Source organism: Lipophrys pholis (assembly GCF_963383615.2).
Source record: "Lipophrys pholis genome assembly, chromosome: 18".
Lineage (NCBI taxonomy): Eukaryota > Metazoa > Chordata > Actinopteri > Blenniiformes > Blenniidae > Lipophrys > Lipophrys pholis.
This window is the reverse complement of record NC_137646.1, coordinates 18,533,704-18,822,061: the sequence shown is the minus strand read 5'-3', so window position 1 is coordinate 18,822,061 and position 288,358 is coordinate 18,533,704. Positions and strand designations below refer to the sequence as shown.

The following is a 288,358-nucleotide window of genomic DNA, read 5'->3' as shown; positions in this document are numbered from 1 at the left end:
CCACACTTCTCCTCCTCCCCCTCCATTCACTTCACGTGTGGAGGGCAAGACAACATCGATGGGGACGCATTGATCTTCCAGGACGCCAGACGCATAAAAATACTCACACATATAGCCACACATATTTATATTCCACCTGTGCATGGATGTGCAAATACAGTAGACACATAAATGCATAGAATTGGAAGAAGACTTTTGACACTCAGGAGGTGAGAATTCTTCTATATATTAATAAAAAAAATGTCATATGATGTTGTCTTTTTCTTATAAATCAAAGCTAAACACCACTAAGCCACAATATTGCACCACTGACCAGTATAATGTACAACACTTATCTCTACAGTGTGGCACCTGGCAGTGAGTGAGCAATTTGTCTTGAAAGTTTATAGTATATTGGCACGGTCTGAGTGAGTTTGACAAGGGCTAAATTGTGATAGTTACAGCATTTTATGAGAGCATCGTCAAAATTGCTGCTCTGCGGTGGTGGTTCAGGAGAGGAACAGCAACAGGGTCAGGAGCAGTCGAGGCTCATTGACATACATGGAGACAGAAGCGGTCTGATGTAACAGATATAGCTCAATATATCTGTTACATCAGACCACGGGGGGGGGGGGGGGGGGGGGGTATGGTAGGTGGACAGTTACAACAAAGGTGACTTCAAAAGTGTCATGACTCCAAGTCCATATTCTCCTGGGACTTGTAGTTTGATAGATGAGAGTCACCTATAATAGCAATCCAACGTCGTCGTCTGTCCATACGAAGGCTTGTGTACTCACCTTTGTTCATGTTTATTGCGTGTTGTTCTTTGTACACGTGTAGTGGCCTAACGTGAAAACGACATCATTTTCAGTGTTTCTGCCGTTGCCATGTGAGCAGACTTCATTTTCAGAAAGTTGCCATGCAAACAAGACATTTTTCTCTGAAATGAAAATGTAAAAACAAAGCATTCACTTGAAAGGTCAAGTAAACAGGGCCTTAGTTGGCGCAGGAATAGCATCATTTGGTTACTCCAAACTGCCTTTGGACATTTGCAATTACTGTAACTAAAAAAGTGAATTCAACAAGTCAATCAAGCTCAACCTCATCCAGGGTTTTTTGGCAAAAGTGTGAATGATTCACTTATATGCCAGTGAATTCCAGAGACAGAGACACTTTTTTTATTTTCTTCCAGATGAAACGCTTGAATGACTTAGTTTTCTTTGGCACTCCTAAAAGTGTGTTTGTTCTTCTTAAAGATTCATTTTGTGAGCTGAGTTTAGATGGCATCGCAACAGCTGTTACTCAGTCGTTTGGCAACCTCAATGCAACATACCTGCCACTACAACAACCTACCAAATACAACTTTCTTCACAGTATTTTGCTCTCCATGTGACAACTGATGCATCTCACCATCGCGGCTGTCCTTACTACGCCCAATAGCTCAAGTGTTACTCAGGCACGATCGGTGAATGTAGCACTGCCCACTGGCTCCCGACCAAGCCCTCAGTTAGGGGTGGTATCTATCTCACATGCCTCTTTGCCTGCAGACCCCCCCCTCGAGTGAAACACACCGTCTAGTCCTAACACATCCACAAACACACACCCACACCCACACCCACCCGCCATCAGTCACCGTCAGGGCAGATAGCAGTGGCCGTCAGGCAGATGAGTGACGACCAGGCCTGTTACCTAAGCGGCCGCATGACAATGGGCCTTTGGGATGAGATAGAGAGACAAAAGCCATATAGCAGTACAAGACAACACACCTTAAGATTTTCATTATCTGCTGCACAATTAGATAATAAATAGGTGATATAAAGTTGGAATGCAACATTCGACCAAAATGCCCAGTTCCCCAAAAAAGTAACACGCAGATAAATAATCTCTGTATGGTCACAAAACTTTTCACTCGCAATCTGCTGATACTCATGCAGCATCAAACGAGCAGTGAGGTCAAATTACAATTCGCACTAATCCCAACTGGTTGAAATTACCGGATGCTTTCATATACATCCTGGAGAAAAGCCTAATGATAATATGTGTTTAATGTAGTCTTCACAGCAATTTCAACATGACACCACTTCTGTCAAGTCTAAAGGACTTATTCCCCCGACAAGTCTAGAAATATAAAGAGTGAAATAGCTACCAAAGGTATCACAAATGCCTTCTTGAGTCAGCAATACACAAATCCCATTAAATCCCTTTTAATTGCACCTCATTGAAGCAAATCCTGACTGCTTGTGAACAGTATAAAAATATAGATTATAATGACTTGGGGGCGGTGGACAGACTTTGGATTTTAGCCTCATCGATATCTTACCCCTCCCTGTCTGAACACACTTTTGCAAGCTTTGGGAGTGGGATGAGTACAGGCCAGGAGGGTGCGTTCGCCTTTTGAAAGCAGATGTTGTTCCCTGACTGATGCTACACTCCCTGCCCCACACAAACAGAGTCACTCAAACATACACGTTCCAGGCACGCCACAAGATTTATAACAATAAAAGTCTCCCCAAAAGGCAGCGAAACTCACCGCCCATTTTGCAAGCAGCCTTGAACTCTGGCTGATCTGCTATTTGTTACCTGGAGCGCTTGGCAAAAAAAAAAAAAAAAACTGCTCTCGCCCAAACACTTGAAAGAGCTTATTGCTCATGTTGCCCACAAGTTCAGCGTTGTGTTTCTAGTGGAAACACAACATCTCTGTTAAGCTTGCCACGCCACAAACTTAAAATACCTTGATCCAATTAGAGACACGGGCTTATTTGCTCAAGTATAAATGTTTAAATTGGTAATACCAGCAGGTAATAATTAAATTCCCCCAGCCAGCCCCCTGCAGAATATGTGTACTGCATGTGGAAACGCAGCGAGCACAACAATTGAGTCACAGGTTTGGGCACCAATGGATGGTGATTGTGGCTAATCCAACAATTGCCACAGCTCTATTGTATGTCGCACACTTTTGTTGCAAACTCGTGACCTTATTAACCTTCTTAATCCTCAACTGGCTTCTCACGATAAGGGGCTTACAACCACACTCACAAGCATGCACTCGAACTTTCATTTTGATGCCCGACAAATACTTCAGAAGCCCTATCCACCTGTTTTATCCGGCACACCTGAGGTCCTCTGCATAATATCAACAGAAGCCCCCGAGTCATCCAAGACAATTAACGCTCTCCCTTAGATCAACAGTGGGGGGAAAAATGGATGACGGCGTTTGGAGCAGAGGGCCCTCCCAGTGTGGGCACATGAGAAAGCAGGTCTGATTGGTATTAAGTGGTGAGATTAAAAAGCCATCGCACAGGTCAGGTCAGCTGGTGTTCATTTGAATGCATTACCAGGGTCCGAGGCTAGATAATTCTCTCATTAGTGCCACTCAAACCCTGAGTGACAACACGGGTGAGAAGGGAGCATGTCGTACAACACTTAGAGTTAATTAGTCCACGCACACTGTTGCTCTGCACCCCGTGCGTCTGCTCTCTCCTCATCCTTTTGAAGCGGCCTGTGCTTAAAGGAGTCTGCAGTTAATCGAGGATGAGACGTGGTGTTTTCTGAGGAAATCCCTTGTTTTGGGAAAAAAAAAATTAGAAATGGGTAAATTTGTCGAGCAAAAGTATTTATATATTTATATTTGTCCGTCCGTCCAATTTAGGCTTCCGTCTCTCTCGAGGGTACAGTCTGGTCAGGTTGCCAGTTCATCACAGGGCGAACACATTTAGTTACACTCAGATTTGCATCTAGAGTTGTTTTTTAGTTTTTTTTTAAGCAACCAATTCAACTCAAAACCATGCTTTAGGACTTTCAAAAGAAATTAGTGGACCAGGATAAAACCAGCGCATGCATGGGGACAACATGAAAAGTCCACACAGAAAAGTCCCAGAGCCCAATCAAGACGAGACAATGGACAAAATTGGGAAGTCATCAAGTATCTAAAAACTCAAATTGTGAAAGTATAACAAATCCAATGTGCTTTCCAGTGTTGCTGTGAATCTATAGAATACAATACAATACAATACAATAGAAATAATCTATTTATCCCAGAGGGAAGTTCCATAACAACTATCAGATTGAAATGGGGCTCAGTACTGACAGTTTGTGTAACTTCTCAATGAAGGAAGAGAGTAAAACTCATTCAATCTTCTACACTGCATGAGGGATTTTTTTCCAAATCTCCAAATTTTAGCATAAGAACAATTTCAGAACACATACAGGATACAAACCGGTGATACTCTCACTTGGTTCATAGAAGAAAAAAAAAACATTTAATTGAATTTAAATCCAGTTTCCACTGCACTCATGGCTACTCTAAAAAGACAAAAGAAGAAAAGATATATACAAGATGCATGCTGTTACATTGGCTGTCATAACAGTGCTGTGCTTTGCTTAGACTTTCTTTAAAAATATGTTGAGCTGTTCTTACCAGGTTAGACGTCACTCACAACCATAAAATAAATTAGAACAATGGCAGGCTTTTATCTGTTAAACACATCAATACAAACAGAGAAGATCTTCAAGTAGACAGTTCTGATTCCTGCCACATCCTGTTTGGTCCGTTGGACATGTCTTTGGTCCCTGCTGCGTTCAACCTTCAGTCGAATCGCTCCAAAGTCTGTTTGGATGTTGGTCGAGACATGTTTTACTCACAATCCCAGTCTTTTTTATTTAGATAGCATCAAAGTTTGGATGGCAGCATTTCTCAATCCATCTTTACTTTTCGCCAAGTTTACTTCGAAAGGCTCGGCACGTCCTGGACAGGCTGCCAATACACACACGCCTGAGAGCAACAAGAGGTGAACATGCGAACTCCACCGAAGAGTCGGACACTCTAATATTTAGTTTCCAAACCAAGCGATATCTATTATCTGTCCCTTGACTCTTTCCTCTCTTGCCTGGTTGATGACATGTTTGCATATTGGGAGCATGAGGTCGCATCCATGTCATCAATCGCTCTGCTCACACGTCGGTCTGATAACTACACCTGCACCACCGCTTTCTCCACCCCTGTTTTAAGGGTTTCTTGGGATTGTCTCTGATTTCCCCCTCTTTATCCTCACTTGCTTTGACTCACACTCGCACCATTGTTCCTATGAGCAACAACACTCGGCTCATTGGCCCACACACACACACACACCAAGGGGGGGTTCTCTACTGCCACCACTGCTGGGCTTACCCACCGCACGCACACACACACACACACACACACACACACACCGAAAACCAGAACACCAATCTCTGCGTGTGCCCCCTTCTGTAACTCCCCAACTGCACCCCCAGCTGAGCATACGGGGTTAGCTGAATATTCTAGAAGCTTTCAATTTTTCAGGCAGGTCTGCGAACCCCCTCCGTCACGCAGCGCCATCACACTCAAGGGAGTTAGAATTTTGACAGTCGTTAGCAGGGTCATCCGGAGTCCCTCGGGGAGGGGAAGAAAAGAAACGGTTTCGAATTGCCTTTCTGTCTTTTTATTCTCTCTACGTCGCCTTTGCTTCAGTTCTCTGTATGGGTCTGTCATAATTCCACTTCCTGTCTTCCGGGCCTCGGAATACTCATCCCCCCCCCTCAATCTGGCCTCCGCCGCCGAATTCGTCAATCAGCCCAGGCCTTCCATGCTGCTTTTTATAACTTCGATGTCACGCTTCTTACGCCACTGTCAAAAATGGTGACAGAGCTCCAAACCGCTGGTTATGCCAAAGTAAGGCAGTTATCCACTTGTATAATGTACTGTTAGAGCTCTCGCAGGATCAAATAGGGATGCGAAGAAAATGGCTTCCAGCTGAAGGAGAACGAGGAGGGGGGGCTTGCGAGGAAGACGGAGAGGAGGAAAAAATGAGAAAACATTTCTTCTTCTAACTCTTTTGCACTAATATGAATTCCCAGTGAAATGTCTCGCGAAGTAGGTCAATGGGATTTAGAAAGTTTGTGCTGTTTTTTTTTTTTTTTTTTTCATTTTTCCTCCCTCTTCTTCTCATACACACTTGTCAATGGAAAATGAGCAATGCGATTAGGAGAGGGGAAGATGATGAGCTGGAGAGAGTGAAAAAGAGCAAGAAAAAGGAAAGGAAGGGGAGAAAAGAAAGACGGCGGGCTGAGTGGTGGTTTGGGGCTCTCACGGGTCCCTCACCAGCTGACTGAGAGGACCCAGACAAAGGAGCGAGCGAGGAGATTTATATCTGTGCTCAGGAGAAAGGGAGTGGCTCACGTCTCTTCATCTTGATATTGACGCAACAATCTAATTATACTATTTCTCCGGGGAATATGCATATGAGGGTAATCAGTAAATAGAAAAAGGTAATTATTTGCCACAAGTCCTACCCTTTGCACCTGTAAGCACTGCATTGATATACAAGATTGCAGTTTTCCTATAATTCGCAATGAAGATAGTTTATTAGCAGCTAAATTATTTAGTTAATTTATAATAAGTAAATGAATTTCCTAGTTATTGAATATTTCATGTTGTCTGTCAAAATGTAATGAGTTAAGTTTGGTCAAATACAAATTGGCCTCTCTGGGTAATTTGCCAGAATGTTCCTCAGGGTAAATCTCTGCCAGCGAATGTGATTGAACGTTACAATTAAACGTGCTAATTCATTGTCAAAAGCAACTTATCTATACACATGATATATTTGGCGCCTAATTGGAAAGCACATTTAGAAATGGTTTATTCGGTGACTTTCTACATCGCGGCCCTAATCAGAATAAATTCTGCTCGCTGTAATGAAAGAAGTTGAATATTCGTAGTTGGTGCTATTAAAAAGACTGGAAGTGTGAATTATTTAAATGCTAATTAATGTTTTAAGCTTTCCAAGAAGCAATAGGCACATATTATTCCTCAGTTCCCCACAAATGGCTAATTTCAACATTCACTAAGTGCAGAGTAACCTCTTGCTCATATTTCATTCAATCAATTCAGCAGCAGTGGAGGTGCTTTCACCCATGCAGCTACCTCGACTCAGCGATGGAGGAAGATGGAATCCATCAATACTGGCAGACAGTTGCTGGGATTACTAATCAAGTCTTAGCTGGGAATTCACTTGCCCATAGGCTGCAGTGGTGAATCATGGGAACCATGTTTCAGAAATGCCTCTGATGTGATTGTAATTCAGGGAGGAGACGCTCCAATTGTTGCTATTCCTTCACTTTTTTTTTCTTTTTCTTTATTTTTTGTAACAGCGGCATGTTTGATTTCAGGTGTGAGAGTTATTGCCACATAGCAAATCTCGGTTTGAGTCCAGGTTTGGCTTGGGGAGCTTTCTGTGTGAAGTCTGCATGTTCTCACTGTGTCCATAGGGGCTTCCACAGTCCAAAAACTGAAAAGAAAATTGGATAAATGCTGATTTAAATTTGCCTGTTGGTGTGACTGGACCTGAAAAGTTTCATGTTGCATCTGTTCTGCAAATGTTCAGTGTTTTTGTGCTACATCTCCAGGACCTGTGACAGAGCCACAGATATCACATGAACTTCAATCGGGGCTAAAATAGAAAGAGATGTGGCTCAAGTTCGCCTTCAAATCAGCCGGCACAGAAGTTTTAATGTGAGCAGCAGCGGCATCATTCATGTTTCTACAATAGCTTGTTATTCATCATAAGACAAAGGAGATTCTCACTCAGCTTGACATAGATGGAGGAGGGCCACAAGGGTATTATTCACATCTGTTGAAAACAGTAAGCACATCCAACTGGATGTCACGATACTCCATGCTTATTAATGCAAACAAAGTCTCTCAACACAGAATATAAATTGCATTTTTCCTTCACATCGGTGCACAAATGTTAATTGTGTTAAATATATGACGTACTGTGGATAGGAAAAAAAGAAAAATCAGTTTTGCTTTATCGTCACACGAACGGGCTGCAGATTACATTGCACGTTGAGTTGAAAGTTGCGCTTCTCCCCCGTGCCACAAGGTGGCACTGTAGGCTCACAAACAGATACCAGTTAAATTTTTTTCATTATCTCCTATTCTCCTGTTTACTGATGCACACGTGTCATTTCATTTAGCTTCAGCCCTCCAAACAAACGTCTACAATATCTTTCCTTGAATCAGACACACCTGTACACAGTAATACCAAAGCCTAACATTCAATAGATCTCTCTTAAGCTCCTCGGCTCCACGGTGCATTGTTCAGCACTCAATCGAAATAATCCCTAACCTTAACCACAGTATGCACACAGAATCAACAGAGGGGCCCTGGGAGGCTTTTTTTTTTTTTTTTTTCCCGCCTTGTTCTTCCTGTTTTTTTCTCATAGTAAAGAGTTTGCACAGCTGTCCAGGGAACACAAATGGCATTATGCTCTCTTCCTGTGGCAGGACATCTGTTGCTATCAGCTGGCATCAGTTCAGGTCTGCTGAAGTGTTCCCTACACAGTTTGATAGCATCATCATAACTTGGTTGGCCACTGTGTTTTATCTCATGTCGGGAGCTTTAGCTTTGATAGGTGAGGAGACTGTAAAAGGAAGGCCTACGTTGCTGCATAATATGTAACCCATTTTCCATATCATTTACATAATAACATTTAATCTAATCATTTTTTCAAAGTTAATGCGATGTGAATCTCTCCAATGAACACACAGATGTTTCACTTTTTCAAAGTTCATAGTTTATCCGGCAGACTAGTTGGCGTCTTGTATTGTGTGGGAATCCATCATTTGTTTAATTTCATTATATGGAAATTACTCTATATCTATCTATATGTTAATACTGGCATCCAATACTGTATCAAGGCCTGCATGATTACTATTACCGACTAAAAACATCCAAAGAACACAAATGCTTTCTATTTTCTGAGAAAGCAGCACAGCTGTATATCACAGCTGAACTCATGTGACTCTCATTGGATATTGTAAGAGCTCCATGAGATCATACTGACGTGAATGGGAAACTAAAACAATTGAGCTTTCACATAATGCACAAATGAGCATAATAACACTGGTAATAATAATGCTGAGCACTGTTATTCAGGCAAGTTCTTGCGCAGCCCTATGAAGCAGCTGCAGTAGCTTGGCCCAGCGCACTCACAGCTGCTTTGGCCCTCCATAAACCAACTTGTGCAGACTGACTGGGAATTACGGAGGACAGAATACTAATTGTAGTTCAACTAAATCAACACAACCCTGTATGCCTGCGTCTTCACATCCCCAGCTGCTTGTTGGACTTGGAAAAAAAAAAAAACTCAAATTCTTCATCTACACTGTGTGGAAGTAAGTGAGCTCTATTGGGTTGATCCAATGTGTCTTTTTAAAGATCGCACACAAAAAAATAAAGAATAAATCAAGTCAATGGAAGAATTGCTTTTATTTCGATTGACCTGATGTATATTTTGCAATGATCTTGGCATATTCTCTCCCAGAACGGTACATTGTCCGACTCAGCTCGGCATCAGAGAAGTCCACGCGGAATAATCCAAAACGGACACTGAATCCATCGGCCCATTCAAAGTTGTCCATCAGCGACCACGCGAAGTACCCACAGACATCGACCCCGTCTTCTTTTATAGCTGGAAACAAAATCAAAAACCTAGTCAGGTAATTTTTTTGTCTGTGCAAGTCTTCCTTCGATTGGAGATCATAATGAAAAAGAAGATGGCGAAAGAAGAAATAAAAGACGGTGTTGTCTTTCTCCTGTGTGCGTAAAGCTTCCTCTCTGCAAACAGTTTCTCGTGTCACATGAACAGAGAAGAGTTCAGAGACATTGGATGGATTTCCAGCAGCTCCATTTATTGCAGTATTTTATATACCTGAAAATGTAAAAGTATAAAGCCTGGCTACATGGTGTCACTAAGAAAAACTGACACAACAAACACTGTGAGGTGAAATCACAAACCACTGCATGATCGCACAGTCAAAGAAAAATAGTTTTTGGAGCTATTAAGTTTTTGGTGAATATAGTAGAATTTTTGTTTCAATCAAATCATCATGTAGTGTGTACGAATTTCCACAAAATGTAAAAAATAAAGTGTACAAAAACATGAATAAAACTTTCTGAATGTTTCAAAGAATTTAGCGACAGTGCAAAACTTCTATTTTCATGTTGGACAGACTTAAAAAGTTCCAATTTACTCATTTTGAACAATTCAGGATGAACTTATTACCTACAATTTGCCCAATAATAAAAAATACTCTGTTACTGCCGACAGGAACTACAGCTTCCAATAATGTTCGAAGAGCAATTACCTTTAGCCACTTCCAATATAGTGTCCTTGTAAAATTGACAGCGGCGGTCATCCTCAATTTGCAGCGGGCCCACCTGAGAGAATCCATTCTCTGTGATGTAGACCGCCGGGTTGTTGAAAGTGTCCTGGAAAGTCATAGGGCAAATATTGTCAAACAAGGCATCGCAGCTGTCAGGCATTCCGAGGAGAGACAGATTGGTCTACAGTGTGCCGTTTAGCCGCATTTCAACGGTGCCAGGCTCAAACTAATGGTGTGTGACAAGTCGCAACAGCAGGAAATTGCTCGTTTGCAAACACTTTTCAGCAAAGTAACTGTTTCATTCAATGTGACAGCACTAATGAAGCATCAGTGTTTTTCTGGAGGTGTTGAAAGGAGATTACCGCATACAAAATCAATAGGAAGACGCTAAACAAATGTCAGAGTATTCTCCTTGTTTGGTTGAAGGCGATCTGTCTTGTTGGTCAATTTAGTTTGATTCTTAGAGAGAAGGAAAGTGAAATGTGCGAATAGAGGTTATGGCTGATCTTTGGGTCATGTCATTTTAGCCATGTGGAATTGATTAAACTATTAGGCGAATAAACAAATCCTCAAATTGTTAGAAAATTTTCTTAGTTTTACCTTGATATACTTGAGAAGTTTTCTAAGGCCGTAGGGCACAACAGCCAGCCACGACACCCCACAGATGGGCCAGGATGAATCCACAACTTCTTCTACATGTCGGTCACTTTTCATACACAGCATCTCTTCACCGTCTCCTCCTGCTGTCACTTTGCGGGACGTGTAGTAGTTCAACGCAAAGAAGTCGGCTGTTCCCAGAATGGCAGGTTCATCCTCGGAGAAGCGGGGCAGCCTTGACTCGCCGCCGTGTTTCAGCTTTTCGCTCTGAGCGTCTACAGCGGCTCTCATTATTTCTGGATAGTCCCCCGTTACAAACACGGGCCAGGCGAACCATCCCAGTGTGAACGCAAGGGCACGTTCACAGGCGGCGATATCCTCCTCGCAGCCCGGGTGTAGCGGCTCAATCCAGTCACTGTTGATGGCCAGAGACACTGCACCCTTCTGCCGCGGCCTGTAGAGAGAGTCATAACTGTGCCAGGCCATGGCGTGGCCACGCAGCATGTTGTGCCCGACCAGGTAGGCCGCAGTACCTTTTTCTTGTAAGCCCGGGGCATGGGTGCCGTCTTCATTACCCAGCTTGGCGCACACGTACGGCTCATTGATAGTGATCCAAAGTTTGACACGGTCCCCAAATGTTGCGAAACAAAACTTGGCATAACCGTCAAACAGGCCTGCAATCGCTGGGGACTTCCAGCCCCCCTGGTCCTGGAGAGCTTGAGGCAGGTCAAAGTGGTAGAGAGTGACCATCGGCGACACATTGCAAGACAACAAGTCATCAATCACTTTGTTGTAGTACTGTACACCTGTTGAACAGACAGAGTCGGTAATAAATAACAGGTCAGTACATATTTAAAGCAGCCATATATGCTTGGGTTTAGTCATCCTGCTTGGTATGAGAATACCTTTTTGATTGACATGCTGTGTTGTCCCGCGAGGCAGAAGACGGGCCCAGGAGAAAGACAGGCGGTAGTGCGTCAGTCCAAGCTGCTGGATACACTCCAGGTCTTTCTCCCACAGCTCATAGCTGTTACAGGCCACATCTCCATTCTGTTCCCCAAACACTCTGCCTTTCTCGTGACAAAACGTGTCCCAGATACTCGGTCCCTTACCGTCTGCCTGCCAGCCACCTGAACAAGCACATAAAGGTTGTTGCATTTCATCACAGATGGGACGTTGACATACACGGAAGTTTCTGTGGATTTTCAGGGGCTTTATTGTGACTGTATCTTTTGCTCGCATGCACATGGATCCATTGTTTTCCATTGCCTCTAATTTAACAGTGTTTGCCACATTGAAAGTATGGAGCTTTGTGACAAAATTAAACATAAATCCATCCCACAGGAAAACTGGATGGTTTAAGTAAATGTCTGTTGTTCTTTCAACAATATTTCATTCATATAGAACTGCCAACTAAACAAAACAAACATGGGAGCAAATCCCGACACTTTACATCTAAGCAAACTTTGCTTGCCGGGTCTGCTGTGATGTTTGGGAGGTGATTTAGGAATGGTGCCCATAAGTTAACAAACAACTTCTAATTTCCTTGTAGTCTTCAATTTAAACGCTCCATTGGCTGAAACTTGAAAATCCCCCCATACACAGCGGCCTATAATTAGCCCACTGGAAAAGAACACATCTTATTGGTCGAAGAGAAAGTGTATGCTGGGCATTTGAAAAAAGCCCCTCACCTGACAAGTTCACGAGAATCAATCGAGGAGTTGTTTAAACATTTTTCTTAAACATTGCATTGATTTCTTCTGTGGCCTTTACCCAAACAGAAATATAGAAGGGCATCTCCAGATGCAATAAGAATCTCCTGTACAAAGGGGAGAAACCCAAGGATACAGTGAGATTGAAGAGTACACTGTAGCCTGTAAAGGATCATGTACTGACTCTAATATCCTATTGCACTACCAATCACTTCATGTAAAGGTTTGTTTATCTCCATTACCTTTTAAAAGACACGTGTTCGCGTCACAGCAACGTGTTGCTGAGATTAAGAGTTATAACCGACTTCAATCATGCTATGATCTGATATGTTGGCAGTATTTCCTGCAGGGCCTTTTTGCAACGTTAAACCTGACATGTGACACTCCTGTAAGGATCCTTCACTCCTGCAGCGTGGTTGTGTTTACTTACCTTCTATTTGATACGCAGCAGTTCCCGCTCCCCATGCAAAGTCCCGAAGAAACATGATCTCCGACATTCAGGACTGAGCTAAAGCGGTCTTTGTATAGTACTGCGGAGAAGGTGTTTTGTAGTGTTTGTGCCTACTACCTATGCCTACTACAACCTAGTAGTCGTAATGATCATGTTGTTAGGAAGAACTTCGAAATGAGAGGTTCAGGGGACAGATAAACGTTCAGGGAAAACTCAGAGCACAATCCCAAGTAGGTTTTTTCCCCCCTTTATGTTGGCCTCACTGATTAAGAACAACAATTAAAACCAAAATCCACATCAGCTATATCGTTATAATGTATTAGTTTCTAATGGAAATTGCGTGTAGGTCTCTTTAGTTTTAAATTACCGGAGAGTACCTGAATGCATCATACGAGGGTACGTTCCTGCGTGATGACGTCGACTGCCGTGAGAGTTTGCCATTTTCTTACCGTTTAAATAAGTAATAAATAACAGGAAAAAACTAAATGCTACGAAATATTTCGTGTTTGGTGTTAGGAATATTTTTTATTAATTCTCTCTTTGCAAATGCCAGGTTATCCAAACTTAAAACATTTTTTTAAATAAATGTGACAAAATACATTCTATTTTATTAAGTTATAAATCATGTACACTGAAAAATGAACACTTAGTCCCCCCAAAATTCTAACATTTTGCATTGCCAATGTTGCAAACAGCATCTTAAAAAGAAATACACTCAATTTTAATACCAAAGCCTTGTGACCGTGCCCTTGAGTGAACATCAAGCTTTAGAAAAATATATGACTGGAGTTTGAGATGAAAGAATAGCCTCAAGGCAAATGTTCGCTGGCCTGTGCTCACTTCAACGCTATCCACTAATCAAGTTTTCTATGGGATGAAGTGACTCACCCGACCCCATCATAACAAAGAAAATGGATTGTGTGCCAAAAGGCAAACAAATCCTTATCAACCAAACCTCCGACTCATCATCCTCTCAGAAGTGCAGGATTCAAGGGGGTTTTCCCATCTCCATGTGACTTCATCTTTCATGGCTTTAATGTGTGCAGCAAACTAGACCCTACTTGTTGCAGCACCAACAGTAAAAGAAATGCCATGCCATTGTGAGAGGAACATGTTTAATTTGTGTAAAAGTAGTAGCAATGAAACCCAAAACGGCAATCAAATGTAGGATAATGATGATAACAACAACTACAATAATAGTTTTGTGTAAAGTACTTGTTGAAATAAAAATAAAACAGAATCAAATGATTACAATAATTGTAGAAAATTACAAAAAAAAAAATTGAGCACAACAAACGGAGACAAAAAGTCACACACAAAACTGTTGGGTAAGAAAGGCCATTTAAAATTCGACAAATACATTTGAAATGATCACAGTACATTTGGAGCACTTTTTTTTTTTAACTACTGTTTGGCATTTTGATGGATTTACGTTTGAGTCTGTTGGTAATGGTGGCCGAGAGGCAAGAGAAGTGGACATGGAATGAGAAGTTCCCAGGTTTGAATCCCATTGTGGGCCTCTGAGCATGACCTTTGACCTCATCAACTCTCTGGAGCACCTTTAGGTGGCAGCCTAGACATAGGATGGGAAAATGCCTCTTCCAGGGGATAAATAAAGTGTCATTAGTTTAATTTACAATGCAACGTCACCCCTCCCTTGATTTTTATATTTCAGAATACAATGTTGACTTGTTTCTTGTGAAAAGGCACGTAAATAATAAAAAAGTGTAGTGTTTTTTTATGTCCTGTGCAGATTTTTTTTACCATTTAAGTTGGCTTCCATAGTGCAGGGGTGTCAAACATAACCACCAAGCAAACTGTAAAAATTATTATCAATAGTTTTCTCAATGTTTTTATAACGTATACCCTCCGCCACAACAATGAAAAACTTTACAGTGTAAATTTGAAGGTTTACAAAAATGAGTTACAGTAGTTCTAAACTTAAGATCACGAATTTATACTTTTAGTCTGAAAAACGGAAATGGTTGCTGTGAATTTGTCGTGCCCGTGATTTTACTCTGAAAGGCGGAAGTGTTTTTTGTTGTCAACTCGCCGAGCCTTGATGGCGGAGGACTGGGACCAGGACCACGGGAAGAGGACTTTTCAATGGATACTAAACTAGTTTTGAGGACTTTTCGTACGCTGGGGCTCCCGCTACAGCCACAATAACCACCCCGGATACGATTCTAGGTGACGTGAGTCGTTTCATCCACGCTTTCGTCTGGAATTCACCACTTTCTTTGCGTTGGAAAAGTGTATTTCTTTTTCCTCGTCAAAGTAATTTCCTGCTGGTGCTCATGGGATAAACGGTCTCCTCGCTCCTATTTGGTTTACCTTGTAGTCCAAAGTCTAGAGAGACTGAAGCCGGAGTGGGTTTCCTGAAGTTGGATAGCCTGGGATGACGGCGGCCGCCAACCCGGGGAAAAGACAACACGGAGTCGGACCCACGCTATGAGCAACAAAGAGCGGCGGTGATAAACAACCGGGAAAGTTATCGAGCGGACGCCGAGGAGAGTCTAGCTTCGGTGGGTTCGTCGACTCGGGGGGGGGGGATGAACGCGGCACCGGGATGGGAAGGGAATTCTAAATGAGTCGTTTTTTCCAAACAAAGGAGGACACCTCTGTGGGACTGAACGCCGCCGAGCAAAGGGAATGGAGGAGGAAGGCTCGCTTGAGCCGAACGTCTCGTTTTTGTCCGCCCGCGAAGTCTCCCTCTGACGGACTTCCTCCACATCCACTCGCTCCCCACCCGCGGCTGCCCGCTTCCCTTCGCCCGCGGTGCAGGCTGAGAAAAATGAGGGTGGATCGGCTGCAGTTGTTTGTGCTCCTGCTGCTGAGTGACTTCTCGGCGCGGTCGTCCGCCTGCAAATCGTACGACGAACGGCCGAAAAGCGGTGGGAAAAGCCTGCCGTCCGACAGGAAGGTGGTCTGCAGCAACATGGAGCTCCATCAGGTGTTACCCCCGGACTCCTTCCCCAACAGGACGGTCACACTGTGAGTACACGGGGGACCCCCCGATTCTACTGTCATTTTCAAGCAGATCCTTTCACTCAAACCTAAACAAACACAACAGATACTCCCCCGCGGTCTAAGTAACTGAAGATAGTTTCATTCCAAAGTGTTTTCAAAAGTCCAGGATGATTTGTGGTCGTTTTCCAGTCCATGTCAGCCATACATCACCGTTTCACAGCTACACACTATAAAATGTAAAACACCATGTAACAGGAACCATCTGTCTTCCTGGACTGCAGCAAGTCATTTTTCAGGAAGATACTCTGGCCACTAAATTAGTGCTTTATGCGTGACACTTTACATTTACAGGTGTCAGTCAGAATTCATACTTCAAGTAACTGACAGTACTGTAGGGAAGTAAGCAGACTATGTATGGCTCTTCCACATGCCACAGAGGCTACTGTTTGTTACCTGAATACATTGATGGGTTCAAACTATGTCTTCTTTCTTTAGACCAACAGAATAGAGTAAGTGTAGTTTTTTCTTTTCCGCAAAACCACCATACTCCACTCTGCTGCTCATTCCTCAAATGCATAGCCCTTACAAATGAGGCACAGTTCCAATGTGAATTGAACAGGCTTACAAATCCTATATGACTTATTTACGAAGACATTTTCTTTTTTTTTCTTTTTTTTACACGTAGTTTTTTTTTTTTGTTCTTTAATCAAAGAAATGATGTTCGTACAATTCACAAAGTGACCAAACCACCGCAGCTCTACATCTCTCACCAGTGCCACTGATTCACTTTGCCCACACTCCTTTGCAGTACATTTCTGGCTCACCATGGAGCGCTTGACAAACCAGAGAAAATGACACGTAAATACACAAGTAAATAGTGAGAAGGTCCAAGCTCTGTACCCGGTCACTTGTGCTTTGTGGTGATGAGGGATGGGGGGGGGGGGGGGGGGGGTATGAGAACACCAGGTCAGTGTGCTGGAGTAGAAAGCAAGTAATAGACTCTGAGGAGGGAAAGAAAGGCCCATGTCTGTTTTGGTAAGTGAAGGGTTATAGGGCCATTGCAGCACATTTAAGTGGCTTACCTCAAATCACATGTACATTGGTTTAGAGCACTTTCCAGAGTTTTTAGATTTACATCTATTTTCCAGATTGGTTCGTAGTCGTTTCAGGGTAGCAATAAACTGGTGTTAGAGATTTGAGAGTTGTCTGATTAAACCTTGGTAAGCTGCAGTTTTTGTTCGGGGCAGTTTGGTAACATTTTAATACTGATACGATCCTGTAGATATTTAGAAACAAGAATGAAGTCAGGACAGTGTAATGAGGGAGGAGCTGTACACCAAGCAGCCACTGAACGGTTAAGAATCAACCACTGGTACACATTTTCAAACATGCTCCCAGGCCTTTTAGGAAGCGATGTTTATGATTGTTCTTGGAGAAAATTACAATATTCAAGACAATGGCAATTAATAGTTTGTAACTGATTTTATTAAAGATTCATTGAGACTCGTATCCAATTTTAAGGCTGTGAACTAGAAACTTTCAAATGTGTTTTTGTCAATATAAGGCCTTTTACCTTTGAACTGTAGGGAGTTTAAACCTGACTTTAAGTTATTGAAATATCCTTAGTTATTACTCTGGTGTGTGTGTGATCTTTGCAAGTAATATTAGACAATTGTTGGGTTTTTTTTCTTAATTATCACGTATTAAGAGGAGAGCTTTGCTTTTTCTACATGGGATTGGGTCGAACATCTTAAAAGTTCTGACTTCACTTCCACACAGAAATGCACCATCCACTGTCATTTTCGTCTGTTATGTGTCTGTGACTAAATATTTACACAGAGCGCAGGTGAAAGGGTTCCATTACCTGGAAATGTCTTTGCATGTGTGCTTCGTTAAAGGGTATGATTGCGAGTTACAGCAAGTAGATTTCATCTGGAAAGAAACGTCTCAATAAATCTTTCTCCAATCAATTATCTTTTATAAAAATTGCAACCAGAATTATAAAAAGTAGAAATATGCTGGTCTGTTTTAATTGTGGTTGCACTGAATTATTGAAAGTATTTGCGGTTTGGTGTGTAGTGAACTTGGAATTTGTCATCCTGCATTGCCGGGGATGGACAAGAGCTTGAGTCACATGATTTTAAACCAAGCTCCAAACAAGAGATTATAATTAGAGAGACCACGCAGGACGAGACTCTAAGATATCCCCCCATCCTCATGTTTTTACATATCTGTCAATATTTGTTGACGACAATAGGAAGAAAACAAGCTAACTGAGGGGAACGTCTTCACAGCTCCCCGTGGACACAAGCACCAGTGAAACAGTAATTTTGGTTGGCTGCACAGTTTTTCGGGTGTTAATTTATGGCTTGTAAAATCAGCGAGCCCTCTCGGAGGGGTGTGTCAGGCCTGTTTTACTACACTTCAGCGTCTTGCGGTGGGTTGACCGTGGCCTGGTCACAGCTGGTGTGGACTGCAGCGAGCTGAGACAGGAGTCTGCTGCCGTGAGAACCCTCTCCCAGCCTGGAAAATGATCAGCCCCGATTTCTCCTTGTTAAGCTCGGAGTAGATCCCACCCATTTCAGCTGCTCGCTCTTTATGTCTGGGCTTGAAATAACTCCAGGAAAGGTAATTATCTAAGTGGATATGAATTTTGGTAGCAACTCAAGTGTGTGATTTTGTTCACTCCTTTTTTGTTCAGGAATTGGAGGACAAAACTAAAAGTTTGGTAGTTGAAATGAAAAAAGATCTATGATTCGAACTACATAGGAAAGGATTCTGTACTCTTGACTTTCCACATTAAAACATTAATTACATGAAATCTAATATTTAAGCTACGTCATACTACTCACTGCAGGGCCAGCTTGCCATTCCTGTTAAATAGAAATTGAGTCCGTTCTTTGAAACCCATTCCATTAATTTCGATTCTTTTTTTGCTTTAACGTCTAATTATATTATCTCCAAAAATCTGTGACACATTTTAATACAGGCTCATCATTCAGAAATAGGCCAGATCTTTTCCCAAACCTCTTGATTTCCTTTGGCAGCGCTTCATTCTTAAGAAACTCTGTTAAATGTGCCTGTTTGGACAAAATGATTGGTGACATGAGTGGCATGGGCATTATTTCCTATGAGTACTTCACTGTAAAGAAAAAGCAAAATGAGCAATGCATTCCCCGCATTTGTGCTGCCTCAATAATACCACATGCCTAAGTAATCCGAGAGGAAATGACAAAATGTGTTTACAGCTGGCCCGTCCTCCCATGTCAGTGTGGCCCGCAGCTAAAATACGAGGGGCTGAATGTAACCTTTACCTCTCCTGGAGCAATAAAAACGGTTGTGTGAGTAGCCTGTATGGGTGTGTACGTGACTATTTATTTCTGTGTAAGTGCTTCAGTTTCAGCCTGCATAACCACACAGATGCAAAGTGCCTATATTTAAGCTTTCTTGACTCTCAGCTCACATTTCCTCACGGGGCTTCTTTTAGCACAATCGGGATCTGTTCATCGGAGCACCTGGGCTGGCCGGTGCACATGAACACACCTGGTTTTTGGCCCTCCGTCGAGCAGCGCAGGATTAATGTCGGGAAGAGAGCAGGGATTTCCTCCCTCGCTGCGGGAAAAAAAAGTGTGCTCGATTTGATGACACATCCGAGCGCAGTAAAGCGTCTTGTTTTACAGCAGTGCAAACTGGGAGTTCAGGCTACGGTACTCTCATCTGGTTTCCTTGAGATTTCACTTCCTTTCAGGCATGCCCGTGGAATTGGATTACAGGTGTTAAATATATTAAAAAAGATTCTAAATTCAGGCACATGGGTCTCGAGTGTGGTCGACCAGCGTGTCGGTCATCTCATTTATTTTTCTGTGTCATGCCGGGAGCCTTTGAAGAGCCCGTGTAACATATACACAGGTTTCTGCTGTCATGCATGTCCTGAGATGATTTCTTCTGTGCTCCCCAGGCAAGCTGTCAGTCCAAAGGAATGCTCCTGTTTTTTCATACAAAAGACAGTGAAAATCCAGAAGGCGAAGCACTGACAGCTGCTCATCTTGTCAGTTTGCAGGGTTTATTTCACAGACCAGTTGAGCTTTGACCTTCCCATGTTGCCTTGGGTATATTCTAATTCCAGACAAGAAAATCGGCTCCGTGCATGGACATGAACTACGTGCGGTGCCCTCGTGTCTGCGTCCATATTCCTGCTCATCCTGGTTTTATCCCACTGTTTGCTTGGTGGATATTTTTTCCATTCAGGCACACGGCTATGAGGTTTATCAAATGCTCGACCTGTTGAATGTTGAAACAAGATGTTCTAAGACCAACAATTTACAAGAGTGAATGGGTCCAAGAAATTCTGGATTACCAGTACCCTTTTGAGCTCACCCCAACTCGTATGAATCCCTATATAAGACCTGATATCCCCTCAGCAACATTGGAAAAAAATCTTTTTACACTTTTGATGTCCAGTTGTGATACCTGGATCATTTGTGAAATAACTAAATGTTGGATCTCTGTGAGAATTACTTTGGCATGTTACAGCACCTCGGGCAGTAGACCTGTTTCTTTTCCACCTGAGCTAAAGGTTTGCTTTTCCATTCTTTATACTCGGAGGAAGTCATCCTAGAAGGGTTTTTATGAGCTCAGCTGCAGCTTGAAACTTATTTGAAAACCTGCTGAAAAGTTGCAGATCTCAGCGCTGGAGAGTTCTTTGTCTGAAAGCCTCCTGAGCATAAAGAAAGTGTTGAGAGAGCACCACTTGGCTTTGTCCTTAAAGCACGATGTGCCCATGAGGGGAGTGAGTAGTTGTGGATGGCCATTTTCTGCCTCTCCCTGGATATATTATAGCGTTTTTTTCCCAAAGCCATATTTTCTGAAACACAAAACAAGATAGGATTAGTTTGTGCAGCGTCATATTGACTCACCTGAAATCAAGATGAAATCTTGGCTTGTGCATTCTGTTGCTTTGTTACCAAGAGTGTAATTTCTGGTTTTAGAGACAGTTTTTCTTTTCCCTATAAATGTCACCAAGATTTATTGTATATGTATCAGTTGACAGGATGTGCGATTTGGTAGGGTCCCCCCCCACAGCTTGTTCTTGCCTTGAGCTAAAGCAGGTCTTATCTATGCATCAAGATAAGGGAGACCCCCCCAATCCTCTGAGGCCTCGCCAGGGGAAATTTCAGAGCTTGGTCCTCAGTCAGGAGACCTCAGGCTGACTTCCAGAGACAGACTGGAGGCGAGGGAAACAGACGATCTAGTTTCATCCGTCCTGACTGCAACAGAGACGCTAGTAGGAAGAGACCATGATTTGCGGTTCAGTTATCTGCATTTTGGTGGGGCTTTAAGTTAACACTCCACTGCAAGAGTGTGAAGAAGACTTAGTTTTGTGGCTAAAGTGGAGCAGTTCCCAGCATGCCGAGGTCATACTCCTGTCATGAGGAAGAGGGAGGGACGGGCTGTAGTCGGAGGGGAGGCATGTAAAGAAGGAGGAGTGAAGAAAAGCCAAGAAATGAATGGCTCATGACTACCTAGAGAACGGACTCTGACAGACTTTGCTTGATGTGGAGAGTTACAGGGCTTGAAATGTGCTTTTGTGTGACCGGACACCAATAAGTTACAATCTTTTTTTAATAGCTACATGCCATAAATTTATGTTGCACGGTGCGAAGGACAAACACCATTTCACATCCATCCATCCATCATCCTTCCATCCACCCACCCCAGTTTAATTCGTTTTCACATTGACTCAGCTATCTATTAATGTTAATAACCATTGATACATGCAGGACTAGTGTGAATGTAGGCCCGTTCAGGCCTGGCGTTAGCATGTATTTCAGGTGATCCGATCACAGCCCTCACTTAGACCGTTTACACTTGCCCGTATCATGTGTTTTGTCCATATCGTGTGTTTGGGGCTAACCTCTTGATATTGGATTGTGTGACTACCTCTACATCCCTTCCACGAAATGGTCTGGCGTGCAGGTATGAGTCATCCAGCTTGCACTGGACGGTATCGTCTGCTCAGGCTACTATAAAGTACCATGTCTTGGCAGACCCCCAGGAATGGAAATCAATGTTCTTTGCCATAGTGTCTTTGAAATGTTGCAAAGACTGTATAACAAAGACTGGCCAATCTCTTAAACGAAAACACGGCACACACTGATGACGCTTACATATGACGTATTGTCCTGCGACACCACTGTGCCGGGACGCATTCGAGACGCATGCAGTTCAGATTGCAAAGCCCATGTGGTCAGATGCGTCCCTAACCACCTCGGGAAGTGGTTTGAACGAACGCGCTTTGGTGAATGTTCATGCTTTTCTTTAGGGCTCACCACCCAAAGTGCTTGTTAACACCAGATCTAAATGGGCCCTGTGTTGGATTCTGTCAGCTTGGCTCATGTGATTTGAACCAAGGACTGCCATAAATGGGGAAATTTAGCAAATGCGGTCAAAAACAACTCTCAAACGTACAGGCAGACATATGATTGCCACACACAAAGGCTCCAAATCCACTATCGAGCAGTCTTCTCACTGTGCGGTCTGACTGAAAACCACATGTCTAAATTCATATCCTCTGTGGTAAATGCATCATTTTGGTATGTACAGGATTTATATCTATAAATCACTTTTGCGACCACAGGCTTGGGAGGCTTAAGCATCTCTGCCGATGTCATCAGATCATGCGAATACAGGCCAATGATAGAATTTGCTGTGTTGTATATCATCATGTCTTAACATGTACTATTTGAGCTTTCAGAACTCTGAAAAACACTGGAGCTGTTTGTGTGTGTTTTCTCTCTGTGCGGCTGGAAGCCAAACAGCAAATCTCTAGTGATTCTCCCCTGTCCAACCCTGTAATAAAACAACCCCTCAACTCTCTGTAATGACTCCAATCAGGCCCCTGGTTGTGGTGCCACTCACATGTATGTCACCCACCACATCCCCTCCCTATTGGCTAGAACACATCTGCTAACCACAAAGTCCCTGCTTTGGTTTTCCGCTGGGAGTTAACAGCGCTATTGGTTTCCCAGACCCTTGGGTAATAGTTTTGGTATAGAGACAAGGACGCGTGGGGACACGGACAGAGATAGTGGAGCCTTACTTGGGAAGTTTGTATGCAGTAAATCAGCTTTGCCGAGAAAATAAACTGGATAATAAAGTGTGGTTTATTACCTAGAGAGGAAGTTATCAAGAGTATACATTTGCACTTAAAAGTCTTTTTCATGGTCTCCTTTTTTTTTTTCTGTGGTGATAAATTTAAACAAGCCTATAATATTTTGACAGGATTAGTAATTGTAAGTGAATATTTGAGACGCTGTGATTATATTAGTTTTTTTCAGTACATTTCCTGCACATACAGTTGTTGATTTATATCTCTGTATTTAATCCAGCATTACCTGTGATTGATCCTCACATAATGCGCTCCCAGAGTATACAGAGAGTGGGTTTTTGTTTAAGCATGCCTTTCCATAAACGGAGACAGCTCCTTATGCTGAAGTAACCCCAATTAAAGATTTACTTTGTTTTTTTTGTAGCCATACTGAATAAGCACCATCTATTTTCGTGCTAGTTTCACGTCTAGTGTGCCACCAATGAGTCACCACTGCTGCAAATATGATACTTTTACCTGTTTAAGTCCTCAGATCTCTTTCTAAATCTCTATCTTACCTCCTGTCTGGAGCGATCAGGTGATGCCAAAGGAAAGAAATAACTAGGTTGATGTTCAAGCTGTTTCTTTGTCAGATCTCCTCCTTGTATCAGGCAACACTCCGGAGGACAAAGAGTGAGATTTAATATTGCTACCTGTCAACAAGTATCGTTGTGGCATTATTCCACTCAGAGAAAGACACAAGATCTCTCCGACTCCACCGTCACACTTAATGAAGACATTCCCAGCGGGTGTTTTTACTGTTGTGAAAGCTGGCACCAGCACAAATTAAACTGGACTCGGTGTGATAAGTTGACGCTAATACCTTACCTGCAATTGGCATGCAACACAGTATTTTCAAAATGGCAGGTTTAGAGCAATAATACTTTACTTAGCACTTCTTTTTTTTTTTTTCACCATAGCTGACATCCCTTTGTGAAATTGATTCATATTAATGTGATGTGCACTGAATATCTTTTGCTCTCTGGCTTGTATTTATAATTTATTTTCTCCACAGGATTCTAAACAACAATAAAATTCAAGAACTCCGAAATGGATCCTTCCTCGGACTGTCTGCTTTGGAGAAATTGTAAGTACTTTTGTTTTTCAGCTTGTAATTCAATGAGAGAAATGATGTGTGTGAGTGTTTACAGCGATAGATCCCATCGTATTTAAAGTGAATTTGTGTCCTTGGGTTAAGATTCGCAGCCTCACAAAGGAGGAAATCTCTCTTTATTTCCTTTTGGCAAAGCAAATAGAGGCCTGTGATATATCACCAATGCACATCACACATGTGGGGCTTGAGACCTGTATTCAAAACCCCTTACACTATTCTGTATTATATACAGCAGTGCAATAGCAGGCGCTATCCATCACTCTACAAGTGCAGTTTTGGTTTGTGCAGCAAGGAAGTTTGTACAACACACCTTGGCGTCATGCCAGTGGAGCATCCAGGTCACAGAAAATGAGAAGGCGTCCGTACGGCACTGAGCTTCAGTTGAGGACGAGCGTCTATGGTGGAAGACGGGATTGCACAAGAAAGGGCTAATTATAGGTATAGCCCCAAGGGTTGGTAGTTGTCTGCCTGGTGACATCCTCTTTAACATACAGCTGCCTGGGTAATCGCAAAGAGTGACATAAAAGATCAGTAACGGCTTCTTCATAATATAATAATGATAGCAGCTATTAAAGTCTATAAAGTAAAAAGTAATTCACTATGGAAGCACTACGTAAGGAAAAGGGGAACTCTGAAGCCATTTATATATCGGCCTCTGTTCTTCAGGATTCCTTTAACAATGGAGAGCTGTCATTCATGCCATGTGAGTCTTGAGAGATCGGAATGTCATCATTCCTGCAGAGGATTCGAGAAAATGGCTGTGGGCCTGCACAAATGGGCCATGGGTGATTTATCACTCGGGAATGGCTCCATGCAGATAAAATAACCAGACCATTAATGGCCCTGCTTTTACCCAAGGCTACAATAACACATGACTGCATTGATATGGAATCCTGAGAGCTTGTTTGCTTTACCATTCTTCTCAGTCTGGTTCAGAAAGCAATAATATAGAGGATGTTTGAGGCAGAACTGGTTACATTTAAATGAGTAATATCGCCTTTGAGAAATGTTTCAGATATAAATCTGCCACCAGGCTTTGGGTATCATTTGTCACACATGCCTGTTGTTATTTTGTTTTATAAAAAAAAAAAAAAAAAACCTACAGACATAGAACTCTCCCATAACACTGTTTTTAAGTCGGCTCCTCTGTTATTAAGTAATTCGTCTCCTGTGATTGTTTATAGATTTGCAGGAGAACTCCATGTGGGCTCTCGAATTGGCTCAGTTTCTGAAGCTAACGCTGACAGGTTAAACATGAAGCCGTGCACTGAATGTGTAAGAAAAAAACAACAACATCTTTGATCTCTCTTTCCCAAGAAAGCCTTTAAGGCACTTGTGTGTTGTGCCTCTGAATGGTCAGTCACTTGGGTTGTAAACTCGGCTCTCCCCGTCGTTACGTCAATGCAGCGGCAAGTTTACCTCCACAGCCAGCTCCCATTGTGCCCATCAGACCTCACTCCACTACGGTCCACCCTCAACCACTGAAGCGAGATCTCGAGATGGCTTGCTTGCTTTTGTCATTGTAATGAGGCCAGAGGTGTGAGCAGAGCAAGACACACACACACACACACACACACACACACACACACACACACACACACACACACACACACACACACACACACACACACACACACACACACACACACACACACACACACACTCTGTATGCTGAGGCCTGTCCCTCTCTGAAATGTTCCTTCCCTCCTTAAATCACACTCCTTCCTCTCAAAGAGGAGAGAAAATGCAGTATTAGTCTGTTTGAATGCTCCATTTTGTCTTGCACCTCTCCCCCCCTCCTGCTTCCACCGGCCCCTTTTTCCCCCTCTCATGTTGTCCACAAAGAAACTCTCCCTAATTTGGACTGCCTAAGTGCAGTGGTGAGGACCGAGACAGCAGCTGGCTGTGAGTGCCAGAGAGGGGTAGAGAATCGATTACGCCTATCCGGGCACTCTGCGTGAAATTGCAAAGTAACTGTGGAGACCGTTGTGTTTTTGCCAGGGCCAAAGGTGTCCCGGCTTAGAAAAAAGCCACACAGAATCCCCCATTATCATTCTCCTCATTGAAATGGGAGCCAGGCGAGGCGACTGTCACATGCTAATTCCTTTCTAAATCCACTGTTGTGGAGGAATGCTCATTGTGGAAGGATAGCGGCACTAGTATGTGGTGTGTTCCCGTGAACTGACTATTGTCAGCTATGAATAATAAAAAAAACAATGAATGCAAGTTACCAATAACTTAAAGTTAGAATGAAATGGTTGTGAAACGTTTCAAATGAAGAAATGTATAATAATAATCATTGTGATACTGAGTTTTGTTTTCTTTGCAAATAAAATGTTAATTTGATTTAAAAAAAATCTTTTGGAGGAAATTTTGGAGAATGAGTCACCCATTACAGAGCATGAACCACAGAGCATGGATCTCAGTTCTCACACTGCACAAATGCTCTGCCTCATTATTATTCATCAAGTAATCATTTTTGGTTAAATGCCCCACTTCTGAATGTTTATTTTATTTTATATTCTTGTTAACAGCTATTAGAAAGTAGAAATTAGAAAGAAGAAAATGTGACGTTATGAAAAGGTGACCCCTATATCCCCTGATTTTTCCTGCTGCTCCCAAACACTTTGCAAACTACTGATCTGAGACTCGACTTGCAGTTACTACACGATGCCAGAACCAATCATGATCAGTCATTTTGGTGGTTTTACACCATTTCTCTTAAATAAAAATATACCATAAATCATCAAAATCATCAGTCCATGTATTGCATTTTCCTTTCGGTGTAAACGGCACGCTTCGGAGGATTGTGTGTGTACTTCCATAAATGTCTACAGCTGCAAAGCCGTACTGCACTTTGGTATCGGCTTGAAAGCAGTTCTGGAAATATCCGCCAGACCCTCCAACTGGAGCATGTCAGGGAAACCTGGAGTTTTCTTGCTGCAGTCACAAGTTGCCAGGTCATGTGTGGTCTTTGGTTAAACACGGACACGTTTGTCTCTGACTCCTCATATTTTTATCCGCAAGTATTGGAAGAGTACAGAACCGCAGTCTCTTTTCTTTGTTTATAGTGGCGGGCCTCGATGACAATTTAGCAACCTCTCAAATGTGATTGATATTAGATTTGATGTTAGAACTCCTGCAAATACTGTCTTGTTGAGGTGTCGGTAAACTGAACCTAATTCTCCGTAAGGCACATTTCACCACAGGGTTGAAGCAGCTCTATACTTTGATTTTTGCCGTCTCGCACAAAAAATATGTGACGATATCTTTGACTGTAGCTTACAGTGAGAAGGGTTAGCAGAATACAGATGTTCCTGATGAGTAAATCTGTTCATGAAACCAAAACTTTAATTGAGACTAGTCCCCTCATCCAGAAATAGCAAAACTTAACTACAACTTCAAAACAGTCCAAAATTGAGTCCAGTTTGTAGTTTGGCATTTTAGAAATTGTCCCAAAATACTGAAGCCTTTAATCACAACCTTCAACAGTCATATCGGTTTTTCAAAGTTTGAGACACTTCGTGTTGCATGGACATAAGTGAATATAATTTTGCATCCATGTACTCTGACTCGACAAGTTCCAAATGTTCGAACAAGTCTTATTTATTAATTTCAAAACATTGTCGTGTAAACTGTAAAATTTTATGAAACAAACATACAAAACAATGCATTTTCACTTGAAACGTTGTCGTTGAAACGGGGCCTAATTTATCTGCCGGAGCGTTGCTGCAGTAAGGGGAGGCTGGTTCTTGTCTGATTTTGCTGCAGCCCCGACTAGTGGCAGGAGGGTGCATGACAGTTAAACTGCACTTGGGTTATACAGCTATCCCCACACATTATTTTTGCAAATACAGACAGCTTGATGTAATCTCTGACCGTATCAGAAATTTGACGGCCATCGTCTCATTACAAAGCACGTCCCGACTGCCGTCACTTTAAACTTAACTGCTTGAATCTCTATTGTGCTCAAGTTATTTATGTCTTGAATGCACAGGTGGTGTACGTAGTTGACGTACAGAATAGCATATCATATATCGTTTTTGTGTATTTAAATCGGTCTTGGCGACTGTCACTTCTGATTAAGTGGTGAGCAACATCTTGCGGAGCAAATTTACTGTCGTACCCAATTGTATTAAATCAATGTTGCACAGTGTAGCAGGTATAAACGTAAAAGATTGCTATATTTGCCTCGAGACTAAAGGAAAAATCGCTTAGAGTTTGTACTTGGACGCAGGAGATTGAAAGTAGATGAACTTCAGAAGCACGAAAAGTCGCCTGTTTTTGAAACCTGTGCTCCCTTCACACCTGGCTCTCACTGCTCGTCAGCAACCTCTAAGAATATTTTTGATTTCTATGTCCTGATCCCTCATTTTTCACTCACCACTACTTCACAGGGAAGCCTCGCTCACTTCAAAAGTTTTTTTTTTTTTCTTTTTTAACAAGCAATAGATTTTCTTTGTCTGTGACTTATCTGTGGCCACCTACCCACCTCCAGATGACAGTTCCTTGACATCAAACGGGCAGAGTTACCCAAAGGCCCTTTGTGTGGGCTCAGGTGGTGACTAAAGAGCCTCCTGTAATGAGTGACTAGGCAGTGCCAGCGCAGGTGAGCGCCGCAGGAATTCTGTGACCAAGAGCCTTTGAACCTCTGGTGAGGGAGGCTGTGTGTGGGTGTGTGAGAGCGAGCCGCAGTGCGCCTTTGAGGGTCAGGTCGTCGGTGATGGCAGATATGTACTGATGACGGGTTGTTGAGCTCAGAGGAGATCTGGGTGTTATGGTTGGGATTTAAAAAAAAAAAAAAAATGCACATACAGTTGTTAGAAGTTTATTGTAAAGGGCGGTGATAGCCTCTTTCATTTCCAAATCCTTTCTTTACAAATGGTAAAAAGAAACATTTTATCACCACATCAAAGGATATAGGGCTCTGCATTTGATACAATTCAACATCATTTTTTTATTGATTAACACAGAAAAGAGTGAACATTTTCTTGCAGTTTTCACTTTGTTTTTAGAGTCCTTAGCATTTCAAAAAAAAAAGAAAATTCTATTGAAACATATTTTTACTCCTGAATGTAAGTTTAACATTGAGGTTAAAGCTCCGTTTACACGACGGTGCTCAGAGCCACTGAAAATGGAACTTTTTGAAAACCCTCCGACTCCATCTTTCCACTGATTAAAAACCCTCAACAGTCCTCTCTATTTTGATGTATAAGTCGCATCTGACTATAAGTCGCAGGGCCAGCCAGACTATGAAAAAACAACTATAGTTAGACTTTAGTCATAATTAAGACATCTCAACCTAGAAATGCTGTTGATTATATAGTAAATACATTTTAAAAGCCAGACTACATCATTCTGTGTTTCTCAGATGTCTCCTTTTGTGTGATTATAAGCCGTCCAAAAGCAAAGTTTAAAAAAGGCTGTAAACTGGAAATGTGTAACCTTTAACCCCCAAACTTTGAGAACTCCGTGATTAGCGGAGCTGTTGCAGTTCTGCTTTGTTTTTGTCTGAAATACTCATGACCTCAAATCTGTTGTTTCTTTTCTGTCCTCCCACAGGGACCTGCGGAGTAACATGATCAGTCGTATTGAATCAGGCGCTTTTCTTGGCTTGCCGGCACTAAAAAGACTGTGAGTATTGGTGGAGTTTTCGTCGCTTCCCTCTCTCTTTAATGTGGTTTCCCAAAGTGTGCATGTACCCTCTGGAAATTTCAGAGGGGTTTTTTTTTCCCCTTGCTTTTTTGGTTTTTGCAACAGCTAAAGATCTGAATTCCAACTTTTGAAGGATTATGTTACACTTTAATCATATTCCGTGTGAGCAGAGTAGTAGTTCATGAGACAACTTCTATCGCTTTTCTACTAAATACATAGTTTTGTTTTCTATAAACACCACATTTCTACAAGATTATATCTCGACAAATGATCATCACAGGTGCCTTGTTTTTGTTTGTTTTTTTCAAACATGTAGTTATATTATGTTGCAAACTGATTATAAGATAAACTGATGGAACTTTTATGCTTATTGTGGCAGTTTTTAAAGACGTTAGCAGATTATAAGAAGAGTTAGTACTAATTATTGTTTGGATAAGTGCCTGATTGCATCAATTGTGCTCAGACCGACTAGTTTATTTCAATCTAGCGTGCGTGTGCATGCGTGTTTTTCCTAAAGGTTTATCCAGTGTCCATAGGGGAGCATGGTCAAGAGCGGTCTATTTCCACTACCTTCTTTTGTCTGGCCCTGTGCCAGAGACCACTGCAAACAGTCTGAGGCCTTCTATATGTTCACATACTCTGAGAAGGAGGAGGAGGGGTTGTATAAACATGTGTGGGATGTCTGCAAATCTTTCTGTGGGGATCAGTTCAATACATGGAATATGTAAAGCTACAAGTTTTTGCACCAGGTCCGATGTAATCATGTAGATGTGTGTTCCCCATTTTGTGTGTGTGTGTGTGTGTGTGTGTGTGTGTGTGTGTGTGTGTGTGTATGTGCATGTGTGGCTGGGTGAGAGCGAGCGCACAGCATGAATTGGAATCATCTGACAGTAGCCGGTGGCTGCCAACACAAACTCGAGCTTGGCTGCTGTTGTGGAGCAATAAGAGCGAGACAGGAAGGCAGGAAGGCAGTCGGCTCCTTGGCTCCGACCCGACCTCGTTTCCCACTCCTCCCCCAATGTATATTCATGCCACAATCACAAAGATCCATGTTACTCTATATGTCTTCTGCATATTAATGTACACACAGCCACACACTCATGCACAAGCTATTCCTGAAACACTCTCCATAACACCAGAGATCTGTAATCTCACATGGAAATGCTTATTCTCGAGTACAATTTTGCGTGTTTTGCCTCAAGGGGGAGCAAAGTTTAATTGGCCCCACCTCCCATCTGAGATAATTTCAAAGGGTAGTTGTCAGTCACTGAGCTGTGAAAAGGAAGGAGCACAGAAAAGAAGAGGAGAGCAAAGGAGACGATGAGGCAGAGCCGGACCCTGGGAATGTAAACATAGAAGCCCCGGCATCAAGGGTTGGCATTCGCAGCTATGTATTCACTCTGCTTTTTTCACAGTTTTTGGGGGGGGGAAATAGGAGTATAGTTATTTGGCTTTAAGGAATGCCCAAAAATAGATGGTATTCAACCAGTTTTTGTGGCATTCTGATGTCATAACTTTCGCCAGGGTCTGCAAAAAGCCTGAAAAAGTTATGGAGCTTGGCACATAGCGCACTAGCCCTTATCTTTGACTCTTCTCTAGCCAGTGTTTACTCCCCCCATCTGTCTGTCTACCTCTCCTCACAGCATTGCCTAATTAGAGTTTTCCCTCATTTCAGGACGTGCCATTTGGAGGGCTGATTTATCTTGTATGCCTTGTCGCAGAGCTCTGACAAGGGCGTTTAATGTGAAGGCGGCAGGAGTTGGGATAATGCGGGTCCTTCACATCAGACATTACTCTTGTTGCATTGGAAAACAGCTCTTAAATTAACACATCTGACAGGGAAAATTGTGTTGAAGGAAATTTAAAACAAGTTTGTAATTTAGATTGCTATCTTCTTGACTCCTTGATCAGCATACCAGAGAGCTAACGGCTTTGTATTTTCCATTTGAGGATATTTAAGATTTAACACGTCTGTCATAATGTAGTTTTTATCATACCGTCGATAGTTTATGGAAAACTTTTGAAGTTCTAACGATTGCATAACATGGCTCTCATCAAACGTCACTAACGCTGGACTATGGATAAGATTGGATATAGTTTTTGCCTGCTTCATAGGGCCCACTCATTTCAAACTCATCAATCCCACATTTTAATTCAGTTTTTTTGAGGACATAGTGCAATAAATGTTTTTAGATCATTGCAATATGATTCCAATCACAACATAGCTCTCTTATAGTGCTTAACATTCAAACAAAAAGAAACAACAATTCTACTAGGTTTCCACATGACACTGGGAGTCGTACGTTTCTGACTTCAGCATTAATCATGTCTAAAATAAAACAAAGAAAAAATCGGTAATCAATACAAATTCAGGACTTCGTATTGAACATATAACATCAATTTCATGAAGCCTTGACCTTTAACAAACCCAGATGGACACATCTTGTGGGGCTGTTGTTGTGGTGAGATGAGCTATCTTCTAAGAACTTACATAATCACTGCATCTCCAGGTGAGCAATAAACTGGCCTGAGTGCGGGAAGCACCAACAGCACCACCAACAGCAGCAGCAGCAGCCGTTAACATTTACAGCAAGAGATAATGTCGTCTTAGGGCCTTGTTGGAGTTCAGACCACTCCATCACCTTACTTCATCATGATTAGGGTTATTTTTCCAGACTGTTTGCAGGGGTTATCATCTGCTATGTGCAAACTGGATGTGTTGTGCTTAAGTGAGTGCCAATCGATCTTTAGGGCCAAGTTGTTTGGATATACTTTTCATTTGCTGAGAGTTGTGGATGAACTTTAGGTATCTTCACTTCGCACATACACACACAAACACACAATGTCCACACAGTTTTGGATGGACTAATCCGTATGGACACTTTGGAGCGCTCGGTAACACTTGGATCACTTCGGATTCAAACGTCTTTACTTTGCATTCCTGCAACAGCTGAACAGTCTCCACACAGTCCTAATCGCATTGAGCTATTTTTTGCCCCTGCTCTTCGTATCATTCGCAGCACTGAAATAGTCCCGCTGCTCTTAATTTGCTACATGCCTGTGGCTCAAAGATACGGCCAAGACTTTAAGTTAAAAAAACAAACAAGCAAATAAATACTGTGATATACGGATTGATTAGGATTCTAAAATTCATAATTTGATCATGTACACATTGGCTGAAAGTAATAACGGTCACCATTTTGTCTCAGGCCCCTTGATGTAGCTCTAACTCTAGTATTAGAATCCAGGCGATAAAATAGGAGGAAAGTATGCCTACAGTGAGGTAACCCCCACCTCCTCGCGCACACCAACTGTGTTATCCTTCCCATGGCACACAATGCTCGCACAAATTGGCAAGCCTGCAAAAAGGCAGCCTTTCCCTCCTCTTCCAAGTGGAACTAATAACCTCACACAGTAAATTCCCCAGCTGCTACCTTAAGGACCAACACCAATAATTACATAAATGCTGGGATGTTAGCATATGCCTGCCAGTCATTTTCCAGGTATCACTTTGTGTTAGGATCATATTCCTGGAGCACCCCAGGATACGGTGTAGCTGGTGGGTTGAGGTAATGATGTCTTTTTTTTTTTTCTTTCTCTCCGTATTTCTTTTTCTGGCTCTTCACTGAGACACGTGTGTTGGGAGACTGAGGTCTGTTTGCTTTGACTGTTATCTCGAGGAATTTATATAGGTTCTTCTGTCTTGATTGCTTTAAGATGTAGACACATAACATTTACGACCAACACATTTAGATTTAGATCTTATCGATATGTGAATGAGTACAGCAAAAAATACTACACGTGGTATAAAAGTGACACATTTGCTGTGTACAGTTTGTTTCAGTTTTGTCGTTGGCTCCAGTGGGTAGTTCAGTCTCAGCTCTCCCATGTTCCAGACACCAAACACAAGCTTTTAAACATGACAGAAAGCTAAGGAGCAGAGGCCAGAACCCCTGATTGAAATGTTTTATAACTGCTGGGTAAGTGTGCTAAATGAAATCTGAATTAGGATCGAAGCGATTAGTGGCAAACACCCTTTCAGTCAATACCCCATCCTGAGTTGTGATTTTAAAAGCGCGCAGAAGCTTCCGAACTTACCAAAGTTTGAGACTGAATAACCCTGAAAAGTACATTTGAGGTGGTAAAGTAAAGTGTGCAACAACTTAAACTGCTTTTACACATCCAATGAAATGTTGAAAGGCCGAGCCTTTAGATGTGACGGTGCTGTCACCTGGTGACACAATGGGGCTCTCCTTCATGTTATGCAACTTAAAGAAAAGAGGTTTGATTAGCCTTTTGCTGACTGAAGGAAGTACATTCATGCCATGGCCACATGTTACAGTTTTCAAAAGAAGAAGAGTTTGCATTGAGCGTGGAAGGAAAGGCAGGAGGTCTCGAAAGGACTCTGCCGTATGTGACAAAAGTAGTGGCACCTCCTGGCGACATATAAAAACTGATAAATGGATTTTACTTCTATCGTGCATTTTACCGCTTGAGCAGTCTCAAAGTGCTTTTCACGATCTGTCACATTCTCTCACACACCAGTGGTGACAGCTGCCATGCAAGATGCTCACCTACTATTGGGACAACTTGAGATTCCTCGTCTTGCCCAGGGGAACGTTCTCACATAGTCATGGTGATATGAGGGATCAAACCACCAAGTCTGGTACGAGACGACTTGCTCTACCCACTGACCCACAGCCACTCCGAACTGGAATTATCTGGAATTTGTCAAATGCAATTTCTCCGAGTTAAAAAAAAAAAACACAGGGCAACTTACTTCCGTTCACACATACGGGCAATGTAGAAACCCAAATGGACATCAATTGTATTTTTCTTTGGCGAGGAAACGCCCAACCCAGACTCAAACCAATGTACTGCAGTGTTATAGTTGCTGATACATTTTTTGCATTTTATATCTTCACATGACCCAGTTTGATCCCATTGCTACACGTTGTGTCAATGCGTTAAGTCAAAACAGTGAAGAAGTTACACTCAATATTTCACAGTATTACAGAAACGTTCCTCCCTTTCCTAATCATTTCAGTCGTATGCATAAGAACTCCTGCAACCTTTCCAGTAAAGAAAGCTCTGTGAGCGTGAGCATTGTGCTTCGCCCAGTCATCCTGACATGGGGCTTCCTGTGCATATTTCCTCCCCGCACACATTTCAAACTGTTTGCACACCCAGTGCAATTCACGGTGGCGGAGGGGCGGCAGCGGCTCCTTCATCAAGGCGTCAGCCGTCTCGGACTATTCTATCTGAAGTTTGTCAGAGACATCATGTCCCGTCACATCCAGAGGAGGAACATACACACTCTTGGGGCATTTAACATTAATCATAGGTGATTAATCACCTCCAACAGTGTTACGCTGTCTTTGATGTGGCGGTTATCTGCAGGCCCATGCAGACATTATCTAAAATCACCTTGGAAGTTGTAAAGCTGTCAATTTGAAGTTCTGGTATCTCTGTCTCAACCTGCATCTCTGAGACTTGGCTTTTATTTTTAATCTCCATGACTTGGACACATCTCTTCATTTTTTTTTCTTCTTTTCATCTTACAAAAAAGAAAAAGAAAAATCCAGTCCTAATGAGACAGCTAATCACTCGCCTTTTAGACCCTTGTAGCTGTCAGGATTTTCAAAGGTCTATCAAATAAACTATAATCTCCTCTTCCATGTGTGTACTACAGAGACCTGTCCAACAACAGCATCGGCTGCTTTAACGTCGACATCTTCAAGGGCCTCACCAACCTCATCCGACTGTAAGTCATCTGTCAGGTGGAAATTGCATGATGCTTTCTTGGAGATTGACTCAAATTGAACATCTTCCTTCCCCAGGAACCTTTCAGGGAACATGTTCTCGTCACTGGTTCAGGGGACTTTCGACAGCTTGGTGTCTCTGAAAGCATTGTAAGTATGATCAGGAGAGGAGTCGAAAGCACCAGTGTGATTGATTGGTGGACTAGCACATCATTTAATGGTACTTAGTGACTTAGTGTCTTGCGTTGTTTGTTTCTTCCTCTCACCAGGGAGTTCCAGACACCTTACCTGCTGTGTGACTGCAACCTCCTGTGGCTGCTACGTTGGATAAAAGACCGAAACATCGCTGTAAAGAACACCAAGTGCTCATATCCACAGTCCCTCCAGGGTCAGCTGATCACCTCCATCCGCCCAGAGCTCCTCACCTGTGGTACGACCACACATACAAACTATTTAAACTTTTTCGGAGACATAAATTTGACACGACAGAAAGATGACGCCCTAAAATAGTGAATATTCTTTGACACCCTTGACTGATTCATTCATCATTTCACTGACGCTTCATCTGATCTGTCATCCATCCCCTGACAGACATTTTGAAAAGCTAAAATAGGACGTATTGAAAAGTGACCCAAGATTACGCTGTCAAAATGGAGCACTGTCTCTTTAATTTCTCTGTTTTGGTATCAGTGAAGCTGGTATTTGGGGAACAGGGGCTTGTGCAATGACACTGGAGATAAGACAAGGGCTGCCCAGGCCACAGCTGCCTTTGTTTGTACTTGCTCATGTCTTATCAGTTTGGCACTCATCTCAGTGAGGGATTATGAAATACATGGCATAGATTTAGCCGGAGCCGGTGGCCTGACATGAATGACAAGTAGCACTAAAGTACCCAGAAATATCAGACACCGTTTTAGCTTCCTGCTGGATCAAATTATCTCAGGAGCTGCAGAAAATCAGTACCCTTTATTATTTTAACACATTATTTTTACTAGACTTAACTGATTTGTCTGTGGGTTTTCTTTAGATGCGCCACTGGAGCTGCCTTCCTTCCAGTTAACTCCATCCCAGCGGCAGGTGGTCTTTCAGGGAGACAGCCTGCCATTCCAGTGTCAGGCCTCCCTTGTGGCCGAGGACATGCAGGTGCTTTGGTACCAGAATGGTCGCATGGTCAAGGCCGACGCAACCCAAGGGATCTTTATCGAAAAGCGCATCGTGCAGAACTGCTCCCTGATTGCAAGGTATTATGCACAATCGGCTTGCTACAGTTAATCAGGTGAGTTGCTTGAGTTGACATGCAAAGATAATTAATCCACATTTTCCTCCCTCTTCCATCAGCGCATTGACCATTTCAAACATCCAGCCTGGTTTCACAGGGAACTGGGAGTGTCGCATCAGAACAAGCAGGGGCAACACCACACGGACCGTCCACATTGTGGTGTTGCAAAGTTCAGCCAAGTACTGTGTTCCCGAACGCGTTTCCAACAACAAGGGCGAGTTCAGGTAAATATAGACGCAGGCACGGGTCATATCACTATGTGCATAAATAAATCTGTGCTACTTTCCCATTTTGAAGCCTGAAATTCATTCTCAGAAGGCTCAAGATCAGACATTTTGATGTGTTATGACAAAATTGGTTCCATATGATCAGCAAACGGCATATATTCACTTAATACACCTCAATTCAGGCCTCTTTCTCTCTATTAAAATCCTGATATTTCCTACCTGTTGTCGTGCAGCAGTGTTGTGTAAAGAGCACCCCCTTGTGGTTAGATAGTAATATTACAGAACCACTTCAAAAAAAGGTGATCTGTGAAGTTACTACTGATGTGGCACACATAATGGCTCTCAGGACACAGTGTTAAGGAGAAAACAAAAACACAACATGTACAATATACATTTTTTTATTTTGTAGATGGCCACGCACCCTGGCTGGGATCAGAGCTTACCTGCCCTGCAACAGGTTGCCCTCCAGTGCGAGCAGCTACTCGGGCAGCTCTGGTGAGGAGCAGCGAGCGTGGCGCTACTGCGATCGCGAGGGACTGTGGGCGGAGGAGGACTACTCCCGCTGCCAGTTTCATAAAGATGTCACGAGATTTCTTTTTGTCATCAACCAGGTATGTGAACGTATCTGCTCAGGGTGTTTTCTGCCGTTTGTGCTTTCTCGTTGATTAACGCTGCGTTGCTTCTTCTTTGCCTTTCCGGATCCTCCTGCTAGATGCCTCTGAACGAGACCAATGTGGTTACCAGAGCCCGGCGCCTGTTGCTCTACACAATAGATGCTGCCAACTTCTCAGATAAAATGGACATTATCTTCGTGGCCGAGATGATTGAGAAGTTTGGCAAGTTTGTCGAGAGGTTTAAAGACGTAAGTTCTGCACCGCCTCTGCTTGTTTGTTCACATTTCCAAGCCAGCAGCAAGGTTGAATCGATTAATTCACAGCAGCTGTTTGTTGTCATGTTGTTTAATGAGAAAGAATGTTGCGTCGAGACTTTGGGCACAGCTGTGAGCCGACAGAAAGGAAAGTTAAGGCGTGTCTATCATGTGCTGCCGGCGAACGGCACCGGTGTAATAAAAGCAGTCAAAGCATATTAAAGTTTAGTAGTGTGACACTATCCTTGAAATGCGTTTCCAATAGTCACTTAGCGACTTCAAGAGCCATGTCAAGCATCGTCCTTCAGCATTCATTGAAAGCTGCCCGAGCACGTTTGTATTTCTTGTGCTTCCATTAAAGTTTCTGCTTTCCTGTCTCCCAGCTGGGTGAGGTGATGGTCAGCATGGCCAGCAACTTGATGCTTGCCGACGAACGAGTGCTGTGGATGGCGCAGCGTGAAGCCATGGCGTGCTCGCGCATCATCGCCTGCCTCCAGAAGATTGCCGTCTACCGCCTGGCCACGGCGCAGGCCTTCTCCTTGGTGCGCATGGTTAACACTGTGTCGCCATGTCTTTTGTTAAAGCAAGGCCTCGTTTTTATCTCTCATTTTGTCCTCCCAGACATCCCCCAACATCGCACTGGAGGCCCACACTGTCAGGATCAATGACTGGAACGGCATGACCTGCATGTTATTCCAGAGGCCCACGCCAGAGCGAACGCCCGGCCAGGATCGCCAGCTCACGTTCAAGTGCAACACCACCAGCTCTTTCTCCAGTATTCTTCACAAGGTGCTGGTTTGTTTTGTTTTTGTTTTTTTTATGATTTTTCATTGGTCCCGATTCTACCGAATGGTCCCATTCGGTAGAATTGCAGCTTTGGAATGACCAAATAAGGAGATGTATTTCTGAAATTCAGATTATTTGTGATTCTGATTTCGTTTGTCTTTTTCTCCCCATAGAACACCATTATTGAGGCTTCCCTGCAACTCCCACAGTCTCTCTTGACCCAGGCGGTCGTCCCTGGACAGACAGAAGACGCGGTGTACAAGCTCCACCTTCTGGGCTTCCGCAACGGCAAGTTCTTCCCCTCTACTGGAAACTCGTCCCATCTGGCAGACGGAGGAAAGAGGAGGAGTGTCGCCGCCCCGGTCATCATGGCCAAGATAGGTACGTCATGTTTTTGATTTGAGCTTTTTTAGGTTTGTTTTCCATAAAATGAGGAACCATCCTGAATGACTTTGGATGACAGTAGCAGTATGCAAAGAATTGGAGGATCTGCACATGGAGGCTACTTCCTGCTTTGTGCTCCTCATCAGATGGCATGTCGCTGCGCATCCTGAAGAGCCCCGTCAACATCACCCTGCGGCGTTTCGCTCGCGGATCGGACGCCGTGTCGGCCTCCTGGAACTTCAGCCTGGCAGGGGGTCAGGGAGGGTGGCAGAGCGACGGCTGCCGCATACTGGAGCACCACGACAACTTCACCGCCATCTCATGCAACTCCTTGGGCAACTATGGCCTGCTCATGGCAAGTTCATTCTGAGGCACAGCAACATGTGGCCGTCACATTTCACTGTGGTGATCAAAGCACTGACTTTAATTTCCTTCACTAAGCTCGTGAGCTCAGTAGTTGTGGTTCGTAAATTAACAGGCACTTTGTCGTGGTTGGCAGGGACTCATTGTAAGGTGTGCGAGTGTACAATTATTGTAATCATATCTATCACCTCATCGCTATTGCAGGACTTGAGTGCTGTGGAATATTTCTCCCCAAGCATCCAGCCTCTGCACCCAGTCATCTACGCCACAGCAATTATACTCCTCCTCTGTCTGATCACCATCATTATAAGTTACATCTACCATCACAGGTAAGATTACGACATTAAAGACGCCATTAACAATCTGCTGGTTGTTCACGTTTAAAACCCTGTACATTTTCTTTCAGATTATTATTTTTTTTAATTCAAACTTGTATGAAATCAATTGAAATGTTGTTTGTGTTTATTAAATTCGCGTATTACGACCTCAAAGGGCTCACCAATATTTTACAGTTCTGGTGTCAAATCTGAACAAAACTCCATCCCAGCCTTTATTTTTTTTCCCCCTTATTTAAATTCAGTTTTCCGCTGTCTGTCATCCTCACAGGTCTGTCAGCGTGAGCCGCAAGTTCTGGCACATGTTGGTCAACCTCTGCTTCCACATCTCCCTCACATGTGGGGTTTTCATCGGCGGCATCAATCAGACCCGATACTCAAGCGTGTGCCAAGCAGTGAGTATGCACCCACCTGTGCACGCTTACAGGCCCCCTGCTGTGCAGGGACCCCCTCCCCAGGCTTGATAGTCAGTACTTGGGGGAAAATGAACAAGTGTTTCAGATGTTTTCAGAAGGAAACAAAGTTGATAAAGTAGCCTCTGGCTAAGTTCACCGTGCTCATAAAGCTGGGGAGATGCACAGTAAAAGATACATTGAAAAATGCAGTAGATGGTTTCTATAGCTTGCGGCGATCTTGTAAATCTCCTCATGGTTTGTTGCACTGAGACACTTTCCTCATTCATTTTTAATGGCACTGTATCTGGCAAGTATCTAGATTAAAACGTTGGCAGCCAGTTCATTGTTTATTGATTGAACCCCCTGTGGCATGAAGCCTAAGTTTCAGGGTGACGATGGCACTCTTCAGCGAGAATATTTCCAAGCAACATGGCACTAATCACACCTGGGATAATGGCAACGGTGGCCTCGGGGATAAATGAAACAAGCTTGTAAACAGAAGATCACCAGTTCACATCCCACTGCAGATGGGTCACCACTCATATCTCATCTGCAATCATTCCTAGGTGGGCATCCTGCTGCATTACTCCACTCTGGCCACTGCCCTGTGGGTGGGTGTGACCGCACGCAACATTTACAAACAGGTGACTCGCAAGGCCAAGCGTTACGAGGAGTTGGACGAGCCCCCGCCACCACCACGGCCGATGCTGAGGTTTGAGCTTTTTAATCACATTTCAGCCGGGAACTGTCACATATGCTCAAAGGTTTGTTGGCATATGTGAGAAAATGCTGTTAAATGATGCACCCAAAAGTAGAAGTAATCATGATTTGCTGCACTATAACACAATGCAAAGGTAATGAGGAGAAAAGAAAGTAGGATTTAGTTTGACTTCTGCACTCAAGCAGCATAAACTTAATGATGGTGTTTGAAAGTACTCTAAAACACTTTTCACATGTAAGCACTATTCGTTCGTGGATGTAGGCCAGCTCGAATTCTTCTGTCTCTTGATATAAACCCAAACAGGCTATATAGTTTTTCTGGTGTAACTTGATGCCTTCTTGTCGGTTTTGCATGACTGTATGTCCAATTAAAGCTATTCAGAATGTGACTTCTGCACCAGGATTTGTTATTCCAGCTACAGTTGTTAACCTCATTAGATAAAGATATACTGAGTTACAGCCATCTTTACTTGACATGTGTTTTCAGTGATCTAAATGAGATGTGGAGAGTTTTGCTTTGTTTCGCGAAGCGTCCACAAGGTGTCAGTATTGAGACCTGAAACAAATCAGGGCCTCCCTGTCCGGCTTGTGACTAAACAACAACCACCTCTTTTTGCTTTCTTCTAAAGGTTCTACTTAATTGGAGGAGGGATACCAATCATCGTCTGTGGAATCACTGCAGCAGCCAACATCAAAAACTACGGCAGTCAGACCAATGCACCATAGTAAGTAGCCCCTTTATAGCTGGTAATTATGTCTAAGGTAAACCGCATTTAATAAAGAAGCCTGCAAGAGCTTGTTACACTCTGTCCTCTGGAGGATTTGGCTTAGTTATCGACCAGACTGCACCGCTCAAGTGAATAATGGATATTTTTATGAGGGAAAAGTTTATTCCCCAAAGTTCTGATTATATTGGCCTATTAATGATATGTGCATCCAAGCAACACGCCACTGCTGCCAGTTTACTGGGAGCTCCCCCACCCCTCTCCCGACAGTGGCAGCTGTTTAGATTGTGTAGTGTGGCCGACTAATTGAGAAATCTGGACCCGTATCTGTTTTGGATTCTTTAGAGTTTAATTAATTTCTTGCGAACAACACACATTCAGCCTCTGTTATTAAATGGAATGGGACAGGAACCGTGGAAGTGAGATGCAAATGTTTTTGAGTGTGATGATAAACATGTGGACTAAAGAAAAACAATGAAGATGAGGTGTCACTCAGAATTACAGTTTTTTTCGACTCCACATGATTTGAAGTTCATGCTGAAAGATGAACCTGACATGAGAATAGGGTCTGAATAGAAAACAACCTCCTGTTTGACACGGCTCGCGTTTGTTGAATATGTTGAGAACTGAATATTAGACCCTGATAATAACACGACCCCGCTCCAAACCTATTTTCTAGTATAAACACAGAGTAATATCCAGACCATCACTCTTTAGGAAGCTTTGTTCCTTTCCTCCTCCTTCTGAAATATTTAAGTCTCATCTCTCTCTTCTTCTCCCAGTTGCTGGATGGCGTGGGAGCCCAGTATCGGCGCTTTTTATGGCCCAGTTGGATTCATCATATTCGTGGACTGCATGTATTTCCTCAGCATCCTCCTCCAGTTACGCCGGCACCCTGAACGACGTTACGAGCTCAAAGAGCCGACAGAAGAGCAGCAGCATCTGGCTTCAGCGGCAAGCGAGGCGGGACCAGACGGTCCCAGCAGCCAATGTCACCCACTCACTCTCCAGCTCGAGCCCCATGAGGCGTCCTCCTCCGTCTTGTCCGCCCCGCACACCGTGCCCGTCTCGGCCCTGGAGAACGAGCACACCTTCCCCGCGCAGCTGATGGGTGCGGCGGGGGCGTTGGGCCTGTACGCCGCTCTCTGGGTGTTCGGGGCCATGGCGGTGTCACAGGAGCATCCTTTCGACCTCGCCTTTACCTGCCTGTTTGGGGTGGCCGCTCTGGCGCTGGGGGCGTTCATGGTGGCCCATCACTGTGTCAACCGACAAGACATGAGGCGCTACTGGTCCCAGGCGTGTTGCTCGGGGAGGCGAGCGTACTCCGCACAGGAGGACACCCTTCTGCCTCAGTCTGGCGTGGCCATGACCTCCACGGCAGGGTCTGATAACAAGGCAGATGGGGAGTCGACCAGGTGCGGTCCAAGCAGCGCGGACTCTTCCTACACGAATAAAAGCGCCCCGAGCATGCGGACGTCCACCCACGGCAGCAAGCTGACCAACCTGCACGCAGAGGCGGCTCAGTGTAAGTCCACCTCTGTACCGCTGGCGACCAACGGCACCGCCGTAGTGGACAACAGCCTCACCGAGCACTCGCTAGACAACGAAATCAAAATGCACGTGGCGCCGGTGGAGGTGCAGTTCCGCCCGATGAACAACATCGGCAACCCGGCACCCGTCAGTAATGGACACACGGGGAGGCATCACAAAAACAGAGCGCGATCGCACAGGGCGAGTCGGCTCACCGTGCTGCGCGAGTACGCCTACGACGTGCCGACGAGCGTGGACGGCAGCGTGCAGAGCGCCCCGCACAGGAGACACCACCACTACGACATGGCGGCTCGCAACAGCCGCCGCGCTGCCTACATGGCCTACAGGGAGCGGCATCAGAGCCAGCTGCAGCAGGACAGCAGCGACAGCACCAGCCTGCCGCGGCGCTCCCGCTACTCCGAGAAAGGAAGTATCAGCCCACTGGGGAACGGGACCGTGGTAACCGTAGAAACTGAGCAAATGGCCTCCCCTGCGGCGTCGAGCTCGAGTAAAGACTCCTGTCCTGTAAAGCAGCACGGCAGCGCCGAGCTGGAGAGCCAGGCCAAGTCGTACGGGATCAACCTGGTTGCTCAGAACGGCGGCACACTTAAAGAAAACGGACAAGCAGTGCCTTTGATGAACCCCGAGGGCACTGCGAGTATAAAAACTGGCTTGTGGAAACATGAAACTACTGTGTAGCAACAGTTTCCATCCCAAAGACTCCACAGCAATAATACGCTCACATTGTGAAACTGTGAAATGTCTTCTTTTTTTTTTTCCATTATTTGATTGTACAATTCTTTTGTGAAAAGAGATAATTATTTGATTATTAGCCAAAAAGCTGCCACTGAACTGTCTTTGTAGATACGTTTTTGTAAATGTTCTATTTTTGATATTATTAATCCGCCACCATCTCACCATCGGAGGTCTTTACGACACGAAGCAACCTCGTCGGAGCTGTGGCCTGGAGCTTTTCTTCAGTATTCTAGTGTGCGCCCCCTCCCCTCCACCACACACACACACACACACACACACACACACACACACACACACACACACACACACACACACACACACACACACACACACACACACACACACACACACACACACACAGTAAATAAAACAAAAGTTCCATTTACAAATTGAAAGTTTTTATTCTTGCGATAACACCACCCGGTCTCATCACACAAGTCTCTACAGCCACTGCAAAGGTGAGTCAGTACTGTTTTGTTCCAGAGAATTATTCTCCCTGACAATGTATGACAAGCTGGTAATTGGGTTTTTCGCTGACCTTCTGGTGGCCTCGGGTTCCTTCCTCCTCTGTGGCGCAGCACCCTAATTGCAACTGGCAGTGGCTATAGGCGCTCGCTCTCTGTTTTTTCCTCCCTGTTTGCGAGCAGATTTTGACGAGCGCACCACACATCCTGGGCTCCAGCTGACTCCGTGCCCCTGTTTGTGATTGACAGCTGACTCTCGGGGTGAAGTGTAGCCGCCTTGAGAAGAAAGGATAATGAGAGGAGTGTGTCTCTCTTCTTCTACTCCCAGCTTCTTCCAATCCCCGTCTCCTCCACAGCCAGCAGCTGAACCGGAGTCCCACTCGCAGCTTGACATCTCTGCTTTGGGAGCGAGAGCGCATAAGAGAGACAAAGAGTGAATTGACTGCTGAAGGACTCCAGAGATGGATCAGTATCTCTTTTTGCGGGGCGAATGTCGCTCTGTCAACAGCCGCAGAGCATCCGGTGTCAGATGGGTCTTTCCTCCATGTGTGAGGATTCGTTGGTGGAGCAGGCGGTCGGAACTCCTGCACACCAACACATACATTGGCTTGAATTACAACTGAAGGACTCCTGTAATAAATACAGCAATAGAAAGTATAAAAAGTTCTCAATCCACAAGGAAAATAAGTTTGGGGTCAAATCCTATTACAGCCTCCGGCCTCATAATATCCTCAGGAAGTCTATAATTAGCCAACAACTAGAATGACAACCACTGTGATGGACTGTATTGAAATTAGAAGTTTGACTGTAATGTGAAGTTACTTATACGAGTACTGCAGCTCGTTTCCTCCATTCCGGTTGTAGAGCTTGCCGTCTCTCCATTGCAGCATAAAAGATGCTCTCCAGAACAGCGACAGTAGATCGTAGCCGTCAACGTCAGCTTCCCTGTTTTCCAGCCGTCCATAGATTATAAAGCATCTTCCTCCTTACAGATTGAATTGAACGGACAGACCCACACAGTGCTGCCCGGTAAGTGTTTTCCAGCTACACTACAATAATGCAGCCGTGTGCATTGAGGCATCATTGAGACAGGTGTAACTGGGACAATTTGAAAATGGCGCCAAATACTACTTGATCTTGCAGAACAATGTCTTGGAAAATAGTTTGACGTTGCTGGAACCTCAAAAAGTTCTTTGTAGTTTACACAACTGATGCAAAAACGCATGGCCTGGGGCCAAAAGTTGGCTGAGGACCCACATTTGACAAAGAATAGAAAGAAAGAAATTCCCTGCAATTAAATACAACACTGAGACAAAGGTCTGAATAGGAGATGGAAACAATACAGCAGTAAAGCCTAGAAACTATTGTCCAAATATCAGCACAGTCAAACTATTACATATAAAGGTGTGTGGGGACAAAGAAGCAACAGGCATTTTCCATTAGGGACTGGAGAGAAAATCTGGCTTTGACACTGAAATTTAGTTTTTTTTAAAGGGAAATGTGAAGGAACAGTTTGACTTTATTTATAGTTTTAATATGAGTTCAGATCAATGGGGCCCCTGAATTAAAATGGTCCGCGCCAAGTAACGTGCCAATCCCCCAAAATTTTACTTTTACTTTAAATGTATGTCATCTCGCCTTCCTTTCGTCCTGAAGGTCAGTTTGCGGACCCTTACCCGTGTGAGCGTTGATCAGTGGTTATACTGTGTGCTGATCACCTGAGTCGGGGGAGGATCGAAGAGACGGCTCGGCTCCGATGGCTTCAGTTATTCATTAATGGCATATTAATAAAACGCATATTTCACTCCGGCAAGGATATATTGCCCTGCCATCTTGGATGTGACAAATTATAATAAGAGTTTTGAATTATGTAGAGAGCAGTTACGCCCTGATTAGTGGCGGCATCGCTGATTCCCTCCGGGCACCGAGGAGTGATCTTCAAATAATCTCCATGGTTTTTCTCTTTCACTGCCATCTGTTATAAAGTTCATCCGGGGTTGTCAGCGAGGCAGGCGTGACAGTCGGGGGGGGGGGGGGGGGGTTGTGCTCCGTTGGAGAAAGCTCATCAAGGCAAAATAAACTGATATCATCTCTCCTTTAAGATCACGGGGACACCTTGGGCACAAATCGATAATAAATTAAGATAAAACAAATTAAGTCATTTTGGGGGTTTCTTTCTTTTTTCTTATTTTTTTTCTTTGGCGGTTACATGACACGACTCAGAAATAATGACTGAGAGGTGGAAGCATCAGTCACCAACAGGTTGTGTTGTTCCTCTCCAGGAGGCCCGTGGTCGACAGGCAACAGAGAAGTGATGTGAAGTTTACATTATCCAGTTGCACGTCGAGGCCCCTTGGAGGAAGCATCTGGCTCTGTTGTGGAAAACTTGCCACTGGAATGAAGATTGATATTTTCTCCAACATGAAGCCATCTGACTGTGTTGATTGTAATTAGGTGGCTCTGGCTGTCCAACGGGTGCCAGAATCCTTTTCATTTTAGTTTTATTTTGTTTACACCTGCAATATGCTAGCAACCCCAAACCCTCCCAGGCCTGACATATGGATTGAAGCCTTAATTAGAGTCCGGGCTTTGTGAGGACTCAAACCTTTAAGCAGCTGTCTGCACCGATAAAGTTTGTGATTGTGTGAAGTTTGAGCTCATTTGGACACATTGGAAAAGGGTTGTATTTGGAGATGATATTGCTAAAAATGACTTATCCACATGGTTGTAGTGGAACAGTCTGGCTTTGGACTGGAGGGATTATCTGAGTGGAGTTAGTGTGGTCTCTAAGATTTTTCCTTAAACAGAAATGTGTTTCAGATTAATTTTGTGTCCGTCTGCTTTGCTGCATTTTTCTATATTTGTCTTATTATGCTGATTATTCAATACAGAGAATACAACTTTTATAAGCCTCCACTCAACAAAAGATTTGTCAACCAATCATCTCTGGAACTGTGATGATGAACCATACCAGAGTCATTATTAATGGCTTCTCCCTTATCTGTACCATTCTCATGAGCATATCTTCAGCAAATTTCCTCATGCGAAGATGATTCAAGGATTAACTAATTGAATTCATACTCCTGACAGGTTTGTCACCCTCACAACTCTGATGGTTAGTGGTTTTCAAACCTGTCAGGAGTATGAATTTAATTAGTTAATCCTTGAATCATCTTCAGCCAATCTCCTCATGCGAAGATGATTCAAGGATTAACTAATTAAATTCATACTCCTGACAGGTTTGTCACCCTCACAACTCCGATGGTTAGTGGTTTTCAAATATTCTTTTTTTTCCCATGCTCTGCTGCTCTTGCAATAAAGAAAGCTTGTAAAGTTTATAATTTTATTTAATTCGTTGTTTATCAGTCGAAACAAACGAATGAAGGAGAACTCTGCCGACGCCTCCTGGCGTTGCATCGCGGCTCTCTCTGCAGCTTCTTGGCCTTCTTGCTCTCCTTGGCCTCCAGTCGCTGCTTGGTCTCCAGCTGCTGCTTGGCCTCCATGCGCGTCTTGGCCTCCTGAATCCACTTGGCCTCCGCACGCAGTTCGGCCTCCGCACGCAGTTCGGTGTCCTCGAGCATCTTGGTCTCCCGCCTCTTGTTCTCCCTACGTCTCTTGGACCTCCCACCTTGTTGAGTTCCCTGAGGCTTCTGGTCCTCCTCGCGCCGTTCGGCCTCCTTGCGCCTTTCCGCCTCCTCGCGCCGTATGGCCACCTTGCGCCGTTCGGCCTCTTGTCTTTCGGCCTCTTGTCTTTCGGCCTCTTGTCTTTCGGCCTCTTCCTGCCGTTCGACCTCCTGCCGTTCGGCTTCGCGCCGTTCGGCCTCGCGCCGTTCGGCCTCTTGTCTTTCGGCCTCGCGCTGTTCGGCCTCTAGTCTTTCGGCCTCCCGCCGTTCGGCCTCTTGTCTTTCGGCCTCTTGTCTTTCGGCCTCGAGCCGTTCGGCTTCGCGCCGTTCGGCCTCGCGCCGTTCGGCCTCTTGTCTTTCGGCCTCGCGCCGGTCGGCCTCTTGTCTTTCGGCCTCTTGTCGTTCGGCCTCGCGCCGTTCGGCCTCTTGTCTTTCGGCCTCGCGCCGTTCGGCCTCTTGTCTTTCGGCCTCGCGCCGTTCGGCCTCGCGCCGTTCGGCCTCTTGTCGTTCGGCCTCGAGCCGTTCGGCCTCGCGCCGTTCGGCCTCTTGTCTTTCGGCCTCTTGTCTTTCGGCCTCGCGCCGTTCGGCCTCGCGCCGTTCGGCCTCTTGTCGTTCGGCCTCGAGCCGTTCGGCCTCGCGCCGTTCGGCCTCGCGCCTTTCGGCCTCTTGTCGTTCGGCCTCGCGCCGTTCGGCCTCTTCTCGTTCGGCCTCGAGCCGTTCGGCCTCGCGCCGTTCGGCCTCTTGTCTTTCGGCCTCGCGCCGTTCGGCCTCTTGTCGTTCGGCCTCGCGCCGTTCGGCCTCGCGCCGTTCGGCCTCGCGCCGTTCGGCCTCGCGCCGTTCGGCCTCGCGCCGTTCGGCCTCGCGTCGTTCGGCCTCGCGTCGTTCGGCCTCGCGTCGTTCGGCCTCTTGTCGTTCGGCCTCGCGCCGTTCGGCCTCGCGCCGTTCGGCCTCGCGCCGTTCGGCCTCTTGTCTTCCGGCCTCTTGTCTTTCGGCCTCGCGCCGTTCGGCCTCTTCACGCCGTTCGTTCTCCTTGCGCCGTTCGGCCTCTTGTCTTTCGGCCTCGCGCCGTTCGGCCTCTTGTCTTTCAGCCTCGCGCCGTCCGGCCTCTTCACGCCGTTCGTTCTCCTCTTGCCGTTCGGCCTCTTGTCTTTCAGCCTCGCGCCGTCCGGCCTCTTCACGCCGTTCGTTCTCCTCTTGCCGTTCGGCCTCTTGTCTTTCAGCCTCGCGCCGTTCGGGCTCTTCACGCCATTCGGCCTCCTCAAGCCACCACTCGGCGTCTTCGAGCTTTTCAGCCTCGAGCCACCACTCGGCCGCTTCGAGCCGTTCAGCCTCTTCACACTGTTCGGCTTCCCAAAGCTGTAGAGTAGAGGTATAAAAAATATAGCTACTTGTGCATCCTACAGTCAAAGATAGTGCTATAGCAGATGGCCCCGTTGCAACAGGAGCTCAGAAATACCCCATCATTTATTTAAGGGGGTATGAAATGTCCATTGAAGTATTAATAATTCTAAATTGTACATACCTGTTGAAAATTGGTGGACTGCGGAGCCCAGTACTGAGTGGGTGGTGGTACCCAGTACACGGTGGGCTGTGGTACCCAGTACAGCGTTGGTTGTGGTACCCAGTACTGAGTTGGTTGTGGTACCCAGTACAGAGTAGGCTGTGCGACCCATTGCTGAGTCCCTGGCTGAATGAAGGTCATCGGCTGCATCGTGGTCATGGTGAGTTGATAAGGACAATGAGGACTCAAGAAGACTAAAAATCCACTGTGTGATGGTTACCATCCCTGGACAGTCAATTTCAACTTCAAAGACCAAGTTCCTTACTAACATCTATGATATCATTAGCCTGTCATCTTGAAATCTCAGGCTCTTTTATGTCAAATGTGACGAGTCATATGCAAATTATACCACTGTTTTACAGTTATTTTACGATACAACTCCTATTTAACAGTATAATACTGTTTTTTTCAATGACAGTACCTGGGTTATAATAACAGGGTTGTTATTTTACAGAGCATTCACTGTAATTTATTTAGCAGTATTATACAGTTTTTTGGATTACAGTGCATGATGGTAGGATAACTGGGTTATTGTAATTTTACAGCGTATCCACTGTAGATTATTTGACAGTATATTACCGTATTTTGAATTACGGTATATGACCGTAAAATAACGGTGGCAGTTGTGGTTATTTTACAGCGCATCTACTGAAACTTATTTAACAGTATAATACTGTTTTTTTCAATGACAGTACCTGGGTTATAATAACAGGGTTGTTATTTTACAGAGCATTCACTGTAATTTATTTAGCAGTATAATACCGTTTTTTGGATTACAGTGCATGATGGTAGGATAACTGGGTTATTGTAAATTTACAGCGTATCCACTGTAAATTATTTGACAGTATATTACCGTATTTGGATTCCAGTACGTGACAGTAGGAGAACGCATATTTGCGTTGGTATAAATCCTCAAACAGAGTATGCAGGGCTTATCAAAATACCCAGACCTAAACACTGTTCATGTGTCTGAGCTCACCTGAAGAAAAGTAGCAGGAAAAGTTAGTGGAGCACTCGGAGGAGGACATTATAGAGTGGACTGTACAACAAGCGCTCACTCTGACGCAGTTTTCACGAACCAAGAACCAGAACTCAGAGCTGAGCTCTCACTCCAACACCGTTTCCCAGAACCAACAGTACAGAGCTCTCACTTTAAACTTATTCAACTGATAACTAATTCCACTTAATAACAAAGTGTCTCAGCTGTGTTTGCCTCAGTTTTCTATCATCAACATAGGGTTTGTATGCATGCCGGCTCAATGAAAAGACATATTCATTACAATTTGTTTGTTAAAGCCAATCTTTCCTAACCTCCGACCATGACCAAAACGCAGATGCAGACCTGTAATAAGTTTGAGAGCCCTGGTATAGAACACAAGAGAATATATACATTGCTGTAGTTTATTACAAAGGGCTCATTTGTACAGCATACTCTGTAAGATTGGTAACACAGAGAACATTTGTAGTACAAAAATGACAAAGTATTGCATTCCCACATTTGGAAGAAACTGTCTTCAATACAATCATCAGCATAACCTGTCCTCATAAGAAGGGATCTATGTATGAACTCTCATAAAACACATAAATGTTCACATGACATCACTAAAACTGCAAAATGTTTATTCATTTATTTATTTTTTTTTTTTAAATCAACTTAGTTAATAACGTATTTTCTGTTTTTAGGTACACACACAAAAGAAAATAGACCACCGATAACAGCTTCCACCAATACTGGGACTCCCTATCCTCCACAGACACCAGGGCTGCCTGTTTATAACACAAACACACAATTGTTGATTTTTAGTAGCACAAATAAAAGTCACAAGTCCACAACAGTGGATAAACATTCAGATTTTGAGCTTGGGAGAGATTAACGCCTTTCAGCCTTATTTCATTCAAACTGATGATAGTGTCCCAAAGACTTATTGGCAGATGAGCTCGCTGTACAGTGTCACCTTAACTAATGGAATCTGCACGTCATTGCTCGAGAATTGCAGATCATCTGCAAAATCGGCTGTATTTTTCTCCTTGTGACGGACTCTTGTTCTTTTGCCTTTCAAGAAATAAAAAAAAAATAAAAAATCTGCTTTAACCCTGAAGCCATTTTCACAACACTGTAAAGTGTTTGATGAAGATATTATGTTCATATTATATTTTTTTCCCTCCGTGTGCTTTGATGAATTGCGGTGATGGAATTCTAATATCAGCACGGTCCCCTCATTAAATACAGACTCGAGATCTTGTGCAAACCCAAATACATCATGATTAAACTTTGGGCACCATCACAGATGTGGACAGAAATAGACGCTCGTTTTGGTGATCTCATGAGAGGCAGCACGAGAAGAGGAAGGCTCTGCTGCTGCTGCTGCTGATTTGATCTCTAGATCAGAATGTGTGCGAGTGTAAATGTAAGCTGGAGAAATATCATTACGTCTTTGTGTTCAGCCTTTCAGCGTGGATTTCCGAGCTAAACTACACACACAAATTAAGAAAATTGTCTGTTTTGACCTCTGGTGTAACCATTCTTCTGTGGAGTGATTCTGACATTGTTGGGAAGAGTAAAACGAGACACAAGTTCTACAGTGAGATAATGCAGAGTAAAATGTCACATTCTGAATGTGAACACTATGTTATACATGACCATTGATTTCAACGTTAAAATAAAACAAAACAACAAACAAGCAAACACATATTTTCGTACTTTAAGAGTGGATCTCATCTCATTAACTCTCGGAAAAAAAGTTTCTTGCTGACCTTAATGGCTGGCTTCACTCCCATTATTAAGGAAAATGGCGGTCACTCACTCTCCACTGTCTCTTGCCATTTTGTACGTAGACACACACACACACACACACGCGTTGCCATATAATGATGACATCAGGCCATCTGCGGAGCTTTCACCTCCATGTGTTGGTGGACCTGTGCTCTCATTAATGCCCTCGTGCTGCCATCCATCTACCTGGACCAGTCTGTCTGCACAGGTTTGGCTTCGTCGTCTCCGTCCAGGTGCTCCGTTATTTATAGCCGCCTCAGAAAAGAGGATCGCTCATTGTTCATGGTGACGGTTGCTCACGGTAACACACACACACACACGCGCGCAGACACGTACACAAGTCAGAAACTGAGGGGTTGTGTGTCCTGAAATGCGTTTGTCTGGTCCGCACCTCGCGAAAGTGTGAATAGAGCGGAGTAAGAGAAATTATATCAAAACAAAATCCGATCGTTTTAAATTAAAGACGAGATGAACTGTTTCTCATTTTGGGGAAATTTGTTGGTGACGCATGAGAAGCCCGATTTTTCTTCTGCTGCTATTTATTTGTTTATTTGAACTTATTAGCAATATTTTAGAAACATTTTTTCCTTTGTTTTATTAACTGTACGAGTGTGTTGTTGACTTGTTTTCGTGCATCAGCTCCAGTTGCTCGAGAGTTTTGTTGTATTTTCTGCAGAGTCACAAATAAATTCCCGTCTGTATATTTCAATCGTCGATAGAAGCTGCAGTGAACTAAAGTACTTCAAAGAGTAGAAGGAAAAGGGAGAGGATTGTTAAGTTTAGAACGCTTGCAGATTTTGTTTATATTCCCCTTAAATCAGCTTACAATTCATGTCAAGTATGCAAATGGGAGTGATCGCCAGGTTGCACGCGTTCGCTTTCCATCATCCGCATTTAATTCATGTACATTCCAGAAATAAACGTCTAAAAATAATCATTATCTCGGAGTTCAAAGTAGCGACAGTTTCCAGCTCTGCCACCAGAAGCGTTTAAGGAAGAGGCTGGTGTTTTTCAGAAGTGTCAGCTTATCTGTTTTCTGTAAATCGATCAGGGGGAGCATTCTGAAGTGTTTTGCTTGGCTGCAGAATTATATATAATAGTTTCCAGTCTTTGCGGTGAGTCGGGGAAGGGGAGTATATTTATGATAAAAAAAAAACAAAAAAAAAACACTGCTAAGACCTCCTGGTGGTTTCTGAGCCAAACTTTGGGAATCCCAACTTAAAAGATTAATACAGCGTTTGGCACGTCGGTGTAACAGAGACACCGCGCGTGTGGAGAGGACGTTTCCGAGGAATCCTCTCTCATAGTATGCAGATGACAGAGAACCAAACCCACGTGCGATCGCCGGACATGTCATTCCAAAGCCGCAAGCATTTATTTTCCTCCGTAACTCTTCTGAGATCGGAGTGATGCAAGTTTTTGGAAACTGTTTGCCGGGATTTGCTCCTGATAAACTGCGATGGGTCCCGGGGAATGATGTCGGCTGATAAAGGCCATGACTCTCATAGAGCATTTCACAGAAATCTTTAATGTTTCAGTTGAAGCTGAGGTTAGTCTTCTACTCCTTTAAAGACAAAAAAAAAAAAAAACTGGAACCATTTATTTATATTTAAATATACCTGGATTTTGAGATTTGGTGACGCTTAAACTCGTAAAGGACCTTCCACATTCTTGCGAAAGTTTGGAAACGCATTGAAGAAGCACAACCGAGGGAGTGAGAATGAAAACAGAATTAATGGATTTTTGGATACAGTTATTTTTATTCTGATTTATTCAATATAGTACAATCCAAATTTATCAATCCATCCTCGAGAACAATTCGCCAAACTTATAGCCACGCCCGGAGAACACGCAAACTCCACACAAACAGACTCTTGTGCATATTTGCAGAAAAATAATGATTTGGAATGCACAACTATCATCAGGCATATTGGGCAGTTGTTGTTTTGGAGTGTCCGCAGCGAGCCGCAATGTTTGGAGCCCTTTCGTACTTCGGGGTTTTTTTTTTAGTGCCTAGTAACTGTGTGGACCTTTGGGGCGTTTTGGCGACTTGGTTGTGGGGAGGCAAATCTTTTTTTAGGAAGTGGTCGGGTGGTGTGTGTCTACGAACTCGTTGTGGTTAAGTGGAAGTCTGTTTGGGCAGGGTGCCGTTTGTACCGGATCTAGAAGAGTTTGAGAAGCATCCCACTGTGGAGGTGGTTAACAGGTGCTCGAAGGAGGACCTGATTGAGTTTGCGAGTCATTATGGGGCACCTGTTCCTAAACAGGCGAAAAATGGCGTCGTAAAGTCCGAGGTGCTGGCTGCGCTGGGAGTAGAAGGTGGTTTTCCTTCTGCGACTCCAGAAAGCCCCCAGAAGTCTCCTGGTTTGGAGGAATCACTCCGTTTAAAGGAGTTGGAGGTGGAACTCCAGCGAATAGCGTTGGAAAAAGCTGAAGTTGAGTCTGAGCTGGAGAAAACGAGACTTGGGCTTGAGGCCAAAATACGCCTGCGTGAATTGGAGGTGGCCGTGCAGCGGCAGCAGGCAAGTTCGCTATTTGACGTGAGTAAAAATATCCGCTTTGTTCCACAGTTTAATGAGGGTGTGGATAAATATTCTATCCTTTTTCAAAGAGTGGCAGTCTCACTTCAATGGCCTGAAGACGTGTGGACATTACTACTGCAGTGCTCGCTAGTGGGAAAAGCGCAAGAGGCTTATGCGTCTTTGTCGGCAGAGGATAGCCTCGATTACGATTTGGTTAAAGCCGCTGTGCTGCGCGCTTATGAACTTGTCCCTGAGGCGTATCGGCAGAAGTTTCGTAAATTGAAATAAACTCTACAATCAGTCACACGTGGAATTCGTGGGAGAAAAGGAGGCTCTCTTTGACAGATGGTGCGCGTCTCAAAGTCGCTGAGTTTAACCAGCTGGACTTCAAAAATTGCCACCAGGATAAGGTCCCGACGTATTTAAATCGGAATAAAATGGCTGACGTCTCCAAGGCTGCAGTACTGGCCGATTAATTTGTTTTGACGCACAAGTCGGGGTTTGTGGAGCGTCCTTTTGGTTTTGGTCGGCTGTACCAAGCTGCTGGTAGTGACGAGGGGTTTACGGACGTGTCTGGGCACATGAAATCCGGTGCTGGCTCTCGGTCCGACGTGGACACCAGGTCTGGTCCGCCTGACGCTCAAGGTATGGGTGACGTCACGTGTCACTATTGTAAGAGGCAGGGGCATGTCGTCGCGGCTTGTCCGGTTCTCGTGAAAAAGAACGCTAAAGGCCCCTGCATACTCCCTTTTTGAACCCATAGGAACAAGAAGAAAATTCGGCAGTGACGTCAGCTGCCGAAAAAAAAAGCTTTTTCGGCAGGATTGTTCATACTCCGATAAGAAGCTGCCGAACTCGCAGGCCACGCCCCCTCGCAGCAGCCACACGTCTGTGATGCGGCGTTTAAACTTTTCAACTGAACAGTTTTTTTTCTCGCCTTCAGTACTTTCAGAAATACATTTCTCTGAACTTTTTCAGTAATAAAAGAGTTTTTGTCCGAGCGCGATGTTGGTCCGGTATACAAGAGATGACAGCTATTCGTGATGCGTTCAGGTGCGTCATGTAAAAGCATGGACATTTTAACGAGCTGCGGCGCTCTTACAGTAGCGATGTCACAAGCTAAATATGATTATTGACCGATAAATATGACCGATAGTCATGAGCGAACTGGAACACGCATGCGCAGTGCAGAAGTTTCGGCAGTGCGGCACCCACATAGTTCGGCCAGGGTGGTTGGCACAGCCGAAACAAATGTCTTCGGCCAGAGGGAGCTGGCCGAAGGAAATTACGTCATTTTGTTCGGCAGGACCCCGCACTGGCGAACTTTCGTCTTGTTCTTATGGAGTATGAAGAGGCCTTCAGCCGGTGGCTTCAGTCCACACTGTGTGCCCATCGAGTGAGTCTCAAAAACGCAATGATCTTGCTGCCTTCAAGCCTTTTTTGATGAATGGATTTGTGTCTCTATAAGGAGCAAGGTCCCGGTGACGATCCTGCGTGATACGGCAGCCTCTGTCATTTATCCTTGCGCGGGTGTTTCCGTTGAGTCGTGCTACGGCTGTTGGTTCATACGTTCGGGTGCGCAGCTTTAATATGCGGGACATTGATGTTCCCCTGCACAGAATTGTGCTTGAGTCGGACCTCTGGTCGGGAGACAATGTGTGTGCGTCCAAGCTTCCCGATATCGGGGGTGTCGATGATAATGGGGAACGACTTGGCTGGAGGCAGGCTGCGAGTTACCCCGAAGTGACGCCTGTCCCTGTTTGTGAGCGTCCGGACCAGTTCGCGCGAGTTTATCGGGACTTGATCACGTCTGGGGCCGTTGCGCACGCGATAGCAAACACGTAAACCGACTGTGACTAGAAGGAGCAGTGGGGAAACCAGGAGCGACCACACCGGATGGAGGTGGCTTCCCACGATTCGGTCGATACAAGAGCAACAACCGCCATTTTGGTGGCTTGAGTGACAGATGCGCCGAGCTGCGCGTCACTCTGGTGATAGTGGACAGGAGCTGTCCAGTTCAGCACCACCAGGTGTGGATGGCTTCGTGGTGGCGTTGACTTGAGAGCAGGTATTGTAATCATACATATTTGTGCGAGGACAATGTGGTGGCAGACGCTGTCCTGTCTTTAATTAATGGATCTGTTGGGTGTTTTCTGTCTGGGTAGTTTGGCGTGGCTGTACCGGTCGTACTGTTTTCGCTTTTTATTTTCCCTCTGGGTCTAGTCAGGGTTCGTGTTTTTTTCCGTAGCTCGGTGTCGGTACTGGTTCGGCGGCCCTGGACAGGGTTGGCCCATTGCCGCACCTGCCTGTTTCGTTTGGCCGGGCAGTCACGCCCATTTTTCAGTTCAACTTTTTCCTGTTCCGTTTGTTTGTTTGTTTGTTTTTTGGACAGGTGGACGAGGCTCTCGTAAAAAGAAATCAAAGAAAAATAAACTGAATGTGTAAAAACTTATGCCCTCGTCTCCCGTGTCCTAAAATATGTCCCCTCCCTCTTTTGGGTCGTAACAGGCAGCATTATAAAAACAAGTCGGACAAGACGAGCAATGTGAGAAAATGGTTCGGAGACACAAATATGCTCCACTGTCAACATTGTTTTGGTGTTTTATTATTATTATTATTATTATTATGAGGGTCTTTGCAAGTACCTTGCAGGAAAGTTGTAAAACTATTTGTCAATAAAAATATGACTTGTAAATCTTGGACTTACTCCCTAAAGAAATGTCAACAAAGCGGTAAAATGTACCAATTGTGATTCTGAACCGAATTGCTAAATTTTGGGATATCAACAGAGGTGAAGTATTAGCCGGTTTGTATCCCTGTGTATTTCCCTGCAACTTTGTAGTTGTCATTTTCAGGAAGAAATATGACCCTTAATGTGGCTCCTGACACATCAAAACTTTACACAAAATGTAAAGTCATTTGTTCTCTTTATTTCTTTCAACAACGCTTCTTGGTAATTGATCTACAATTTAAAGCCTATTTCTTTCTCACATTTATGAGAAACGTGCACAAATAAGTAAGTGTGATAACAGTTCAATAGTTGAACAAACTGTTTGTGTTGGTCTCTCAAAGTGAACAAGCTGTTCCCACGAGCGTCCATTAAGGTTGACGTCAGGACGCTGCCATGTCTCTCTGTCCTATCCACCTCACAGTTCCAGGTGGTCTCTGATAATACCTGCTCTGAGGGGGGACCTTGTCTGTGGAGTCACCGGGGGTCTGTGTAAGTTTTGTTCATTGGGTTTTCTGTTCAGAAAAGGAAATCCAAAAAACATGAGTGGTTATTTGATTTAATAAAAAATAAATCTAAGACTTTTTTCTTTATCATGGCCAAGAATACATGTTCTTTACAAGTGTACCTCCAATGACCAAGGTAATCCACCAAATACACATTCCCTTACTTTTTTTTCCTCATGTCGTTTATTTCACTGACATTTCTTACTCAACACCCACCCATGCGCGCGCCCTTCTTGGCGTGCACGAGCATGCTTCCAGCGTTGTCTGTCAGTTTCTCTCTCACACTCGCGCAGCCAAACTTGAGAGTTGGAGGAGCAGCAAGTAGCACGATCCGTGCAGGTGGAGGAGCATCTCTCCAGCTCCTGCCCGCAGCTCCATCCTCAGCTCACCTCCCGGGACCCGGACCGGGGACACGGGACCACGATGGACGCAAAGCGACTGGACACCGTGTCTGCGCGCGTGGACGCGGCTGCGTCTTCAGCTGGTAGGACAGGACTGCCGGTGGCATGTTGCGTGCGGACTATTTCTCTACCTGCTAAACTACTATGTCATGTTGCCTTTGTGGATCTGGCAAATTTCATGCAGATCTTTAAAACCTCGTGTTCCGCTTTGAAAAGGCAACCTTAACTTATTTCTCGTGCATGCTGCTGAAAGGTAGTTTTTACTTCTTTTCAAGGTAATTGTTATGTTTGGACTTTTGCCTTCTCTTGGAAGAAACAAATATTAGTTGGCTGGTGGTACATTGGTAATTGGGCGTTATTATCTTTTTTTTGTTTTGTTTTAATTAAGGGAAGTCACGGTTTAGTTCCATTAAGCTTCCAGGTAAAACCACGTCGCAGTAAAGCAGTGTGTTCATGAACGCGTCCTTAATTAGCACACCTGTGCACGTGTTCACCCTAGTTTAAAAAAAACAAACCTTCAGGCATAAATCGATCAACTGACCATACAACTGACTTTATATTTTTTTTCACACATTAAGTGATAATACAGAACATTTCATGATAGGCAGACTTTACTTTATGTGAAGACTTTAAAGATTCACTAAAGTTAGTTTTGTTTATGGATCAAGTCATTGTGACTTGAAATTAAATTGTTTTATCATTCATTTTAACTTTAGTAAGCATGGCAGTGTTATATGATTTTCTTTAACCATTTATTTGATCTCACAGCTTTAAATTTGGTTATGAGCTTAAGCGTCCCAGAACAGTTATTTTAGATAACGTACAACTAACAATCTTCCGATAATGTAATTTAAATATGAGTGCGCCTGGGCATCTGTAACAAACAAACAAGAAAAGAATAGATCTAGACATTATACATTCAGTGGCCCAGCTGTACTCCTGCACCCCCACCCATCTCCACCCCCCCAGTACTTGGCTGCCATCCAGAATAATGATCACTCAGTTATAGTCCATAGGTTTCCCCTCAGGCTCCTCGCTGCCTCACGGAGTCAGAGGAGCAGTTAGCTGCTCATCTCTCCACTCTCAGGTTAATGTTTGTTTGCACACCTAATTGACTCCTAATTATCCCTTGTTAAAGGTGTTCCTCATACTTTTACCATTCTGAGCAGATTTGGAGTGTGAAACAGTCTTTGCTGTGCTGAATATTTAATAGTCCTGTGGGTGTGAATGATGGGAAGCAATGCTGGAATGCATTTCCTTGAGTAACACTCTGTGGTGAAAGTTACTGACGGCATTCGTTTGATTAATACCTCAAAAAGGTTTTGAATATTTCAGATTTTGAGTATGACCGTGAATGGGATTGTCGTCCTTTTCGATGTTGTGAGATTTAGAAAATAAACTTGGCTGAAAAGTTTCGATTTACTCCCTGCAGATTGTTTTCCCGTTGGCTGTATTTGCCACTCCTTAACATCATTCTGGTGTTGTTGAGTTTCTTTTAGACTCATGGGTCTTGATGTATGTAGAGATTTCCTATGATTTCAATCACTGACAGTCACACAGAGAAACAACATAACACTTGCTTTTTTTTTTTTCTCCATTGGGCATTTTCTCTCTCATCACACTCTAACCCCCCCCCCCCCCCCCCCCCCCCTTCACCCCCTTTTTCTTGTACCCCCAGCAGGCTCCTACATCATGGTCTTTCCCCAGGGAAATCTTAAAACGTAACAATCACCCATGAAAATGTTACAGCCACCCAGCCATGAGTTGATCCTCCCAAGAGCTGCCTCCTCCTCGGTGCAGTGATTCTTTGCATCACTGGCTGGGAGCTCTCTCAGATCACCGTTATAACTTCTGTCGGCGCCTGCCAACGGCTCCCCGAGACATTTCTTTCCTTTTAGTACAGCATCCCCGCGTCTCACAAAGGCGATACATGAAATGCGGACCCGCAAGGTTTACCGTTCCGAGTGAGTTACTTTTCAGAACCGTGGCTCGCGCCTTCTTACGCGCTTCACACACAGTTGAGGAATAACTGAGCCCTCTGTGGGCTCCTTCTGTGGGAAAAAAAAATGCTCTTTTTATTTTGCGTCGGTGTGAATTTCCATAGCTAATTATGCCTCACGTTGGGCCCCCGAACAACACATAAACACTACAAATGTTACTATCAGGCTCTTCGCTCTTCAGTCGATGCTTCATTTTCTCCAATCTGCATTTTCCTGCTGCGTGATTTACATATTCTGGTGGTACTTACTTATGAACTCCAAAATTAGTGGACTGCTGCCATTCAACAGGGGTATACAAAATGAGTACATGGAGAGTTTGATTGTTTGGTCACTCTGATCTTCACTTAAACTTGTGTCGGTCATTGTGTGTGTATTGTTTAGATCTGCAAAATTAAGTATAAAGTCAATATGAAATGGGGGGGAGACACTTCACACATCACACCTAGAGCGGCTGTTAGAATTAAATCATACTTTCTATTCTGTAAAAGACTGATAGAAGTCATTTGTGTGTTTTGATAGCAAATGCAAAGCATTTCAGGAGCCAGGAAGCAAGCAAGGTGTCTGCAGCCTGTTGTTATACATCACCTCTGAGCTCATACGGAGGTGAGAAATGACCACATGCAGTGTGTTTGTGTGTTATTGCAGCATCTGTCAGTCAGCGGTCCTGAGATCACAGCGAAGCTGAGGTGCACGCTGAAGAAACTGCTCCAAATCTGTCAGACGGCGCGGCGTGTTGTGATCCAGCTTTTCAGAGGAAAGGCTTGACAGTCTCCACCAACGGGATCACACATAAAACTTCCTCTGTCTCCCTGCTTCTGTGGAAGACGGCTCGCTTGATGTGTTATTACGCCAAATTACACTGTGCCGGACGGTTTCAAAGTCTTATGTGAAAGTTATGCTGATAAACCTATTTAAAGGCAAATTAATAAAACCTAGAAATGGACCGCATGCTGCTTTTAAAGATGTGACATTTTAGCAAGTGGCAGCTCTTTAAAAACAAAACACAATGTTGGCAGTGTGTTCTTTTCCCTGTTTTGATTACTTTTTTTTTTTTTTTTTAATAAATTACAGACCTGTGTGACTTTACTCCTGCTGACTTTCCGCCTCACCAGAAGCATAAATCTGCGAACGTTTGGCAGCGACTCTTTGCTTTGAATCTGCTCGCCTTGTTTCATATTCACTCTGTAAATAGATTAAAAATGGGACAGTTTGACTCGGTAAACAGTCAGATTTGGCGCATCAGATCGTCTTCATGGCATACCAACTGTGTGGAGTTAAGCGTTACACCCCTTCATCAAAAAGAGAGCCGTGGTCGGTGGCTGATTTCTGAATTTCCAATTTTTTTCGACCACCTGTGCACAAGCGTGTCCCCTTCAAACCGACATTACAATGGTCACCTCCCGGATTAATTGCACCACAAAGTTGCACTGCGTGTCTCCCGAGCACCTTCCAGCAGATTTTGTTTGCTTTCCATCCAGGCTTTGTTTTCCCTGCGCGCGCACAGGGCGGGGGAGCATCTGCTCGCATGGACCATCTGCCTTGGGACGCAGGCCAGAGGAAGAAAGAGGATAGGAAAAGTCGGAGGAAGATGTGGAGTGACACGGTGATGAGTGACTGGGAGGGATGTCTGAAAGAGGGATGTCTGAAAGTGGGATGTCTGAAAGAGGGATGTCTGAAAGTGGGGTGACGGAGCTGTTGGGGTGAAACACAAGAGGCTTATTTGTGACTGCGCAAGGCAGAAAGAAGTGGATCGTCTTTCGTGTTTCGTCCCACGGGCTTGTTTACGCCACGGATTCACTCTATTTGACTTGTTTGGACCGAGTGCCAAACAGACGATGCCAACTGGGTGGCGACGCTTGGCTTCAGCCTGCAAACGTGTCTCTCTTTGTTTGTGCCAAGGTCACACCGAGCGAAAAAACGGCAAATACTATGTCCCCCTTGGGTATTCTTCCCTTTTGTGGCCAAAACTTTAATCTTGATTTTATAAAGCATTTCTCAAAGCACCTCTGCTGGACATAGGAGATGGGTTCAATCAGATTTCACAACTTTTTAATGCCTGAAAATTTTATTTTAAGGTCTTTATTGTTTCTTCTTGTAAAGGTTCTCCTGCCTACAAATCGAAACATATGCAATCGCTTCCCACTATATTTCACCAGTTCTCTATGTGAAGCTGGTGACCTGTCCTGAGTGAGTCCTAACACACTTACCAGGTGCATGCTGGGTTGGATCCAGGGATGCATGATCTTGTCTATGAACTTCAACATATGATTGAACGTTTTACCTACACGCATGCTATGACCATTCAGTTGTTTCACTTTGCTTCTTTCAACTTGGGTTCCCTGTGACTTTAAGCCTTATCTGTGTAAACTGGTGCTCTTGTATTGTCCCTTCTGCACACATTATAGCAATAAGCACAGAGACTTGATCAGAAATTGTGTCAACTTTGTCACTTTTAACTCCATTGACATTATTCTCCACTTTCATGACATTTTTGAAACTTGTAAAAGTATTAATCATGAATATTGGAGAACCAGCCATGTGTCTGAGTTTTTCCCAAGGACTCCTTGATGAAATGGTGTCAGGGCTGAACATCATACGGGCCATATGTGGAGGCAGGCCTGGCATGAATCACCAACTGGAGGGTCCGTCTGTCTTTCTTCTCGTCCCAGCGGGGGGGAATCAAAAGCCTATTCTGGGATTCAGCTCCTCCGAAAGTCCAGGTCCTGCCGGGCACTGCCAGCACTTAAAATAGACAAACACAACATTGAACGTCTCTGTCATTCCAAAGGGAGATTATAAAATCCAAAGTATACAGACGTTGTGCTATATGCAGGCCCATGTTCATCTTCATAATTAGGTTAGATCTAGAAATAGACTGAATAGATATGAGCAGACTGTGTGAAACAACAACTGTTATAAGGCTCGTTCCATTTTGCTTAGTCATTATTAGATTAAATAACTTTCAACCTTGGAAGATCATGGAAAGAATTTGAGTGCCATGTGTTGCTGCTGCAGTCTGTGAAGTGTGCAAGGCTGACACCAAGTGGCTGTAAAGGACAAATACAATATGCTCTCACATTGTTTTTTCCATCATGCGTTTCAATTTGAATCATAAACAGCCGGCATCACTAGACCACGAGGTGTTTTATTGTGTTATTTGTCAAGATAAAGTCCGTTATTGGGAAGAATTAATCGCACGACCGTCTATTGTGACAGACACTAAATATGCGAGTCAATAACATTAATGAGTTACATATTGTACCTTAAAAAACATACAGGCCAGGTTTATTCTGATATATCTGGGTGTAAACCTGTTTTGAAGGATTAATGTGATTTAATGATTGCCAGTTATTTTCCTGATTAATCACTCTCCAGAGGAGCTGCTGAGCCAAGCCCTTTCTGCTTGCTGCGTGCCATTTAGTGTCGGTATCTGTGCATATGTTGGGGGCAGGAGTCTGCCTCTCTCCATGTTTACCTGCTTAGGGAGCATTTTCCTCCCACATTAAATGCCAAAATAGTATAATTCGGGAAGTATAAACGATTGAATAACAATTCAAAAATGGAAATTTTTAATGACCCTCCCCAAAAGTTACGTAAAATGTGTGCTCGTTGTTTTCTTCACTATAGCTGCTGCTTTATGTTTCACCGTAGACATATTTACAGGTGTGGTATCCCTTATGAATGATTGTGCGCACAGACAATTATTTGGAATTAAGTTTAAAGTGATATTGGCAACTTAAAAACCACTTTCAGAATCTCCCATATCCAATATTTTTTTTTTCACATCTTTTGGCTGATTGCTGAAGTGTGTGAGTTGGTTCATCAATGTGACCACATCTTATTCAAATCCGTCTCCAGCCACTTCAAAGGATCCTAAACTGCTGGGAACATCTCTGTAAGCCTGTATTAGTAATGCGGCGGAAAGCAAATTGCCCTTTGTTTGATGAGCTGAAAATCAAGAGTATCCCCCGAGAAAATGAAAGTGACCTTACAAGGTAAACCTGCAGATAGGCTGTATTCCTTTGTATGCTTGGCTGCCACAGTGACACGCATCCTCACACAGAACGTGCCCCCAAATCCCACCAGATGCTTGTATAGTCACCCGCGCGGCGTCTCTGTACACGCTGACCGATAAAGACCCTCTGTTATCTTGAGATAGCAGCCAGGCGCCGCGGCTGAATAATTTATGGACGCGTTCCAACACTTTGAGTAAAACTGCACACACCCGCAGAGGGCAGGGATGTGGTAAAAGGTTTGTGTTTGTGCAAATCCAGAGGTGTGTGCCGGTGTCTATGTGTGCGCTTTTTTTTTTTTCCCTCTTAGCGCCGTGTGTCGTTGTATTCACTTTGTCATACCTTTCTCATGTTAAATGTTTTTTTTTTTCATCGCTAAAAGTGGCTGCTACATGCGCCTTAATGTCACACTCCATTTACCAAGTGGAAGTGGGAGTGAGCGTGAGAGACACCAGGCAAATGTGAACTGATGGACTGTCCGCAAGATTCATTTTCATTATGCTGAGTTGCCTTCTCCTCAGAGCTTAGCCGGTCCCCCCCCCCCAAAAAAAAGTGCTGAAGCCTTATTTATGGAATAATTACTTACGAGGACGGTTGTGTAATTGGAGTGGGATAATGACTTAATGCTGTGATTGACAGATAATTGCATCAGCAAAATTGTTAGGTGGGTGTTGGAGTGCTTTTATTTTTCAATTAACCTTTGAAACCAGAGCTGTTTGAGTTATTAATAGAAATTAACCAATTGCATGATGGGTCAACATGACATCTCCACTAGATAAAGAAGCTTCTCTCAGTGTAAGGGTGTTTAAACTCCGACTGAGCAACAAGAAAGACAGACGGACGACAAAATGCCGCTGTAGGTACCAGATCCGGGCGGGGTTTGCGCATGCGCCTGAACTACCAGAGCTGTCCAGGGCGGGGCTTGAACCCGCGCGCGGTGATGACGTTTCACATTATGATTGGCTATGATGGCGTTTCGCATTTTTACTGGCTGCAAGTTTCTCCCGTCACAATATGAAGCTAACATTAGCTTTCGCAGTTAGCTTCGTAGCTCCGTGAAAAGCTAACAAGATTGTGTGAGGTGAACAGGACGCAGCGTCAAAGGTAGAATTCTTATGAAAAAGTTTATCCATATATCGATCGATCGATCCAGCCTGTAATATAGTTTGTTTCTATGTATTTGCCGTAGATCATTTTGTGTGTGACGTCATTGACAGGCGCAGGCACGAACTCCGCCCGGATCGATCTGGTAGCCTGACCGCATGCGCAAGCCCCGCCCCGGACAGATCTGGTACCTACACCGCCACTCCATGAAAATCCCACATTTTGAATTGCGCTACCTTCACTTCCTGTCCGACTGTCCGACTAAAATTTGTTGCATGATAATAATTATTACAGATGATGTGATCAACAGGTGATGGACGAAGCCAGATGGTAGCGCTGATGTGTTGGAGAGGAGCTGGCTGTTACACCGAGGCTCACTTCCATGATCCCGGCCAGTAAAATTAACTTGTGATTTGGCTTAATTCAACCAGTTTTTTTGGTGGCTAGACTCGAAGGAATGTTAGTTAGCTGATCAACATTTGGATGAAGAGAATCTGCAATTATGCTGCTGGTATTCATTCGTTCCAAAGTAAAAAGTGTTGGAATTTGACTTTTCCTGTGCAGTCTTTCATTTAAATATGATCCAATGTCTTTTTCCATCTTTCTAGTTTTTGACTTGTGACATTTTGTTTGCATCAGAGCAGATGGAAAAACTGTAAACTTCTGTAAACTTTTGTTTAATAAGGTAACATGTTATTTCTTTTAAATCCCTTTCAAAATGGATCAAATGGTTTCAATCGCATACGAATATCACTGCAGCTTTCCACTTGATCACATCATGTGACTTTCCTTTAGTGCAAGAGGAACATGACTTCTTGCGTTTTGCACACGGTTCACAGCCGTATACTTTTTTTTATCAGTCGACGCCAGACTGATCTTGGCTTTCTTGTCGTCTGTACGTTCTCCCCCTTATCGCATTACTCGGCCCTGGTTGGAGGGGCGATTGTATTGATTTCAGGTCAGCTTAAGTAAATAAGGAACAACAATTGTTTCCCCAAAGAAAGCATTATGGAGCTCTCATGTTTCAGGAGCAAGAAGAAAGTAGATCTGTGATATAGTGATGCATAGTGAGCCTCCTCCTCGCATCCTTAAATACTGCATTGCAGTTTGTTTAATCCACGGGGCTGTTTCCATCATGCATTCTGCTAATTTTAGCTACCACTTCAGAGGACAAGGTCACTGTGGGTGTGTGTGTGAAATTGTGAAGCAGCATGTGTGTTTTTGTTTGTGTGCGTGCGTGCGAGGAAGGGGGGGAGGCATTGGGACAGCCAGCCTGGATGCTCACTGCTCAGTGTGTCTGTCTGGCCTGGCTGTGACTACCACCCGACCCGGTAACTCTAAACTCCAGGGGTTCTGACCACCGTGACATCGGAGCTGGGAAGGACAGATTGCGTGGAAAGTAGCAGCTCATTTCAAACTATTGCAGCAGAGAATAATGAGCACTCTGGTTTATGGATCCAACTTGTGACAGCAATTTTATAGGGGCTCTGCAGCGACTGCTGCTGTTGTGTATGCGCTCTTAAAGTTATGACTACTATGGGCAGGAAGGTGACGCAACTATTCTATAAACACGAGAAATTCTGAATATTTATTTACCCCTATTTATTTATTTTTGCATTTCTACACTTGGTGAAGGAGATAACTGTGAGGTCAGTGTATGAAAGAGTGCTGCAATGCAAGACAGAAAGATAAACTAATGCACATATTGTAAAACCCTTTCCAGGAATATTTACTGCAAACAGGATCTATAGAGAATCCATTATGACTCCTGTGTGTAAGAATGAAAGGACGGCTTTAGGAAATGTTTTGTTTTCCATGAGATTAAACTTTTAGAAGGATCATTCAGTCTCCGTAAACGGTATTTATATTACACTTAAGCAGAGATTTGGCGTTGAGTGATGTCATGGAGAACATTAAGAAAAAGGGAGAAAAAAAAAAAAAAGATTAGGCAGCTGATTCACTGTTATGTTTCTGGGCAGCCGCCTCGTTTAGTATGGGTAATGGCTTTTGTAATGGGCTATTGCATACCTTTGCAAGGTTTTATGGAAATGCAGGGCTTGGCTCAAGTGAACCCTGTAGTCCTGAATGTGCATCTTCCATCATTGTGTAGCGAGGGGACCGCTGGGTTTTTAATATTCAACTGGCTTTTTCAAAGTCACTCGAAGCAAACACACTTAAAAGATGAGCAGTCGTCGTAAAGGAAGCATTGCTTTAAAGACATTGGATGATCTGCCAGTCGGCGGTCTCATCAATACATTTGCCGAGTTAAAGAACCTGAGATGAAACTTATAGGGAGAAATTTGATGCATCATAGTCTTTAAAGTGTCTGTGGTAAAAGGAAGGAATGGAAAAGTCTCTTCTTATAGTCTGCTTGGTTTATCTTCTCTGTGCTGAGCTCACACGAGCACACTGATCGGCTCTGATGTGAGCATTAGAATCTTAATTCCATTCGTCTTATCAATCCATATTCCTGCTTTCCATGGTGAAGGCAGGTTACACCCTGAGCAGACATCACTCCGTCACGCCTTCCAGCAGTTTTAAAGTCGCAGTAACATCGGAAGCATGTTTTTGGACTGTGGGGGAATCCCCCCCCCCCATGTATTCATGGAGAACATGTAAACTCCAGCCAGGTGAACTTGAAACCAGGCATCTTCCAATGCTGATTCTCCTCCAATGAAATCCTAACTTTTAGGGCCATGTCGGCCAAAACCAGTAGCTTGAGTCAGAATCACATCTCCCTCTCATGCACTGTGAGCATCGGCTGTGTGCTGAGCTTGTCTGCTGTACTCACTGTGCACTTATGACTGTGTGTCCTGATGGAGATCACTCCCCTGGAGGACCGGTGGAGGAACAACCTCCTGAACGTCGGCAAGACCAAGGAGCTGATTGTGGATTACAGGCAGAAGCACCAGAGGGCGGAGCACCAACTGGACATCAGCCGGACTGAGGTTGAGAAAATGGAGAGCTTGAAATACCTGGATGTCAAAATCACACACCGACTCCCCGGTAAAGAAACCTCGACAGTGCCTCTCCCACCTCGGACGCCTGATGGACTTTGAGCTCCCTCTCAAGGTGCTCAGGAACTTTTACACCTGCACCATTGAGATTGCTTTGCCTGGGATAATCATCACCTGGATTGGCAACAGCACCCAGCAGGACTCCTCGGCCCTGAGGAGAGGGGGAGGGGGGGGGTCCGCTGGGTGGAGCGCATGACCATCCTCCCCAACCTGCAGGACATTTACAACAAACGATGCAGGTTAAAGGCCAGGGAGATTGCGAGCGAGCCCACCCACCTCAGCCACCGACTGTTCTCTCTGCTGCCACCTGGGAAACGTTGCCACTGCCTGGAGTCAAACACGGAGAGAATGAGAAGAAACTTCCTCCCTCAGGCTGTCCGCCTGCTGAACATGAAGCAACATTCTGTCTTCTTTTGCCGTGTGTGTGTGTGTGTGTGTGTGTGTGTGTGTGTTTTTTTTATAACAAAATGTATAGTTTTACCTTCATACCCTTATACACATAAATTCAGACAGTGCTCCCACTCTCCTCAAAGTTATATTTGCTCACACGCACACACCTAATCAGAATTATGCAGTCACACACTTATGTACCATTCTAACTGACTTGACTGAGTTTATTCCAAACCCTCACTCCACAGACTGAGATGCACATGTTCCTCATTCTCGTTCGAGCTCTCTTGCTTCAGAAGTTAATCACAACCCCCCTCTCTACCAGTGAAAACCTTCTGTATGATGTATTTATTTCAGTGATTTGTTTCTGGATTTCTACATTATTTAGCCGTTGCGAAATGTACCAGAACCTGGAGTTTTGGTAGGCTGGAATTTATAAATAAGGCATTTGGTGTGGTCCTGGAGGCCTTATGAACCAGCCTGATGGCTGTTTTCTGGAGTGTGCACGACAGTCCCAGTGAGGATTTGCAGCAGTTTCCCCAAACTTCCACAGAGTAACTCAAATATGGCAAAATAAGTGAACAATATGGAATATGCAGTACTCTGTTATTTATGAAGCACTTTGCTTTGCTGAGGACTGAAATACTTCTGACTTTTTTTGATTTCTGTGAGTTTAATGTGACGTTTCTAGCAGATCAATCACCACACCCAGAATCTTGGTGTTTTTCATACCCACCATTATAACTTATAAGTTCCTATTTACCTTAGGATTACCAAAAAAACAGATTTAAACTAAATGATTGATGGTTTACATCAAACCACCTTTTTTTTAATTTTTTTTATTTCCTGTTTCTTTCCACCTATCAGCTGATCACACTCACAAAATACCCGTTGATGCTATAAATAGAAGAGTGGAAGTGTGTGTGCAGTGGGGTTTGTGGACTGATGTTCCCCAGCTGTAGGTGCCCAACTAGTGTCACACATGAGTCTCCTTTCGGTGATATACAGTCCTGTCTTGAAAATTTAAACCCGATTTTATGTTTGTGATTTCTAACAACATTGGCTAAATCTAACTCATGTTTTTATTTTAAACTGGACCTGCTTTTTCTCATAATTTCCCCACTCTGACATTTCTATTTTAAAGATGTTTCTTATTGTCTGAGTAAATATTTTACTTTTAAGGCTCGCTAATCTTGTATGTTGTCACCAATGGTACAAATTATCAACATTTTAAAAATGTTCTCGTAATTTTGCTAAGCAGATCGGATCATTTTTAAAAAGTCATACTTGACACAACAAGGCATTTAACCATTTCACCCACAAAGGCATCTGCATGCAGCTCAGATTTTGCAAAATAACACTGCGTCTGTATCCGCACATACAACTAAAAGATAATATTTCACTTCACAAGAGCTTGCTGGTTGAAAATGTTTTTCTGAAATTGCTTCTGACGTACCTTGTGCCTGTATTAGAGAAGCAGTGAAGATTTAAACGTGTTAAGGATCCCTAAGTTCACTCTCATGTCTTACACACGAGCCGCAGAGCACCTAAAAGGCTAATGCATGCGGATTGTATTTCAGTAATATTCACTGGCCGGCCTGTGCGAGACAGATGATCGTAAACGAGATAAGATGGAAGTAATGCACCTCCTGTCAAACGCTTATGTTCAGATTTGTCTGGTTATGAGTTATAACAGTGAGTTGAAGCTGTAGAATATGATATACAGTGTATTTTACCATTTATAGAGTCCAAAAAAACAATATCAACTTGGAATCCATTATCATAGAACACATAGAGCTATTCTTCCTGTTTTTGGCCATATGGGCCCTTTTTTCCTGTAGCTATTTCTATAAATGATATTTAACTGAAGCTGATTCATCCACCGCATATTGGCATATCTGAATAATGTGACTGCAAGTCTCCTCAGATACTCCATTTCACAAGTGATATAAAGTTTATGTTGGTCAGTAATGCACCAAGAGCTTTATATTATGGAAACTCCAGGCATAAAGTGCAGATAGTTCTATAATGACATTTCTGATGACTCTCTGTAACAGATTTTTGTTGTATAGTTTCCTCCAACTTAACTGAGACAGTCTTAACATGAGCAGTGGTCTTGAATATCTGCAGCTTCCTGATGCATACATTATTTAATATTGGGGACAAAGCTGTCAAGCCCTCTCCCTCAGAATTGACTCGCCTAACACATGTTGCAACAGAACTTAAATCCACACATGTATTACATGTTGTAACGTGGCGACCAATCCGCTGGCTGCCTTCGGGTCTGAACGTGTGCCACGCCGTGACAGCGTGGTTTTATTCCCACTTCTCTGTTCAGGGTCTTCCTCTCGCCTCTCAGGTGCTGGACCTGATCTCACGGGAGGCAATTAGATTCAGCTTTACTGTCTCCCGTTAAATATAACCATCTATCACTGTGCGGAAATGAATCTTAACTGCGTTCAAACAGAAGCCCACTTGGCCAGTGACCAGGGACAGAATGGAAATTTAGGACATTTACTGTATATTTTAAAACAAGTAGGAGCGTTTTAGTGCTGACTGCTGACTGAAAATCCACACCTTGCATTTTGTGGAACAAATTAACATGGTGGAAATAAACTCAGAAAAGCCTGAGTACACCCATCAGGGTAATAGTGCAACTGTGATGAACATTATCTTTAACTAAATGAGATTTTAAAGGACCTTGCTTGTATACGCTTTTCTATTCAGAGTCCAAAGTTCAGACCCATATTACTCATGGCCTGTAGGGTCAGACTTCATATCACTTGTGACAGTTGTCCTCAAATTAACATTTTTCTTTTTTTGCCACATTAACAAACAAATGCATTATGCAATTCTTAGTTTTGACCTTATTATGTACTGTATGTAAATTATAAGCCATGCAAATAGCAGACCGCATTTACCCCAGGAAGTTGACAGTTTGCTTATATATGACTGGTACATTAAATTAGCAAGAGTTCTAATCAAATATTGATAAATCTTTAGATAAAGGTGATCGGGGGCAGATTGAGGTGATCAAATAATCACGCTACCTTTGGCTCTGCTCAAAAACACACTTGCATGGTCTTCAAACTAAGCAAAAGACACAGTGTCTTCTTGCCATCCTCTCTCTCTTTCTTTCTTTCTTTCTTTCTTTCTTTCTTCCCTTCTTGCTCTCTCTCTCCCATTCATTCAGCGGCTCTGCTCCACAGAGCGGTCCTCGCTCTCCTCTTCTTTCTCCTCCTCCTTCCACCCCCCTTTCACACTCTGTTGATCAGCTCAGGAAAGGGAAAGTGCTTGTGTGAAACCTGAGGATCGCTCGCAGACTGAGGAAGCAGAGAGATAGTGAGAGAGAGAGAGAGAGAGAGAGAGCGCTCGCGCATCGTGCTTTAACCTGTAAGGTAAGATGATGTCCAAAGACACATTTGATGGTCAGATCGGACAGTAGGTTGCATGTTTGTTTGTTTTTTTTACATTGAGGGGCTTAAATTAATGGGCCTAAAAATACCTGCAGTGAGAAAAATTAAGTGAATATGTGAGCTATTGACGTCTGAAACTTCTGCTTCTGAGATGGATTGCAACCTTAAGTCTGACTGGGGCTATTCTTCACTCATATTTGTTTTATGTTAAGATTCTCTGTTCTACTCCTGTATCACTATCCGTACGCATTTATCTGATGGAGCAATTTAAAAGTCTATTAGGCAGATTGTATACAGGGTCATTATAGCTCATTTGCATTCAGGCTATCTCGGTTTGTTTATGTTTATCACCTCCAAACCTTGCTTGGCTGCTTGAATATCTGTGTGCTTTCTTGCTCGGGACACATAAGACTGGCGTTCTCTTGTTCCGAAAGGGCGCCTTGCAGTGTTTTATATTTCATTACGGCCGTGCATTACTCGGGGCAGAACATCTTTCAAATTAACATATGCTCTCAGGTGTGTTGCCTCAACTTGTGACGGTTTGTTTTGCACGCTGCAGTGACCGTTGCTATTGGTGCTTGACTCTTTACCAGAGGCAGTCAGAGGGTCATCGTTTGAATCATGAGGCTAATAATAACATCCCCTGCTTTTTAAGATGCATATGTGCCGCTTGTTAACCGCCTCGTGCTTCTGCTTCATACTCACACACAGAAATTAGACCTGTTATTCATATATTGTCCTTCGTGAATAACAATGCCCAATGTACTTCACATTAGTGAGCCATGTGTTCGCCCACCAAGAGGAGCCAGTGGAGGCAGGACCTGCAGCATTTCCGTAAAGACCACGGCTTCTCCAAGAAAGTGCTCCTGAACTGCTGCCTGGTGCGGCGCATCATCACCTGGGCCTCGCCAATCCCCAAAGGTACAAAAACACGGGGTTTACACCCCAGACCGACGGTATCAGGGCAACTTATTGCAAGGCTGCGTTATCATTTTAGAATGAGATGTGATAAAAGTGCATAGAATTGCTAATCATGCATGAATTAATTGAATGGTTCAACATTTTGAGTCAATTAACTGTAATTGTTACATTAAGCATATAAGGTGTATTAAGGATGTATGGAAGAAGTGCAATTGGTATTGTTTTGTATGGGAATTAGATGTATTTTGATTAACTGGAAAAACGTAACTTTTGCCATGTTTTTAAATCAGTACAGTATAGGTAATGTGGAATCATTTTAGAAAAATGTCCTCAAAGGTTGTGAAGCAGCAGCCAAACTGTCACCAAAAGCAAAATCCTAAAAAAAATGTAAAACTGGAAAAAAACAACTATGTACTTGGGTTTGTTTTTTCAGCGTAACATTATGCATATATTGACTCCACTCTGAAGTAAAAGCATCCTGATTATCCACAAGCAGCTCAGCCGTCGGCTGCATTAAAACACATTCACATCGCTATTGATCAGACATCATTTCGCCGTGTGTGAACACACAAAGAAAATTTATGGTTTTACTGGAATGAAGAACGACCAGAACACATTGCACTGGGCCTCACAGTCGACAGCTTCGGTAAATTAATCCACTTTGAACCCGGGATCGGTATTGATTACTTCTCGGGTTATAGAGTCACGGCGGGCGTATAGCTCTATAGCAGCAGATTTACAGCCACATGTTTGGTCCATTGGAACAGGCTGTAAAATACAGAGGCAACACTGATCTGCCACTGGTAAAGGCCAACGTGTCACCTCTTGGCATGAACCACACTCTACTGTAGGTTTAGGATTTTCCTTCTCTTTTTCAGTTTGGGTTATCTTCACATCCAATTTTATCATGAGTATGTCTACAGTCACAGTAAACAGAACATTTCAACATGATATTTGAGGCAGATTTTTTTGTGGAGATTTTCCTGTTTATCAGTCACTCTTCTCAATCCCCATGATTTAATGACTCCACTGTAAAAAGATTTATTTAATTGACATGTGCTCTCACTCACTGGTATGGCTTGTCAGTTGTTAAGATAAATGTGTGGTGGATCGGTATGATTTAGCATGCTATTAAAGAGTCATGAATTTCACTGTAGGGATTCCTAAATGACAGCTGCAGCACAGATTCTTTTTCTGCAGGGTAAAAAAAACAAACTAAAAACAACAACAGCAGCAGGTCTACAAAACAACACTTCTTGTCATGAATAAAAAAAAAGAAATCATAAATATTCACCCTTTCATAAGAAATAAACCGTGTCGGTGCAAGTGCAGATTCCAAATCTTACAGTTTTATTGTCTTAGGTGTCTGCGTCTCTGCATTTACCTGTGCAGTTGTTTGAATGTATTTGCTATATTATGAAAGCTGGCGAGCACAGCTGGAGCCGCACAGGACCCAGGTGTCTCTGCCAGATACATTGAGATTACACTTTATTTCACTATGCTACTCTCTTTTTCTTTAGTCCAAAAACGTCCCACGTCCCAGTGCATGCTGCACTTCTCTTCAATTCGAATTCTATTTTTCACATTTTTCAATCTTAAAATCTGTATTGAAGACAAGTAAAAACAGAAACACTCTTTGTTTTAAACTATAATGCGTCTCAGTTTTTTTATTTCCTTGTAGGCGTTCTTGTGATTACATAGTGTAATAGCAAAAAAAAAACAACCCAAAACAAATATTATTATCCTCGTATTGCCCAGAATAACTCCCCAGCATGTGGATGATCACACTATAAACCTGCCAGTTGGCAATAGAACCCTCTAGATGTGAAGGCACTCTCCAGAAAATGAGCATACTAAAAAAAGGATGTTTCTACAAATACACAAGCCCCATGTTGTGTCTTTCCGACAGACGTGTGCTGCGAGGGAGCGTTTTAGAACTCCCCGCTGACTCCATGACGCATTTAAACAGGTCAATTGCTTCACACTCGGAGGGAGTGAATATGGAATTCATGTCTTGAAACGTCTCCATCCTGTTCATGGGTCACAACAAGTGCTTTAGAGACACATAGATAGACATTACGGCACAAGGAATGATTATAATGGCATAAAAATACTAACACAAAAAAGAGACAAAGGTGAAATAACTAAAGAAATTGCATTCGGGAGACAACGGTAATGCTACACTCAATATAAAAATACCTGCAGGCTACTTTAAAAAAAAAAAAAAGTATTGCGTTTGGAAAGCGACTCTGTTTCAAGCCTTTTTGAAATGGTTGATACAATAAAAGCCATTTGGCATCTTCCTGATTCTGGGAGCCCTGATCAAACTTTTTCTGGATGACCAAATGCATTTTAACAAACAATTCTGTAGAAAAGCATTTCTTATCTTATAAACAATGATGTTTTTAAAAAGTGTACTGATGCGCAGGAAGCTGCTACAGTGATTTAATATTTGGTAGTATTTGCTCCACTCTCTCCAGTGTTTGTGAGGACTCTCAAACTTTAAATGATCACTCCCAATGTTTTTGTTTTTTGTTGCAGACACTCGTGTATAAATCAGTCCTTGCACCATCTGCTTACAGCCAGTAGAGGGCAGCAAGCTATAAACTAAGTTAATGCCCAATATGATCTATAGCTTTGCCGCAAGCGATGCTGTTTATCAGCAGTGGTTTGAAAATATAATTAGGTTTCACCAATTTATTCAATGTGCAGTAACGTAAATGAGTCATTTAATTTGGCCAGGATGATATTACTACAGAGATGAATTTGTGTGCCTGCAGGAAATATAAATACTACCCCAATGATGATGACCAGTGTGCATTCTGGGTAATACTTCACTGCAGTTGTTTACACGGTTATATCCTAAATAAATTTGACCGTTGCATACAAGCGTGTTCACTGGCAACACTAATACGCTCCAATATATTACTGCATAGCCCTGCGGGATAACCCCCCCCCTCCAAAGCACCACATGACTTTAAACAGGTAGTGATAGTGTCATAAATTCTTCGAATGTCTGCACTGCAGCAGTAATTCAGTTGCCCCAAATGTTCCCTAGTGTAGCCAACATGCAGTTTTTTCCTTTACTGTGGCACGACACAATGCTGAAATATGATGGTAGGGAGAAATGAAAAAGGATGCTCAGCTCGCTTTGTGCTTAATGATTGGACATGCAGGACAGAGAGGAGATCATACGAGCAGAAAAAAAGAGTGGCATTGTTTAATTTTATTTACCTTTTTTCCAACGCAAACACATGCATGGAAGCTATTTTAGTCGTTTCACCAGTATAATGCCACTCCATTCACATATCTCTGTCATATCAGAGCAGCTTCAGACTTGCCGCTTGCCCTCTTGATAGTTATAAATAGTATCTCCACTTCCATGTTGTAGTGCTCTCTATAGCCTTCCCTCCCAATCCATAAGCAGCTGATTCCCTCCACCTTGAGAGTATCTTTCAGGGTCATGTCCTTCAGAGAGCGCACAAGTGGCCAAATTGATTTACCTGCGCTCCCGACGAGTCTGTGGTAATGAATCCTCGAGAGGTCCTTGCATTTCTTCCCCAATTCACTTTTGCTATCAGACAAATACATTTTCTTTCTCACTCCACACGTATTAAACTGCATTGCCAACTTTTTTTTTTTTTTTTTTAACTGCTATGTTCAAATCCCACCGCTTCTCCTCCCTAATTTAAAATTAATCGCCAAGAGTTTGTTCGCAGTGTGATACCACGTCCAGCACACAGTGGCGGGACGCAGTGCTTAACAGACCCCGACACCTCGTGGTTATGACACCAGTCACCAGTATTGTGACGCACAGGAGAGTCCTGGTGAGTCCAATTCTGTCCACTGATGCAGTGAGTAAGATTCTATGAGAAATCAGAAATTGACAAAGCAGCTTCAGGCAAAGTGCCCGTTTGGTGAAGCCAACTCTGTTTCCATTTTAATCTCTTTTTCCCACTTGGTCAGAGTGCAGGCCTCTGTAGAACTAAGGTGGAAATGGGAAAAGGCAGTGATGGATGAGAAGGGAAGTTGAGGCAGCATGCAGCCTCTCCGTTTGGAGGAGAGGAGGGGGTAAGGAGCGGTCGCCCGGGGACCGCTCGGCTGGCTGCGACGCAGGCATGTCCCACTGTCGTCATCCATTTGATTCATATGTTGTGAAAATGGCTGCCGGAGAGTGAGTGGAGGGGATCCAACTGCTATACCTTCCCCCTGACATTCATCTTAGTCCTAGTGCGAGCTACCGCTTGTGACAGCAGGAGAGAAAAGGCTTACATGCTGTTTACAACGAACGAGCAACGAGAAAACGACAGCAAATCTGTTCAAATGCGGCTTCTGCATTGTTGTATTCTTGTGTACATTTCATTTTCAGAAGCAGCTGTGTTCTATAGTGCTGGACACAATGTCTTGTACGTCATCCCCCAGGGAGAAGACCCTCTGTAACTCCGCCTGTTGGTGTGTTTTTATTCGATTTGAAACGCAGAGAATGAGTTCATAAAGATCACCGCTTTGTTGCCAACGGCACAGGCGCTACCTGCTCTGGAAATGGGTGATGGGTTGGGGTTAGCTTAAACTTTAAACACGATTCAGGCGGCACTTTCCATTATGTCGCACAACAGCGAGCCGGCCATTCTCCTCCTCGGTCTCGGACAAAATCTGCAAATCCCCCCCCCAGTTGATAAACAGGGATTAGCAGCTAACAACCTGGGATTAGTGGGAGAATAGGTGACCCCAGCGACCCGTGTTGTTTGTGAAACATCTTGAAGTAGCTGTTGACAGACAATGGCACTGACACTCCATCTCCTCGATTGGATCCAGCGAACTGAGATGTCGGTGCGGCTCGACACGTGACCCCGCGTCCGTCGTGGCTGTAAACGAGCTGGCTCCTTTTGTCCAAGCTATAGGTGCAACTCATTCTATACATCATAAAAGATGCATGTCTTACCGCATGCCGGTGTTTTTCCTTTGACCCGATAGCGTTTGGCTGTGAGAGAAAACCACCAACGGTGAAGCATGCGTGAATCTCGTGCACCAGGTCGTCCATTTGACCTTCCCCCTGACCCCATAGTGTCCAAATCTTCTGAGGAACCTTTATGCAGTGTGAAAATGCTACCTCAAAAGTACCCTACCCGGCTACATGTTGGCAAGAGTTCCAAAGCTGATATGTCATCAATAATTACTGATATCACAACTGAAATCTTTCCTTCTCTACAAAACAACTCCTACAACTTGGTCATGAAAGTGCCTTTTTCATGGAACAATTTTTGAGGTGAATAGCTGGAAACTGCATCTTCACCCTCAAATATGAACCTCTTTCACTGCCCTCTTCTTCTCCATCCACACCATCCTTTTTCTCCCCACCTCTCCACCATCTGCTTCCCGACTCTTGCTACTCATCACTCCCCTGTCTGGATGGACGGATGGAGCGAATTGATCTGAATCTTGTAATTTCCCTTGTTGCAGCTGCAAAATACTATAGAAAGTCCTTCAAAGTTCCTTCACCAGGCCGGGGCAGTTGCTCTGTGTGCTGATTTATGACTTTTTTTCCCATTTTATACACAAAAACAAAACAAAAAACCCTGTTAAAGTTGGTTTAATGAAGGAGTCATAAAAATGAAATGATTAACAGTTTTGGCAAAACATCTTTATTGAGTGCAGCATAATAAAAAAAATCTTTCACTATTAATTTTACCACCAAAAAAAGTTTTCAGAATTTTGCATCATTAATCATCTTCTACATAAATCCACCTGGCCACCTTCTTCTACCTGCACATCCATCATACATATATATATATATATATATTTAATTTTTTTCCATGCCTGCTGTTGATACAATGGTTTGCTGTTGGTAACCTACTTCAGTCTAGTGTTTGTATTCCAGCAGTGGCCTGGGCCCTCTATAAATAGGCCTCTCTGATTGATACCAGCACAGTGAAACCTCGTAAGCCTTTGGCTGCTGCGGGGCACAAATGACTTTCTTGTGTCTGTGCCACTCGGCTTTAACGCACCTGTCCCTGTCGCAGTCTCATTTATACCCTCTTCCTTTGTCAGGTAACAGCTAAGCAGCCAGCGGAGGTTCTCTACCGGACCTGTAGAGTGTTTCCTCCCTGTCGGATTGGCTTAATTAAAATGAAAAAAAAAATAAATAAAAAATCCAGCTAACTGTAATTACAGACTTGGTCTGAGTAGATTTATCTTGCAGTAATCTCGAACTAACACAATCTAGATCCTATATTTAGAAAAAATGAAGCCGTACTCCACACTTTAATACATTGTTATTGCAGCCACATGAACAGCAGTGTTTTATTCTCCCTCCAACCGGAGCAGCTGTTGGAATAAATCACTTACCAAAGGCAACAATGGCAAGCGACCAGCATTTCAACTTCATCCGCAGAGTGTCTCAGAAAAACTCTCATAATGCGGCAATTTTAACAGTTGGTGTTGTGGCTTTGCAATACAAGTATACAAACCAGAGGCATAGTTGGGTGGTTATTGCTTGATAGAGCCTAAACAATAAGGAGTTATATAGAGCACAATGAAATATCTAAAATATTGGGTTTCGTGAGCTATGGAACAGTAACCAAACAGACAAATATCCAAGTGACCTTGGTGTGATGTATGTCCTTAGTGATGTTTTTAAAGTTTTTATTTCATTTTGCATTCTTATTTGGTGGCAGATTTGCCGGCGGATTGCGGTGCTCCTTGTATTCCACTGCATTTGATGAAACTGCTACTTAACTGGCAACTGCACAGTCTTTTTTTTTTCTATCTCCTCCTTCTACCTCGTCAGCCATACTCTGCTAATTGTTAATGGCTGTGCGAATAAATACATAATAGCCCCATGATTAACGGTTAGACCTGAATAAAGGACTAACAAGCAGCTAATTAAAATTAAAAGTCCATCCATCTATCTTCCAAGCCAAACATTGTACATCAGGCAGGGGGCAACCAGGATAAGTCACCACCAGTCATTTGCAGATGGAGCACAGCGAGACAATTTAGAGTCGCTAATTAATCAACAAGCACCTCTTACGTCTTGGTCGTCAATGAACCTAAAGAAAATATCCTCGGGCGCAGTAAGAACATGCAAACCTCACACATTAAAGCCTTGGCCTGGATTTGAACCTGTGCAAGGCGGGTTTACGAGTAAATAATAAAAAATACTTTAAAATGAAGCGAATGACTGCATGATTCTGATGCCCTCTAATGGAAGTCAAATGTTAATTAAAATTACTGAATAAATTCAGGTTGCATAATCGTTTCACCATGTTTGAATACATACTAGAGTCCTTCACTTGAACTTGTGTTTGGTGTCATGTTTGCTTTGTAGGGAGCCATTTAAAAGCACTTATGTGCCAATGAGGTATTTTACATTCACGACTTTACTGAGAACAAGATTTTAAATGACTTCCAATTATGTAGTCTAGTAATAGATTGATATTGATTCACTTTTCGAGATGGTATATTTTTTTTTTGCAGGAGCCACTGTAGCCTTTTTTTTTAAGAGTGTGTGTTATAGCGTTGCACTTCAGATCAGAATTAATAATTGAACAATGCAGCTTCATTAGGAAATCAATTCACAAGCCTAGTAATGTGTGATATAAAGCCGGCTGGTGTGCTTCCACTATCTGTCCTGTACTCTGATATACACTACCGCGCAAATGGAAAGCTTTTCCCTGAAGCAGGATCTCATTAGGAGAAAAGAAAAGAAAAAAAAAAAAAACCCCACACAAAATGAACCGGAGAGACCAAAGCGCAAGTTCTGGTGATGTGAAATGGAAGGGTATGAGAGCCAGAATCTGGTTAAAATACAAATCACATGATGGGAGGCTTTGTCAGAGTGTTTTCTGCTTTCAAGGGGGCTTTTAATGCTGTTGCCGTTTGAATTGAACACTCTGTTTACTTGTTCTGTGCTTTTTTTTTCTCCCCCCCCCTCCTGTGCCAATACCCTGCAGCCGAGCCTGTGAGACCAGTGAATGGAGTTTGATACTGTGAAACTGGAAGAAACATTACCACAGTGCTGACCGCTGCAACCTAGAGGGACGTCTGTGAGCAGATAGATGGCGGAAAGTGGAGCATAAAAGACTTGAAGAAAGACATTTGAGACAATAGAAGAGACGGGCGAGAATGGCGAGAGTAATTAGGGGGAGAAACAGTGGAAGTACGAGATAAGGGCAGGACACACGGTGTCGCAGAGACAGATGGCTGAAGGTGGAAACGGGGTCTGAAATGGCAGAGAAAAGTTGTGTTTCACAGTTGAAAGCCGGCAGGCTGCAGCCCAATGAGAACCTGTTCCTTTGAGACACCAGCAGAAGTGTATTGAACAGAGGCGAGTCTGCTGCAGCTGTTCTGATAAAGCTGAACAGGACTGACAGCTTATTAGAGACTCCCAAAAACTCCAGAAGCAAGGAGGGAAGGACAAACGTTCACATTTATCTTGCCGCTTGCATATTTTTAAAAATTGTTTTATGAAAGTATGGCGATAGTAGACACTTGATATTATTAAAATGTACCAGGATGTGGGGAAAACGCACACATTGAAAGCCACTATAGACTTTGTTTTTCCTTCCAAACTCTTATATTGGTAGATTTTCTTTTTATTCCATACATCCATTTCTCCATGCAGCCTTTCAGGAACTGTCTGTCATATCCTGTCGTTCCCTTAATAAAATGACACATACATGAGGAGGATCCAGTGATCTTTCCAGTGCAGTCAGAACTACATGACAGGAACACGTTGCCTGAATATCCTTGTTGTTTATGTGATGGATCAATATGGTTTTAACTTAGTAATGATGTAATGGTTTTTCAAATTTGACACATTTTCTGCTTATGAGGCGAGAAAGAACAATCCTTTTATTAGTAGTGGTCGGATCATGGTAATGTTTCACTCTGACTATAAATAGGTTTTACCTCCCATATAGGGCTCAGTCTCTGAGTGGAACAAAAAAAAAAAAAAAGGCCATTTTGTGTTAAAGCATCACCTCTTCCTTTCATTTTGACATATCATCAATACATGTTGCTTCTAATGCCACTGCGGAGCTGAGAAGAAACCCTCCAAAAGCACCTGTTTATCTTCATATTCCAGGTCCTGCGCCGGCTGGGTGATGGGGAATAGCTGTCTTATTAGTTGCTTGGGAGCACTGACCCAATGAAGAACAGTCTTTTTAAGTGGCTCTTTTGGTTTTTCTCACTTTCACAGGGACCCAGGTTGGGAATTTCTCACCCGTGCAGCAACACATTAGGGGCGACCTCTATATTTGCTGCACCGCTAATGGCACCAGTCCCATTTGTTCTCACTTGAGAGGGAAACCGGGAGTATCAGCGCTCCCGGAGGACGAGTCCTATCGTTCTTAAGTAACCCACTGTAGTTGGTGCATGCCGGGCTGTCGGCGGACGCGCGCCACGTCGAAATTAGGTCAACAAACCACACCAGGCCTCCCGCAAGAAACCAAACAAAATGAGGTCATGGAAAGGAGATGGGTCTCAGCTGGCCTGCAGAGCTTTTTAGCGTGGCACAATATACACTTTGTTATGACAGTTAGACCTATTTAACACTAACAGTCACTCACAAGAATAAATTGTCCTTATGGGTCTTTGCTGTAGGTGTTGCTCCATTATGTAGTATCACTACATTCATTATACTCCGACTATAGTAGGGCCTAAATTAGGTCGAAATCATTATCTTTAAATAGGTATAACAAGATATAAATATGTTTTTTTAGGGGTAATGTTTAGTGCCTTATCCATATAGAGATAATCATGTAATCAGTCCTGACTGATTCAAGATCAGCCACAACAGGATTGCTCATTATGTTGATTGTCGACTAACAGATAAATTATTGCTTGGAGATCGCATACCCTTCTCTCACTCTCCCATCAGATTGATGTAGTCAGAGATCTCTCTCTTTGATATGTTGTGTGACACCATTATAGCTGAACGAGCTGTGTGGCAGAGGTGTGATCTATGTGTCTGATCTACTTGTCTAAGCTGTTGATTGCCTCCTCACAGTGTCAGTGGTTGCTGTTAGTTTAAGCAGATGTGAGCAAAACATGTTGTAGCGCCTGTAGATGTGGTCCAGCTCATGAGTTCATGAAGAAATTAATAGCGGATACCTTGTAAAGTCTGGAGAATGTGTCCTCTAGTAAAAAGCACATTATTACGGGGTATGTTGTAAATCTCTAAATACACCAAAATTTTTGATTGTTTTGAAATGGTCTATTTAAAATTTGCTTGTAAGCCAAAAAAAACCCCAGAATACATGTTGTGTTTTCCATTAAGTGCTAGTTGAGGGGTTATCGCCTTATTCTAAAGCAGAGAACATTATCCCACCACGTAATCCCCCTGCGATGCATTTTCCTGTACTTGTACGAGTACTTACTGGCAATCCACTTCTACTGATGAATTTCAAACATGATGGCCTCCCAGTAATTACAGTGCTAATGATCATTTGTACTGCATGGCGGTGGGTGTAATTTGCCTACTCTCATGGCAGCAACAAAGTTGTTTTTATTTTTCTCATCGTCAAGGCAGTCAGACAGTAAATAGCTTTTTGCTGGAGAGGACAGTCCCGTTCATCCCAGTGTTAAACGGTTCAGTGGAAGTCTTCGCAGCTAGACAAACCATTTTAATAAGTGCGTGATATCAGACATGGGTTATATTGCCGTCCTGCCACTGAAAGCAACTTTTAAAACCTTTTCTTTCTTTTTTTTTTATTTGCAAATCTTTTAGAAATTTTCCAGGACCACCACTAGCAAGCACTAAGACCTTATAGATCACATCAAATCAACAAATTAAACATTTTGCCTTTATTGGAAGTGTTTTCAGCATTCAAGCATAAATGATCCAGAGTGTGACAAATGCAGGTGATTCAGTCCATTGCGTTTGAATTTGTGTCCTATTCGTGAGCGATGCATTGGTGGGTATCGGCAGGCATACAGAGTATACTTCCCTCCGGGCACGTAGTTATCTAAAAATAACCACAGATAGTGCTGCAGATTGTAGTGTTTCATGTAATTTGTGGCATTTACTGCATGCAGAGTCTTCAGTTCCCTGTTTTTAACGTTCTTTCCCCCCCCAGACACTATAAATACTCAGGTGAAACTACAGAAAAAGTATCTGAAAAGTCAACAAATGCACTTGCCGTTGGTCATTTTAAAGTTTGGAAATTTTCTCTCAGCACACAATGCATCTTCACAGACTCACGGCTGCCTTTGCTCACCTTCTGTTTTTGTTTTAAATCCGTCAACACTAAATGTAAACCAATCGGTTTTTTTTATTATAGATAAGATAATTCTCACAAAAAATATATAAACTGTAGTGCAGCCTTTACAGGAGAATTTCAACATATAGTAGTATATGATTCTCGTTGTAATTTTCTAGTTTTTGCATTTGCAAAATGTGATATATGTGGAGAAAATGTTCTTAAACTACCTTAATTTCCGGACTATAAGCCACAAACTTTTTTCACACACTTTGAACCATGCGGCTTACAAAACGATGCGGCTAATTTATGGATTTTTAAGGGTTAACAGGCTTCATGCCGCCAGATTCTACTTCCGCATGTAGATACATGCTGTTTTGAGCACCTCTGCTTCTCCAAAACTTGCCCAAAAAGTGATATTTCTGCTGTTCGGGACCTCATCTTGTGCTGCTTTCCGTGGTGCAGAACTCCAACAGCTGAGTGATGCGTTCAAGTGCATCAGGTAAAGCCGCCCTGCTGGACTCGGTGGCTGAGAAATCTTCCTCAGAATCACAATCAGCAAATTACCGATAAAATACTTTATCAACAGAGATAAAAACCCTTGGTGAATGTGTATCTCTCTCTCTCTTTCTCTCTCTCTCTCTGTCTGTCCATCTGCGGGCTTCTCCTCAGCAGGCGTACGACGAGCACACACACACACACACACACACACACACACACACACACACACACACACACACACACACACACACACACACACACACACACACACACACACACACACACACACAAAATTCCTGCACTATGAAAGACAGGGAATTGATGAAAATATGAGAAATCCCTATATTCCAGCAGTGAAATTCCTGCCCTGTTACAACATGGACACCTGCGGCTTATATATGTACTTTTTTAAATTTATTTTTATTTTGCCGGTGCGACTTATATCCAGGTGCGCTCCATAGTCCGGAAAATACGGTAATTCCACTCAATGATAATATTTCATGTCTTCGTCAAGTGTGTTTATATATATTTATATTAAACATTCATAACGCTGGTGAGTAAAAGTACGTGAACTCTTGAGTTTAATAACTGGTTGACCCCCCTCTGGCAGCAATAACTCCAACCAAGCAGCTCCGGAGGCTTCTGATCAGTCCACAACATTCTTTCTATCAGATTCTCTTCAGCTCATTCACATTCTTAGGGTGTTTTTTCACAAAAGTCTCTGGAGGTCATTCTACAGCATCTGGTGGATTTGAAGGAGGGTCTGAGCTCTGACTGGACCACACACCAAAAGGTGGATTTTCTGTCTTTGTATGCCTTCTGCTCTGGATGTGCTCCGGTGGTCGACATCAACCCTGATGTTATCCTCCAGGATCCTCCAGGATCCACCGGGAAACTTGACCCTGAGGCACCAAAGCAGCCCCAACCCATAATGTATTCAATCTGAGTTTCATCACAATATTTTCCCAAAACACTTTTTGGTATATTTCAGGCATGCAGTGATGTTTTATGAAAGCAGTGTCTTCCCCTGCGGTGTCCTGCCATGGACACCGTCATCAATGTGTTGTGTAAGTTAGACTCATGAGCAGAAATGTTACTTACTTTTAACACCTACCTCATTTTTCAAATAGATTTGACTGTTATCTCTGTGTTTTGTTTTGTTTGAAAGTAGGAATTGCATTAATTTAGCAAGATTAAAGAAAATAACACAACTGCATAATTTTACTGTCGGGGATTTGTTTAAATATATATTACAGGTGAACATTTTTAAAAGCTATAGTCTTACCTTTTGCAGTAATGTTGTGAATTGGTGTCAATTCGGTGAGTTTCTATAGAAACCAGCCACAGTACTAACTCTGAGTATGGTACGATTATAGATTTTATTGTTGTGAGGCTTGGTTCACATCAGCGGAGGCTTCTTATAAGTTGCACAGTCAAAAAGTTTGAAGTTTGGTTTTAAAGTGGCTCCTCTCATTCACTCATTGAGTTATTAACTTGGGAGTTCACTTACTTTTTTCACTCGGATTGTACATGCTTTAATAGATTTGTTCAATGAAGTCATGAAATATATTTGTGTGATATTTCATTTTATGGTGATTTTTATGGGTATATTCAAAATCCCAAATGTCTGAAATACTTTTTCCCATTGTAATCTTCCACAAACACCCTATGGTTAATAGAGTTCTCAACAGAAGGAGCAAGGAATTCATCCAAAGTGGGTAAAATGAGGTTTGAGCCTCCCAGAGTGAGCTGATCCTCTCACAGTAGTGGGAGGGAGCTCAGTATGTCATTGCTCTGGGCTGGTTAATAACACAGGCGGCCGTTTGGCAAATCTTAATTGTTCCCTGGGGACTCTGAACGACTTCACTAGTGGCATAATGGCAACAGCAATTTGAATATTGAGCAAGGCTATTTCATGATACGCCAACTGTACATGTTAGGAACATATTTCGCCTGCAAATACCTTTTGAATGTTAGTCGGTGAAAATGCTAATGAGAAGTATAAGTTTGAATAATAATCTAACGTTGCCACGATATTATTAATCTGAATAAGTGTGTGTCTACATTGAAATATTGAACTTGGTTTGTTCATTTTAGCTCGACTTCATGCATAACAATCTCACAACATACCAACTGTCCATCAGTCAGAAGAAGATGACTTTATTTAATTCAATTAGATTTTCCTGTTAAATCATAATACTCTACTTTCTCACACTGACTCAAAATTCTTATCATAATAAAATGTTAAAGGTTGATTCACTTGGATATTACCTGACATTTAGTTTGCAGCTTTGCCCGTCTGGTCTGAACGAGCCTCCGGCACCAATGCAGACTTGCTGGATTAGCTGCCATGCACTCTGATCGGTCCTGGCATGCTGGCTGTCGTGCGGCTGAGTTTTTGATAGAGGTTGCGCTGTGCAGTTCTGCTTTCGCTCATTTTTAAGTGCTCCCTCAGTTGCAACCGCCTCCGTACGGCCCGTAACAATGGCTGTTGGTGAGCCTCTGTGGGTTGACTCTGAATCACAAAAATAAAAAGTCGGCACACAGCGGTGAGCCCGATTCCCCCACCTTATATCATTTTTTCCCCCCTCTTGCCATCAGCGCTCAGGGCTGCCATTGCCACATTATTAGCATAGCAACCAAAGGTGGCCTTGGCGAATTTGCTCCAGTACACTCTTATCAAATATTTATTGTGTCAGGAATGAAACGTCCAGTCAATCCTTTGGTTCAGTGAATTTTTGATCTGGAGAATTTTTGTGGGGGTTAAAAAGCCAACGAAATACATTTCTTTTTGCCGGTAAAAATATCAAAAAAATGCTATATAAATATTGCGCATGCATACTTCGTAGGCTTTGGTTACTCCGCCTTGAATTGGTACTGCACAGCTGAGTGTATACTGAGCGCCTTGGAGAGTTTAAGGCGAAACCAATTGGCTTCTACTCAGACAGACCTATATAATCCCACTCCCCTACGGTTAGTTACCACAACAGAGCAGAGCGATATCTGAAAATGTATAAAACTAAATCGTATGTAAAAACAAAGTGCATTCAATTGCCGAGAGACACAAAAACGTTTTTTTATTCTTTGAAGAAAATGAGTTTGAGCCGCAGCTTCCACACGCTTGGCAAGCTGATCAAGATCGATGCCCTAGAAAATCTGTGCTTTCTTTCGAACACAAGATTTGCATCTAATTCCACACGGCTGATTACATTTTGAGCATTTCCAAGCTGGAGAAACAAAACAACACAAAATAACCCCACTGGTGCGGATCTTTGTCCTTGTGTCACCATTAATTTTCTTGCAAGTGTGAAGTCGTTGAAATGCAATGTTGAAAGCAGGTTTGGGAGTCGGCCAGAACTCAGAACAAAATAAAACCCAAACTGTCGTATGAATATTTCATAAGCATGACTTTTTGTTGCTTCTACCATAACTAGTTTTACTTTTTTTTTATCATTATTGCTTCAAATCGTCAATCTTAAAGGACACATTATTCTTTAAAATGACCTTATGTTATGACATTACGGGGGAAGACGGACGTGTGAAAGAGATATTTTGGCCATTATGCCCTTGTAAATGTAGTAAATCAAAAGCTGTCCGATATATTACCTTGACATTTAACATTAGTTCAACTCCATTTCATATAGAAGTTACATGCTGCATAATAAACATACATTCAATGTCATTTATGCTTCCCCTTTCCTCATTCAGTGAGATAGTTTGGAGATTCATGACGTGTATGTCTTTAGTGTGCCATCATATTTAAAGACCTGGCCAGCCTGAATACCAGTAAATATGGAGGCTGACGCCTTCCAGACATTATTGTTTTGGCTCTTAGTGAAACTGAATGCCGACCCCTCAGTCGATCACGCTGAGCGATGAGGTTTTTGGAGACGGCATGAAGTTCATTACTGTCAGTGGCCCCGATGTGCTCATTACTCAGATATATTGTGATTTCCTCTTGTTCCTTTTTTTTTTTTTCATGCTCTCTATCCCGTTCCCTCCGCCCCTTCATTGTCAGAATTTCACTTAAGCGCTTTTTAAATGCCAGCGTGTCCTTAAAATTGCCTGCGATGGAGAGCCGGTGGAGATGAGCAAGAGCTGCGACAGGGGAAGCTGGGATTAGTCGTCTTCACACTATGAATTTGCGCCAGTTGGTGTTCCTGGCCGCGTGAATGTAGGAGTTGTAGTCATCTGGGCTTCACTTTGACTCTTATGCTTCTCTTCTCACTTAATATCGATATGACAGATGGGAGCCGCACGCTTTTTTGATCCAATCACCTTTCTGTTGCAGTCGTCGTCTCTTTCCTTGAATGTGATATTGAAATGTGTGACTTGCGAACGATGTTGGTATGAAAACAGCTTAGATGTCTGTGTAGCTGTTGCTGACTTGTAATGCCTGATTTTTTTATTTATTTTTTTTGTGGGGTGGAGAAACTGACAAAGAGTTGCCAGATGGGACTTGAATCTTTGTGTTTCCTATGTGTAATAACATAACGAGTGCAGTGCAGCTCTGCAACCAACAGTTATTGTATTAATATTGTGGACAGTTCCAGACTGTAGTACATTAGCAGCTTGATTTCACACGTGATCGTTGTCTTTGTTCCGGCTCAAGCCAATGTTCTTTCTACAGAAAACTTCTTCGACAAGGCAACTGCAAGTATTGCTGAATGAGAAGAAAAAGAATGGAAAATAAAATCATACATTGATAAATTAGAGATATGCCAAAACAAAAACATAATAAAAATGAAGTGCAATACAGACGTTAAAGAGCCAGTGCAGCATAAAATTTGTGATTTCTTTCCTGAAAGGCAGCAATAAAATAAGTCAGGGTTTTGTTATCTGCCTTACTAGTGCAGCAGAGTTGTGTTTAATACAACCAGTTTGATAGGAAATCGAAAAAGTAAACACAAACTGCATGGAGGGTTTGCATTGACCGTATATAGCTGAGGAGGTTCCATTGGGCTGATCAGTAATGCAGGTTATTCTATAAATAAACGACAACAGAAAGTAGTGGTGTGTATGCTGTATTCAGTTAATGTCTCATTGAGAGGGACTTTAACTGTGATCCAACGAAACACGAAAATATTCCACCAGCTTATTACAAAGTGCCTCGTCTTTTAGGTTTCTTCTGCCGCCTTTATGTTTCGTGGAGCAAGTTTGAAGTCAAACGCATTACTCAATACATTCAAAAGCAATTTCAAAGTCAGACAGGGTGTAATCCATGATTGCCTACAGCTGTTGACCGACCTCATCACAACATGGCCGCCAATGAAATTAACTTTGCGTGTCAACAAATGAAGGATGAAATGAGCCAAGTCTACAGAGGCTTGTATTGGATTATTCCAACCAGCTTACAAGTATTTTTGGTTCCTAAATCAAATAATTGAAATGATTCATGCCAAAACAGCAGACAGGGCATGACTTTTCTCAAACAGCGCTAACCATTTAAATGTTAAAACTACTCACCGAACTTCCCAGGCTCCGCGCATTAACTTCTTTGCTCAGACATTATGAGATATACAGCATGTTTTTCCTCTTGCTGTTTACCTCCACTAATTACCCAGAGGGTGGCCCACTTTGGTAACAGATGTAGGTGGCACTAAATATTGTTTATTGTCAGGAGGTGAAGAGCTGCCTCAGCAACAGTGTCTGAAACACACCGCGCAGGTGAAAGCTTCCCAAAATGACCTGCAACTGTTGAATGACTGAAGAAAAGAAAAGAAAAAAAAGAAAACATTTCAAGAAAAAAAAAGGAGAGGTCACTTTAAATCTCATGCAAGTTTGATGTCCCTCTGGGATTTATTTGTCATGATTCCAGTAATGACCAGTGTTTGTGGCAGTTGCAAGTAAGCATGAAGGACATTTCTCAGTGAAGGAATAATGAGGTGTTGGACCTTTGAGAGGATTTAGAAAATAGCCCTGAAGGTGAAATCCGACGTGCCTATTTCAACTCGACGCCGTTTGAAAGCATATCAAAAGAAATGGCTGAACAGGAACACAGGTGAATGTGCCTCCAATGTCACAGCAAATGAAAGAACCCTGAGGTTTGGTTTGACGTCTAAAGAATTAAACGACGGTTTCTATACGTAATCTTTTTGCAATGATACTGGTTGTAGGCCTCGCTGAGTTCATAATGCGTGCTACAGGCTTACAAATAAATCAGAATTGAGCCTTGCAGTGTAGAAAAGAAGCTTTTGTCAGCAGGCGTTAATACCAGACCCAATGCCCCTTGAAAAATAGCGAGAAGTCACTTTCACTATTTTCATACCCTGCAATTAAAATCCAGTCTGCAAGAATAATAAAGAATAAAGCATTTATCTCACAAGGGGCAGCTCATCCTGTTTGGGTCTGGCGTTTCTCAGGATATAACTGCTTTTTAGTATAGGCCCTTTTTTAAAAACGGTGTGAATGGGCATGGAAAGCGAATGACTCTTATCGGGGGTCCTGTTCAAAAGCCTTCATCTCCCCGAATAGCCTCGGCAAGATACCCGAGTGCAGATAAAACGTCGGCGGTGAGTCCAAGGAGTAATGACAGAGATATACAGTACTGTGTTCTTGCCTGGGAGGAGAGGGAAGATAGCATTTTCAGGTTTCACCGCGCTGTTGTTAAGTATCCCATCAGCAGATTTATAATGGAAGAGATTACTTCGGCTATCCATAATGACCTTTTCCCAAACAAAGTCGGCCTAATTCTTAAGAGTGGTAATGAATGCCAATGAAGATAAACCGCAGTGGACATCTTGATAAGCGGCGTTTTCAGCCTGCCATATGCTCAGTATTGTGATCCATCGCTCCACAATGCAGATGCACAGCTCGTCTCGCGCGGCTGTAAACGCATACAAAGTAGGGAAATAGATTTTAATGTGAGGCGGCGTCCCGTATGCTTGTTTGAAGTGCCATAAGGGAACGCTTGTACCCACATTAGTACACTGATGTCATAAGCAATTCATTAGCGTCCTTCTATATTGACCCAAGTTTTATGTGCAGAGGCGCTCTTCATCATCACAGGTACTGTTTTTTTTATTTTTTATTCCTGAAACACTTTGAAGTCCTCAATTTGTTTGCATTGGTGGAGTGGATCAGCTGTTTTTTTTTTTTTTTCTCCATTTGCTCCAGCCCCATTAATTCTTTGATGATTCAAAAGTTTGTTTGCCCTTCTGACTCCTCATTGAATCACCATTGATGTTTGCCAGAACCGGTTTAATGGCAACACAGAAGAGCAGCAACTTCCTACACATCTGCCTATTTGTAGATCCAGGTAGTTACAATTAATTCTCTTTCATTATTCCATTATTCTTTCTTTTAATGTTGCCTTGACCACGAGTTGGTTGGGTTGCATGAGGACTGAAAGCGTGAGGATGTCCTTATTATTATTATTATTATTATTATGGATCTCTTGAAATCGTAATCGACTACCTATGGTATATCGTTTTAATTTTGACATTGGAATAACAAACATTTGCCAACATTTCTGGACAAAATAAACAATTTAACCAAATTCCAAATATATTTTTTCCAAATTGTTCAGACTATACTTTACAAACTCTTAGCATTAGACAGGAAAAGCATATCCATATAATTTGCATAATAGACACAAATGACATGGTTATACCCAAAATAAAGAATTATTTGAATTTGTGATTCTGTGTCTTTGGAAGGAGACGTGTGACTTCTGCAGATTTGCGTATCTTTGTTTGATTTTCCTTATGTGATGTAAACCAATGAACAAACGTTTTTCCTGATGACAGAATTAAAAAAAACAACCCTGATCAGCGGTTCTCCCTTTGACTGCGTCTGTGTGCCTAATCTCACCATAAAGGTTGCTATAGCAACCATTTGGCTTGATAGCTTTAGTGTCCTGCGTCTCCTCAGGCTGAGCTCTTTCTTTTTGTTCCATTTGGTTGCACAATTCGGAAATTCAGTCTAGCAAACTATTTCATCTCACCATAAATGTGTTTCATAGCAGAAACATTTTGGACCATTAACGTTGAAAGTTTTTTTTTTTTTTTTTTTAAACTTTTGCCTCACGTCACTGACAGAAAGTATGACTTGTGCGTGAATGAGAAACCTTGCAGCCCACTCATCTTCTGCTTTAATATATTTCAATAAAGCTTCACTAACTCTTGCAGCTGTTGCTCATGCCGAAAATGTGTTTATATCAAATTTAGCTCATTTTGATCCGGGCTTTTTTCTGCCTCTGTGAAGGTGGATATGGATTCAGAGATTGCTGCTGGAGAGCAGGCTGGTTTGTTTTTGTGTGTGTGTATTTTTTTTTGGATTGGGGGGGGGGGGGGGGGTTCTGGTGACTTGAGCGCTCTGCTGTGAGGATGTCCCATTTTCACTGTCATTGTCAATGTTTGGCAATGATGTATCACATTACCACCTTATTTCTGAGGCTCATGGAATTGTGTATTCAGTAAGCAACTCTGGGCAGAGAGCCCAGACTTAACTGTTCCGTTTGGAATTGAATGCATCGCCAGCCGCGTACAGTATATCTACTATTTCCAGTCATTTCCCTCCTCAGTGTTGAGATGGACTGCAGTAAAAGTGTTTATGCAGACGGTCTCTTGGGATTTATTTCGATATAAAACAGTAAACAGAAGTGAAGGTTCAATTGTAATGCCCTCCCAGCTTTCTCTGTGCTCAGCAGATCGTCCCGTATCGGAGTGTGCCCTGTTGAGGAGCTTTTAGTGAATCTCATACCTTTATTATTATTTTTTTTGGCCCAATGCTCATTTTTCTGAGATACAGATTTGTAGTGGAAAGATTCAGACAAACCATTCGGCTGCTTAACGTGCAGAAGTTGTGGGTCGATCAAAGATAAAATGAAAATTCATGTTAAAGCTTGTAAATGACATGATAGTTAGGTTGTTAACTCATAAGTGGTCGCCTGCAGCTGAGTTTGATCTCATTTGAGCCAGGCTACAAAAATGTTCACATTTATTACACATTTTACAAAAAAAACATTAAAAACAGCCTGGAATTTATTTAAAAAAAATAGCAGTTCCTTTTAATTTAGAAAACAACAACTGAGCTCTGTGGCGAGTCTGTCTCTCCTGTTTGAAACAGTCCAGCCAAGTTTTTCTTACTGAGGAGTTTTTTCTGCTGATCTGAGAATTTGTGATGCATCCATCCATCTTTTGTGCAGCTTCAACTCATGATACTAGAGGTAAAGAGTGATAGCAATTTGAAAAAAACACAGGGGGAGTGATATCTGCTCACATTCACTTGTGGAATCGCAATCTAAACTTTTCTTAAACAAGGGAAAATTGACTGTTTAAACTTTTCATGAATTGATTTAGTTCTCAGTCTTTAAGACATTTTTAATCCATTCAAACTGTGTGACAAAAACACACAATTATATAGAAATTATGTATGATATTTGGTTATTTTGCATTTAGTAAAGCCATATAAAAGGAGGGGCTTGATTCAAATTTTGAAGTTTTCACTCCTAAATCATGACAACATGATTTACTAGTGATTCACAGCCCCAGTTCAAGGTGATACCAGGCGATGCTGTAAAGTTGCATATTTATCACATCGTAGTAATAAACTAAAAATGTTATTTGGACAAAGACTTAAGAAATGCCCTTGAGTGTATTATGACTCATCTGAAATATGACTTCCTTTTACAGGAAGAGGAATAGAGGGGCTTTGAGGGGAAAGTACTCCAGTGGCCATTACTTGGCACACAAACGTTAACCTGTAGATACAAACTGAAAACGGGGAGTAAACAGTCCAGTTTTCAGAAAATAGAAGTGAACAGACGACTAATACCTCACTGGTGCTAAGGTGTAATGTCAGGAATCGGTCACATGTATGCATTTACTCACTGTTTGCTGTGACTTCTTGTTCCTGTGAGGTTTTTCATGTTGTGCTGATGGCGTGTTGGCAGCTGCCTTGTTTACCGAAAGTCGGTGACGCTGATCTGCAGTGAAACTGCTCATCTCAATGCACGCTGGGATTCGGTGATATGTTCAGTTCCTGTAAGACATAAAACCGAATGCCTGCAGATACTGTACCTGCTTTTTTTTTTTTTTTTTGTAGATTTTGTTTCACACTGGAAAGGAAGCCCCACTGTCACCATTATGTTTCCATGATTACTACGTCTGATGCGAATAGAAGATCTGCTTCAGATAGAAAATACTAAGATTTTAATCACAAAGTATAAACGTGCTCCCCGAAATGAATGGGTTTATAAAAAAAATGATCACAATCACACGTAAACTGCAGTGAGAGATCATTGGATTGGGGTTCATATGACATCACCACTTAATCTATGTACATTTACAGTGACCAAACAGCTGCTGCCGTTCACCTCGAACAGCAACCTGGTCCTCATGTATTCCTTCAATCCTCTCAAAACAATCAGCGCTGCACAGATAGCACGATGTATTTGTCAGGACTGGCAGAGAAAAAAGGGTGAACTCCTGATTTATTGTGATTCATTTTTGGGGGAGGGCTTGGAGTGGCAGCTGTACAAGAAAACTGAGTATAACATAATTACCTTGCATTGTCTTTGTGCCTGCAAGGACTGACGATGACCTTTTCTTCCGCTGCATTCTGCTTCATCAGGGACAAAAGAACATTGAAAAAGTTGATATTCATTGGTCGCAAAGTGGCGTGTGAATGAGGTTATGGATGGCCAGTTAACAACAGTGTCCTGCTGTAGTCCAATAGAAGGGAGCGCACTCATGCAGTGAAGGACACTCCACTACTTGATGGCAGATGGCTACTTTAGAGATTGTGACTCAGCTCTTGATGTTCAATTTCGTGGCCACTTTGCCCAAAGCGCTCAGTCTCTGACCTGCTGTGGCAGCACTGTATCATTTGTTTTCACTTTAAAGATTCAGCGCTTTCTTGTAGTTTGTGTATATAATCTGTGACTTTATTGCTTTTTTTTTTTTTCTTTTTTTTTTTTAGCATGCAGCAATTCACAATAATAGTATCTGGCCTTCAGAGCTTTCCCATGTTTGATGACAAGCTGCTCTCTGCAGTTTTTTTTCCAGCCGGCCGCTCTCCTTTCACACAGTGGGGAGGAAAATAAGCTCTTATTGTAATGGTGGCTGCTCACCCCCAGGCACCTGCAGGCAGTGTTCTCAAGATGGATCAATATATCTGTCAACCTCTCCCTGAGTGGCGACTATTTCATGTTGGTCCTGTCATCACTGCGGGGTGCAACAGGAAAACCACCGGTGTCAGCCCAGAAAATCTCCTCTGGGACTTCCTGGTGATGGGGACATGGTTGTGGTAAAGATTAATAGAAAACTTGTGTCTTTAAAAAATGTGCTTGATAACAATTTGGTGCATTTGAACATTATCACAACATGCTTTAAATTTAAGAAATGTATACGAACATATAACCCGATCTTGATTATTTAAGATAACACCTCTTTTCCAAAGGTTTATATTTGATCAAAGCTGTTGTTAACATCTTTAAATACCAGTAATGGGGCATGGACACATATTCTACATTGCCAATTTACCAAGCTTCTCGGTTCTTTCTTCTTTGCATACTGTCTTATATACGGTCTCTCCTGTTCCCGGACAGACCTCCTGTAGTTTCTCTCATGCTGTGGTTCCGCCTGCTTCTCTCATAATTTGTCATCCTCACTGCAATAGAAAGCACTTGAGAGGCTGCATTTTAAAGCCTTTGAATAGCTGGCAAGCAACAACAACTACCACCTGTAGCTGGCTTGTCATCCCCCCCCCCCCCAAATCACCACTCATTGCAGACATGGATCAGTCAGGTGTCTACAGATCATATCCAACAGGTTCCTCTTCTTTTTTAGACCCTCCACGCTGTCGTTATGCAGACTCTTTCATAGATATTTGACTACGAACAGAAGACAATCCTACTTTTTTTTTTTTTAAGGAAAAAAGTGTGTCTTATATCTGGATAAAACCATATCAAATTATTCACAGATCTGTCAAGTTAAAGAAAAGTGATCAATAATCACTTATGTTGTGGAGCAGAGTTGAGCAAAATCAGTCCATCTTAAATAACAAAATAGCTTCTTTTGTTTAGTGGCAGAATCTAAATTGCTGATCCGATGGTTGTCCAGAAAACGATGCCTAATTCAGAGTATATAATAAAAAATAAAAAAAAGCACATTCAGACAAACTTTCTGAGAGTTTGAGGGCACTTCAAGTTGTTTTCCTTCAGTTACCCAAAGAGCCTTTTAAATTTTCAACATTTGTGTTTACGTGGACCCCTATCACTTTTGTCTCGACCACGCTCATCAAGGTAAACATTGCTCATGTTGAGAGTTTTTCCTGACTGTATATGGACTTGGAATGTAGTGATTTGTTCTGCACATCGGTTCTCACTAAACAAGGGCGGGGGGGGGGGGGGGGGGGGGGGGACGGTGTGGCCTTCAGAGTGATCTGTGAGTTGCTTTCAGACTTGTCGGAAAAATCGCTGACTTCTAGTTTAAGAGCAGTGTTTGCCGGCAACACAGTGGACCTGACTGATGTGTTTCGGAGGACGTTCCACGCACTAAAGTGTGCGGCAGGCGATCTGTTCACCTGGGAAACAATGAGGTGACACAACTCGCTGAACTCTGTTTGTCACGGGCATATGTGTAATTGTGTTTGTGTGTGTGTGTGTGTGTGTGTGTGTGTGTGTGTGTGTGACCTGAAAATACTCTTGAGCCGATGCTCCCAAGGGCTTCTGTGGAAATTATTTGAGGGGCGTGTTTGTTTATCGGAAACATGGGTAGAAATGAAAACCAGGAGCTGACAGCTGATGGAGTTGCAGACATGGTGAAATTAGGTTTTCTCAGCGGGTGCGTGCTGGAACGAGCCTGGAATTTGAAATATGCCCAAATGTATTGGCAAGTTATGTTTCGCCATTCCCAACACTAAAAATACAATTGGTAAAGTGTAAAGCACAATGTGTTTTTCTGCTACGGTCTAAGCTACATTATCATATCCAGCATGCAGGTCAAACATTGACCGTATGAAAAGTCCTTCATGTCTGGTGGATTCAATATGACATATTGTGAAAACAGAGCTTTCTATAACATATTTGGTACAGGTTTGTTACCTGAAATAATATTACGATGGTCAACTACATGCATGATCTTCAAGTGTCTTATGTTTGGAATTGCAGGAAACTGTTACTACTCTGTATAAGATCCGTATGTTTTGTATTTATCAAGGTTTCTCCACATTGTTCTGCTGTTATTGGCAATGGCTCTGTTCAATTTAGCTGTCCCAGAAAAGCCTTGAGCCATCATGCACCAAAGGAACCCGAGCTTCAAAATCATTTATTTATCACTTCCATCGTACACCTCAGTGTACGTGAGAAAAGGATATTCTCCTCTACAGGTCAGCATCTGTATCATAAGAAAAATGTGTTTTAATAAAAAAAAAATTGGACTCCCAATAATAAAAAAGTAGAAAAGTAGACAACAACAAACTATTGGTGAGGTTTCTGACAAAAGCTACTCCTCCAGCAGACAAACAAAACATCTGCACAGCACATCTGGCTCTTATACTGAGGTGATAATACCTTGGTGTGTTGGCTTGGGTAAGACATTTCCTTGTAGTGGAGTGGAGTGCAGTAACACAAGTCATTTAATGTATTTATAGCATTCCTTGATTTGCATTTTTGATCAATCCGGCCGGAAAAAAAAAGTGAATGAATGAGAATTACCTCAGAACGCTTAGCTTTAATCTGGTGTGCCTGATGGCATCTTAAAACTGGTAACTTGAGATCAAATAAGCCTCAGCGAGCCCCCAGTCCAATGCAACACATACAAACAAGCAACACACATGTAATCAACATCATCAAGCTCAAGTATCAACATAATTTTTTTTAATCCTTCTAATCAAGCTCACTGTCTGTAATGGCTATCTTTATCTTCTCTTAGTGTCATACGTTAGTTCAACATGTCTGTTGCGTGCACACGTGGCCGGTTTCTCTGGGCTTGGTCAGCTCTGCAACACAAGCTGCTCGAACGCCCTCTGAGACACTCGTGTCGACGTTGATGGGTGATCGTCTCATTGTATCCTGAAACTGCAGACCACACACACATCCAGAGTGCACCAAAACCGGTGTCAAGTTCAAACATTTACAAATAAACATGTTGAAAGTATATCTGCAGTTGGATAGAATTTGAGTCATTAGTGATGTTTATTTGTATAGATAATTTTTCCGTTGAAATCAGTGGAAATGAACATTTCTTCTTGGGATTCGTCTGATTTGAGACTTTTGAGGTTTGTTCTCTCAAATTGAATATACGAGACACACTTTGCAAATAATTGACAGAGTCAAAAATGATCAGTTGTCATCCTTGCGGATGAATCTTGCTTCATTGTGAACGCAGAAGCCTTTTTTTAAAAGACTTTAAAGGTGACTTTTCTCCCATGTGGTTGTGGATTGTATTTGTGTCTTTTCAAAACCAAAAACAACTTTTATTATGAAAAATGGTTAATTGTAGCAAAAAAATAATAAAAAAATTGCAACAGTGTCACGTCCCCTCGCCAATTTCTATGAAAGCATGTTGTCACAAAGGCAATTCAACGCCCCACAGGTGCCTCGTTAATTATTTACATAATTGAGACACTGTACCAGTCCTTTGTGCTGCTCTGACCCTGTAAGAAGTTTCACATAATACTTTGTTGTCCTTGAAATCTTTATTTTCAAAGCACAGATATTTCTTTTTTTTTATGCCTGTGGAAGCAAGCCCTCACCGCTCCATCCTGTCTTCAGTGTTTGCGTGGCCCAACACGCTAACAAGAACCCCAAGGTCAGAGTCCGCAGAGTCTCCGCACAGAACAAGATGCACCAAAATAGAACTGCTTATCCATTAAGTGACCTGACTGAGTTTTTGTCCCGTTTCAGCGCGTTTCCCCATCTCGATCTTATCTCTTACCTGAGTCTGTCCCACTGATGGACATGTATAAATTGAGAATGAGGCTCGCCACGTTTCCTCGTGTAATTTCTTTGCAGTCAGAAGGCTGAAAGCAGCTGAAGGTTTGAGTCAATGACACACTTTTGAGATGGGAGCACTTGGCATTGATAGATGAGTGCTATGGAGATACGTTGTAGGCTAATTAGTGGAGAAGACGATGCAGTTGGCTCGTCCTAATGTCGTCACAGATGCTGGGCGTAGCCTGTCAGTCATTATTATTACTGACCTTGACATCGGTGTTTGCTGGCGATTTTCACCAACCTGGCTGTTTTTCTGCCGTTTATAGCTTGCCTTCTTCTTTTCTCTCTCTCTATTTGTCACTCCCCCAACCACTTAACCTATACGTGCTTTCCCAAAGCCCACGCTTTACCATTAAAACTGTCCATTACTGTCACTCATTGTCTCAACGTTGACTTACACTTTGCGGAGCGAGGCTGTAATGTGCTGTCACCACTGATTCATCGAGGTGGACACTTTCCCCTTAATTCTCCTTTATTTCTCCCCACCTCCTTGTGTGCGTTCTATCTCTCCTCTTCTTCTTCTTCTTCTCCTCCTCCTCCTCCTCTCGAGCCAATCAGGCCACGCCTCCATGGCAACCGTCAGTGAGGGTAAAACATCCACAGATGGTGCTGAGTAGAGCGAGCAGCAGGCGCACTACGAGATCAAGTGTGGGAGTGTGTGTGCGTGTGCGTTGTTTGTTTGTGTGTCTGAGAAAGACGGCGAGGGAGAGACCCAGTGGATAACCACTGCATTGTGAAGCCAACAGAGCAGTCTGTAGTATCACGGAGCAGGAGGAGGGGAGTGTTTGTTCAGAGTTGCATTAAAAGTCTAGAGGAGTGAATGAGTGCTGGAGGGGGGGGGGTGGGTAAGAAAAGAGAGAAGCCCCTTCCTTCACCTCCCTCAGAGAGCAGGAGGTAAACCGCCGGTGAGCAAATATTAATGACCTGACAAAAGAGCACACTCCATCCCCGCGTTGATCAGACAGCCTAACCCTGGAGCCGCGCAACAGAGGAGCCTGGACACACACACACACACACACACACACACACACACACACACACACACACACACACGACCACACGCGCAGGACGAGCCCCCCTCGCCACTCCGCACTCACTCATGATCATCACTCCTGCCACTCGCAGACACCAGGGCCACGCTGTCGCTGCTGAAGGACTGGAGGAGAGAAGAGACGGACTGCCTCGTTGTGGAACTTTGACAAAGAGAAAGTCTTCCTCCGGATCTTTTTTCTTTTTTTTTTTTAATAACCCTGTAGCCAGAGTCCTCCTTTTGTGCTGACCTCTTCAAGAAGGAGCAAAGATGAGCTGCAGGAAAAGGTGCAAGCGTGAGATCTTCAAGTTCGCACAGTACCTGTTCAGACTCATCACAGGCACACTCAACACCGGTAAGACTTTTGAGTGGCAGATTCATCCCTCCCGTGTTTACCTCTGCTGTGATTCTCAGACACCAAGCAAGAGATTTTGCCGCCGTTCTCTCAGCAGCTTGGTTAAACTTTGTCTTGAATCATGTTTTTATACAAGAAGCTTACAATTGACACGCCGTGCTTGCATGCCATACATGCCAAACAGTATTTAGGTTGTGTATACATTTACGCGTGCAGAGCCGGTCTGGGGAACTGTGAGGGTTTCCAGAAGGAGTTTAGATTTATTACCTACTCTGCATCATTTGTGCGACTCTGTGAAAGCAGGCTGTGCCAGGAAGCAAAGGTTAAATCAGTACATTGTTGAAAAATACTATAACATCACACACCAGAATGTGATGTTTGTAAATTTGGTCAGACTGACTGGCAGTCTGCAGTCACTATGTTAGTTTTGGAGTTTTAAATTGTTTTGTTTACATTAGTTTTGGGACATTTTTCTGTAATAGTTGTGGAGTCTTCCAAAATGAATGTTAGATTGCGTGCTCCGTGTCCCCAGAGGTTGAACTTGCTGCTTACGGGACACACACACATACAGCATTATTCATCACTATCTCCATACCTGTGTCATGGTGTGAATCGTGATGGATCTTTTTGTTCTCCGAGCGCACACCGAGAGCTTTTCTAATGAGACGGATCGTGAATCAATGGATTTAACAGATTAAATCTTGGATTATTGTGGATTACCAGCAGATTACTCAATCAAAGGTTGAGAAAAGGATAAAGGTGACCAGCAGCGGCAGCTTCCGCTAATCATTGCACATATTGCTCATTATGCCTCCACTTACGGTGGAGATCTTGTACTTTGACTTTATGTACAGTGAGACTTTTGTACTGCTGAGCTGCTCAGATGACGTGACGATACAAGTAGCACCTATTGACACCCTTCAGTTGTGAGGCTCCTGTCTCGGTCTTGCATTAACTGCTCTGCCGCCAGATAGCTTGTTGATTATCACACCGTGTGGCGCTAAGCCTCAGAGAAATGCTTTGTGAACACGCTAATGAATTACAACTTCCTTCCCCGCACGTGAGGCTCACAGTATTTCTACCAGTAACGACCCCCGTCTATTTATACCTGTTTAGAAACTTCAGTGAGAGAAGTAAGCAGAGCATAATCAAGCTGTTCACATGATTTAGTCGCGTCCTACTTTCTACAGTCTCCTTGACCTTAGAGACGGTAAGAACCAGCAGGGAGGATGAGGCGCCGGCCACAGTGGAGTCACCCCATCAGTGGGCTGCTCTATAAAAGGATGTTTTTTTCTTTCTTTCCCATCATACCAATGACTATAGACCCTTAGGTGAAGCTTGAAGAAACCCATCCACATCATTTAGCCCAAAGGAGTATGCGGTTGGTTTCCATAGCGACCAGTAAATCGTTTAGGTGATAACATGATTACTGTATGTTCTGGAGTAATTTTCCCTTTGTTTCCTTGAAGCATGTGGTGGGTAGAATCCAGCGTTGTTTGTTGGATATAAAATTGTTTTTTTTATGTTCTTGGCCTCAAAAGCTATTTAATATTAATCATGTAAAATACTAGATATTCCCCTTTGGACAGAACTAAGTACTACAACTGTGCTTAACAACACACAAGGCAATACAATTTTACTACAAGCATACAGTTATGGCATGATGTGGAGTGTACCGTATAAAAGTGTGTTGTGCAACTGAAGCAGGTGAGCTACACACACAATAATGCTTTGCTTAGTAGAAGAAAACTTGGATTTTTTTCCAAATAATCATGAAATATGGACCTGAATCACATGTAGACTGTTTTCAGTCTGCCTTCTCTTGTATTGACTCTGAAAATCTGCATTGCCTCCCTCCCCTGACCTTGTGTAAAGACGGCATGAAAGTATCATGGTGGTGCACAGAACTCGTCTTTGACATACGGTTCAGCGACTTAATCTGAAAAACACATTACACACAACGATATAAAACCCATTTCCGGTTATTTATTAGCCACTTTCCACTCGGGTGGATCCGTTTCTCTATAAACACATCATTATTAACTTATCCTACACAGGCTGTGCTCCAGATGAATATAAATGGGGTTTGACCAGAGTGAAGCCGCCTCGGCCCTTGTTGGTTGACCAGGGAAAGAGCATGATAGATGGAGTCAGTTAACAGGCCATGGGATTTTAATTGAGATGTTCATTGTCCTAGAACTGCCTCACAGATACTGCTTCATTGATCACATAGTTGCGAAGGCTCGCACAAACACAAGGTGTAGGGTGAGTGTAATGTGTTTGATGGAGCTGGACAGACATGGGCACACCAGTGATTTTTGTCCGCACAAGCTTTTCCTATAGGCTTTTTTGTGAAAGACCTATGCCCTGTGGTCCAGATTTGACAGCCCTGTACACACAGCAGTCATCCTCACTGACATGTAGTTTAAACCCTCAGTGAATTTCATTTGATATCTTCTGTGAGCAAAGGAAATCATTTATTGATCACAACAGGCCCAGGCTTCTGGCACAGAAGCAGTTTAAGCGAAGCCAGCGGCTGTTATTCGTATTCATGCAACCACCGCAGCCCAGTAGGCCTTGATTTTTTTTTTTCTTTCTTTCTTTTCCAACCGTGTGGAGGAATATAAGGGGTTGAAATAAATCACAGATGCACAGGTTCTCAGGTTATGAATCCAAACAGCTGTGTCAGCACATATTCAACCCATTGAAGAGCAGAAAGTTATTGGCTGCTCGCGCCAGGGGAAAATCTTCATCTCCTCTGTTTCCTACACACAAGAAGGTTGGACCAGTCCACCAGAACATCCGTCAGGATCATTCACATGTCCTAACGCCTCATTGTTTATGTTGCCTACTTTTCAGTGACATATTTTCTGTGGTTGTTTATGTTATCAATTCTCTTGGTTGGGACGGGTTTGGAACACCTCTTCCTCTGTACTGCAGAACGCTGTAAATCGGTGAGAGTTTTTTGGGGAGATTTTTCTTATCAAATCTTCGCGTCTTGCCCGAGTCTCTGGTTGTCAGGCATCCATGAATCTGTAATGCATCATCCTTCTTTTCTCATCAGCACTGCCTCCCATGCTCGTAAACGATTCCAGGCATATCGTTTGTCACTGCGGCACATGGCCTCTCACCCTTTTGTTGCATAGAATTGTTAAACTTTGCTCCACAGACATCTTTGATGAGCGTCTCACTAACTTTGTTTGGCTAAATTAAGTACATTAAGCTCTGTTGGGGGCAAGTTGTGTTAAATTCAGTGAGGGGGGAATCATTATGTGACATTTAAACAATGCTGAACAGTTCACTTTCAATTGATCTATTTGGTGCAGTGGTCTGCAGTTAATGCGAAACCAGCATTTTCTTTTTCTGCGGTTTATTGCTTAATCAGCTAAACAGTTCAACAAATGAGAGTCTTCTTTCCGTGACTTTATATATCAAAGTTGTGGAATCCAGCTATTATTCAAACTGAAAACTCTGCTGCCTGTCTGGTTCATGAACCTTATCCCCAGCCAGTGCATGTCCGCGGGCAAATCTTGAAAGACAGGGTCCATTTAATAAAGAGGTTGTGATTCTTCAATGAAAGTGCCCACTGTGTAGAAGATCACCCCGAGTTATTAAATCTTTGGAAAATATCCAATTTATTCATGACGATAGCACACACTTCTCCATTCCATTGTAATCATTAAAGAAAAATGCTGTAAATTCCTCAACAATATCACTAGGGACTTGCAATTTCTTTTAATTACAGAGATTCCTGTTGTAGTTGTTAGCTCTTACATCAATTCAGGTTTCTTTTTTGGAGTTTGCATTTCTAGCTTGGTTACTTTGGTTTCCCCCTCACAATCTAAAAACGCGTTTGAGTCTAACTTATTAGCTTAAAAATGCTTTTTATACAAACATGGAGAGAAATTGCTCAGTTTGTTTGAAACATGTATAGAGATCTTTACAGGAGAAATCACCAGAAAACAACCTGAACCCTTGACTGTACAAGTGACACTTTTTGTAATCTGAAGTCGATCTAAAGTCTGCATCGATATAGATGAAACGGCATAAATGACACAGATTTGAAGTACTTTTGTCATGAAATGGTTTTTGAGCACAATATTTGCAAAAATGGGATCGAGATCCCAAAGGGACTGATCGATATGCACATCCACACACTGTCCCTCTTAAAAAGACAACTTTTTAGTGTTCTTTTTTTCATAGACACACACCGAGCCAAATGATGAACATTCATTACCACCATCCTAAACTGTCGCAGCACAGAGAAGAGGGACACGATGTTCACACTTTAGGACCCCGACAGTTATGGAACATGTCACATCGGGGTTGACAAATCAAGGACAGTGCTAATTTAGTTAACCTCTCTCCAATATAAAAGAAAAAAACATGTAGTGCTGGGGGCTTTCTGTTAGAATCTTCTAATGCTGTGAAAATCTCCCCAAATATTTTTAATTAGTTAAAAAAAAAGAAAAAAGTCAGTGACTGACACCAGGCTCAGAGATGACACTGGAGATGCCACAGTGGCTGTCACACACACACACACACACACACACACACACACACACACACACACACACACACACACACACACACACACACACACACACACACACACACACACACACACACACACACACACACACACACACACTCCACCTGACAGTCATCTACCACCTGTGTTTATCCTCAGCTGTGAAATCATCTTCATACTGGATTTCAGAGATAATTATGTTTTGTTTTTGTTTTCCCCCTGAGTCATTAATTGTGTGATTTTTTTATCAGCTCAACACATGTCTGTAAAGATGCTGAATGAATCCCAGTGCATTAGGTTGAATATGAGACTTGCCACAGGATACATTTTGAATTTGTAGTTGTTCTGTGAGCATTAAAAAAAACCATTTGGGATCATTTGGGATCCATTCTGCCTGCACTTTCAGAGGTGAATGATTTGACAACACGCACATACTTCTCACAGCTGTCAAGCCCTTATTTTTCAAAGAAAGCTGGTCCCTGTTATAGATGCTTTCAAAAGGGAACGAAAAGAAAATGACAAACCACAATGTCTGTTTTGAGGACAATCTAATATTGTCTCAAGTGTGATTTTCCCACTGATCATCTTTTCTTTGAATATAGCCGTGTGCAGCCAAACTGTGTGCAAAGGCAGGTACACACGGGATATGTCGCAACTTAATCGACGGTCAAACAGAGAGAGAAAGACAAACAAACACAAATGCGATTGAAATTGAGAGTAACCCTCCTCAAACACATGTTTATGGAGTGAATCCCAGCTAACACTGGGAGAAAGGCATAGTAAACTGTCGAAAATCACACACTGACATCTCCAGATTGTGGGAGGAAGCCCAAATAAGAAACCTTTGCATGTACAGAAAGAACATGGAAACTCTTGTGTTAGTTACTCCACCACTATGTGGCTCTCAGAGTGTTGACAGTGTGTTATCTTTTGAATGTTGAATCGTAAACGAGATGCCATTGATACCATAATGAAAGTTTCTGAAAGTGTCTCTTCATGTTGTTAGAGTCCATGAATGGAAAAAAAACAAAAAAAACTTGTGTTGACTTTTCAGTATGTACTTTCAAGCGCATGTTCGCGGGGGCCTGCCCAATGACGCGAGGGCCCGTCTTTGTTTCCCTCTCTTTGGTTTCCTGATGGCTCTTAGCAGGTCATGTTCCACCTGTCTCATGAGGACAGCACATTCAAAGCCCATAATCCCTGACCAAACACTGAATATTTGATACACACGGGCGGGTTGGCATTACGTCTGCACATCACTGTTCCTGTTTGAATGACAAGACAAGTCGACTAATTTGCACTGCTGGTTTTCAATGTGGCTGAGAGTGGATTATAACTGTGGTTTACAAGGGATCAATGCCAAGCTGATGAGTTATCTAAAAAACGCTATAGATCTAGACTATTATTATTGGCATTATTAGTAATACTGAACAGAAATGGAGCGAGTTTCAAGTATTAAATTGTATTTTTTTATTATTTTTTTTATGCAGCAGCTATTTTAAAGCATTTATTTGGAAAACAATAACAAAGGTTGTGAAATTCCACCTGTTTTCAGTGCGGCATGATAAAGCAGTGCATCTCTCTGTCCTACCTGAACGTTTCACGCACATTGTTTGGACAGACGAGGCAATAACAAAAGGGAGGGCACGTTGCATAATGTTTCCTTTCATCTCTATTGAACTAACGTGGCTTCAGTCTGATTCACTTGACAAGCAGCCGAGTGTGTCACCATCCGAAGTCGGATGTTTGTGTTCATGCCACAGAAGACGCAATCTCTCACTGACGGTTTACTCTTAGCACATTGACGTCTTTGAGCAGCAGCGTCGAATACACACGCCTCATAATCATCAGCCTTTCAGTCGTTGTCCAATTTAGTCTTTGGCTTTTCAAGAAATCGTTCAACCTCAGCGACTTGCGAGCAAAAGCAGATGCGAGGAGAAATTCTTTCCCTGTCAAGCTTTTTAGTTTTGGACAGTATGAAACAGTATTTCTTTAAAAGCAAGAAATCAAGCCACTGTAGTTCAACAGGACATAACAAGGCAACGCATTATGTAGTTACCCACAACATCAAAGCATGTCTGCCAGGCCTCTTACATAATGGAAAAAGAAGAAAAAGTACCTCGTCATCCTGTAATAGCTTTCTTTTAACCTTGCACCGTGACCTTTGACCATGACCCCTTTCTCAGGGGTCGCTGCCTTTTGGCGGGCGCGGGATGAAGACATTTGACTGCGATATGTGTCTGTCCATATCAGCTTCCTGGCAGACCCAGTTTACTGTCTATCTGTTTCACAGTGTCCGTGCCTTCGCCGGGTTTCTGGTTTCTGATGCTGCGTTTCTGTCCAACGCCAGAGCAGCACAGATTGTTTGGCTCGCTGAGGAAGTACGCACCATGCTCGGCTTGGCTACATTTCGAGAGTTATCAGAAGCTACTACTGATGTTCCGTAATTGCTGAGCCCCGGCTTTGTCCAGCCACATCCTTTCCAGAAAATGAATGAGGTGCTGTCGGAGCCTGTTGACGTACTGCAAGGCAGTCTGACCTGGTTTTATGTTAAACAGGAGCAGGAGAGTGTGCTCAGTCTTGTGGAAAATAGATGTCACCATCCCAATACAGCCATTCTTTGAGAAGTCCTTTGAAAATATTCATTCTCGTGTACGTCCGCCATCGTTTTCTGCAAAAGGTCCCTATAAAATGTCATTGCGGGTGCAGCCACTGAAACACCTTTCTTGCTGTAGTTGCAAATCTGTCCCTCTCCAGCTCTGTAATCACGTACCATATTAATTAAAAGAGCTAATGAGGTAATGATCAGCTTGTCATTAAAATGCCGCCATCATGGTTGAAAAGAGTGATTGGCTTAATGTATCGAGGGATAATCGTCTTTATTTATCTGTACGCTACAATCACATCTTTATGTGCCAGGAATCAAAATAAGTAATTTACAGTTTTTAACTTTTTGCATATCAGACTGGGGATAGTGGTGGTGATTGTATTCTTCCCACTCACGTTACTGTGACACTGAATCTTTGTTTTTTTTTCCCCCTGTATCGATCTGCACATAATCACCAGAACAACATTCACCAATCCCTCTTGGTGCACATGTGGTGTTTCCTTTCATTGGTCTGCATTTGTGTTCTACATCCGTATGTGGTCATCTCCCATTTGAATTCCCCCTTGCTACCCAAAGTAATCTGTTTTCCCATTTTCAGTAATCTGTAAGCGAGAATCCTTCTAATGGGGAAGGAGTGGCCTGGCTATTTTTAGTTTGCTGTGTTTGTTACAAGCTCCTGTATGTGAGCTGTCATTAAGTATTGCTGAATTAGACACCAGCAACGGTTGTCCAGATGACGTCTTTAAGACGTCTTCAGGGAGGCCAGAATGAAAGTATTTTTGTACGTTTTTCCTGGACATCGTATAAACGTCCAAACAAGACCTCTGGATGACGTGACGCAATGGAAAAACCCCCCCAAAAAGTAACACCACCTGGGATCGAACCCATTCTGCTTTCATGACAGGTCAGATTCTTAACCACTAAACCAACATTCATTCTGGCTTCCCTAAAGACGTCTTAAAGACATTACCTGGACCACTCGTTGCTCAGTGGGAAGTTTTACCAGGAAGACTGTATTCATGAAAAACTGCAAAAAAAAAAAAAGGTACACTTTAGAGTGCTGTTCTTATGATAAAGCCTGGCTGAGAATAGAACTCAAGACTGCCTTTTAGCGTTTCAAGCTATTAAAAGGAGTTGTAATGTGTTTGGTGTGGCTTTGTTTTGTTTGCTTGTTGTTATCTCCTCGGGGAATTGTTATATTACTCCCGAGCTCTTCCTGTCTGCGCTGACTCTCGGAGTGATCATTACCATTGTTAACTTAAATTAAAAAGTTTTCCCCTTCCTTGCTATCACCCCCCCCCCCCCCCCCCCCCCCCCGTCCTTTCTGTCCAGCTTCCCCACTCCTTGTCTCCTGCTTAACTTTATCTCCTCCCCTACACTTGTAATCACTTTATTTTAAGGTCCCGCTGAGGCTCTTTGTTTCAAATGTTTCCCACTGTCAACTTGCCTGACCCATTTTACATAAAAAAAGTGAGCCCCCGTTTGCCCCAGACGTTCCCAGATACAAGGGACAATGTCCTCGCTACGCACTGTTAGCTGGCAATTACTGGGACTGTGGCCACGCTCTGGCTCCCCACACACACAATAGAAAATCAATACGCCTTCGAGGGTCAAAGTGGAGACTACCGAGAAGTTAGTAAAATGAATACATGTTCATTTTCTCAGAACAGCGATAGAATTAATGTTGTCCAACATGCAGTTGCCTTTTCAACTATACAGCTGTGCTGCAGTCCCGTAAGGATCTGAGCCTTTCTCATATTTATTTGCCTCAGGCGACACGTAGATCCACTGATGAAAATGAATGTTTCCAAATGGTTTCCATGCCTTCTTTGATTGGTTGCAGATTGGAATTTAAAACAGATCAATCTCCCTCTCCGAAAATTGAGGTTTGCGCGAAATGTCAAACGGTTGGATAAACAGAGGGAGTGAAGGGATGGACACGAGACAGCTCGACAATGACGGCCGGTTTTCCCCCCTCAAACGTTTATGACATTTTCACTACGTATAGTTTTTAGCGAGGGGGCTGAACTTGGGGACAAACCTCAATACTTTTGTCACATCAATAGCGTTGTGTTGTTTGGAAACAGGAAATAACAATAATGAACAAAACCCATTGTTCCTCAGGAGACTGTGTTTCAGTGACCAAGTTTAATGAAGTACACTGTTGAAGGGAAGCAAAATATGTGCGAGCCTTTGCATCAATGCAGGTTGAGTAAACAGTCTTGTACTTTTTAATTACACCCTGTTAAATCAGTCGGTGTGAAGCAGGTTACCTCTGATGTAAATGCTTTTTTAAAAGCCAAAGCCACCATCAAGGGAAGCTGCATGCACAGATACACTAATGTACTGTTGGGTGAACAGTGTGTGTACACCTCGCAGTCCTTCATGCTGTCTAGTGTGTGAAAAAAGTTGATTTCAGCCATTTCTTGCATATTATGGCGAGTTTTTGTGCATCCTTTCAACGAATAACTTGAGTTTTTCCATTTTAAGCTTCTCCAGAGGTCATGTGAGAAAACAAACTATTTCTGATTTGGCTCTACATAGAGCTCAGCTGCTCTCAGTGACCAAAGGATTGCTGCTCATTCTCAGCACCTGTTACATGATCTTAATTATGTTTAGTGAAACCTAGCTACACACTTCAGGATGGTTTGTGAGAGGCGATAACACGTTGTAGAAACATGCAGAAGGTGACTGCTTTCATGCCCTCAAACCCCCCCCCCCCCCCCCCCCAAAATCAGTCTTTCACTTCTCTGTTGTAAACGTGTGTAATCAGTCACTCTCCCTGGCAGAGCTCGTCGAGGACGGCCATGCAGAAAATAGAGCTCCTTCTCCATCATTCTGCAGACAGATGCACCCATGGCCCCATTACTTACCTGGCTAACTCTGTGTCAACAGCAGGCAGGTCTAAACAGGGGGTGCGCTCGACCGTTCAAGATCACTGTTAAACCATAATAAGGGGGCCGATTTGCCCCCCCCCCCCGAGAAGAGACAAATCAATTGATTAATTAGCTGGAGTGAGCCATGTAATGTGTTGCAGTGTAACTTTCGCTGCCCCATTAGTCTGCGTGAGGTTGGTGCCGGAGCAGCGTTACTGCACTTCAGTGTGTGAATTCAAACTGAGGACTCAACACTTATCAGTGGGATCATAATCAGTGGAGTACAGAAGGAAAATTTGTCGCCTCTCACATTTGCAAAAATGCAGAATCTAGTATTGTGATTTTTGTCTGCAAAGCTTTCCCAGATCTTTATAGATAATGTTTTATCTTCTATGAGGGTTTTACTGCAAAGCTGCTTGAACAGCCACCATTTGAATATTTTGTAATGCCTACTGGGCAAATCTAAACTATGCCAGATCGACCGGATCCTCGTCAATCTTTAATGACATGAAAACTCCAGTTCTTGCTGCAACTTTTGCCAAGCCTGCCAGGAAGACAAGTGGCTTGGCTGTTTCCTTCAGCTATGACACAGCAGAATATCCTGCAAACAGATTAAATGGCTCCGACTCGGCATGTAAATGTAGTGGTGAGGAGAGGAGGTGATGTACAAGACTGCGAGCAACAGAGCGTCCTCCGTGGAAGCCAGATGTCGTTTAGAATTTCTCCTCAGCCCTCCTGCATTTTCCATGCACCACTGCGACCAGCGCAAATTCAATTTAAATGCAAAGCAACAGAGGAAAAAGTATTTGTGTTTGCCATGTACAGTGCTTCTTCCTCTGCTATTGCCAAGCTTGTGGCCAGTGCAGCAGGAGCACATCTCTTCTTGTGCACTGCTTCACGGGTCACCCTGGCTGTTCAACTGCCGCCGACTGGCTGCTTGATGCATTAGATTTGGATCTAATAAGGATAGATCACCCTTTTGCTCTTGTCCCTCATTTTAGCCATTCCAGCCGATTTTTCCTCTTGTCTTCTTCCGTGATTAAACTGAGACCCCGAAGGACACGAGTGCTTTATCTTCTGTTGGAAATTATTCTAGTGCAGCTCTCAGTGCAAGAGAAGCGCTTCAGTCACTTACTCTCCTATCATAACCCATCTTTAATAATATTTTACAAGTATTACTCACAATTAGCTGTCCCAAGAATGGATGACATGGGTCCAGTAATGGATAGCACAGTATTGATCTCAGAGTCTCCAGAAGCATAGTCACAGTGTTGGTAACTTTTCAAAAAAAAGACAATAAATCTTACATAAAACATGTTTTCTTGCCAAAATAAATGGACTCAGGTTACTGTCTTCCTCTGATCACTCCGGTATTACAGTTGACGGGCTGCTTCATCCAGGTCACATCAGGTCAGACCCTGGTCTGTCACGCTCAGACATCTGTGGCTGCGTCTTATAATCACAACAAAGCCGCCCGCTGCATCCGTCACTCAGACCAAAACACAGCTGCTTATGTCCGGGCATGTTCACTCACACAATACTGGGACAATGTAATGCAGTCCGGGGCGCCCACTCTAGAGTTTACTTGAGTTTAAAGGCTAACCAGACACCAGGGCAGTGCCCGCCTGTTTATAATACCAGGTGCTGGTATTTTACAACTATAGGAAGGTATTATTTCAACAAGGGATTACACGGTATACACAGCAAGAGTGAGTGTCATTCTGAGCTTGGGGATTCCTGTCTATTGTCTTATAGACGGCAAAAAATGCCTTCCACTTGTGTACAAAGAAAAAGTGTAATCTGAGCTTTGCTGGAGTAAATAGAGTAGAGTCAGTGAAGCGGAGATGGAAAAGCTGAAGGAGAAAATAAATACGCAGACAAAGCAATATTTGCCTCTTGTATTTCCATTTGTGTCTCTTAGTGAAATGTATCACATCATGGTGCAGGATGAGCCAGAAAAACTATTTCCGGAGGTGTCCACTTTTGCTGTATCTGCCAACAACTCTCCCCTGGTAGTGTTAACAGGAAGAAAGCAATGAAATGTATTATTCTACACCCCAAGTACAAAATATGTTGGGACTATACATAAACTTCTGTTTTTGATAGAAAATGTCATATGTTACCAAAATTCTCTCAAAAAACTGCTAAGTTGTCTTATTTTAAGCAGACTGGGGTGAAATACACAATAAACTTTTCGGTGGTTAGGTTCAAGTCTTTCAAGGTGGCGCCTCTTCACTGGCTTTTTGGCAGCTTCCAAGAAAGAAAGATAAAATCAGAAAGTTGCGTCTCCATATTTGGTTGTTAATGTGTTTAGAGATTCACGTCATATCTTAATTCAAACTGTGTGAGGTCAAAAGAAAACATCCAGTCCTAACTATTCTGGTGTGAAGCTCCTGTAAAGACAATTCAGCCTCTGGAGACACATGAGAATAGATGACCAATCAAGGTGACTTTATTTTTCCCCACATATTGTGCAGTAGATGCTGTGGAGTGTCATTTGCAGTAAATCACTGAAAGAGTCAGTGTCCCTGACAGTCTCCATCTTGAGATTGAACTGTTTATCTACTGAGGCAGAAGATGAGTCTGAAGTCACACTTTTGCTTCGGCAGAATTCAGAGCTTTGGCATAAACAGACCCCCAGGGTCAGCTCAAGAGCTTTGCTTCGTAATCATGTTATATGACTGAGAATAGCCTCACCTCCAAAACAGACTTGGGTGACATGCAAAGGTAGCTTCCTTTTCCTTTGCATCAGCTTGGTGTTTGTTTGATCAACTAACCTGCTTTTTAATGAAAAACACACGAGTCCATCTATACAAACTGGAAAATACATAAAAAAAATTTTTTTTATGAAGAACTTGCATTTGGATTTCTAATAATATCAGTAAGTATGTGAATTTCAGTGTCAAACAAGTGTCAAAGAACGTATTTAAACTATGAACACAAGCCAGAAAAGTGTTTCCGTATGAACGCAATTAAAATGATCATCCTTAGGATTGTCCTTGAGTGTAATTATTTGCAAAGTTGATTGCATGGTGTCATTTTTCCAGATAATAACTATCTTACAATCAATCAAGCTTCTGCACGACGTTGGGGCATTTAATGAGATTAAGTCCTTGGGAAGAGAGAATGCTGATGAAACAATCTCCATCATATAACCATTAAACTGCTCTTTGATAGATAATAACCGCACAAATACAATGGGCTTTTTTCCATTGGTACAGATGATGGATGAGCTTTATGTTGCGATGTTGTATGATAGAAAATGAGTGTCAAACATAGCAAGTTTGTGATTAATTACGGTTTTAGTAGACGCACAACACTTGGAGAATACGCTTGTGTCTGTGTGCAGGTTTCCCCACCGGATCAGCGTGAAATGAATGTAACTCTTTGTTCGATCTCGGAGAGACGCCAACATGTGGTCGCCCGTGTTGAATGCGCATTACCATTAAAGAGAAATTTAAAAGACATTTGGATTAGTTTCCAGCAGTGGGGTGTCCTACCGAATAGCAAAATAAAGCCTTTCATCACACCAAGTGCATTCCTCATTACTATCACATCACAGCATGCACTTTTTTCCATTTGTCTTTAAGATTGCATTACACTTACACTGCAACATATTACAATTTTCTTATTTTGAATATATAACATCCTCCCAAGGCCACTTTATGACAGATGCCTGAAATGTATGATATTGCATGCATTTATGTATGCGTCTGCTATGTAAGCATTAGACTGGCTGTAATGATACCAGGTGGGGCAATATATTGTACTCATTCTTCATTAGGAAACACTTTGTTCTATAAGGCGGAATCACAGTTCAATCAAACTGGCATACTTGCCCACACTTAACTTTTCCCACTGAGGATCGCTGCTTATGAATTTCTATTAGAGTCCTGCTTTAACTTTTCATTAGCTTTGTGATTTACGGTCTGTCTCTTTAATCGGCCTGTCTGATGAGCTATGGCTTGATACATAGAGGACAAATGTCGAGCGCCGGTGTGCACTTGGTGGCTGCAACTTGAAGCAGTGTGCGCCACATTGTGCTGATGGAAAGTGCCATCAAAGACGAGGCCCTCTTGGGGGAGGCTGATATTGTCTGGCGATGGGATGGCGGTGTGCGGTTTCAGTGTGGGACAGTAGGAGGCTAGATTTCTCTGCCATGTTTCACACTGGTATTGTCTGTGTAATCAGACTCTCTTGGGATTTGATTATGTATTATGAAAAGGGTTAGCTGGCAGCAACCGGTTGTTCCTAAATCTCTTTGGCCTGATTTCATACCTACCACGTAGCTCAATATTTAGAAAGGAGCAGCATATATATACAGTACATATATATATGAAGCCAGCTAGGAATAGGGAACAGATGTCTGAATGATGCTTGTTGTATGGCTGTGTTGACATATAATTAGCTGCTTTTGAAAGCTACAATCCATCCCACATGTACTATTGATGAAAATCACAATCAGTAACATAGTACATTACAATGTCCGCTGATAGAAGATATAGACAGGTATATAAAAATAATGACTAATAGGCTGCGTTTTCCTGTGGTGAGGAGCTCGAATCCCAAAGAAACTGTAGGAAACGGTGCATATGCAGGTGGGATAGGATTTTTAAAAATAAATCGTGGCTGTGTGTATGTCTAGGCTATCGAAGCAATAATCACATTTCAATCTCAGTATTTGAGGCAAAAGGTGAATTTTTTTCAATCTAAGTAAATATTGGAAGATGAATAAATCGATAATTGGACATGGATATGTTTACACAACGATATCTAATTTTAGAAATTGTTTGAATTTGCACTAGGACTAACCTTTAGCACTGACATCTATACTTGTAGCTGCATGTTTAGCCAAGAGGTGATATGAAAGACTTTGGTGATTATTTTTGCATATTTTATACACAGCCACAAGTTCATCTACTCTGACATTCCACATTTGTTTTTACCTGAAACTTTACATCCATCCGCCAGGACATGCTAGAATAGAATAGAACTGCAACTTTATTAAGCCTAACAAACAGTTACTGCAGGATGTAACCATGTCGGTCAACAAGGCTGTCAAGCTGCTAACTCCCACCACTTTGTCACTCAACTTACCTGTTTTCCACAGTTTAGCTCCCTGAAACATCCACTCTTGGCACAACTTTTACACCAGACGCTGTTCTTGATGCAAACCGAGCAGCCAGGACCCACAGCAGTGAACCATCGGCAGTGGGATTCGAACTTGTGAGCTTCAGGTTATAAAATCACTTCACTAACCTGCAGGTCACCACTGATGCACTGATCAAGTCTCTATGATTGCAATCACATAACTATCATCTATCTTCTGTACCGCTTTATCCAAGTCAGGGTCACAGGGTGCTTGGTGTTTCTCAGCTTCTTTCATAACAGCACTTCATCATGCTGACTTCTGAGCTCCATCTGCGGTCTGCCTGGATTACTTTAACCTTTCCTTATACGCCACTATCTAAATATATGGGCAACCTTTTCTATGCACGCTCAGACTGCTGGCCAGATCTCCACTGGGTTTGTGAGCATGTTTAACTGGCTGGAGACTCAAATGTGATTCAATTGGTTTTGCGATTCTTAATCAGGAAGAGTTGCTGCTTGTGACTTCACTGCTACGTTGTTTAGTTCCATTTACCAATGTTAAAATGGCAGTTTGCAGATTTTAACTTCCTTGACTCAACATTAATCAGACCATTGTCGAAACACCTTTTAAATGTGATCGTTAAACAATCAAGTTAAGATGGTTCCATATCCATAAATGCTGTGCAGGTATGGAGATTTATACAGTAAAGTTGTTGATGTGTTTTTTTTTTTTTTTTTTATTAACGCACACATGGTTTTGAGTAATGGACAATTAAAGATGTAAAATTCTTGATTTAGTTTTGTAAATTCCAGAGATGGTAAGGTGTTGATTTTTCAGTGACTTACTGGATTAAAAGGTTTAACCCTGTGCAGAGGATTTAAGAGTCGGTGTGTCCGAACACCTCACCTTGAGATGGTGGTAGGTGAGGGGACTGAGCTTCCCTTGTGGCACATATCTCCTTGCAGCTGCAGAAAACTGAAGGTTGAATGGGAATAGTTTTAATTCTGCTGCTCCGTTCCATTTTTTCTGTTCTCCTTTTTTTTTGAGTTTCTTCTTTTGCCTGTAAAGCTTTATCCTTTTGTCACTGAGTCTCATAGTGGCTATATCTCTTGTAGTATCAGTTGCTCATTTGTGGCGCCAAGCTAAATGATAGTACCTCGAGGTTCATGTTTAATGGAGGACCCCATTACACATGAAAAATGGGCCTTCTTCTGTAATGGCTGACTTAAGCCACAGCGTCTCGCATCCTCATGTAATAAAGAGAAAAGACATGGCCGAGGTGATGATTTCCCCGCTAAAGCTGCTGTATGATAATTTCTGATGAGGTTTTTTGAGGAATATGAAAATGTTATTTTGTTTCTATTGGAAAAACAGGCCTGATGAGACATGTGAAGTTCCACTTAGCAGGTGGGCTTGTATAGATCGTTCATGGTGCTGACTTGAAGGGATGATATCGGCATGTTGATTGATACTTTAAGGAGGTTAAGCTGATTAAGTGATCTGCTCGGGTGAGTTAAGGTGTTAATTCTCTCTGGATTACCAAGAATAAATAGGACATGCCACACAAAGGTGTATTGATTCCTGTCTTCCGTGTGGTCAGTCTTCAAGTTTGTGGTTTAAAAAACATTTGTAAAAATGTTTTAGACACACACATACACAGCTCACAACTAAACTTCTTCTTTATTAAAGAAAATACAATATTTTGAGACTTACAAAGTCAGTTCTGAGCTGCTCAGCTTAATGGCAACCAATGTCATTATAGTTAACTAAAACTGAGAAATACTTTTGTAAACTGAATTAAAGGAGATTTGAAAGTGTGTTTCATTCATACACATACAAATATAGCATCTTATCTGAGATAGAGCTGTATCTTAAACAGCTGTCAGGATCTGTACTCTACAAGATAAATGTGTACTTTAAATGTACAATTCATTCCCTCAATACACAGCACTCGTCTTAATGTATCTAAATGCTGAAGACATTTGCCTGGATAGCAGCACCTGTTACAAACTCTCGAAACTCCAACAAAAGGTTGTCACTGTCATTTGTCAGGGCTCAGGAAGGCACAAGATTCACACAGCGCGCAGAGTCGCACAGACAGACGAAGAGGGAACGCTTGAGGCGTCACTGAGGGATCACATTTCCCGTCAGGCTCCTTCCCTGCCCCACACTGAGTTCTGAGCTCCGGGCCCTCAAGTGACAAGCGGACAAATTGGTCTTGAAGAAGCCCAGAGGCAATCAGAGCACGCCACTCGCCCACAATTACTCGCCCCCTAACAAAACGATCAATGTGCTCAGTGAATTTGACCGGCACAAACTGGGACATGCCAACATAGTCCACGAAGAAGAGACCACTTCCTGAGGTTTGTTTTGAAAAGGCAAGTGGGGACTTCTCGCTGAAATACCCACAGGGTTTAATTATTTGCTCTAAGACAATTAAAACACGACATAAAGACTTTTTGATTCCAAGAGGGGAAAACCAAACGTTCCCTCGCTCGCATTATGTAGTCACCTCACGTGCTGCGGCACTGATTGCCTACCACTGTTTTATAACCTATGCTAATACTGATTGGCCCCGCTTTGCAAGTCTGATCAGTCAACCACAGTGTTTTAATAGCCAATGAAAATAAATGATGGAAAGAGCAACGCTTGTTGTTCTTTATGATTCTCTCTTTTAATATCCATGCATGGTTTCGCTTTTGTCCCCTTGACACACAGAGGGTTACTCCCACCCTGAAGCCAGCACTGTCAGGATGCTTCTCACCTCGCCGGTGGTCACTGCAGAGGACTCGGAGTTTCTTTCCTGTGTGACTGGTCGTGGGTTCATGTCACAGCGCACAGCGCTGCCGCAGCTTCTGGTTTGACAGAACTGTACAACAATACTAGCGTATATGTGGGCTGTCACAGTGCATCTGCAAACCATCATCGGCAGGAGGTTTTTTTTTTCACGGGGACGGAATCTCTTGTATTTACTTCAAGAATGTTCTGAGAAAAATAGATTAACTCTAAAGTGACGACATCATGCAATCGATCAGGTCGCAAATCCTTAACCAGCCCCAGTTTGATGAATCATATCTTTCACTGCAGTGAGGAGGAAGCCTATGATGTGTTATTTGGTTGGGCGTGTGTAAAAGATCATTGAAGGTGCCGCTGCTCATTTCTTATTCATGACCTCCGCATGAATCCATTCATCTAACTTTGTCCAGCGCATCAGCTTGTGAATGTAAACGACTGGGGTTGTTTACTAGAAACTCCATTAGGTTCGCATCATATTTTATTTTGTCCACCTTTTTCTTTTATATCACCCAACAACACGACAACTTGCCGGTACTTTTGGCACCTTCTGCCACGCATACAGTGCAACTTTGGCTACAAATGAACAACGAGTTGTATTCTCACCAGGATTTCATTGGGTTTTGAATTGAATTCACCACTTCGTGAAAACGGTAGAATGTGAATAATTGATGTGCAAGTCATGTCTCGGGGCAGGAATAAAAGACTGTGCTCCTGACAGAGCTTAAAGGTTTACAGTCCTGCAGGCAAGAAAAGAGCTTGTGCCGTGAAGGATCTTTTCCGAGAGGGGACTTTGCTATAAATCTATACTTATTGCAACAAAAAAAAAAAAAAAGCTGACTCTTTTAAAACTTAACAGTTAAATCCGACTTTCCACTAGAAAAACCCAAACCTATGGCGTTAACTGTTTATGTACATTGTGTGTAAATGAGAAAAATCCAAATAATGAGCATTATATCTTGGTTGGTTGTCAACATTTAAATGAGCTGTTGAAAAAGAAACCTGAGCATTAGAGGATTGTTTTTTAGAAAACCGATTTGTTTTACGAAAGTTTCCCATAAATGTTGTACTGTAGTTATTCATTATGCTTTGAGCATCTACCGCCTTAAATAGCATCACAGCCACAGACACACGTGTAACCAGAACTGCTCGCTACGTTATAAATGATCGATTCCAGTATGATTTAACATATTCAGATATGTTGAGTAAATAGTTGGAATCCCAAATTATGGGTGGGTATCGTCAAAAAACATTAAAATCCATGCAAATAAACTGCCTGCTCTAATAATCCAGATGGAGGCTTTCTTTTCACTGATTTTCACCTCTGACGTGTTCTCATGAATTTGGTCAATTCCTGTCACTGAGCTATGAAGATGGGAAATTACATTTATCGATTGCCTATTGACCCCAAGCCCAGACCCAGAGCAGGGGTGTGATGCTGAAGCTCGACCATGAAATGGGATTTTATGACGCTTGCTTAACCTGCAAATGTTTCATTCAGTTTTTAACCCTTTTTGCAGCATTATTGACGTGAGTGCGTTAATGTGTGATCATCTTCCTGCGATCAACCTGTGTTGAGTGTCATTCAGCCATTGTTCCTCGGGATCAGCTCCACACTGTATTTTAAGTTGGTGATGGAGGATAGAAAGAAGGACTCTTCTAGCAAAGGGGAAGTCAACTCTTGAGCTTGAATTTTGGTTGGTAATAGGAGTGACTCTCTGGTCTTGTCTGGATGTGGGGATGTCTGCAGTGCGGCTGTAATACAGTCGGGAGGTATTCCGTTATCTCTTCGGACATCTTCCATAACAGGGACTCCTCCTGTTGAAGAACTGTCTGCTTACGACTGCAATATGCAAGAAAACCATTTTTACTTTTGAAAATTGCAACTGCCGTTAAAGTGATGTCAAACTCTGCTGCAGGGAGATGTCTTCATACTCACTATAATTCGAGGTATGTCTTTTTTTTCCACCGTGACACCCTCTACCACACAGGGGAGCGTGCAGACGGTGATGAAATGTGGGGAGACACGGTCGTAATTGGAAGCCTGAAAATATCTGTAAAAACATAAATTCTCTTGCAGTTGTGGCAATAAAAAAATGAACACAAGAAAGTTACACTAGTTAATAGGCTTGAGTGGATGCAAATGCTTCACGTCTACGAGAAAACTCATGAGAGCCACTTTTATGCTTTGGAGCAGAAATTTGGAGTTGATCGATGAGTCATACGTCACAGAGAAGAATTAAAGGTTTTCAGGGTTTTGTACGTCAGTCATCAACCAAGCAACTAAAAAGGTTATTACTTGCAACTGCCTGAATCATTAGATTTGAGGTTCTTTTGGTGTTAATACCCACAAGAGTGATTATCTCTATTTCACCGAATAGCATTTCCTCAATTGTTTTGCTGGATGAGATAAAAGAGCATGTTTTTTCCACTCAAATGACATTTGTCACCTATACTCTTGTGTGTGCCGGCCTAATCTCTGACATCTGAGTAGCACAGATGATGCAGAAATATGTTTTTCACCTTTTTGCTCCTGTCCTATCACCTCAGATGGGATTTGGTATGTGAACATATAACTATAACTCCAAGACAGTTTATGATAGATGAACATTTTTTAAAAATATATATCATATGTCTTAGGAATAAAACTGCGCTTATAAATAGATTCAGTACACACTATGTATTTAATGTCAAACACACTAATGCTGAAGAAAAATATTTTCATTCAAGAAAATCTTCTGATATGATTAGAAATTATTTTTCTTTTTATATAATGGACTAATGGATGTGCATCACTGATGCCCCAAAACAACCCTAATGTATCACCCATTTATTCAATTCCACACTTTTTTCACTCCTTCCATCCAGTAGTGTTACATATAACTTTTATTTCCCTATTTTTTTATGATCATATTTATGAGACATTGCTGCATGCACACATGGGATGTTTTAGTAGCTTGACAAATGTACCATAATAAAACTTTTTAAGGCAGTATTTAAATACTTTCTAAAGACTAAATGATAATAAATGGTTTAACAGTTTGAATTTGATTAACAGTTTTCTTAAATCATTTGGATTCTGTTTTGCGAAGTCACTTTTTAATGAGTTTCATTTGTTTAGATTCAACATCAGTCGGTCCGGTCCACGTTTGTGCTCCACCCAGACGTTGCCCTGCGTTTTCCTACCCAGGATACTTTATAATCCACTTGTCATCGTTCCTTGGAGTGCAAAGAAAATGCTTGGGCCACAAACTGATGGGTGGCTTTCACCGTGTGGATGACAGTGTAATGATTCAGATCTGCATTAAAAAAGGGACATTTTTTTCTTCCCATAAAGCTTTGATGCATTTGAACCTTATAACTCTAAGGTGAGTTTTCAGTTCAGACGTCTGATGAATCTGAGCTCTCAGTGGAAAACCTAACCTGGGTTGGCTGGTTGTGTGACTCAGTGTATGCACATTTCTGTGGTTTCACTCTATCACCTAACTTCACTGTTGCAAGTTTCTTCTTATTTGTGATAATTTTGGAATATCTCTTTCCTACAGTCTGAGGAAGCCACACATTGCACTGAAGCTTGCAGACCCACGGCGTGGGCTTTTATAATTGACTCCTTCCAAACAGTGTAGTCAGAATTAGCTGCACGATTGCAAAAAAAGAAAGATCGAGCTGGTTTTCAATTCTGTCTCGGTGCCGAGACCAGTAAAAAGCACAGGACTGAGCAGGTGCTGTCATGGCTCACCATGTTCTTCTGCCTGAGTAGGGAAGTGAATCCTTCCCTCAGGTGAGAGTCTACATGCTGCAATGCGTTTGCCTGCTGTATTTGTCACATACAGTCGGTGGGTGGTGGGAGAGGTAGAACAGTGAGTCTAAAAGAGATGAGATTGTAGGTAGCCTGTGTGTATGTGTGCCTTTGCGCTTGTGGCATAATGGGTAGACCACCACATGATTCAGAGACTGAGGCAGTGACAAGTATCAGTGAAGGGGGGAGTCTGGTGTTGGGAGAAAAGAACGCCACTCCTGCAGAACATAACTTTTTGGACCTCCTACTTCTTGGTTGAGATGTGTAAAAAGTAAAAAACAAAAAAAGCTGCTAACATGCCCTGAATAAAAGGAAAATTGCAAATTGAAAGAGATGCTAAGCAACTTGATTGCTTGTAGTTATTGTGCCCTGTAGCTGTGCCTCTTTGTTGTCATTCTTCATCTTTTTTCGGTATCTCCGTGTAGTCAATCTGTCTCTCTGAGACATCCTGCAGGTGAAGCCGAGATCTGTTATTGTATTTCAATAAAACATGACTGGCACCTCAGGATGTCTGCCGCTCTGCTTTAATATGAGGGAGATAAATAAAAACAAGACCAGGGAAGGATTTAGTTGGCAGGTATCCAGTAATAAAAGAAGAGATTTGCTATTTTTACCCCAGGTTTTGACTGTCTTAGTGGCCGTGTGACTCCTGGGCCTCTGTCCTCAGTAGATCTGCTAAATGCCTCGTCTATGGTTGACTCGCACAAGTTGGCTACCCTTGTCGTTTTCATAATTGGCCCCGCCACATGCTCCCTCACACCCGCATATGGATTATCAATGAGCCATGACTGGATCACTTAAAGACGGACCGTTTTCATAACATCACATTAAGAACCACAGCTGCCAGCAGCAACATGGCGCCGACGCTGGCCGCCTACCCCGGTCATATGATTTAATTTACAACCATGCCAGAGAGAAGACCTCGTCGTTTTGTTTACCTTATACTAAAGCGATTTGTCTGAAGAAGCTATACACACTAAGGTCAGTGTTTACCATGTGATACATAATTCATACAGACATTTCTGCCAGTCAAGTTAACTTCATGTAATTTTTATGAGAAGGAACTCAACCTAGTTGTGTCATGTACACCAGCAGAAGCTTTGGCCCTGGGAATAGCTCTGAAAAGGTCAAAGGTCAGTCGGTTGGTGTACTGGGAAGGTGAATTTAAAGGTGAGAGTAGTCTTGAGGAATGATTTGCTCAGAACATGTTGAGAGAAACAACAGCAGAGGATTGTTTATTAATGTGCAGATCTTTGCAGACGGTTCTGCACGCCTTCCATTTCTCTAGATTGGTCATATATACGTGTTTTACTTCTTGTAGCTTGTTACTCCAGTGACAAATGTCCATTGCATATAACAACTGCTAAATCACGCAGAAGCGACTGAGGACGGACTATCTATGATTATCTTAAATTATTTTCATTTTCATGCAGTTTTTGTATAAATGGCTAATAAAAGACCATTTGGTCAACATTTCAGATTCTACTTGTCAAAATATAAAACAAAAGAATAACACATCCGTATACTTGCATGCACATTGGTGGATGGATGCGGTAAATCCCAAGAGGAGCTCATAGAAAAACATTTGGATTTCTGTCCATTTTGTTTTTATTTCACCGATATAGGTTTAAGATAGAAAATCATATTTACCCAGTCCATCAATCCATCTTCTTCACTGCTTGAAAGGGGGTTATGGGGGATGGTGTGTGTGTGTGTGTGTGTGTGTGTGTGTGTGTGTGTGTGTGTGTGTGTGTGTGTGTGTGTGTGTGTGTGTGTGTGTGTGTGTGTGTGTGTGTGTGTGTGTGTGTGTGTGTGTGTGTGTGTGTGTGTGTGTGTGTGTGTGTGTGTGTGTGTGTGTGTGCTACATCTAATCCCAGCTGACTTTGAGCCGAGAAAGGTTGACTGTCGATCACAGGACAAACACAGTCGGTCACTCACTCACTCACCTTTGCACCTACATTCAACTTCCCGCCAGCCATTAGCCTCAAAAACATGTGATTCCAGCTGTGAGGAGGGAGATATCCACTAAACAAGCAAGCAGCCCCAATGTCTTACAGAATCCAATTCTTCATCGACTTCCACCTCACTAGAAAAGTTGGTGTTGGAACTGGGTAAAATATAAAAGACTCCCTATTGAGTGTAATATACATGGTACATTTGGAAACTTCACATCTCTACTAGAAAAAGTAGTGCTCAGCTGCACAGTGGATTAAAGCTCTTTTCTGCTGCATGAAATTCGTTTTTTTTGTGTTTTTACAGTGAAAAACTGAGTCGTTTCTCCCTGTTATGGAAGAAAATTGTTGCAGCTGGGCATCACACTTATGTTTTTTTTTGGTTTTGTTTTTTTGCAACTCACCAAAATGGCCAGTGTGCCGTTTTAACATCTAATGGATACATACAAAGGCCAACCTGAAGCATTGCTTTGTCACTGCTCAGGGAGTCACCATGTATTTGGTACAGAAGCAGTTCCCTTTGTCTGAGCGTGTTAAGAGACACCAACAGCATTAATCACGGCTTTGTTTCCCGCCTTCGGTGTGAAGTGTGTGCTTCTGAATTTGCCTGACAGGATATGTTCTGTTCTGTTGCCTCCGCTCAAACACAATCGGAGACCGGCAGTGCCCGGCTTTTTGTCTCTGTTTTTGCAGAGTCGGCACATCGTAAAGACACGGGAAGCTAATAACATTTTAGAGGTGCATTCCTACAGCGTGTTTAAAAGACTGGCGTCTCCGGCCCTGAGCATTTCGTGTGCGGTCGGTGAGACTTCAGACAACCCGGTGGATTGTACGTATTGATCAGCTTCTAGTTTCAGATCAAAGATGCGGGAAGGTGCCGACTCAACTGTCAGGATTAAAGTGTTTTATTGCGAGCAAACTTTAGTGATTTAGAGAAGCATGAAACAAAGGCACTCTCTATTATCCCCTTTCAATCTGCAAGGATTAATGACCAGAAGCTGCTGGCTTGAGTTCAGCTTTTAAATTAGGCGGTGAACACATCTTTTCAAGGAACGCTCCTCTAATCTCATTTCGCAACACTGCTATTCACAACCACTCGCCTGTCTCGCTACAGTCTATCGGATGAGACTGATAATAGGAAAGTAAATCGACTGTTTCCACCAAACATCATCATTTCCCAGCCTGAGAAAGTGAACTGAGCGCTGGCATAACGTGATGAAACATCATGCTGCAACTTCCCGGTACGGATATATAATACAGCCTCGGTGTGGGAGGAAACATAAGAGTGGAGGTGATACCTGAGTATTGCTGAGGGCTGCCTTGCACGGATAGCGTTTGGTTACGGCTTTGGGGAGGATGGGCCCGTGGCATGTTTAGCCATTTACCCGGGGAAAAGGGTTTCCCCCTCCGCCCTCTGGTTTATTAATAGAGAGCCGATGCACGTCGGGCAGCGATTCCGCAGTGCTCGCACCATTGACACGGTTAGTGTTTCACCTGTCACTGGTGGTGACGAGCCGTCATCAGAGCCCGCCTAATAGATTTTAGATGAGACTGTGGCCCGAGGCACTTGACGATTGTGTCATTCATGGTACTTCTTGTGACCCTGGAACTGCCGAAGGCTGTTCAAGGTTGTCCATCAAAGGAGAGGCAATCGCATTCCTCAGCTATGAACTTGCCTCGATACGGTTGAGAGAAAGGGCGCATGAGGATACACTCTAAGCAATCCTCATTTGACATGTTCAAAGTATCGCTGCTGTCCAGACACTGACTTAATTAACTGATAATGCTCTTGCTATTAAGGTGGAATTCATAAAAAGACTAATTTCAGTAGAGTCGGTTCAATTTTGTGAGTAATGTTAAAAGTCTGTGTCAATATTTCCATCACGCTCTTATTACTGAACCAGTTTGCTTACTTGACGATTCATTTCAACCAGCTTATTCATTATCTCGTAATACTCACTTCAGGCAAAAGTTAAAAAAGTGTCACTTCAAAAGTGGAGTCTGGCTTGATTTAGTTTAATTAATTTCAGGTAAGTTGTGGAACTCCAGAAAGAAAACTAATTGCTCAAAAAGTGGGTTTTTTTCATCTGCAAGCAAACTCCTGCATATAAGTCAACGATCAGGTATAAATTATTTGAAGTGCACCTTAAATGTATTGCGTCAGGCTGGGAAGTGAACACATCTGCCACCAACAACAAGCCCAAAGGTAATAAATCAGTTGCATGTTTGCATAACGTCGTAGTACCAGCTTGCACTACCAGATCAGTCTGATCAGACGTGTGTTCAATGTTTGTCTTCTTAAACACATTAAAAGTCTGTTTGTGGATTCTGTGTGTGTGTGTGTGTGTGTGTGTGTGTGTGTGTGTGTGTGTGTGTGTGTGTGTGTGTGTGTGTGTGTGTGTGTGTGTGTGTGTGTGTGTGTGTGTGTGTGTGTGTGTGTGTGTGTGTGTGTGTGTGTGTGTGTGTGTGTGTGTTCGGTGAAAGCTTTGTACATTCTGGTTAAGTCCCCGTCTTCACAAGTGAACAAGATCTGTGACTGAGACGGAGAGCTGATTAAACAGTGCATATTTATTACTGGAGCTCAGCACCAAATCTCCCGCAGTCGACTAAACTGCTCTTTTGCCGCCTCAAATGAAACCCAATTTGATAGCGTGTTAAATATCATGTGCAGTATATGAGATTGGTGAAATGAGCCAGCTTGAGGCAGGATGTTTACTGCCGTGAGGTTTTAGGGCTGCATAGATTCAGAGGGAGCATTAAATTATGCTTTCGTAGTATCTGGATTGGTTATTTAGTGATATCCGTGTCCCCCAATAGCAGCAGCAATGACACGGCGAGGGGTGCGGTTTTATTGGGTTCATCCTCACATCTCGAGTCGAATGTGAGGTGTTATGATTCGGAGTGAAGGTGCTGCTCGTTACGCTGCTGTAATGCTGCAATACCCAGGGTGTTAACAGGTGATGGAGGAGGGCTTGGTCGGGGAGAGGGAAAAACAGAAATTTGCTGTCCTTGTGACCATCTGTGCCGATCGTCACCCATCGCCAGTGAGAAATTATGACCCCGATACATTTTATATTCACAAAAACCTCCTCTCTGCAGCTCTGCTGTGGTTTTTAGGTGTTGTTTTGGATACCTCTCCATGTTGTCAAACACGGCTCGCTGAGCACTGATCTTTAACAGTGGGCTCGGTGTCACACAGACAGCAGGTAGATGTCAGGCTGTAATAAAAGAATGGGATACAAGCTGGGCCTGCAGGGTGCGCGGGTGGCAGCGGGTGGGGGCCGAGTTAATGACAGATCGACTCGAGCGGGTGCCACTGAGCCTCGCGCCCAACTGTAACTACCTGGCTGGCATCTGTGTTGGACAGGTCCGTGCACCCAGCGGTGCGGGGCTGGGAGCTGGTTGGATGTTGACGGTGTCGTGTGCTCTCACACTGCCACAGAGATACAAGTCGTTTGTTTGTTTTTTTTAGTCGCTCCTCTGCAGCAGGACAGCCTGATTGAAATTAGGACTCAGGCCTGGTGCTATGATTTTTGTCAAAGCTGCGGGAAACTTTAAAGGTATTGCCGAGTCACACGCCGCTTCCCTTGTAGTGAAAGTGCAGAAGAAGAAAGGAGGGAAAAGTTCAAGTATACATGCCCACCAGAGACACACAAACAACTGTACCACCTTTTTCTTGGACGAGAGGTATCATGTTACTGCCAAACAAATGGAGGATTCACTGGGCTCCACTAAGCATTAAAGTGGCTGAGTTACTCCTCCTGGCCCTGTTGTGGAAATTCTGCTTTTGATTTTGTGCCACCATTTGAAAGGAAGTGACCTTTTTCCCTGGAACATGTTTGTCTGTGATTGATGGCAGTCGGATGCAGCTCACACCAAGAGGCCTGGTGCCCACTGACACAGACCATCTGGGCAGGTAGTGCAGCCCAGTGTCGCCGCAGCCACACACTCCGCATAGACCAGCCTCGGGACGATCGTAAAGTCGCTCCGCAGATGGAGATGCAGCTCACAAGCGCACGCTTTAATCACTGTGCGGGGTGAAATAACGCGCTGAGTGTGCACATTCTGACATATTTAGTGTTGCGTGGCTGTTTAGTCTTATCGGTTTTCTCACCCAAGAGACGCCTCATATTTATCATTAAATGTACATTAAACATTGCATGAGCAAATTCTTGCACCATGTAATCTGCTCCCGCTGTGCTCAGAGCATAAGCCGCTCGACAACCTCTGCACCTCCTGTGTTTTTCGGCGCAAACTCAGCTGATCATTAATTACACACAGCGGGCAAATCCTTTCCAAAGCAAATATATGGGCTTTTACCTGTGCATCCTGCTGTTTGAACACACCTGTCATGGATAATATTGAGTCTTTTTTCGAGGGTTTACAGTCATTGGTTGCAATCTACAAAAAGTGTGTCACGCACAATAGAAACCCTTTATTTCTGTTTAGTTAGTACACTCTAGCAGAAAAATCTATTCCTTGCATTGCCAGTTGTGGGTCTCTCTCTCTCTCTCTCTCTCTCTCTCTCTCTCTCTCTCTCTCTCTCTCTCTCTCTCTCTCTCGCTCTCGCTCTCCCACTCTCTCTCTCTTGGTCTGCTTTGGGGCCGAAGCATTAACTATTAATAATTATCACATTTTTATCTTTTGCCCATGAATTTGCAAATTGCTAATGCTTATTGTGCACAATTGATCCTGTCTTCCTTACAGTTCCATCCATCATTAATGCTGCTTTGTGCAACTGAAGGTTGCAGGGAGGCTGGAGCCAATCACAGCTGACTGTGGGTGAAGGCAGCGTACACCCTGGACACGTCACCAAGTGTATCACGGGCGGAAAAATCACACATTCACGCTTACAGGCAACATGGAGCCGCCTTCATGTTTTTGGAAACATAGAAAAGGAAGGAAATTGTGTCGAGAGAAAAATTCAAGTTTGCACAGGTGGAACATAGAAACTCTAACAGGAGGCTGAAACTGGGGATATTATCACTCTGAGGCGAGAGTGGTATCCTCTCCAGCAACTATTGGCCATTCTATTTTTTTTATTTTATTTGTGGGGGCTGCTGCTCAGTGTCCCTCATAATCCTCAGTGTAGCCATCAAACAGACTGGGTCATCAATGCCTGGTGTGATGTGTCCATGTGTTTGTGTGTCTTTTCTTTCTCAAAGTTGGAAAGATCTATGGTGGTGTTTTAAAATGAGCTCTGACGCCTCGCAGAGGACTTGACACAGACCATGTAATGCGTCATGGAAAAGGAAAAAAGGATGTCTGCTCTCTGTTATTTATATTGTCCTTTATTTTGTCAAGAGCCCCTTAATCTTTGGCTGGAAATCGATGTTGCATGCAGTGTGATTTACTCGAAGATGAGTGCTTTTCATCCAAACACCATTTAGATAGGAGAAATGGAATCGCAGCATGCGACTTTTCAGCAAAGATAACAATGGGATTGTTGTAAAGTAAACAGCAAGAGAGGTAAAAAACCTCTTCCAGAGTTGGTTTGTGTGATGATATTGCATTTCAAGAGTGATATTGCCCTCTTGTGTCGGCACCTTGGCAGTACATGGTTCTGAGTCTTCTTGATTTCTTAAACAATTGATTTTGAACTGGGAGCTGCAGAAATCATTTGTCATTTGTAAATGATTTTATTATATTTTATTATGCCAGTAATAGGTAAACTATTAACAATTATAGGTAAGCTCCCAGTTAATGAGGCGAAAGAGGCATGCTAATTCAGTTTTTTCTTTCTTTCTTTCTTTCTTTCTTTCTTTCTTTCTTTCTTTCTTTCTTTCTTTCTTTAATTGTGAGAACTCTCACAGTGAGGAAATTCACCGTTTGAGTCCAGGCTTTGATATCTTTGTGTTTTAAGTTTATATGTTCTCTGTTTTTTCTGACTTCCTCTTACATTTCAAACAATTTGAGGTTAATTGGTGATTCAAATTTTCAGTAGGTGAGAGAGTGTGACTGTGTCCGTGTCTGCAGTAAGAGATCGACTGCAGCACCCTGCAACTTTAAACTGTGTGAAACAATATAGAAGGTAGATAGATGGACTTCCCAGTTGGAAACTAACAAAACCATAATTGAAGACATGGCAGCAGTTTCTTCAGAGCAGACCTAAAGGGCTCTGCAGTGTTCTGTTCTAACAGACATCTATATTAGTGTCTGTGACTGGATCTTCGCTCTCTTGTACGTTCGTGTCAGCCTGCACTGATGGAGCTGATATATGCGGCATGGCGATGTGCTTCGAACCACTGAGCTGTGAAACGTTCTGAATGCTTCTTGTTAATCTCCTAATCTGTTTGTCCTGTTGAGTGACATTAACGTAGAAGTCGGCAGTGTGAAGAGAAATGGTGACCGTGAGATGATTGCACTTGTGCTGCTCTGCTGCCACCTAGTGGATCTTATAATTATTGTTTGTTAAAGATAAAAAACCGTGATCCGAGTGGAAACTGGGCCAATATAGGAACAGAGTGATGTTCAGAAGTTTACATGAACATGCACAACCCCCAACAAGAAAAAAGAAACAATCGTAAAACGGTATGTATTTTTAAATTTGTCTTATTTCTAGTATGAAGTAATAGAACTCATAGAAAAAGCAAGGAAAACTATACACCAAGTCTGGAAACATTCATATATGGCAGAAAAATTTCCAATTATTATATTATGACATGTTGGATAAACTTATTTTTACTTAATTTGTTTATTCAGCTTATATCTAGATCAACCAGGCAATAAGTAGTTTTGTTGTTGTTTAATGCAACACTTCCTAATGTTTTTAGCATTATAGCAGCTCTGCATCAACCATGCTGCGAAAAGGCAAACAGCTCAAACCCCCGCAATTCTTTCTTGAAACGCTCTTCTCATGCATTACAAATTATTATTTGTTCAAACAACACTCAGGTAGCAAATTATTCAGTATTGTTTGTTTTTTTTAAATATTGAATTAATTAAAAAAAGTTAAATGTGTTATGACAAACCTACAACAGATATTTATCTATATAAAAGTATATTAAGCGTAAAATTAGAGGTGTGACACTTTCTCAGGAGGCGTTTAAGTGTTATAACACTGCTGCTTTGAACAGTGAGGCTCTGGTTAGCAAATTGAATAATATTCCCAATTTTCTGTATCTAAATATATTGAATTTCTAATCTTCTTATAGCCAATTGATAAACTAGTGATACTGTATATTCAAGTTGATCAAAATAGTGGTTCAAGAAGTCAACATATATATTTTTTCAGATATCACGCAATCTAATAAAGTCTGAGAAGCACCAGTTAACAACTTAAATTGATTTGAGGATTTGAAGATTTGAAGGTGCTTGTTAACAGTTAGATACAACATTATCAGGTATCTTACAAATGTTTGTCCTCTGTGAATTGTGTTTTTGTCATTACAGACGTAAGCAGTGTTTATGTCAAAAAAGCGCAAAAAAACATACATTTTCTAAAAGTAATATGGAGCTTTTAACATGTGGTTGGTATGAAGGTGTAGAAAAGATTTTGTGTATTTGAAGTAAAACAAGAATTTAAAACAATGTCCCAACATGGGCTTTAGCCTGGGGTAAATATTCCCAGTACAATATTGAGTCATACTGTGCAGATCCATTCAGCCATCTTCTGTACTGTATTCGTTTGTTTGAGAGTCATAGTGTGAATAAGCCGATCCCAGCTGACTTTCTGTGGCAATATCTACTATAGTGTAGTGCAGGTGGTATATTTTATCACAATTGTTCCTCATTTTCTCTGTGAAGAATCCCTACATGAACTGAGAATATGAACTGCTCTACATAAATAGTACAACAAGAAGATCTATTTTAATTAGAACAACAATTTCACTGTGTTTTATTGTTACTTTTGATTAATATCTTTAGTAATACAAGAAGAAAATGCACAAGTTACCAAATGTCGTCATTTGCCTTAAGCGACCTTCGGTCAATAACACTTTAGAGAAGAAAACAAAGCCTTGTTAACTAAAAGGTATCAAGAGAAAAGGTTTTTGTTTCGATCGATTTTTTAGATGGATAGATATTTTATTATTACACAGGACAGGTGCAATGAACCCAATTCTGTTTCAAATGGCTTTAATAGCTTGAGGCACATGCACTTTTTTTTTTTTTTAAGTAAAAACTATTTCAAAAAAACAACTAATATTGTAAAAATTATTAAAATAATAAAGTGATATGGTGCCAAGGTGCATATAGATGCAATACTGGTCGTTATTCCCTTTTTTTTTTCGGACTGAACAATGGTTAAATAAATTTGGGATTTATTTCACCACTCATGAAAATTCATACAAATCACACCACTACTACTGTTTGCCTCTTCTGTGTAGTTCGGCTCGTCTGATTCACTGCTCCCGTCATGCTGCCATTCACCAGCATCCTGCGGCTGTGGCTCAAGTACATTTCCATTTGCACATTGTTTGTTTAAAAAAAAAAAAAAAAAACAGTGGGGGCAACTACCCACTTGTGGCTCACCAGTCTGTGTGTGAGTCACGTACGCCCACAGAATGAGAGCAAATCTTTTAATGAAGTGCTGTATATGGTATCAGATTGATCAACGAGAAGAACAGGAGGAGAGGCTGTGCAGGGTGGAAGGAGAAACAGCATGGAGTCCACCACTTAGTGTAATGTACGGCCACTTTAAGTATGCAGGTGATCCGTGGGCTGCAAAGCACCTGCATGTACTTATACTGTACCAGTATTAAAGTAAGAAGATTGTACGTGAAGGGTTGGACCTTTAAAGAGATCCAGCGGAATTAGTGTACTTTCAATTCTAACACACTCATGCCACCATCAAAATTTCTCTCTCAAAACTCATGGAGCTAATCAGATTGTTTTTAGGTTGCTTTTCTCAAGTGCTGTGGAATAAGCCCCAGTATGTGTGGAGATAATTTACCCCAGAGACATTTGATTATTCAGTCCAATTCTCTGGAGTGTCTAATGAAATGAAAAGCCATTACAGCTCCAGCATAATTACACTACCCTGCGAGAAGCCATGCTCAGCTGATTTGGACCTGATCTTCAAACTAAGACTGCAGCTTCGAGGGGTCAACACTAAGGGGAAATACTTCTGACATGTTCCCAGAGAGCCACTTAACTTTGCACGAACCTGTGTGAATTCTCATACTTTGACAGTACGTGCTCATGCACACAGATATGAACATAAAATCTAAATCCTCTGGTATTCTTCTGATTTATACACCCACAGCTTGATTTTCATTTTCTGATAAACATGAGGAGTGGTGTGGCTACAAGTGGGTTCTGGTGATGTTTGATAATTAACTGAATAGAATAGAATAGAAATATTTTACTAATCCAGATGGAATTCCGTGAACCCATGATTCAAGACAGGAGACACGGCTAGAAACTCTGGTTCTCCTCCAGGCGCCGTTTTCTTCTTTGAATGGAAGAAACTGTGGGTGAATGAAGTAACTAGGGTGTATTTGCATGATTGCACAATACATATCAAAGTACATGGTTATTTAGGTTGCCAGGAGACGGTGGTAGAAAAGTGGTCTTAGAATTGAAAGTTTGCAGGTTTGAATCCCACAGTGGACAGGTCACCGCTGTCCCTGAGCAGAAGTCTTGAACTAACTGATGGGCTGCCCGCCGCATCCTTGGATTAGGATGGGTACAGTCAGAAAAAGTAATTTCTCCAAGGGGATTAATAAAATATCATCTGGTAATTAGTTTGTTAGGCTTGGTTTGGCTTGCTGTCAGTGACCCACCTTCAACGAATTATTATTATTGGGAACGAGCAACAAAGTCACAATTTGTCTGATTTCCTCCCTTGCTTGTTTTGATTTATATAATTCAATTCAATTCAACTTTATTTATATAGCACAAAACAGTCGTTTTTAGGTGCTTTTGACAGAGAGAAACCCAACAATCAAATCAAAAACAGCTGAGGAGGAGCAGCCTCTCTCCAGCCTGCTCACTGTGCTGACTGAGCTTTAGTGTGAAGCTAAAAGCAAAGAAATCCACTTTTTTTTTTTTAATTAAATAAGTATTTATTTTCACTAACATGCACAACATGGTTAACATGGGCTGAATCACTGACGTAAATCTCATATAAATCTTTTTTCACCTAAACTCGATCGATGGTTATGAATATTATAGGGCCCATATTGTAGAAAAAAGAAGTTTACTTTTATTTGAGTCATATGTATTGAGCAGGTAGGATCTTTCTAGCAATAATCCCTTAACCCTAAAATAAGTATTTGTGGCTCTTGTAGTATTTATAAATAACAGAGGACTTTGTCTGTATCTGTTTAGATATTAATCGAAGGTTACATTTGTGCCTCAAATATTTTTTAAATAGTTTGTAACGTTCGACAGATTCCATTAACTAAGTCAAAATTAACGCGTTAATGCGGATTAATCCATCATCATGATTATTCTGATTTTTAAAAAATTTTAATCCCAGATTGAAGGTCCACAGGATCCATCAATTTCCCACATCCCATTCATTGTATACATACAGTATGTGAAACGCATTGCGGTGGATGCTGCGTGCGTTGCGTGGCGTTTCGAGCTGCGTTGTGTTGCCCCGGAGCTGCCCAGAGCTCATTTGCATAAAGTAGAATCCTGCCAAGTTAATGCAAATGAGGCACTGGGAGCAGAGGTCTGGTGCATCGTGAAATTGTCGGAAAACCTTTAAATTAGCTGTAGTGGAACCAAATGGAGGACAGATTCAGCAACGGCACAGCTTATTTCTCATCCTAAATGTTTTCAGAAATAGTTTTTACTGATTTGTTTTAGTAATAAAAGAGAACTTTTTTGGCCCGAGCTGCCGTGATGGTCCGGTTTGAACTCTAGGAGCAGACAGCCCCGAGTGATGAGTCTCCTCTCGGACAATGTCAACAAGGTAGTTTGTAGCTGGCTAAAGGGTCATGTTAATGTGAATAAATATTTGTTTTTAAAAAGGGAGAAGTTGGTTGTTAAGATAATCTGTTAAAAGTGCTTAATAAACATGTTAGGTGCATATATATTCACTTATTTCTTGAGTTTGCTCCTGCAATATGGAACACGATTAATATTGATAAGAAAAAAATATTAATAGTATATTATCGTGATTATTGAAATCAATCAACAGCAACCAACCCTGTGATTAATCTGATTAAATATTTTAATGGTTTAACAGCACTAGTTTCACATATTCTCATTTGTCCAGGTAGGAGGCATCTCGATGGGTACGTGTGGGATTTCTGTAGGCTGCATGGTGGGGCAGTGGTTAGCGCTCTCGCCTCACAGGTCTGGGGTCAAATACTGGCCGGTGTCTGTGTGGAGTTTGCATGTTCTCCCTGTGTGTGGGTGGGTTCCCTCCGGGTGCTCCGGTTTCCTCCCACCGTCTAAAAACATGCATGTGAGGTCCATTGGTCGCTCTAAATTGCCCCGAGGTGTGAACGTGAGTGTGTTTGAAAGAGTGTATCTTGCCCTTTCCCATAGTAAGCTGGGATTTGCTCCAGCGCCCTGCACGGGATTAAGCAGGATGGATGGATGGATGGGTTTTATGCACACCTCAATATGAAATGTCCTGTCTTTCCCAATGTGTACACAGTCCAACAAAGGCAAGCGATTGTTAACATCTTCCCTCATAAACGTGTGAATGTCTACTGAGGTGAAATGTTACGTTTAATCACCTGTCATCCACGTATCTATTCCAGAGTCTTGGAGTGTTTCCAATTTCTAGCTGAAAGTACTACTAAACTGATCTAGTTGAAATTAGCTGTCTGATCAAACATCACCACAGGGAGGCGAATCGCCGTCCAACGGCCCTTTACCCCCAACTAGTGGTGGGTGACAGCAAAACGGCCTTGTGCATGAATTAAGCACATGTTGGTTTCAATGATTGATATTATGATCTGAGCATGTGAGGGAAGGGAAGGTTAAAGGTTTCGCTGACTAATCACTCCCACCGCCACTCAGCAAATGCCGTTACCCTAGAGCTGTGATCTCTTACAAAATGTCCATCTCCGATATGGACAAACTTGTTCAGAGCTGGCAAGACAGAAAACAACATGTGGTTGGACAGTGAGAGCAAAATGTCTGATCCAAAAATCTCGATCAGAAAGTCTTTTTCCTGCATACATTATCACGAGCTCAAAAGGGACATAACAACCATTGCAGTGACATACTTCTGAATAGAGATCACAGTGGAGTGAACATGCCATGAGTGCCGTGTTTACCAAGTTTATCCACCAGAACAAAGACTCCAGCAATCCACAGGACTGCAGAACCTATTTAAAATGATACCGTCCCCTGAAAGCCACTGAAGCTTGTCTTGGCTTCAGTAAAAGAAAGAAAAGTGTTCTAAATCGTGCAAACAGCATAAAATCAATGTTCTATGCCTGCTGAGTTTAACTGCCGTCTAAGTTGAGTCATTCGCCGAAGGTGTAGTTGTTAAGCGGACGGTAAACTGTTGAACGCTGAAAGTTGCACAGTACGAGCTGGTTTGGAGGTGGATGTTAGTGTTATAATGCAGGTGTTATGCTCAGGTAATTGCCCCCCTGGCTGCGGAGCCTCTGTTTAGAGAGCCCAATTAAAAAAGAAAGAAGCCGCATAGTTGCAATCTGAAGGTCATTCACCTTCACAGTGACTACACTCACCTCTTCGTGAGAGTCTGTTTGGTCTCATGTGTTCATATACATTACCGGATGTGCCCTGACGGGAAGGGCAGGTTTATCGCTGCTGGAAAAGTTTGTCATATCAAGCCATAGGAGGCCTTGGAGCAACAAAGAACAACCCCCCCCCCCCCTCCAAACAGGAAGCAGGTTAATGGAGTGGGAACAAATTGGTACTTGATTGCAGTGGCTGGCTGTTCCGATTCTCAATTGGACCGCTGTCTCACAGTTTATGAGACAAATTGCGTGTGGGTGGCACAGAAAGCGGAAGCATTTGTCTGCCTGTTTATTTCTTCTTTTGATGTGTCACATCGGGCTCAAGCATCTCTGTGGCTGGACCGAGAATAGAAAAGATGTGGGCATCAAACATGATTCTGATCTGCTGACCTTCTCTGTAATCCCCGGGATCTTCCCTGAAGTCAGCCTGAGTCCGCCAAATAAACAGCCGCGGGGGCCAGAGCTTGAAGAGGCAATCAGTTGTGTTTCACAGGATGTTTGAAGGCAGAGGAACCAGCCCTCGCTGGGAAAGTAGCACCGGAGGCTATTTTCCCTTACATGAATATGTTAGCGAGAAATAAGAGTGAATCCTGCAGAAAAAGAAAGTACATTTTATTTGAATTATTTAAGTGTTTATTTTCCTAGAGAGCATATGCAAAGCCCATCCATAGCTGATCCTTGAGATAATATAGCCTCAGCCTGTTAAATCGGAGGGATTTCCATGTGAGACCTTCATGCACAGTGATAAACATTTGATTTCAATCAAGTAGTGATGTCTCGGTACTCAATGCAGTGTTTGGCTCTAACAATGCAAGGATGTTGATGTTGTCATTAATCTGTTTATAAAACGGCCCGTCAGCATTAAGTAGGCAGAAGAGATGCTTGCCGGTGATTGCGCTCGTACACGATTTAAATATTTACATCAGCCCGAGTTCAGGGCTTTAGTGTCACGGACGCAGCGTGGTTTTCTCCTCCCATTCTCAGCAAGGGGTGCAGTTATAAAGCAGCCAGTAAGGAAAAATGGTTGTCTCTGGCATGTACTCTCTCTCTCCCTCTCTCTCTCTCTCTCTCTCTCTCCCTCCTCCATGTGTGCGGGGATCTGTTGAAAAGCACGGCAGTACCTCTCTCCACAGCATGTTACTGGCTTTGTCTCCGAGCGCTCAATTAGTCTAGGTGCTCAACTGGTACAAAGTAGCTTTTGCAGCACTGGAGATCGGCCGGCGAGCTCTCACTTCAGGGTGAGAAAACAGGAGCAGAAATTCAAAACTCAGCAGAGACGCGCATGTTTTACACCCACTCTATTGCTCGACGAAACAGCCCACCTATTCAGGGTGAATATAATGGAGAACTTTTGAATCAGAGACGTGATTGGTTTACGTAAGACTGATTTCCAGCATCTCTTTTGTGATATTTTTTTTTTTTCTTTTTTCCCCCCCTCTTCGATTTTTTTTGGGTCTTCATTTTCACTCTCAAAGCCACTCAAGTGTGGGAGTGAAAGTGTGTGAAATCTAGCAGGACTTCCAGATCACTAAGCGAGAAAGTCTGGAGGGCATCATCATGGGGGCTCTAATGGTCATCTTCTCTCTTCAGCCGAAACAAAGACGCAAGGCTACAGGTAGGAGGAGCGAGAAGCAGACGAGAACGTTTCGACTCTTACATTCTTCACAAATTGCCAGCAGACTGTGATGAGATGGATGTCATTCTTTCACTGCTGATTGTTTTTAAGTCTTGACAAACGCTGAGCATCATTTTATGCCTATTTGAACTTCCTGAAAGTCCTTATTTAATGTTGTGTTTTCTCTGAAATCCCGTCTGAAAACTGCCACAACCAGTAGTTCATGAAATTGACTGAAAATTGGCTCCGTCTTGGTAAATGTTTTGGGTTCAACTCTACAAACTTGCACGACTTTTTCCATTTGCTTTCTCCAATATTGATTTTACTGTGACAACAGACACACACACACACACAGCATGCCACATGGATTCTCTGCCAACACAGTAGCACAAGCTTATGCTACGTTTCTGTCTCTCCAAAATAATGTGCTGATCATCGTCACTGTCTCTGCTTGTCAAACACAGCAACAAAAGACGAGAAAGTCCAGTATTGTTTGTCTGAAGTACAATGAAATATTTAGTGGGTGTTGAAATGACAAGAACTGTCAGGGGTTTTATTTGGTGATTTAGTGGGAGAAAAGACCGAATAAATGACACTTACAGAACAATAAGTCACATTTCACTTGGGTACTGTTGGAAAGCTTGAAAGCAAAATGAATGAGGGACTCTTTATAACTCTCTCAAGCAATAGATCACCGAGCAGGCAGTCGTTCGCTCGGCAAGCGCATTTCGGAGAGAGCAAGAAAGGAGGACATGGGATCGAAATGCACAAAGTGAAGCAGACGCACTTCAATTAATAGACTTTTGTCTATTTTTCGTGACACAAGAATGAGTTAATCGTAAATATCTATGTCAAGCTACATTTTTTTGGAGCTCAAATGAATTATAGCTGTTTTTTCTAATCTCACCTTTGTGATGCAAAACCATATCTTCTGACCGTGTTTTAGTGTTTCCATTTGAAACTGTGAGTCTGTTAAAAGCATCTCAAGTGCAGAGTGCATTGGGGCATTTGATGGCTTCACTTTTATAACGTGCTCAAAGTGACGACCAAAGAAGAGTGGCTCAGGGAAAATCATTTCACTAGTTAATGCCCCATTTCTAGGATATGAGGTTCTTTATACTCGAGCTGTTGAGTCCAACTGATAAAGACGTTTTTATGTATATACTTAATTAATATACACAGACAATTTTAATCAGATTTTTATTTTTTCAGCTTTCCTCTCTTGCATACCTCTTTTTAATAATGGCAGATCAAAGATTACAAGGTGAAATTAATCATCCATTATTAATGGTGGTGGTGGTGGTGTGGGCTAAATTGTACTGCTCACCTGTCTAAGCATCTCCAAAACTACAACTTCTGTGGGATGTTTCTGGTCTGCAGTGGTTAATATCAAAAATATCTACCTAAGGACAAGTATTGAACGAGCGACAGAATGGTGGGCGGCCAATGCATATAACGCAAGCTGGGAGTGAAGGTGAGCCCACGTCGTCCATTCTGTCACGCTTCAGCTCAAAATGCTGCAGAAGTTAATGTTGGTTGTCATAAAAAGGTCTCACAGTATTAATATTCAGAATACTGAGAATATTACAATGTTAGGACTTAGCTGGGATCGTCTCAAGGGCCCTGAGACCTTAAGTTAGATAAGCAGGATAGAAGATGGATGGATGCATAATAATTAAACGTGATTTAATATTCTATGTCAAACTATGAAAGTACACTTACTTTCCTAAAGTCATGATACATGTGTTAAGGTGGCAGTGTGCACCACGGAACTTTATAGAGCGTACCTGATGGTAGAAGTTTGTTGCTGGAGTAACAATGCAGTATTGATCATGTAAATAGTCTGTACTCCTGTAAATACACCCAAACTAAAACTGATTTCTAGTGCTATTTTCTGTTTTTTTGATTGAACAAATGATTAAAAAACTAAACTAAAACAAGTGGTGGCTCTTACGTCCTCGGTAACAAATCCACTGTCTGTACTGACATTTCCAACATTCCCCAACACACTTATCCACACATGTGAGCTCTAGAAACACTGTCAGGGACAATCGCACTGCCACACTGCCCACTCAAATGCTCTCAAACTTTCATGACGGCACTCCTATATAGGAGAGTTTGTGGTCCAATAACCACCCATAGGAACTTTAACCCCAAACTCCATTTCAAACTCAGCAGGCCCGGAGCTGAGTGCCCAAGCAGCGTTTGAAATATACCAAGGATAAGAGACCTGCCGTTGTCACCATGGTGCTACTGGCTGATGTGTTTAGCCTCCTGTTTTCTGTCATTGGAATGCATCGCCTGTTTGTGTTGTCGGGCGCTCCTGTTGGTTGAGTGTGTGTGTGTAGGAGTTAGATAGGTACACTCAGACTTTGAAGCACTCGAATGGAAACGGCGTCACATTAACTATGACTCAGGCAACAGCATTGAAATATGTTCAAACCCTCCGAGCCTCGTCTATGGAATATTTACTACCAAGAAATCTGAGCCTGATTGAGATGCAAGCTCTGGGTTTGTTTTCTCGTGCCTGTTCTGTAACACAAGGGGTGATAGAGATGTCCAGGATGTGCCTTGCTGCCGGCCCCCTCTCCTTCAGGGCCGTCTGGTGTTTACAGAGCCGAGCCGTGTCTTTGGCCGACCACAGGGAGAGCAGCTGTCAGATTGTAAGAGTAGCCACTCCACCAATCAACATGTTCTCTCATAGCACAATTTGATCATATCAAATACAAGGTACTTTCTGCAGAGGGATATGCCTCAGGAGGTAACAGCCGTCACTTGTTATATAAAAGGTCTGCTGGCTGCCACTGAGCCTTAGAAAAAAGTACTTTAACGAAACTTTGCCTTTTAGCTGCAGTGCCAAGTTGGAGACGGCTTCATCTAAAGCTAGATTTGAGTCTAAACGACCTCGACTAACTGTTTTTACTGTACTCACAGCAACTCCGGGTCCAAGGCAAATGATTGCCCAACTGTAAAACTGGAATATATGCCAAATCATTTTGAATTGATCTCGTTATTTTTTCCCAACCCATCTGCCACTTGCGGCATTTTTCACAGAGCTACTCATGTTGCTCTGAAGTGGCGGGTGGAAGTCACAGTGTGGCGGCACAGATTTGAGAGAAGATTTAGTATGCACATGATTCTTTAACACTCGTCTCACTGCAGGCACAAGTCCATTGATCCATGTCGCTGTAATACCCACTGACCAATTAGAGGTCTGCAAAGGACATTCAGCATATCAGGGACACGATGTTCAGAGCTTAATTGTCAGTTCATTATACTAAGCTTCTATGAACTGCACTGAGTCAATGATCAGCCTGCCTCTTCGAACCCACTAATTATACTACGTTACCTTGTTTTTATAAATATATGTATGAACCTATCGACAAGCACAGAAAAATATCACAGAATCAAGATTATTTAATCATAGAGCAGTCAGAAGTGGGATTTTTATGACGCCTTTTTGTCATGTATGAGACATCACATGTGTATCTGATATTCTCAATTACTTTAGCATGAGGAAATGAAGAGTAGTCCCCTATACAGGTCACACTTCCTTTTGAATTCCTGTATTCCTTTTGTCATCCATCACATGTAATCTCCGCTTCTTTTCAAAGTCACAGAGGCTTTTTTTTTGTTCTCTAAATTAGCATTTAAATTGAAAAGTGAATGGCTCAGAGCTGCGAGCTTGTTTTGGATTTCCCGCCATGATCGTGGCGCCCTGTGCCGCAGTCTGCTCACTGGAATTAATCAGTTCATTCCCTCAAGGCGCAGTGACCAGTATAAAGAGGGTTTACTTAGAATGGGATTAATGACCAGCATCCTGTCCAGAGCAGCTCCACAGGTGCAGAAAAGACGCTTCAGATACACACGGACCTGTGGTGTGGTCGGAGCAATCGGGTGCATTGTGACATTTGTGGAGCAACAGAAGACACTTGCTGTTACCCACAGGTGTATTTCTGGTTCGAGAGACGCCTCATTCCTCACCACAACACAGACATTATGGTTTCTTCAAGGCAGCATTGTGTTTACAGACCTCATGAAGATGCTTCATAGTAGTAGTATAAAGATGAGTGCTTCATTTGAATTTAGAATGAAGAATTTAGAATTAATTTAAATTAAGCCAAATGCAAAGGTACAACTACTAACTAAAATGGTCTATGATGTTCGGGTTGTCTAAATATCATAGTGTGAATTTCAATTCATTTAAATATATTATACGATCATATAATATACAGTTTGGATTTGTTCAGATTCATAATCATACACAAGTTATTTCTGAATAACCTGCTAACATGTCTGAGATACATTATTAGTCCATTAGGTAATATATATTAAAAAAAAAAAAAACAAGTCTAGTTTTCCTCACATGTTTTATTGTAAATATTGGGAAGAATGACTCCATGCTTTCCTCTAAATTCCCAGTTGAATCAATTTGACGTGTTGATTTTTGTTTTCTCCACTTGATGGCAGCAGATCCATGCAAGCAGACATCTCTAAGCAAGCCCCTGCCGAGGAAAGCTGGAATACAATCCATCCATCTTCTACAGGGCGTCATTAAACAAAGTGTCACAGTGGCCAAAAGCTCAGTCCCTACTGACTACGTGTGATAGTAGTGTACACCTTGCACAGGTCACCAATGCATCACGGGACGACCACACATACTCAGAATTCATACTTGCAGACAAATGTTAGCCTGAAAATGCATCTGTGGGAAGAAAGCAATGCCCAGTAATGACATGCAAACTCCTCACTGAAAGGCCATGGAGCTTGGACCGTTAACTAGATATTCCTGCTGTGAGCTGAGAGTGCGAACCACTACACCACCATGCTGCTTTATTGACTTTCTATATTCAGACAAAGTTTGATGTTTTGTTTGTGCAGCAGGTTTTTTTTTGTTTTTTTTTCTTTTTAATTATTTCTTAGACTTTTTCAAATTGTAAAATGCCGACTTGGAATATTGGCTTGCAAAAAGTCACTTTCATTTGTTTGCACTTGGTTGTGTTCTCGTTCCAGAAAAAAAATTAAATAAAATCTTTTAAGCACAAATTAGACTTAAAACTCAATATGCTGCATTTTGTGGCTTTGAAATAGGATTTGAATCACATTAATTTGCAATTATGAGCGCTGTGTGTAGGTCGCAGGTCACCGCGGCCGCCATGTGTAATTTTTCTAAACAAATGGAAGACATTCATTTCTTTTAGCACCATGTTGTGGCTTTTCTCCACGGATCGGAATTCAATTGTAACTCAATTTATTGTAAAGAAATGGCTTCATCCTTCTGTTGTGGTTAACCTTAAACAAGGCTTTTACCTGCAGCTAGACTAATCCATAATGTGTCATTACGCTGATTTAAATCTCCTTAAATATAGGAGGAATAATGGCTTGTTAAATGGGTAATCCCTCCTTGAGAAATGGTTCAAAATCAGAAAAGGTTTGCTCCTTAGACATTGTTGTAGCTGCAGGTGGAGGCTGGCATTTCAGGAACAGTCGTCCTTTACGTGTAGTTCCTTATAGTAAAGTTACAATAAAGTAAAGTTAACCATCTTTTCTGAGGATGTAATCCTTTAACACGCTTGACTTACAATTAACGAAATAATTTTGGGCACTATAACTTTTCACCAGTATTTTACTAAACAGTGTTTATTGTGCGTTTGTTTCATTTGTCAGTATTTACAGTAGCAGGGTGAGTCAGTGGGAAAAAGATAAAGAGGAAAAAACCTGTACAGTCTGATCACGACGTTGATGGAACAGGTCGCCAAGTTTACTGATTCGGCTCATTATGATGTCGCACTTCATTACATAAGACACGTCAGCTGTGTCAGAAGTCTATGTATACAAGTTAATGCATTGTGTACAGTATTAAAAGTACTTTAAAGAAACACAGTTTCGAAATGCATTGTCACACAAAACCGTACAAAGACACCATACCGAACACACTAATACCTAAACAATTGGATGAATGAAAAAGACAAATTAGAAATGATGTTTTAAAAATGCATTTGAAGGATGTGTATTACTACAGAGAAAACAATTATTGCAATACTGGAACCCGAAATTACATTTTCCTCTAACAATTGTTATTTAAACCCCAAGATTTAACCATTGGACAGTGTTTAAGTAAATTTTTGTTGTTGAAAGTTTAAAACTTAATGTAAAGAGGTAAACACGTAGAGGTAGACATGTTTCTGTTTCAAAAAGAGGAGACGTGCATTACAAGCATTGGTGTTCATCAATTGAGGAGATTTAGTGAAATTTATTACGTGGTTGTTGCCTTTACATCTTGAATCTCAGCGGCTTCCTTTCCACATCTGCAATGTTACAGTAGGCTAGAGTTCAGTATAGATAGTGCCTTTTTACAATATATGATATGATTGATAAAATAAATATCTAAGTTCAACAGGAAACCAGTTGAAAGAGGCAAAGATCAGACTAATGTGCTCATTTGACCGGCAGAAAATAAGTGCATGAGTTATTTTTTGACCCTGATGATAATGATCATTTAACTTCAGCTGATTTAACATAAATACAATTGTTTCTTTCATTTAAGTATTGAAGCTGAGTTATATAGCAGTTATATAGCAGTTGATATGTAGGTATGTATGTATGTATGTATGTATGTATGTATGTATGTATGTATGTATGTATGTATGTATGTATGTATGTATGTATGTATGTATGTATGTATGATCCAAAAATAAAATCGGACCTAATATTGTACCTTGTGGTACTCCACAGCAAAAATTAGTGATTGATATAATAGAGACGGTTGAACTCAAAGCAAAATGCCCAGGATTGAGGTGGTCCACAAAGTGCATTCCTAATCTTGATGACTTCTCCAGTGCATTTTCCACATTTTAATTCCGTCAGTTTGCAGGTGCTGCAGACGTTCTCTCCACCGACAGCACTGCGCAGGGCTCCGAGCTCCAGCCAACAAACCACAATGCCTCCACAGTGGCAATTACCTTCATCACCAATCACACGCTGATTGATACAGCACACTGTGTGCTGATGACATTCACAAACCTTGATTATTTTCATTACCATTAACTAAGGGCCTTGATTACACCCCGTGCAAAGTTCTGAGGTGACTGGGGGAGCAGATGTTGGAAAATGGTGGAAGTTTCTTTCAAAAATAAATCGCATTCTCATATTGGTGTTGGGCAGAAAATCAAGCCCATAGAAATAAATCGTCTCATGTTTGAAATTAAAGCAAACGCGGGTGTCCTTTTCCTCTGTCTGGCGGCATCTTTTTTTTTTTTCCAGCGAGACTTCTGTCACACCTTCTTTTCACCTTTTCAACCCCTGTTCTCGAGCAGCTTCCCACACGAGTGCCGGTCTTGTCATGTCCACAGACAGCACTCACACACTCAGGGCTCGGGAGCTATATTTGGCTTCTACTCAGCTGCCACAAATAAAGGGAAGTAAGCGATAGTGGGATAAATGAGCTGCCCAATGCCGGGCACAGCGGAGAGGTTGTTTCCATGGCGAAACGCCGTCCGAACAATTCTTTTTGAGCCAGCGGGCTGTGAAGATGAATGGAGGATCAGTTCCGTCCCAGAGAGGTTCTGCGAGGGACCTTATCTAGCTTTTAATAACAACCCACATTGTTTCGTGTTAAAACTGTTTGTTCGGATGATCCTTTTTTTTTTTTTTTCTTAACCTGACATGTTGATATTCAATACATCTCCCTTCATCAGTTGTTGGCCTTTAGATGTAATGTGATTTGTTTACACGACACCACTTTCACATCCAGGTTACACCCTAAACTGTGAAATTATGTTTTCTTTACTCCCTATAGGTCGTGACACGGCCAAGGGATCACGCGAGCAGTATCCAGATTGCAGTCGGAATGAATCCGATCACGTTAATATGTATTCAAACTGTATGCTCGCCGAAATCATTTGAACTGACGTTTGTGTGGCTCCAGATGAATTCCTTCCTTTGTCTGCAGCGGCCACCTGCTGCAGACCACAGGCAACATTTCCACTCAGAACCTGCGAGTCCTTTCTTCTCTGCTGTGTTGTCTTTCTCGCTGACCTCTCCCTTATCATCTCTCCCTTAAGGTTTTTGAGCTTTATTTAAAGTCCGTGCGATGGCGAGGTCGCGCGCGCGGGGGTTATTTCTCGAGCTGACATTTTACACTGATCAGTCCTCCCCGCAGCCTCTTTATGATGTCTTGCCTCGATCGCACTCATTATTAGATCCTTGATAGAGGGAGTATGGACGTGCGGGTGGGAAATATTGCACATCTTTTCACATCGTTGATTTTGGAGCACTTCCAAGGTGTTCTAACCGCTCAAGCAATTTTCCCATGATTGTGTGCCATTATTCCTGGAAAAAAAAAAATCAATGTAATAAGTTGTTCCTGCTACTTTTAGTTCTCTGCTTTTCATTGATTTTTATACTTATTTTCTTCCCACCAGTTTGTCCAGGTATTTGTTTTTTTTTCTCTTGATTTTGGCACTCATGTTTTCAAAAAAAGCACTAACATTCACATGAATTGTGTTTCCACATAGTTAACGGATGTTCCATATATGCATGTATTGAACTGTGAACAGCAGTACGGAATAGAAATAATTCATCAATCCCGGGGGGAAATTCTTTAAATTATATTGTAGACTGCTTGTGATTTACCAGGGCTACAAACATGCAAATCACACATGACGTGACCTGTAATCTACCCACGTATTTATCACGCCTCTTTATGATTTTCACACAAGGTCAGAGGGGCCCTGAGGCCTAATCAGAAGTAACACTTAACATGAGGACAACATGAGCACTGTCGTATTAAGGAAGAGAAACTGAAGCAGTATGAAAACATGCTGTAGAACAGTATAATTTGCAGTTTCACTGTTGTGTGTTTAAAGGAACGTGAAATCTAGCTATGATGCTGAAAGGAAATATTGTATATCACGTATTTCCCATGCTTGAATAACATATCAACATTGATCCATGTTTCATTAAGTAGAAAAGTTTACTTCAAACACTGTGATGGCAGCAGAGTGATGTGATTGGATGAATGTCTTGCAGTTCAAATGGTAATAAGCACCAAACTAAGGTTGAGACTCGTGGATCTTTATTAACAAAAAGTGCTTATGATTTCCTGTCAGGGAAGCATAAGGTGGTTTTTAAGATGTTTCAAAAATGCATGTTATTGTAGCTTTAGAGCAATGTCTTCGACAATCTCTGCTATAGTTTCATTTACTACATTTCAGATTATAAATGGAACTCAAGTTGTTTTGCCTTACATTTGTAGGAAGAAATGAGAATTTTAAATTGGAAACCTTTGACCTTTGTACACCTGCATCTAACCGGTGCTCTGTCACCTTTCGTCCTCCTTTTTTGGACTTTCATACGTTTGTCATTCCTTCTTTCTCTCCCCCCCTTTCACTCGCCACCCTTTTCTCCCTCTTCTCCTCTCACACACACGCCCCCCCCCCCCGCTTGTCTTTAGCCTCGCCACTCTATCTCGTCCCTCCTTCCTCGCCGTTCCACACACTCCTCTTCCCTCCTCCCACCTCCCTCTCCGACTTGTGCCGGTCTCTCTTCGGAGCTGGAGATGCATGGCTGTTAAGTGGAGTTATAGGGTCCTGCAGGCAGCGCTGCACGCCATGGGCAGCCGGTGACCCGTCCGACATGTTGACTATGAACTTGGAGGGTCTGGAAATGATCGCCGTGCTGGTCGTTGTGGTCCTGTTTGTTAAGGTGCTGGAGCAGTTTGGTTTGTTAGAAGCTGGATATGACGGTAAGAAACCTGCAAACTCTTTCTTATTTCCTTCTTCTTCTTCTCCCTTCAGTTGTGCTCGACCACCTGTTGTTGAGGTTCGTCTGAAGCATCAGCAGTAAAGTTATGAGTGATGATGAGAGAAATGTGCTTCGCAGTGACTTGTTTCATCCTGCTTACAGGGTTTCAATCTGTTGCTTGCACTGTTTTGTTTTTTTTATTGTTTTTGTGCTGATATAAATGAATTATACTTCTTGAGCAATACAAAGTGCAACAACTCTTGCAACAATCATGATGCTGCATGTCGTGCTTTCAGCTTTATACAAGCATTAAAAGAAGCTGAAAGTAAAGAGAGTTTGGGCTACTTGCTGCGATTCTCAGTGTTGTGTTATACACAACCACAGAGGTTAACTTACAGTCTGTCGCTCATCGAAGCAAAGTCTTCAGCAGCCTCGGCATCTGTCCTTCAAGTTATTCTCATGTAATATGTTGCATCTCTGAATCACCTAACATTGCTGGTAACTGGCTCTGCATTTATGATGACTCATGCGTCACACAAATACGATATTTTAGTCCTTTTCAAGGTGTCTTGGCATGTTTTTAGGCTTTGGTCATATATCCATTAGTTTTTTGTGGGAGACCTCACCTCCTGTCTGAGTCTTAATTCCTTAAGTGTGAATGACAGTGGATTAAGTGTGGATATGCTCAATATGTTTATCCAAATCAAAGTAATTGTGGACGTAATGTTGTTGTGCTGGAGAACCTGGAAGCTGATGGTGGCTGAAACAGGAGACAGCAAAAGGCCATCATGACACTTTCCATCCAGGAAACAAAGGTTTACCTGTTTTATAGATGAAAAGTTTTGCACACGTTCGTGACACGAGTATTGTGTCCTGGCTGCCTCTCAGGGAACAATGGCTGAGCCTGTGCCCGCTGGAGATGTGTGGAGGTGCCATACAGAACTTTCCCACCAAAGTGTGAATCTAATATTCAGGATTTGGGTTTCTCTGGCTCTAAAGACCACCTGTTATTTATAGGCTCCGGCGAGTGCAAGGCTGCCAGGCTGTTTGCCTTATGGCTGGGCTTCCTCAAGTGAAAGGCAAACAAACGTCTTCCCACCAGACAGAATCACACTAGTTGCTATTCATGCTTCTTGTTGGATTGCTATGAATTTAAATATATGCCCATTTTTTGGGGCCGTTTATTCGTTCTTCATCACCTTGAAAAGCAGCTATTACATCCAAGTGTACATATCAAGCAAATTCCACATATTTAGTTTGCTTGTTATTGTCTTTTTCTGTTTTACCAGATGTCTTTTAATAACATCGAACTTAAATTCTCCCACTGATTCACCTCAACACTTCATAAAATATGAAAAAAAAATAGATGAGATGGCAAATGGGTTCAAAAAGAATTGATGACTCGCAAGAAAATTAATTATTTCCAAATTGTATAATAGAATTATTCATCAATTAACCTCACATTAAAAACATGTTGATTGATGTGTGCCATTTAGGAATTATAATAAAAGTTTCGACTCCGCGACAGATTATGTGCAGAATTTTGATGAAACATGCAAAGTGTTTGATGAAGACATATGTCATGTGTAATTTTAATTACCAATGAATTATGGCCCAGAGTATCGAGACTAATATGGAGCCAAGTTACAGTGTTTTTTTTGTTTTGTTAGTTTTTTTAAGTAAAGACATGTGATTGGTGCAGGCTTTGAGAAACTTTTAGATTGATGTAGCATGTAGGTTATTCCTCTTAATGGCTGTGGTTCATCTGAGGCCTTATTGATTGTATTTAGACCATAAGAAGATGCAGTCTAGCCCATTTGATGACCTTACACACAGTAAAAATTGTAATTGCTTAATGAAAGTCACTGATATTGTTAATTATTAAGATTATATTTGCATCAGAAGTGTTGATACATGGATTCATATGCTCTTTTAGCTGCTTGGGCCCCATTAAAATCAAACTTGCCTGAATGGGGTCCCAGAAGTGACTAACGTACCTGTATTAAAGTGATTTTTTTTTTCCTTTTTATGGAATCAAAAACATTTTAAATTGGGTCTTATCAATGCACTTCCAGAAGGAATATGTCAGATTTGTGCCTCAAATTCCACTGGCAAAAAGATTTGGTCTTTTTATTTTTTCCCAACATTGAGGGCTTTCATGGTGGTGATTTGCAAAGTAACACAAAGCAATCATGCCGGAAACAAACCCACCAGGCCAAGAAAATACAAGAGAAACTCGCTGGTTGATTATTACTCTGTGGCACTCTCCCACTTGATGGCTTTTGGATAAAAATAGACTTGCAACACAGCCGGACGCAAATGGCTCTTTTCATTCTCTGTGCTTCTCTTTAGTGGAGTGACAGTGAGTGACTGAGGTGTGCCACCAGTGCACCGGGATGTGACGGCTGACGAGGGCAGCCTTTTCATATGGCAAATTACTGGGCTGCTGAAGGTGTGTTTTTTTTTTATTTGCTCTGACTTTGAATCAAATGACTGATTAGGAATTATATAGTGAGTTTTCAGCACTTGAGCACTCCCAAAGCTACACTGTTCCTCACAATCGTCCATTTGTGCACTCACACATCAGTGGCGATGGCTGCTATGCAAGATTGTTCGACTTCAATTTGGGGCAGTTTCGAGTTCAGAGTCTTACCCGGGGACACATGGACATGCCGAGATGGGAAATCAAACCACCAAAGTTTGGAGCGAAAACCGCCGAACTGAGCCACGTTTGCACGTTATCACCTTTTCCACTCAAAATATATAACATGCGGCACACTCTCCATCCCACTGCTAATCTCACCTGTCACTCCACTGAGTGCAGCCATCTGGGGCCCATGCTACAGGTATCTGTATATTTTGAGCTACAGAGAACAGTAACGCGTGCATTTCATACATTATCTTCCCATTGTTGCAGATTTTCGCTCAATAATAATCCCTAGCTGCAGTAGCTGAGCTGTTTTTAAAGATTTTATTCTAACAGCGCTGTACTCCGCTGTGAAATATCCTGCAAACAATAGTCTGGGAAGTCAAATACTGTTGAAAAAGCTTAGTGAAAACAGCACATATCAATGCTGACGAGGTGCACCTCGCTTCTAATTTTTTTTTATCACCGGAAGCACATGTTTTGGATACGAACAGGAGCAAAATAATAAAAATGTGAATGAATAATGAAGTAAAAATGTATTTGCATCATAATGCAGTTTACTAAGCTTATATGTTGATACTTACAGTTGTGAGCAAGAGTTGAAGTGCTGCTCTCACGGGCAGCTAATCTGGTGCATGCATGGCTTTGAAACATTCTTTTATGATTACTATCATTATTATTACACCTCATTACTTTTATGGATGACGCAAAAACATAAACAGTTGTGTGCACCAGAGGACAAATACTGAACATCAAGCTGTAAATTTTTATGCCATCACAACAACAAAGATTGACTTATTTGGCTGTTTTTCTTCAAAGCATCGACTTCCATGTGGAGAGAGTATAAGGCCAATAAAGTCTTACGGCTTCACACTAAAATAAATGGCTTTTAGTTTTTTTACAACAGAAAAAAAAAAAATCAAGTAATGAAATCTTGTGTCGCAAGAGCTGTGCATGTTTAAACGATGCAGACACTGAAGTTCAGGCTTTCATCTTTAGACACACACTTCTGTGTTTTTGGAAAGGCGCGTGAGAGCGAGCCAATGTGCCAGCAGAGGGAACCAGAGCTTACAGCCACGAACTGAAGCGTCACATCCCGTTTCAACAACATGAATATACAACGTTATGAGCATAGAACAGAATATAAGAACCATTAAAAAGCATTGGCCACCTCGTGCAGCCGGTTATTTGTTTGTGCATTGTTGCACAATTTCTTAGGCAGTGCCTCTCAAACACAATGTTATTATTTATTAACATTATTAGATTTCCTTTTACAATGTAGTCTAACAAAGGCACACATTTATCTGGCAACATTCGGTCAAAGTAATATATAACAAGTGAAAACCAGAGGAAAATAGCCAGTATTGAAAGGGTTGAATGTATTGCTGAAGATCCTAGAGGAGGAAATGAGCCCTTACTTCTGTCATTGGTTGAGCAGACACATTAATGCTGGAGCTTCAGAAAAGAGCTTAGCACAGTGACATTTGCACTCTTAATTACATGCTTTTTATAAATATTTGCTCACAAGGATCACTTCACCGGTTAATGATAACACGCTCTCCCAAAAGAACAAAGTTTTTGAACTAATTTAAGTGGAGCGTTTGGAAGAATGATGTCACCATGATCGTACACACTGTAGTTCTCCTGCTTTTCGATAAGACTTTGTGAAATCTTGTATAAGTGTACTTTTATATTCTGGAGCTTTTCACTAAGATGTTAGTGACCTCTCCAAGGACATTAGCATTAATCTAATTTTCATTATCCACAACGTATTTACACAGGTACACTCGTAAAAGAGCAGATTGTTTTTTTGAAACAATTTTTTGAATTTTTTGAATACATGTATAGAAAAGCCTCCTTATTGATTGTGCAACCTGTATACACACACACACACACACACACACACACACACACACACACACACACACACACACACACACACACACACACACACACACACACACACACACACACACACACACACACACAGGTGAGTGTGCTCATCATTCACTTTTGAAGGCCACTGAACACAAAGACCGAAGTGAAATATAAAGGAACAAAGTGATTTTATGTGAATCTTTCAATTCAACTTTTTAAACCAAAACTTTTCAAACATCTACTTCAGCATTTAAACAACATTGTTCAGGCAAACTTTAAAAATCCTGTGTTTCCTGCTGGGTGCTCAGATTGATCGCACTTCCTTCATTTAGGTGGGAGAGCAGCACAGCAGAGGTTTGCATATGAATGAGAAATAAACTGTAAGAACAAAATACCAATGTCATTATCATATATCATATATCACTATAGTTTTTAATATTTTGCTGCGTGTGTTATTGAGCAATTGTTCCTTTTCTTTGTATAGATGCCGTAACAATAGGATATCTTCATTGCTTCATTTGGCTTTCATAGTTTGGCTTCTTTCTTTCTTCTGCTGTATAAAAACCAGTCATTGTTTTGAGGCCTGTCGCTGGGCAACACAGACTTGTCTGGAGACTGGCTTGGCCACTCCAGGACCTTGAAATGCTTTTTACAGACCCACTCCTTTGTTGCCCGGGCCTGTGTGTTTGGAATCATTGTCATGCTGGAAGATTCAGCCACGTTTCATCTTCTATGCTCTCACTGCTGGATGGAGGTTTTTGGCCAAAATCTCACAATACATGGCCCCATTCATCCTTCCCTTGCTACAGATACGTTGTCCCTTTGCAGAAAAGCAGCCCCAAAGCATGATTCTTCCACCCACATGCTTCACAGTGGTTACAGTGTTCTTTTTCTCCTTCCAAACACGGCGAATGCCGTTTTTACCAAAAACTTCTATTTTGGTCTCATCTGACCACATGACATTCTCCTTGTGCTCCTCTGGCTCATCCAGATGATCACTGCCAAACGTTCGACGGGCCTAGACATGTGCTGACTTAAACAGGGGGATCTTTGGGACGCTGCAGGATTTTAATCCACGACGACGTAGTGCGTTACTAATAGTAACCTTTGTTACTGAGGTCCCAGCTCTCCTCAGGTCATTGACCAAATTCGACCCGTGTTCCCAGCGATCCTGTATTTCTTTCATTTTCTAATAATAGCCCCAACAGTTGATCTCTTCTCAGCAAGCTGCCTGCCTAGTGTAGATTGGTTCATCCCAGTCTTGTGCAGGTGTACAATTTTGTCCCCTGGTGTCCTGAGACAGCTCTCTGATCTTGGCCATGGTGGAGGTTGGAGTCTGACTGTGTGAAGGAGTGGACAGAAAACGAGTTCAAACAGGAGCCATTAATACAGGTAACAAGTGGAGGATAGAAGAGCTTCTTAAAGAAGAAGTAACAGGTCTGTGAGAGACACAATTCTTTGCTTGTTTGTCGGTGCCAAATACTTATTTTACGCAAGAATTTACAAATAAATTCTTTGAAAATCGTACAATGTGATTTCCTGGATTTTTATTTTCACATTCTGTCTCTCACAGTTGAAGTGTGCCTATGATGGAAATGTCAGACCTCTCCCATCTTTATAAGTGGGACAACATGCACAATCAGTGGCTGCCAAATACTTTTTTGCCCCACTGTAAACATGCAGTGTCCAGTTGGAGGTGATTTCAGTGAGAACACCAACAGCACGTCACTAAACTGTGTATGATAGAGCATTGGGACTCTTGTTCTGCCTCATTCAAACGATTGAGTCTGTGGTAATTTTATGTCAAACAAAATATCATTGCTCCTGCAAGAGCTGGTTTTAATCTGTTGTTTAGCTGAGGATAATACTGAGTCTTTACAGTCCTTTGTAATTATAAGGATAAAAAGTCAATAATGAGCTTTGTTTTCTGACATTTGATGGATCAGACTTTATGATGGGAAATTAATGTAATAAGGTTTTCTTCAACAAGAAGTTATCATGCAACAAAATTGTTGAACTCAATTTATTTTTATTAAATTAATTTTGCCATCACCAAAACACAATATACTTGCACTTTTTTGTTCCTGGATACCATTGATTAGGAATGAGCTCTTTTAACTCGACTTCTGCGCTGTTGTTTTGTACTCTCTGTTTATTTGTGCAAAATTCTCACATTACTTTGCCACCTCCCGATATAGCACAATGTCTGCTTCTGTGCCACACAAAACTATTGTGCTATTTATTGATCCAGGCTTTGGCCTTGCAATCGTTTCTGTGATTGAACCACAAGGTTTGGCTGCTACACTGTGACTGTGGATGAAATTACATTGATTTCAGGCTCGTCAGGATAAAAGTGCTTTAAATTTCAGACAATTTGTTATATATTTAGCCACCTCAGCCATAATGCTGGATACAAGTTGAATTACCCGTCTAGAATGACATTAAAACACTTGATATCTGTGAAACTTTGTAAGTTTTTCAGTTCATTAAAACTTGTACTTAATTTTAGAGGCACCTTTGAAGCAAATCTGATTCACTTCACAGATCTGTGCACCAAGCAACTTCAATAAACTGTTTCTTTTTATTAAATACTGTTATGGTAAGGGACGTCTCCACACAATTAACAAGAAATGAAGCCATATTTAATATCTGAATCATAGGTTGTCCTCGGGAGTGCATCTTGCTTGGAATAATACATGAATAAGCTTTAAGGGTAAGAGTAAATTGTTTAATTTGCTCCTCAAAAATAGGAGGGTGTTAAACTTATGTTTGAAATAAATTATCATCAGACATTATGATTAAAACATGTAATATTTTTGTTTACTGTGATGATAATACTCATCATAACCCGAAAATCATTAAAGTGAGCCAAATAGTTATATGTGTGCTGTATTTAGAGGTCCCAACATCAGCAAGTTTTTTTCTTTATTCAGCCCTTCTCTCTTGCAATACGAGTTGGAACCACAAGATGGTGTATTGAGGTTCAAGTAGCAGCGCAATGGGACACAACAGAGGTTCGATTGGTTCGTGGAGACGTCGCCTCTCAATGGGTATGTTGCAGGTTTGTAGTATTTACCATATTATCCACTAGTGTTGAATGCATGATAAGTATACAATTCATCGTCTGAGAACATTTTACACCACTTCAGCGATCAGTCAGTAAGGACACCTGAAGAGGCAAAACTCAAAGCTATGGAAAGGACTCAACAGTGCCACCTAATGTACAACAGAGACATGAATTAAATTTCACATACTGAATTATTAAGGCAAAGAAACGTTAGACTGCTGCACTTTCCTTTCAATGAGAGACATTGTACTGTGCCAGCAAAGTGTCCTGGTATTTGACTTCAGTGTGTAAATAATATTGAAAAAATAAAATGAAAATCCTTAATTTATATTCTGTGCTGATGCTCAGTGCCAGTGCAACTTTTATGGTCTTTATGTAACGAGGTGGAAAATAAGGAGACTGCCAATGGCCCATGATGACCTACAAGTCGTAAGAAAGACATACATAAAAAGTGAACCAACCTCCATTTCTATCAGATCATCACTATGTGATAAATATTTTTATATGCCAAATTTTTACATGAAAAAAAAAAGAGCATCATTTAAGCAGAATCGTTCAGGATCTCCTGCCTGGGGTGACCAAACTTGGCTCATCATGCAAGAGATTAGGCTGTGTGGGATTTATACATTTGTTTGTATTTGCTTGATACTCAAATGGGAATTTGGTAACGTTTCGAGGATCAAACATGGTTTGTAAGCTTGTGCCATGGTGGTGTTTGTTTGCAGTGTTTAACTGTGCTGATAGCAGACGGTTGGACAAGCCCACAGCCTATAATTCATCCCTCTGAATTGTTCTTGGCGCACCGTAACAATAATCAACAAGGCAAATCCTTAGGCTCCTCTCCATTCAGGATCTGGCTGGCCAGATAGCAGCCAGGAGACGCGTATCATGTGGCTGCAGCTCACATATCAATCAAGCGGCCAATCCCTTCCCCGTGCTGTTGAGCACCTCTTGGCCCGACACACGATCCCACCATCATTAGCTGAAGAAGCACCAGTTAAGTGGGTACAGAGCAAACCAGTTGTTGTGGTAACTCATCAATCAACGTCGGTGTTTCACATCAAGTCAAGCAGGAATGGTGGTGCCTCGGAGATGAAAACATTGGCTTCTGTTCCTCTGTTACACCGTCTTTGTGGACTAACCCCCGAATCAAAGCTCGATCTTTGCTTGGGTCCAGTGAACTGGCTGAAACAAGTTAGTGGAGAGTAGTCCAGCGGAGTGCACAATGTCACCGAAGGCTGTTAGTGGTCACGTGAAAGTCCACGTCAATGATCCCCATGATGACACAGTTCAGTTAAAAGCCTGAACTGAATGGTCACATTTGATATGTCGCAATGTGAAAATGGTAAGACATGATACAGTTCTAATAATTTCCTCGTTCATGTGATTTAAAAAATTATTTTTTTTTACTTTCTTTGATTGGTTTCATATTAAATTTGCATTTATAACAAACATTCGGTTAAAAGAAGTGCAGCAGAGTTGGAATGTAAAAATAAGTGCATGTCTATCCGGATGTGGAAATGGTAGTATTCATAAAAGTTTGGGAACCCTGTTCAGGGTGCTCTCTGTTCCAGAGTACAGAGATGAGATGAGACAGACACCTCAAGGGCCCACCACAGGCTGTCTTTGCTAAATTAACTCCTTAAACGTCAGAATTTCATCATTGGTAGAATTCTTAGAATTAACTTTATTTTTCCAGTGTATCCAAGAACTCATGGCTTGAAACTTAAAATTGCTCCCATAATTTCCGTATATGCTCATAACTTTTCTCTTTTCTGTGATTGTAACATTGGTCAAGCTCTCTGTATTCCATTCATACATGTAATTCCACATTTGTGGCTTCTGAAAAATAACCACGTGTATTGATTTAGCCTCGGTGGTCTTTCCTTGCAGCTGAACTATTCTGGACATATCTCATCCCTTGGACAGTGGCTCCAGCCTCGTCGTGTTCTGTCTGCCATTTTACTCTGCCCTTGTCTTCTTTATTTTACTGTCCCTGTTAATGCATGTTCTCCATTGACCTTTGTACTTGAAGATCAGCTTGACTGGCACTTTGCGGCTGGAGCATAGTTGCTTGCTCTAAATCATACGAGTTGCCGGCTGCTCAGAGGGGAAGCTGTGTCCCACTCTCCGCCCGACACGCCGTCTATAGCGAGCTGTCAGATAGCCACGCCAGAGCTAATAGAGCAAAGGTTCCGAGAAAAGCAGGTCAATGTTATCTGCTCCGGCACACAGTCCTGAGCTTTGTATTACTGTCAATTTGCAGACAATGCCATCGACTTTTCCCTTTTACACGAGAACTAATCATCTGGAACGAATTGGGATGCTGATAAAGATCTGGTGGGCGTCGTGACAAGACAAGGTTGCGATTTGTCATGACAATAAATGGCTTCTAGTCACAGGGATTTGTCCACCGCAAGATCTCACTGACCCACCACTGAACTTTTCTGTTGTTGCATATTCTACTTTGTTGTCGTCCACAATTCTACAAATGCTGGGGGCTCACTCTTGGCTTACTTGAGTTGATGGCGGTAAATCGAGACGACAGCCAGGCTCGTCCCAGAGACTGATGACCCTCGAGCAACAACTGTGTGATCAGACACTTATTAAAAAAAATTTTAAAAGCAGGAAAAGTGTGACAAAAAACATGATAATGTATCTGTTAGTAACATCGATGAAAACAATCTCTGTCTCTCCTCATTTAAAGAAAATAATCTTTGGTGGTTAATGATAATTTAACCATCCCGTCGCTTTTTAAAGCCAGGATCTCTCTCCATCTGTTTAAATATGAAGAGTAGCTCAAATCCAAATACCGATCATTGGGTCAGTACAGGATCCACAATCAGCATTTGACTCCGGGTTTACTCATGCCAGTGATCTCACTGGGTGGATTTGATTGGTATAGGTTCAGTATCAACTGTCCCACCAGGTCTTAGTCTGCTCTGATAAAGTTTTAACATGACGGCACCTCCAAGGTACCACAAATATGCCTCTGGTGCAAGAAAACAGATTGAGGTATGACTGATTGATTCATCATGCACAGATATTTCTTAATTCAGAAGTAAATGTTCATTTATTATTACTAGATAACGTGTTTTGCTTCCGACCTGATAGTTCAACTTGTGACTGTGCATGTTAGTTTGTTGGGATTGACAGCTTATGTATTCTACTAAAATCGGAATGAGGAAATACAGATTCACACAAATGATATTCTATTCGAAGAGTGAGAGTTTGTCACAATTAGTAATGTTAATAATTTTCAGGTAATGTAGTGTTTCATTGGAATTTTCGAGTGAAGCGTGACGTCAGTACCGCTGCATAAAAACCTACATCCATGTATTTATTGTAAATACTGTATGTCTGCTGTTTGCTCTTTTGCCGCAATGTACTTTATAATATATATTAAAAATGTTTTATGTATGCATTTCTGGAACATTTTGAGGCAATCAACTGTACTCAGGATAGTTTAATTGCTGTTGGTTATATGTGATGGGAAATTGAATTTCGGGCTATTGTAAGTCTTGGTTATTGGTGAACCTGAAATACCATTAACTGGAAGATTTCCATCATTTCTGGTTACAATTACTTGAGTTCTAATTAAATTTTTTGTGAAAAGTCTATTGTTTTTGTTTTAATGGCCAATTGGATTTCCCAGTTAGTCTTTCATAAATTACATTTCTAACTGTATAAATGGGAAGAGCGCATTGTTCACAACCCATCACACCTCAAATGAGACGTCGCTGTAGCATCTGTAAACACACATTTATTAGAATCTTGGAAAAGTTTGAGTTGTGAAAAAAAAACAAAAAAAACATGGACTTAACATGGAGTCAAACTTTGTCTGCCCTTCAATCGTTTTAATGGTTAAACATGGCAAAGTCCACAAAGTAAGTCCTCCATATCACAGTCACCCCGTGGCTTTCCATGGTTGATTGCGCATGCTGCTTCATTGAGGGTTGCCCCAGTTCACAGCTCATAATTGCGTTCCCCTCCGCGGGCGTTGCTGCCTCGTAAATATGACAGCCTCATTTTAATGTCCCTTGCAAGACACAACCCAAACACTAATGCTGCTTTGCATGCCTGAGCAAATCGCTGCAGGTGTCGCTTAATTATATCACTCGCTCGTAGCCTGAGCTGATCTGTAAACAGCGGGACAATCTCGTCTGCGCCTCCTTGCCCATCCGCCGACCGGTGTCGCTTTGATTGATGATGGCTACATCCAAACCACTTTCCCTTCTGCTGGTCTCGGATATTTGCTGAGCCTCGACAAAGATAACATTAGTTTAATAAATGTTCAATAACAGCCCAGGAGGCGTGTTGATGTTGTGGTTGTTTCACTATGAATAATTTGGTTATAACATGATTTACTGTTCTACCGGATATCTAATGCCACGGAGGAATTGGGCAAAAATCAGTTAAGGAATCTTCTTCATACATTCTGAGCTTGTTTGCTCATTAAAGATTGATTTTTGGATTGTTGTTGTTTTTCACTATTCATTAACCTGAATTGCTGGACAAAGGGACAAACAAAAGGCAGCAAGGAATCTGTCAAGAGCCGTGTCTATCAGTCAATGGAAGAAAAACCTTACAGAGCTGTTGCTCAGACTTGGTGACACAGATAAGAACTCTAAACTAAGTGATAGTGACATGTCTGACTTCAGTGCAGCTTGACATTTGAGGCTCAGACCATTTCGAGATTCTATCCAGAGGAGGTTGTAGAAGTCTTTGTGAAACCCTCCAGCCAAGTCGTAACGGCATGTGTTGATCTCAGTGCTGCTCCCTATCAGGAGTGAATCTGATTTATTTTTCATTTGTCATCGAATTGACCAAACAAATTTACCAACTTGTTGTGTTTTTAACACATTTTCATGAACATGGCCAATCTTGTAGAATAATACCAGAAAGTCAAAAGATACAAACTCTTCTAATGAAGTTCCCTCAGTCCAAACTTATGACTACAAATACTGTAATTTCTTCCCTATCATAATTGATCAGGTTTTAGCTTTAATCCCGGTGACAGCAATGATGCGCACTATCAATGTAACGACACTAAGCAATGAACAGTTTATCTAATTGTACATTTATGACTTTTGTTGCTGCGATGAGTAATTGATGGCTTTTATAACTGCAGTTAAGACATTTGACATCTTTTATAGCACTTAGATTTTAATGGCAACCCTTATAAGTTACAACATTGTCATTTTACCCACTGAAAATGTCAGACTCATTAGTTCTGTCTCTCAGTTTTTTTCCCCCGAAGCCACCATTTAGTTAGATAATTGTTTTGTCATTTTACCACACAAACAACATAACAAGGTGAAAGACCTGTTCCACGTCCATAACAGGGTTTTTTTTCTCCATCTGTCAGACTTGCCATAGTTTAACGGTGTGAGCGTGGCGATTTTCTAGGATTTGTGTGACATTAATTGAGCAAGATGTGAGTTGTAATATTCATCTGTCAGCTGCTCGGATAATATCGGCGCTCTAATAGTCGTTGGACGGAGGCTCCCTGCCAGAAAAATCCACACCCTGACTCTTTTCCACCCATAAATCTGCCTCTCTTAGCATGCTCCTCACGGCTTCAGATGTTTCAAAACAGTGTCTCTTTGCAGGCTGTTCAGTTATTCCTTTATGTTTTATTAACCAGCATTAAGCAGAAGATTGTTTTGATGAGGTGAGCCCTGGCAGGGAAAGGCCCAAGGCAATGCAAGCCTCCCGGACTTCAGTGAGAGAAGGGAAAGAAAAGCCCCCCCACTGGCCTGGACTCTGCAGATGTGGCCCGGACGGCTTGTGATGTGACTGTGGCTTTCACTGATGTGGCGCCAGTGCTCACATGTTGGCTGTGCTGCTGGGAGCTGGATGTTACAGCCCAGGAGACACCGAAGCTTCCTACCGTCAGGTCAGCTGATATTTAATTCATTGTATGTGACAGCTGGGCAATGCTTTGAATTAAACCAGCAGATTGTTTCCCCACTCCCACGCCAGGGATTGTTGTTGACTTTGATTAACTTACCGAATGTTCTGACTCAATGCATTCAGATTATGTAAAGTTGCGCGAGCACAGATCGAGATAACATGTTTAACGTTGATTTCTTTGCACCAGATGAAATCAGAAGTATATGACTGAGCAAAAGTTGCATTTTTTGGTCATCTAAAGAAAACGGTTTACGTAGAATCTATAGAACTGTTTGTCGCTCGCTCCTTGACTGTCTGACATTTAGTGGAGTGACGATAACGTAAAGTGGATTTTCAACTGAAAGCAACCAAATTTCAAAAGATTATACTAAAAGAATGAGCTAAAATGCCGAAAGACACTGCAGAGCTGAGAGACGCGTCGAAAATGGGGAGAGGATTTCAGGTTTCTTTAGGTTTACGAGTAGGAGGAGCACAGTTCATACGACTCTTGTTTGTCATGTGATCCATCACTCTTATGAACATACTTATTGGCTTCTTAGCAACAATAAGTAATAAGGGTTTCACGTTATCTTGGCTTGAAAGGTTTATCAAGTTTGGAGTGACAGTTAAGATAACATTTTTGCTGTATGAGACAAAAAAATAAAAAGTGAGATCACTACAAGTAGTAGTGATGCAGAATTGTGTAGAAAAAGAATGGTGTGCGTTTATTTCACCATGTCTTGCAAAAACCGCCACTGATCTTGTGTGGTGAGATACACATTCTTTCACACTTGCAAAATAATGTCCCACTGTGATGGGATTGTAATTAAGGCGGCTCCCTGCGTTTGCATGAGTGATATATGGCCAAGTTTGCTGGAGATGGAATTAGAGCTGCAGGAATCATTACAGAGGAACTTTGCGAGGATAAAAATTCAAATACAGTAAAAAGAAATGTTGTTTGGAGCTGCAAATAACAAACGTTTGTTTACCTCCTGAGCGTTATCAGATCATGTGCAATATTGCACAGTTGTAAGAGCAATAGTGTTAGTTTGTTTCTTCATATTACTTTATTGATAGTACTTTGTCTTATTCACTGTATTGGATACCCGGTAAAGATCTAATAAAAGTTCTGGTGGATGACGACGATGATGAATTTGAAACTCTTCAGGCCAGTAGATGGTGGTATCTTCACTTCTTTACTGCACAGACCAACTCCTTAAAACCAGCCTCCTTTTTCACATCCACACATCTACTTTGTTACTGGGGGTTTCTCCATCAGTTCATATAAAACCTGACGGGACTCTTTTTGCTATTTCTTTCTCATACTGGTGCGTTTGAAGGGCTGGAAAACAAGCATTGCTGAATGTTGTTAGTTTTTCACTTTTTCTTGCTTTAAATGTTGCAGGAATAATACGTTTTGAAGCAGCAGAATGGATTTGTTTCACTGTGAAATGCAGAAACATAATTATTAACAGGCAAACCCATTATTATTTTTTTTTTCTACTAACTATCTTCAACTTGAATTGTCTCTGTAACCAGGGATTAGTTCCTTTTTTTTTTTTTGCTGTGACAGTAAAATTTAAATCATAAACATATTTTCTGCTGTTTTTAGTACTTGTGTTTCACAGTATGATTTTTTTTGGTGTAAATCAGAGTGAACGTTGTTCTCTTGTGTTCTTGAGCAGTTGTGCATCTTCTAGCACCACACCTCCCCTCTGCCTCCATCTCCTCTCCCCTCCCTCCTCACTCGTATCCACTCCCTCTCGGCTCCCCTCCCTTTACTTTGCAGCGAGCCAGTCAGTGCGTCTGAAAGAGTGAGAGAGAGCCACAAACTGTCTGAGAAGAGCAGAGTTTGCTCGCCCTGCTTCTCCACACTTCTCACGTGTATTCTCATCTGTGAGGACGGGAAAGGGAAAAGGAGGAAGAACCTTTGACATCAGCATGTGGGCTTTATTTCCCTCTGAGCGATCTCTTCTAAATCCTGAGTGACCCCTCGCCATCAGAGAGACCCTCATGACTTCACAAACCTGAAGCCGTGTCGCCTCGGTCTGATCTTCAACCTCGCCCTCTCCTTACCTGGCACAGACTGGATCTAGGGGCCGAACAGGCAGTAGGGGGGTGCCGGGGGGCACCCGGCCGGTGCTCGTGGGCCGGCGTAGCACTGGAGTGGGTGCAGGGGAACTGGAGCACAGGGCCAGGTGGGAGCGCTGCTCCTGGTCCTGGCATTGGTCCAGAGGGAGACGAGACTGGCTCCGGGTCCGGGTCAGGCTATGGTGGCACGGAGTGGCCAGAGGGTGGAGCAATGCTGAGCGCCATCTGGGAGACTGAAGGGCTGCAGACGGTGGGCATTGTAGTGCTGGTGTTTGCTTCCATCAAGCTGCTGCACCTTCTGGGGCTCATCAGCTTCTCGGAGGGTAAGACACTCATTGAGACATTGATGTAAAGCTAAAAATACAGAAAGCTGTAGTTTTTCCTATACTTGCTGATAGATGTGTAACGGGTTGCCGATATCCGATATGATAACTGTCACTGTCATGTATCTGTTTCCTTTCCTTGTCATCATTTGGAAAAGTTTTTAAGACTTGATCAAAAACCCCAAGTAATGTAGTCATGTTGTTAGTCAGTATATGGAAGTTAAGTGCAATATTTGAGCTCATTAGATGCTTTGGGAGAGGGTGATGTGACTTGAAAAATGACCGTTTTCAGGGAGAAAAAAGCCACTTCCAACTTATCCAATGGAAAGTTCTGAATTTCTGTATTTGAGATCTTAAAAACGAAGCAATTTGTGTCAAGTTTTTATTTTTTTGTTAATTTTTTTGTCACTAAATTCAATTGTAATCTAATGGAATTATAAAATCTTCATTTGTACACATAGTCTTTATTGTACAGTAATATGAAAGACACAATGTCGAGTGTAAGAGTCTCATTAAATAAAATAGAGCAGCGCAGGAAGTGGTCCCAACTCAAAATCAGCCCATCCATCAAACGACTGCTTAGTAACCTCACCTTATCTCCTAATTAGAATAATTAATCATAAGCCTGCCAAACTGTAAGCATATTCAAAGACATGACAAGTAAACAGAGAACTCCTAATGTGTAACAGTGGGTAGCTGGAAAACGCTGGCCTGGCACGACCTCTGAGAGGTGTTTAGACGAAGAACAGAGGCGTCTGCGTCTGTGTATTAACTCGCTGTTGTTTCAAAGGGACGTTGCGGCGGTGTTTTCGTTTAGGGGCACAGCGAACGTCACGCTCGGCGCAACAGTTTACACGCCTGGCTCAACAGCGGCGGGTTGGCCTCCCGTCCTCCCGCGTTCGGCTGGCATGACATTGATTATTTGCCACAGTGAGACGATACAGACGTCACGGCCGACACGTCCGGCTCTGTTTGCCTCTTGATGCGATCTGTATTCTGTACAGGTGTCTGGGAGACGAATTATTTCCTGAATATCTGAGCTCGTGGTGCCTGACCAGCGTTTAATACAGGTTCTGATGCTTCGCACGAGAAGGGTAAAGATAAGAGACAGATTCAAGCAATAACGGCTCCATTCACAGCTGTGGGTGACTTAAAGCCCATGATGCTTGTTTTTAGGTTTGGACTAACTCTTCCTGTAAGGCTGTGCAAAAGAATTAATCATCAACCAGTTAATTTCCTTATTACTCACTGAGTAAAATGTGTTTTATTTCCTGGAGCCTACGCTGACATAAATGGCTTGCTTCATCAATTATTAGTCCAGAAGGAAAACTTAGATCATTTATTACAGCTTTTCCTTGACCTTTATCTTAAGTTTGGCATTTTTCCATGTCCCCTCAAAAACATAGACAAATGAATAAATGGATAAATCCTCAAACATGCCTCACAAGAGCTATGACTTTGGTGTTTCATCTCAGCTGAGAGCTGGTTTTCAATTGATCCACCTGGATAAATAAAGTTTATTGAAGGTGAGGCATGTCCATAAAAAATCTGGAATACAAATTCAGTCTGGCACAGCCTCTGGCTACAAACTGACGTGTCCTCTTTGTTCGTTTTTCTTGACAAACCAGGAAGGAATAACAAGATTTAAACACAAAACCTTTAAAAGGGTTCCTATCAATAAATAATAATAATATTTGTGGCACTTGTGGCTGAAAAAGGTTTCTACCATCAAACTACCTACAACATACAAACTATTTAGTGGCTTGAAAAACTTTTTTTTTTTTGTTTGCTCATCTCAGCTCATTTTAAAACTTTAAAAGGTAAATTGAATTAATGCCTGAAAGTTGAATAAATTCATAAGTTGTGATTGTGTTAGCGCAAAGGAATATTTATTTTTTTTGGTTGGGGGGGGGGGGTTCTCACTCACTGTGAGGCACAGTTTCCATTGTATTTTTCTTGTTATGAAATGAACTCATTTAGGATTGAAATTTGTCTTCAATGCATATTAAATGAAGCCAGAGTTTTCTTTTCATCGAATAAAGCTAATGATGATGAATGTTAGTACGGAATAGCATTGCTGTACAATATATGAGCCTGAGGCAATGAGCTTTTCATCCGTTCATTTGGATTTTATGTCACTTTATCAACAGTGAATTCTTCAGGCGAGTCAAAGTGACTCCCGTGAGCAAAGAAATTGGAAAAACCAAAGTGTGGCAACCATTTTCACACTGGCAAAACAATGTTGACCCGACAACTTGGCTCACTTATCTTACATATAAGATCAAAACTGTAGTTTTGATACGGTTGTAAAGCCTTTGTGGCAGCTGTCACCCTCTGCTTCAACTTTCAGTCTTTTGTGCCCTTTTTAATTTTCCACGAACCCTCCAGAGACGAGGTTTTACAAAAAGTGCACGCTCTGCTTAACATTCATACAGCCCGACATGTTCACAGCTGGGAGCTGCCCAGTACGATCACATCCCTGCGTTGACGGCCACCTGAGCTGCTCCACTGGGGCCGGTGAGGGGGTGGGGGTGGGGGGTTGTAGGTTTCTACAAAAGCCTCTATGTGGTATATTTTGAGGGAAATTTCTCAGCTGGGCTGCAGATTTGAACGTGAGCGGAGAGCACATTGTTCTGCGGTTAGTATATAGATTCAGCTTGCAGCAAAAAAAAGAAACTGTAGTCTTTATAAAGATCATGTTGTAGGAGAGCACACTTTGCAAGTCAAGAGGGTATCATCTGTCCTCTTGGGTTTGTATTCACTGTGCAGATTGTAAGGACCGCATGCTTTCATATCACAGGGAAAATAACAAGATCATTGCGTCAGGTCATAAACAGTCACCAGTTCGTCCCCCTGTGAGTGAGACCAAGACGGGAAAAAAAGCAGCGCCATTATATCTTTCTATAAATCCAAGCCAAACTGGAATGCACATGTATTCTTGCCATCGATCCCATGGCTAATGTTCAGTAGAAGTATTTCAGTTTCACTGGTTAAATGATGTCATGTGCTCTCTTTGTAGCGATTGAAATGTTTTTTTTGTGATCTATTTATACATTCACAAGTGTCATTTTGATTGAATGTATCGCAGCAGAAACAAAAAAAGTCATTTTATCTTTTTGTTGGACACCTTTACGTGCATATCCCAGATCTTTTTCATACACATGTACATTTCTACTTCCACACGTACAGTGCATTAGTGCATACTGCTGAGCAAAGCCTCGCAGGGTGCAGACTAATCAGTATGTCACACAATGATAAATTATTCTCTGGCTCAGCCGTACAAAGCAGCACCTCCAACCTCTCACCCCCACAATCTGAGGCATATACATGCTTTCACAAGTGCACTATTACTCGAACAGGGATGAAGCACTTTGTCAATTTGGACCTGACGTTTGCAATTATCAGCCGGTATGCATGGCGAGTGTCTTACCACTGATATTCATCTAACAAGCTTCTCTTGTTCTTTGTGTCCTTGATTGGAATTTATGGCCCAGCAGCAGAGAGATTTAATGTCTGTACTGACCTGCGTCAGTTTTTTTTGCTGCAGATGGTCTATTTTCATTTATTGGAAAGTGTTGTGGCATGTACCGTATTGTGTTGGGTCATCTGTGTGCCAGAGATGGATAGAAAACAGAAGCGTACTTGACTCAAAGCTAATTCAGTGACAGGACACTGTGACCTGAAGTCTACGTCATAATAATTTGTCACCTTTACTTCAATAACCTCTTTAGTCATTCTGATATTGTGGCTGTAGGAAGACCAATTGTCGGCAGCAGGGTTTAAGTGTTGGTCTATCGCGTTGGTTCAGAAGACCTGCCTTGAATCCAAAAAGACAATATCTGTTGGATGACCAGTGTCACACACATGTAGAAGATTCAGTTGGGGTTTTTGACTACAAACAAGACCTATAAGATCTGTTCGTGACGTTTTGGTGCCAGATACGTTAGAAGTGATGCAGAGTTTTAATCGAGTCCATTCCTCAATGGATCAGGGCTGTATAAGTGGCAGAATGAAGAACCACACAATATAAAGCAGGTGGTTGTAATGTTATGGCTGAATGGTATGTGTTCAAATTCCTTGAAATTCTTCATCAATGATCCCACATTATTACAAGCTGCAAGGTGGTAGTTGTAGTTTGCTTTGAATTATTAAAAAAAAAAAACACTGAAACATTCTTAACTTTGCAGGTATGTAGGTTTAGTATCGTCCATCTTATAATGAGTCGGTGTTAAATCATTGGGCCTGATGCAAGCAACGGAACTCTTGAGCTCGTATGTCGACAGTCTGAACACTGAAGAGCCCTGTTGATTTTTTTTTTTTATGATACAAAATGATGAATGACCTTTCTGCTATTGTTTGCTGGCATTTGTCTGTGATCTAGCAGTTCTGACGTTCCTGTCATTGATTATCTCATCATCTGGGCATAAATCTGGCCCGAATGTATGAGTGTCTCAGCTGTGTTTTACAGTCCACGACTAACTCCGTTGGTCACAGTCTTTATTATCGGCACAGCCGTTACAAATTGTTTAAAGTACTGAACCGATGGGGGGAAGTGGTCTCCTGTAAAATACTGAAAGATTATTCTTCATTTTGTTAAGTGCATTTCTAGCACACACACACGCATGCACGTACGCACACAATTTTATGGGTGTGGCATAAATTGTGCAGCATCTTTATGGAATTGTTTCTTTGAGTCACACATCCATCATCAGAGTTGAGTCAGCAGGAGTGTTTAGCATCTTTTTCATTATTTCAGACGATGGCATTTACAGTCTGTTGAGGGAATTCAACTGGCAATGTCCACCGTGGAAATGAATCTGACCGTGATTCAAACGGGGAAAAGCATTTAAGAGATTAAAATGTGGAAACCGTGACAGAGTCGCAGGTGGAGAAGTGAAAGATGTAGTGGGAGCGGCTTCCCTGCAACCTGTACTCATTTATCTTCTTCCCAGTCCATTCAGTGGACAGCAATCAACTGCCCCAGATCGCCTCAGGCTGTTTTCCACGTTGCCTTTTTAGAGGAGTCATTTGATTGACTTAACCTTTGCTTGAGCGTTCCGGGTTGCAAGTCCCTGTGATGTTTCTTAAAGCACAAAGGGCGTGGAGAAGGAGCTTATTGCAAGTAACGGGGCTCTGCCTGTCAATTTGAGTCGGGGAAGCGAGAACAAGCATCACTCAAGCAATCAATTGTGATAAAAACGTCGCAGATAATGAATTGTAAAAGAAGCGTGGGGATGGATCCGACGGGGATGATTGCAGTGCTTAAAGGCCCCATGTGGACATGGGAGCACGAGGCAGCCCATAATCCTAAAGATGCACTTAATTAAATGACCTGTATAATGCAGCGTGAGTGAAGGGGATGCAGTATTATGTACACTATCTCCATAGAACACGGGCTTATGTAACTCTCAGATATGATTCATCATCAACATGCTTGCTGCGTTTTATGAGATTCATTAACTCAGCATGCTACAGCATTTTGACAGCATAGGTTCCAGGGGTTTTAATAAAGGAAGATAGTTGAGATGCCGTTGAAAAATTAGTTCTTTCATAAACGTTCATCCCTCTCTAGACCTTTGAAGCTGCACATGTGGCACTTCTTTTTCAATCAAGGCTACATAACCATTGTGCTCATTCAGCACGTTTGTGGCTTTAATTAGCCGGGAAAATGAATAATCATGTTGCCACATGAATCCTGCAACAATATCGCGTAGTAAAGCCATGAACATAGATTTTCATGCATAATGCAGTAGTTCTTTACTAGTCCTTAAAGCTAATTGTTAATTCTTGTTTTATTCCCAGATGGGCTCGGTGTACCAGGCTTTAAAGTGCCTTTTAGTTCCTTTTTTTTTTTTATATATATATATATATTCTTGTTTTTGTTTCGTTTTAAACCACTCCTTTGTTTCACACTTGGAAGCCAAACTGCAACAGACTGATAGAAGCTGAAGTTTTATGATGAAAGACGAGTGGCTGAGTGTAGATATCGCCCTTAAGTGGAGTGCGCTAATGCAAAGAGTACTGAAAGAATGAGATGGAAAATGCTAAATTGTACCTAGACTGAAGAGGTCCTATTATACAAAGATGTGTGTACCTTCTTGAAACCATTTGCTTTGCAGCGATACATTTTAATTTGCATAGCCTACTAAAATATCATACATCATCAGTTAGGAAGCCAGCAGAAATGTGAAATTATTTGCCGAGTCCCAGAGCATGAAATAGGTTCCCATTTTTGAGAACCCAGTGATTTACATCGTGAAATAAACAAGTAATGGATATACACAAGAAAACAACATCATAAACACAAATCATACCCCTCATTTTGATATTATTGTCTATTCTTTCGGCTCATACATCATGTTGTCACATAACTGACAAACATGTTTTCATCATCATAATGGGAACAGGGTAAAAACCAAGGTGTTAAGTCACATAAATGGCAAATAAGAAGATAATCAATCGTATAAATCATTTAGTTTGACGTCTGGAAAGTTTTGTGTGAAGTTTTTTTTTTTTTCTTCCACACAAATACGGCATCGCTCCACTTTGAATGTCAATCTGTTTGTCTCTGCATGGAGAAAATTAGATGCAAGTTCAAAAGGTTGTTTTCCCGATCCCAGGCTGTTTATGGGAAATACAAACGCTTGCTGTCTTGTCAGAATAATCCTTTCAATTCACTCCATCCTATTAATGCGATTTTCTGAGCAACTTGTGGCATCAGGGCAACTTTCCCTGTCAGCAGCTGGAGTACGGATGGATGACTCACTTGAAAGTGAGTCATAAATACTCTCTCCTCTTTGGCCGTCCTTTTCCTGAAAGCTTTGAATTTTTTGCAGCAAAGTGTGATAAAATTCCTTCTTTCTCCTTTTTTTTTTTGTCTGATAATCTTTAAAATTATTGGAGTAGAAAGGGCAAAGGACCTCTTCTTCTATTCTTGCTGCGAGGTTTTCTCAGAAAGGGACTGTTATTGGAGCACTTGCCAATGACAAATCATTGCAATTAAAGGCACAGACTGCTCTTTTTCCCAACCCAGATTCCAATAAATGCCTCGAACCTTCTGATGTTGTGTCATTATGGCCGGGGAGGCTGCGTGCTCCCTCATGAAGAACCTTGGCATCGAGTCCTCAGACCACCAATCTGTGCTGTCACTCTACAGAGTGAAAAACAAATGTGTTTGATGTTCAACTTTAGCTTTAAAAACCAAAAGTCTTAAAGACATGACCCAGCTCTCTTTGCTAATTGATACTGCGAGAAGTGATTATGATGACTGGTGCACAAGGCAACGTACTAATTGTAAAAAATTGTGCTGATCATTTTTAAAAAAAAAGGCTCATATATTACTTTTGGATTCTTTCAGTAGAATCGGGCCTTGATCGATCCAGTATGGGTATCTTGTCAGTGATATGCATATTTTAATCAGAAAAAGTTCTGAAGATATCCACGCCTGGGAGTGTCTCACCACAGAAACTAATCTTGAATGTATTTTTTATTTTTTTATTTTTTACATATACCATAAGCCACCAGGATTTGATCAACTTGTACCAACAATTGCAAAAACTTGCATAACTGTCGCTTTATTTCTTGGACGGGGCGATTTGTTGCCCTTGCAGCAGTCTCTACTAAATCGGTAGTGATGCACTTCCTATCCAGTCCAATCCAATCCATCTTTATTTATAAAGCACTTCAAACAATCACAGGGACACAAAGTGCTGTACGCAGAAATAAATAATAAAAACTTCTTAAACAACCAAAGTGTGCTCTCCTGACCCAAACATTTTGCAAAAGTGTAATGTCTATAGCCTGATCATAGTGCCTATTGTGATATACCGTATGTTTATATTGAAGAGCCAAACCGTCTTCTAGCGCTGGCACAGAGGGGTGAAGATAAAGCTGGCCGAACAATGTTATGTAATAATTGTAAAGGGAATAGTCGAGGCTTCAGTTCATTTGGCAGTTAACGCAGATCTATTCAAAGCCCCATTTGGACTCAGATGTGTTGTGTTATTGGCAGAGAAGTGTACAAATAGAAGTTGTGTCCCGAAATGAGTGAATCCATACCTTAGCAAAAACATTGAAAATTCAAAACTTTGTGTTTTTATTTCAAGCTGCTGAACAGAATTATGATCTGGTTTGTTTCCTAGTCACGCTGACCACCAACCGTGCCTTGCTATGTGACTCGTTCTTAAGTGAATTTCATTGCCTTTTGTTCCCGACTGCCAAAAGAAACTTCAGACTTTTATTAAATAACATCGATGACATACCGCTCTGCCCGACTCCAGCCTCGGCGCTTCTTTGTATTTGGGCCCACCAAATGGGAACAAATAGCAGATCGGTATCCACCTCCCTTATCGTGCATCTGATTTATCCAATACAAAATGAGGCTTTTTCATTACACAGTGGGCACTGTGTTTGAATTATTTTCAATTTATTGGCTTGGATCTGCAGATCTAACACTTGCAAGAGCAGAATTGTAATCAGCAGATGTCCACTGTTGGTGGCTCAGTTGGGTTACATGTCTGCAATCATTTGTTATAGAGCAATGGAAATATTTGCCGTAGTAATAGGAAATCCATAACCTTTTTGAATGGGCAAAGGCAGCCACTGCAGAGGACCTATATGTTTAATCTTTGTTTGCAGAAAGAGCAAGGGATGGCAGCATTGTACTTACTGTTGAATTTTGCTGGTTAATCATATCCGGTGGCACATTTTTAAATGGTTGACTGCTTTTTCTGTATAGACAGCCTCGTGAGTGATCCAGTTCACATAGTGGCATCGGCTTTGTTGTGAGTTCAGTTTCCCATCAGATTCAAATGCCCTCTGAATATGTCCTACATCAACACAGAAAATGAAAGAGCCAACAAAGGCTGTAAACCCGAACACCGCGATGCTGAACTCACAATCCCACTTACTGCCTCCCAATTTAAGTTGAACTTTGAACTTCATATTTCACAGGAAGCATCGGAAGCTTTCCTCCGAGTAGAGCGAAAGGCATCAGCATCCTTTTCTCTGATATTGTTCCATAAAATCGAGCTCCGCTCCCAATGTAAACATACTGTATGTAAATATTACATCAACGCGCCCTCATTATTCTGAGGCACAGGGAACATCTGTATAGTAGAATTTTACTCTTCACATGAATCACTTTGGCAAAATATCAAAATAGTCACAACTATTTATTTTTTTAGTGATATGCTGACTTGGTTCAACTTCTGATGAGCTAATTTGTATGATAACCTTTTTCCTGGGAGGAATTGTGCCAAGCATGCCAGCACGTGCTGCCAGCGGGACGCTTCATCCGCTGCCCTCCTCTCCTCCCTCTCTATGTGTAATTTCGGTTAATTGCTATCTGCCTGCAGTCTGTCACTTTTGTCCCTGTTCAGCTCAATAACAACACACACAGCTTTGGGGACCTAAACTCTGGAATGAAGTGTTAAAGTCAACCAATGCTGAGCTTAAAAAAAATAGCCTCCCATCCCCTGGCTCTGGCTGATTCGATTAGATTTAACTGGGCCAAGAAAATAAATAAATAATAAATTGACCACATGACAATATGACCTTCTGCTAATGTTCCACTGTAAGCTAACACTGGATTGACCTTTACAAAGATGGGGGAGTTCAAATTTAACGTTGAAAGAGGTATTGACAAGCCGACATGGCGGATGACCGGGGATTTTGCTTCAACTTAATTATCATGAATGGATATCGATACAGGAGCTGCACAGTGGTGTAGTGGTGAGACTTTCCCTGGTTTGAGTCCAGTTGAGGATCTTTGTGGTTGAACTTTATGTTCTCCTTGTTAATGCATACTTTTGTTTCCTCCTACAAATGGAAACATGCATGACTCTAAATTCTGTGTAGTGTTGGCGGTTGCCTCCGCTTGGTTTAGATCCAGCAATATAAAGCACGAGATGACGAAAGGAGATTTGGACCTTGTGATATGTGTCGGCTAAAGCTGTGTGATATCTGTGTATCATGTTACAAAAGAGGGCTTTGTATTTTGAAGTAGCTTTTACTTCCACTCTGCAGATGCAGTGAAGTTGTTGTTTTCATTTCTGTTAAAATCCCTCTTGCTGAACGAGCCAGTGGTCGTCTGGCGTTGACCGATACCATCTGTCTGGTCGTCTGCAGGCGACAGCTTAAGGTGTTAAGAGATTAACACCTGGGAACCGCTCACTTTAATACCTGGCGTGAGGACTGCAAACATGTGAAATTAGTCTTTCCACAGCATTTCACGCTAAATCAATCTGTCATGTTATATTGTAATTAGTGTCAATAATGGCCATTACCGTAAGCGGCTCTCTGAAATGCTCAGAGGAAACTCATAAAACAAATTTCATTTAGAACTTGGCTCTAAAAAAGTTCTCAGCATGTTAAGTCTTTACTTTCCTGTCCATCCACTTCAGGGTAGTATAAACATAAAATGCATCACTCCATGGCTTTTGTAACTTAGCGGATGCTATTTTGGATTTAGCGCCAGTGAACTCCAATCAGATTGTATCAGTGAAGTAATCCAACTTTCAGCAGAGATGAATTACTTCTGAACTAGAAAGCCATTTGAACCACAACCAAAGAGTCACATTAAAATGAAGAAAGAGGGGACGGCGACTCTGAGGTCCACTGCCAGATAAAATCACTCACAGAAGAGACTTTCAACATCCCAGAAAATGACTACTGATTATAATATGCCTGAAGAAACGATAAGATCTCGCTGTAACCCAGGAATTTAAATTCCAATTTGGACATTGGCGCAAAGCCTGAGACCCGCTCTCTGATGTCACTCATGCTGCTTTCACCCGGCAGTGGGATCGCCCGTACCTGATTTGTGACTTACATATTTTGTACATATATGGACAGACGCAGACATGATGTAGCCTTGTGATGAACCCGATAGCTTCCATTAGCTGGTTACTTATTATATATTACATTTTTGTCCCTCTGTTGTGTTGCCAGGAGTTAAAAGAAACTATATTAGGAATGAGTGTTCAGTTTATTACCCTGTGTCGGAGAAAGCATTATAGAAGATGGATGTATTAACTTGAACCTGATCTGAAATAATAATGCTATCGTGTGTGTGTTTTCTTGAGTAATAAGGCAGAGTGGAACCTTCTTTGTGATTGAGACCTTATCGAAAAATTGTATAAAGGTCAAGCAACACATTTATCTGTGCACTCATGTAAAAAAAACTGCATTAAGGTGATGCTTGTCTTTCCTTTCTGCTTCTCTTTCTGCATCCGTATGTAAGTTTAGACTCAATTGTTTAACCAGCAGAGAAAACATACAAGTGATGGGTTCAGTCAGACTCGTGTGAACGTAATGCTAAACTTTGTTTGCTATTTTAACCTACTTCTCACTTCCCCGCGAAGCCGCCTCTCCATAAGCTTCTTCATTATTCAGATGGCTTTACACTTTGCCTGCGTGGAAACATTAGCATTAAGTGAAACCGAGAAAGGTCACTGACACTAATTCAATTAGTGGGTCAAGTCTGCCATTAACTGTAACCCAGAGCCACTGTCCGAATGTGGTCAGAGATGCTCGGGCCACGATTAAAGCTGCACATCCGTTGTGCCACCGGCCGTAACAGTATCTTAAGTGTGACTGTCAGAAGATAAGTTGTGCTCCCTTTGAGTCATGGCCTACTTTAGGGAGCGCCGCCTTCTTGGCACCACGGCGCTGAAGAAACAGCGAGGAGCTCAATACTAAACTCTATAAAATCTCATCAAAAGAAGGCTCTTAGTAAAACACCCCGCAATCAATCATTTAAACTTTGCTTATTCAGATTGGTGCATTTAAAGCCTGACTAAAACCAAGAAGAGGCATTTAAATGGTACATCTAAACTGTAGTTAAGTGGAAAAAAATGCATTGATAATAAAATGAGCGAATCCAATCAAATAAGCCTTTTTTTTTTTTTTTATTAAAAGCCCAGATGTTGATGCAAGTTAAAACATAAAATCAGCTGCAAATATTTTACTGGAGTAAAATAACAAATACTATCAAGCAGAAATGATTAACTCTCTCGGTCAATTTCACACAGATTAGACTCTGACTTTCCCATTTAAAGATACGTTTAAATAATTTTAATTTGAATCTCACTCTGAGTAAGCGTTTTTTGCAGACTGCATTAAAATCGTGCGGTCCCACGTGGACCCTCGGGCCATCATTATCTGCAGCACGTTACTGTACATATACGTTCTCCACACTCCACGCAACAAGGAAGCGGCAAGCTCAGCGGAGACCTTCATTAAACTGTATGCTTCAGCACAATCATTGACCTAAAATATGTTGATTCCAATCAGCCATGCGTGCTCGATGAATATATTTCAGTCGGTGCTCATATAGGGGGATCAATTATTTATTAGCCAGTTTTGGGGGATTTATGGATCTCGTTGATTTAGGGCTAGTGCTGTTTCACCCTCCAGCCTGTCCTCACCTTTGAGTCAAATGACTCCTGAATCATACACCTTGAGGGAGTGTGGCAGTTAAGCCGCGATGAATCGGCGCAGCCTCATTTTGGTGGCGTAATACAGTAGTTTTATATTCATTTTTCAGGGTTTTAAGTGTTTTCGGTGGCTGCGTCGGCTCACCGGTGGAGGGGATGCTGTGCAGTTTAATGGCTGTAGTTTACAAAGCTGCTTACAATGTGTCCTGTGGTAATTACATTTTGTGGGGACATTTTCACTCCGTTCATGACCCTCGTAGGGTATTCTGTCATATTCTTTTGTATCGCAGCCGGGAAAAAGTGGCAAAGGTGGCTTTGTTTCTCAGAGGTGACTGTGAATTAAATTTTCTGATGAGCTGTTCACTCCGCGACAGCCCACTGTTGAAGCAGCCGTCACTCCAGACGCCGGTGAGGTCAGTCTCTTTTCTTTCGAGGAAGGCAAAAGTCTGGCATGAGTGTTTTTGTGTGCATGTGTCGTCAAATTGGTTTAATATACTTGGTTCTTCAGGACAAATGCACCCGTTTTTCAATATATGTGATAGAACTCTTTGGCCTTTATTGGAAGGAGCAGCGGGGGGAAAGCATCAGCTGCGCTCGACATTATCGCACTCTCACCAGGTGTCACATCTATTTTGTCATCGAAACAAAAGGGCAAACGTTAATCGGACCGCCGTGACTGCTTGTTCTTTTCCGTCCTGATTAACCGCTGCGTCACTCAGCTTTATTCCACTTTAGAGAGCAGCGTCTACTGCCGTCCTATTGGTTCGCCAATCATGCTTTCATATCTATTGAAGATCAGCGCAAAAAAAAAAAAAGACTTTTCCAGACATAATATTGTATTGATCGGGATATAAAAAGACCCGAATTCGAAGATGAATCCGTTTTTACAAGGCTGAGATTTCGAAAAGACTTTGGAGATTAAATCTTTGTTTTATTAAGACATGCATTTTATCTTCTAAGGATAATAATAACATACAAAAAAAATATGTTTCCTGGTTATATGCAGTGTTTAAAAAAATATACAGTCTTCAGCGTCCTCAGACTATTCCTCGGACAGATTCCACCTGCTTCTCCCATTTGAGAAATAACGTTTTAAAGCCGTTGAATGGCTTTTTAACAACGTCTAGCACCTCCGGTCTAATATGATCTGAAGGTCAACATTAACGCGTTTAACTGCCTCATTTTAGTGTCCACTGCTTGTATCCAGCATGTTCCTGTTGGTTCTGAGGCGCCTTGTTGTTACATAAAACACTAGAAAGACACTTCTTGAGACCTGCTTCATGGAAGAAAATCACTGTCTTATATTTGGACCAACGCTACGTCTATATCTTGAACTCGGGGCTGGAGAAAGCCCACAACACTGCCCTCTGTTGACCTCTCTCTGGAGCATTCATGAAACCATCAAGACGATATGTGTCAGTATCCAAAGCAATATCCATCGAGTTCAACCGCGGCCGTGTCCCTAATTAGAACCGAAGCCACATGTCATGGAGGTAGATGACAGCTTCATCCTCTAAATCTCCACGTTATTATGTGTAATAGAGGGCGATGTGAAGCGGTCTTCGGCAGATTAACAGTGTCTGACACCACAGGGACGTTTGTTTTTCTGCACAATCACGTTGGTCATTTTGAGAGATGTCACCTCTGAACTCAGAGCTTTGAACCATCTGCTTCTGGTTTGTCTGAAGTCAATGAGCTCATGCGTTGCACTAAGTTTACCAATGCTGTGTTGTTGTTGTTTTTTTGTTCTTGCATACATATTGTACATATAAATTATTTGGTAAAATGCACATATAATCTAAATATATCAACGTAGTTTTTCCTCTCAAAAATCATCCGTTTGTTGCCTCTGAGTTTTACAACCAGCTGTTTTTGTGGGGTTTTTTTATCTTTATTTTTTTGCAGACTGCCAGTTTCTCACACAGCCTCCCTGATGTTGCCAGGCCAGGTTAGAGATTTATGTCAGTTTTTATTGCGTCTATTCTGTGATGTAATTGTCCCGAATCCACCTCTTTATAGGCCAGCTTTATGGGAGGTCCTTACAGCTCCCATGAGCTCTCCAGATAGTTGGGTGGCTGGTCGTAAACATGCCGTGGGCTCCACCTCTGATATTATATTTACCTGCAAGTGTGGCCTCGTAACTAATTGAGCATCGCCTGATTGACATGTGAATTACAGCAGTCCTGGACATGTCACCACTCCCACTGCTGCTATCCAATGTCACAATAAATTTTTCAGAATAGCCTGCAGTGGGAAGGGAAATAGGTTGGCAAGACTGTGGACTTTTAACTCAATGTACTCCGTACTCACAAGAAGGTACAGCATGTATCATAGGAGATCATTAGGATTTGGTCCCAGAGTTCAGTGATAATTTACCAAACCGAGTTTGTCTACTACTAAGAAGAGGAATGCTTGACCGTGTGTGAAAGGAGACGCCGTCTGATGAGATATTAACTTCCTCCCTGACGTGACACACTGGCTCCATATCATCTTCAGAGCCTGTCGCTTACACTGATGACCTACAATGTGCAGGAGACTCATTCATAAGTAATGTAGCCCAGTGCACTACTGTCTTTTGACTTGTTTTGATGCTTTACTCAGGCAGCGCTCCGATAGGGTTCAAACACACACAGTGAAGCAGAGGGCAGAGTTACTTTTTAGTCTTAATGTTATCATTTCAATTGAAACCAGATTTTCAGCCAAGGCTAGGACCGTGTCGGCACCTCGGTTGATCGAGTTGGTGCAGATTAGACTATTTGTTTTAGCTTCCGTGAGAATTTGCACAGAAAATTGGTGTAAAATTCCTGATCACATACGTAATGAGTGTCTGCCGCGTGTGGTTTGACGTTTTTCAAACTTTGTTGAATAAGTTGCACGGATGGTTCACGGAGAAACGTAACCATCCAACTTTCACACTGTGATCACAGCCGGTCCGTGACAGACGGTCACAGAATCTCACATTCGCTCTTTTGAGCCATTAAAAGCACCAATGGAAGTGAACCCACACCACCGACACACGGACAACATGCAAACTCCACACAGAAAGGCTCCCAAGCCGAACACAGACTTGAAAATGAGCATTTTCACTATCAACTGATCACTACACCATCGTTCTATGTTAACAATAAGGAATTATTGCCAAACCTATGCAGCATTACTATATTTTTTTCTGCTTCGAATGTTATGAAGATCCAGAGTGCACTGTCTTAACCTCATGATACAGATATATTTTGTCTTTTATTGTTATTTTAGTCACAGATAATGTAATCCGAGCAAAAAGAATGGCACACTGGTTAAGATCGCTGTACTTGAGCTCTTTTTTAATCATAGTCATCTTTTTGGCATTAAACTGAAAACACAAGTCTCTCATGGTGTCTCTCTTTCCATTTAAGGGCCAGGTGCATCACAACTTTATGCAAGTGTTTCTGCAGATAATTTGTGCTCACAGGCAAAAATTGGAGCTCAGAACTAAAGATGTTGGTTGTGTAAATAAATGGATTTTGGCTGTGTACACCTCACCTCTCTGAAGTGAAGAAAAGTACAGAAAATAGGAGAATTTATCCCAATTTTCACAGTACGCCTGTACGGTGGATGGAGGCAAATTAATGTTTTTCCCATTTGCCAGTTGGCTTTTCATTTAAAAAGAAAATACCTCATATAAGAAATACAGCCAAAAATAACTGAAGCGGATCAGACGTCTGGAAATGATGTTACTGCCTACTTAGGTATAGCCATAGAAATTTTATTGAATTATATATTTAATGTTTTAAACACCCCATCTTTAGATATCCTCCAAATAGAGCAACAGTGATCCTACAACAACTTGTGTTTTATTTGTGGTTTAAGATGCAAGTAGCATTAAAACACTGCATTGCATTTTGCATGTTGCATTGACAGACATCAGACGGACACAAGCATTCTGCTTTGGGGCCCTACTGTACATAGATCCTCTTTGATGCTACAACATGAAAGATGGATTACAACAAACATCTGGAAGCACAAAACACTCCCAGCTCCTTTTTCACCATTTTGGAAAAGAATCCATGCTTTCAAGACCAAGAGGTTGAACTCTCTGGGAGGTTTTTGTACGATGTGCCTCTAAAATGACTGAAAAGTTCTTTAAGCAACATCATGCGTGCTCATCATCAACATGTTAACATTGTATGATATGTATATTAGTTTGAAGCCCAAAGCACCGCTGTGCCTGGGTCCATCTTCACAGAGCAGCTGCTCTCGGTTGTCATCAACAGCCATGTCCTCATTAAGTAATTCCTTAGATTTTTATATCTGCCAGGCTTGCTTTCAAGGATAACTGGTGCAGCTTTGAGCTCATTTTAAAATACTTCAAAATAAAATACTCTGGTGCTGTCCTGAAGAACCGAAGAGTTAGCTTTTGTATTTCTATAAGACCTAAGTAGACCCTCACCTTCCTGCATGTCCAAGTTCCCAGAATGTACCGAGGCTGTTAGTCACCTAGGTAACCACAAGACCTAATGCTGTATTTCTCAGGTTACCCTCAGATTGTCCACAAGCGAGGGGTGAGAGCTCGACTCATGAGGCTCTTTCCATGCTCCACAGCCAAAAAGCCATCCTCCAGTAATCAAAGCAAGTGGCTCCTTTCAAGCCTCTCTCCTTCTCTCTCTGATGACTATTTGTTGTTGGTGTTATTGTTGTTCTGTGGGTTTTCATGGTATTTGGGCATACTCTCCGAATGGGTTTCTCTCACACACTTCGGCTGCAACAACCGTTTTCAGAAGCTCGCCTCACGATTTTACACAAAACTGTTCTCATACAGTTGTAGAGGCAATAAGGATGATTTGTTAATGTGTCACATGATGAGCTATTTCGGTGGAACTTTTCGGTCTTTCTCTTCATAAATGTTTGATGAACACTCAAAGAAGTCACAACATATTCAAGAAGTCAGCTCAACAATTTTCAAGTACTGCATCGGTTCTTCAGCTCGCTTGATAATGGAAATAAGTCAATGCATCTGTTTTACTTTGTTTTATAATGTATCAGCGGGCATTACCTGCAGAGGCACAGCGTTTTGCTCCAAAGCAGCAGGTTAATTGTGGCCTGTTCGGTTTGGTCTTTTGGCTGCGGGCCAAAATGAGACCCTTGAAGCTAATGAGGCTCTTAGACAGCGGTGTCACACTTCAGGTATAGTAGCGGACCTGCCCCAGCACAAAAAGCCGAACGGCGCACTGCAAGGACAGTGCGGTCGCTGACGGTGCCCAGACAGCATCTGCCATCATTACAGACCCATTAAAACATTTCACAGGGTTCAGCTGCCCTCTTTCACGGAAAGCCTCTCTGCCACAAGAACTTGTTGTGTTCTGGGGTCTCAATAACTCTAATTACTCTGCTGTCTTTTTTTTTTTTTTTTTTTTTTTTTTTTAGAAAAGAAGAAAAGGGCACATTCAGATATTTTTGGGGCTTTGTGGATCAAATAATAGAACCTGATATAATGAGATGAAGAACTTTGATTCACTTCAATAGATTTTCTGACAATACGGTGCCATTTCATGTCAAAATGTTGGTCTCTGACATTTTACAATATAATTGTTGCGCATTTCGAAGAAAAAGCTCATTTGCAGGGGCTCTCACCAGCATCTGTTCATATGTGACCTTCTTCCTTCCTCCTCCTCCTCTTCCTCCTCCTCCTCCTCTGCAGACAGCGTTGAAGATGAGCTCGAGCTATCTGCAGTCCGCCATCGCCCCGAGGGCCTGGAACAGCTTGAAGCGCAGACACGTTTCTCCCGTAAGGAGCTCCAGATCCTATATCGCGGCTTCAAAAATGTAAGTGACAAGGCCATTGTGCATCCTCATCATCATACATACTATAAAATACTCCTCTCTTTATTTGTAGACATCTCTCTCTCTCTGCTGTCTATGAAAAACCAACCACTTTCTCTGGCTCATATGATTTATTCTTTTACAACATCGTCTAGTCGGGGAGTGTGTTTGTTCTCGACTTCATTCAACTTTCAGCCTGCTTGTGGAGCATCTGACTATCACTCCTATGCTGATTCATCGGCATCTTGTGAAAATGTGTGCTTGCTAAGGAAAAATGCCAATTCTCTGCACTTCGTTATACATGCCAGCGAGAACCAGGTCATTCCTCAAACTCACCACGGATGATAACTGATGAGCAATCCGGGCCAAAGTCCTCGAGAGCAGCCCATATGCAGCCGACTAGCTTTATTGTCACCTCTGGTGTGAGGCGTAATGAGATGACCCAGAATTAACTCAACCCAAATTGTCTGGCAACGAAAGAGGCTCGTGGAAGTCCTGTGATAGTGGAATTCCCATGAGGCTTCACTGTCCTGTTGAGTCTCTGCTATGGCTGCCCATTAGTCCACTTCCACCGGAGACAGAGTGAGAGGTAAGAAGTCTGCTAATGAGGCCTTTAATTTGTGTCGCACACTGCCTGATTTGCTTCAATGCACAGGGAGTCGGATTCCTTTTTTTTTTTTTTTTTTTTTTTGTAGCCTGAGATTACATTTTATTTAAACTGATCAGAATTCCTCTGTCAATGCTGGGGTTGCTTGTGTGTATTTATATCACTTTTTAATCGGCTAAATTACCTTTTTTCCCATATTCCACATACTAATGTACTCTACCACTCGCCCTCTCATAAGCAATCACTTTATATTTTGTATTTATTTATTTACTTTCAAGCTTTAACATGTATATACTGTGTATTTACTATTTAATTTCCCATTCTATATTCTAATATACTAATGTAATTATTAATGTTCGAGCCTCTTTTACCTCATTTACTGTAAATTCTGACTACTCTGTCTGGAGTTACACTATGAACAATTCCCCATTATGGAAGTGTTTTTATTGGGTTTTTTTTCATTTATTTCTATAGTACAAAATAGTTACATTGATCTCAGTATGATTGATCATAGTGATGTCTGAGCTGGAAAACTGGATTAGTTGGATGAGGGATAATCGCAATGCCACGTCTCATTTATATCTTTTCTAATGTGAAAAACTGCCTACATACATTTGAGACTATCTTTGAGAGTTTGTGTGCCTCCTGCTAAAATAGAGGAGCTATAGTTTGTTATATGTACTGCAACTACCCACCAGAGGCAAGTTGATATATTTTGACTCAAAGTTTTTTTTGGACCTGTAGCGTCATCCATCTTTTTATAGAGCCGGTGGTTAAAATAAAGTATTTAGCTGTTGTTTTTTTTCCCCCCCGACATACACTGTGTAATTAGACAGATGTTGTTGATGCTGACGTCCAAACTGAACACAGAGAATCAGCTAATAAGAGGATCATTCATGGCATCTCAATTCCTGCTACAAAACCACTTTGGTCCATTTTGTTTATTTGTCGGGGTCAAACAGCTCATGTTTGTTTTGCCCCGTTGCGGTGACTTTGACAGGATGAAGGAGAGTTTTAAAGACCGGGCGAGACTAATAGAAGTTGGCAAGGCTCCTGTGATGAGAAGTTTGGCCTTTTTGTCCTTGGTGTCTGGGGCTTTGCAACAAATCAAATTCCTCTAATTCAAGTGGCAGGATGCGGTCATTTTTCGTTACAGCAAAACCTCACCAGTCGGTCACTCGTGGCACAGGTGGGGAAAGTGGATCCAACAGTATGAAACGAAACAAGTCATCTCAGTCGAAGGTTTTTAGAGTTAAGGAGTCTTTGAGCAAAGGTCACCTTCAAATTGTTAAATAATCCGTTGTTCGATAAATCCCTTGACTGTAGACAAGAGGAAATAACACAATATTGTCCTTGCCTCTCAGTAAATCTAAAGCCTTTCGCAGTTCACAGTCTGGGCACTGGCTCGTACCATTAGATTAGGATCTCCCCCTTTCTTTTCTGTAAGGGATGATGCCTCTGTTCACAGGTTTGTTTCACTCCTTACACAGATTACCCGCTGCATGGCTTCACCAGTCTTTGAAGAGAATTGTCATGCTTGGCCAGTTTTGCATTTCACAGATTGGATTTGTGATTTTATTATCATGGATGAGTTAATTTTACAAGCGTATCCAATGACTACAAATACATTTTCTGATCCCGCGCTCCACCGGATGAGAATGGGACTGAACAATGTGCAACTCGAACCCAACATCCAAGTGGAGATGAAACATCACACTGTCATTATTTATCCTTTTACTTATCATCCCAGTTATTAATCCAATTGGCAAATTTGCCCTGTATTATATTTTTGGATCAACAGATGCAGGAACATAGATCTTTTTTTTTATAGAAATGAGAGAATAATTGCTAATAAATGAAACAAATAAATGAAACATCAGTGTTAAAAAATCCTGGTTGAGTCAATCGATCAACAGCTTTCTCTGTGCCTTGACAGAAATACACTATGTGAAGAACAGTCAGTGAAGTTCTGCCTTTTTTTTAACCTGAAAAGATCAAAGTTTACCCCGAGGGAACCTGAAGTCAGAGCACGGCCATTTCTCCCAACTTTAAATTGAATTGTAAGACTTTGGATTGTAAGACTCACCAGCCTCATTCTCAATGGAGAAATTGCCTCCATCATCAACGCCACCGTGAGACTGAGAACAGTTAACGCAGTACTCTCTGACGAACTTTGCCTTCAGTATGCAACTCGATTCAACAATCACCAATTCTTTTACAGATCTGTAATTTGCCCTCAGGTTTGTGAGTAAAAGTTGGGGAGGATAAAAAAAAAAAGGAAAAAGTGCCGACTTGGAATAGTTTGGGTATCCGTCCTCAGCGGTGTATTATTAATGTAGTCCACTTTAACTGTCCACTTCTACACACACACACACACACACACACACACACACACACACACACACACACACACACACACACACACACACACAAACACACACACACACACACACACACACACACACACACACACACACACACACACACACACACACACACACACACACACACACACACACACACATACACACACACAGGAGTGCACAAACTCGACAAGTGGGGTGAAACTATGTGTTTAAACATCGCCCTCCTCGCTTAGTTACCTGACATTTCCATGCACTACCTCACTACGAGGCTGTTTGTTAAGAGTCAACCCTTTGCAGCACTGTAGAGTATTAATGAAGCGCTAATTAACAGCGGCTCCGCCAAACAACAAACTAGTGCCGTCTGTTTAAAGACGTGCAGTTCTCTGGCTCTTGTGAAGCAGGTTTTTTTTCTTCTCGTTGGATGTGTTTGATGTCCATAGTATTCTCCCCAAAATAACTCCACAGCCCCTGAAGGGATATTTAGACGATGTTACTAAACTCAATTAAACTTCAAAATATGGGGAGTCTTTTTCAGCTTTTCCGTTGACAAACTATGCACAAAATTCAAGGACGTTTGTGTTTGATAATATTATTTCTTTGTTGTAACATCGCTTCTTAGCAATACAACAACAAACTCAGCTGCGCTGCTCATCCCTAAACGTGACACCATTTATAAGGTAATCTTGCTTTCCAATGGTAAATTAATTATTGCCAAGAAGCATTGCTGTGACAAAGAAATAAAATATCTTACGTTTTGCTCCGAGTTTAGTTGGGAAGCATTATTTGTCTACTATAATCATAATCAAAAGGCAAAATGTTCACGTTTATTATATAGAGTGTCCTGAAAGGCCCTTATAAATAAAATGTATGCAACAGTAGATTCATTTCAAGTAATTTTATATCAATCCCTCAATCCCAACCTGTTTTCCTTGTACCCTGAGAAAGAAACCCATTGCATGATGATGCTGCCACCACCGTGCTTTATCCTCAGAATGGCATTAGCAAACAGTGATATTATCCGACACCGCGCTTGCAGCTCTGCCCGTATACTCCCCAGTTCAGTTTTATTTGGCCAGGAGGATTCCAGTCCTCTCTGTCTTACAGCCCTTTAAATGTGATTTGACAAACTGCCAAAGGGGGTTTTCTTAATTAGTGACTACTATTGAGCTTCTCTACTGTAGAAGCTTGACTGATGAGATGCTGCTGGGATTATCGTCCTTCTGGCCGCTACTTCCGTCCCTGCAAATAAATCCTAAAGATCTGAGACTGAGGGATTGTTCTCTGCGTCACTGTCAGACTTCGGGCTGAATTATTTGCCCTGGCCGTCATGATTTTATCTTTCAAGCTTCATGTCCTGATTTTTGGACTTTGCACTTTGTATAAACTGGGGGGGACATTTATCTACCTTCCAAGATGTTTATAAACATTTCATTATTATTTCGACTCGCAAACATAATAACCTCAACACAACTTGGAGGACTCGCATCTGAATACTTTTGCAAATGCAATATTTAAGTTTTTGTTTATTAATACAGCTCAGAGTGAGAGCTAAAGTTGAAGGGTTTAGAGGAAAAGCTGGAGAGGCCAGATGGAGACGGTTTTGGAAATGTGCTGAAGAGAGGATGTTCGCGATGTAACTGCCAGGCAGAAGGAGAAGAGGAAGACCTCAGTGGGTTTTAATGGATGTGGTGATGAAGACATGATATTTGGCGTAGCAGCAGAGAGGTAGGGGGTTGAGTGAGGATGAAGGGATCAAGGCTGAGAAAACAATTTTTTAATACATTTTCAACAACGTGTTAAAAGCTTTACTCCCCTATGTCTTTCTGGACTTTTACAAATTGACTAAAATGCCAATTTCCATCAAAACGCTGTTGGAGAAGTCGATGGGGTCAGAAGACTGGACACATGCAGTCGCCATCAGGTCAAAATGATCAATTATGACAATATGAACCATTAACATCGGATGACCTTTGCATTCAGTCCTAATTAGCAAATCAATTCGCCAAAAGCAGCTCAAGTCTTTAAGTTTGTCTTTAATTGGCTTGAAGAGCCAGAATAGCAGTTTTCCCGGGATTCCACTGTTTAAGTTAAACATACTTGTTTTGCTGCTCCATGGATCGACACTCTTCTCATTCAATGTGGGCCACCGTTGGTCCGAGCGATGGCTCTCTGAATTTGATAAACCAGGTCGCAGGCTCCAAAATGACGACGTTGAGACCGTCGTTTCCTCACACTGCCTCCCCAATTTTCCTCCACGTCTTTCCCCCCTCAGACTTTAAGGTATGCAACTGAGTCAGTGAGATGAAGGGGGAGTGCGTCGGGGGACTTGTGCAGACAACCTTGCAGCATCCTCCCAGCCTGAAATATAAGAAGCCTGTTTGAAGCAAGAAAACAAGACTTCGTCTTTACCCCCCACCGCTGCTCTCTTTCCAAAAGACATGGCTACAGTGAGCCCTGCAAATATTTCAGTTTCTCTTACCGAGACTTTTTTCAGTTTGTTGCTGCCAGACAAATACAGCAAACGCCTGACAGGAGGAGACGTGTATCTTTTTTGTTGTTTCTTCCTGTATCGGGAAATGCGTTATTTGTATGTGCGTGTGTGTTTCTTTTATCTCCAATTTTCCACCACACCTGCTTTCCTTCGCTATGCCCCATTTTCTCACATATGAAGCCCACAGAAGCCGGGCTCCTTTCTGAAAATTGCAAGTAAAGGCGGAGCATTTCCTCCATTTCTAGATTTAATATCCTGCCACGCCGTGCAGCCTCTCACCAAGACAGCGAAATTGAACCTGCGAAACTACCTGCCTTTATCAGCACGCTGCGACGAGCAAGGTCATCCGCTGTGTCTCTGGTTCTATGGGAAGAGACAAAAGCATGCCTGTAGACGGTGTTATGTAAGACTCTTTTTAGTCTTTATCACCTATTGCTGCCAGAAAACCACAGGTGGGTGACTTTGAATGGCTGTTGGACAGGGATATCTATTCAGGCTCGGATGCTCTCCAGTTTGAATGCCCCCAAACCGAGTGCGAGTTTCTGATGGTTGCACTCTGAAGGTAGACGTCACACAAATGAAGCCTTTGTAGGATAAATAGTGCAGAAATGTTTTCACGCAAGGCATGCTTTTCAGTAAAGTTCTCACTGTGTGGATTGACGCTTCACTCACACCTGACTACGACTGGCTTGTCTTAAACACTGACGTGAGCGAAGGGCTTCTATATACGAAGGTGTCTTTAATATACACTGTGCAATTGCCTTTTTGTTTTCCAGGAATGCCCCAGTGGAATCGTCAACGAAGAGACTTTCAAAGAAATCTACTCGCAGTTTTTTCCTCAAGGAGGTCCGTGTCTACTGCTTTGTTTCCCAGTTAATTCTTCTTCTCCGTCCCGAACTGGCAGGAAATGATCTCTGATTCATGTTTACCGAATGTGAACGCAGTACTTTTAAGTCGGAAAACAGCGGCGGCGGATAACTTGATTGTATTCGTGCAGACTTGAGTTTGTCTCTGTTGGCTCCCGTTATGCAAACACCAAGGACAAAGAAGAGAAACATTGGAGGCTTTGATATATCTGATCAGAGAGAACAAAGGGAGACCAATAAACATAACGGCACCGTACAAAAGAAGCAGCAATAAAAGCCTCAGCTCTGAGTGCATTGTTCCTCTGGCTCATCTTGAGCCCATATCCTTTGAAGTTGTACAAAAAGCTTTAAAAAAATAAAAAAAACTAACTATTTTGAACAATTTTCTTGTTTGGAAGAGACTAATGAAGCTGGTGGGACTGCAGATGTTTTCTGATTTCATGTGTTTGTCTCTTTGCAGATGCGTCAACATACGCACATTTCCTGTTCAATGCGTTTGACACAGATCACAATGGCTCTGTGAGTTTTGAGGTAAGCCATGCAATTGCTCTGTTAATATTATCATAGGTTACTGGGTCAGACAAGGAAATGGGTGTAACTGACCAAAGTCTGGCCAAAGCATTTTACACTTAAGATTACTGATTTTCCCCCCAATGCTTTTAGCAATGGTTATTCAATAAACATTTTTTGCAAGTAATGCATTATATACTGAACTGCAGAATAGCATGTGGTTAATCGTTTGTGTAATTCCATCTGAAATATAAATACTGAAATATGTGTGATATTGGACAGTATAATGCTTTCCATAGTATTTTATCATGTGTCACTTTAAAGTGTTTTATGCCGAGATATCCTTAGATAGCACTGTGTTGTAAAGGGGCAATGCCTCAAAATACCATGTGAAAGAGCATTACTTGTCTAAAAAAAACTCTTTTGGCTGTGAACAAACAGTTGTAAAAGAAAAAGAAATACACCAAACTTAAAAAAAGAATCAAGCCAAAGCTTTGATACGAGCTACAAGAAGACACAAGAGGTTTACGTAACCGACAATCCAAGTCATTTTTGTTTGGCGGCTCTAACTTTCCTTGAGCTGTTATCAACATTTGATAAATATTTATGAAGGCCACATATTTGCTTATTAGGACAGAAAAGCTGTCCTCACACTGGAGAAAAGCCTCCCCAGTTAATGTGTGGTTCACTCTGTATAATGTGGGGATTTCCCAAAGGCTGACATAGAGTACAAGCTGGCCAATATTGTGAATCAATAGATATTTTTGAGTTGTTGTGTTCGCCTCAAAAAAAAACCTGGCATAAGAAAGCTAGTGTATTATGTTGATATTTGTATGTTTCTTTCTCTACCTTCTCTCCGCTACAGGATTTTGTAATGGGTCTTTCTATCCTCCTGCGAGGCACGGTCCAGGAAAAACTCAACTGGGCTTTCAATCTTTACGATATCAACAAAGATGGATATATCACTAAAGAGGTACCGTAACCTGAAGGTTTGTTTAATCCGATCAAGATCAGATAGAACTGACGATGAGATCCTGAAGATATTTATTGTGGTGCACAGATAACAACTGAAATACCAAGCAAACCACTTTGTGATTGTTCAGTTTTGCGATTCCGCTTTGTAACACAAGGTGGCAGTAGTGTGAAGCAATTCAGGATCAGATTCAGATTTGTAACCTTAACGGGACACAATCACACAGCTGATACCAACAGAAAGCTGCTTCAACTCTGGGACTTTTAATTCAGTTCAATGCAATTCAACTTTATTGACATAGCACCAAATACAACACAGTCATTTCTTGGTGCTTTTAAACCCGACAAATCCACATAAGCAGGCAGATCATTTATTTTCGACTGTGGAAAGGAAAAACTCCCTCTAACAGGAAGGAACCTTTGCAGAAAACCAGACTCAGAGGTGGCCGGATGGGGTGAGGGGATAGAGGAGAGGTAAAGATAGGATAGACAGAGCGATAGATTGGGGAGGGATAGACACTCTGGTAGGGGTGGGGGGCAAACCCAAATTTTGTTTCTTATCATTGTACATGTTTGGGAATGAATAAATAAATTTGGAAGAGGATCGATAGTGCAGGGGAACTAAATTTAATCAGAAAAGACTGTTCCTACTTCCTACTGAAGGTCATCCAGAAAAACAAACAACTGAAGTTTTGCCTTATCTGCCAATATGCTGTTAGTTTCCATGTGTGTGACTAAGATTAATGCTTCATTATGTTTCACTGGAAGAGACCTAAAGGAACGCAGCGACCCCACGCGGCCTGCTTGGCATTGCTTTAAATGTGAGGCTAATTTATGGGACTTACAGACAAATTAATGAAATATCTGTGAGTTAGCTAATTACTAATTAGCATTTCAGCTGAGGCTCAAAGGGAATTCCATTAATTTAGCAAGAATCTGCTCATTAATCAGCGCATCCGATCAATGGTGACAGGAGAAAATTTAAACAAAGTGATTTTAACCCCTTGAGGACGGCGTATATTTGGTAACCCAGTATTCCAGAGGTTTTCATATTTCTCACTATATGCATATTATACTTTGTTAGGTTTTACCCAAACACACACCAGACACTAGAAGATCTTTAATTTCATGTATAGCACAAAGACGTAGGTGATAAGCTCTGTCGACAATAAGCTTTGGTTTTTGGGGGTACGTATAATCACAGAAAATCAGCTTGAAATAGGAGATCTTTAACAAGTTAAATCCTCCTGAGATGCACATGAAAAACAGTGGCTGAGCTTCTCCACCGATTTATCCAAATCAAGGTTGGAGCTGATGTCAGCTGACTTAGGGAAAGGGCAATTATCACAGGGTGGACACAAATTGAAACACACTATTTTGGACTGTGGGAGGAAAAAAGAAAACCCGTTCACACATAGTGAAAACAATCAAACTCTACATAGAAGGCGCCCTGACCCCCAGACTCAAACAGTGGTTTTTCTTGATGTCAGGCCCGAGCGCGAACCACTACACCGCCGAGTCTTAACATCAGGAGCAATGTCCTCCTGACACTGAACGAACCTCACTAAGTTTCATTTCCTTGTCTTTTCATGTGTTTTTTTAAGAAGCTCATGCTCCCAATAAACTGCTTATGGAGGGAGTTGATCAATTTGTTTGGCAAATAGAAAAGACCGTTTGATGTAAACTGTGTGTCACAGGAAATGCTGGACATTATGAAGGCCATCTACGACATGATGGGCAAATGCACATACCCCGTACTCAAAGAGGAGACGCCTCGTCAGCACGTAGAAGTGTTCTTCCAGGTAAGTTCTCCGCCTTGTACGAGGCTTCAGAAGCACTCCCCAAAACCCTCTGGTTTGTTTACATCCGTACGTTGCTTTTATGTCTCCAACAGAAGATGGATAAGAATAAAGATGGAGTGGTAACCATAGACGAGTTCATCGATTGCTGCCAAAATGTAAGCGGGGTTCCGGACACGTCTGCACTCATTACTGCTGGCGTCATTCCAGTCTCGTTCACTGCATCGTATCTTTTTTTTTATCCTCAGGATGAAAACATCATGCGGTCGATGCACCTCTTTGAAAACGTTCTTTAACTTTTGGCTGGCTGTCGGAGGATTTGGACGGGATCATCATCTTTAGCTTGGCCCGACCTGGACTCATACTGTGTACAGTGTGCTATGCAGACCTTCCATAGATAAAATATTGTTCATCACAGTGGGCCACTAGACTAGGCAATATGGTGGGAGCACCCTGGCATGAGTTGCCTTTTTAACAATTGCCTGAATGAAAGAGAGAGAAAACTTTAAAATCAAGGAAAACAGAGAGAAATGCCGATTAAAACAATTCGATCTTTTAATGGGAAAAAAAAAATGGCTTGCACAGGTTTCTTGTGTTTCTGTTGCAGCCTTCTTTTATTTACTGCCAACAAAAACTAAATCACTGTGACTTTTTACAGCGTCAAAAATATCAAATGAAATAATGTACCTTGACATTTGTGAGGTTTTTTCCACATTCCAGACTGCCTCTCGATTCCAGAGTGTTCTCACCCAATGTAGTTTCACCATCGTGGTCTGTGTTTTTGCTCTTTGAGGGAAACATTTAGAGAGAGAAAAAAAAAACTGTACATACTATATTATAGATAAAATGTTACACAAGAACTTGTTACAGTCTACCTTTACGCAGTACCGGCTATTTCCACCAGGAGTGCCGCCATTTGGCCCGCCAGAAAGAATGTTTCTGATATATATATATATATATATATATATATATATATATATATATATATTTTTAGAGATGGTGAAGGAGGATCAACTCCTTGTTACCCTTTAACCTATAAGTGAGGAACCTCTTTGAAAAAGGCCTGCTCAACGGTCACGGCTTATATACCGTCTTTCTCGCAGAAGCCGATACATGCCCCTATGAGGGTGGATATCTTGGTTAAAGTCTGACACTGATCTGATTTGGTTCTGGAAAGCTTGGCTTGTAGTTGCCTCTTATACAGGATGTGTCTCGGCATAGACGAGATATGGCTTAAACACTCTACAATTGGGATTTTCCATTGACTTACACTCCAAACTCTGTGCGAAACTTTTCAACTCTGTTCATGTTTACTTGCCAACTACGATTGAGACAATACAAGGATTGTACTGATGTCAAAACCGGACAATTATATTGTTGGTTTGTCTACAGAAGCACACAGGTAGCTATATTTACCACGAGTATGTTAGATGGCAGTATCTTTGTCATAAGATGAATGCTGCTTTCAGTGTATTTCATTTAACTTCATGTATATTTCCTGTAAAGTAAAAGCATCAATCAATCTGTTTTTATTTACATTTCGGAGCACTGTTTCAGGAGTTTACACGAGGAGTGTTTGAGGTTATTTATATGGTGTTATGGTCATTGTACAAAAGATTGTCACTTGTACAGTATTAAATGAAAAAAAAACATGCTTTTGGGTGAACTTCAGGTCTTTAGATTCGTTCATGTAATTCACTGTTTATTGAGAGAGGGTGGAACATTTTGGTTGCTGATGCTCATTTGGTTGTATTATACTCATTATTTTGCAGTTGTCGGCTTCCCCTCCTCCTCCTCCTCCTCTTCATCCTGCGGGATGAAGTCCAGCTGCCCACACCTATTCAGCCTGATTGGCTCCTGCTGTCGCTCATTAAAACCATTATTGGCCCCCAAATGTACACAAACACAAGGCATGCTGGGTAAGAATTTCCCTGACTTTGTTTGCGCAGGAAGTTTGCCTCAAAGACACCACGACTATGAGTTATTGTAAATCGTTTGATAAAGGGGATATTTGCAAGCATTCTCACAATTGATCACTTTGTGTGACAGTTAGAAACACACAGCGATGCATGTTGTCATCCATTGATTTTGTAAAAAAAGAAAAAAAAAGGAGAGATTATGATGTATCTTTTCTCACTTGTGTGTGCTTCAGTCAAGAAATACATGAAGACCTGATGACTTGCGCTTGGATTCTAAACCTGCACGCTTCGCATTTAATGGACAATTTGAATTGCTCAAATGCATTTATTAAAAAAGACCAAACTGCAGCGTCATTATCTACTTTCTAGTATGTCTGCAGGAAATCTCAATGGATGTGGAAATGTGCTTTCTGAAGCTAATGATTTCTGTAAATAATATCCAAAGTGCCAGAGTCAGATGCATCATATTAGTCCAGCAGTTTGGGCCAGGAAGAGAAGAAAGAGAGAGAGAAAAAAAAAAAAAAAAGCTTGCATTTTCTGAAAACTTGCTGGTAGTGACAAATCTGTGTTCCTTACCGCAGACGCATGCATAACCTAAATATCCATCAAAGGCGAGAGCATGGTGCAAATCAAATGATATAGTTCTTAGCTGCTTTTCACTGTACATCAAAACCATCACGCCCCCTAACGGTGGTGAGTGGTCATTGCACAACGGGGGTGAGAACATGTTCACCTCCTGTACGTCCATCTTCTGTATCTGGTTACATTTGTATTGTAATGTCGGTCAAAAAAAAAACTGCACATGTAAACCATACAAAGAAGACAAAGGTGAAAAAAAACAAAAAAACAGCACTTGCAGTCAAGATTTTAATGAGACATAAAGTTGTTTGGGGTTTGGGATGAAATGTACATGGCACACCTAGCCCATAAATTTCTACATGCCTGCTCCAAAAACAAAATATCTGTTCAGATTTCCAGTTCAATTCAAACCGTCAATAACCACCAAGAATAGTAAGGTATTGAAATTACCTGAGATAAGTTTGCATACAAACCAAATAGACTTAAGTCTTGGTCGTAAACCTCTAAGCACAATATTATTTTTAATAAGTTTCAACCACTATATCAACTTAAGGCAGGTGGCAAATTTTTCTTTTTTTTTTAAACACAAGTTGCACTTTTCATGTACAAAAGAAATCATAACTGTGTAGTACGTACACAATATCAGACAATATTTATAGAATGTATATGAAGAATTACATATAGGCCTCTAAGAAAAATAAGCAATGCAGTACAGTACTGTTGGAAAAGAATTAAAATGTTAAAGCTGGAATGCATTTGTGTGATTAAACAAAGCCCGCAGTCATTTACAAAGATGATCGTTGTGTTTAGACTGTTTCCCTTTTAAAAACTGTTCCTTAATCTTTCTCTTAAGGACGGGGGACATTTTCCATCCAGTCACCGTTGATGCAGTATGACGGTTTTGTTCACATCACCGTGTACTCAAAGCTCCAACAGAACATTTTCTGCATCGCTGCATATTGTGGAGATGCAACATGAATGATTGGAGGGGGATTGTTAAGAGGGGCATGTGCAAATCAAATGTCTTGAATGACTTGTGGTGTAAAAAAAAAACTGGAACAATTATCTGTCCAGGCTGCCAATAGTGGCTTTTCCTTCACAACGGTTTCTGGTACAATAAGCATTAGTAGGAATCGTTTGTAATGCATTTCCTGTATGAGAGCAGAAGAATGATAAAATGGGACCCCCCCCCCCCCCCCCCCCCTCCTCCTCCCCAGAAAAAAAAAAAAGTTGAATATTCTTTGAGCATTTACTTATTTTAAAGACTATATCTAGAAATAACCTTTGCATCTAAAGTGAAAGGAAAAATGTTTTAACCGATTGAATACACAGTGGAGGTTCTGCCAATAGGCTTCATGCCAAAAAGCATTTCAGCCGCAAGCACGGCTGTCATTCCAGCCAGTCCATCACACAGTGTGTCCGCGGTTTCATTGCTGGATGCATTTTGTTCCTCCAGATTCATGGAAGGTTCCTCAAGCGGCACGTGGTTATTTGGAGATCATACTGTGTGTACACTCTGGGGGGGGGGGGGTTAAGTGAGCAGCTGCCTGATCTCTCGGTGAACGTAGCAAAGGAAGTCCATGTAGGAAGCTCCGCCGTGCAGACCTTTGTCCTCCACCAGGAACTGACGGAACAACATCTCTGGTTTGTCTCTCTGCTTCACTATCTGGAGCTGTGGGGAAGAAAGCAAAATACCATATATTTTCCTGTTGTGTTACAGTACATATGACAACTTCCACAAGCTTCATTCTTCCAGCCTCCTTTCACCTGTCCTCACTGTGCTGATAGATTACAATTTGCATGTTATGTCTGACGGTGATTATTAGAATGTGACTGGTACCTCATCATAAACCAGGGAACTGACTACTTTTTCATAAGAGCAGAGTGGAGGACAACTTATAGCTTGGTCCACAAGAATCTTAGTGATTAATGTGGCCACTTGTGAAAATGACCTGTTTACCTCTGGACTAGTGGTTGGATTTATTTAACATGTTTTTGTTTTCTTATCTAAAGGCATGGGATTGCAGGTATATCTACAGATTCTGGGTATTGTACACACAAAGAATGAAATGTAACTATTGTGTATTTATCAAATGTACAATAGTTCTGAGCCTGCAATAATCTGCTTTTTATACAATAATACTATTTGTAAAGTTAAAGCATTTGTATCTACATGGCAACTCCTGAGTAGACTGTATTTACATCAAAGCCCCACTAGAGGGAAGCAAAGAACACTCTATGCCAGACAGCTGCTGTATATTCAACTCTGCATTACCGCCAGCAAGATGTTTTATGTGCTATTTTTGTCACATTTTAAAGAAAAACAAACCTGCTTGTGTAAAGTGTGCTGCTTGTGTAGTTGTCTTACCCTCATAGAGTTCGGCCTGTTGTCAAGAAGGTCATTGATGATGGACCGGACCTTTGTTGACAATGGGTTGTCCAGTTCTGGGAGTGCACACTGTAAAAAAAACAAAAAAACAACAACAACACACATTTAGTGGTTTAATGGAAATGGGTTCAACTATATACTATACCAAAAAGCAGTATGGGTCATGGATGGATTTTCTCGATTTCATTTCAAAATTAAATAAATTAGAAATGAATGATTTGTTGTTGTTTTCTTTTTTTAAATAAATCCTTCATAAATATTCTGATGGTGTGTTCGGGCATAGAGCATTAATGAAAACTGAATCGCTCTTGGAACTTTACACACGTGTGTCGTACAAACACCAAAAAAAGTCAAACGCCTCATCTACGACCTCCAACGGTAAATTCGTCTAAATGAATTCTGACCATGTGTCCTTGCAGGTGGGCGAGGGAGGGCAGGTTGAAGATGCTCTGGACGAGGTCAGGAGAAACGGCTTGACCCAGCCACAGAAACATGACGTGGCCGTTCTCCAGCAGGAACATGCCAGAGTCTGTGAGACGCTCCTCAGAGCAGCGGACGGTGGCAGGAAGCCCCTCACTGCTCGTGTCGATGTTGTGCTGGGAGAGAAAAAAAAACAAATGCAGGGATTACCCACTGGTACATCATAATCCAGTTCTCAGGTTTACAAAATCCAACTGTTTTCTACAGTGTGTACGAGCCGAGAAAGTTCTCTTACCGTGACCAACCTGAACTAGTGGTGAACTAAACGGTTGATGAAAAAACTACGTTTACTCCTGATAGGGGGATTACTCATTGGAACTTTTTAAACAGCCACACTCTACAAAGCAGCAGCAACAGTCACTTAAATGAATCCCGACACTGAGAGAAAACAGCAGTTCTTCATCCATTCACACAAACGTGAAGGCATAGGTGCGCTGTTTCTTCATAAAATATTCATATCAAGGTCACAGAAAGTCCATATTGGAAGTGTTTCTTAGCACAGACTGATTTAGAAATGGAAAAAAAAAAGATGAAAAAAAGTTATGTACCAATAGATGCATTTGATAGTATTTATACCTGATCCAAACATGACTAAAATCAACATTCTCCTCGTATGAAATCGTTGTAGTTATATCTGGAAATTTATTCACGGTATGTCGGGCCAAGTGAATGTATGAAAAGAGAGCCGTGTGTCAGTTCCCTACCAGGGGTGTGAGGCGTGGGTAGAGCAGCAGCTGTGTGGCCTCCACTCCCATGGCCATGACCGACAGTCTCAGTTGCGCCCGGTCGTCGGTGGGGAGCTCGGTACTGCTCACCAAGGGAGCAGTTTTCATCAGGCCGTTCATGTAAACTGGGAACACTTTCATGAGATCAGGCAGGATGAGCTACAAGTGGAAACAGGCACATAAACCTTACTGTCAGTGACGCAGAATGCCTTCAATACCATATCACTGTCGTAATGTGCATATTAGGTGACACACAGTTGTTTCCTAAATAAAATGAATCTTTCCCAGGTATCATCCTGCACTGACCTGGCTGGCAGCAGAGGGACTGGCACAGTTCTTCCTGTAGCAGGCCAGCATGTGGGCCGTCTGGTTGACCAGGATCTCCCTCACATTCTTTAAAGGCTGGTTTAATATGGCACGGTACGCTGGAAGGGAACAATAAATTGTCAGAAAGAATACAGCCTTGTTGAGTTTTGCATGTTCTCCCAGTGTGTATGTGGGGTTTTGACAGGTACCACAGTTTCCTCTCACATTACTAAATGTGACCGTTTGTCTGTTTGAGGGATTGGTTTAGCACATATTCTGCTGGGAACCCCTCCAGCACCAATAGGATGGAAAAAGCGGGTAAAAAAGATGGAGAGAGAAAAACATTTGGGCCGAGGAAAGGAGAACTCAAGAGAGGTGAAATGCAGCACCAATAAATGCGGGCAACTAAAGGTCAGTAATATACAGCTGCACTTAAAAGTTCCAGGCTGTCGAGGGAAACATGTGGTACTAATTTCCAAAAATCATTCTGCATTTACTCATAAATCTCTGAGCATTATTAGATTATCAGGTGATCCACAAGCGACGTTCAACAAAGGTCAGATGATACCCAAGTACATCAGCAGGCTGCATTACAGTCCTAAATAAAGGCAATTAACTGCAGGGAATGACTCATTCCTCACATAAGACTGATTAAAGATCATGACTGAAATACATCTTTCTGCTTAACAGATGATCTTTAATGCATTTCACTTCAACGGGAAACATCACTGACCTGATTTGGCGAAGAAGTTGATGAGCGAGTCGGTCTCACAGCTCTTGTACAGCTCAGATAACTGCGAGCTGCAGTTCAGGCTGATGTTATGTATGCGGAGACGCCGCTGCCCGTTGATGGTGGTGTACAGCAAGGCGCACTGAGACGTGGAGTTCAAAGGTTGATTTAGCACCAACACAATAGTTTCCACTTAAAAAAAAAAAAAGTAGGATTTATGTGCAAACAGACCTGTACGAGTGCTCCGCTCTCCTCACTGAGATTGTCATCGTGCTTGAACTCCACCGTCACCGCCTTGTCACAATCCACAGCCGCCATCTCGATGTCTGTTGTGTTGTTCATGTGAATGGCACCAAAGAAGTCTGTGGCCCTGAAGCCTGGAGGAGGACACACACACACACACAGACGCTTGAACCACGGGGAGTTTACAGGACGCGTCAAAACAGAGGAGTTGAACAGTATGAGCAGACGCGTCACCCGTGCTGGTGCGAACTCGCATTATGGAGTCAAAGCCGAGGCTCTTCTGTACGTCTTTCCTCAGGTCTCGTAGGAAATGCTCGCCGTCCGTCTCCACCTGTCAACAGAAAGAGATTTCAGAGGGGAGAGTGAGAGACACTGCTTGTCCCCACCCTCAGAGATGCGCTAAATGCAAACGTCACTTTTCTTTTAAATAATGGGACCTTGAGCCAGCAGAGGGCAGTGTTCGCTTCTCAGTGTTTATTACTGTTTACACAGTAATAGTATAAAACTTTACATTCTTATTATGAATTAGTATTTTTTTGTGTTTGATGAAAACAGCAGTTATTCATAATGTTCTGGCCTGCTGTATTTATGATAGATGAGGTGTTGTACTTTTGTTAGGGTGAGTTTCAGAGCCACTTATAATACTACTGCGTTGTACTTTGTGTGGCTGAAAAAACAAATAATTGTCCACATGTCTCCTTTGTGAACTGTCCAGAGAGCTGAAATGTTTCTCTGGGGGTAAACAATATAAAAAAAAGAACAACATGGTACTATTATTACTATTATTCATTCCATTGGAAACTTTATAGTTTATAAGCAGATATCAGCATTGCGCTTACGCAGTGTGCTACTGCAGTCTGGAGCCACTTCCCATGCTTGCTGCACCAATCCTTTGGGACAGTTCAACATTAGTGTGTAGATGCTGTGCCAAACTCATTATGAGGATACAACTTGCTTTTATTAGGCTGTTCCTGTGTGGCAAAAGCAGGACTTCTTGACGTAATTACAAGAAATAAAACCCCTGGTTAATCCCCGTTACCTGTCTGCGTGGAGCACCACCGTGTGTGTTCTGTGCATAATGGAAACAGCTCGTACCTGGAAGTTGTTGTACTTGTAGACGGAGCCTCCGGTGTGCGACGGCACGTCAGCCATGCTCGCCAAGTCCACGTACTGGCTGGGGAAGAGGAAGAGGTCCACACAGCAGCCGTGCGCCACACAGTCTTTGGACAGCTGCTCGTACACGGCTTTCTGAGGCTGGAAGAGAGTCTGAGGGAAGAAAACAGGGATGTTCACTCGGGTGAGACTGCACGATTCAGGAGTGTTTCTCTCATACGGTTTAAGATTTTAGCTTCAATCAACTCCCCCTCAAAATAAAAAAAATTAAAAAAACATTCAAGACTGAAATAATCTTAAAATACTTTACAGAAGTACTTTTAGACAGAGTTGCGTTGAGTATTCTCACTCTACACTTAAATAGAAAAAAATAGATACTTGTATTAAAAAAATGCAGATTTCTTTTCTTTTTTTACTGAAGGAAACATTAAAGATAAGTGCCATTCTAAAATGCACTCTAATTCAAAAGCACAAAATAAAGATTACTAATAAGGTTAGTAAAAAAAGTACAAAGCAGAATGGAGGTGAACTTCAGATGAGTACACAACAAGGTTATAATATATTCAGGCATATTTTGTACTATGCGTATATCAGGACCTACAAAGACACATATAGTAGCTTTTTGCCCGAAGTTCACTATTCACTTGTGCATACTTTAAAACGGACTGGATATTTTTGTGAGTATAAGTTTCTACAAGTAGATTCATCCTGATTGAACTTTGCCGATTCTATATTATTACTGACCTTAAAATTATACAGTAGTTTTGTGTACTTGAATATATCCTTAGTTGTGGTAAATGTTCATACATAATAATTTTCAAGATATACTCAGGACTAAGTTTTAAAAAAAATTTTTAACCACAATAGTTACCAAAACTCGCAAACTTGACTCATGTAAACATTTTAGTCTAAAGCAAGGTGGAATTATAAATGTGTATCATGAATTTATTTTGAGTAAGATTTCTAACACCGTGTGCAGACACAAGATCTGTATCGGTTTGACATGAGTACTTAGCCACTGCTGTATTTTGTGTGTCGGGGGTTTTAGGACACTAAGACGGACTCACTTTCTCTTTCTCGGTGTTGACCAGCTTTTTGTCATCCCTGCTCTTTAGTTTTCCCGGAGCCTCGGCGGTGGGCATGGACGAATGGAAGATGAAGAGCTTTCCGCTACATTCTGCAGCCTGGAGGGACGATGGTGAAGAAAGAGAGGAAGATTTCAAAAAGAAGAATTTATTCAAGATGTGCAGCAGAGCTCCACAGGAAACTCAGAATGGGCCGAATTCAGCAAACATCCTCATACTGAACTTACAGAGTGCCCTCGCTAAGTTCCAGAGTGAAACGTTTTCAGAAGATAAAGAAAGATGTGATATTTGATTCTCTATGTAATATATCTGACCTCTCCGCCGTTGTTTAAGATCACAACTGTTTCCAATTAGAAAGCTGCGTGTGGACTTTTCCTTTTGTGTGTGCCAAACACTGACATCATAGCGCTGCTTGTAGGATTTCAGGTAAACACAAACACATCAGGTAAAGAAAAGGCTGCTTTGCTCGGCTCGCGTGAACCAAATACGTTTATATTTTTATTTCAATTCAAATCGTTGAGATTTTGGTTGAAAAAAAAATTATACATAACAATGTTTTGGTTGCACTAAATGTTTTCTCTTCAAAAACAAAAACAAAAACAAAAAAAAACTATTTAGAACCTTAAGAGTCCAAAGTCCTGCCACTCATGGAGTTTGGCAAACAGGAAAATTTCTTGTTCAGCAACTGGGTTTCTGTACCTTTAACCCTTCATGTGGCTCATGCTAATTATCAAAAGAGGCATTATTTGTGTTGCATTCCTTCTAATAAAAGAAGCACCACAGTACTTTGCTCCTTATTATATTCCCACTTTGATTGATACGCTGTGTAGTACTGATCTGTACTACTATCCTATGAAGGCAGTGTGTGGTCAACAAAAACAGAAACTAATGAAATATTTGGGTTATTATGTGTAAAATGGAGGTGATCATTTGCAGTATTGTTTTGTTTTCAGTGTGTGTTAAGCTGGGCGGCAATCTTTAAGGAGGGACTAAAAGCAATTCAAAGATTTTGTTCATGAAAAATGGTTCATCAACAAAACTTCTACAAAACTTGTGAATTCAGTCACAAGTTTTGTAGAATTGACTTGTACGGTGTGTCTTATACTGACTTTAAAGTACTGAAATGCAGAAATCTCCCCCATCGCAGCGTTAAAAAGAAATTATTTTGACAGATTTTAGTAATTGTCCTATAAAGGGTTTATGCTTTAGGCTCAGATTAAGGTCAAGGGGATTTTGAAAGTCTCAGCGTGAGCACTGCTCTTCACACAGTTTAGAAGATGGTGCCTCCCAAGTAAAACTACTTGGTTTACTTCCATAGTTTCACTTTTGTCCTGGCTGGAGGTGGGATCATCATTATTATTATTATTTTACTATTTCAACATGTAATCTGAACACCTGAGCCAAGACAGCCTTTTCTTTCCATTTATATAACTTCAAACTACAAAAACATACTTTTGTTAAACTGTATGTCCTGTACTTGTCTCACTCCCAGAAAATTTAACCATTACCCCCAAACAACAAAGCTAAACTATTATAAGTAACCGTGATTGAAGCAGGCTGCACTGTGTCCCACATGTTGACAGAAGTCACCCAGTGACTGACCTTAAATGCCTCCACACCAGCCTGGATGACGGGAGCAAAGACCGTTTCGCTTTCGTTGGTGTCTGCAAACATGTCAGGGATCTGGTCCAGCAGGCTGAAGAGAGAAGGACGAACCATTATAGTTTAGTCCGAGTGCCGCACAGCTCAAGTCAGTGCCTGGACTGAAGAGCAGAAGCGTCTCTCAACAACCAACCGCAAGAGCTTACTTGTAGATCACAGCTCTGGAGTCTTGGTAGTTCACGAGGAAGCCATCGAGCAGTGGGACAAACATCTCCGCCGTGTCCGACACCACCATCATCTGCGGCTGGGCCAAAGCGCTCTTCACGTTGTAGAAGTGGAGGATCTTGTTGTAGGTAACAAAGCCCACCTTGATGGGTGAACTCTCCAAGCCTTCGTCTCTGGCAGGGAGAAGAGAGAGGAGGAGGAGGAGGAATGTATGAATTCCAGGATGGTTGCGTCAAAAGAGGTGAATTTTCAGGTCTACAGAGGCAGCCTTTTATTCCTGTTGATGTCAGAGCTGTTTGTCTGCTCTCGTGTGGGAAGAAACAGTCTGCCAAGCAATATACCATGAATCCGAAAGCAAAGCAGCGAGAACTGTGAGAGATTTACTGGGAGCAAAGTGAAATCCAACGTGATGTTTGACATGTCTGCATGCTTTAGTGTGGAGAATGATAAAGTGACTACTGCAAGTTAACAAAACCCGAAAATCTCATAAATAAAAAGTATGTTTTCCTTCATCAGAGCCGCCTGTTGTGTTATTCTTTTTCCTTTCATTATTGCAGCTCAGCTCACTGCCTCTCATCTGCCCAGTGTCTCAACAGCCTCTGAACATTATTTCTAGTTTAGCAGACAAGGAACTGAAGACACAAAATCCCTCAGACATGAACCAGAACGCTGGATATTCTGGTGGCTCTGCTGAGCATGATTATAACTCAAAACCTCTCGCTGCAACTGTAACTCTAAAGCATTCTCCACCGACACTGCCAGCTGCTGGTCTGTTTGTTGGTCTCTCGCCTTAAATCACGCACCAAGAAGCATGCAAATTGACTGAGCGTGTGCGGGGAATATGCCATCCCACGGCTCATCTGTGAGCGTTGTTTACAGGTGCTTCTGGCATAACCACATTCGGAGGAGCTTATTTATTGAGCTCTTTCTCAGGGCAGATGAAAAAATACCAGCGATGATGAAAAATGTAATTTGAAAGGCTCGGCCTACATCTGCATTTTGTTAAACTGAGCTCCGTCTTTATCTGTACCGAATAAAACACAAATTTGGGGAAAATACAGCAGGACGGTGCTGGATGTTTAATGGCCTGAATGCAGTGCTATGAAACTAAGGATGAGGTTCATACACATCCGAAGAGTGGCTTATCTTCGGTTCGTTGTTTGAATGATGATGTCATGGCAGCGAGGAAATATGAAGAGAGAAGCATTTCTATGTTAGTTTAGTAACATCATGCTCTCCCCGAGATAAATCCGTCACTTTCACAGTAACGCTGACAACAAACCCAAAGTTGCCAGCACAACAAAGCCGAGTGTTTTGGATGCCTTTCAGAGACGAGTGCTCGCACGGGGATATCTTCCATTTCGGGCAGGTTGGGCACCCTCCCGCACCGATGCTCCCAACCGGCACAACTTTGTGTGGTGCAGCTGAAGTGCAGGCCCGCTCTGCAAGACTGCAGGGAAGCCCTTTTTTGGCAAGGTGTGAGTTATGTGTCGGCTGTGATCTATTCCTCAATTTCCAACCGTTTAAATTTATTGAGAATATGCAGGACGAGTAAAGGATACGAATGAAAATAGAAGATGCACGTGATCTCTTATCAGAGTTGTCAAAAATACTCAAATTTGTGTAGAAAAAAAAAAGAAAAAAAAAAAGGACACGTCTTTCTGTGTGTATACCTGGGCAGCGTCTCCAAAACAGTCTTGAGCTCATCACATATCAGTTTGACCAGGCCACTCTTGATGTTGTTATAGGACACATCAATCATGAAGATGTAGGCAGGAGGATTCGGGGCCTTGTTATTCTGTGGGGGTGAAAAGAAAAGCAGCCGGCGTGATGAATGAGTGGCTATTTTGAAATCTTTCCAGGCAAAAACAGTTTCTAGATAAATGACAGAGAACAGTTCCCTCTGAAGACCTATAATAGAGTTTGAATAAATACGTTTCTGGTGTCCTCTTAAGTGCCATAATCACAGAATGATACAACAAGAAAACTCAAATCTATGCTTTTTATTCTATGTTTCTATGTGTTTATGTTGTCATCTGTCAGTTAGACAATGTTATGTTTCCACAGTTACAAACCATGACAAGACATTCTATGACAGACTTTTGTTTAGTGGCTCGCCTGCAGAGATTGTTTATAAGTTGCAATAAACACAGCAAAAGTAGGTCAGTACGGCTTGGCCAACTCGCTTTGACCCTCTAATCCTGTTTTAATAGCTGCAGAGTCCCTGGGGACGTTCAGTGAGTAATGAATCCTGAGATAACAAAGCAATTGATATTGATTTTAATATTCTAATGACACATTTCAATTTGATTATTGTTAGTAAAAACCTGCTGACTCATCAGTATAATGGAAGTATTTATTTTGTGTATGTTTGATTGGGGAAAACCACAGACTTCCATTATTATCGCTACACAATCTATTTTTGTCTTATTCAACATTTTTCTGCAGCAGACTTGACGAAATGTGTTAAAAATAGTTACTACATTTTCCAATTTAATATTTATTACAACAGTCATCAACTATTCTAAAACTGTTGAATCTTGTGGACGGCTTCCTTCTTATATAATTGACTTAAATTTCTGCAAAGAAATCATAATTTTTGCATTTTAATCTAAAGGGGGTGTAAAACTGTAGTTACAATAGAAGCCTAAGGACCACATCTTATTAACAAGTTTCATCGCAACAAAAACAATTTTTACTTTCTAATCATCATGGCTCTGAAAAAACCCACAGCCAGAGTGATCTCAATGAATGGACCTCACAACTCCATGAATTTACTGAAGGGCATAAGGGTTAACCACGTATAGAAGAACAAATGATAACTCATTTACAGTGGTGACTATTCAAATGGCAGGGCCCTTACTGGGAGAGGAGGAAGGAGAAATAAAACATAACATAAGAAAACCAGCAACACTTATGTGCCATCAGTTGTGGAGTGGGCATCAGGTACCTTGCAGTAATCCATAGTGGCCACAAACTCATAGGAGCCCAGAGACAGCTCAGGCCTCTCATAGAAGTCAACCCTCCGGCCCATGTGATCAAGGTGTTGGAAGTAGAAAACAGGCACTGGGGGGAAAAAAAAGAAAAATGTTCACAATATATTTATGGCTTTTCCTTAAATTGCAATAAATCCCAATCATGTTGGTCTATTCAGCTGCTCCTGACATTACACTTGGCTGGTCTTTGACGGCACTGCTTCATATGACATTGTACCTTCATTGACACAGTTGCAGAAGCCACACTGGAAGCGCCGGCCACCATCGATGAACTGCATGTAGGGACACATGTAGGCTTTGCATCGATTGCAACGCACTGGGCCCGTCTCGCCATGGTCCACCACGTACAGAGGCGTCTACGAAAGGAACATACACAGAGGATTAGCAAAGTTTTTAACGGCAGCTGTAAGAGTAAATCAGAGCCTTCTATTAAAAAAACATTGCCTTAGAAGGACACTGATGACTGTAGCACTTGTACGAACTTAACTTAACTCTTGGCATAATATACAACGTGAGATGGTTTATTTCTTTTTGGACTGTGTACGTTCCCTGTGGCGCTTTTTATTTCTCTTCTTGAAAAGTAAATCTAATATCTGCTCTATCTTACACACTGTGGCACTATGGCTGCCAAACAAACATGCTCCTTCACACGTAAAGCATTCGCTTGTTGCAGAAAATGAATGGTTAGTTGTTTAGTCTAATACAGCACCGTTGCTCAGCAGCATGAGCCAAGCTGCAGGTGATGGAGACTACCGTCACAGTCTTGTTTAAGGCTTTGTGCAGGCTTTGACACAAGACAAATTGAAATCTTCGAAATGAGCTCGAATCCGACAAACACATTCAAAGACGAAAGAAAGGTTTATTATCGGATCGGCGGCTTCGGGGATGGAAGCTTAAGTGTTTCCAGTATCTTGGGGCCGTTTCCCATGCTCAGAGAGCAAAACTCATTGGATTCCAAATTAAGTCTGTGTCTTTAGGATATTGGCAATTTACCCCTGCAATGCAACAATCTAAGGTTGGATTTCTTTCTGTACGAAGCTTCTTTCTTCCTCGTGCACGCTGGCCTGACCTCGCCAATTAGCCAGATGAGATAAAGCTAACATTACCTAAAAAGGCCTGTTGGTGACCGAGACAAAGGGAGTGCAGGGGGAAAATATCTGAGGCGAGATTCTTGGAGCACACAAAAGGAAGTTAGTCTTGAGACAAATTTACTTGTCACAGTGTGGCAAAGTAGATATACAACCAGTACACTTCTTTACATGTATATATTGATAATTGAACTGTGATGTGATCGTTTGCATTCTCTCCTCTCTATAAGAATATCTTCAGTTTGAGTCCAGGTTTAGGCCTTTGTGTGCTGAATTTGCATGTTTTCAGGGCTTTACATCCCCTGACAGTCCAAAAACCTGCATTTGAGGTTCGTTGGTGGCTTTAAACTGCTAGTATCTATCACCACCCGTCTCTCTGTCTTTGCTTCGTCATGAACTGTACACTGCCTTGACCCACAGTCCACTGGGATCAGCTCCAATCTCCACACACAACTCTGAGTTAGATAAGTTGGACTGTCCTAAATCCCACAGCAGGAAAGCGTGAATGTAGGACTTGATAAAAATGTGAAGCTCCGACATGAGATTATAAGACTACCCTGGGGGAAATACTGCAATTTAGAGTTCCTGCTGCATAAACATGCACTCTGACAGGAGTCCCAAGATTCATGCCTCATTATTGAGATGACAAAGGTACGATTTCACGAACGGAGTCAAGTCTGAGGACACAAGTGCTTTGATGTGGGATGAAAAGTTGAACATCAACACATATTTGGAAATATATTTGCATTTATGCTTGCAGGAGCTGAACTTTTCCCACATTCAAACAAAAGTAAATGTCTTCTTCCCGGGTGTCTGACCAGGTGATTTTCTATCATTACCAGCAAAGATCAACAGTCTTTGTTGCTAAGAAAACTGTAACTTACCTCATTCTTTGGCAAGCTTGCAAAGGGTTTAATGATGGAAGCCAGAGGTACTTGGCACTGTTTGGCCAGATCAGCCGTGCAGGGCAGTGAGTAGGTTGTGCAGCGTATGAACCTGGGACTGGCATTGCCTGGAGATCACAGAACAAAGATTCAACACCACTGATATTGTGACATTTCTTATTCCATGTTGCTTGAGAGAAATTAACATTTAATCTACTATTGTTTACATTACCCCAGGAAACACAAAACGATTGTATAGTTTGTAGGTGAAACTGGAAGATAATGAGAAATACTATTTCGTGTTACCTTGATCCTGCACGGTAAAATCTGTGGTGACCAAAGGTGGAACCTGTCCTCTGATGTTTGTACTGAAGACCTGCCCCCCTTGTTTTACTTGGTCATCCTGGATGACTTGAATCTGAAGAAAAACGCAAGTTATGGATTACAGAACAACCTGACAATTCATCTTAATTTTCAAGTACCTAACAGGGAAAAAAGTAAAATATCCTTTCTCTCGGCACTCATACACAAGTAGCTTAATCTGCATTTAATTATTAAAAACAATGTAAAATATGTTGCCCACTAGAAAACATTTAAGCAACTATTATGCTGCGAGTTAAGGGCAGAAAATGTGGAGTGACAAATGTGATATGTTGGAATGTGAAGTTACGCAGTCGCAGGGGGATTAGCCGTCTACTCACTGGACTCGGGATGGAGTCAGGGTCCAGTTTCTTCTGAGGTGGGCCTGCCATTGCGGCTGGTGCTCCAGGAAAGGCGCCTGGCATACCTGGCTGAGGCCCAGCTAATTGTCCCCCAAACGGACCTACGCATTCAGAAAACATATTGCATGTGAATCAATCAATCCATCATATTTTTGTATAGCAGTTACGTGTAACTCAAAGCAACTCAGATTAGACATGAAAAGCAAAGTGAATTAATGCAAATCTATTAACATAAAGAAATACATTAGCATCTATCTTCTTTCTATTTATGCCTACACCTACATGCGTGCACACAAACCTTTACTTTTATATTCATCAAAGGAGTTTTATCATTGAAGCATATCGAGGTTTTTTGTGTAATTTTTGTCTGAAGGGATTGTATTTTATCAAAGCGACGAATAATACTGCTCGACAAGTGCTTATTAAATGACATGAGCTCAACTTCTGTGGTGTTTATGGTTACCTGGTTGCTGTGGGTATCCTGGTGGACCACTGGGTCCAGGCCCAGGCTGCTGGAAACCTCCCGGACCTGGAGGAGGTGATCCAGGAAAGGGTCTCCCCATTCCTGCCATTGGTGGACCAGCCATTGCCTGACCAGCCATTGGTGGACCAGCCATTGCCTGACCTGCCATTGGTGGACCAGCCATTGCCTGACCTGTCATAGGCAGCATGCTTGATGGGGGTGACTGTGGTGGAGACATCTGGGGTGACATGACGGGTGACTGCGGGGTTGGAGGCTGCCCCATTGCTGGAGGAGGTGCTGTTTGAAAAGGCTGCTGAACCGCAGAGCTTGTTGGAGGAGGGCCCTGCATGGGACCAGAGGCTGCACAATAGAGAAAAGGTACAATCTACTGAGTCAAGGCTGCATTTATTCTAATCCCTTTCTCAGCCCTGCCACTGAATTACTCTAATCAAAGGGTCTGCATGATCTGAAGCAGGAATAAATGGGTAAATTGAGGAGGTACCATAGTTGCCCAGGTTCATAGCGCTCATCTGATTGGTTAGCGGCTGTGCTGGAGGCGGGCCAGGTGACGCCATGCTGTTGTACGGTGCTTGTGGAGGTTGTCCGTAAGGAGCTGACCCAGCGGGTGGAGCAGGGTACCTAAAGAATATGACATGTCAGCGTTGTTATACTGAGAGTACTACATTTCAAGTCTGTAAACAGCAAACAGCTTCAGATCTGCACAGTCTTCTTCAAGTCCTCTGATGAAATAAACAGCGATTGTATCTGTTTCAGGAAAACCATTTTAAGCAACTGCTGCTCAAAGAACACAATTACCTTTGTGGATGAGCACCGTTTTGCTGGACATTTGGATTGTACTGACTGGATACCGGAGGTGGTGGCATGCCAGAGGCCAAGGAAACTGGAGATTTCATCATACCTGAGGTGAGTTAAAAGACACCGTGCATTTTTGTCCTCATTGTGTCAACATAAAACGAGGTAACTATTATTCAACTGACAGGGATCCAGCGGCTAGGTGGGGTTGCAGCAGCATATTGTTTGCATCACAAAAGCATTATTGTCGTTTTTCTTTATTTCTAGAGAAACAATTGTACTTCTAGTGAGACTTGGGGACTTTGAATTATACACCACAGCTCACTTCAATGTGCAGTGACATTAAAAATAAGACAAATGAACTCCTGGTGTCTGTACCCAGGCCTCTGATACTGGACATGCATGCTAAAACACTATTATTTGAAGGTTGGGCAATACAGAAAACATTTTTTAAAAGAATATTAACCATTACTCATGCTCATTCAGGTGGCAAGACTGAACCTGTTAAATGAAAGCCTGACGTCCATGTCAGGAAACAATCCAAAAATGAAAGCAAAAGTACTTTACCTGCAGGCGGAGCAGTGAACGCCTGAGGCGGCCCACTGTAGTGCCCGTACATAGGCTGTGGAGGACCAGACCCAAATCCACCTTGGTAGCCTCCCATCCCTGGCTGTGCCTGGGAGTACGGAGGTGCAGCAACATAACCCTGTTGACTCATAGTGGCGGGATGGCCGTCACTGTCTTCTCATGCCAAGAGGAAGGACTTTCAACAATCTGAGGAGGTGACGTCATAAAATTTGAAGCAAGCATAACATATTCAGGTATTCAGCTCTTCAGATACACTTCAATACAAGACCGAAATAAACTTTGCACAAGTAGTCAGGAAAATACCTTGTTAGATTATTTGTCATAATGACGCTTCTAAACAGGGGGTGTCAAACACAAGGCCTGTTGGCCAAAGCGGGTCCACAAAAGGCTCCAATCCGGCCCATGAATACATCATGCAAATTGAAATAAATGCAAAGGAAGCATTGAATTTCTAGGACTTTTTAAGAGTAGCAGGTGTAACGCAACAGCAGAGACAACAGTGATGCTGCCATGAAAGCTCGCCACCTTGATGCTACCGAACTAGAGTCAACTACAATGAGTTTGACACCCCTGCTCTAAACAAATAATCTGCCGTCAATAAATAGTGCTGAAATTATAAGGAACATGCAGTTGTGGGATGAACAGCAAAGCCATTATATCTTGTTTATTCATACTGAAAATCATCCAATCCAAAAGAAATATAAACAAACAATAATTATTTATTCTTGTTTGTTTAATTATTATTTTAATTCTATTATTAAAATAGAACAATTTCCTTTTTTTCATAGGCACAATCCAAATACTTAGCTCTACAAAAACGTAGGTTTTCAAAAGTTTAAGATGCATTGCCAAGAATTAATACAACAATGAAATACGCTTTGAAACATAAATCTTCAGCTTTTTCACAGTGCAGTTGGATCAGTGTTTTGGCTCCGATTGATGCATGCACATGGACTCATTTGATAAAATGGAGCATGTTTACCAGCCACATTGACAAAAGCTGATATTTGACCTCATACAATCATCAATACTGTGCAACATGACCTTTGACATCATTTACGGGGAGATAAAGCAAGAGATGTTCAGGAGTTCAAGTGACTCACTCCAGTCCGTGTGGTTGTTTTGACTACAATACAGAGACCGCCACCATCAATGTTTCTACAAATATTTGCATTCAATATGACCGCATGGAAAAAGAGACATTCCACGTGGAATAACAGTGCTTGCTTGTCTTACTTTTGGCGTACAGAATGTTAATAAGAACTAGGAGGTTTGTATTTCCGGAAGAAAATGCAGATGTGAATGCCACAGCTGAACCCTAACCCTGAAGTGACAAAAGATCAAAGATCCTCCATAAGGTTTCTCTCACAGCCGCTAGGGGTTAGGGTCACTTACGTCTCTTACAGATTTTTGGGGGATTTATTCAAAAAGGCTTAAATATATGAAAAACAAAGAACATAGCACACATCTCACGAGCTCGGTGCACGTTTTGATATTCGAACGGATCAGGTCGGTTGAAGATTGCTGGAGTAATAGCCAGTCAGAATAACAATAATAAAGATCTGAATGCTTTGTGGCGTTCACATATTGGGTTTTCCTGCCACACGAACACTGTGAATGAGTCATAGGCCTGTAAACTTTTTTTTTTTAAACTAAACTCTAAACCAATTGACCAACAAGAAAAAAAAGGAACATTTCTATTAAATCTATATCCCTGTAAGATATTTGCACCGATGAAAAACCTGTACATTAAAAAAGCATGACGTTCAAGAGTTATCTGCTCAAGTCACTTCCGAGAATTGCCACGTCAAAGACCGTTATGATGGCTAAAGTGCTCAGCATCGCTGTCCTGCCATCAAACCACCTCTAATTAGACACATTTAGTCAGTTGGTTTGACGCCTGCACGTCGTTTTATTAATGAAAACGTAGATTTGGAGCTTATTGAAAGGGCGTAGTAACGTGACACACAGCACGGCAGCTCGTCAGTGACGATTACAGTTTGATAGAAAACAGCTTAGCTAGCTCACGCGGAAATCACAACGAAAAGTTTTTCCCCTGCGCCAGAGACGCGTCGATTCCAAAGACAAACGCGTGGATCAGGCGGATATAGACGTTAGTATTAACGACATAAAGGGTGATTTACCTGGAGATTGGACACAGTCCTCTTCTCCGTCGGAGTGCCACGTCAAACTCCACCAGAGCGCCGGTCGCTGTTGGTTACGCGTCGAAAACCAGACAGCGTCATATGACGTACACACAAAACACGTACAGCTTCCGCTCAGACGTGTCAAAATAAAAGAGCAAACCTTCATAACGCAACATAAGCTGCTGTAAATGCCATCTATTAAGTCTCAGTAAATGCAGCTACGTTTAAATTATTTCAGCATCTTTGAAAACGCTGCGTTTTACTCACTGTTATTGGTCTTTCGGAGTCGTATTGTGTTTGTTTTGACATTTTACTTCCGCTTTGTCTCACTTGCAGTGGGTGCCTTGACGTTGAATCGAGTCTTGCACACCGCGCATGCGTCTGATACAGGGAACCCATACACGTCAGCACAGGGTTTCGTGGACCTGAGCAGTCTCAACAAAGTTTCATCATCACCTGACCACTGTACTAGTACTACTGCCATAACTACAACTAGTACTACTGCTATAACTACTACTACTACTACTACTAATAATAATAATAATAATGATAAAATTAATAATAATAGTAATAATAATAATGATAATTTTAATAACAATAATAATTTAGGGGCACCAATTAACCTCACATGTATGTTGTTTGGACTGTGGGAGCAAACTGGAGAACACCCAAACTCACACAGAAAGACCCAGCCACTGCTCCACCACACATACCCTCCTACAAATACCAGGAGAGATTTTTCAATGATATAGAATACAATGGATGTTTACATTTGCACAGGTACAGGATGGTACTGCTATACTGGAATAGTGCAACACTCTCAGAGTCAGCCTTACAAAAAAGGGTCCAACTATATAAATATGTTCAAATAGTTTATACAAAATAAATAGATAGGAGAAACAAAATGCCAATGAACCATACACTGTAGTTTGGAGAGACACTTGCTTAAAAAAGTCAAAAAGATATAGATAAGTAGAAAAAGGAGGAGAGGACGGTGTTATTGCTGATCATGGAATAAAAGAATAAAGGGAATTTAAAAAACAAACAAATAACGTATCTTGCACAATGGTTTACCTGTGTTTTTTTCTATTTATTATCTTTAAATTCTATTGATAATGTACATTTTTCATACATTGTTATAAAAAAATTTGATGGTGGTCACATTATATTACTTGGACCCCAATAGAATAATTTGCTGGACATCATGGGAGATTAAAGGTCACAGTAACTATGCAATATTCTATTTTAAAAAGGTTATTGATATTGTATTGGTGTTTGAAGGAATTTGTTAACTAGCTGTTTAGGATGCAACACGTCCCGGGAATGTTACACACGAGCGTAATTTCCGAGCTCACCCAGGTCTTTTATTTATTTATTTATCTATTTTAACCACCAGTTGCACGCGACGCCTGCAGGCGGGCCTTGTGCGCCGTGACGTCTCCAAAACGGGCTGGACTCGGGGAGAGCAGCTCAGATGATGGGGATTATACAGCGGTGCAGTAGTGCTGGTGGTTTTTGTAAAGTGCTGCTGGTGTGGCTGACAGCAGCTCGATGAGCGCGCCCTGGAAGTTTGGCTGAGGAGCCGCGTGCAGCATGGGCACCGGAGATTACATCTGCGTGACGCTGCGCGGGTGCGCACCCTGGGGATTCACCCTGAGAGAGGGCGAGGGGGACACCTACATACCATTCCTTGTTTCACAGGTACATCTCGTGGGGTGTTAGGTTTATTAAAAAAGATTAAATAAAAAATAATCAAAACATAGCAGGATTATGTTCATGTTAGTAATGAACATCTGAGAATGTCTGACTTTCTCAGCAAGTTGATGTTTTAAATAATGTTTCTTGGGATCATGCAAAGCATGTTTTTTTTTTTTCTGGTTATTTGTCCTGAAAGTGAACAAGTTGAGTTCGCTCGTGGGATAGAATTTAACCGGAGCTGCGCGTGTCGCAGCATTTTTGTGCGCGCTGGCCGTGTTCTGCTGAGATTCCTCAGCACCCTTATATGGTCAAGGCCAAGAGAGTGTGAATCTGAGGGCAATGTGATCTGTTATCACTCACGAAGACTTCAGCAAGAAGGCAAAGCAGTTGTTTTGGCCAGCACCTCACCTGAAGAGGAAAAGGTTGTGTGCGCAAAGTTTGAAAGGCGACGCAAAGAGCTGTCTTACACGTTCAGCTGTGATCATGTTGTGCAGATGTTACTTTAAAAGAACTTTCTAATGGTGAAATGAGTTTTGATGTATAAACACCCGAAGTACATGGCAGTGAGTTGGGCTGCTATTCAGGGAATAATGATGATGTTGGTGAATCTTGTGTGAGCGAGCACTCTTCATGATGCACAGCAAGCTTTATTGTGCGTATTGTGATGGATATCATGATGGATAGTCCTCAGAACTTTAGGTGAGTTGTTTGGCCTTGCATTTCTTTATACTTTCATCCCTTTGTCACCATGCTACATTTTTGCAAGAAGAAAACTTACAGCTGTATATTGCAGAATATTCATATTGCTTTAACTAATCGGTTTGCTGGAAGAGCATTTAGAGTTAATTCAAAGTATTTTTTTCATCTGAGATAAATACATACAAATGCACACACACACTGCAAGGCATGATTGACATTAGGAAAGCTTGGTCTCTATAGCATTAAAATGACTCAAATGAGGAGGCAAGCAAGTTATACTCCAGATATAAAAGGACATATGATGATATGCAGCTTCTCCTTATCAATTGATTTCAATGTAAATGTTCAGAGAATTGGCCTCATTAACCTAGTCTGATTTACAGTGCATGCATTTGGATGTAAATATCTTAACTACTAACAGGGAAATCTCTGTGCTGCAGATATACATTAATTTTCTCATGCATTAGGTACTTTCTGTTGTATTTTACAGCATCTGTACATTGACAGAGGTAAAACCTAAGTGTCCTCACTGTTAAGAGTTGCTGCGGCTCTATATATGGTATCCTAAATTATGTTGGCGACGACCTAGGTTGTACAGATCACTCGTCAACTTGTCGTCCAAGTAGTGAATGTGTAAACATTTTTCTTCAGCTGCATTCCTGCAACATCAAAGCTCCCGTTAGAGAAAGCTTCAGAGACTCTGAAAACACCAACAGAGCCCTTCAATGCTTCACCTGCTTCCAAATCACAATTGTTATGTTCATTCCTGACTTTCATTGTAATATCGACCTATATATAGTGTGTGTGTGTGTGTGTGTGTGTGTGTGTGTGTGTGTGTGTGTGTGTGTGTGTGTGTGTGTGTGTGTGTGTGTGTGTGTGTGTGTGTGTGTGTGTGTGTGTGTGTGTGTGTGTGTGTGTGTGTTAAAAGGGTTGTTTGTTTTTTTTACAACTAAATCCCGTACAGACATAGCAAATAAAATCCTGTTAATTTTCATTGTAAAAACACACCATAAAGTCTCACATAGTATAACAGTACTATAGAAAAGTTACTGCACATGAGCTCATATAACCCTTTCAGGAGGGCATGCCAACAGCGGCAACAACCGTCAGTATAGTTAACAAAACAATGACGATATGGCTCAGTTGTCCCTCTACATATGAATGATTGCCCCCCGTGCTTCTTATGCCTCTTTAAGTTGTAATTTTCCTGTGAAATTAATTGTTTAAATGCAGCCATAAATGTGCTGTTGACAGTGCAGTGTGGCCACTGAAGTGTTCTCGTGTGTTACGTAAGACTCTTGTGAATACACAGCATTAAAAGAATGGGCCTATTAAAGCAAAGTAGCTACATATGGTGCATATGCAACAGGACATGCAGGGTTCTCAGTGTACCTCATCTGGAAAGCATAACTCTGAGCGTACCTTCAAACTCTTCTTGTGGGTAAGACACAGAGCCAAGTGTGTTAGTTTAAATCTTTAAAATGTCTGAAAGCAAACATGCCAAGATCACGACACACGCCCCGAAGCTCAAACTGCAGACGAACTGCGTTTTTTAAAGCTTCTGTAGTGGAAACTGTGTTTTGTTTTCTGAAGGAAAAGTGCTTGTTGTGCGTACTGACAAGCGGTGCAGTGTCAGAGCACGGGCTCTCCACTCCTAAAAGGTTCTTTCCATATAAGGGAGGTTGTATTTTCCTTCTCATCTTGGAGTCTTGGCATCAGTACAAAGTTGATGAGGTCACTTTATTTTTAAAGTTGCAGAAACCGCACAATGCAGCTCTCCATGAGAAAAAGAGAAAAAAAACTCTGACATTGTGATTTATGAGTAACAACAATAATTTTCTGAGAAAACATGTAGACGACGGTTTATTTACAGAGGTATGCCATCCTGGTATTGAACATGCGTACATGCAGATCAGTTGCGGACAGGTAAAAGACAAACAAATCTTAATTTCTGTGACATTCCCAGTGTTAGAAACTTCCCATGAAGGATTGATTTAATTCCCAATCTCTTTAAATTGTAGAATTATAGAATTATTTGTGAGGCGAAAAGGGGCTGTTGTTTGTGATGCTCTTGGCCTAACAGTTCACCATAGGAACCTTATTAAGCTGCCAAGCAATCAGCGAAATGCCACCGCCTCAGTCATTCTTTCCCCCTCAACCCAAAAGACAAAGTGCTCCACAGCTCTCTCTGTGTCACTGCAGTTCTGGCATTGCGCTTCTCAGCAAAACCATTTCCAGTCAGAGCCTGGGAGAAGGCAGTGACCGGAGGTGATGACGGCCGTTATTTTCTCCATACCGCCTGACTAATCCGGGCCATGGCTCCACCAGTTTGTGTTCACTTGCCCGAGCAGTAGGTTGTGCGTGCTCTATGCCCAGCGTCAACCAAGGAGGAGACAGTCGAACCCCGATCAGACAAACCAGCAGATGTAGATGAAGATTTGAATATTTTCACTCAACTAACTACTGTTACATTGCATGAATTGTAGTAAATTGCGAGTGAGCGTGCTTTCGTTGAATGAGCGTTCAGGCGAAAGCGCAAATTGCTCTTTGCAAAAGGAGTTACGTTTTAACTGCAGTGCATTATCGACAGCAGCCATTCAACTCACTGGACCTTTTTTTTTAAAATATCTATACCCAAATATATCAAACCCAAAACCTACTTTCAATTACACTTTATATTTTATAACTGGATGCATTTCATTTGTAATTCGGTTGTTGATTGTGTCATTCCAGCATTTATTGACATTTGACATTTAAGTCCATGGTCATTGATGGAGGAAACGTTTTTACTCAGCCCTCTGTACGTAACAGAATATTTTGATAGAAAAATAGTCATTATTATTGTAAGTATACTGTTCATGTATTTGGAATCATGCCAGAACAATTAATGAAAGGTTCTATTTTGAGATAATAATTCACAAAGTCTTTATCGTTGAAGTGCAACAAGCAAAATGTAAAGTTCATCTTCCATCAGTTCATCCTTTTTAACCACTTTACAACTCAGACTTGTGTGGGCTGGAGCCATTCTCAGCTGACTATTGGTGAAGACAAGACACTTATATCCTACTACAGGGTCCGTCCAACACAGGGAGACAGATACACACACTTAAATTAGATTTTTAGATGCAATGATTAACCTTAAACACATGCTTTTTGAACTGTGGAGAACATGCACACACTGCACAGACAGACTCAAACTGGGAATCCAATACATTAAAAAGAAAATATACAGATGAAAACATTTGTAATAGCGGCCTTATCGTGTCAGTGACTGCCTCCTCCGGCTCACCTCTGGCCATCCTCTCTGCTCTCACAAGAACAGTAGAGCGAATGAAGACATTGACTGGAAATCTTCCTACATGGCGTGAACCTTACCTGCGAGGCAGCTGGAAAATATTTGCCTGAAATGTGAAAACATAATTGTTCGAAGCTGTGAGAGTCAGGAACTGCCCTGAGCCATGCAGCCGCGTCATGCGCTCCTGGATTTCCTGTGATTTTCTGTTGTGTTTAAGGCTATTAAATAGATCATTTGAAAATGGGCTGCCCAGCCGTACGGTGCTGTTTAATTACACCCCCCCCCCCCCCCCCCCCCCCCCCCCCTTGATGTCAGCAGTCAATGTGATAATGAGGACAATCATTTTGGGAAGTACTTTATTTGGAAAACGGGGCCAAGACTGCTCATGCTCTTTTCTTCTGACACCTACCAGAGAGTTTCCCTGTCATCTCTTTCAGTATATATATATATATATATATATATATATATATATATATATATATATATATATATATATATATATATATATATATATATAACTGACACACCAGATGGGCTGTGTCTCCTTTGATTGTTGCGGGACTGTGTGATCTTTGAGTTGTCAGCTAAAGCAACGACAAACGTTTCCCCTCCTTTTTTGGAGCATGGGTGGGTTGCTTTGGCATTCCTGACAAAACCATCTTCCCTGTAGTGAGGTGAGTCCCTGTGGACAGACACACGAACGGCCTTATAGGGCTTGTTGTGCACGCTCTAAACTCCTAAAACTGGAGGTGGATCGTGGGGGCGTTTATCTCAAACCCACCAGCTCTATAATGTAACTCGTAAAGTATTTTTGTATACATGGTGAGTTTAGGCCCATTTTATGGCCCGGCCTGTTGCTTTATATTTGACTTGTACTTAAGTCACTTTTGCATGGTGGTCTTGGTATTGATGTGCTGGATTGTTTGCTTTTGTTTGATTGTAATCGGATGATATGACATGATATCAAAGCAAGAACAATGGCAAGCATGCAAACTAATGTAGAATCTGAATATTTTCCGATCCCAGTTTGACTATTTCTCTAACAGATCAAACATCTGAATTTATGTTTTGCAGTTGGAATACACACTATCTTCATAATATGTCTATTATGTGTTAACTATATGTTGTCTTTTTTTCACGCTTTTTCGTCTTCCTCCATGAGTAGAAAAACACAAGTGCATATCCCCCTCTAGTGGCCGAGGTGCATTACTGCAAGTAAAGTATCAAGACCTGCAGTGTTTAGCCAGATTTTAATGCTGTAATGTGTGACTGGAAAACCAAAAGGCTTACTTCATATATTATATAAGTACATTAACAAACGGTGAATGTAGTTTATTGTCTTCTCCTGAAATTTAAGTTTTTGAATTTTTTTTTAAAGTATTTCTATGTATATTTTCCATTAACCAAATAAACAAAGAAAACCAGTTGGTGGTTTGGTTAAATGGTGTGCTGCTGAACTAATTCCACTTGTCACTGTTGCAAATCTGTCAAACTTGTGCATGGATCCTTGAGGACAGGGGTCAACTACATTTACTGGGAATTCACTGAGACAATGACTGGAATGTTTTAATAAAAGTGACTGTTTCAGCTAATGTATTTCCAGAGGTTGTCAAAAGACATCTAGCCAAGTGGTCATACTCAAATCTATATTTTGAGGGCGAATTTCTAAAAACATGCATGCTGAAGGTTTTAAAAATGCTAAACTTGTACTTTGACAGTTCACTGTATTCTGCACCTGGAGCCACAATTAGAAATGACATGATGTTGAAATGTCATGTTCCTTTTTTCAGACTATCCAACTTGGATTTTTTAAGATAGTAAATGAAATATAAAGTTTTTCCATAAATTGGAACAAGGGAGTAGTTAAAAAAAATAATTTTGTTAAGATTATCATTATGCTGCCAGTTAACAGGTTTGCTCACTCGAGATGAAATTGAGCTGCATGAGGCTCATGCACCTAAATGAATTTGACACCCCTGCTTAAGCGGAATAAGTGCAGATGCAGGTGGACATGTAGAGACATGACTTCTTTATGCTCAGAGTATTTTCAATTTGTCGATGCGATTTAGTTTTTCTCTTTTGGCTGACAAAGTGGATGCATCACTGAAATTCATATTCTGAAAGGTGTTGAAAGTGCTGCAAGCCTCATGCATTTCTCCGAGGTTTTGCAATTGTGATATTGACTAAACATCTTCACACATTTCCTGACAACATGTAATCTAATTGCACAGTACTCAAGTAATAATTCATCCCCCCAGCTGTATAAGTGGCCTTTTGTGCAGAATTTATGAGCTATTTCTCCTTATTAAATCCTTATATTAATGAACCGTTTTATGGGCTTCAGGAACCAATTACAGGAAAATGAAACCATCAGTCATTACTTTAACTGTGTAAAGAGGTGCCCTTTAAATGGATCTGCACAGAACTGGCCTACAGCTATAATAAGCGGAATTGCCGGTAAAATTCAAGGCAAAATGTGTCCGTTTTGATATTAAATGCACAAGAAGTGTTTGCACTTTGTAGTGTGACTTGTGCAAACTGTTGATTAGCTGCTCAACAACTTCACAGATCTCTCATAACTATATATGAAATCATAATAATATAGTCTGCAATACACATCAAGAGACATTAAAGCTTTGTGTGAAATATAGACAACTGTCATTGTCAATTTATTTTATTCATTTTGAGGAGAAAGGCCCATTTTATTCTATAGAGCTAGGAAGGAATTTTCCCTATCTCCTCAATACCAACAAATACTATTGTCCTCTTGATTTCCCAGATGAAAATGGATGGTGTGACGCTGACCCGTGGATACGTTTCTGTTTTCTGACCTCAGCAACTGACAACATTTCAGACATGATTTATTTTGGCTTTCTGTAAATAGCTGCACTGTCAGATCTGGGCAATGTGTGAAGGTTAAAGGGCAGCTCGAACACTTGGGGCATCCCCACTGTACAGCTGCTCATGTCCTTTGTCTGCAAAGTTTGCACTTTCCTTTATTTGTGCTCTTGTTGTGCACAGTATGAACTGACACTGCTCCCGTCATGCTGTTTGTGAAGAGCTGATGCGGTACCAGCAGACATGGAGTCACGTGATCTCTGCTTTTGATCCATCTACTACAATTTTCTCTCCCGCAGGTGGAGGAGGATGGTCATGCCTTCTTGGCTGGAGTACGAGATGGTGATGAGGCGGTGTCGATCAACGGGGAGCCGTGCGCTGATCTCACCCTCGTGCGAGCGTTTGCACTCATCGATGCTTCCATTGACTGCCTGCAGTTGCTTGTTAAAAGGTAGTGCAAGAAACCAATTGTGAGCTCAAATGATGTACAATTTTGAGCAGCATCAATGAAATGCCATGAATTGGTTTGAAGATATAAATTTGAATCACTATCACCAGTCAAAACATGGAAAGAAATACCAGAACGTCACTGTTGCAGAGCAGAAACATCTGACTTCAAACATATTTATATTGAGCAGAACTGAGAAAAACTTGTGACTTGGCCTTCCAAACTCTTTCCAGAATTAATTGCACCACTGTTGTAAGGTCAGGTTAATTGGTTTCTTCAAATTGCCCATAGGTGTGTGAATGATGGTCTGTCTTTTCGCGTTAGCCCCGTGATTTACTGGTGACTTGTCCAGGGTGAACCCTGAGTTTTGCCCATTGTCAGCTAGAATCAGTTCCAGCTCCGTCCGACCCTGACTCAAATGAATTGGATATAAAAGATAGATGGATGGACAGTCGTGATGTGGTTTTCTTCAAAACTTCTCTCTGTTCCCTCTTGCCAGATTTACGGTTTGTGAAATATGGTGAAACACAAAGCACTTTTGCCACACTCCGAAGTCTGTGTATCATGAAAGCCGAGCCACGCTGTACTGTAGGTCCTTGGTGCTCACAGAAGCAGTACAAACTTATTATTGCACCATTGTATTAGCATTTAGATAGCATGTTGTTTTATGAGCAGTGGCCTTTTGCATAACTTACTGAATCATTGACTGTCTGCATGTGCGCGTGTCTCTGTGTCTGTTTGTGTTGTTGTGAGGTGAGGTGATGTGATTCGGCCCCGCTGACCTTGCGACCAGCTCAGTCAAGGTGTTACAGATTTGTGTGTCTGATTGGCATGCAGCTGCTCAGCCATTTCTCGGCTGGCAGTGCCAGTCTATATATCAGGATGACATGTCCTCAGATAATGCTGAGTGTTCCTTTATGAAGCCCAATATGAACTCCTTCCAGGGGGTGAACCTATTCTTTCTCATTATTGCTCCCTGTTCAGTCCTGTGCATGTTTAACTGTGTTGATAATATTTGTATTCATGTACACAGATTTCAGTGTCCAATCTTTTTTTTGCACATCTGGAGAGCATACAAAAATACATGCATAAAACAAGATGTTTCTTTAAAGTTTAATTGATGTCACTTTAATAACTGCAGCCACAGATAATAACATTCTGTTATTCCATTCCAGTCTGACCTTGACAATAGAAATTAGGGGAAGTGACGCTTAAACGTGATTACTTTCCACTTCAGTGCCCTGACCTTTTTTTGATTAACTTGCTGCACGAAGATTAAATCTACTTGATTGCTCTGACAACTTCAGCTGCACAAGAGAGGCTTTGGTTCGATAGCTGCAGTAATTACCAATTGGCATGCTGTTGCATGTAAATGATCATCACAGATTTGTGTGAATATAATACTATTAGTCAATGTTAGACACTAAAGAAAAAGTAGGAATTTACCAGGGGCATTGAAACACTATAGTTACCCTTCAGTAAAACATTTATCACTACACTGGTTAAAAAAATAGACCATAGTGCCATTATTGTGATTTAATATGAACAAACACATATTTGCCACATTGCTCATTGGTGTTTTCTCCCCTTATTCTGAAAGATACCACTCCATCCCTGCTGAAGACTGTGAATCAGAAGGTGAGAGGGCCTCTTCCAGTGAGCCTGTGGAGACCACCACTCTCCATATCTTTTCTGAAAGACACAAATCCCAGTTCACAGGGGAGCTCTACATATCTGAGTCCCAAAATGAAGCCTCCTATGGAGAGTCTGACAGCAACACAGAATTCCGAAAGGGGCCGCAGCTGCTTTGGACTCAGCTACATAATCCCTCGTCTGATGATGAAGAAGACCAGAAGCCCGACTTTCAGAAGAACGATGACGAGGTACAGCGTTGCTTCTCCCCTGGGGACATGGTGGAGCTCCAAGTGTCCTTTTCTGATCAGACCTTGGATGATGTTGGTTGTTCCTCTCTTGGGAGCGCCCGCGGGATCGAGGGTGGACTCTTCACCAAAGAGACTGTTCGCAATCTACACACCACCACATCGCATCATGTCCCGTCTGCTGTCAGAGAGCCGCTCGGCCAGCATGGAGTGGTGGTCAGCTCCCCTTCGATGCTGGGCCAGGTGGAGGTCATTCTCCAGCAGCCAGCAGGATCAGGGAGGGGCATTGTGAGTGTGGGAGGCCCCAGGGTCAGTGAAAGTGTTGGATCTCAAAGTGAAGAAGAAGAAGGAGGAGGAGGGCACTACGAGGGTGTTCCTGGGTCTTTTACGGTCTCATTCGATGTTCCCTCAGAGGAGGGGGCTCCAGCGGAAGAGAAGGACTCTGATTCTGAGGGGGATCGAGACAAACCCAACAAGCATCGTGCAAGACACGCGAGTGAGTACCTCTGGATTATTTCCATTTGTAATTTCCTGGTGCAAATTTTTTCTCTGTGTTTGTGTGACTGTATGGAGAATAAGAAGACTTTTTTTTTTTTTTTAAAGATTATTCTGCAACCATAAGTTGCATTTGTCAACATGTGTGCATTCCAAAGCCTCATGTCCCGTCTGTGTACACCTCAAAATAGTATGCGTCTCTGCTCTCACTGCAGTTGGAGGTTAGATGAGGGAGCTCGTTCCTTTGAATGTGAGCAGATACATAGGTCTACTCAGAATAACGTCAGTGCCAATGCAATAGAAGCAAAGCACATTGTTGATATGACTGAAAACAAAAGCTAAATATATAGAATCAAAAAGAACCGTAAGTACATTAAGGTATTATATGTGAGCGGCACTACATTATAAAACCTCCTTGAACTACTCTAAAGACGCGTAATAGTGAATATGAATACTGAGGTGTCCGTCTGAGCTGTGTGGATGACATAAATATAACACAAGCACGCTGATGATGCTTGCAGAAGTGGCCCTTTGACAGACACAAGCATGTGCTTCCCTTCGACGGTTACCTGATCCTTTCAAACTGAGTGCTTTAACTGAGCTAAAATAGTGAGTCTGTTGCTCACTCCCGCTGTCTCCTGCACCTTCAGGTTAGTCTTGCAAGAATATTAAGAAGCCTTCTCATTTCTTTTAATCTGATTACTCTGCATTATTGAACTGTTTGAAAATGGTTTTGGGGTGTGATGTTTGTTATTGTAGTGGCTTTTGTGTCAGAAACGAAGATTGATTTAGAAAGAAAGGTGTTTTTATTTTTAAATGGGCAGCTTGTCAAGTTACAGATAAGGACTGGAAAAGACGCTCTCGTCCAGGCAAATTTATTGCACACTGGCGAGCTGTCTTTAATCTTCCCGGCTCCTATTCCTGGTTACTTGAATGAAAAACAGATTTAAAGTAGTAGCATTCTCTGTGAACAAATGGAATATTAGATATGCGCCACAGCATTTTATTACTGCCTTATGAGTCAATGTGGCATGATCATTTAAATGAGCACATTTAGAGGAATACTGTCAGAAATATGTAGTGTATGCAGCTAGATGGGGACAACTCTTTTTTTATAGTCTGAGAATTTGCATCCTGGATAATTTCTATGTTAAAGAATCAGTTATGACCTCACTTTCAGGCTGTTGCATGTTGGGAGTGGTTCAACCACAGATAATGTAGTATTAATAGGTTGCTGTCATTGCTGCTTGTGCTTTGACTTTGATCAATGGATTTGTTTTTAAAACGTATTGTTTTCATGAGGCAACTAATTAAAAATTATTTAACAAAGATTAATGTGTAAGTGTTTTAAAAAGTCTTTTAGATTAGGCTGAACCAAAATAAGTTTGTGTCATATGATAAGCATTTGTTTTTCTGATAATATTGACAGCCATGTGACAAAAGCTTCTTTATACCATTCATAATTTTAGATAAACTAGTCAACTGCTTTTACAGAAGAAATTCAAACTTTGAGCAAGGACTGCCTTGAACTTGTCCTTAAGTCAGCGATCTTGAAAACGAAAAGTTCAAACAAAATCATCATAAATGCCTAAGGAATGCTTTCAAGATATTTTTTTAAAACAAAATATGCTGATCAAATATTTTTCTCTGTTCAGGCATTTTCAAATTAGGAATAAAACTTTAATCGAAGCTGTTTCTAAACCAAAGTCTCTCTTTTCCTTCTCTGTACAGGACTCAGGCGTAGTGAGAGTCTGTCTGAGAAACAGGTGAAGGAGGCCAAGTCCAAATGTAAACGGATTGCTCTCCTTCTTACGGCCGCCCCACCCAACCCCAACAACAAGGGGGTTTTGATGTTCAAAAAGCATCGTCAGAGGGCAAAGAAGTACACACTTGTGAGCTACGGCACCGGAGAAGACGAGCCAGAGTACAGCGACGACGAGGAAAGCGGAGACGGCAAATCAGAAATCCCCACTATTGAATTCACCCTTGAAGCTCATAACGGTTCTCTAGACAAACATCTTCTTACTAATGCCAACAGTAGCAAGGGTGTGCTAACAATAAACTGGGACAAGGGTCTCCTTGAAATAGAGAGGAACTTGAACAATCAAACAGAGATGGAATGTTTGCCAGAAACCAAGGGAAAGGGTGCAGCGATGTTTGCCCAACGGCGTCAAAGGATGGATGAGATATCCGCAGAACACGAAGAGCTTAGGCGCCAAGGGATTCCTGTGGAAAGTGTGCAAGAGACTGAAAAGAAGATGTTGGAACACTCCTATATGCAGGCCTCCACAGAGGGACATGCTTACATGGATGTAAATATGCACCAACAGAGCCAACAACATTATCAGCAATATCAAGAACAGCAATATTATGAGCAACAGCAGAACTACCAACAGCAGCAACAATACCAACAACAGTATCAGCAGCAGCAACAACAACAACAACAACAACAACAACAACAACTACAACAGCAGCAGTATGAACAAAGCCAGTATCAGCAACAGCAAATGTATCAGCAACAGCAAGAATACCATCAAGAACAACAACATATGCAGCACTATACCACAAACATCAACGGTACAGTCCAGCATCAAATGAATGAAATACAGAGTTCTCTCAGCAATCGCACTGCAAAGCCTTTCTCAGTTGGAAACATGGCGGCTACTCCTTTAGCTCATGCGATGAGTGGTACCAATCAAGATTCTGCCGGTCAACAGGAGCAGATAGCTTCTCGTGATGAACGCATCTCTACTCCCGCTATTAAAACGGGCTTTTTATCAGATACAAGAAAGAGGGGCACTGGCAAACCCATGTTTACATTTAAGGAAGCCCCGAAGGTGTCACCGAACCCAGCATTGCTGAATCTCCTCAACAGGAGTGATAAAAAGGGTTTTGAGTCAGGCCCTGAGGAGGACTACCTTAGTCTTGGAGCTGAGGCTTGTAATTTCCTCCAGTCACAAAAACTTAAACACAAAAATCCTCCACCAGTTGCTCCAAAGCCTGCGATCAACCCCAACTGTCCTCCTTGGTCCCCACAGATGGAAGCAACCAACCAGGACATGCCTCAGTGTGCTGAAAATAGTCTATCCACACCTGCTATAGCCCCCACCGCAGAGGCGATTCCTGCTCCAGAACTAGAGCCAACCCCTGCCCCTGCTCCTGCACCTGCCCCAGAAGCCTCTCCCCCTCCTGCTCCCCAGGAAACTCCTGCCAGCACAATTGCAGAACAGCACACGTGGACTTCCCCAGCGCCTGAATCTCAACAACAGCCTCTGCAAGTACCTCTTCAGGAGGCAAATGGTCATATGAATTCAACTCTGCAGTCTGAGACTTCTCATGTGACCTCTTGGGGTGAAGTTCAAGCTCAAGTACAACAACAGTCATCTTCTAGTTCTTGGCAGCAAGTTCAAGTGCAGCCCCAAGAATCACCACCAAGACAATCCCCAACACAGCCACCGTGGGTAACACGCCAGTCTTCTCAGAACCAAGCGCAGCTTCAACAGCCTACAAATACCTGGAACCCCCCAGTTCAACCATCATGGTCTGAGCCACAAGTGCAACTACAGCCTCAGTCACAGGTTCAACCCGCTTGGACGCACCCTAATGAGCAGCACCACATGCAACAAATACAGCCTACTTGGGCGCAAACTCAAGAAACGATGCAGCAGCAACCCCAAAGCCCATGGACACAGCAATCACAAACAGAATCTCAACCGCATCCACCATGGGTGGAACAACCCCAGAAACAAGCCCAAGTACAACCTCCTTGGGTCCAACAAGTTCAGCCAGAGTCCCAGCCACAACCACAGTGGGCCCAGCAACCACAGCATCAGCCTCTGCCACAACCATGGTCACAAACGGAAGCACCAGGTCAACCTCAACCTCCTTGGGTGTCAGCTCAGCCTCAACAGCAGCAGCAACCTTCAATAAATGCATGGCCTCCAGCACAGCCTCAAGCTCAAGCTCATGCTCAGCCACCTTGGATCCAAGGATCACAAGCACAGCCTCAAGCACAGCCTCAAGCTCAAGCTCAGCCTCAAGCCAGCTTGAATCCATGGGCACCAGTACCTGCCCAGGCTCAATCTCAACCTCCATGGGCTCAACCCCCTCCGGAACATGGTCAGCATTCTTGGGGCCAAGAACAACCCCAAGCCCAGAGTCAGCCACCCTGGGTCCAACCAGCTCCACAACAGCCTACACCACAGCCAAGCTGGCAGCAGCCCACTTCAAACACTCCACCACAACCACCAATGAATACATGGTCCTCAGCTCAAACACAGCCCCAGACACCTGTGAATACGTGGACACCGCAGTCACAGCAAACACCTGTCAGTGTTCCAACCCCCAACACTCAACCTTCTCCAAAACTGTGGCATGCACCTCAAAATGCCCCACAAAACAGGATCCCTCCTCCACCACCACAGCGATTACACTCTTTTACTGTTGGTCAAAGAGCTTCATCTCCTATCAACCCAATGGCCACTGTCCTTAACCCATCATCTGCAGGCTCTGCTATTGAGATGCCAATCGTCCGAGGGAAAGGAGCTGATATGTTCGCCAAAAGACAGTCTCGCATGGAGAAGTTTGTTGTCGACTCAGAGACTGTGGAAGCAAACAAGGCAAGCCGATCAGCATCACCAGCTGCTTCCTTACCGAATGAGTGGAAATACACTTCAAATGTACGTGCTCCACCTACACGGGCATATAATCCTATTCAGTCCCCATCTTATCCCCCAGGAGCAACAAAGCAGCCCCCTTCAAGTAGCCCTTCAACCAAAGCAAAGAAAAACAAAGAGAAACAGAAGCCTGCTCCTAAACCCCTCAGTGTTATAGATGTTATGAAACATCAACCGTATCAGCTACGTTCTTCACTCTTTATCTTTGGCCCAGAGGCTGACAAACCACCTGCACCTAAACCAAGCTCACCTCCAAATCCACCCTGTGAAAATCAACCAGTTCAATATGAGCAAATGCCACCTGTGCAGCCAACTGGGCCATTTAGTGGCCCATACCCCCAACAAGGCTATGGCATGCCAATACAGCCCATGATGCACAGTGGGCCCTATCAGCAAAACCAGGCTAATGCTTACCCCCCTCCAAATCCTTATCAGCAGCCTCCTGGTGTTCCATACCAGCAAGCATATAACCAACCGTATCAACAACCTGCTCCACCTGCTTATAATCCCCAAGCCCCTCAGTCTCCAAATGGTCCTTACCAACACCCGCAGCCATTACAGGCTGCTTACCAGCCAGCCCATAGCCCTCCCTATCTGGCAACTCCCTCTGCGCCTTACCAGCCACAGCTCACCAGCAACTATGTTGCTCCAAGTTTCTCCGTGGCTGCTCGGCCTGAATCTGCATCTGGTGGCAACACTGCAGCTGCTGCTCCTAAGCCTAAGTTCACAGCTAAAAAGAGCTCAGCTCAGGTGTGGAAGCCCACAGCAGTTGATAAAGAGTGATTCTCATAGAATCATGACTTGCTTGAGGCCACCTTGAATCAAAGGGCTGGTGCTCCTAACTTCTACTGACATGTGGATTATTTTGAGCCCATTAAATTTGCTCTTGCAGTGATTATGTGCTCTGGTTAGTTTCGTGGGGCAGAGCTTAATGATTTCAAATTTTTGAAAGCCAGAGTAAAAACGCATCACTGACACATTTACAATAGGTATGGGATGTAAGTATATTTAATCAAACATAAAAGAGTGAATTGTTAGGATTTGTTACTGAAATTGTCGCAATTTTACTCAAAAGAATCTAAAGTTGATGGTTTGAATGAATGTAGGGAAGCGTATAACTCATTATGAAATGATAGCTGAGTGGGAAAAAATAGAAATTAAAAGTAAAGTGTATCAGATGGTCAAAAATGGAAGTAGATTTATTTTTGGGAAAGAATAAAATGCTAAATGTCCCCTTGTATCACAAGTCCTAAACAAATGAGAAATAACTATCTGCTAAAATCTATATTTTTTAAAAAGTTCTATGAAGTTAATGTTAAATTGTGGGAAGGTATAGCGGTTTGTGGGAAAGTTGATGGAGCTGTAATAATACTGATCAAAAGGAAACATTTTCTGTCAGGTTTAGTGATGATACAAAAAATGTACAATTTTGGCCCATTTTCTGAACATAAATCACAGAAGTTCTGTTTGAAACAGGGAACTGCTTGCCTGTTTGAACACACAATGTTTGATTAATATTTTTTCTTCAGTGCCTTTCTTCACTGTTATTTCCATATCTCCTATTTAAGTGGGTTAGTTTTATTTTAAGCTTTTTACCAGCTGTTGCATCATGTTAGGCACTATATTTAAACTGCCTCGTGAGAGGGAGTTCTGAGGTCCAGACAGTCAGCCTAAATTTTAACTCAAGCCAGTTAAAGTTACTACCTTTAAGGCCTTCATTACGTTTATCTTCCTGAATAAAGCAAAAAGCCCATATAATTACTGGGACATTTTTCATGCATCTTCTACTGACACTGATGTTGTATGTATATGGACAAATAAGATTTATGGAAAGTATAACCAGCCTGGAAAAAATATATTTTTGGTACAGGACTACTTTTATTCTTTGTGTTTTTTTTCTCCTTCCTTTCCCTTTTTCTTTGTGTGTTTCTTTCTATAGTGCACTTTCTGTATCATTCACTGCAGTGCCATTAAACTGTCTTTCATCCTTGTTTGGTTTTCTTTCTTTTGTCCTTTAAAGCATGCTTTCAGGAGCTCCTCTATTTTCTGTCTCCTTTCATCCTGCTGAATTTCACTACTCTTGCACATGTACCTAAAGCGCTGACAGTTATTGTATACCACAGCCCTCACATAACAGTTTTGTCTTTTTTTTTTACACCCACAGGTTCAAAACAAAATCGGTTTTCAACAATAACATTAAAAAAACTGTCCATACACTACAAAGAACCTGTCAGTTATCAACCAGATACACCTCATTATCCAAATAACCTACTTTTGTAGCCGCTGAGGTGAGTGCTAGTCGAGCACATTCCTGCAGAATGACTACCTGATGATGCATTTCTGAAGGGTATTATTAGATTCCTGACTTTGTTGTGACCTCATTGGTTAATTCTGGGCATGGAGTGAGTGGGCCCCTGCCTGCTGAAATGTATATCCGTGTTGTGTCATGCATTTTCCAAAGGGGCAGTGATTTGTTAAGTGGAAGTTTTAATCAAATGGTGCTTTGACTTGACCGATTTTTTTTGAAGCTATATCTGGAGAAAATCGATCCCGCTCATGCACTCGTTACGTCTTCAGTTCAGCTTGTTTACTTGTTTTTCAGTTTGCTCTCATGACAGTCTCACATTCGCAAGGTTTTTTGTTTTGTTTTTCGAGAATTTGATTTAAACACATTTCTAAATTCAAAACTGGAGTTTACATTTATAGGTCACAGTGGTGAACATTTGCTGACACAACACAACATTCAAACCTATTACTATTATTTTGTTTTAATCTGAATAAAATATTAGGGGTTGTGCTTTACATATAGATAGATCCCGTGCCTCACAAATTTACTTTTTATGGACTTGTACCCTTGGCCATACCGTAAATCTACATAAGCAGGGCTCTAACATGTCTGCTTATGTAGGCTATTTTGAACATCTGTCCCTAAATGAAAAACTTTCTATGCAAAACATCATGAGCACAATTTATATTGCTCTGCACCATTTGTAAGATATACTGTGTGGTCTTCTTCAAAATGAATGCACACATAAGCAATGCAGAAATCGAGTCATCGAGACAATATCCTTAGTCTGAAATGAAAATATGTCCTCAGATTGTCTGGAAATCTGCTCATGCATTCTTTCATTTATCAGGGTAACACCGTTGAAGACATTTGCGGCTTGACTGATGGCTGAGTCAGCCAAAACTCAATTCCTTTTTGATTCATTAAGCATTTATCTTTTCACGAATGCACTCCATTATATTCTCATTCTTTTATTTGTACCTCTTTGCGCCATATGTTGACAGTTCACACCTTTCACCAGATGATGGCAGCACTGCCCTTTTCTTCATGTCAGCCATATTCCAAAGACTATTTTGCCACACTGGACACTACTTAAGCTGTTGCTTTTTTCACTCTTTGCAGTCTTGGTAGGAAGGTCTTGATTGTTGAGCACTTTGCACTTGTCATGTTTTAGCTCTTTCAAAGTGTCGCTGTCAGGTTAAGCAGAAATCATAAAAAGCTGCATTTGGGTTACTGTGAATGCTCATGAAGTAAGAAATAAGAGGACAGTTCATTCTGCTTGGATCAATTATAGTGGAGTGGAAGTATAAGCCCACAAAAAGTATTTCAATAAGTCTCCATGAAGCTAATGGCTGTTTTCACATTTATTTATTTGGGATAGCATCAATAGTTATTTATACATTCCCATGCAATAACAAAGTGCATTTTCAAATGTCAAATATGATTTAAAAGCATTACAGCATTTAGAAGTGTGTTGGGAAGCAGCTTGTCTTTTCCAGGCTGATTTGGCCAAAGAGCCAGTCAGCCAAACAAAAATGAACCCTTACTAAAATAAACATGTCTGGATCCTTCTCTACAGGCAATTGGCAGGAGCTACTCCCTTTCGCCACCAGCCAGAGTGCCATCCATAGGCCAGAAGTCATCTTCAGCTTCTTCCTCCCCTCGGCCTCCAGCTTGGGCCTCCACAACTCCCCCGGCAAGGCAGACGTCCTGGCTAGAACAAGGCCGCAAACCCCTCACACCCTGGGAGGCTGCCTCTCGGAATCCCCTGGGCCTCATAGATGAAGCATTCACTTTCCAGAACTTCCAGCAAACCCTCGCTTCAAATGTCCGCTTGGCAGCCCAGCGCAAAATGCTTCCCAGGCCTCCGATAGAGTGGAAGTCCAGGGTTTCTTACCAGGCCCCGCAGAAAACAGGCAGCCACACTTGGAGCCCGAGCCAGAGCCGCAGTCAGAGCCGAGCTCCCATTCCATCATTTGTGTCCCCAGCAAGGAGCCCTGTGTCCGGTCATGCTGGTTACAGTTCCCTGCCCAGACAGTGGCAGAATCAAAGGTCAAACCTGGGGGCCTCTGTGTCTTCCTCTGAGTGCCAGAGGCCACTGGGAACACAAGCTTACAAGTCTGTGTATACCAGCAACACATGGAGCTGGAGGCGGTAGGATACAACTCAGCCTGAGTGGTTTTTAATGAGTAAAATGCTGACAGTTTCCATAACACACAGCGTGCATAAGCATTCATTTGACTGATGCTTTTTACAGGGGTCAACACAGAAAGTCATTATAAGTTGCATTATAGACTCCGCTAGTTGTTTTTTTTGTTTTTTTGCTCTCCCTCCCACGCTCAAATTCAAAACTCAGCCCTATGACTTTAAAGAACCAAAACGAGAATTTTAAAGAATTAAAACAAAAAGTAATATAAGTGTAATATGGGATTTTCTTTTCTCATGGTTTTGCTATGATACTACATACTACTTTTGCAGCTATATCTTCTCTATCAAATCTTTCAAGTAAAATCATTTATGTTTTATGCTGTAATCAAATTAGAAACAAAAGCATTACTTTGATTTGTCTATGGTGATTATAACAATGTTTATTTTTAGTTGGTAAATACACTGAAGTGGGCCTGGAGTTCATAAGATGGTGGACTGAGTAGGTTGTAACGAATGATTATTGAATGAACATCAATGTACATGTGTTATATACAGTGTGGAGAAGATTTGTGATTGTATAACGGCTCCTGACGCTCAATTGATCTTTCAAGAAACAGAAAACAATAATGTCCAGAGAAAATGATTGTGGATAATCCGGGAGATAAAGCGGAGTATTTAGGTATTTGCAAGTGTTTATTGTTTCTTTTATTGTTTTTGAATGTATGCATTTAGCATGACAGTTATTACACTTCTTTTTTTTATGCTGGTTTTGTTGGATTTTAAAAACCATGATGCATGGATAGAGTTTGCGTTGTTTTCACAGCAGAAAGTCATTTTCAGTGTCAGAATGTAATTACTGAAGCATTAGAAACTCGGGGTGAGGTTCGTGCTGTAACTCAGCGTGTTGTGGGCAGACGTATTGTTATGCAATCTCTGATAAGTGAGTTTGATTCACTCATTTGTCAGGTGCATTTTTAATTAGTGCATTAGCGTGTGGACACTAACGACATGGGAAAATGTGTTGGACCTTTCAAGTGTCCGACACTTTCTGTTGTGCTCCTGGAAAACAATCAAGTGATTTGCTGCATTGCAGTCCACATTATGGGTAAATAGTAGATGTATTATTGTGGAAGATAATGGAGTTTTAACTGGGAGTGAAAGTTGAATTGCTGAATGTTGATAAATCCTAATTATGACCACAGTAATGACTCTTTTAGTTTATCAGTGGTTTACTGGGAATAGGAGATTTACTCATAGAATGTAATGGGATTGTGGCTTAATATCTAGTTTGGGCTTTTTGCTATAGACATATAGTCATTTTTTAAAAACTAAAGCTAGTTTGTATTTCCACAGAGTATACATAATGTCCAAATGTGATTGAACAAAATGAAGATTTATGGCTTAAGGTGGCGTCTCCACTCCTGTCGTTCGTATTTGCAGTAGCTAATCCATGAGGATGTCACTGCGTTGCTTGAAATCAAACAGCACATATTACGGTCATGGCGAAGCCGGTAATCAATTTCTGTTACACATTGATTCTAATATAGATTCACACTGAGCATTTTGCAAAATAAAAACAAGCAAATCACACAATTTCAGAAATTGCACTGTGTGTTTTTGTTTTTTCTTTCTATTCCGAGCTTGAAACACTTTGCTTTGGGCCATTTGTTGCTTGCTGTACCATCCCATGATGCTTCTTGTGTGATGTGGTGTCTTGACTAGTCACTCCATACACAGCAGAGGGGGCTGGTGGGGGGAGTGGAGAGAGGGGGGGTGGGGGGGTGGCGGGGGCGGGGGGGCTGTTCCCATGGTGACCGGTTACATAATGACAGTGGGTACCCACTGTAGCTGAACCATTAGTGAGTGAGAGATAAGGGCGCGGAGGGAGATGATAAACAGAATTATTTCCCTTCCAATTTCAGTTTGGAAAACACTTTGTAGAATTCAAATGCTTTTTTAAAGAGGATAGCTTGAAGTTGAACATTACAGCCAATTGTACAACACATGATTTTTTAAATATTCAATCCTATCTGTGTGGTTTGTGGTACTTTCCTATTTAATGACTGAAATGAAAAAAAAACAAACAATGTTTCTTCTAACATTGAACCTTATGCTCTCATTAAATGCGGTGCGCTGTAAACTGCCTCCATTTATTTGTCTCTTTTACCAAGTCAAGAAATGAGGACATAAATTACATTTAGCAAGGTGAATTATAAGATAGCAACTAGATTATAGGTTGAGTGAACCCTATTAAACTTTGCTCCTTCCCATATTATATGAGGGCATTTAAAGCAAATAGTATCTGATTGGTCTGCAGGCCTGTAGGGGACCACATTTCCCATGGTGGATGTCACTGAATATATTTATCATTGGCCGTGCACGGCCGTGCACGGCCATGCTGGAACGCTGATAAGGACAATTGCTGCTGAAACAGCTTTATTTTTTTATGTTAAAGCCTTGTCAGGGCTTTCTAAGAGAGTTTTTCAATTCTTTGGCACTTTTCAATCTATTCACAATCAGTTTTGAGGCACAACTTTGGTTGAATACATTGATTATTGATAGAGGACATAGGTTCAAGCAGGTTCATAAGTTGACAACACTATTTTTAGACATCATATTAATTTAATTGATGCTTTCAGTTGAGTGCATATTAAACTGGATACATGCTTTATATTCCTGTAATGTAGCAATAGAGGCCCAGATGAAGGCCACAGTGGGCTGTAGTAGCTGCGCTCTAAATTTAGTCGCTCCCGTCTGCTTGTGAAGTAAATACCAATGACAACAGACAAACCGACACCCACCCACCCCCTCATTTAGTCTGGTAGGCCGCGGCCCCTCCGCACACCCTCCTGCAATCAGCCGCAGTCTCGGGAAGCTTGAGCACCCACGCGGGTTGTACCACCCAGCCTGACCCGCTTGCCTCTCACCTTTCGCACTTCCTACCCTGAGGAGACAGAAACAACTTGAGACTACCCCCCCGAGGGTCCTTCAGGACAGGTAAGCCATCACTGAGCCCTCTCCGCAGGTGTGCTGTCCTCTTCACGTCTGACACTTGCTGTTTAAATCAAACATGGCCTCATCAACCACCAACACTTGTTCTCATTTGATTTCCCTGTTCCTCACAAAGAATGCTTTTTTCAAATGGATATGATTTTATTTATGTTTGCTTGTTTGATTGATTGGAAAGTTTAAAGACGCATGAAATTGGTAAGTTTTCCCAATCAATCATGCTTGTGCTAAATATATTTTTAAATAAAACATATAACACATGATGTTAAGTTGATTCATGAATACTGGAAGCAAATTCTTTTATTTGTCAAATCAAGTCTGCTGATTTGTAAATCAAGATGTAATTTGCATGGTGAATGAACTTCAGTGATTGCTTAAAATGCTCCTTTGCGCCATCAAGAAACTTGATGAGAAGCATTTCAGACTGGAATGTAACACTTGCTTTCACTGTAAACTTTCCCACTGTCTCACGTGTCCCGTGACAGCACCATGTTCTTTACCTGAGTCCTTTCAGCCCACTTAATTTCAAACATATTGATTCCCGGACCCCTGACACAGCCGGTTGCCATGTCTGAAGAGCATGTGCTTGGTGTTTAACAGCCCAAGGTTATTTAAAGGGATGTGCTAACTTTGCCCTTTTCACTGTTCCAATAAATTCTATCTGCTCCAGTGGGTCTTTGTGCGTGGGATGGATGCTTGATGTCGGCTAATCAATGGCCAACATGCGGCTGTGCAGCCTTGCTGTTGTCTCTCGATGCACAGTTGAACAAGTTGTACTGATGTGCGTTGTCTCCCGTGCCTTTCTGCCTCACCCTCAAGTTCCCAGGGGCAGTTATGTCACAGTTCTCCACCATGACAACCAGGGAAAGGAAAATGCAGGCTGCAGCAATCTGCAGGGAGATTCAAGCCCAGGAAGGTAAAACTAGCAATTCCCCTTCACCTCTGTGTTCTCCTAATCCTGCTGACCTTTCCTCCATTCCCCTGTTTTCACTCCACCTTTCCCACACATCCCATTCTTTTCACCCTCCTGACTTCTGTTTCCATTATAATTTCCAGCTCAGGTTTTTTTTAGCGCTCTATCTTACAGGACATATTTAAATCCCGGGCATATTAAATTAACTGGACCACTTCACACTGCCATATACTGGACATCCGCAAGGCATGAGCCCACTGTTTTCGAGTGAAGCAGTCGCCAGTGATCCCCTTTGGGACCCCGACTATATATATAAGCAAATGAATACTTTTATGGACCAAAGTAACTAATCCCTTTGTAGTTGTCCTTTAAACACGCTATTTCAGGGAGCAGACAACTGTGCAGCGTTGTCATAGGGAGGGTCTGAAGGCTACTGACAGCTGACAGATATTCTGGCAAATTATGTGTCTCGAATTTGGATATAGACCCGTGACATCTCCATGATCAGCATGCAGTAGCTAGCATGCAAAGCAAACCACAACAACAAGCTGTGGGCATGAGCTGATTATAAGGGAAGACAATTTCTCATTTATCATACTGGCAGGAGTACCAAGTCAGCAATCCATGCAGAAAGTTGGCTTTTTTCCAGGGTTTTCCCCTTCTGAATTTAATTTTTATTCATCTATTCAACAAGGTTTGGTAGCTGCAGGTTTGGGGATTAGGGAGACAGAATTGATCTGCTCAGATATGTACACTGAATAAACGCTATATACTTTGTCTGCTATGATATCTCCATCGGTCCAGATATAGAGATGGATCTCGGGAAGAAGATGTGCGTGCCAAAGGAGATCATGCTGGAGGAGCTATCCCTCGCATCCAACCGGGGCTCCCGACTATTCAAAATGCGCCAGAGACGCTCCGAAAAATACACTTTTGAGAGCATCCAAAATCAAAACAACACCCAGCTCAATGTAAGAACTCGGGGCCAGGGATTGCATGTGGTTCACGTCACACAAACGCACTCAAGCACAGTCAACAATTCCCCCTCAGGATGTGGTTTTTGTCTTTAACTGTATCGTAAAGGTAATAATGAGACGTGAAGAGAATTTCCAACTATGCAATAACTATGAAGACAAGAGTCAAAGGTGGGTTAGTGCAAAATCATCTTGCAGTGAGAATTGCTTCCAATTGCACACCAGTTTTCTCCCAAAATTCAGAAACATTTCTATTAGGTAATCGTTGATTTTGATTAATTCATAGGCTGCCAGTCCAATGTGTACCCTGTTTTATGCCTGCTGTAAGCTGGCCAGTTTTCAGTCACCTTGATCCCATTTGTCTCCATTACAGTGGAATTGGTCTTCTCATCTGATTCTAAAAAAATGTTTTTTAAATAAACTATAAAATAAGCAAATAATATCCTGAAACAAATTATCTTGAATTGCCATGATGTAGCCAACTAATACAGGTTGATGGAGTGTTATTTAAGGAATTTCACACTGCCAGAGTGTGTTTTCCTCACACACAGTCATCCATCTTTTCCCTCTATCCCATGAAAAACACTTGCACAATACCCCACATCCTGACATAGTGTATGTGGGAAAGATTAAGCACTTAAGGTGTTTATTTGACTCGTGCTTCAGACATGGTGCGGCACAGAAAAGTAGAAGCGAAAGTCCTCCAGCTGGTCATGAATAGCTTTATTAATGTTCCTTTGTGTATGGATGGGCCGCGTGCCAAATCAGCATTTTCCAGGCACTACTTAATTAAGTCCAACCTGATCCAACAAAAAAACCCAAAAAAAACTACTTGTTAAAAAGCTCTCAGTGAAATCGAAAGAATGCAAACTTCCTAAATGTCTCTTTGGTTTAAGAAATATAATGAACAGCATTAGTTACATCCTCTGTGAATCAGTTATGTGGTGGCCTTGTGTACTTTTCAGTGCCCCAGTGAAGTCCATAGATAAAATAATTATTACGCTCCAGGGAAGCGTTCCTCTCATCTTTGAAGTGAGAAAGACTCACATATCTTGGTTTGTTTATTGCTCGGGGCAATGGAGGATTTAGTTTCAAGTTGTCAACATTTCCTGAGGAAGTCCTGGAGTAAATCATCATAAATATCTTTCAGAGGGATGAAAGCTGCCCGGCTGGGCTGCAGTACATTTCCTCCCTGCTCAGAGAGCAATCTGACCATGGGAAAAATGAACATGACAGGTTCTCTGTTTGCAAAGTAGAAATATGTAAAAACATGCCTAATTAACACGGAAAAGCATCCAGGTGTTGAAAAATCGGTTTGGTTTAGATACAAGTGATAACATGCTGGCTTTATAGATTTGAGTAAGCTGAATTTTACCATGTGTAAGCTGCTGGAGCCAATTTATTTCCCTGATCTCACTTATAATCCAAAAGACCTCTATCACAGCAGGAACTGAGCAGAAAATTGAGGTGATTTAGTAATCAGTGCAAACCTGAAAAATAATTTACATGGTTGGTTGGTGAAGCCTGAAGCGGAACTAAAATGGGAGTGGATATAGTTATTCATTGATAACAAGGTCACAATACTGGACAACCACGTTCTTAGAAACAAAAGCACAACTGCGAACATCATTGTCATATCAAGTGAGAAGCTAGAACTATGCAGAGAGCTTCAGTAGTTAATCAGTAATCAAACAAAACGGCTGAACTGTGAAGGGACCAGACAAAGGGAAAAGATAATATCCAAAGAAAAAGTCTGTTCAGCACTGTAGTGGTTTGTATTGTCAACCACAGTGATAATTATTTCCAGTTTGTACTTGGAGGGCTTTCGTTGTAGGGTCCAAGAACAATCCAGAAACATGCACTTGGAGTTAATTGGTGACTCTAAACAGTACACCTGAATTTGTGTGTGTGTGTGAATGAACCTCTCACTGCTTGGCCTGTGATGGATTGGCACCATGTCCATTGGCCATAGTCAGTTTAGAAGGCTGGAGCCCCCCATGACCCTAAGTGTGATCAAGTGATATATACAGGATGAATAGATGATTGTCATTCCAATTGAGAAGTTAACTATATGACTGCAGTTGGTTTCTACAGTTGATCAACAAAAGACAGAAGTTTAAAGAGATATGGAAATAGAAAATGTGACAACTACAATCCTTATGGGGGTCTTTTTGAGTGGTTTGTATGTTGTTTTTGTGCATGTCTGGATTTTCTTTAGGTACTGCATTTTCACAGTCCAAATAGATGCATGTTTGGTTGATTAGTGACCCCAAATTGTCCATTAAATGTGAATGTCCTGTAAGTGATTGTCTGTCTGTGTTTGCTCTGTGATGGACTGTCAACCTGTTCACAGTGTACAATGCTTTTGCCCAGTGTTGGCTGACTTTGGCTCCAAAATAAAGCCTTACAGAGGACAGAAAGCTGGTTGGACAACCGTGTCCTCTCACAGTCCAAAGACATACACTGAGGGTTATTTGTAGACTCTAAATGTCCCATAGTTATGATTGTCAGTGCCTTTGACACTATACCCTACAATGGACTTGCAAGTTATTCAGGGTGTACTCTACCTTTACCCAAAGTCACCTCGGATTGACTCAGGCCCCGATAATCCAAGGTTGGCTGAATGGATGGAACAAATCCATTTCCAGTACAGCCATGCAGAAGCTGCCTTTTGAGAACTTTCATTTAAGGTTTTAAAGCAGGGTGACTGGAATCCAACAAAACCTTTCATCAGAACAGATAAGAAACTGTGAAACTTTATTTTTTTTTGGAGCTTCTCTAAACCCCTTTGATCTTTCCTCCAGAGCACAGTAGATTCCCACATTGAAAATGGGAACGCCGTCGAGATCACTGAGGACAACTTGGGCGTCAGCAAACCATCTGAAGTACCATCTGACACCAGAGATACAAAGGTGGTGCCAGATCCAGACACTATCGCCCCGGGTAAGTAACATGGTGATACTGCACACTGGCTGCAACACATTTCAAAGCCTCAAAATAATGTAGCGGCAAAATTGTGTTACTAATGTTGGACAATTGATTTCTGCATGACTACTTCAGCAGATCAACATGCCAGAACTGCTTTTTCCTTTAACACTGTGTCTTGTATTTTTTTGGGTAGATATACTTATTAATGAGAATTGCCATAGTTTCTTGTTGAAGGTCTACGGGGATGTGCTGCTTACAAAGCAGTGGATGTTCTGTGTTTTGATAAGGACTGTTTCTTATTGTTTGTACTCACACAGGCCTTGATCTTTTACAAAAACATTTTGTTCTTGTCTGGTATCTGCCGGCCTCAAGCAGAATATGATTACACATTTTTATTCTCCCCTCTCTGCCTGTCTCATTCGTTTTCTTTCCATCTTCATCCCACTCCTTGTGTTGGCTCATTCACATTCTCCTCTTTCTTGCTCTCTTCTTTTTTCCCCCTGCCTTGCTTAAAATCAGCTTTGACCATCGTTTCACAAATTGTTGAGTTTTCCCCATGGGAAGTGTTTCCTGTTTGCCTCTCGTGCCACTGATAGCATCAGCTTTGCTCTCACATCCTCCCACATGTCTGAATTTTGCCCAGTTGACACAAAACCAATACTTATTTAAGGATGAGTGTGCCTACACTTGGATGGTGCTTTATTTCTGGAGCAGACACCACCCCACAGTGTCTGAATGAAGTCACTCCAGCAGTAGTAGAAATGAGGCCAAAGTGCATCAGGTATCAAATGGTACTAACTCTGAAAATAGCCCGGCCGTCCACCTTTGGGTGCATGTTCCATAGTCACATCCAGTGAACTCTTTCTAGAGAAGCAAAATGAATGTGAGTACAGTTGCTGTTCAACGTTTTCGAAGCTTTTTCAGCAACGCAAATAAATATATTAAATACATCTTCAGTTATGGGATCATGATTCAAAATGTGAGGACGAATTGAGGCACGCTTCATGCTCATTCTTGCTGTCCCTTCAGTGTATTTTGGGATCATTCTTTCATCTCTACAGCATGCTGGGTGTGTAACAGTCCTTTCTCATGAAAATATCAACTGAGCCAAAGCTCCAACCACAAGAACAATATTCCACGGCCACAGAAAATGTTTTACACAATGTTTTGTAATAGATTCCCCCAAAATCTGTAAACTTCCCCACAGGTCTGTTTGGTCTCTCCTGCTTCCTCCGCGGGGCAAAACATAAACTCAGGAAGGGGGATTGTTCATTGTGAGAGGTTAGGACGTGGCACGACGTCCCATGTTATGTAACGCCCGAGCTTGCAAGCCCCCCCTGAGTGAAGCGTTGGATTTGAAGGATAGTGCTTTGGATAGGCCGCTCCCATCAACACACACAAAGTATGCAGGGAGACATACATGCAAGCATGCACACACGCGCACACACACACACACATAAACACAAGGATGTTGCTGCTTGATTTGTTTTGCTGTGAAATTTAACGTGAGAAAAAGAGCACTAAAAGGGAAAAAAAACAAAAAAAAAAAACAGCTGAGAGTTGTGCTAACCCACACTCAGACTTGTTACATTTCTCAAATGCAGCTTTATACCAGTGCACATAAGTTATGGGTTTTGGACAGTTTTGTTGTTGTTTTGCCTTTTTAATTACACTATCCTTTTTTTCCACTGCCCCACTCAGCTGTTTATGTAGAAGCGCACCCTGCAAGTACTACTGAAAGTAAAATATTGCCTCAAATTCATTCAACAAAAAGGATGTGGAAATATAATAAAAACACACATATAATAAAACTGGCCAACGTGGTCTCATAGGAAGTAATCGGATTTGTTTTGACAGTTCGTTGATGTTTTAAGAAATGCAAAAATAAAAAAGTGTATGAATGAAACGTATATGTATCTTCTCTGTCTGCATTGTATAATTGACTCAGGGTATGGGGGTCCTTTGAAAGACATCCCTCCAGAGAAGTTCAACAGTACAGCTGTGCCAAAGTCCTACCACTCACCCTGGGAGCAGGCGATTATCAATGACCCGGCCTTGGCTGACACTCTTGTCACCCAGATGCCTCACTTGGAGCCCAGGGCAGACCTACCCGGCTACAAAAGTTTCAACAGGTAAAATCACAGGTGGAATTCAAATTATCAGTGAAAAAGTCTGACTTGTATTCGCAATAGCACTGATGTTTACATACAAAGTTATAATATTAAAAATATATACGCCACCACTTTCTAGTCTACCATCAGATTGGCTATGATTAAATAAAGAATATAGTTTGTGTGTTTTAAACTGAGGAGAACTTCAGCCATTGTGGTATCTTCCATAGTATGCACTTGCTGTTTCATCCTGTTTGACCGAAAACAGACTAGACACTAGAGTGACAGCCTATAGCATTGTTCTTGTTATGAGACTGGATAGGTTGTGGCTAGTTAAAGCTTGAAATAACTGGTTTTTGTGCGGATTTTTGTCCCTTTTTAATAGTGAAGTTAAGGAGGTAAAAATCACCTTTTGCTCTATTCTAAAAGGGCCATCATGCTGGATGCAGTATAAGTTGCACACCGTCATTGACATTGACAGTAAATTGTCACTGGCATGTTGACCTCATACAGGAAATCTAATGTCAGCTGCAATCAGCTAATTTAAGTTACTGGTCAGATCAATTAAAGCCATAGAAACTGCTCATAAATTCTAATATTCTTTCAAAATTATATAACTGACCAAGCCTTGTTTCCATTCCCATGCATGCAATTGCTGAAGTATCGTCCTTCACCTATCCAATGACACTGAGATTCTCATTATAAGCAGCTTCATCTTAGAATATGTCTGCTGGTCAAAGTCTCTGCTTGGCTTCAATTAGTCGCATCACTTCAAATGTCACCGCAGTCTCTCTCATTAGCACATGGCAGATACTGTTAACACCGTCACTCTGTCACCTCCAGGGTGGCCATCCCGTTTGGGGGTTTTGGAAATGCACCCAAACCTGCTCCCATCAAGGCCGTCCAGATAGAAAACCTCCCTGACCTCCCTGAGCTGCTGGGGGACGACGCGGTAAACCGGCCCTCCTTCAACAGAGCCGCTCTGGGGTGGGTGTCATCTGGTGGTCCTGTCTCCATCCCGTCCGTCCCCACTGAGCCTGCCTTTCCTGAGTCAGACGACCTTTGAACCCATCGTGAAGTCACACAGAGATGCTGCCTACTTAGTTGCTTCGCCCGAGGTTACAGTGGGTGGGGTGACATCAGAACGGAGTGAGGGTGAGAGAAAGCATCCTGTCGGGTGTTGCTGAATAGCATGTATGCAACCTTGGGTTTTTTTTGTTTTTTTCCAGCGATGTCAAATATTGCACTGCAGGGAAAGTCACAATAAAACACTTTGTACAGTAGGCAGACATTCTTGTATATTAATGTGCATAAGAGTACACACCGGTTTTTGCTCAATAAAGTGTTGTGGAAAGAAAAATGCTTCAAATTTAATTAAAGATGGTTCGCCACCACTCCAACAGTTAATAGAATCAACACACTATTCTCTTTTTGACACAAAGGTAAACATGTTTCACATGTCCACAACTAATAATTTTGCAACGAGTTGATATGAGCTGCACTGAAGGCTCACTTGAATGAATGATGCTGAGCCCCTGTGCTAGGGTCCTATGCAAACCCATCACTTACCGCATCGTGTGAGAGGCCAAAGATACATGTGAGTCACAGTAACCGCCTCAAGGTTACACTGCCTGACAAATCAAATCTGTTTCTGTGACATGAGCGACTTGACTGATGCGTCTCTCACCTTTTGGCTATGCCCAGGCGAAGGAGGGGGATTGATGGGCGAGCAGCCTGATGAGCTGTGCCCACTTCTTATCCATCTTTCTGTTTATTACGACAGTGCTTCGGAATTCATCTCAGAAGTAACAGGCTGAAGCAAACAGCCTGGTTGTAAATTACTTGCAGGTTGTACAAGGGAAGCATGATGAGTTAGCCATGCCTTATCAAAAAGAAGAAAGATAAAAGAAAACCCTTTTTGAATTGTGGGTATTTCTAATTAGATCATGATAGAAGATCTCTTTATTAAGAGTTCTTTATCACGAACAGATTTTTATGTTGCACATCATATCGTTGAGCTTAGAAAATGTTTTTGGTCAGTGGAAACTGCTTTTAATGATCTGTATTCTATGTGCTCACTTTTTTATTTTAATAATGTGGAGGGAAAAAAAATAAAATTGAGACATCAATGTGCCTCATTACCTTCTTTGACATATTTACACTTGTACCCTGGAGCATAAAAACCCACAGTTGAAACAATCCTGCTTTTCAGTGGATGGATAAATATTTCAAAGATTTCCCTTTATTATTTCTTTTATGCAACCAATTTTGATCCTCTTATTCCTCAATGGTAAAGTCAAAATGATGGAATTCCTCCACAAGAATATCCACTTATTTGACCTGTGAGAGCAAATAAAGCCATAATAGAATTATTTAATTGTGCTATCGATTGTTAGTGTTCTTCTTGTGGCACATACAGCTCTTATAGGATAGACTGATATGAGTTGGACTAGAAATACTAAGTAGGCCACTCAGGAGGACCAACAGTTGAAATGGACAGATCTTAATGATGACGGGTTGGTGATCTGACTACAGCTGTCAGTCGTTGTCACATGTTAGGTGACATTAAGCTGAATGAGCTTGGGCATCAGATAAGTAAGTGATACGTCTAGTTTGCAAGCCAGACTGTAAATACTGTCAGTGATGGTGTCTGAACTATTTTTAACTGTTATAAATACAGTTGCGCTATTTTCTAAGGATGGGCTGAGTTCGGAAGTAAAATACAGTTATCTTTTACTGAAGTATTTATTTTTCCGCTTTATCTACATTTGAACAAAATATATATATATTTTTTGTGTTCATGGCCTACATGTTTTACAAGTTTTCCATAGTCTTGCATTTGAAAACTTGCATTTTAAAGAAATACCTAATCATTAAGACTAAGATCAATCCATTCCTCCCTCACCTCTGGTTTTGTTCATCTTTCAAATCTGCAGCTTTAACTCAAATTCTTAAGAAAGCCAGCTCTTAACCCACCTACTTCAGTAACCATCAGATTTCTGATCTACCATTTATTTCATAGCTTGTGGAAAAAAATAGTAGTATTCCTACTTCACGCTCACCTCGCCGTCCTCATCACTGCACAGCAACTGTCCTTGTCAAAATTCAAAAACATCTTCCTAATTGCAGCTGACTCCAGACTTTTATCCATCCTTTTCCTCCTCCTCAATTTGAGTGCAGCTTTTGACACCATCTCTCACTCCATCCTCCTTGACAGATTGGCATCCACAGGTCTATTTACTACACCCTTGGTCTGGTTCGAATCATGGCATTCTGGTTGCACTGAGTTTATTCAATTCAACTCTTTCATGATGCAGCTGTCTCCCCTCTCCTCTGGTGTTCCTCAGGGCTTTGTCCTAGGCCCCATCCATTCCAATATATTTCTCCTCCCCCTTGGCCATATTTACCATAAATACAATGTACTGTTTCATTGCGATGCGGATGACATTCAGCTCTACCCTCCCTGGTCATCTTCAGTCTGGACTACTGTAATTGCCTTCTCTCTCACCTCCCTCTCAAATCCACCCGTAAACTTTTAACTAGTTCAAAATACTACCATTGAGATCATTGCCACGGCACACTTCATCCATCACATAACACCAGTTCTCTAAAAACTCCAGTTCAACATGTTCACTTCAAAATACTACTTTTCACATTCAAGGCCCTTCGCAACCTCATTCGTTCATACCGCACTGACTGCCAACACAACTGACGTAGCCACGGAAGGGGAAGGAGAAGGAGAAGGAGGAGAAGGAGAAGGAGAAGGAGAAGTAGAAGGAGAAACATTCCTTTGTGTAGCCATCGATGAATCTCTGTTACATAAGACATAGAAGAAGACCTGCCTCTTTATAGGGACTTGGATTCTAAATGTGGCTAGTTTTTATGCCAGATGAATTGCTGCCACAACTGTGATTTAAACCAGGGACTGCCATACACAAGACTGAACAAGATGCTCCACCACTTTACTGGGAATCCAGGACTTATTCATCGAGGACATAATAAGATTCAAATTATATAAACATAACTATGCAAAACACAAAAGACAAAGGGGTTTGACTACAAACAAAACGCTCCTATTAGCTGTGATATTTCTGACACAGAAGCCAAGCAGCCAGCTGCATGGCAAGTCAGACACATATTTGACAATGGACCACATTCACGGAAGCAAGAGATTCCCTATCCTTGGTTTTATGTATGAGAAATGTTTGAAGTTCTTGTTCAAAGGGTTGTTCATTTTTTGTACTAAAAGTACCCTCACCACTTGGAATGTATTACTTTGTTGTTTGTGTGTGTGTGTGTGTGTGTGTGTGTGTGTGTGTGTGTGTGTGTGTGCGTGTGTTTCCTTTTTGTAGACATAAATCCGTAGTTTTACTCAACCAAATTATTTGTTAGGACATCTTCAGATATATTTTTATGCTAGTGTGACATGTATATGACTTATGTGCTCAAACTTAAATCTCCTTTTATACTTTTATCTGAGTAATTAGATAGATTTATTATGAATGTAAATAGTTAAACATCCTTCCTGGTGGCGCACCGGGTTAATTCTGTGTGGGAAGCAAGTTGCAATGATTTGCTGTTGCAAACGCAGTGATTTCACAAACATCAGAACATCTGGTGAAAAACATCTGCAACACGGACACACTTAGATGAACATCAGTGATTGATAAGCTTTCTTATTACAATTCCTTCCTTCAGACGTTCACAAGAGCTTCTATTCAAGTTAAATTTGGACCACAGCCTGATAAACGGTCCAACTTTGGTCTGTTTATGTTTCACTGATGTTACGCATGTTGTCTGTGTTTCCAAACATGAATTAGGAAATGGCTCTCAGATTTCTTACGGCCATGTGACTAAGTCAGGCATCAGCATTCCTGGCCTCTGTCAAAGGGCCTGTGGAATGTGCAGCTCCTGCTGGTGCCACTCCCTGTTTCAGTCCTCCAGAATTCTTCAGCCTCTCCAGGAGAACGGCGTGTCCCTCACACCACCCGGAATACGACAGTGCCAGTAGCTTTGCCAAGTACCACAGTAAATATCGAGCAGTGTTTATCAAGAGCAGGCATGAACTCTCTTTGAACTTTGAATGTAGCCATTATCAAAATGCTGCGAGGGAAATATTATTGGCGGGGCCTGTAGTGTAGGTTGAGGGTCGGGGAACCAGACGATTCGATTATTAGTCTCTAACTGCAACCGGTTTCCCTTCAGGCGTGTTTTAGTTGGCATGGGTTGGCACAGTAGCTCCTGACAGTGAATTATAGACTAGATCATGGGGCTTGGTCATGAGCTTGCCCTGTGCAATGGAGTGACCCAATAACTGACGTGGCTTTTCCAAACATGCATGAAGTAACTGTTGTAGTATCCATGAGTGAAAGGCAAGAAATTCAAAGTCCTGTGGAAAGCAAGTGGAAGGAAAGTTTAGGTATAGTGTGTTGGAATACTATTGAACTCAAAAAGATACTAATCCTAAAACTAAACTGCAGGGAGAGCAAGAAATAAAGTGCACAAACACCTTATAGAAAGCAGAGTGACCTTGTATTATGGAACAACAGTAAAACTGGAACATGCAGTTTTTCATTGGGTTCACCAAGTGCAAAAGGTGAAAGATGTCACGTCACCAAAATGTTTTCTTTTTTATTCACTGGATATCACAACTCAATATGAGCATCTGGCTTTATGTGTCTTCATCAGCATTTAACAGTGGACTCTGCTGCTGTTGCATGGACCTTCATGCTTTAAAGCTGGGATCCCTCGGGTTTCCATCTGCACGCACAGCACCAGTCTGCTGTATGCTGCTGACACAGGCAACTGCAGAAAGGTTGAGCCACTTGACCGGCCAATATCCCTGTTGAATTTCTCTAAGTATGCATGGGTTGAGAGGAAACGAACGAGGTATGTAAAAAACAACTGCAAGGGCAATGAGCTGTGTCTAGAGGACAGATAGTTCTCTCAATGGTTTTACTGCACAAATACATTTTTGCAGCGTCACTGTTATTTACTGGGGGGGGGGTTGATCAACTCCTCATCCAACAAATTGGTAATTTTAAATTAACCATGTGCTGTTTTCTTTTTTTTTAAATGTAATGACAATGCTCAACACCTACCGACAAGCAAAGCAAATCCACTCTGTCAGCGTTTTAGTCTATGTCTTTCTCATCTGATGACATGATAAAGTTGGTAAGGCTGATAGATGGGCGAGACAGGTGGTCACTCTCACAGGAAAGTGCGAAGCCCAATAGGATATCTAAAAATATGAGCGGACATAAAGCTTCCCGGAGGTCAGTAGGGTGGTGTTGGGTTGCGGATGAGGTGAACAGTGCTGGGCACACGTTAAACTCCTGAAATGAGATTAAGTGACCAACTATATTTCGCACATGGGAAATATTTCGGTCTATCAAACGGCAGGTGAGTGTGCGACAAGTATCACTTAACGCGCAAGGAAATTAATTTCTGACATTTTCTAAAATACTCCCTTCAAAATGGTTGTTTATCAGTGAGCCCTTATGTTGTTGGAATGCAAAGACAGGTTTCATGCATATATTGTTTATCACTGTGGAAACCACTTCATGGGTGGATGCACACAGCGAGCCCGTGTGGACAAATGAACATTTAAAAGTGTGCTCCTGTTTGCTTGGAAAAAACCCTGGAGACCAATTAGAGCTGTGTTCTTTCACAGTCATCCAGGCTTCCGCCTCAAGGGGTTCATCTATATTCCTGACTAGTCAATACCTGTTAACCTCCTCTCTTTGGTTAATGATAAAGAATTATTAACAAAACACAGTGTGGTACTGATGGGTTTTGGTGACAAGCAGGTGTCTTTTTCCCTTCGATATAGTTGTGAAAGACAGGAAAACAGCTTTCAATGACCTTAATAGGCAGGGAAAAGCCCATGTTGACGATATCGTTAGAGAGAAATAATTAATGTCCCTTATCTTTGTCTGTGAAACATATTACTTTCCTGACAAGCAGCTCTAAGGCAATGGCATGCCTTCTCTGTGCGCTGCAGCGCCAGTGGATACCGCAAACACAGCAGTGAAATATATCACAGTCAAGGCTTTGGCTGCACTCCAGCACTAATGTAACATGGTCAACTGCCAAAAAAATGATGCACATGTCATCAACTTCTATGCAGTAAAACAATGAGAAAATTCCTGCTTGCGCTATAGGAAAGAAAAGGAAATTTGATAAAAGTAAAGCAAAGGAACAGGCAACAATCTTCCATTTTGGATTCACAAAATCTCTCACCTGCTCTCATGATGCATTGCGAAATACTGTACGGCAATGCTGGGAAGTCAGGTTTCGGGTCATCATGACAACACACAAATACCATAACAGTGAATAATACATCGTTTTGGTATCATATCAACTTTTCTTCAATACGTGCTTAAAACTGTATGCCCTGATTTTGGAAATATAATCTAACTAAACAAATGTCCAGATGTCCTAAACAGACGGTGCATTGAAAAGTGTTTGAACAAAGTCTTCTGTTCAGGAAACGTTCACTCAATTATTCTTGAGAAACCTGAGGAGATGAGATCAGATTGTAATCCCCTGTAATGATGAAAACAGCACAAGTTGCTTAAGGGGCGTTGCCTTCCGAGGCCCCCATTGTAGCGCTGGAGCATAGCTAATCTCTTACATAACGGCAGGGCATTCACTTCAATGTGCTTCCTCATTAGTAGTAATTCAATAGCAACACAACAAATAGCGTTCACAGAAAACATGACAAGCTCTACATTCAGTCAATCTAATATAGTTTTTGCGGAAATATTTATTATAAAATTTAAAAAAAACAAACATTTTATATTTGTCTGTGTTTGTGTGCATGCTCTGGACAAGTTGTTTCCCTGCATAGCATTTCCATTTGAATTATTTGGATTTCCCATGATACCACGCACATCCAAATTTGTTTGTGCGTTCACAAACATGCGCACAAACTAGGGCATTTATTATTACCCAGGCCGAGACAGGAGCAGATTAAGTTTAGATTTTAATTAGAGGCTTAAATTTCACAGATGCTCTTACTACAGCAGATTAACACCAGCCACTGAAAGAAAAAGTTGGAGTTTCATTTATTAATATTTTATGATTGAACCTATATCACTACTATTCTACAGATGATTTGTCTGTGCATGTTGGTCCAGGTGGAGTCCAGAATGTTAGGTCTAATTGAACCTGATCTCCATTTTTTGATATAAAAAGAAGGCCTGAGAAAAAGTATTTTCAAGGAGGTTGTATGGTTATAAGTTTTTCGGTTTTCTGTCTTTGCATAGCATATAAGTGATTTTCAAAGTGTGAAATGAGACCTTCTCCACAGAGCTGTGCCCCCCAAACCCTTTTGCTCACAACAGTGGTCATTTTTTGGTTCCTAATGTTTCTCTGAGTAAAACATAAGATTGTTCATGCTTGATGGTATCGATAGCTTATAAAAAAGCATAACTCTTCCTCTGCTATTTGCTTTATACTTGGTCTGCCACTGTCATAACAGTTCAGCTTCTGCTTTTAAATCATAAATTCTCTGAAAGTTTGAATTAATCCCCATACAGTTAGATAGAATCAGCCATAATAACGTGTGTTTTTATAGGATAACTACCCTATGAAAACCACAGCTGTAAATAATGATTGTCATGTCAGACAGCGAGCGGCACAGTACATTTGGGTCGAATGGAATTCAGCTGCTCATTGACCCAGTAAGGATCATCAATGAATCTATACTCTGAGCAAAGCTAACTTGTTCAGAGACGTGATATATATAATGTCTGCTGCTGTCATAATGTACATCTTTAAACAAACAAAAAATATATTTATTTATTTTTGGTGTGGCACAGAGAGGTCACAGATTTGCCATTTGAGCAGTTTATCCACTGCGTTCAGCACATCTCTGGCTGGTGCTTATTGGGGCTTTCTCAAGGTGAAAAGTCAGGGCAGCGGCTCCAGCTCTCTGTGGGACGTTTACTCTGTGCACTGTCTCCTTGCATAGCTGGCAAAGTGACGCTAATTAATCTTAGATTGAAAATGTCCTTCACAGCAGGTTAAAACCTGTGAGTGATCAGTGTCCTACTGCACAGCTGTTACATGCCACACAACTTTTAATTCAAATTATAACTGATAACGTGAATGTGTGTAAACTAAGTGCAGAAATGAACAAACTGAGCCACTGTATTGTGGAAGTCATCCAAAGTGCATGTCATGCCATCATCCCAACTACAGTGCGATGATTCAGTCAATTCAGACTTTTGGCTCAAAGTAAAGCAACAATGCTGACGGGGCACAAACTGTCAGACACTGCAGCTGGATCACAAGCTGTCCACCAGAGTCAGAAAAGAAAAGTTTACATTTGTGAAACTCAGAAAGACCCGATCTCTTTGAGTTGTCTGATCCATAATTTATAGGGAGCGCCAGATATTCAGTGGCAGCACATCAAAGCAAAGAGGCCTACAGCCAGGGTGGGAATGTCCAGGCTCATAGTGTGAATCTTCTCTGCGTGAACTCTGAGCACCACACTGATAACCAAACACACTGTAAATCCTGTCAAAAAAAAAAGAAAAAAAAAGATATATATATATATATCTTTTATATATATATATATATATATATATATATATAGCTCCCATCAATTCCCCAGATTGCCTGAAAATTAAAGGGTTTTAGGATTTTTTTTTTTATTAAATTACATGGATTAAGCATTAAATTAACCGCTTTTATGCCATGATCATTAAAAATCACGTTGCTCAAACATATTATTACCTCTCTCTTGATCGTTTGCTGTATTTAAAAGAAAAATTATATGTCCCTTGAGGAAATGTGTGTAAGGGGAAATGGCATTGTCTCGTCAATGGGCTCTTTCAAGTACTTCCTGGGGAAAGGCTGGATGGCGCTGATACATTGTGACCCCAGCAGTGCACGCTCCATCCTTCCAGACAATTTCCCTGCTCTTGATGAGTGGCTGACATTTTTGAAAATACATTTTTTTGGAGGGAAAAACGAAATGTTTGGGCATGTTGAAAATAATCTGTGCAGATGATTATATATCAAATCGTGGGATTGTGCGGATCTGCACTAAATAAGGAATGCAAGTCATAGAAAATTATCTGCCACCAAATAATTTTAGTTGTTTGTACAGTATTTCTAAAAAAAGAATTACAGTGGAATTCAGAATAAGCCAGTCATGGCCAGAGATATCAAGGTAATATCTGTGATTTTCCTATATATCCTATCTGATTAATGTCCTCTTTGGACTTTGGAGGATATCCAAGTCACTTATTTTAATTAATGCAATTATTCTGCAGGGAAAATATGGTCAGATTGAGCACTGAAACATGAGAGGATATTCTACTCAGTAGTCTCTTGGATGGAAAAGGGGGAGAAAAGCTTTAATTGTGCACTCCTTTCATTTGCTGTCTTTATATAACAGGATCAGGCAGATGGCGTTTGGGTAACACCAGCCTTACATGACATTCCTCCACTCCGACTTCAACCCTGACAGTCGACAGTGTGACAAATATCACCACATTTTTGGGGGAGGGAGTGTCGCCATTCAGGTAAATATACAACTCCCCCAAAAGCAAGTTAATCATTGGCTTCTATATATCTGAAAATACACGTATACAGATAGTAAATAGTTGGGGGCGGTCGACGGCAATAATCCATTTCTGCAGACAAATATCAACAAATAGAAGTAGTTTATAACAACAGTTTAAGTGAGATTGCTGAAAACTAGAAGACTTGTAAATCTTTTTTTTTCTCTCCCCCAAGCATGCACGTGATTGTAGAAGCAGTGTTGTTAAAGTGCACTCCGCATTGTAGTGGGCTGCAAACTGCAAACCCCGGCAACATAAAGCAACATTAACGAGCCTGCCAGCCAGCAGCGCTCTGCAAATATTGAAAGTGTGTGTGTTTACGTGTGTGTGCGCGCGCGCGCGCTCCAGCCGCGGCAGTGGTTTTACAGTAGCATGGCAGACTGCAGTAAATACAGTGTTGAAGAGGCGGGGTTTGACATCTCAGCTCTGAAAACATCTCTAATCCAGTATTTCAGGTGCCGAAGTCGACCATTGCTCAGTACCGCCGTCACCGCGCGCCACGGCACGAGCTGCAGCAGCAGAAACCGGAGCGTGCAGCGCGAGCGGACGAAGGCGGCTGCGTGTGTGTGTTCGGAGTGGAAATACGGAGAGAGAGGTGGGAAAACAAACTAAACCCAGTAATAAAAGACAACAGAGGGGGAAGTTTTCAAGTGAGGAAACCGCACTGTTTATTTAATTTTATTAATATTTTTTTTTTACTTTAAAGCGTGGACCTTTGAGAAACGCCTTTTATTAAACGGCGGCTCCTTCGCGGCGTCTCACCCGAAACTCAACCACAAACACTTCCAACTCTTGTTTTGTTTTGTTTTTTTGTCTTTCCTGGATATTACCAGACAACACCGGGCTGTCACTGTCTCAGAGGTGAGTGGCGTCTCTGGTTAAAGTTTGATCCAAGTAAAGTTGAGGAGGGGGGAAAGTTTGATGTTTTATTTTGCGGCGGTACGTGAAGCGGAAATGTGTGTGTGTGTGTTTACCTGGAGCTCAGGTAAAGCAGGTAGGCCTGGCGTTAGCTCCAGTTAGCACACTTTGTTAAGTTGCACAATGGGTCGTCGGGGTGCTTTAAAACAACTTGGAAAAACACTCGTTCTGTCACATTCGGGACGCTATCTCGTGTAGTTGTGTCGGTGTTTACCTCTCTTACTCTTTCCTGCCGTCGTCTTGTTGCTCCCAGCTTAGCTCTGCGTGGAACAATGAATGTGTCGCTTTGTCATTAAATATTAAAATGTGTCGCAAACTAACACGACCGAGGTTGTGACGTGTAAACGACTCTTCTCATGTTTATCTCCAGAGAACTCCTTTTCCCCTTATAGGAAGAACCTACACTTTTATGTAAACATGCCTCTTCAATTATAAAATACCTGCTGTTTTTTGTCATATAAACATGTAGAGATGAGCATGCAGCGAACTGCTGTGTTTTCTTATGTTTTGGTGTGGGCTGAAGAGGTTTCACGTTGTATTTCTACACGTTCGGTTCACAGGATCTCATTCATAACTTATGGCATATACTTGTCCCTCTGCACTTGGTGAACTGCAGTGAGAGGGACCCCCTGATGAGGATGATGATGATGAGGAAGCAGTGAGATCATTGCACACACACACTCATTCTTTATGTTGACAGTTCCTCCCGCAGTAACACCATCTCCGTCAGGACTGAGATGGCGAAATAAATAGGACGGCATGTTGGAGAACCAGTTTTGACACAAGGCCTTCGCTCACCTTCTTTGTTGAAGGAAGAGTGCACTATGAGGTGTGCTTACTTTTAGTAGATGTTGCTTCACATTAAGACCCAACCTGAGGGGTTAACCACTTCAGATTTCAGTTGAATTTTGTTAGTGATGATCATACTTAATATTTTCTTGGCAAGCTGCTGTTATGTGTGAGGGCATAAAGGAAGTAATTGTAAAAGCTAAGAGGAGGATGTTATATTTCAATCAGACCCTATTCAACGTGGGATCCTGGAACTCTGCTTTTGTTCCTCCTTTTCCTCTGCTGGACGTGGTAAGAAATAAAGGGTGACTCAGCGTGGTGTGGGTGACCTGTTCAGTTTCACAGGGTTGACCGTGTGCTGGAAAGCAGCAAGCCTTTGAGCAGGAAGCCCACAAAGGAAACGACTGCTGCATTGTTGCCCGGAGGCTTCAACCACGTCTGGGGGGAATTTAAACAGTCAAGTTTCACTAGTTATTTTAGGGTTGTAACATATGGGGTCACACTTTCTTGCTCCTTCTTGGACGTGCGGCGACTGCTTGTGTGTTTACTGAGGCTCAACTCCCCGGCTACTTGAAATTAACAGATTGACGGGAGAATTGAGGAATGCTATGTGTTAAATATTGATAAAATCTGAATAGTGTGTGTACACTGGGGTACAAATGAGTAAAATAAATATGCTATTTCTCCAGTAACCATATGAGTCAGACTTCCTAAAAGTCTGGATGACTGCATGTGAAATGGAGAAGACCCAGGGCTAAATTAAGATGTGGACGGTCTCTGTTATTATTCGTTATTATTCGTTGTCATTGTCGCTGAGGCTCACAGACTCCTTTAACTCCAGTAGTGGATAACTCAACACTGAAGTAAAAGGTACACCTTGCACTAGGAATAGTGCAGCTTCAGAAAGTGCAATTTATAACCTCAAACTCAACACAATCTCTTACCTTGCTCAGCAGTTTTATTCCATTCATTACAATATTTTCCTTTTTTGCTTTTTCCCCAAACCACAGGATGAATAATACCCTGGACATTTTCAGATGTGGCTAATGAATCACAAACCCAATAAAAGTTTAAAGGTTAAAAGCTGTTCTTACAACATTTATTTTCTCCATTACTTAAGCAGCAATCTACTCTAATTTTGCGTGGCATGTAATTGTGCTGTCATCAGTTCTCGCACATGTGTGGTTAAGGGTAAATTGAAATCTCTGTGTGGGCTTTTTTTTTTTTTTTTTTTTTCAGAAGAGGTGTGAACTGGGTAGAAATAGTTTTTATTTTTTTTTTCAGTCTTACAATAGCGATTACTCAGCCCTGCTCTGGAGTCACTTGTGTTAAGAGTTTTACTTTAATAAAATATGTTATGACGGAGGGAATGCACTGTTCGGTTGCCCTTTGGAACATAGTCTCCAGTGAGGAAAGCCATTCGCTCAGAGTGAACGAGGGAAAACTCTCAGCTGTCATAGGTGTCTCCTGCACCAGCTTGCTGAAAGGATATTGATCTGCATTGAGAAACACGAGGCTGAGAAGCTGTGCAGAGGCTGTTCCAGCTGGTTGTTGAGTCATGTGGCATCACAGCAAAAGTTGATTAAGACTTCATTTAAAGTGTGTCACCCACGCACAAGTGGTTGGGAACACAGTGTTTAGATAGTTTAATACTTTCATTATTAAAGTGGGAACCTCAAATCAATTCCACCAAAAGCCTCTTTATAAATATCAAGCACTTCTCCCGTCTTTGTGTCGCTCTTATGACATTTTTCTATTTTCGCATCTTAAACACGTTGAATTAGAGTGACTCAATTTACCACAGACTGATTCATCAGCAGCTCTTGGCATTACCATATCAAGGAGATCAATCGAATCATTCTTAATGAGGCTATCCATCAACAGGTCACTAATAGATAAATTATAGCCGTGGACTCCCCAGGCCCTTCACACCAAATTTACCCACATTTTACTGATTCGCTGGGTTTGTCAGAGCTGCTGATGTTCCACACGCTCACGCTCTGGTGTAGTATTCACATTTTCCACATGACAAAGAAAAAAAAAAAAAAAAAAAAAAAAAGTGAGTCCACCCTGGACGTTGCCTGACAAATTTGAGCAATCGTTTGTTTACAAAGGAAGACTGGACTTCCTGCAGCGGTGCTCATGAAAAGTGAAATTGCTTCTTTTGTTTGGCCTCTGCTTTGAGCTGTGTTCCATGCAGAGACAGTTTTCTTAATGCAATGAGAGCCATAGTTTTGTTTCATAATTTAATTCATGAAACAATGTTTTTGTTACTGTCACATTTTCCAATAGTTTTCTGTCCGTTAGGACATAATTAACTTAATACTATTGGCAAAGTGGTAATGTAATTAAAATGCTATTATACTCATATTTAATTCATTTAGTCTTTTGCCCTCATTGAACATTGCATTTATTTATGTGTGTGTGTTTTTTTTCCTGTTAGATTTTGTTTTTGTATTTTTGCTATTTAAGATACTAGTGCCATGATGTCAACTCAAAATATTGCTGACTTAATTTTGCTTTTATGAAACACTTGTTGTACACACACACACACACACACACACACACACACACACACACACACACACACACACACACACACACACACACACACACACACACACACACATGCATATATAGCATTTATACCTATTTGATTTGGGTTGTGTGGGGTCTGAGCTTATCCCTTCAAAATGAGAAGGCCTTGAGTGGTTTGCATGTTATGTCTGTGCTTGTGAGGCTTTGCTCTGGGAAGTTGACCTTTCTCATGCAAGTTGAAGGCATGTTTGTTCATGTAACTGGTGTGGTGACTCTCAAATGTATAGGGGTGGTTGCTGTGTGTCTCCCTGTGTTAGCCCTATGTCGGATTGAAGTTTTTTTTCAGTGGTACGCCCTGCCATTTGGCATCAGCTTTGACAGAAACGCTCAATCTTAGGTTAAGTTCACAGTGAAGTTTTTCAACTCAGATCCAGGACGATCCATCCATCCATCCATTTTCTCCCGCTTTTCCGTTTCTGGGTCGCGGGGGTGGCAGTCTGAGCACTGTCGCCCAGATCACATTGCACTGATTAAGAACCTTTCCTGCAGGTGGTGAGCCCACGGGAAAGGACGATACATATCGGGTGTTTTTCAAAGCCTTGCACTGTGAACAGCCATGTCACTTTTCATCTGATTGTACTATGATATTGAAGTGAGCCAGGCCTCAATAGCTGACCTTTGGTGAAGCCCTGTCCCCGAATTCAATACAAACTAATAGCGTTCAACTACCAACTGCCCGCACTCGGAAAAACACTGTCAGCTCCGTGGAGCAGCATTACAGCTGGTGACACTTTTGTTGTTTTCTGGGCTATTTAAGTCAATTTAGATGTGAAAATGGTCAAACGACGTGCCTGTGTGACATGCAACAGCGATGGGAGGTATCCTGAAAGGATAAACAACGGGGGTTTGTTTCATCCCATTTCCCAAAGCTAAACAAAACATGGACAAAAGTCTCCTGTGGATTAACCTGAGGCAGACCACACAAAATCAACTCAACAACTATAAACAAGGATGTGTACATTTGTTCCAAAGTAAAGCAATGTGTTGTATAATCTTAGCAATCTAATCATATGGAATCGATCACATAAGCGAGCCACCTAGCTTACTTGATGTCCGCTGCTGATATCAATGTTGAATGCTAATAAAGTAATCTAGGTGGCAAGCAGTAATGCTGTCTCGCGCCTGTTGTGTGTTTTCTACACTGACAGCTGCCATGTAAACGTGCAGTCAGCTGCGGCGGCTTGTCCGAGTTAGCAACAGTAACTTGGTGGGGGCGGGGCTTAGCCGAAGGTCAATTCAGCACCAGAGTAGGCACAATGAAACTACATCACTGTCTTCATTTTGTGTACAGAAGAAACGGTTCAGCAGTCATCCGTGAGGGAAATGTTGTGATCTTTCACACTTCATAAATAAAGGATTCAAGTAATATAAAAAACAAGCACTCGATAGCACCAAATGTTACATCAAGTTCAACCATCTCATGCTTTTCTGTGTATTATTCTTGGAGCCACCTATATAAGCGTGGTCTGATATTTCTGCCTCTACCTTTCATTGTCCGATGGGAGTGGCTCACTGTTGTACTCTTTATCTCTTTGAATATTTTATTTGGCTGCGGTTGTGACCTAATTTCCTCTTATCTCATTTCACATGTACACTGTCAGTGTTGTAGGCCATTGAACTCTGCTTTATTTGTGTGCAAGCTTGTGGTTGAACTGAGCAACTTGGCGTCATCCGAGCTGTTAGTTATCAAAGGTCGCCACCGTTGGATTTATTTTACTTGCCTTACTTGTAAAACTTGATAGTTTCTGAACAAAGAAAGGAGTATTAAGACATGAGTTTTTTATGACTATCTTATCATGAAGTTAGGGGTGAATTTGTCTAAACTTGTTGATATCCTCTCAAGCAAATCTAAATGATTGTGAGGAAAATAGTGCCACTTACCACTTGAAACAGAACGGATGGAGCCGTCTTGACTTACATGGGACAATCACGTAAACTTGGCTCCTGGACAATGTTGTCACCGGCACGCTGAGTAATATCCTCTTTGGTTTATACACAAGAAAGCTGATATTTCATGTGGCTGCATTTAGTTGAAATTGATTATGAGGGATCTGTTTTCAGTTTTTGGGAATAGGTCAGCGGTATATGAAATACTGGAAGAATGTGGGCGGGGCCACCCGTGCACACAATGTGCATTTTTGTGGTCACACTTCCATCGGTGTTCATGCTCACAGGTTAGGCCTTAACCCCTTTTGGAGCCAGTTGGTGTCTAAAAACTAAGCACATGTCCTGCAGCGTAGACACTACATGGTCTCTGTCACATGATAGGTGTCATGTCTCATCTGTTTGTGTTTTTTTCTTAGCTTGGAAGGAAGGGAAGCTTTTCTCTGCAGTGTTGTTATTCCATCCAAAAATATTAGTAGAGGTGTTTAGTTTTAATCCGTGTAAAATGTTGATACACTTTCTCCCTTAACAACACAGCATGATCTTTTAAATTCTCACATCATTCCTGGTTTGGAGTCAGCATGTGGCTGTTTTGCTCAGACAGAAGGATGGAGGAGCATAACTGAGGCTGGCAGTTTTTCAGATGGACCACTGTAATGCAATAAAAGTTCTGGGACCAGAAAGGCAGAGCTGTATTTACTCTTGCTGCTGTCAGCAGTGTCACAATAAGAAACATGCCCTGGCTTCATTGTCCAGGCTTCCAGACTGACAGTGAATGATGTGGACATGAAGAGGTGTAGCGTTGGGTTCGGGTTAGATGTTTGTCTTAAACTGGACTCGATGGATCAGATGAAATCAAAGTTTTCAAAGGTAGAATAATACCCAGATAATGTGATTGAAAGTCAATCTGCTCCTGCATGTATACCGAGGCGTCCTATTGCGACAGAACAAGGTGTTCTGCACGTCAGTTCGAGCTCTAAGCCAAACAACACGTCAAAAGGTAAACAGGAGCTCAAACAGAATATGACTATTGACTATTATTGCGGTCTTATAGCATTTCTAGTTGTCCTACAACACAAACATTGACAAACTAAAATAAACTCACATCACAACCTACTGCCGCACGGCAACGTCATTTCAACAATACATTGAATACACCCATTTTTTTTGTGATGAAAACCTTGTAATTGTGCAATATGATAAACATGAGTCACACAGATACTTCAATCACATGCCGATACGTTACCTCAAGATGTGAACAATGTGAGAAACGGCTAACATATCAGGATGTCTGATGCCATCCCTAAAGGTGAGCTGTGTAGTTTCATAGCAATTGGGAAACTAATCTGTTAACAACAGCTCTTGAGCAATCCCCACCTTAAGTGATTGCTCTGGAACTCTTTTGCTTTGGATGCAGACGCTGGGGTGTGAGCGTGTTTAGCTGAGTCATGTGAGGTTGCATGCAAATACTAAATCTCAGGTTGTTTCATCAACCTGCTGGAAATTGTTGCACGAGGGATTCCTGAAATGCTTGGACGTCGGTGTTGGTGAACAGGTTTGCCTGAAACTTCGTGTAGAGACGTTTCATTGTCTGTGCTAAGTAGGGCAATGTTTGTTTACTTTAAGGCTGTTCTTTTAGGTGTTGGGAAAATAAGAGCATGAATCATTGTTGCATATTGGTGCTGGGCTGTAATTGTAGTTGACACTAAAAGCTCTGTTTACCATTTACAATGGCATGAAATAATAACAATGACAATTCCTTATGGGTTGTGTCTATATGAGCCATGCGGGGCCTTCACTAATGTAATAACTGAGTCACGGCTCCCACTGACCCACTCAGCGCAAACACATTCATCCATCAAACCTCAACCTGGCTTTCACGATGCACAATGCGCATTCAGAGCCGATGTGGTTGGCGTTCCCCGCTATGAAGCTGCATGCGCTGCAAGTTTCCTAAATTGAATTGCATCTTCAGTGATTTTTGTGATGTCCTCAAGTGCTCAATCCACAATACAAAATGAGGTCAGACCACACTCGGTTTGCTTTTGAATTTGTTAAAGAATGTCGGGGCACAAAAAAGTAAAGTACCATTACAATGGGATATTGTTTTAAAAAAATAAATTGAAGGTATCAATAGCTCACAAACATTTTTAGTTTATTTTGAATCATTTCAGAATCTGCTACTCTTTTTGTTTTGACGCATCGCTGCAAATTTGAAATATAGGTCAATGAGTGAATTGATCTTTCTTGAAGTTTCATGTCAACAAATCCACAAACAAATGAATATAGCAATAACTGACAAATATATTAACTGGAAATGGCTGGCCTTCAGTAAAGCTTATGAAAAATTTGAGAATGTATTGCCTGCATCAATATCTTGATGTAGTAAAGATTTCAAGCAGTAGTCTCTGTAGCTACTAGCTAATCTCTTAAAGTGAAGCAATTTAAAAGAAATATAATTTGAATGGCTTTGGTGTAGCAATTGTGGTAATTTTTTTACATTTATTTTCCTCCTGGAATAATCTGTTTGTCACAAGCTGTTAGTTTATGAAAATAATGTGTCTGACTGTTAATGTGCAGCCGAAGTTAGAGCTGTCTTGACCTTAGCACGCCTCTGGAGCAAAGTGTGTTTATAAAAGTTAATGTATAAGCTTCCTTGGCATTCCAGTTTGACTTTAAAGCAGAAAAATAAAGTCTGAACTGTACGGTGTGCTTGGATTTTCTGTGTTATTTTAGAATCAACTGATCATTTTATAATCTGACGGCAATTGTGTTGAACGTCCCAGAAAAGCAGTTAAATTTACCCACTTAACAAACTGCAGCTGATAATGAGCTTGATGATGTCTTCGAAAGTTTATTTAATCTCCTTCTCTCCTTCTCTTCCACAGCCTGGCCATGATATAACGTCACTATGTGGGAACTTCTCAAAGGGACGAGCAGCTGAAGAGTTTCCGAACAACATTATTACACCAAGTTCTGCAATGTCTTCTAAAGCTGTGATGAAGGTTTCTGCATCAGTCCTCCAGGATGATTGAGACACGTTTCCCCTCGGTGAAAATCCATCACACCAGGATGCTGATATTTGAAGACCTGCTGAAGCAAACGCGTGGATTCTAATTTGCTTTGGCTTTTAATTGTCATTCGTCTTTTGTGACCTGTAGTATTTATTTTGACAAGTAGTATCCAAAAGGAGAAGGACCTTCTTTGTGAGCGGCAGAAATAGACTAGAAGCCCATGTGTAACAGGGCAGCTGCTGCAGCTTGTGGAATAACCTAGCCTCGGACTGTTGGGGAGTCACTCCTTCAGGGGCCCGGGGATCTGATCCCACCAACAAGCTGCCCTGTCATCGGACTATCCCACTTACGCATCTAAAGGCAGACTCCACTATCCAATGGCATGGGCCAAGTTCTTCAGGAAGCCGGGGGGCAATCTGGGGAAATCGTACCAGCCGGGGAGCATGCTGTCTCTGGCCCCTACAAAGGGACTGCTGAACGAGCCGGGCCAGAACAGCTGCTTCCTCAACAGTGCCGTGCAGGTAAAGTCTGTCCTCCTGTGCTTTGTTGATCCTATCAGTTTGTGTTGGGGTTGAAAGAAGGCGTCAACGTGACAATCGCTCTTTCCAGAAACATTAAATATTTCAAGTGACACTAAAGTCGGCACAACATGTTCCACCCTCCTAAATATGACCTCCATGCATTTTAAAAAATCCAAAGCTTAGTCACTCTCTAAATTTATCAGGGCTTTCCAGAAATTTTCTCAATGTGCTGGAAGGCTGCTTTTGCCTTGTGTGGTATCGACCGCTGAGTTAGTTCTCCAATCCCACAGTGAGGTCAGCCGCGGAGACAGTGACTCACAGGGTGAGACAACCGATGAGCTTGTTGAAGATGATCATTACCATCGGCTTTGTTTCTGTGGGGGAGCTATTCCTCTCGCTCACTTTTTTTTTTTTTTTTCCTATCACGACCTTGCCAAATTTATTCTATGGCCTAAATGCAATAAAAGACCCAAGGATATTCAAGTTTTCTTACATAATAAAATATCTCGCACTTCAGAACAACATTCTTCTGATCCTAATTCTTCTTTTTAAATGAGAAATATAATTAGCATTTACTTTTATTGTGCTATAATTGGATATGACTTTGCTCCATAGATTTAGCCTGTAGCATACTGTCAGTCTGAAGGCCTTTCTGTCTCTTGTGTAGGTACTATGGCATCTGGACATCTTCAGACGCAGCTTGAGGCAGCTACCAGGACACTTCTGTCTGGGGGAGTCATGCATTTTTTGTGCATTAAAGGTAGAGCGCACTCATTATTCTCACATATATATAATAATGTGTGGTTCCAGTTGGACGTGTGACTCCTGTATTGAGCAATACAAAGTGTCTTTATCAGACTTGAATCCTCCTCCCGCCCCAAGTGCCAACTTCTTTCTCTCTCGTTCAGGGCATTTTCTCCCAGTTCCAGCACAGCCGTGAGCGCGCCCTGCCCTCGGACAACCTGCGTCACGCTTTGGCGGAGACCTTTAAGGACGAGCAGCGCTTCCAGCTGGGCTTCATGGATGATGCCGCAGAGTGCTTTGTAAGTTCCTGTGGCAACTCGAGCATCTTGAGGGAGGGAGACTCGCGTACGGAGAGGGGATGTGTGCATGCCATGTGCGTTACCCTGCGACACAGTTGGGGTAATGCACTGCAACAAACTGTTTGGCGAGGTCACTGAAAGAGCTTCTGTCCCTCTCATCAACCCCTGCCACACTGGTGCTAAATATCATCATGACAGGTTATATAAGCACCAGAGTTTCGCCTGAACCTCTGTGCTTTGTGCAGCGGTATTATTTTGCAACATTTCTCTGCTTTTTAAAAGTCAACTCCATGCATCCTGTATTGTTTTTAGAGTATCCGTTCCAGTTGTCCTGCACTCTTTGACACAAACATTTGTTTGGTCAGATTTCCTCTTCCTGACTACAGGGTCACTGTCAAGTATTTTGCTTGTAGTTAAAATTTAACTGCAGTCATCAAATAGAAAACAGATTTTGTAACACTGTTTGCCTCTTATTTTATGCATTTTCTGAAAATAGCTGTGGTCAGAAGCATTTTGTTTTGAAGTTGCCCATTCCTCTGTCACAGTTTTGTGGCATAAATCATACTATAATTCTGACACAATTATAGATAAATGTCTAATTATAGCCGTTTTTTCCAAGTGATAGCATTGATGAATGAATGGTTTATTTCGGTTACAGTGCAAAAGTTGAATTTTATGCAATTAGTTCATACGTGCTTAAAAGTTCACGCGCACATGTTTTTCTGTTTTCGTTTCTTTTCTTTTCGTTCTTTTAACAATATCAGTAGCCAAAATGGGAATAGGCTGAAGCCGAGGCTTTTTGCCTATCCCTTAAAAACCCATAAAGTTACCCAGACTAGTTTTGGATGTAACAACCTTATTTTTAAGATTATATTTGTATAAACATTTCAACACTATATCTCAGTAGAAGACGCAATAATTAGCTGCACATGAATCTTTTTGTTTCTGTTTTTAAAACTAAAGCAATTGATAAAAGACATACAACAGTAGCTGCATTTACATTAAAATCTTTTTGTCAATCTGATTAAAATCTTTCAGATTATACATGCATGTCTATATACAGCAAGAATATCATGCGATGCAGCCACAGGATTAATCTCATGGAATTAGTTAAATGAATCACTATTACCAAATTATTATCATTCATCTGTTTAGATTTCTCCTGCATCTGCCCCTTGTGTGTTGCCACTGTCATTTTTCTGTGTCAAGTGACACATGATGATGTTGCCAACATACCCACAGACCTCCAACAATTGTTTACATCTCAATTTCAGTGGAATGGGGCCAATCTAAGCCATGTCATTTTTAGCAGATCAACATTAAAATCGGATCACTCATGGTCTATGTTACTGCATATACCGGAAAGGCTCTAGTTGATCCACATATGCCGTATCTTCCTAGTTAAAGTAGGTCATTTTTGTCATTCTTTGAAACCACATTCAAATGGCACAGATGCATCCTGATCTCTTTATCACAGAGTCCATCCTTATCCACTTCCTAAATTCAATTACAGTCATGGATAAACACAATTTAGGATATAATGTCTCCGTAGCATAAATAATGCAGAGATTACTGCAGTCTTAATCCAACGTTGACACATGTCAGCCAAATGCATTTTAGTTTCACGTAAGACTTTTCTTCATTCCTCATTATCAGTTCCTGCCTCAGAGCAGTGAGGATAGCTCCTTCAATAGAAACCTTTTAGGCTGCTTCACGTTGAAACACTTTGATCGTATTGAGTAGAATTTAAATAGATTGAGTGGCCTTCCACAAATCTCACAGGAATTTGCTTGAGTGAGGTCCCCCTGGAAAAAAGTAATATAAAACAATCTCGTATATGAGCCTCATTCAGTTCTGCTAACATGTTTGCACTTTCAGAGTATTCAAGGCTTTGCAGTAGCAACTCAGTAACTGGCAGAGTCAAGCTTAAAACTCCTGAATGATGTCTTTAGAGGTTTTTAGAGTATATTTGTATATTTTCTTTCTTATCATTGCATCTTGTGCCAAGAAATCTGGTTAGACAGAAAAGCATGTCTAGAATATGATTGTACCACTGCCATGCTTTACGTCTGGCATGTTGTTCCTCAGCAGGAAGTTCTACACTGTCCTTCATAACAGTGGCCAAGCCATTATGTTCTCGTTTCATCAAGCAAGAGAGCATTTTCCTAAAAGTAATGTCTTTTGTAGTTGTAGCTTGTTATGCCAGTGTGGGGCATGCTTTACTGTTTCCTCCGGCATCCTCACATGGCCTTTCGCTGAGATTTTGGGATTAATTTTCACAATTTGCAAAAAAAAGCACATGTGTTTCTGGGATGCAAAACCTCAAACCTGCAAAGTAAAGTTCCATGAAAGGAAAAGCTACTTTTTCCTTCTTTATCTGAGAAATTACCTCATACAAAAACTTGGCAATTACCTTTCACGTCTCAGAGTGAGGCTGACGTGCCAAAGTTTCTGTCTTTTATGGACAGCCTTAATTCTTTATCCCACGCGGATCTTTGCCCTTGAGCGTTGACCATGTAATGCTTTGGCAGCACTTTGCTGGTGGAGAATTTATGTGAGGAGTTAGCCAGTGTCAGATTAACAGGCTGTGAAGTTGAGCCTGAAACCTTTGCAGGCCTACCTTGCAGCCTTAATATTTTATAAACTCACAAGCACAGCAAACATAAGGGTGCCACAACAAAGTGTTGTTTGTTCTTTAATTGTGCTCCTTCTGCTGTTCGGTTTACGCGACTCCTAAAACCAAAGTCTTTTTGTATAACGCCCTATTAGTCAGCAGTTTTGTTTAATATATTTGTGTTAGAGTTGCAATATCAAAGCTGCATGTCTTCACAGCAAATGTGGAAATGCTTTGCTCCACACCTGATCTGTCTCGTGTTGTGTCACAGGAAAATATTCTGGAAAGGATACACCTGCACATTGTGCCTGAAGAGACAGATGCCTGCACTTCAAAGTCCTGCATCACTCATCAAAAGTTTGCTATGACGCTATACGAGCAGGTCAGTAAGAGGACAGACGGCGTTTACATTCAGAAGAGGTGTTTGTTTCATTGCTTCCTTTTTTTGCTACAGGTGTTTCAGTACAGTTATTATTTGTGCTTGTTCAGCGTGTACAGTGGTGTGTGAACAAGCTGCACACACACTGGGAAGTGTTTGGGTTAAGCAACACACACACACACACACACACACACACACACACACACACACACACACACACACACACACACACACACACACACACACACACACACACACACACACACACACACACACACACACACACACACACACACACACACAGGTACATGAATCACTGTCTGGGACAATCGAAATCTAATCCGTCATGTTTTGATACCGGGTTGCCCCCAGTGGAATATGAAGGGTGTTTCTGGTCAGATCCCACATTGCAGCAGCAGCACCAGATAAATCACAGATGGTGTACACATAAATTCCATCACAGCACACGCACGCACGCACACACACGTACTCAATGCCCTGTGGTTGTGATGCTATCTGTCCCAAACCAGTTCTGTCTCTAAATCAAACTGATAATACAAATTTGAACTAAATCCCTCGGGCTCACTGTCAGTAGATTTTTTTCCACTTAAACTTCATTACTCCCAATCCGACATCAGTCATCAAGGCCTAAATGATTATTGCCATAGTAAGAGATTGATCATTTGTGAAATCTAATTGTATGCCCCATAATTCCATTTGTGTAGGTGTCATACAAATATATGATTGAGCCCACAGTTTAGTAATGCAAGAACAATGACAAAACAACCGTGTTCGTTCAATACAAAGCAAATTCTCAGCAAGCAATAGAAATGTATTATAAAAATAAAGTTTGAATAGTTTAAATAGACCAAACTTCTTTACTACCATGGTTTTGCAGACCAAATGTTATCAGAAATCAGTAGATGATTCATTTGAACGAGGCTCTTTCATGTTCATTTGAATGGATGTATTGTAATTACACATTGAAGCACGTTTACACATGCACTAATGATTATTATTACAGCCGCTTTAAAATATTATGAGTTGCTCTTTAAATCGACATGCCAGTGTGGTAAATGGCCATTTAGGAGTGCTTTCATATTGTCCCCCATTGTGACCGAGTCCCTGTTTCTCCCGCTTTTTGCAGTATGTGTGCCGTAGCTGTGGGGCATCCTCCGACCCACTGCCGTTTACAGAGCTGGTGCATTATGTCTCCACCACCGCACTCCGGTACGCCACCGACAGCATGAAACCTCTCCGCTTCCTTTTTGTTGCCTGTCTCCACTGTTGATGTCTCTTTGTGCGTTATCTCGGGGTCATGACTCAAGTTTCTGCTGTCATTTTTACATGCAGCACTTTCTTTTTCTCTCAACCTAAAAACTTTAATCCTTATTCGCTGCTGTCTACCTCCTCTTGTGGCAACTTTCTGCTGACAATGTGTCTCTCACACTGTGACTTTCTAGTCAACAGATTCAGCTTCAGCACAAAGATGAGTCTTTCGGGGAACTTTTACAAGCAGCAAGTACAATTGGAGACCTACGTAATTGCCCAGTAAGAACTCTTTAAACAGATTTTTATCAGATGTTTATTTGTGGACTTTTAAGAGCGTTTGCTCGGACTGCATTTTTAAGGCATTTTAAAACTTTTTTGTCATGCTTGGTTTTTGTGGAGGGAACTGAGCATCTTTAAAAATACATTTGAATGTAAAAAATCTAAACTAAAGAATGGCAATGATGTAAGAACAAAAAACAAGGGCATTGCAAACGAGCACAATAAGACACAACAGTTGCTTTTAATTTGAATTTTTATCAATAGCCCATTTGGGCAGCCCAGTGTGTTTATTTTCAGTGGTTTTTGAAGTTGTGGTCATTCCCTGCATCTTTTGTTTTCCTAGAGCAACTGTGGCCAGAGGATAAAGATCAGACGTGTCCTCATGAACTCCCCAGAAATAGTTACGATTGGCTTTGTGTGGGACTCGGACCAGTCAGACCTCACCGAGGATGTGATCCGCTCACTGGGGCCTCATCTCAGTCTCTCAACGGTGAGTTCGCCGGTGCTACACAAACATTATTTATTTTCAACCTCCTCTCATCAGGGTATTGAAAAACCTGATGAAATTTGTCAGTGTTATAGTTGGTTTGTTCATGCTATTGTTGCAAACAGCTCATCTCTCCCCTGCTGTTGTTATCGAGCCAGTTTATTTTGGTGCAATCGAACATATGCGGGAAATAAAGTGGGGATTTATTTGTCTGTAAGTCGGGGCGGTTGCGTAAGCAGTCAACGCCCAATGCCCAGTTGGCCCACGCGACTGATCAAAAAGCCCCTGTTGGCCTTGGTCAGCTTGTCACAAAGCCCCTCCCCTCATCTGTTGGCGCCGGAGTGTGTGTGTGTGTGTGTGTGTGTTTTCTGTTTGTGTGTGTATGTGTTTATGCCTGTCCAACACATTTGTCAAACACCGCTTTTGTTTTTGTATTCGCACATTCTTAAAGGCCAGTTTACAGAGCCATGATGTGTTGATTATTTTCCCTCATAGAAATGCATCATCCTGTAAATGTAGCTATTCTTTTCTCTTTCACACTGAACTCTTCCGACACATAATTTATTGCACGATCCCCACTCGCATGTTGACAGCCAGTTTCTATAGAGATGCACTTCATAAAGAAAAATCATTTGCGTTGTTTGGGTCAGGACATGCTTATACATACCACTCATTACATAACTTACGGCAGCATTCACTCCGTTGATTTGACAGCTCCCTCTTGCGTATTTGCAAAGCACACAATCCAGAGAATTTTGTCGAACGCATCCTCCCACCAGTGTGCCACAAAGATCTTTATTCACAGGGGACCGTTTCATGTGACTTTATTGGGTGTTAAACGGAGTACTCCACCCCCGTCATTTGCTTTGAAATCAGTTGTTTGAGAAGAGTGAGAGGGAGACAGAGAACCGGCTGTTGCGGGAAACACGGGAGGAACAAACCTGCGATTGTTCAACACTTTCTCTATATCGTTGTAATGTGGGAGGGAAAAATGCCGCTGTGTGTTATGATAAGGAAAAGCCTTGTTGTGCTGTAGCTGGGATGTCAAAGCCTGCTGAGATTGCACCAATTCAAACCATCCCAGATTCGTACTGAATGTCAAATCAATGCTGGTTCATTATCCACCACCTTAATCTATAAACGGAGCGAATGATACCTCTAGCTATCAACACCACTCACTTACCTTCCCTCTTACTGTAGCCTTGATTTCAATGAAACGTATGTGTGTGTGTTTGCAGCTCTTCTACAGAGTGACAGATGAACATGCCAAAAAGGGAGAGCTGCAGTTGGTGGGGATGATCTGCTACTCCAGCCGCCACTACTGTGCCTTCGCCTTCCATACCAAATCCTCCAAATGGGTCTTTTTTGACGACGCAACAGTGAAAGAGGTAAGAAAGTGCCCACTGGTGTTGAAATTATTACTTGGCTAATCACTCAGTTAATTGACTCTGTTCTAATGGTTGAAGCCGGTGCCAGACATCCACTTTTTCTGCTACTTAAAGGTGTAGGTTCTTTTTTTCTTTTTTCTTTTTTTTCCCCCCAAAGTTGAATTGAATTTTGGAACAAGCATTTTCAATTTTAGAACCTTGTATTAAAAACAAACAAAAAAACCCAACCTTTATTTAAATGCCAAGCAATGATAATAGATTTTAAAAATATCTGGTTTTACTAACTGTTTATGGAGCATCTTGTAATTGAAAAGGACTCTGAAATGAAATTAGGCTCTTCTAACTATCCACAGTGCTTGTATCAAGTTATTATTGTGCAAACAAGCTGTTAAAAATGTTATAAATATGCCATTGTCAGCTGATGAAACATGTTCAGTTTTATCAGCAACAGCAAAGAATAACGATGTTCAATCTGTTGTCTCCATCACCGAGTCTCTTTATCGTTCAATAAGGGCCACATCGATTGCACTTCATGAGCCTGTGGTTTGATGAGCCTTTATTGCACTGAAGAGTCAGCCACCCCACCCCCCAATCATCCCCATCCCCATCTCTATCTCCATCTCCACTCCCCCTGCACATCCACAACCACAAAATGCTGCAGCAGTGTTTTCTCTCCTGAACAATGAAGATGCAAAATAGTCTGCACGTTCACGGTAGCTCCTTAATATAACCATTCATTCTTTTTTTTTTTTTGCCCCACGTTATATCACATTTATATTTATAGTGTGCAAATGCCAGCATACATTTTATTTTTTTTTGTCTTGTGTGGTGCAGTGTCTGGCTGGCTGGCTGGCTTTGTATCAATCCATCAACAGCTTGTGCTGTGTGTGCAACCCCTCCCTCCTCAGATGGAGCAGCTACAGTGCTCAGCCGCCTGCCAAGCCCATACCTGGATCGAAACTTGCCAGCATTTCTGTGACTCCCCAAGTCCCTGCCTCTAAATGACTTCTGCAGTGTAGCCCACGCGCTGTTTTCATGGTGTTGTTTTGGACAAAATTTTAAACACAGACTTGTTGGTACTGCTTATCGACTGGTGGGTGGCCATCATTTTCTTGTGATGGATCACATGACGGACACATTATCCTGATTAGAAGATTTCATTCTGAACCATTGCACCACTGGTAATAATATAGGAGACAGAGATGAATAGGTTTAACCAAGATGAGCAAATTAAAGATGTTTTACAAACTTGTTTTAACAACCTCAGGTAGTGTTCATGTCGGAGGGTTTAAATTTTAGGTTTTAAAGCAAGTTTATAAAAGATCTTTAATTAGAGGAAAATACTTCATGGGGTTAAAAGACTTATCCTTCTTTGTAAAGCCAGATGTTGGGAGCAGTACTTACTGTACTCTTGTCATATCTTTAACCTCACAGATCAAAAGAACAATCTATCTGCTGCATTTAGTTTTGTCTCGCCTCATTTTATTGCTATGGTTCTTATTTTTCTTTCTCATCCACACCTACTTTCTCCTTCCTCTGGAGTAAGAGGAGGACTTCTTACTTCGTAATTTGCTTAATTAAGGAGCACACAAGCATCTGTTAGCCTGCAGCTTGCCTTTGTGGTGAGAGGCAAATCTGTTATATTCACTCACAAATTAAAAGATGGACAATAAAGGGAGAGCTTTAGTCTTAAAGCTGCAATTGAATTTCCGAGATGTCAAACTTCATGTGTTGTACTTTGGTTTCAACCTTGGTTTGTGAGGTTAGCTTATTAGTTTTAATTTTGAAGCATATTTCTCTTACAAAAGTAAATAAAAAGAAAATTTTGTAACCCATAGTCAGCATGGTGTCCTCAACTGAATTGGAACATTCATCCATCAGTGACAAGTTACATCCGAGACAGGTCACCAGCCCTCCTCAGGGCAAACACAGAAACAGTGTGTTTGGACTCTGGAAGAAAATCCTAGTTCCTGGAGATAAGTATCGTAAAAGTGCAGAAGCTCTTTTTCGAATGGCTCCCATACTCTAATCTCACTGGACGGTGATAACCCGTGACAAGTTATCGCAGACAAGTGAGACGGGTGCTTGTACCATTTTGTAAACATGTAACAAAGCCTTTCCTTGTGTTCTTTCCTGTAGATCGGCTCGAGATGGAAAGATGTGGTCAGTAAATGTATTAAAGGTCACTTCCAGCCTCTTCTGCTTTTTTACACAAAACCTGATGGGAGCGCCATCACCACAGATGATGCCTCAAGACAAAATAGCAGTCCGTCCCACACAAAGACGCCCCTCAATGGAGAAAGTAAAGGTATGACTTGTCCTGTCAGGGTGTATGAGTTTTGGTTCTACATATGGGCACATTCATTAATCTGAATGCTTGCTGTGGGGCAAGACCTGTAATCAAAATACTTTTGGCCTTTCATTACTTTAATCACATCACAAGCTTTCGATCTGTTTTCAATTGTGTGTGTGCGCGCGTGCGTGCGTGAGCGTGTGAGATAAAGCCAGGTTTTCGGAACTGTTGGCGAGTTGAATTGATTTCATCAGTCATCTCTTATTCTCCAAACATTCTGTATGAAATTGCCATTTGGATGTATAGAGTGAAGCGTTTATTTTAGTGAGATGAAGTGTGACTTCTTTATTTTATTATCTTTCGGTCCATTTCATTCTGGGGTTTTATCGTCTGACAAATACCAAACATTATTTTATGGAAATTTGACACTTCACTTGGAACAAAGTTTCATTTCATTGCCAGGATAAAAAAAAAATATTGGTGATATAATGCATGACTTGTTTGCTTCCTCCTTCTGCATGCATTCAGTGAATCAAAATCCAAAAAACATCTCCAAGGAAAAAGAGCCTTTTATTTTTCTCATATGTATAAAACCTAATATTTTTATTGCTGTTGCTGTCAGGCACTAATAAAAAAAAATGTTGATAAGAACAGCTGAATATCTCTGCTCCTGGGATTATATATCCCTGGATTTGTGTGGTTGGGGAGGTTTTTATCCCTTTTAAAGATCCTCCTCCAGCTCTGCATGCTGGCCGAGCCCCAGGTCCAAGCTGCAGCAGCCGCTCACTGCCCATCAGAGCTGACAGGGTTCCCGACTAAACTGGATGATACTCAAAAAAATCACGATGAACACTGTGTGGATTTTGCCATTTCAATTTTCATTCTTCTTTTCGATTGCAGTCTGTTTATTTACCAGTATTTAGTTGGTTTTTTTTCTGTGACTTAAGTCAAAAGTGAGTTTGTGATAGCGGAGGACAATCCTGCAATACCTAAGCTTGAGAGACTTCCTGCTTCACTTTTCCCTGTAGGCCTTGAGTCTCCGGTTTCAGCCCCAAAGAAGCTGGAACTCACCAGAGAAAATCTGAATGCTCTGCTGGGACAAGACCAACACAAGAAGAGCTCTTCGACCTTGAGCCGGGGCAGTGCTCAGACCGGTGGAGGACGGGGACCAGGTGAGGGAAAGACTATGTACATATATTTGAATGGAACAACAGGTTGAAGACAACCTTACAGAAGTTCTAAAGTTTGGTAAAGTATTCATATTTGTTTCCACTGAAATAGAAAAATAACATTAGTCAGATTAGTCGTAGGAGTTCAAATGTATGTGGTTGTTGACTACTTTTTGCCGTGAACAAAAAAAAAGCTCTGCATGAGTCATGCACTTTTTTAACCTTGAAAGATGCTTAATTTGTAAATATTTTTGTCCTTGGAGGCTGGTGACGAGCACAGATCTGGCATAACAACAAGAGAAAGATGGATAATTAAATGTCTCGGGCTGTAAAACTAAATCTGTTACTAGTACAGAAGGGATTAGGGACCCTCGTTGCGGAGTCAGGTCACAAAGAGCTGCCAAATACTTAAGCAGAGAGGAGAATGTGAATAGAGATGCAGTGCTGTGAAGATGGGTGAATACTTAAACATGTACTGTCTGGTGATGACAAAGCTGTGAGCATCCTTGAATGAGGTTTCCTTAATCTGTAGTGTGTAACAGGGAGGCTGCAATAAGTGAAAAGTCAGCAGTTGTTCACAGCAAAGCCAAATCTGTGTGATTAAGTTCTGGTTTATCATATCGTGAGGCGTCACATCAAGTATGTGCTTGCCTAGAGACAATACAGTCAAGCCTCCATAATGCCATCTTCCTACCCTGCTGTCTTCCCTGCATATATAGTAGAAAATCCGCCGTATACGTCAGCACAATGTTGTGCTGCAAAGTTCAGCCCCTTCTACACGCTCAGCAGCTGCTCGGTGCCTTGGGGTTGCTGGGGACAGTCAGAAATCGGTAACAAGGAAAAGGATGTAGTGATAATATATATATATATGTTACACTGGGTTAAAAATAATTTTAATGGTGTCGGCAATGGTGGAAATCCCCACCTGAATCAGCAAGGCTCTAAATATTTTTTTAAAAGGTCAGCATGAATGATATACTGCCAATCTGGCTCTTTAGTAGTTAGAGGATGTGTCAAATTCCTGAAGTCTTTTGTGCTTTTTTTTTTTTCTTTTTTCTTTTTTTAAACACCGAAGTGAAAATTGGAACCAACGATCCCAGGAGTCGCCTCAGGGAAATTTCTCGGGAAGTTGCCCAGAGAGTTGGAGAAGTGCGGGGGATGCATCCAACCAGAAGAGAGCCTGATAGGAGCGGTCAACGGAGGCTGGAGTCACGCTACAGAGGTTGGTAGCAGAAGCATATTGTGTGGATCCATGGAAGGAGACAGCACATACACATGGGAATTGTCAGGCATTATGATACAAAAGGCTATCCCTTCACTTCCCCCCGGCCCTTATGTAACCCTCGGTTTGGGAGCAATGTGTCAGAAAGGGGATTAAGTCCTGACGTCTGTTCGAGTCTGCCTTGATCCCCCTCTCTCTTTATCATAGTCTGAGCCATTGGTTCTTCTCTTTGTGGTCAATATTAACAAATACAGCACAAACAAAGCAGATCAAACCAACATTGCGATGAATACTGGACTAGTTAATTGAACCTGGAAATAAAATCCCCAATTCAAAGTCTTTCATGTTGTAGCCCTCACAAATTCAGTGTGTTCTTTTTAATCAGTGCACAGATAGATTTGTTCCATTTCTTTCTTCTTCAGTACATTACTTTCAATTAGATCCCAGTAAGGAGATTAGCGAGCATCAAATCCACCGTGTTAGTGGCAGTAATTTGTTTTAGTACACAGCTTTGATTATCAACATATGCAGCAAGATAAAAGGGGCCAGTGTCACTGTTCAGATGAATGGTAAGGCTAAATGGGATACTACAGTAAGTAGTGTAAATCAGAAACAAAGCTTAAGCAACTCTGCTGCTTACGTCAAATTGTGAGATAAGCCTGCGGTATCTCAAGATGATCCTCTGCAGTATTGATTTAGACACACCAATTTCAGAAATTGATCCACAGCCTGTACTGTTGACAAGATTAAGCTGGTATCAGAAAGTCTTCCAACTACACCGGCATCATATATATATATATGAGCAAAAAACGTAGACAACCATATTTGAGGTGATTTAACTGTTGCACACAGTCAGCAAAATCCACAGCAACAGGGACTCCATCTCTTGCTGCCTCATTTCCAGGGACTGACAGTTATATGTGGTATTAAATTCACTTTTTGTACTCTCAAATGCTCCGTTACAGCAGATTACATTTTCCCAGCAATTTTGATGGTGATTTCCATAACATGCATGCAATCTGAATGTGGACTGACAATATTTACAATTTAAATTGAGTGAGAGTTGCAGGATACATGTGTTGCTTTTATGCAGGAAACACTTTAAAGAAAGAGAAAAACATCTTTTACTAAAAGGCAATTGTGTAAAATTATAAAGATATAACAGTGGAAAACTATTTCTTTTTCAATGATTGACGTTATATTTGGACACCATATTATACCTGTATCTCTTGTCCATTCAACAAACACGTATATTTATTCATACAAAGATGGAAAAAAACACACCACACTGATATTTTGTCGGTTCTGTATGTATGTATGTTTGTACCTGAGCTGACTTTCCTTTGTGCCCACGCCACGGAGGGAAATCGACTCCCGGTGGCTGTAATTTACACCTTCCTGTCATCTAAAGACAGAAATATCTGTAACTCTGTTGTTGTCATGCCCTTCCCTCTCTCTCTAACTGCTGTGATCTTCATCACAGCTTTCACTTGGCGTGGGTGTGAAATTGAAAGTCCATTTTTGGACATAGAGATATAAATTAACAAACATGTTCCTTTACACTGTATACTTGCACATGTTGAAATTAATATAATTAACATGTCTTCTCTGTCAAACTTAAAATAACTTGTCTGAATACAGTTTATTCTCTAATTGTTCTTGTTCTCAGGTCACGACAGGACTTACTCCCGCTCCGTTTCCCCTCCAGAGAATGGTTTCAAGCAACACCTCGAGGGTCGACTTTACAGCAGCCAGGGCAAAGGTCCCACTCGAACCGAGCGAACGCCACAACTCGGTGGCCGGTCCTTCCACGAGCCTTCCTCCCGCTCTCAGTCCAGGGTCCAAGTTCTGCCCAGTGTGCCCAACAGCCGAAGGCAAGAGCAGCAGTCCAATGGATATGACACCGACAGCAGCCAGGACTCCCGAGACCGTTCTGGAAACGGAACCAACAGCAGGAACAGGCCCAGTCGTCCATGGAAGCCCATGCGGGAGGCGCTCAACGTGGACAGCGTTTTAAGTGCAGTCGGTGGCGAAAACTCAATAAATGAAGAGCGAACGCAGCACAGCCCTCGAAGAAGACCGAGCAGCCAGTCGCCCTCACGTGACCACGAACAAGGCCGAGACCGAGAGTTTACTTGGGGAGGCCGGGAAGAGCGCAAACCCAAGAGCCTGATGACCATCTACGAGGACGAGCAGAGGAATGAAACTGGGGGCAGCCGAAGCTCGCTGGACTCGGACAGCCGAGGAGGCTACAGTGACAAGGACGGGTCAAAGGGCTTGGCCACTCTGAAAGTGCACAACGACAACTGGAAGATCCAACGGACTGAGTCTGGATACGAAAGCAGCGACAGGCTCAGCAATGGCTCGGCAAATCTCGACTCGCCTGTTGTGGAGAGCCTTTCGTCCAAGGACCTCCGTCCTATACCCGAGCTGCTTCAGATCAGGTAAAGCAGTCTGTCAGCAAGTGCGCCACAGCTCAGTGCCCCGAAGTATGATGCAGAACAGGCTGACACAGTTTTTGCTGTGTGATGCCAGTGTCAGAATGCTGCCTTGTCATCCCCTGTGCCCGCCTCATTTAAGTCTCAAAAGTGCTGCCATTTCTAAATAATTAAGCATTACAAACAAACTGTTCTAAGAATAGCAAGACCCATTTTAACATAAACGCACACAAGGCAGATAGGCAAACCTTATTATGCTGGGCTGCCATTTGTTGGCTTTGTAGTGCAGGTGTTGTTTGGAGATAATGATCCCAACTAGCTGACAACTCCTGTAGTCGGGGAGAGAGAGAGAGAGAGCGAACAGAAAGCTGACTTTGTGAACTGCTTGTGCATTATTCAAGCCTTGTCTGCTGACACCATATTAGTACAGTGCCGCCTCAATTATTGGTCCAGATGTTCTTTGACCAGGCTTAAGGGCCTGACTTTTGTGGAGTATTTAAGAGTTATATTCTATATTTTTATATAGTTTGCTGCAAGGAAATGTTTGTACATGGCTATCATTGCAATAATGCTCGGATTTTCCAAAATACACCACTGTTCAGTTTCACGATACGCAATCAGGCAGCGGTCAGAGGGGTTAGTTTCCTATTTTTGCTCAAAGCGGATTAGAGTTCCTTTCAATTTGTGACAAAATATCTTTTTATTATCTCGTGGCGATCCTCACTGCAGATCTAATTTAATCTGTTCTGTATTTTAGGGATCCTTTCCCTAGAAGAAGTGATGATTTAATGCCCGACATGTTTCCCTCTACGTTTTCTGCTGGTAAGTAACTGGGCCGTCAGTGAAATTCTTGGGGGGAGAAAAGTCACATGTTTCAAAACATGCAGGTCCAAGTCTATATAGATTAAAAGTAAATGACAGTTAAAGTTTTTTAGTGATGAGCAATGCTTTATCAGGAACTTTGACTTCATACTGACCTCCAAAAGGCAGAACTGTGACCGACAGTGCACTAAAAAGAAAAGTGGGAACTGAACTCAGATCTGTGGAAGATTTATTGCAATTCTGTATTTTACCTACAGTGTGGTTAAAGTTACTTCTAATGTATGGATTGTAGAGTTTCAAAGAATAGGGACAGAGACCGTATGTGGTCCTCGGACCACGTTGCCCTTACTTCTGTTATATGCTCCCGATCACTACTGTTCCACTGTATAATGGATTTTCTACTGAAATGTGGGCTAATTAATGTATGACTTTCTAAATGTAGTGAGTGTAGGGTGAAAAATGGACCCCATGTGTGCCGCGCAAATACTGTATGCATGGAGGTTTTTTTCCCTCAATTTTTAAGCTAAATGCATCAATCAGATGCACTGGCAGGAAGGAGATATGCCTTTATTTAATGACAGGTATTTATTATCTGTGGTTAGCTTCTGAAGTTACCAAATATAGTTCTTCGCCCGATAGGAACACTTGATTTATCTGCCATTATTTCCATACGTGCAAAATAAATGTACACTTTCCGTGTTACATAGCGGAAATTGATGGAAACGTCTGTCTCCCACAAAGGCATGGCCCTGACATTTAAGAAATTTCCTCTTCCCAATAGACTTCCGTGTGTTGCAAGGACCTGAAACATTAAGATAGTACTCAGCAATTTCCTTGATTTATTGTTCCATCACTGCCGTTAAGGTCACAGACTGATTGAAGGGATACTGTATGGAAATAAGTGTGCTCGCTGACTGGCCATGACCTTTTTTCCCTTTTTTTTCTCCCCCCTGACTGAAGTTTATGTAATGCTGCACGCAGTGAAATATACATGGGCCCAGAGGAGGAATCACACATGCAAACATGTTTTCAATGTTAAGACTGTGTTTTAGTGGCAAAAAAAAGCTGAGCTTTGTTTTTGTTTTTAAATATTCTGTTTGCTATCTTTTTTCAAATGGTGAATAAATAAATAAAAAAAATTGTGAAAACAACCTTAAGAACCACATAAATGCAATGAATAATGGATTATTTCAGTAGGAAGTTCAGTAACGCTCAGATCTACGATACTGCAAGATCAGTTTGGACACAAGTGCTGTTCAAGATAAAATAAAACTGCTTTGTAAGAATAAAAACTCTGAGGTCCAACGATGAGTCATGTTGTGAATTTGCCATAACTTTTTATTCATCTTCTCGATGGGATGGACGGAGATACGGTGGCATGAGTAGTTCTCTGGTGGGTTTTTTTTTTCCCGCCTTTTACTTTTTATATCTAGCACATGCTTGCTACCGAGCATCAGCACAGAATAAAGAGGGAAATATACTTTAAATGAACAAATATCTCGCTAATTCCCTCCATAATACACGCCGAGTTAATCCCAAATTGGAAGGGAAGGGGGAGGGAGATGAGTGAGTTTGTAGGGGCCACCCAGCTGTGCTCAGCCATGTGGAAAACACCATGACCGGACCTGTCAGGAGGTGGTATTCAAACATGACTCAAATAAAATGCCATTTTTATCACACTGCAGTTATTTCACAGTCCCGGGGAAACAGCAGCTGCAGTTTTATCTCCCTTTAAGTTTTATTCAAAGTCAAATATAACTTGCAACACAAGTGTGGCGAGTCGGGTAAAAAGAGGCGTCGCCAGGCTTTTCACATGAGTCACTTGGCACATGTTGAGTGATTCATTTAAAAAAAATCCCTCGTTTGTGACACGGTGGTTATGATTTTTCCTGCTGCAATGTCTCTTTAGACTTTGTTACCTAAATTCTTTTAAAGGATGCATATTGCTCATCTTAATACGACAAATTGTACATTTAATATCACTTGTGCAGGCGTCTTTTGTGCAAATAATAGACATTTAGCATGAAGGGAGAAAAGCTCATTCATTCATTCGAGCTGTTTGCCCCCTAGTGTCTTTTAAAAGTTATGACTGTCTGCAGATAAGACAATTGCTCTGATTCATTCACTTGTGCCCATTTTGATTTGTGGGATTGTAACATTTATGACTAGTTCAAAAATTAGCCGCAGCAGAATTTGTGTATTATCATAATTCTCCTTTACCCTTTTTAAGTTATTGAACGATCCTATGAATCTTCCAAATTGCTGAATGGATCAGTTTCAAATCTCAAACTTTAGGTTTATTCTCCAGCAGCTATTTTCATATCAGCATAGGATATTTACTCCCTGCTGCCTGCAAATTGTATTGACAAGCTGCAGTAAATGTGTGCAGACTCAATTTGGCCGGAGTTCAGTGGCGGTAGTCTGGCATGAACCGCAGCTTCGGTGAAGCCGGAGCAGCTTCCAGTAGTCCATTAAAGTCTCAAATCCTTTCTGAAAAGCACACTCAGGTGGGAGGGCAGATTGTGAGGAGCACAGTGGACGTTTTCACCACAGATGGTCATCCTTGTGTTAATTTGTAGCATGAGGGAGAGAACACGAGACAGGCAATGATTCAGCCTACTATCAAACCTTTTCTCCCACTTTATCTTGATTGGTTCCTGCAGCTCCTGCAGACCTCGTCCGCAAGTCCTATGACACTCGCTCTGGAATCAGTTCTGGCTACTTGTACATGACCCTATCATTTTCATTGTTAGGGCTTCATAAACCAAACCGTTGAGTCAGCAAATTTCACCTCGAAGGAATCGATTTGTTTTCCATTGTGTTTATTTGCATACTTGATCTGCAGTGTATGGGCATCCGTGATAATTGCCAGAGATGCTGCTTCTCTGCTTTGCTGGCCTATCGATGCCAGTAAACTGGATAATAAGTGTTAATACTATGGGATAAACAAAAGTTTATACTGTGAGCCTTGATGGCTTATTCATAAAGCAACTTCTGAATAATTAGTTTTAAAATGTTCTGGACTTTGAGTGCAGAGGACACACTCTTCCATAGGTTCATTCTTCCTCCTCTCACACGCTGGTTCAGGTCCTCATGACATCCTGAACTGCAAATATGCGCACACTTATTATTGATGTTGAAGAATTTTAAGTACCCCAGATGGCATAACACAGAGAAACACTCATCTCCACTTGACAGCCTTAAAACTGAAATTTTATTTTGTGTCACATCAACAAAACTTCAAAGGGCTGCTGGGGAAAGTTTGCATGTACAATTTCTCAAAACCTAGTTAGGGTTCTGTGTGGAGGCACATTTTCTATTTCCTGCGGGAGTGTCAAACTTTGGCAGTTGGAATAATTGAAATGATGTCGGATGACTTCTCTGTTTTCCTCAGATAAATGTCCTCAATAACGTTTGAATGGAGATCCCACTATAATTATTCTTTTGAAATTTCTTGACATTTAAGCAGAAAGGGGAGAAGGGACGAACTTCCGTCCTGTTTTCTGAATGACCTATTAAACGCATAAAGCAGTGAGTGAAAATGGCTTTTAAAAGCAACTCTGAGAAAAGGTGTCGAATCTGTTGCGTAAATCTTGACCTCATAAACGAAGAAGACGCTGTAATGGCGCCACCTGAAGTTAATAGTGTACAAAAACACAGCATTTTTGAACAAATTAAAATATATCATGTGTTGTGTAACAATGGGTTTTGGTATGAGTCGATAGTTTCATTTCATCGTTAATATATTTCAAATGAATCTTAATTGACATGACGGCAAGTCCTTTTCTCCACTGTGAAGAGATTTCTACTGAAGTCAGCAGGCTCGTCCAGACTCGGGAGTGACCTGGTCCGCTGTTCAGTTTCTCCTCAATATAACAGGACAGGTTTCAAACACCAGACAAAGTGGAAAACCCAACGCAGGCGGGGGTACAGTGTAAAACCTTTGAGTGAGCGCCAGCTGGGAGCCACAACTACTCTCCTTCACTACCCAACACACAGAAGGGGAATTTCTTAAATCTTACGTACTTTACCTTTTATATAGGAGTAGTAAAACTCAGCGTGCCGCTGATTATTCACATGATTGTCAATTAACATGCTCACTTATAAAACTGCTTAATTTTCTTTAATTTAGTTTAACAACTCCACCTAATGCTTTCCAGTTAACGTGGGAATGCCGGGGAGTTTTTTTATTGTGCTCGGCGTGGTTTCGATTGCGTTGAATGCCGTCTTAATCCACAATGCCGTACATGGAGGGTTCCCAGCCAAGTGCAGTAGGGCATGTAAACGCAGCAGGACTCTTGGAGTTACATCTGTTTTTTGCTGGTGTCTGCAGCTTTAGCAGTAATACCAAAATTCCCCTGAAGAGAGTATTCAATGGAAATCAGCCAGGTCGTAAACCTCAGCAGCTGATTTACCTGAAATTGTCGATGGGGTTTAAGTCATTACCAGATGCATGTAGTCCGAAATAACTTGATTTTAACATTACGGGACACGTCTTGCTCAACTGTTCCCCAGCTCCTTTCTCCTCCAAGCTTTTCTCTTGGCAACAGTGCACGTATAAAGATGGGGGGGCATTGTAAACTGCATCTCTTTTTTTTTTTTTTTTGTGTGTGTTTTATAGACTGATATTGTTACAGTTGCTTGCCAACATTGCAGATCAGCGGCATCAAATTGTGAATTGCCACATGGACTTAGCAGCTTAAAAACGCAATCGTGTTGTGGAGGGGATCTAAAGTCTGGAGTCTGACCCGAGCGTAATTGCATGCCAGCACAAAGGATTTGGCCACTAATGCTTTGAGAGACGGGGTGGGGGGTGGGGGGTGCTGACACATCACAGATGGTCCTCACTCTCCTTCTTGCCCTGTTAGTCAGCTGTTGTCTGTCCCAGGCTTTGTAAATCACACCCACCCCGCCATGTTGGCAAAGGTCTGAGCCAGCGCCCACCCCTGGACCTGTTTCTAAATGAGTTTGTGCTGATCTGGCAGAAAAATCTATCATAACCTCAGAGTTTTAGCTGCTTTATTCAGTCATCAAAGCATGACCTGCCATAACAAGTTTATTAACTATACCACCCCCCCCCCCCCCCCCCAATCTCTTTTTTTAATTTTCTAAACTAAGCTTCTACACCAGTGAGAGTTCACCCAGGGTCCTTATTGTTTTATTAGCTGAACACTAACGGGGCCTGGATATGAACTTGAATTCCCTTTTGAGGGGCCACGTTCTTTGGCTGGATCAGACAGCCAGAGTGGGACACAGGGGGCCTGAGGGCGCTCTGCCAGACGAGCTGCTTTGATACTTCCTCTCCCCAGCGCCAGGCAGAGGGCCTCATCGTGACCCCAGTTAGATAACATGTCTTTGCTGGAGAGACAAACAGGAAGAAAAAAAACATTGGAGCCATGTTCAAATAATAAACCCATGACAGATGTTACCTGGCTTTCTTTTTGACCGTCTGGCAGCGATGACCGCACATTTGCAAATCCGTGTCTTTCCAGTCAAGGTGCTAATAAGAATTCACTCTTGTCTAGATGAACACGGAAGAAAGTCTCCTGATCTGCCAGACTCCAGCATCCTGTCTGGTCAGCCCATACAAAGGTAACAACTGATCACCGTTCAGGAAATCTTTCAGTCAGTCTGTCACGAGTGTTGGTACATTTCTAATGTGTTTATTTGTGCTCTGTGACAGAAGACGAGCCTTTCGATACACTCCTGGAATCTTGGAGAGGAACAAAGGTCTGGACAGTGAACAAGAGGATGATGTGGACGGCAGCCCGGTGAGCCCCGTGCCTCCTTACTTAGCAAAGACCAGCAGCTCCGAGTGGAACAGCTCAGACGACCTCACCGGACCTTTCTCAGAACAAGAAGACGCCGGCAGCGGCCACAGAGAGCCCTTCTCGCACAACCACCCCCCACCTTTACCCCCCAAGACTTTCGGCAGCAGCCACGCCGACCCGCTGCCACCAGAGGTGCCAGCACGGTCCAGCCCCCGCAATGAACCCAGAAACGGCCTGTCGCCGTTCTCCCACAACACCCTCCGGCGGTGGATCGAGACGCCTGCCGAGCACAGGCTTTCATCCGACGCCAGCTCAAAGTCGGGGTCGTCGGACCAGGACAGGAACGACCTCTCGGCCAGCGAAAGCGACGACAGGTTACCCAGCCCCAAGCTCGGGCACGACGACGGTACCGACTCCTCCTCCCTGACTGACGTGGTTCTTCCCACCACTTACTTTTCTGTAGACAACTGTATGACAGACACTTACCGGGCCAAATACCACAGGAGGCCTGCTTTGTACATGAGAGGCGAGGAGCACACGTCATCGGGGGAGAGCGATGTCGAAGGGAGGGGGCTCCCTTTACCGGACGTTCAAGCCCAGGAGCCGTCGAGAAGCAGAGTAGAATCAGGTATCCCAAATTACCCTCCGCTGTAATTGAACTGAACGCATATTCATTCAATTTCGTCCTGTCAGTCGATGTCTATCTTTTTACTGCAGGCTATTCTACGACCAAGACTACTGCAAAGTGGAATCCAGTTACTCCAAAAGGACTCGATGAGCATGGTTTCCTATGATCAACGCACGGGCGGATTCTCAGTGGCCACGCGACGAGATGCCGTACGACGTGACTCTTCCCGACTGGGACGTGGAGCGTCTCGTGTAGATTGGACATGAAACTGGACGCCAAAGAGATTGTAAAACACAAGGCAGGTGTCTTTAATGAGCTATCTGGCTAACAAACGGCTTTGAATAGTAACTTTGCACAGTACAGAATGCCAGGAAGGTACAAAAGAAAGTTTATATTTTTGCTGAATTGTTGGAGTTCAAAAGGGTAATGTTAGTAAAGAATGTGTCACATAAAGCCACTTTAGCACACAAGAGATTAAGAGATTTACTTCACTCATGAAAAAAGGACGCTCTTTTCTTCCGGTTCTCGCACATCTCATGAATCGTTTTTATTTGTTTGACTACTCTTCTTTTTTTTTTTTCCCAGTGTTATGAGGTGTCTGTCCTAGTTCTGTCTGTTTCTGAAAAAAATAAATGCATTTCTGTGGGCTGGGTTGTGAAGTATGCAAGAAGTTCCACCTGAAGTCAGATCCTGCATTATTATTATAGATTCCGGAGAGAACTTTGACATCTTGGGCACACTTTTGGCACGACTTAAAAATGGATCCCAGGGATCCGTGCGAATATAAACCTCCAGGACGCCCATTTCTTTCTTTCTTTTGAGACATCTTTGCAGAATAGCTGAACGAAGAGAGAAAGCTACCAAATATAGATTCTTTATTTGTACACAGGCTTTAATGGCCTCTGCATAGAACCAACGTCATATTGAGCTTTTCCTCTGCCACTGTCAAAGTTTCCCAAGCCAAAATATCTCCGACCAGCAGCGAAGCGAGGGTGTTGGCGGGTTTTTGAAGTGAATATGAAAAACTGGCTGCTGAATCGGAAGGAAAAGTGCACCGCACATCTTGTATCTCCTCATGCACACTGCACATATCCCATCTTCTGTGTACTTATTGTGTTTTGTATGTCTTTACACTGTTGTTTCTTTATTTTCACACTCCTTACAGCGCTTTTATTTTTGTCTTTGCAAGGATCGACACCTTTGGGTTATTTCTTAAAATAAGCTCCTGTTTAAATGCTCAGTCGGCTCCTGTAGGATCTGGACATGTCACATGCTTTTTTGTTTTTTTGAGTGGGTTATTAATAATATGTTGTATACTATTTTCGATGTTTTGTATATGCAACAGACAAATGCACAGTGCCTTTTGTATTTTTCTATGTGAAGGCAAGATTAAAATGGACCTGTGATTTGTACAATTGTTTGATTTTAAATAAATTTTGTAACATTTTATTTTATTTTTATTGATTAACTATGGTTAAATAAACAATTTTAATTACTCTCAATTGCAAGTTGTGCTTTCTTGTAGAGAAAAGCTAAATATCTGGAGTATAGCAGGGCTGATTTTCATCCACTGTGCTGTTTTTCCAATCAATCATATTTTAAAGCCTGCAGGACTTTTGTGAAGCGATTGCTGGAAAATGTGGTATTTTGCCGCCCCCTGCTGTCATGAATCTTAGATGCACCTTTAAATATCAAACACAAGCTCTTGAATATTCACTTAAAAAGGCAGAATATGTGCTTTTATTGACCAGTAGGAGTTGAAACAGTTTTGATGATTCCAAATGGCTTCAAACTTCGATTTATTTCTGCCAAATAAACCACACAAACTGCTCTGACTCCTTGGTTTCCACTCATGTATGGTTATCTTTAATCTTTAATCACAACACAAGCATCAACTTCGTACATAAAGTTGTGCTGTAATAAAGCATAATGTCTTCATAGTGGTCCACTAGCTGGTCATAAACAATGAGAAGAGC

The 288,358-nt window shown here is 41.9% G+C and overlaps 7 protein-coding genes across 13 annotated transcripts; 5 read left to right on the top strand and 2 right to left on the bottom strand.

Annotated features, from left to right (window-relative positions):
* Positions 1 to 8,554: 8,554 nt before the first annotated feature.
* gba3 (glucosidase, beta, acid 3) lies at positions 8,555 to 13,300 on the bottom strand. 2 transcript variants are annotated; one of them, XM_080486611.1, is made up of 5 exons: positions 12,905 to 13,300; positions 11,668 to 11,892; positions 10,766 to 11,568; positions 10,148 to 10,271; positions 8,555 to 9,471 (listed from the first exon to the last, which is right to left on the bottom strand). In XM_080486611.1, the coding sequence occupies exons 1-5, from the start codon at positions 12,969 to 12,971 to the stop codon at positions 9,269 to 9,271; spliced, it is 1,422 nt and encodes a 473-aa protein (XP_080342737.1). In that variant the 5' UTR covers positions 12,972 to 13,300; the 3' UTR covers positions 8,555 to 9,268. The 2 variants fall into 2 exon arrangements, with proteins under 2 accessions (XP_080342737.1, XP_080342738.1); XM_080486612.1 differs by lacking the exon at positions 11,668 to 11,892 and having other exon boundaries at positions 9,250 to 9,471; positions 12,905 to 13,086.
* Positions 13,301 to 14,965: 1,665 nt separating this feature from the next.
* adgra3 (adhesion G protein-coupled receptor A3) lies at positions 14,966 to 44,321 on the top strand. Its single transcript, XM_080486332.1, has 19 exons — positions 14,966 to 15,919; positions 24,058 to 24,129; positions 29,719 to 29,790; positions 35,504 to 35,575; positions 35,652 to 35,723; positions 35,843 to 36,003; positions 36,601 to 36,814; positions 36,912 to 37,076; positions 37,489 to 37,690; positions 37,792 to 37,941; positions 38,331 to 38,489; positions 38,569 to 38,736; positions 38,907 to 39,114; positions 39,264 to 39,472; positions 39,685 to 39,809; positions 40,087 to 40,210; positions 40,777 to 40,922; positions 41,560 to 41,655; positions 42,438 to 44,321. Exons 1-19 carry the CDS (start codon positions 15,513 to 15,515, stop codon positions 43,882 to 43,884), a joined length of 4,269 nt encoding a protein of 1,422 aa, XP_080342458.1. The 5' UTR covers positions 14,966 to 15,512; the 3' UTR covers positions 43,885 to 44,321.
* A 14,084-nt stretch (positions 44,322 to 58,405) lies between these two features.
* kcnip4a (potassium voltage-gated channel interacting protein 4a) lies at positions 58,406 to 193,442 on the top strand. Of its 2 annotated transcripts, none has more exons than XM_080486331.1 (8): positions 58,406 to 58,602; positions 183,048 to 183,172; positions 189,410 to 189,479; positions 189,960 to 190,030; positions 190,875 to 190,982; positions 192,679 to 192,783; positions 192,876 to 192,938; positions 193,029 to 193,406. In XM_080486331.1, exons 1-8 carry the CDS (start codon positions 58,542 to 58,544, stop codon positions 193,074 to 193,076), a joined length of 651 nt encoding a protein of 216 aa, XP_080342457.1. In that variant the 5' UTR covers positions 58,406 to 58,541; the 3' UTR covers positions 193,077 to 193,406. The 2 variants fall into 2 exon arrangements, with proteins under 2 accessions (XP_080342457.1, XP_080342456.1); XM_080486330.1 differs by lacking the exon at positions 58,406 to 58,602 and adding an exon at positions 164,325 to 164,936 and having other exon boundaries at positions 193,029 to 193,442.
* A 2,111-nt stretch (positions 193,443 to 195,553) lies between these two features.
* On the bottom strand, positions 195,554 to 213,925 carry sec24d (SEC24 homolog D, COPII coat complex component). The gene is made up of 23 exons (XM_080486753.1): positions 213,875 to 213,925; positions 211,710 to 211,916; positions 211,146 to 211,248; positions 210,832 to 210,968; positions 210,330 to 210,689; positions 209,846 to 209,967; positions 209,451 to 209,562; positions 209,145 to 209,272; positions 207,390 to 207,528; positions 207,127 to 207,242; positions 205,850 to 205,974; positions 204,158 to 204,349; positions 203,952 to 204,045; positions 202,332 to 202,448; positions 201,247 to 201,417; positions 200,386 to 200,482; positions 200,140 to 200,285; positions 199,912 to 200,050; positions 199,179 to 199,297; positions 198,852 to 199,031; positions 198,072 to 198,263; positions 197,647 to 197,736; positions 195,554 to 196,950 (listed from the first exon to the last, which is right to left on the bottom strand). Exons 2-23 carry the CDS (start codon positions 211,858 to 211,860, stop codon positions 196,810 to 196,812), a joined length of 3,171 nt encoding a protein of 1,056 aa, XP_080342879.1. The 5' UTR covers positions 211,861 to 211,916; positions 213,875 to 213,925; the 3' UTR covers positions 195,554 to 196,809.
* Positions 213,926 to 215,347: 1,422 nt separating this feature from the next.
* Positions 215,348 to 235,945, top strand: synpo2a (synaptopodin 2a). Of its 3 annotated transcripts, XM_080486807.1 has the most exons (4): positions 215,348 to 215,578; positions 222,707 to 222,858; positions 224,456 to 225,231; positions 226,962 to 231,897. In XM_080486807.1, the coding sequence occupies exons 1-4, from the start codon at positions 215,471 to 215,473 to the stop codon at positions 230,687 to 230,689; spliced, it is 4,764 nt and encodes a 1,587-aa protein (XP_080342933.1). In that variant the 5' UTR covers positions 215,348 to 215,470; the 3' UTR covers positions 230,690 to 231,897. The 3 variants fall into 3 exon arrangements, with proteins under 3 accessions (XP_080342933.1, XP_080342934.1, XP_080342935.1); XM_080486808.1 differs by lacking the exon at positions 226,962 to 231,897 and having other exon boundaries at positions 224,456 to 225,558; XM_080486809.1 differs by lacking the exons at positions 215,348 to 215,578; positions 222,707 to 222,858; positions 226,962 to 231,897 and adding an exon at positions 233,773 to 235,945 and having other exon boundaries at positions 224,726 to 225,231.
* A 748-nt stretch (positions 235,946 to 236,693) lies between these two features.
* myoz2a (myozenin 2a) lies at positions 236,694 to 246,409 on the top strand. The gene is made up of 6 exons (XM_080486623.1): positions 236,694 to 237,338; positions 238,170 to 238,266; positions 239,068 to 239,234; positions 242,042 to 242,180; positions 244,114 to 244,297; positions 245,120 to 246,409. Exons 2-6 carry the CDS (start codon positions 238,185 to 238,187, stop codon positions 245,340 to 245,342), a joined length of 795 nt encoding a protein of 264 aa, XP_080342749.1. The 5' UTR covers positions 236,694 to 237,338; positions 238,170 to 238,184; the 3' UTR covers positions 245,343 to 246,409.
* Positions 246,410 to 255,379: 8,970 nt separating this feature from the next.
* On the top strand, positions 255,380 to 287,876 carry usp53a (ubiquitin specific peptidase 53a). Of its 3 annotated transcripts, XM_080486524.1 has the most exons (18): positions 255,380 to 255,448; positions 255,560 to 255,714; positions 263,931 to 264,577; positions 265,245 to 265,337; positions 265,486 to 265,620; positions 268,506 to 268,616; positions 269,761 to 269,843; positions 270,077 to 270,164; positions 270,508 to 270,654; positions 271,890 to 272,039; positions 274,179 to 274,347; positions 275,361 to 275,504; positions 276,577 to 276,723; positions 278,393 to 279,167; positions 279,919 to 279,983; positions 285,509 to 285,575; positions 285,667 to 286,382; positions 286,472 to 287,876. In XM_080486524.1, exons 3-18 carry the CDS (start codon positions 264,434 to 264,436, stop codon positions 286,546 to 286,548), a joined length of 3,111 nt encoding a protein of 1,036 aa, XP_080342650.1. In that variant the 5' UTR covers positions 255,380 to 255,448; positions 255,560 to 255,714; positions 263,931 to 264,433; the 3' UTR covers positions 286,549 to 287,876. The 3 variants fall into 3 exon arrangements, with proteins under 3 accessions (XP_080342650.1, XP_080342651.1, XP_080342652.1); XM_080486525.1 differs by lacking the exon at positions 255,560 to 255,714 and having other exon boundaries at positions 255,385 to 255,448; XM_080486526.1 differs by having other exon boundaries at positions 255,437 to 255,714; positions 285,670 to 286,382.
* Positions 287,877 to 288,358: the final 482 nt, after the last annotated feature.

What these genes read in the sequence shown, in the direction of transcription:
- myoz2a (XM_080486623.1), top strand. Translation starts at nt 238,185, where the DNA reads ATGTCACAGTTCTCCACCATGACAACCAGGGAAAGGAAAATGCAGGCT. An exon ending in AAAACAACACCCAGCTCAAT is followed by an intron (nt 239,235 to 242,041) that starts GTAAGAACTCGG and finishes TCTTTCCTCCAG; the next exon opens with AGCACAGTAGATTCCCACAT. An exon ending in GGCTACAAAAGTTTCAACAG is followed by an intron (nt 244,298 to 245,119) that starts GTAAAATCACAG and finishes TGTCACCTCCAG; the next exon opens with GGTGGCCATCCCGTTTGGGG.
- adgra3 (XM_080486332.1), top strand. Translation starts at nt 15,513, where the DNA reads ATGAGTCGTTTTTTCCAAACAAAGGAGGACACCTCTGTGGGACTGAAC. An exon ending in TCTCCAGTATTCTTCACAAG is followed by an intron (nt 38,737 to 38,906) that starts GTGCTGGTTTGT and finishes TTCTCCCCATAG; the next exon opens with AACACCATTATTGAGGCTTC. An exon ending in AGTCAGACCAATGCACCATA is followed by an intron (nt 41,656 to 42,437) that starts GTAAGTAGCCCC and finishes TTCTTCTCCCAG; the next exon opens with TTGCTGGATGGCGTGGGAGC.
- usp53a (XM_080486524.1), top strand. Translation starts at nt 264,434, where the DNA reads ATGGCATGGGCCAAGTTCTTCAGGAAGCCGGGGGGCAATCTGGGGAAA. An exon ending in CTATGACGCTATACGAGCAG is followed by an intron (nt 268,617 to 269,760) that starts GTCAGTAAGAGG and finishes CGCTTTTTGCAG; the next exon opens with TATGTGTGCCGTAGCTGTGG. An exon ending in CCTCAATGGAGAAAGTAAAG is followed by an intron (nt 274,348 to 275,360) that starts GTATGACTTGTC and finishes TTTTCCCTGTAG; the next exon opens with GCCTTGAGTCTCCGGTTTCA.
- gba3 (XM_080486611.1), bottom strand. Translation starts at nt 12,971, where the DNA reads ATGTCGGAGATCATGTTTCTTCGGGACTTTGCATGGGGAGCGGGAACT. An exon ending in ACAGCATGTCAATCAAAAAG is followed by an intron (nt 11,569 to 11,667) that starts GTATTCTCATAC and finishes TCTGTTCAACAG; the next exon opens with GTGTACAGTACTACAACAAA. An exon ending in AACTTCTCAAGTATATCAAG is followed by an intron (nt 10,272 to 10,765) that starts GTAAAACTAAGA and finishes ATGACTTTCCAG; the next exon opens with GACACTTTCAACAACCCGGC.
- sec24d (XM_080486753.1), bottom strand. Translation starts at nt 211,860, where the DNA reads ATGAGTCAACAGGGTTATGTTGCTGCACCTCCGTACTCCCAGGCACAG. An exon ending in CCACTATGGATTACTGCAAG is followed by an intron (nt 205,975 to 207,126) that starts GTACCTGATGCC and finishes TCACCCCCACAG; the next exon opens with AATAACAAGGCCCCGAATCC. An exon ending in CCCACCTGCAAGGACACATG is followed by an intron (nt 197,737 to 198,071) that starts GTCAGAATTCAT and finishes TTTTTTTTACAG; the next exon opens with TGTGCACTCCCAGAACTGGA.
- synpo2a (XM_080486807.1), top strand. Translation starts at nt 215,471, where the DNA reads ATGGGCACCGGAGATTACATCTGCGTGACGCTGCGCGGGTGCGCACCC. An exon ending in CTGCAGTTGCTTGTTAAAAG is followed by an intron (nt 222,859 to 224,455) that starts GTAGTGCAAGAA and finishes TTATTCTGAAAG; the next exon opens with ATACCACTCCATCCCTGCTG. An exon ending in GCATCGTGCAAGACACGCGA is followed by an intron (nt 225,232 to 226,961) that starts GTGAGTACCTCT and finishes TTCTCTGTACAG; the next exon opens with GACTCAGGCGTAGTGAGAGT.
- kcnip4a (XM_080486330.1), top strand. Translation starts at nt 164,825, where the DNA reads ATGCTGAGCGCCATCTGGGAGACTGAAGGGCTGCAGACGGTGGGCATT. An exon ending in ATGGCTCTGTGAGTTTTGAG is followed by an intron (nt 190,031 to 190,874) that starts GTAAGCCATGCA and finishes TCTCCGCTACAG; the next exon opens with GATTTTGTAATGGGTCTTTC. An exon ending in ACGTAGAAGTGTTCTTCCAG is followed by an intron (nt 192,784 to 192,875) that starts GTAAGTTCTCCG and finishes TGTCTCCAACAG; the next exon opens with AAGATGGATAAGAATAAAGA.